A 282,531-nucleotide genomic window follows, 5' to 3' on the forward strand; every position below is an offset into this window, starting at 1 on the left:
CCCTATTTTGTTGCTTCCGGCTGGGAGAGCACATGGAGGGAAGAAGTGTGGGAACCCTGGAGCCTACTGATAAGTGGGTGGGCAACACTATGACAGCCCTTATCTGTCAAATGGAAGCAACACCACTTGCCACCTGAGTTAGAGCTAAATGAGATAGTCTACATCCAGTAAACAGCACATAGGAGCATTCCATAAATGTTTATTGTTACCATCAGTGTTACATTAATAATGTAAATTGTCAATAATTTATTTCTTGAATATCAGGAAATCCCAGTTGTCTCTGTGGTCTGTTGCTTAAAAATGCTTTCTTGTGTCAGGGATTAAACTATAAAGTTTTTTAACTTTGTATTTCAAAATCTTACAAGATGAAGTTAGAAATTTACTGATGTAGCACTAGGATAGCAATTTCATTTAGTCATTCAACATGTATTTATTGAGCAGCTACTTTGAGCCTGATAATTATCTTTTACATGAAGAAACCTCAGAAAACAAGGGGGAAAAAGCCTGCCTCATAGACTTTATATTCGAATGAGAGGAAACAGAAATTTAATAAAAAGTATATCATGTATTCAACTGTGGTTTTTAAAGGGTAATTGTTAAAAATGCAAATCTCAAGTCCTCCCCTCCTCCCCCCAGTCCTACCCTGTCAGAAACTCTAAGGGTGGGGCCTGCCTTTCTAAGTTTTAAGAAACACTTTAGGTAGTCTGGTGATCCCTGAAGTTGAGTGGTTTAGCAGTAGCTAAATCAGAAACGGAGTCTGGGAGAAGACAGATTCCCCTAAAGTAGTGGTTCTCAAGTGTGGTCCCTGGACCCCCAGCATCAGCATCACCTAGGAACTTGTTAGAAAGTTCTGGGGACCACACTTTAGGAACTTCTGTATTAGTGATAAATGCAGTGGAGGAAACTAGGATATAGGATAGGAAATGCTGAGGTGTGTGTAGGTGTGTATACTTGCATCGGATACGATAGGATAGACCTCACTGAAGGACATTTGAGCAAGAAGGAAAGAGGGAGGTAGACAGAGAAGAGGTCAGAGGGTGGAAGTGAGGGAAGCTTGTGAAGTTGCTAGGAGGGTTATGACCATACAGGGCTTTTTTGTAAGAAACAGCTTTTACTCTAAACAAGATGGGGAGCTACTAAAAGATTTTGAGTAGAAAAGTACCTGATGTGACTTAACTTTTAAAAGGATCATATTGGCTACTGTGGGAGGCCGATCAAGAGTATTGCAATAATTACTGTGAGATATCCTGATGGCTTAGGTCACGGGTAGCAGTGGAGATAATAAGATGTAATTGGTTTCTGGTTATTTTTTTAAAGTAGAGCCTCAGTATCTCTGCCACGCTGGATCTGAGGTCTGGGCATAGGAGGAGTGAAAGTTGACTCCCAAGTTTTAACCTGAACTCCTGGAAGGAATGAGTAGTCATTAGTTGCACTGGGAAAAGTTGCTGAATTCTGCTGACAGGGAGGCTGAAGTACAATGTTCCCAAGTTCTTGTGACCATCTCAAGTAAAACTACTTGATAACATTGTTTTTTCAATGCACACAGAGGGGGAAGAAAAAATAAAGTTCTATCTACAACGATTGTCACAGACATCTCCCCAAATCACTGCTGAACTGGAGCTAGAAGCCAACGACAGTTCCCATGGTTAGCATGGCCAAGGAAGTTTGCAGGCTTCAAGATTACACCAAGAAAAAGACCCCAGTTATAGGTCTTGAAATTGATCTATATAAAACAAATAATATAAATAATACATTAATAAATAATAACAGAATAGACTGTTTCACGTACTCACAACTCTAAACCTACTTTTGCCAATCCCATCTGTGTACCAGATAGTAATCTTGAAAATAATTTTAGAATTATGTGGAACAAAAAGCAAAGAAAATCAAAATAATTTTCAATTCTAGTAACCGGAGGGCACAAAGTTTCGTTAGAATTCTCTGCTGCTCAGTAGCTTAAAATCTAGTTAGTGGTGCAGATATGCACAAATTAGCATAATTGGAGGCCTAGTTTTAAGAGCCAAAAAGAAAAAATTCATGAATTGCTACTGAAACTTAGTAATTTATTTTCTCTAAAATGGGGAAGCTGGAGCAGGACATTTGGAGATGGTGGCATTTGAGTTGTCCTTTATCCCAACAGAATAATTTTCTCTTAAAAAGAAAATACATAATGCCTGCCACTACAAAGGAGTCTGTCGACAAAAAGGAGTGAATCTTACGAGTAGTGTGTTGGATTTGGTCACTATTTACCTTCTCAGGAAAGTCAGTGTTTGAACGTTTAAATTTTAAACAACGTGACAAAGCTGAATAATCCTGGAAACTTGAATTCAGTCCTAATGAAGTGTTAAAAATTTTATTAATGCTGATGAATACAACATAAACTCTTTGGTTCACAAACTCTTAAAGATGGAAGGACCCCTAGAAATGATCTAATTCAATCTTTCCTTTCTATGAAGCGCAAAATTGAGGCCCAGGAGAGAAGTAGTTACTTACTCAGGATCTCAAAAGCTGGTTATTGGAAGAGAAAAAGAGAAAAAATTCCAACTCTCAGACCAAGAATCTTTTCTTAGAATACACCTTGTTGTGAGACCTAGTTCAGAAAGACTCTCAGCTAAACACACACATTCCTGAAATGAACCATTTTACCAAAATACATATATGCAAGTCCAATGAGGGTCATTAATTGGTTAACTGGTCAATCACATCATAAACAATCACTCATTATTACCCTGAAAAGCCCTTAAAGCTCCACTAAAAAAGATGTGTATCATTTCTACTTATAGAGATTCCAATCTTCAAGGTTGTAAGAAAAATTCACATGAGAGATGTCTCCTGCTAAAATACAGCATGTCCTCTCATCGCGAAAGTGAACAACAAAGCACAGTAGTATTAGCAATTCCTGTGACTCTATCACCAATAAAAATTACAGATACTATCATACCTCATTACAGCTGTTGCAGCAGTTACTAATATATTGAAAAGTCATTTATCTCAGCAGTATTTTGAATGTATGGACATTATTAGATGCTTTAGATATTATGAATGTGTTAATAAAGACATTATATCACAAATTTGGATTTTAATGTATTTTTTTGATTTCCACATAATTATTTTTTATCCATTATCCTAATTAGGCAGTATAACAGTCCCCAAAGATGCCCATGGCCTAATCCCAGGACCTGTTGATATGGTACCTTACATGGCAAAATGGGCGTGGCACCTGTGATTGAGGTTAAGGACCGTGAGGTGGGGAAGGCTCCTGGGTTATCCAGGTGGGCTCAATCTCATCACATGCATCCTTAAAAGCAAAGAACCCTTCCAGTGTGGTCAGAGAGAGGATGTGAGTAGGACTCCATCAGCCTTTGCAGACTGAAGTTGGAAAAAGGGAGCCGTGAGCCAAGGAATATATGGGTGGCCTCTATTGGAAAGGACCGGGAAACAGACCCCCTTCCATCTTCCAGAAGGGCACGCAGCCCGTCAACACCTCCATCGAGCCCAGGGAGACCTCTGTCAGACCTCTGACCTTCAAAACGGTAAGATGATCATTTGTGCTGTTTAAGCCAATAAGTTTGTGGTAATTTGTGATGCAGCAATAAATAGAAAACGAGTATACTATGTTATGCATTTAAAAATATTATTTTGAGAAACTCACCAAAGGGGGTTCATGCACAAAAACAGGTTGAAAACTCCAGCCTAGTAGGTCTGTTGCTATAGTTAAGAGGAGAAACCTTAGGTAGTTTGACATTGACATTGGCCGTTGTCTTTTGGTTCCCTAAAGGTTCATCTGACATGTTTTTTTGACAATTGTCCAAATGTTCCAGTAAAACTTTTTGCAGCAAAATCACAAATAATAGTTCTCATTCAAGCTTGGCGTTTTCTCCGCACTTTCTTTCTCAATGGTTCTTATTTTTTCTGGCTTCCACCTTTTCCAAATCTGGATTGCACTCACATAGGCGGCTCGTTCACGCAGGAATGGGTGCCAAGGGAAGAGTGACTTTAATCCTTTTAATCGGCATTATTACTTTATTAGCTTCCAAATGAAACCGGCTGCTACTAAAAGATCATGCTGGGGAGTTGTAGGAAAGGGAAAACCCAGGAAAGGGGACCCATGCCAAAAGAGATGTTTCCCATTACCAAAGGCAAGAGTCTCCGGTGATTCCTTTAATGAAATTCTTGGGAGCAGTTCCTAATTTGTTAAAACATGTTAATACAGAGAAGATTTTGAAAAAAGTTTCCATATTCCTACCTGTTACATGTACATAGCACATTTTGAAGTAGCTGGTTAGTTAAAATTGGTACTGTCTGTAGAGTTCTAGGAAGATGCCTTGTAGAACTTCGGCAGTGCACTATCTGTTAGTTTGAAACCTAGCAGGAAAAAAACGTTGTAATCCAAAGCAGATGTTTCTTCACTTGTGTAAACTACACTCCTGAAGGAACCAACGTGAGCCTGGCTTTTCAATAGCAGTGTTACCTGCCTGCTACTAGGCACAGCTTGCGGCACTTATCAACAGGCCCACATCCTCTTGTGACAAGCTGTCTTGTTATATATGTGCAAATAACAAAATTAAAAGTAGCAAAGAAAACATTATAAAATTATTATCGATCAAGGTGCTTTTAAAAATGTGGATAAAACGATCTAATAATTCTTCCCCAGGGCTAGCTCCTTTAAGTAATGCAAGGCGGACATGCTAGTTTCACAGAGGTCAAAACATCCGGTACATAGCAAAGTGTGATATCTGGATCTTGGACAAGGGAATGGCCAAACTAGAAAGTTGCCAGATTTCCACTCTACAAGGTCTAGTTTTGTCGATACATCTGCTTTCCATACTTCATAAAACTCATTGCATTTTCAGAAATTTAAAGCTAATATTTCTTGTTACTAAAGATGCATAGGTATGAGATGTTTTTTAGGTAAGAGAGTAGGCAATTGCTTTAATAAAAAAAATAATTGAGAAGTCTGTGGAGCACATCTTAATTTTTATGGATTTTTCAGCTGAATTTTTGCATCACTACTTTTTTTACATTTTAGAAAACACTCTGCAAGACATTCTGAAAATGTTCCGTGTTCAAATAGATGTCATTTAACTCAACTTTATGTATCCAACACCATGTTTTTAAATATATTGTCTATCTCCCACTATATATATCCACTATATATACCAAAGGCATATGATGGAGCCCATTTCCCAGTATTATTTATATTTTACCTTTACAAAATGACAAATAAAGCATATTTTATTTTAATTGACTTTTCTTTTTATTATTAGTGAAGCTAACTATTTGCAGTTCTTGAGAGCTGTTTGTCTTTCATATCTTATGAATTCCATGTTATTGTTCATTGCCAATCGTTCTATGGAAATTTAGTTTTATTACATTATATTACATTAATTTGCACATGCTCTTTGCATAGGGATATCAATATGTTTCCTGTTTGTATTTTATCCTTATGTATGTTTTTATATGTACATAGTAGAAAAAAATAAATTTTAGATGAGTCAAACATAAAGGACTTTTTCAATCCCAGTTGTATTTAAATAAATTCAGTGCCCACCTTTCTCAGACCTAGATGAAGACAGGCAGATTGACATGCTCAGCTCATTCATGCATCAGAATTTTATATCGTAGAACACAGGTCAGCCAACTGTATCCCACAAGCCAAATCTTATCAATAAAGTTTTATTGGAACACAGCCATCCTTATTCATTTATGTACTAGCTGTGGCTGCTTTCATGATGAAATGTGAGTAGTTAAGTAGTTGTGACAGAAATCATATGGTCAGAAAGCCTAAAATGTTTTCTTTCTGGCCTTTTACAAACAAAGTTTCCTTACCCCTGTCATAAAATATAATGACAAGGATTTTACCTTAGAGAGTTCAGTGCCAGGTAGTACCAGTAATCCAGTATGAATTCTTCAGAACATCGGGTCTAAATTGCATTCAATTCTGATGGACCTTCCAGGAAGACTTATCTGCAGATTTTACCAAAGTAACAGAATCAATTGATTTGTCTGAAGAGTTACTTGAGATTTTACATTAATTGAACATTAGAAGATACCTGCCAAATTTCTGTGTGTGTGTGTGTGTGTGTGTGTGTGTGTGTGTGTGTGTGTGTGTGTATAAATTAATGTTATGATGTTGAGCTGTCCTATCAGGGAGTAATTTACCATCAGGGCCTATTCTTAAAAATTTATCTTGGATTATGACAGGAAAAAAGCATCATCACTGAAGAAGAGAAAGTTTTTTGATGGTATTGACAAGTTGTCAGTGTCCAACTTATCTAAAAACAATCATTTAGATATTAACAAGGGGCAGGCTTGTGCCTCTCTCTTTTCCAGCACTTAGCATTGAATTCTGATCTGCCAGGAGGCTATTTCTTTACTCGCCAACTATAGCTGTAGCATTTCGATACTTCCTGTGAAACAGTTGTTAAAAAATTGCCTTCTCCCAGTCTTTTAAGCTGAGTATACTTAGTAAGCGCATACTTATGTGCATAAACTACCTCTAATTCTGTGTCTTTAGATGTGTAATAAATATTGATAATAATATCCCCTTGTTGAGAAAAACAAACAAATAGTAAAAATATAGGCCCTGGGGTCCAATCACCAGAATAAAATCAGGATCAACAACTTACCAGCCATGTAGCCATAAACAAGTTACTTAAAACAACAAAACTTCCATTTCCTCATTTCTAAAATGAGGAAAATAATAGTGCAAAGTACAGAAGTTTGCTTAAATAAAAATAGAATGTTGTGAAGCACCTTCGTGATGCCTGGTGTGGCCTAAAATGTAAGTTCGAGCATTTCCATCCATGCTGATGATGAATCGTGCAGGTGGGCCTGTCAACCTTCCCGTCTCCGGACATTGAAGCAGGTGATAGATCAGCAAATGGCACGAAACGTCCTAATCAATGAGTGATGAAAAGAGTATCGCAGCTTCCGAATCCGCTTCTCAGTGAGAAGAAAAACACAGCAGCGATCAGTAGGGGAAAAGCTACCCCTGCAACCTGCTTCCTCTTTTTGCACGGCCTTGGGCTGACATCCCAAACTGCAGCATCTTAAGAAAAAGGCGTCAAAATGTGAAGGAATGTCTGAATAAAGTGTAAAAGACAGAGAATTACTTTTCTGAAAACAGAGTGGACTGATGCTGCTGGAATGTTCCTCTCCAGAAGGCAAGGGATCGTGGTTCCTGCCACCCCCCGTGTTCCGGAGTGGAGCGGGAACACGGACTATCTCTGAAACCATGAAGCGTACCTTATGATTCACTGCAACGTTATATTCTGCATCTTAATTTTTACATTTGTTACTTACAAATGTCCTTAGAATCTCAATAAACAGATTCATGTACATTTGAGGGCTTCCTGCCACCCTGGTACTTACCAGGGAAGCACAAATTGCACAGGGACTTGTCTATGGTCTGTATACTTGTTGAGAAAATTATTTCTAAGGAATAAATTAATTTGCGAGGGAAAATAACGTATCATCTTGAACAGCATCCAAACAGTTCGTTATAATGATACTTTTTCCCTCAAGCCCTATGAAGTTAAAATGATGTTGGGGAAACACTATTTCAATAATCCTCGGAGTGGTAACCAACCTGCAGTACAGATGTGCGTAGCCCATCAATACCGTGTACATCGTGAACTTACACCATGTTATATGTCAGTTACATCTCAGTAAAGCTGGGGAAAAGTACAAAATAGTCCCTTGGGATTATTGTTAGATTTCTATTCAAGTAAACCAGAAGCAACCTTGAGCTTAGGAAACTATTTGTACAATGGAAAATCTGAGGATCTTGCCGTTGGTGTGTTCAAAACCTGACTCTGCCATTCGCTGTCTGAAGTCTGAGTCTTGATTTCATCATCTGAAAAGAATAACAATGAATGATCAGAAATTATGTGCTTAAAATGCCCAGCCCGGTTATGACGTGAGTTAGACGCTCAGTGTAATAGAAACGGTAGTACTCTATAAGGCTTTATTTTATACTTTATACTTCATAAGATTTTATTCATTCATTGGTATGTTCACTGATTCCTACTGATGGGCCAACGGGTGTGTCCCTGAGACAGGGGGCAGAGTAATAAGCTGAATACTACTCTCAACACACATCTTCTTGATGTCCACTGCAGAGGTGTCTCCAGACACAAGCATAGAACACAGTGTGCATTGCCCACGAAATAGTCCAGAACAGTTTGAACAACTTATTTATCTACGTAGCAATGAGGTTACAATTCCTGTAGGGTTGGTGTACATGTAGGTCCATCTAAAAATAGTTACTGAGCTTTTGCTTTGCAAAAAATCATTGTACTAGCCATAAAATGCAAAGGGCTGCCATAAAATGGAAGTACAGATTATAAAGAGAGCCGGCATTGCTGTTCCTAACTTCTAAGGAGCTCAGCTCTAAAGGAGACTAAAATGAGCATGCATTAAACCCAGCGCATTTGTTCTTTAACAAAATACAATGAATCTAGGCTCTGGGAGTGTATTTTCTCAAAGCTATGAATAAAATTTTTACATAAATGGAAGCACCCAAATAAAACTAGGCATGTCAGCTCCACAATCGCTATGTAGTTGAGGCTTAGAGACCATCTGTCTGGAAGGAGGGCCAGAAAGATTTGCCTTGAAGCTTGGTCTACCTGTGCTCTGATTTTATTTGGCAAACCTTTGGTGATGGTGAAGGAGATTATGGAGCAGATTTAACCACAACCTTTCCCCTCCCCACTGATCCCACCCAGTGACCCCCTTAGCACCACCTCTGACATCTGAGTTTTAGAACTGGTTTTATCCCTACGTCTGGACTCTAGATATAACTTCTGTTCTTTAATATATAGTGAGTGGCTTATAAGTACTATACCAGGCGCCAGGCAAAGCCACAGTATTTTTTCCCAAGGGGCTTAGGGACTGGTTGAGGGGCAGAGACCTGAACACAAATAAGCACAGCTGCAGGATAAGCATCCAGCTGGACCTCATTCTTTCCCAGGTGCTGTCAGTGGGGTGGAAAGCAGGCCTCCATCCAGAAGACGCAGGGCAGTCTTCACAGAGCTGGGCTTGCTGGGCGTAAATCCTGAAGAAAATCTTTCTACACAGCACTATTTCTATAAAATAAAATGTTTACTTTCAAAATACGTTTCCTATAAATATTATCTTCGTGAGAAAATATTTTCAGTGGCGCAAAATACAAAGATTTGCATAAAACTCTCCAGAAGAACTCAAGATTTGGAAAAAACAAATTTACTAGTGCTTTACCACGGCACTGGGAGAAAAAAAAAAAGTACTCTGACTATTGCTGATTCAGTTATTTGGTGCCCAATGAAAGCGGAACCTTGATTAATAAAAAAGTCGTAAATATTGAGGGACTGCCATGAGCCACAGACGTTGCTGAGTGATTTACATATATTATCACTAGCAGAATTCCAAGAATAGTTCCTCTTATACAAATTTCTATCTCAAAGCCCTGAATTATTCTTCCCAGCAATGGTTATGACTTCGAGGAATAGCCTTACCTACCAAATATCACTTCAAGGGGAGAGTTTGAAAAGGAAAGCCCCGAAAATCTTAATTTCCTTTGATTTTGGTCTATGTGGCATCACAAATATTTGGTTTAGAATTGATAGCTTCCATGGCACCTTAAAAGAGCCAAATGCTGATGTGGGTCTGACTGAAACATTTGCCAAAAGCTTGAGGCTGTCAGTATAATATTGACTTTATAAAAATAAAAAATAAAAAGAATTTCACCCAAGTATAAATGTGCTCTTCTCCTTTGCCTAAAGAGTAGTTAGTTCAGGAGGAAAATGTTTAATAATATATCGAATAAAGCATGTCTTTGTATCTCAAGTTTATCCAACATCAAATCATGATCATCAAGATCAACATCCACAAAGAAAAGTCATGTTGATTGTATATACCCTTAATATGATGTAATGAAAAGAGATACTTTTCCTCTCTGGTCTTTCTCTCAAAACTTATCATCTTTGTCTAATCATGAGGAAAACATCAGAAAAATCTCAGTGGAGGGAAATTCTACCAAATACCTGACCAGTACTGTACTCTTCAAAACCACCAAGGTCATCAAAAACAAGAAAATCTGAGGAACTATCATAGCCATGAGGAGCCCAAGAAAATAGGCCAACTAAACAGAATGTGGTATCCTGGAAGGATCCTAGAACAGAAAAAAGACATTAGGTAAAAACTAAGAATATATGAATAAAGTATGAACTTTAGTTAATAGTAATGCATAAATATTTGTTTATTAATTGTGATAAATGTACCATACAAACATAAGAAGCTAATAATGGTGAAACTGGGTGTGGGTATATGGAAACTCTCTGTACTATCTTTACAATTTTTCTGTAAATTTTAAACTATTGTAAAATAAAAATTTTATTTAGAAAATGAATTTAACATTTTCTTTCCCCAAACTTTTTTTTTCTATGTTTCCTATTTTTGTCAGTATAATTACAGCGGGCAACCAGGACTCTGCCCTGGGGTATCCACATTTATTAGGCACATAGATTTTAGTGAATGATGTTTTATTCATTTTAAAATGTAATATCTGCATTTAGCATCTGCATATTGAGAAAAAAGTTAAAATAAGAAGCTTCCAGATAGCCCCTATTTGTTTTTGACACAAATCTGGACACCACACCATGAAACACCGAGTTGATTTGAGGCCATCTATAGTGAAGTCAAAATGGACCCACTATGACGCAGTTTCAGAAAACTATAAACTTACTTTTCTATAGCTTAACTAAACTGCTTTACATAAAGACCACTCCACAGGACTTTCTGCCTTTTCTGTTTGCCAATTTAAATTTGTTAAAGTCATTCCATTTTAAATCCTAGACCCCTCTTCCTGGTTAAATCAGTACCTTTGGCATAAATACTCAGCCCCCAAGTTCCTCTTCTGCTTTCTACTTGTCTGACCAGAGATGATTTAATGTTTGAAGCAGCCAAAGTGCCCGTTGCATGAGGATAGAAGGAACTCCTGGCCTGCCTCCAGCCCCTGGCCTAGTGGCCTCTTCTGGGGTCACTGCCCCCCTGAGCGGCTGTCCACACCAGGAGCACAGCTGGGCCACCTCGTCTCTCAGGATCCACCCTTCTCCCAGGCTGACTTCTCCGCAGCGGCCTCTAGTGCTGCTGCTCTCCCTTCAGCCTCTGCTTCCTGACCTCTGACCTCTGACCTCTTCCAACTCTTACTATTTCCACACCCCTTTCCAGGCCACAGAGAGAGTTCTCTTTCCTTTGCACTCCTCATCCAGGACCTGACACCCAGGAATGGTCTCTTTGGCCACCTACCCAGCCGCTTCGTGTTTACTGGTAATCGCCGCTCATTCATTGCGCGTTCTGGGGACGCCTCGCTGCTCTGGCATCATGCTAAACGCAGGCCTCCTCCAAGGGTCCTGCCGTAGGAAAGGAGAAAATCCTCTGGCGTAGGGATTACCCCACACCTACTGGGTTTTTTCTATCTGTGCCCAACACCAGATCCTGTCCCCTCTTCACCTTAGTGAGGTGACAGTGGAGCATGGCCCAGATACCCCCCTGGCTTCTCTCTTGCCCTTTTCCTCATGCATCATGGCGTGAATTGTGCTCATGTGCTCTCTTTCTCCCCCTCTCTCCCCACCTACCTTCCCCCCAGCACCCCTCCTTACACATAGAAAGAATTTTATTTTCCTGCCTAATCGGAAGGGCCTTCATGCCATGACCTATTCTACAGTTTACGTGAAAACTTCATGCCACAGTCCTCTGTGGATGGCTCTTCAGACCCAAAGCCGAGATTTAGAAATTGTAAAAAAAAAACCCTATCTCTCTCATAAAGCAAGGCTGTTTCTAAGCAAAAGTCTTTTTTTTCTTCTTCAAACTCTCGTCTCATCAGGGACTTCAAGAATCTCTTTTTGAGACTGAAAGAAGCGCTTTCATTTCTTTTGAGTTGTCTGTGTAGTCTAGGCGGTGTCTGCCCTCTGCTGCCCTGTGCGATAAGATTAAGCTCAGCTCTTAGCCTTCACGGCAGAAGAGCTGCCAGGGACAAATTTCAGTTACTCAGAGAGAAAATTCCACCATGTTAGATTTAAGGTATTATCCCAAAATAAATGTGGTGTGTGTTTTTTTTCTTTGTTTGGCTTTGATTCCAACAATGCAGGCCAGGGCTCTGGACAGAACACCCACCTACGTCTCCTAATCACCAAGACTTACAACAGCGGCTTTCTCCCGACTTCTTTCTTTGCCCTCAGACTCAATAAAACGTCAAGCGTGGTCCATTCTGTCACTGCAATATTCCTATCATTTTCCTCTCTCCCCAGTTCCCATGATTCACCTTGTACTTCTCACCTAGATTATTTTTGTAAACTTCAAACTTGTTTCCCTGCCTGAAGTTTCTCCTCCTTCAGTTTCTTTCAGACACTTGTTCCTTAGGTTGGGAACACAAACTCTGGAGAAACCAGAGGTCCAAGTCTACTTCTGCGTTTGCTTGTTTGTGAATTTGAGCCAGTTTTTAAACCTGTTTGCTCCAGCTTAGGAAGCTGTCATGAGGATGAGATAAGATAATATATGCAGAGTGGTTAGCATGGTGTCTGACTGAGGCAGAGCGGCTGCAAACGTTTGTCATTATAATTCCGCTCAAAGGTATCACATATTCCGTGAGATTCGCGGGTGAGGTGGACACTGACGGCAGGTAGGCTTCGGGAAACTGCCGCAGTGGGGAAGACCGTGAGCACAGGTACGAAGGCGGGAACCACAGGGCAGTGAGCAGCAAGGTGCGAGCAGACTGTCGGGGAGGGAGGAAGAGAAGTGCTGGGGAGGTTATTACAGAAAGCGCAGAGGTGATGTTAGTTTCTAAGGGTAAGAGTTTGTATTTTATTTCATAGGCATTTTAAGGGGTTTTCCTTTCTACTAGCAGCAAAGTTGTGTGGGTACTGTGAGCACAGAGGTATGCGAATTCTGAAAATAAACGTAAAAACAGAAGGTTCAAAAGATAGCAAAAGCTAATAGAAGGGAGAGAGAGAGAAACATTATAGGATCAGAGAAAGAGAGAAAAATTGCCAAAGTAATAAGATTGGAAAAAACCCAAGGATAAAATTTTATGCATGAATTTCATGGGAAGTGGAGTTGCTTAAGCGAAAAGACAGTAAATGAACTCACATGCCTGGGAACAAACATTCAGTAACCCTACCGACAGATAACTCAGATGGAGGAAGGAGACATATAATTAGGCAGATAAGGGCCCGCATCCATTCATCTTCAGACGCAAAAGGCTCCAGTGGACCCGGCTCATCGATAGTCATGCTGGCAGGAGGAATTCATGATTCAGCGCAGCAGGTGACCTATGGCCAAGCTCTTAGCAGGAAGAAACCAGGCCTTATTTTTTGCATCAGGTCCTGTCACTAACACATCACTGGCCTTCAGTAAATTTATTGAACTGAGCTAAACTGAATACCTGAGGGTTGGAGAATGTGAACTCTGGCCATGGAACGGGCTGACTTTTTCCATCCCTCACAAGGAGTTCTGTATTATTCCCCCCTTGGCTACAATAGCCTGGCCTGTCCAGCGAATTGAGTCAAGTCTTGTTTAATTTTACATTCTGCCCGAGGAAAGTTTTATGGGTTTCTTTTTTCCATATTGCCCATCAGTGTGGAGAGCATTTATTTATCATGACCTTAAACTCAAGGATACAATTGTTTCCTTCTACCTAGGTTCTCAGGAGCTGCACAGAATGGGCCAGTGCTTGGACCACTGTGTTGTCTGGAAAGACAGTATTCAAAGTTACAATCCTTATTAACTCCATTGTCCTTCCTAAAAGGCCATGAGATGTTCTCCAAGGAGTTCAGAATTACTAATGATAACGGTGGAAAGGAGAAAGGTTAAGAATACTAAGTGAGTGGGTTAATAAAAAAGTAAAAACTTGAAATAACATTTTGTATTCTTTACCCCATGTCCTTCAGGCTCCTAATTACCCTCTTCAGTGTAAAAGAAAAATAAGACCTTAGCTCCCGGTGGATAGGCGTTCTTTGAACCTTTATGGTGCTCTTGAATTACAGCTATTAATAATGAGATCATGGAAGAATGAATAATTCATTCCTACTCATTAAAGTTCTCCCAAATGATACATTCCAAGTTTTAAGTCCCTTAAGTGACTGTAACTTTCCATTAAAAATGAAGAAAATTTCCTTGTTTTAAAATTTCTAGGATATGGGGCCTTGAAATACACCTACCCTAAAAACAGTCAGTTCATTTGTTATGAATTACCTACTATATTTTTTCTTTCCTTTCTTCTCTCCTTCCTATTATTGGGGGGAAGGGAGGGTGACTAGAGACCCAGTCTTTATTGCTGGGCCTCTCTAAGAGGTTATGTGAAGATCAGTTAAGGACTCAAAAAGTCTGAACATATAAAATAGACAGATACTATTATTATTGACATTTTTTTGTTATTCCTATTGCTCTGCTAACTTCTGTTTTACCTGTTATGTTTCCATTCCCAGTCTGTAGTTTTATCCTGTTCTTGAAAAAAGTCATCATTTTTATCAATGTTTGCTTTTTAAATATCAGATAAGTAACAAAATTTCCCCCTAAATTTTGATGAAAACAGAAATAAAACAGTAGAAAAAAAGGGGAAAGGGTTGGGGAAAATATGCTCCTTGAAGAGTTATCAAACAGATTTGTGGACATCTGTGGCCCAGGACAACTCTGATTATCTAGATCTTTCCATTTGTTTCTTTTTTCCTTGTGATGAGAGCTTTCAAACATACAATAGTCATGATGCTGTACATTACATTGCCATGGCTTTTGTTATTGTATCCCTGGAAGTGTGTGCTTGTGAACAGCTTTACTTATTTGCCTGCTCACTACTCTCCACCTCTGGCAACCGCCGATCTGTCCTCTTTGTCTCTGAGTTTAGGTATTTGGTTTTTGGTGTTTTTTTTAGGGTGTCTGTTTTTCTTTTTCTTTTATTTGGTTTAGCTTCCACATATAAGTGAGATCATATGTTGTCTACCTCTGTCTGATTTATTTCACTCAGTATAATACCCTCAAGGTCCATCCATGTTGTCACAGGTTCTCTCAGTTGGAAAAGCAGCCGCATAATTTTATTATTCAGTTTGAAAATCTGTAAGCATTTTCTCAAAAGCCATGAAAGTGTGTGTGTGTTTTTTTAAAGACACAGAAAATCCACACTTAAAAAAATTCTAATCTACTTGGGCCTTAAAAGAGCCCCTGTTCAATGTGCTTTTTCCCAGGCAGCTGAGGCGCTTCAGAGCTGCAGGGGGAATAGACTGAAATGAGCTGAGACTGGTGTTGATTGTGAAGGAGAATTTTCCAGTTTTACTTTTACCCAAATTCCTGATGGATGAAGCTGCAGCACCACCTGGAAAGGGGGAGGCGAGGTTGGTCAGGGCGCAGGCTGAGAGCCTGCTGCGGGGGAGAGGGAAAGTCGGAGGCCGAGCCAAATTCATGTGTCTTCTGTCCACCATTCCCCCAGGGGGCTTACAAATAAAATACACGTGAAAAAATAATTGAGTAGCTATGAGTCCCATCATAAAAGCTTCCCAGTGGGAATAGGCAATAAGTTTATTAAAAATAAACCACAACAGGCATCCTTGATGGTGGAAAACATTACAAAGAACTCAAAAGCTGGCAAGAAATTGCAACCAATAGGCGTGTTCTAAGAATAGCAGGCCGGGAGAGGGAAGCTACCTAGAATAAATGATTTCCAGAGGAAACTCCAATTATTAGAAAAAGGCCAGCAAAAGAGGTGGAGATGGCCTGAGTTCTAGCATACAGGCCTTGTTTCTCTCCACTGGCTTCAATTATTAAGAATAATTTTTTTTTGCCCAGCCAGTGTGACTCAGCAGTTGAGCATCAATCTGTGATCTAGGAGATCCCAGTTCGATTCCTGGTTGGGGGCTCGATCCCCAGCAGGGGGCATGCAGGAGGCAGCCCATCAATGACTCATCTTTGATGTTTCTATCTCTCTCTCCCTTTCCCTTCCTCTCTCTGAAATCAATAATGACATATTTTAAAAAAAGAAAAAGAATTTTTTTTAATTTCCCCATTATGAGTAGTTTCAATGCTTTAGTATAGCCAGAAGACTCACATGTGCTTCTGTATGTTGACGAACCAGCGATAGAGTTTACAGATGAAGCCAGATGGCGGCTGTAAGTACTAGTCCTTTACAAAATGTAGGCATATAAAGAACACATGTCAACGGTCCACTAAGAGTCAGAAACTGGGGACTAGGAGTCAAACAAGACCTTGGCCTTTCCATCAATGGTTATGCTTGAGTGGAGGAGACAGACAAAATCAGCAAGATCACACACAGACCCGACCTTGCCAAGCAACCACTTAAGCCTGCGGCTCTCAATATCAGCTGAATGTTAGAATCACTGTTAAAACTAACAGTGCCCCGTTCCACCACCCACCACCCCTCATATTATTATTTAAGTTTCCCGGGTGATTCTAATGTGCAAGTAGGTCTGAGAACCACTGGCCTCAGTGCTGTGCTTTCTGGGGCAGCCCAGAGACTAGATGCTTTGATCCCTTTTAAGCAAAGTCTAATACTAGAGCTGGATTCATTCAGTCAAAGAATTTGGCTAAATATAGATCTCCCTGAAGGAAAAATATTTTGAGCAGTCATTAGTCACTTACACTTTAGTGCAGCCCTGTCCAATAAATCAAACTTTCTATAATGATGGAAATGTTCTGCATATAGTGTGATACCTGATTTGATAGCCCACTAGCCACATGTGGATTTTGAGCACTTGAAATGGGGCTAGAAAAACTGAGCCACTGAATTTTTAATTTTATCTTATTTTAACTAATTTGAATTTAAATAGCTACATGAGACTAGTAGCTCCCATATTATAGGTCAGTACAGTTCTGATGAGTAAAAGGATAGCAGACAGGGTACTGGATGCATGTGAAAAGGAGTGAGAGGGAACCCTGAGGATAGAAAGACAGGAGAGAATGTGTTAGGGCTCACTCTGAAAACTCATTCCCTAGGAAGAGTAGGAGGAGATTCTATGGCAAAATGTGGTTTTAGGAATTTCTGTCACTGTCTGTGCCACATTCAAATAATGGTGAAGAGGAATTTCTCAGGAGGTGACTGGCTATCAGATGTCCTACCTTTGTTCTACAGATCAGCAGCCATGCAAATAGAAAAGCTCACAGAAGTCCTTGCATTGTGTCTGTTACTAGGAAGGCAGCAAAGGGTACTGGAGAGATTAAAGCCCCTGGAATCAGGCAACCTGGCTCTGCATCTCAGCTCTGCACTTACAAGCTAAAAAAGTCACCTGGTGTCTCTGAGCCACTGTGGGTTTTTTTGTTTGTTTTGTTTCTATTTATAAAGCACAAGTGATAATACACAAGGATCTACTTGACATCATTTAACATATCTGATATTGTTGGATTAAATAAGCAACTGTAAATGGAGGCCTTTTGGACCCTAAAAGAAACATTGAAATATTATTTCAGTATGATGATCTGATCCCACTTAAATACCACCCCTTCCAAAAGTATTTCATAAAGAACTTGCAAAGACACAAAGGGTGTGATGCCTAATGACATCAAGAATGAAAGGAATATTCAAAGCATAAAGTTAGGGCCTACAACAGGCAAGTCAGCCACACCCTATAGATAGTTACCTACTCTATTAACTCTTTTTTTCTGTTTTACTCCAGTGGGTTTATTGAGACAAGTTTCATATATAAGTCCAGGGCAGAAGGGATGGGGCTTATAAATGAGAATCTGGAAGAGGGCCTGAGGGCACAGGGTAGAACCCAAAAAAGACAGTGAAATAAATAGAGGAAGAGAGTGGAAGTTCCAGGGAGGAAACAGTTGATAACGTGATTGGGAACAGGGCTTCATTAAAGTCCCATTTATTTAAACAGATATGCAGGGAGTTATAGGGGCCCAGAGGGCTCCACTCTGCTCTCCATACCCCAGAGAGGGGCAAGAGAAAGCCATCTCTCCCCAGGGGTGAATCCACTGGGGGCTGGGGAAAGGAGCTGCCCTTTGCAGGGTGTTGGAAGAAGGTAGGGGTGGGTGCCTCCCTTCTATTAATTCTTGAGAACTGTTCTTTGCCTTCAGTCCAGAACTGGGGAGTTGACCACATCTGTCTTTGAACAATAATGGTTTTTAAGTTCACAATGTGCATTGAAAATGGGTTCATCTAGTTAAGTAATTCTGAGTTCAATAACTAGGTAGGGATATTTAGGTCTTATATCTATCCTCAAATCAATTTTGTATTTTTAACCTTGCCATTAAAGCATAGGCAAATAGAATATCTGTATGTTTTATTTGGATAATGGTCCCAGAGAATCTTGGCATGCATTTGGACAGGAGAGTAAAAGAGGTTCAGGAAAAAATAAAAATAAAAACAGAGAGGAAGATGAAGGTAACAATAAGATTTGAATAGAAGTGACAGTGTGACCATCTGCAACACCAGGATATATCTGACGGCCCTTGACAATGCATCATAAAGCATTGTTAACATATCTTGCACTGTGGCTTGACCTCTAGTATATTCCCTCTGATTGTGACTGCATAGCTGTCCTTCTCTGCTTAGTCTCATCAGCCTCACCTTGCATGTGTAAGGCCCAGACCCAGACCAAGGATCTATGGGATTCCCCATACAGATTTCTAGAGTTTTCCTTGCGAGCAGCACCTTCCCTAACTGGTCCTTCTGACTCCAGTCTCTTCAGCAGCTCAGAATTCGCATCTCTCCTTCCTCTCAGCTCAGTAGGGCCAGAGTATTCCTCCTGTTTATATTCCACCTTTCATGCCCTGGTCAGAAAGCTTTCTCAGGCACAGAGCCAACATGAAGTAGGGCTTATTTTGTGATTCCCTTTTCTTAGTGATCATACGCTTGGACTATCCCTTGTCCAATATCTGAAACAGTTGCCTCATATATGTTGTCTAATTTTTTAGTTTTATGTTTTTTAAGAGTGGAAGTAGAAACCACTTCTGTTTTATTGGATTTTTAACAAACCATTGAAATATCGTTTATAATAGAAACACCAAAATATAATGAATATATATAAATAGAGAGATAGAAAAAGATAGACCTGGAAAATACTACCAAGGAAAGCTAATGTAGCCCTATTGATAGAAGGGACATACAAACAGCATAATATTGAGCAAAAATAATTATTTATATGTTACTAACAGGAAAATTCATGGGAAAATATAACAAAATTGAATTTGTGTGTACTTAACAACATAGCACCCAAATACAAAAGCAAAATATTTAATTAAATACATAGGAAAAGTTATAAATATTTTGTCATGGTAAGACATTTTAGCTCAGCTCGCTCAATGATTGATAAAGCAATCAATTGATAAGAATATCTATTTTAGAAGCACACAATTAACATGCTTTATCTGATGGACAAATGTAGAACTCTGTATCCAGCAATTGAGAATATACTTTCTGTATAAACGCACATGGAATGTAAATAGTGAACATATAATAGTTCACAAAACAAGTTTTAGCAAATAATGAAGTTACGTGTATGTTAATTATATACATATCAGTAATTTTAAAAGTTTAAAAACCTCTTCTAGGTGATTTTATTTTTAAGAAAATAAATACCATAATGTAAGTTAGAAACTATTTAGAACAGAATAACGATGATAGTATATATGAAACATTAAAAATGCAGCTACAGAAGTAGTCATAGGTAAAGGTATAGTCTTCAATACTAATATGAGAAGAAAGGTTGAAAACAATGAGGAATCAACAACTGATAGTTTAGGAAAAAATCAAACTCAAAGGTAGAAGAAAGAAAATATTGATGAGCAAAAAATTATGTAATTATGTAATAGGAAACAAAATATTTAGTATTAGTAAAACCAAAAGTGGTCTACCAAAACTAACAAACCTCTGATAAGAATGGTCAGGAATAAATATGAAAAAGGAGGCACTATATTTATAATAGAGATTTATTAACCACAGAAAACTACATGAATATTTTTATACTTGATAAATTTGAACATAGATAAAATAAAAATTTGAGGAGAAAGATATAAATTTTAATTTAAAAACCGAATTTGTATTAAAAAATGTTCCTGACAAATACCAGATCACACTGTGTTACATGGCAAATTATATACATCTTTAAGCAACATATAATATGTATCTGAAAAAAATTATTCCAGAGAGTAAAAGTATGGCCAGATTTACTAATATATCTCAGGACGTTAGGGGTGGAATGAGGAACGGGTAGGCGAAGTAAAACTTTCCAGAGTTCTCACGGGGGTAGGAAGGAAAGTTACACGGAAGAGGACAGTGAAAGTTTTCTAAAATTCCTATGATATTGGGATGGTAAAAAAGTAGGGGGGGAATAGAGTCTCTTGAAGAGTAAACTGAAATTAAATGGCACATGTTTGGGCTATTTGGGATTGATTGCCTGAGCAAAGAAAGGAAAGTTAACTATTAATGAAATTTAAAAACAGTTGAATTTCCACAACACGGTAGTGGGAAAAAATGAATAAAAATGTCATCAAACTGCAAAAATAATAAGCAAGAAAGAGAGGAAAAAAGAATCTAAAGTAAAATACATTTGAAGTAAGATGGGAAGAGTAAATCAAGAGCACCTGTGGTCACGCGAAGTCAGTGGTCTACATTCTATATTCCCATAGGAGAGAGTTTCAGGTTACATCTTTCAAGGTGTCCAAAAAGTTGGAAAACAGGAGAAAGTTATTTTTAAGCAGCAATTTAGTTATAATTTCAAAATAGTATTCAACATCCTTAACAAAAGCCCTCCAGACACATTTTCAAGTGAGGTACCTCTGGATTTAAAGCAATGACTTCAATTTAGAATTCACTACAAACTTTTCCAAAAAGTCTGAAAACACAAGAAAAATCATGCTCTTATTGTACTTTTTCCAGATTAACAATTCAGACTTAGAGGTAAAATGTTAAATGAGAATAATTTTGTAAGAGTATCTAGAAAAGTCCATATCAAACATAGAGGTAGAGAAAAATTGTCTTAATACTGGAAATTTCAGCATTGTCTAACAATTTTAAAATTAAAATTTTATAAAAACTTTAAACTGTAACAAAAATGTTACAAATGAAGTCAGGAGATAATAACAAAAATGGGAAAATATTTGTAATGTAGATGTTAAAGAATTAATATGTGTGCTATACAAAGGGTTATTAAAAATTTACAAGAAAATAACAGACAACCTAATAGAATATCCAATAGCATAGCCTAGGAGTAAATAAATCACTGAGTTAATCCAAGTGGGCAAGATATACTTGAAAGAAATGCTTATTTGGAAAAAAAAAAAAAGTGTTTAAAAAACCAGAAAGATAACACTTTGTATCCATCAGACGCTTAAAATTTAACAAGAGCTATAAAACCTATTGTTGGCAGAATGAGGGGAAAGACTACTTTCATATATTTTCAGTGGAAATATGGTGTGTTAAAAACTTTTGGAAGGCAATCTGGCAAGATACACTAAAATTAAAAATAAATATATCCTTTGACCTAGCCATCCCTCTTCTGGGACTCTCTCCCAATGAAATAGAAGAGCCAACATGTAGAAACAGATGTGTAAAGCTATTTGTTGCAATCATGTTTTAGTGGCAAGAAAAAATTAATAGAGGAGTAGATGAATAAATTATGAAATACTTTTTCTTGTTCATGAATACTTGTTCATAAAATATTATTCAGCCACTAAAATATTATTGCTAAACTAGTTAACTTGCAGATATTCCCATGAGATACTGTTGAGCAGGAAGAAACCAAGATATAAATATATATATTTTGTAAAACAATGATTTTTTTTAAACCCTCTGCATATGTGTGTTTATATTATACAGAGAGAGGAAAGGAGAGTTCAGTTTCTCGGTTCATTCTTCTAGTCCAGTAGTCTAGTGTAAATGGGAACTTGATTATATTACAGATCACAAGGGCATTTCAGATCTATAGAGAAACAACACATATTTAATAAATGGTTCTGGAACAGTTAACTATGGGGGAAAATATAAAATTAGATCTGCAAATCAAATACTAATATAAATCCTGGGAAAAATCAGCGCCAAATTTCTAAAATAAAATTTTTCTTGCATGAACATGGAAAATATTGTTACGATATTGGGTGAAAGATTTCTTCTTTAAAAGCATAAAAATGCACAGTTTATACAGGAAAAATAACAAAAGATTATTTTTAATTAGAAATTTCTCTACACCAAAAGGTAATTTAGAGTGGGCAAAACAGGTCATAGGTTGGGAGAAGATATTTAAAACTTAATATATTCATCGTATAGAAGAAAGCCACTAAATATTAATGCAAAAAGACAATCCAACAGAAAAATAGGTAGAAGACTTGTATTAGTTAAGGCAATGCTGCTACCTTCTCTAACAATAAACCTCCAAATTTCACTGGATTAACCCAAAAGTTGAATTCTCAGTCATATAACAGCCCAAAGGTGAGCGCTCCTGGCTGAACCGCGGCAGTGCGCAGCCACCGGCGGGGGGGACCGTGGGGTGCACGCTGGGGGTGCGGGGAAGGCCGCGGCTGGAGCATTTGTCGAATATGCTCCCTGCAGAGGATCTGAGTGCTGTGTCTTTTATGGTTACCACAGGGAAAGAATTTAGAAGTATCCTTTTAAATGTTTCCGTCCCTCCCTGGTAACAGATGGGCATTTTCTCGTGCTCTCTGGAAACAAGGCTCTGATCTCGTCTACCCTCGTGCTTCCCAAGCTTTTCCTTGCCTTGGCAAACTTTGAAAATGCTGATATATTAATAGCACATTGTGATAAACAGAGAGGGGCAGAGAGGCTCCAGAAATCCAGAGGACTGGCGGAATCGGTATCTCAAACTCTCTTAACACATTTGAAGCGCACTGTAGGGCAGCTGTGATCTCACCCACTAGGTGTTTTACAGAAGGCGTTTCTCTACACAGCGATTCTCAACCCTGGCCGTGCTTTAGGATCACCCAAAGAGCTTTTCAAAAATAGTGAATGACCCGATCCCACCCTAGACCTATCAAAATCTCTGGGGTGGATCACAGGCCCTGGCACAGTGATTTTTATTGAGAACCACTGTTCTAGGGCCTTCTATAGTGACAGGACAATGGAAAAGAGATTTTTGGACAGGCAGGCCCTCAAAGCACATATTCTCGACTCTAAATAGAGGTGGCTCTGATGAGAATAATAATAATTAAGATTAGAATAGTATTGCTTTCACTGCACTCTTTTCCTGTTCCTTGTGGCTTTGTAGGAGCTGGAAGGCATGGGCTGTTTCATAGCTGTGCCATCGTAGCCCGTCTCTCAGCTAGTGTTTTGGTGCTGATTTTATATGGAAAGGCAAAGACCCAGTAAAGCCAACATGATACTGAAGAAGTTTTTAAAATTTTACACCAAGGAAATTGGCAAACACAGCAAATCATGATTCTTCTTTTTTCCAAAGAGTCGATGGAACAGCACACCGCTATTTTTAAGCTTCTTTTAATTTTTAGATTTCTCCTTCCAATTCTAGTTCTATATTGTTGTCATTTAATTTGTTTGTTGCAGATAACTCTTTTTTTTTTTTTAATATTTTTCTGTTGATTTCAGAGAGAGGAAGGGAGAGAGAGAGAAAGAGAAACATCGATGATGAGAGTCATTGATAGGCTGCCTCCTGCGCCCCCTGCTGGGGATGGAGCCTGCAACCCGGGCATGCACCCTGACCGGGAATCGAACCCTGATCTCCTGGATCCTAGGTCGATGCTCAATAGCTGAGCCACACCCGGCCGAGCACAGATAACTCTTTATTTTTGCTGATTATAACACACTGATGCGGTTTTACATGTATCCCCTATAAATAAGCAGTATGAGCAGCTTCTGGTTTTGCTCTGAAGACTATTCCTCGGTCTTATGTTCTATAAGGAGGCTTTAATTACTGCCTCTCCTTCTTCCATGATGCCAACAGCCATTGATGCTCAAGAGCTCAACCCATTGGATCACGATACCGTTCTCACTCTCACTGCTTAACTGGACCACATCTGTAAAGACAATCCCATTGCCCCCAATGTGGTGGCACAGTGGCATCGGTGTTACAGGAAAGGCAGGACACATGTTTGACTCTTTTCCTACATTTTCCAGTTCTCACAGCAATCAGTCAGTTCCCAGCATCCTCTAAGGGTAATCATTAGGCTGGAGTTGGTTTGTTTTCTTCAGTATTAGTAAGACTTGTGGATATGAGCATATCTACTGTGTTTTAATTCATTGTAGTTATTATCCTTACAGACGTCCCATGTTTGATTGGTGGGACCACTTCAGATTGGACCCTGAGTACTTTTGACCCAACTCTAGTCTTTGATAGAAGGTTCATTGCCATCTGATGTGATAACATCTTCCAAGCTCATCTTACACATTTCCTGTTCCAGTCCTAGGAATCATACATATCTCTAAGATATGTTCCTCTTTGTGGGAAATTGCATTCGGGGACCACAACCCAGGCTCTAGAAGTACTATTGCTATTACTAATTGTTTCTAGGCATTTTCAATGGACAGATACAGAAATATAAATTAATTCTGTTACCCACAATATAAATTCAGAACATCATGGTTTTTACATATATCTCTTCAACTATCTTAAATTTCTCTTTTCTCCAGTGCCAAGAATTCTGGTTTTTAAGAATACTGAGAATGCTAAAATTTAAATATCACATAATTTATTATTTGATTTAATACACATGACTCACAGAACACCCAGAATAATAGCATTATTACCACTAACAATATAATTACTGAAAGAACTAAACATTTTAGCAGTTCTTCTATCCCTTGATACCCCACTAAAACTATATGAATTCCTCTATTTTAAAGTAATTTGAAATAATTGTACTTGGTGTAGTTGTGGCAAAATAGGTACAAAGTAGATTCTTTTTTTTTTTTTTGGCTATTTAGAAATTCTTTTTTAAATTTAAATTTTGTTTTTAATTATGTTAAATATATATATGTTTCAAAATGCAAATCTATAAAGAGAAGATATTTTCTAAAAAATCTAGTTCCTATCCCTGTCCCTTCTAGCCTATCATCTCTCTCATTATTTAATGGGAACCATTTAAAATAATTAAGGCTAGCCTTCCATTTTTCTTATTTTATATAAGGCATGAATATATATCCACAGCCTCTCTCCTGTTTTTGCTAGATAAACAGTAACATCCTATACAAACTTACCTTTGCTTTTTCGACTTAAACCTTAGGGATTATTCCATAGAAGTATATGTAGATATTCTTCATTCTTTTTTACATATGGGTAATAGTCCATTGTGTTCAGTGCTTTTACCAACCATTCTCTTTTGATGGAAATTTGAAGTGTTTCCAGGCTTTTGCTATAACAGCAGCCCGGGAAAAATTGCCTTGAGCATAGAGTCTTTTTACATTTTTGACAGTGCAGCTGTTGTATAAGTGCCTAAAAGTGGAGTTACTGATTTAAATGACATGTACATATGTAAGCTTGTTAGGCATTGCCAAATTCTCCTGCATTGTAATTATACCATTTTGCACTCCCACCAGAAGTGTATGAGAGTTCCTGTTTCCCACAGCCCCTTCCATCTAGACTGCCAAACATTTGGAATTTCTTTCTAGTGTAATAGCTGAGAATTTACATCCCGGTCTAGTTTTAATTCACTTGTATCTTATTGTGAAAAAGATCATGTGTCTTTGTATACAGTTAAGAACCATTTCAATTTCTTTTTGTGTAAACTGTTCACTTTATGAACCCATTCTTCTATAGCATCATTCTTTTTCTTCTCTATTTTAGAAACACTTTATATATTGGTCAGAGATATGAAAAAATATAAACCAAATTATAATTTGGCTGTGAATGATGAATAAAGCCCAGAATAACTGTTTCAGTGTGACTGTGACCGACCATCAGGCCACCTTCCAACCTAGCAACAAACAAATATTGAATTTTTACCATGTGCCTTTTCTGAGTCCTAGTGAGGTCATTGATGCTTTACTCACATGACCCAAGATATAAAGTACTTAAGATTTTATTCTTGTATTCTTCTTATTTTTAGTATTATTTTATACCTGCTGAATGAACTATATTTTATGGCATTGCTTCCCAGCCTTTTCTAACCATGGCTCAAATAGACAGTTATAACACTCACATAGTACATTGAGGTAAGCTACAAGTATTTTTGGAATATTTTATATAGGGCTTGCTGAAGTTGTCTTTATATCACTTACTTATCATAAAAGCCAAATTACTAGAGATGATATTAACTGTTGAGTTGAAGTGATAAAAGTATTATGACCTCTTGTTTTACTCAGAAAAAAATTTACAGAAGTAGAATTCTATTAGAGAAAGTAAAGCCTCTTTTTCTTCTTTCACTGATAAATGTAATGTAAACATTTGTTATGCTTAGTGAACACAGAGGCTTGGAGCTGACAACCGGCACTGCTCTTGCCTGTAGACAGAGTCAAGCTTCCTTGGACAAGCTAACCTTGGTCTTTTCCTGGGCACCTGGAGCATGAGCTCCTCCCGTGGCTTCCCAGTGGAGGGACACAATTCTGAGTCCATGTGCTAAAGGAGTTGTCCAGGTGGTAGATCACTTCCCTGATGATCTTGGTTCACCAGTCACATCCCTGAACAAAGGTGGATGCTACATGTGGCTCATCATGCTTGTCACCTGCAGGGTTAGCAAGATGCGTCTTTGAACCCTGTGCCACTAGGTATGAGCAACAGACAAACCTGCTGTTGGTCAGAAATGCCATCCTCAGGGCTCCAGCCACCCTGACAGCTGAAAGGATCAATAGCCCCTGAGACACAGGTAACACACATCAGTTCAGAGGAGCTGCTATCATGCACTATGAGTAAAAGACATCTGCAAAGAAATGCCCTTTCTAAAACCTTTCCTTATCTCTCCATGGCGGTGGCATAAAAGAAACATAGTTCAAATGCCTGTTTTTAAAAGGAATGCTGGTGAACATTTTTAAAAATTGAGAGGCAACCCTGCTGTAGATTTTATCTTACTCCTTTGGCTGGGAAAAAGAGTTTTCAGCTAGGAAAAAAATGTGTGTAAGAATTGTATTTCCTGGTTTACTTCTCACAGTGCCAACCAGCTGTACCTCAGTGGTGATGACCATTTCAGTTGGCACCCTCAGCTTGTGAAACTCATCATGGCCTGACTAACAGGCCATTCACTGTAACCAAATCAGTGAGGTATAAAAATGTTATAGGAAGAACATTACCTACAATGTTATAGTCTTTGAGGAAGGCATCCAATAAAGTCATCGATTGCATGTATAACCAATTCTGTCAATTGGTTAAATGCATGGCATTTTTTTCTTCTCTAGGCAGACCTAAAGAATAATGTAGAATGACGTAATGATGATTGTGGGGTGTGTGTGTGTGTGTGTGTGTGTGTGTGTGTGTGTGTGCATCCTAGATGGAAGGTAGGTAATAAAAAGGCATGAAGGGAGGAGTAGGGAAGTAAAGACAGAGAAGGAAGGCTGGAGAGGGAAAGAAGTAGATTGCAAGGATACAGGAATCTGGAGCTATGTGGTTAGAAACAGAGATTGTTGTTATAGGCACAGAAGTAGCCGTATTATGTCATTATTAGTTAATTCCACAAACATTTATTAAATGCCTACTGTACTGGAAGCTGGGATGTAACACTGGGCAAAACCTGATAAAACCCCTGCCATTCATAGCTTTCATTCTAGCAGATTCTGTGCCACTGCCAAGCCTTAGTGAATAACCATTTTATAGTACATTCAGGAAAAGTTCCCATTAATAGTGTTTTCTGAGGGAAAGACGCACATTCAATGTGATTTCTAATCTTGAGAAACATAACCGAGGATAAAGCATTATGCAACTGTCTTAATTTCAGGAAACATGGTGATTTATTAAGTGTTTTAAAGAAACAAATGGTTTGGTGGAAAGTTATACAAGCAACGTTGTACATTTCATTATTACTATGCATTCCCTTTCTATATTTTAGCAAGAGTTTTGTGAAGCCTGTGTTTTCATGGAATTCCTTTTTAGATTGCTCATTGATCCCAATACGTGAAACCCTCCACAGATTGTAACGTATGCAAAGAGAGCAGGACACATTGTCATATTTCAGGGAGCTTGCTCCTCTCCTCCTGGGGCCGACCCACACCGAGTGAAGTAAAGAGAGGGCCGTCCCATCACCGGACAGTCAGGGGAGCAGCAGGGCCAGAGGGCATGTCGCGTGGTGAGGTGGGAGAGGAGCTGCGGGGACGAGCGGGAAGTTTGTATGAAGCTGTTTTAGGGTGTCCAGGGAGGATCAGTTTCTGTCACCCTTGCCAGATACACACAAGACCTGGCATCATCTATGGCGCACTCTTACAGCTCCATCAAAGGGAGAGCCAGGTGGAACTGCCCAACGGTTAGCTCCAACTTAGAGAAAAAAGAAATGCACCACTGGGGAAGGGAAAGAAAGGAGAGTGCAGTGATCCCTGGCCGGGAAGCTCAGTTGGTTGGAGCATCATCTTGACAAGCCACGGTTGTGGGTTTGCTACCCGGTCAGAGCACATACAAGAAACAACCAGTGAATGCATAGATAAGTAGAACAAATCCTCTCTCTCTTTTCCTCTCTCTCAAAAAAATCAAGCAATCAATAAATAATTTTTTTTAAAAAAAAAGAGAGAGTGCAGCCAGAGAAAGATGAGGGTACTCTGATGGCCACACAAATTTGCACTAGCTCTGGATTCCAAAACTAAGCTTTTCTTCCTATCTTTCACCCAATAAGGACACAGTTAAGGAGTGTCGCAAATACTTAATAATAATTATAATTATTGTTGTTGTAGTTGCTATGGAGACAGACTCTAAACATGCCTCTCTCACATCTCTCATACTATCAGTGCCCACCCCCAAGATTCAGACGATAGGGGCCAGAGTGGATGTCACACAGCAGCAGTCCACGTCCATACGCCGTGCCCGGCCAAGGAAGGAGAGGGGACAGCAAAGGTTCACGTGTCCAAGGCCCCAACCCTTGGCATTCCCATGCCCCTGGATTCTCAGCACGTCCCTTTACTTTAGTCCCATTTGCAGCTTACAATGAAACTAATAAAATAAAAACTACTTCCAAGAGAAGAACAGAGTTCTTTGAAAAAGTGCTCCATGCCAGAAGTTTTATTTTTCTCATTTAATCCGAACAATAATCTGCATATTTTTTTTAGTGCCATTATTTTACAGATGAGCAAAGGAAGGCTCAGAAAAATTGATAAGTGGTGAAAACAGAATATGGTCCTAAATCTACCCAATTCCACAGACTGTATATTTTGCACTGTCTTTAATCTCCGGTTCCTGTGAAAACCCTCTGCGCCCAGCGCCGCACCGCACGCTCTGAGGGCCTCACAGGAGCCGCTGCCTTTCGCGCCCGCAAGCGGCCTTGACCTGCGGGCTCCGCCCTGACCCTGCTCAGGCGGGGTACTCGGGACTCACCTCCTGTGTGCTCTAAAGACTGCTGCTCAGAAAAATATTTTTTGGTCCCTTCTTTTCCCAAATCTGCTGCTATTTCTTTGGGTATAGTAGTGCAGCGTATAGTTCAAACGATGCCCTTTGGAGTCAGATAAAGATCTGAGTTCAAAAGCTGGTTCCACCACTTTCCAGCCGCGTGATTTTAGCCTTAGTTTTCTCATCTGTACTGTGGGGATAATGACACATCTACTCGGGGAGTGACTGAGCGTTAATGAAATGATGTGCTAAAATCGTGGCACAGCGTGACACAGACTAATCAAGGTAGCTGAGTAAGTTTACGTGGAACTGCCTACGCCTCGGTGAAAGAATCGTTATTTACATTTCATTGCTGAGAGTGATCATTCTGATTTTTTTTAAAGAAGAGAAACAGTTTTCTACTCCTCTCTCTGTTTAAGGGTCATAATTTCCCCTTTAGCCACACACACACACACACACACACACACACGTGCACACACACACAGCCTATTTGTAGACATGGTATTAATTCTCCACCCCAATTTTCCACTGTAAAGTTTTTGTTCCGTTTCTTCTTGAGCCAGCCACCAAAACACAAAAGCCCTCAGCTCTGTGTGTGGATCAAACATGTGTCAGACATTACTGTCAAGTATATTTGTGTAAAAACCATGGCCCCCTCCTGAATGCCCCGGCAGAGGAAGAGCTTCATTTTTTATCAGGAAAGTGTCTGGGGATACATTTTTAACCAGCCACATTCTTCTCTAAACATTTGGGTAAGCACGAGTGGATTTGTATGTAATTTCACCTAATTAAGAGGTTTTTCGCTTATAAATTACAAAGTTCAGTTCCAAACATGCCTTCCTGGGGTGGGAACGGAGCCCCAGACATCGGTCCATCCCTGTGATATACGGCGATCTGGGGAAGAAAGAAGGTGGCTGCCAGATGTTTAGAAAGTCAGCCTGATGTGGGAGGAAATTAGGTCACAGGCTGCCTGCACCTCTGAAGAGCCAGAGGAGTCCCTTCAAGTCTGAGTCATGTGTGTTGAATTCTAATGAGCACACCCTTCTTCAACTCTTTAGGTGGCAGAAAGGCGTCCGTAATGTACACAGATACTTTATTGTTTGTCCTTGTGTTCCCAGCAGTCTATTGGGTATTTGGGAGGCCACCTAGAAAGAGAAGAGGAGGCCATGGGCCTTTATTTCTTTCAGCGAGGAGCTTCAAGGCAGGGGAGGTCAGAGCTCTGACTTCACTTTAACCCAGCAGTGAACACTCGATAGTCACAGTGGAACCAAATGTCCCTGGAGGTCATGGGTTTTGTGTCTTTGTATCCAGGTAGAACTGTACTCAGACGATGATCTATCCCAGATCATCGTTTTTATTTTTAAAAGTAATTACATTATTCTTTCATCAGTAATTCATTTAGTTTACTGATTTACAGATTTAGCTCAAGGCCATTTTATGCTTTCTTCTATCACCTTGTGTTGTTGTTTACATTTTAAGCCAAGCCACTGAAAACTCTGCTCCGAGGGGACATTAAATTAACTTTATGTTTGTTACAAGCTCACTGCTCAACAGGGGTCTTTGCACACTTTTATCTCTAAACATACACATTGTGTTTGCCACAGGAGCTTTTCGGTTTGCTCTGGTTTCCACTGTGGCCACCTCATTGCACTGGCCACCCACCACTTCCTTGTTTTTCATGCATAATACATTTTAAAACCACATTTTAGCCAACATTTCTGGTAGAAACTCCTGCCTCAAGGGAGGAAAATTCGGTAGTTTTTTGATTTATTAATTGACCACTAAGCATAGGCATTTAAATGCATGCAGAGGAACAAGTGCTGCCATTTAGTCCAGGTGGCCAAAAAATCATGTTTCCTGTAAACAAAATAAAATGGAACAAAAACATGGCCAGGGGAACCATATTTAGGGTATATCTTCATTAGCCTTGAGTACTGAGAAGGTATACAAATTTCTCATGAACTTCTGGGAGCTTATCAAAATATTCCCCTCACTTGTCATAAGCTAATTATGCACCTGCTGATATTCTGTGCCATTTGTTGGAGAATCTTACATGCGTTGAAATTTTACAGACAATAAGAGTGGTAAAATACCACCTATATGAAAAGCTAGACTATGCGATGGCACAGAGTGTTTATTAGCTTTATCACAATACCCACAATGGAGAGTTATTTTAAATGGTAGCAGAAGTAGGCTTTTTTTTTTAAGCCTCACCTGAGGATATTTTTTCCATTGCTTTCTCAGAGACAGTGGAAAGGAGAGAGAAGCATCAATGAGAGAGACACATTGACTGGTTCCCCTGCTGACCCACCAACCAGGGCCAGGAGTCGAGCCTGCAACCACAGTACATGCCCTTGGCCAGAACTGAACCCGGGACCCTTCAGTCCGAGGCCAGCGCTCTAACCACTGAGCAAACTGGCCAGGGCGAAGTAGGCATTTTTATGTGTTGCTTTTATTTTCCCTCAAATTAAAATACAGATATAGGGTAATAAATAAAATCCATCCATGCCTTTAAAAGTACACATATTCCCCTCACCTAACATGGGATGTTATAAGGAGGAATTTAATATGACTTGGCAATGACAACTGTGCTGAACAGTTGCCCATTTAATATTCATGTTTCTCAACAATTCAAGTATCAAGTGTCCATGATTTCCATGTCTATATACCTGAGGGGCACATAAATGACATTTTTCTATGACCAAGTGTTCCGTCCAGGCACAATCCAAAGGAAACCATCTTGCGTCATTTCTTCACATCCTCTTACAGAGTATTGGGTTCTGTATTGGCATCGGCACATTGCACAGTGACGAGGTGCTGCTCTCTTTTGATCTTTTTAAAGATCAATACCTGCGCATACACCAGACCTCCAAAAGTGACATCCCCGTGATCACGCTGATATTTTTCTGCTTCACACTGCTTGAGCGTAGCTGCAGATATGGGCGCCACTTAAGGTTGACAGGCAGAGCTGATTTCCCGGTTGCTGGCAAAGGCCTTCTCCTAAAAATTACCTTTGCTAATATTGTAAATTCCTAAAATTCTACCATTAGGTAGTTGATTGTTCCCCCCCCTGCGAATTAAACTGCAAATACCCAGGGGGAAAGGTAGCTGTTGAAGAATAAAATTGAGTCAATTTAAATGAGCTGCTAAGATTAACATTACGAAGGTTGACGCATAAGGAAATAATTCTGTTCTTGTTCCGAGTAGCCTAGGAACTTAACCTTTTTAACTTTCCAGTCTGCGTCAGTGCCTAGATACATATCAGTTCATTGTGTCTCAACACCTGCGCATACACCAGACCTCTAGATAACCCTCTGATTACTCCCTGGAGGGCTCACATATGCAGACCACCTGACATCCATTCTCCAGACACTGGACGTCATCAGACCTCCAGGTGTCCATCTTTCAAACCACCTGGCATCCATCACACAGACACGTGGCATGTGACTGATAGTCCTGGACCAACTCTAGGGCTAACCACACAGGACTGATGATTCTGGACTGTACTTTTTACTGTAGGAACTCTATAAACTTTTCTTTCTTCTTTGGAACACATGGGTTTTTGCCTAGCTGTTTTCGGGTTGTAAACTCTTTAAGGCCCTTGACTAAATCTTTATCATTTATTACTAGCCAGAGTCTCCAGGATCTTTTTGAGTTCATTAGACACTGCAATGCTTCTGGTTCTACCACTTATTTACATATTTCTCAACTTTTTGTTGGCAGCAGATGTTTATTGGGTAGAGAGCAAACAGAAAAACCATGAGGGAGCCTGTACTTGAGGGAGTGGGAGAGATGCTATAAGAGAAAGAAGAGAAAAAAAAAAAGGAGGGTGCTTTATGGGGAGTTAGACCTGAATGTTTACATTTTAAGAACCAATATAATGTCACCTTCTCCCTGAAGTCTTCCCTATGTGTCCCAGCCAGAAGCAAGATGATGTCTTTCTCCTATTAAATCTAGGAGGATTCAGCAGCAATGTCTTGATAGTCCCACATATTCCCTTGCCCTGTGATCGTTTTTACAAACGATTTACAAAGTTTAATCTCCTGTTCTGTGTACAGGTATATTTTATAAATTTCTAATCTTCTGTTTTTTCTTCCTAATTCGTAAGTGGGTTTGCCTAAGCCTGGGGCAAGTCATTTTATACAGTATTTAATTCTGGAATGAGGCCATGAGGAAGAACAAAGACTGTCTTCTTTCCTGAGAACAAATGATGGTCCCCTGAATTATATGACCTCAAAGCATGGTGTGGACACATAGAGGTTGCCTTTGACTATAGGAAAAGCATGCTCTAAGTCAGATAAACCCTAGCTTAAGCAAATATTCCTTGTGGTTAGATTACATGCTCTTTGAACAACAACAGTAAATTTATTTTTGCATAGGTCTTTACCTTCACTACTGGTTATCAAACCAGGCATTTGTTAATTTCCCTCTTTCTGTTTCAAATAGAGACGAGTCGTCTGAAGCTAAGAGAGGTTAGATGACTTGCCTTAAGAGAAGCAAGTTCCAGTGCTGCAAAGCATACTGTATCCCGAAGGGAGAGTTGGGTCACTCTACTAACATCATTGCCTACTGATCCTTTTCAAGAGAAGGATACCTAAACATTTTTTTAAATCTCATTTTGGAATTACCATCTTTCTATTTATCTAGACACAAGCCTCAGAACCATCCCATCTTCTCCTTTATTCCCAGAATCCAAGAGTCCTCCACTCTCTTTGTCAATGTTCAAAACATTCATTTTCTCCAAAAATACCTTCATGCCAGTTTCACTGCCTAGACTATTGCAACAAAGACATAAATATTTTAAATAAATATTCAACCCATTTTCTGCGCTGCCAGAATACTCTTCTTAAAGTTTTGAATATTTTACTACCTGGTTCAACTATCCATTGATGACATACAAGGAAATCTACCTTCTATTTAGCATGGCCTTCAAAATGTGCATCTGAATAGTTGATTCCCTTATTTCACATCTAATTACTCAGGAAAAGAAAAAATCTTGTTTTTCCCAAAACACGTCTGTGCTTTTCTAATCCTGTGCTTTCACTCAGCATGGTATCTCAGCATGGTATTCTTTTTTCAGCATGGTATCTATGTCTAAATATTTCTTGATCTTGTTTCATGCCCTGGGTACTGTTTTAAGCAATATGAATAACTTATTTCACTTATTCTTCACAATAACCCCATGAGATAAGTTTTATTCTTCCCATTTTAAAATTGGTACTTGGATTTTAAAATCTTTCAGAGTTATAAAGCAAGTGAAAGCAGAATGGAAATCCACGTCTGACTTTAAAGCAGCATGCTTCCCCTTTCCTCTTTGACTTCCATGTTCCATCTCAAATGCAAATATTTTGTTCCTCTTATATTCTTTGGGTCATGTTGTATTTAATTTACTTATGTCATCAAGAATTTTTGCAACTAAGCTCATGAGGAACATTTGTCTATAGTTTTTGGCCTTTTGCCCTGGCTGGGTAGCTCAGGTGGGTAGAGCATTGCTCGATACTCCAAGGTTGCAGGTTTGATGTTTCTCTCTCACTCTCTCAAATCAATGAATTTTTAAAAAATTAATAAAAAAAATAAATATAGTTTTTGGCCTTGTAGTTATTTTTTTTCTTTCTAATTTTTGTATCAGAGAAATAATGGCTTCATAAAATGAATTGGAAAAATGTACCCGCTTTTCTTTTGATAGAATTTGTGTAGAATTGACTTTTTTTCTTTAATGTTTGATAGGATTTACCAATCAAGCCATCTGGGCCTGTAATTTTCTTTGTAGAAAGCATTTAAATTATAAATTCAATATTTTAATTCACATGGGGCATTTCAGATTTTGTTTCTTCTTGAGTCATATTTTTATGGTTTCTTTTAAGGAACTTTTCGATTTAGTATAACTATTAAATTTATTAGCATAAAGGTTTTCATGATATCCTTCCAGTGTCTGTAGAACTTTCTCACTGTGTTGTTTCTGGTATGGATAATTTGTATGCTTACTCCTTTTTTTATTGATCAGGAGTTTTATTGAACTTTTGAAAAAGCCATCTTCTTGTTTTACTTACTTTCTTTGCTGCTTGACTCCTTGATATTTTATTGATTTTTGCTCTTTTTTGTTTGTTTCATTCATTTTACTAAAATAAGGTTTAATGTAAGCTTCTCTTTTTAGCTTAAGTTGAAAGCTTATATCATTGACTTTAGATCTTCTTTTCTATGGAAGCTCCAAATGCTGTAAATTTCACTTTAAACGCTGTTTAAGTTTCATTTAACACATTTTGATATATCATGTGTTCTCATTCATCTCAAAATATTTTCTGATTTTCCTTTTGATTTCTTCTTTGGCCAATGGGTTAATTTAATTTCCAAATATTTGTTTAACCACTTCCAAATTGTTTAGTTTCTAAATAGTTGGGGAAATTTCAAGATATGTATCTGTTTGAATTCTAGTTTAATTTTGTTGTTGGAGAGCACACTTTGGATCATTTTAATCCTTTACATTTATTGAGGATTGCTGTATTGCCTATGGTCTATATTCATAAATATTACATTTATGCTTGAAAAGACTTTGTATCATGTTTTTGTGTGGTATCTCGTATACATATCTACCAGTTTACTGATAGTGTTGTTCAAGTCTACTCTGTTATCCCTAATTTTCTGTCTGCTCTTTCTATCAAATACTGACAGAGGAGTATTGAAATCTACTATCATTTAAATTGATCTCTTTCTCCTCTCAGTTCTGCCAGTTTGGAGAGCTTGTTATTAGGTGCATATACATTTTTTTTGTTGTATCTTTTTGTATAGACTCTTTTAACTTCAAGAAATGTTTCATTTTTCTGCAATAACATTCCTTGGTTAGAAGTTTATTTTGTCTTATATAAATTTAGCAACTCCCGTTGTCTAATGCTTATTATTTGCATGTACATTGTTTTCTATCCTATTATTTTCAACCTATATGTGTCTTTGTATTTAAAGTATGTCTCTTGCCCTGGCCAATGTGGCTCAGTTGGTTGGAGCATCCTGCTGAGCACTGAAAGGTTGCCAGTTCAGTTCTTGGTGGGGCACATATCTAGATTGTGGGTTTGATCCCTGGTGGGATGCACAGGAGGGAACTGATTCATGCTTCTCTCATACATCAATGTCTCCACTGAGGATTAAAAAAAATTTTTTTAATAAATAAATATGTCTCTTTTAGGCAGCACATAGTAGAGTCTCGCTTTTTAATGCAGTTTCAGATTCTCCGCCTTTTATTTTGTGTTAAGTCAGTTCACATTTAATAAAATTATTTATACTGTGGATTTTAAGTCTGCCATTTTGCTGTTATTTTTGTTTTATTTCTGTATTTTTTCCTATACCCCTCCTTCCCTGTTTCCTTTGGTATTAAGCAAATATGTTGCAGTATATTATTGTAAATCCTGTATTGACTTTTTAATATATATATTTAGAATTTATGAAGATTGCTCTAGGGATAATAGCATATAACTTTAATTTATCAAAATCCACCTAATTGGTATTGAATGACTTCCAATTGAATGCAAGTCACTCTCAATAGCATAGTTCATTTATCCGTCCCTTCTTTGTATTGTTTTTATATATTTACATATATATTATATAAACTTTATGTATATTTCCTATCATACAGTAGTATAAATTTGACATTAATATTCATATATTTTTTCAATAAACCAATAAAAATATATGTGTTTATATTAACTTACGTATCATATATTAATATTTTTTGGTGCCCTCTATTTCTCCTGGTACATCTGAGTTACCACCTGGTGCAATATTCCTTCAGTCTGAAGAAACTTTTATAGAATTTTAAATAGTGCCATTCTGATAGCATTAATTTCTCTCAATTATTTTAATCTAAAAATGTCTTGAATTTATACTAATATATTATAGGAACTATATGTATAATTTATATAATATAATATATATGTGTATATATGTGTGTGTGTGTGTATATATATACATACATGTGTGGTGGAGGTGGGCAAAAGTAGGGAAATGGGAACATCTGTAATAGTGTCAACAATAAAAATAGTTAAAAAAATGAAACTAGACCACCTTCTTATACCATACACAAGAATAAGCTCAAAATGGATTAAAGACTTAAATGTTAGACTCAAAACCATAAAAATCCTAGAAGAAAACATAGGCAGTAAGGTCTCGGACATTTCTCATAGCAATATTTTTTCTGATATATCTCCTCGGGCAAGGGAAACCAACTTAAGAAAAAATAAACATATGAGACTACAACAAACTGAAAAGGTTTTCTACAGCAAAGGAAACCATCAGCAAAATAAAAAGAGAACCCACTAATGGGAGAACGTATTCGCCAATGAAGCACCTGGTAAGGGATTAATAATCAGTTTGTAAAGAATTTATAAAACCCAACACCAAAAGAACAAACGATCCAATTAAAAAGTGAGCAAAGTACCTGAATAGAATCTTCTCCAAAGAGGACATACAGATTGTCAATAGACATATGAAGAAGTGCTCAATGTCATTCATCATCAGAGAGACGCAAATCATAACCACGATGAGCCAAGATGCCACCTTGCACCTGCCAGAATGGCTGTCACCGATTATCCACCAACACATTTCGGCGAGGGTGTGGAGAAAAGGGAACCCTCGTGCACGGCTGGTGGGAGTGCAGATTTGGGCAGCCGCTGTGGGAAGCAGTAGGGAGGTTCCTCAAATATAAAAAAGGAACTGCCTTATGACCCGGCCATCCTACTTCTGAGAATATATCTGAAGAAACCCAAACCACTAATTCAAAAGAACATATGCACCACTATGTACATCGCAACGTTATTCACAATAGTCAAGATCTGGAAGCAGCCCCTGTGTCCATTAGTAGATGAGTGGATAAAAAAGCTGCGGTACATTTACACAATGGAATATTACTAGGCAGGAAAAAAAGAACATCCTTTTGTGACAGTACAGATAGACCTGGAGAGTATTATGCTAAGTAAAATAATCCCACCAGAGAAAAACAAGTACCATATAATTTCACTAACATGTCAATGTAAAGAACAAAATAAACTAACAAACAAAATAGAAACAGACTCATAGATACAGAGAACAGACTGACAATTATCAGAGGGGAAGCATTTGGAGGGCTGGGTGAAAAAGGTAAAGGGATTAAGCAAAAAAAAAAAAAAAAAAAAACCAAAAAAAAAGAAAAGAAATTTATGAAAACATCATAGCCAACTCTTTATTTTAAAGAGTGACACCAAAAGCTGTTTTGATGACAAAGGAATACTACAAAAATAAAACAATTCTTTTGTTAACAATAATAATGACTGTAATTTATTGAATATATACTCTGTAACAGGCCACATAATTAGTAGATATTTTATGTTTATTACCCATTTTAGTTAGATTAAAAAAGAAGCTTTATCATGTTGCTCAAAATGTGATTAATTCATTTGAAAATTAGTTATAAATATGAGCACACACATAAAATCTAATCTTCCAGTCAGGAATTATTTTTCCAATTTCTATGAAATATCAAATAATATCTCTCATTGAGTTCTGTATACATTAGGAGATTGGCAAATGTTGCTTTGCTAATAATTAAATGTAAGAAATTCCCAAATCTCTTCACTAGTCTTGCTCTGAGAGTTCAAAAGGAATACTTCCAGCAAATAATTTTATATTATCTTGTTTACTTTTGTAACGATTCACTGAAAGGGTAATGTCGCCTTTAAGAAACAGTGCCATTTCAAGTATGTCTGAAGAGCAGATCTAGCCATTTTAGAACATGACTCTGTAATGTGTTCATCTGTGTGAACGTGATGAAAAAGACTGAAGAACAAACAATGTCCAACAGGAATAGATTAATAGTTCTCTTGAGTTCCATTGGAATCAGTTCCTATCCAAAGCAATGACCTATGCCTTAATTAGAAGAGTAAAAGTTTGTTGAGTCTGGCTGAACTGGGAAAGCAAGATCCATGATTTAGGTTCACTTGGGGAGACCATAAAAATGAGCATGTGCTCACGGACATGACTCATTAATTTTGGCAAAGTTTCCACTTAAATCAATGTCCTTATATAAAAATAGAAACATATAAGCTAACAGTGCAACTCCATAGGTTATAGTGGTATTTGGCATTTAAACAGTAGCTATATTAAATTTAACATACTCATATGGGGATGCTGATAAAGTAAAACAAGAAAAATCATTGTGATATGAATGATAATTTCTTCGATACCAGCCATAATTTTTAAATGAATGAGGAGAAATTGATTATAAACTTATTAATGCAGTACAGAAATCATTAAGAAAAAATCATTATGGGTACTGTTGAATATAGTCATTAAAATATTTTTAATGAAATTCATTTAAAAAAATATTTTATTGGTTGAATCAGTTTGGATTCTAGACATAGTTGCCCATGCCCAAGTGCACTAGCATTTTCCATGTCAAAATATTTTTTTTCCTGAAACTACCTAACTATTAGCAGCTGTCTATGTGAGAATAGAGGGAGGATTGTTTTCACTTCACTCAAAGATTAATGATATTTTACAGCTTCAAAAGAAGTTTTCAATTCTGGCTTTACGACAGCACCTCCTTCTTGTCTCCTTTAATTTTATTGACACTTTTTCAACGTAATTATTCATTCTGTGGCATATCAAAATAGTCTACAAAGCAAAGTTTTTATTGGAAATAAGGTTTTTCTTGCTGTTAAATCTGAAGAAGTACACTGCTCTGTTTCTCTCCTTTACCAGGTAACGTTGTAATCATTCCAATCATTTATTTTTGCTTAAATATTTAATGCTGGTTAATGAAGACATGGAGAAGGGTTGAAAAGGGGGAGTTGAATTTGTTCTATTTTCCTCCTGGTTGTATATTTTTTGGTGAGAGAGAGAGAGAGAGGTAGCATTTCAATGGTATAAATTAAGTTGTGAAATAGTGAAATTATTATCCACATTCACAATTCACTAACCTGTTATCAGAATTGGAACTAGGGTAGCATGCAGGTCATAAACCTATATGGCAAATCAGCATGACCTTCACCAGGCCTGCCCTAATTCTAATCACCCACTTTCACTTCACTTCAAAATCCTTGTGTTTACTGATCACTCTTTAACCTTGTGTCTAATCCTAGCAGGACCCTCCAAACTCTAATTAAATTTTAAATAAATATATATAAGTCCCAATTAAAATCTCAGCAAGTTATTTTGTGAATATTGACAAACCCATTCTAAAATTATATATGGAAAGGCAGAAGACCCAATCCAGCCAACACAATATTGAAGGAGAAGATAAAGTCAGCAGTCTGCAACTATCCAACTTCAAGACTTACTTTAAAGCTCCAGTAATGAAGACAGTGTGATATTAGAAAAATAACAGACAAATAGCTCAATGGAACAACAGAGAAGGCTCAGAAATAGGCCCACATAAATATAGTAATAGAACTTTGACAAAGAAGCAAAGGCAATCCAAAGAAAAGGATACTCTTTTCAATGAATGGTGCTGGAACAACAGGACATCCACAGACAAAAAAGAATCTAGACACAGATGTTACATCCTTCACAAAAATGAACTCAAATTGGATTATATATAAATGTAAAATGCAAGACATTAAACTAGAAGATAACATAGGAGAACCTAGGTGATCTTGTGTATGGTGATGACATTTTAGATACAATACCAAAGGCACAATCCATTAAATTAATAATTAATGAGATGGACTTCATTAAAATTAAAATTTTTACTCTGCAAAAGACAATGTCAAGCAAATGGAAAGACAAGCCACAGACTGGAAGAAAATAATTGCCAGGATACATCTGATAAAGGTCTGTTATCCAAAATATGCAGAGAACTCTTCAAACTCAACAATAAGAAAACAAACAACCAAATTTAAAAACAGGTCGAAGTTACCTCACCAGAGAAGATATACAGATGGTAAATAAGCATATGAAGAGGTGCTTTATATCATATGTCATAAGGAAAACGCAAATCAAAACAATGAGATACTACCACACACCTGTTAGAATGACTAAAACATGGGACACTGAAAACACCAAATGCTGGCAAGGATGTAGAACAACAGGAACTCTCATTCATTGCAGGTGGGAATGCAAAATGGTACAACCACTTTGGAAAACAGTTGGCTGGTTTCTTACAAAGAAACTCTTACTATACGATTCAACAGTTGTACTATTTTGCATCTTCCAAAAGAAATTGAAAACTTATGTCTACCCCAAACCTGCATGTTTATAGCCATTTTATTTATAATTGCCAAAACCTGGAAGCAACCAAGATTCCTGTCAGTAGATGAATGGGTAAATAAACTGTGGTACATCCAGACAATGGAATATTATTCAACGCTAGAAAGAAATGAGCTACCAAGTCATGAAAAAACATGGAGGAATTTTAATGCATATTGCTAAGTGAAGAAGCCAATATGAAAAGGCCATATACTGTATGATTTCAACTATATGACATCCTGGAAAAGATAAAACTATGGAGACTGTAAAAATATCAGTGTTTGCTAGGGATTGTAAGGAGGGAGGGATAAATAGGCAGAGGGCAGAACATTTTTAGGGCAATGAAAATACTCTGCATGATACTATAATGATATAATGTAAGTATACATTTGTCCAAACCCATAGAATGTACAGCACAAAGAGTGAATATAAACTATGGACTTTGGGTGATGATGGTGTGTCAGTGTAGGTGTATCAGTTTCAACAAAAGTACCATTCTGATGGGGAATGTTGGTAATGAGAGAGGCTGTGAGTGAAGGGGAAGAGGGTATATGGGAAACCTTCTTCCCAAATGTTTTATATTTTACATTTTCTGGACTAAAACTTGGCACTAGACTTGGATACTTCAGAACCATTTAGTAGCATTGCAATAAGAGTTAGTAGGAAGTGGTGGCTATTTCATAAAATCTGGTATCAAAAATGGTGGCTACCATCACCACTGACATCTCCTGTATGTATGTATGAACTGAGACAGGATTACAGTACACAGATATTCTAACAAAATTTGGGATTAACTCCACCAATGCTAAGAAATACATGTAATTTAAACCTATAGCGTGGTAAAGATATTTGTTTAAGGGTACAAGTTCAATTTGCTCAAAATTATAAGACTTCACATATTTTGAAGTTCAACTGTAACTTGGTTTTTAAGCATCATCTTTGAAAAACCAGAACAAATGCACTAAGCTCCAACAGCTAGCTCTAACAAATTATTCTCAATGAACGTGCTCAAGGTTATGAGTATTATTCCATTCTTAAGTCATCGTTTCCACTATTTAACCCACCATTTGTTTTTCATGATCTGTCAATCTAGTTTCAAACAAACTGCATCTTCAGTGAGATTTGGAGATATCTATAACTCTGGAGATCAGTACACAAACCTGGAAAGCTAATAGAGGAAAGGGTAATAATTTAGCAGATGGAAGTCAAACCTACATGTTTCCCAAGATGGAAACCAATGGTAAGCAAGTAGAACTGCCCTCATCAATCCAAAAATGTTCAATGTTGGAGGCACAAAATTGCTCTGATGTCAGAGGTGAGATAGGCAACGCTTGAGAATTTATAGGAGTTAATAGGCTTGAAGACCTACCCTCAACCTGCACAAGTTAGGCAACCACTCTTCTCACCTGGCAGGTGGAGGATAGTCTCTGGAGAAACTAAATCAAAGAGGCTCTGGCTACCAGCCTCCAGGCCCAGAGGAGAGCAGGGTGACTGAAAACAATAGAAAACCAGAAAGTCTGCATTATGGTGGAAAATTCTTCAGGCCATTTCCTCCACCTCCCAGTTCCTGAAAGCCCAGTCTCAAATTACTGAAAGCTTTAGGAGAAAAATAATTATTCAGGCAAGTAGTGTATTTGATATTCATAGCAAAGCAAGTGAATACTTGGTGGAGTTCCTGTTTGGTGCTCAACATAAGAACCTAAGAAAATCTAACATGAGTCAAAGTTTTCTTAATGAATCATTAGTGAAGAGTTTTTGTGAAGACATTAATCATCCTGGGTTACTTTTGTAGTGTCTTGAAAAGTTGTCCCCCTTGCTTTGTTTCTCAGGTGCATTTTAATTGCAGAATTGCTACTGTGAAGTGGGAAAGATTCCACCTTCCATACTATTTTCACAGGTCATTTCCAGTATCCTACTTTATAAAGCATTGAGTCATTCCCAATCAGGGCAGGAAACAAATGGCCACTGATTAAGGGTCCATGGATAATATGTGGACCAATGTTCATTATATACCTCCTGTCTTTCCAGCTCACTTGCTTTTTCCTATGAATTCTAATGATTCTTCATTATCAAATATTTTCTTCTTTTAAAAATTTATCTTTATTGTTAAAAGCATTACAGGTGTCCTCTTTTTTTCCCATTGACCTCTTCTACCCCACCCCCATCACCCTGCCCGCCCCTGCCCCAGGCCTTCACCACATTATCATCAGTGTCTATGGGTTATGCATATACACATGTAAATTTTCTTCCACTCCCCCCCCCCCCCCTGCTGAGATTCATCAGTCTGTCCCATGCTTCTATGTCTCTGGATCTAGCTTGTTCATCAGTTTGTTTTGTTCATTAGACTCCACATATGAGTGAGATCATGTGATACTTGTCTTTCTCTGGCTGGCTTATTTTGCTTAGCATAATACCCTCCAGATCCCTCCATGCTGTCTCAAAGGGTAAGAGTTTCAATAGACTAGAACCTATCCTTTCTCTATGTGTTCACTTTCTTGCTTGATGATGCTCCATCAGTATAATCACTGTCTTGCAGACTCCATTCTTGGATGGTGTGGTAGGACCTATTAGACACCAAGTCCTCCACGTGCATTCTGGATCCCTCCACCATTCCCTCCTGCTTCTCAAGGACATTGCTCCTGCAATTACGTCAACTCTATCATCACCTTTCTTAAACCATTTGTGTCAGGCTACAAGCGTGCTTTTGCACCTCCTTTTGGAGCATAAAGCATCTCTGCCACTCTCCTGTTCAAGAACATCAGGCTCCATTGTTCTGCTCCACTTCAGAACTAAGTTTCTTCAGAACTTGAATAGTATCAATGGTTCACCTTCCTCTCTTCTCTCAGGCTCTTTCATTATGGTTTCTGGTCTCAGTGCTCCTCAGATACTGCTCCTGTGAGTTACCGGGGGTCCATATTGCCACACGCAAGCATCTTATCTTCATCAGCAATGTTCACATAGTTGAGCCCTTCTTCCTTCTTGAAACAGAGTCTTCTTTTGGTCTCTATGGCAACACATTTTCCTTCCTTTGTTCTACCTTACCAGCCACTCCTTCTTTGTCTTCTTGGTTGGCTCCTCTTCCTCTTTATACTTTGGTGTGTCAGGGCATGATCTTGGGTCCATTTTTTTTCTGTGTATATCTCCCTAAATAGTGCTCCAACTCATTCTAAGAGCATTAAATATCACTAGTTTGTTGATGAATCTCAAGTCTGCCCCTTAAACTCCAGATATATATGCCAATGTCTATTTGATATATCTACTAGATGTCTACAGGCATCTCAAACTTAACATTCCTCCAAAACCATTCCTTCTATCAACCTTCATCCACTACCATCTCTGCAGCTGTTCAAGCCTAAACCCCTGGTGTCCCCCTTCATCCTCAGCTTCTTGTATCCAACCAATATAAGTCATGTGACCTCAATCTCCAAAACTTGTCCTAAATCTCTCTCCTTTTCTCCCCATCTTTACTACCAACACTGAAATCCAAGCCACCGTTGCCTCTCACTGCAGACTATGACAATACTCACCTAAGTGGTCACCAGCCTCTATTATTGTCCTCTTTAATCTATTATCAACTCAGCATCCAATTGTCTAGTCCCCATTTAAATCCCTTGCTAGCATACCATAGTACTTAAAGAAAATGCCCACTCTCTGCCCTCAGTTATAAGACTATTATCTGGCCCATGGTTATATCTCTGTCCTCATTTCCTTTCTTTCCACCTTACCACCTATATCTGCTTTATTTTCCCCCTTAAACATGTTAAATGTGTTCCTTCTTTAGTCTTCTGTAGTAGCTATACCCCTCTGCTGTGAATAAACCATTCCCTCAATTTTAGCATAGCTGGCTCCATTCTGTCAAATAAGTCTCATCTTAAATGTCCCCTTCTCTGAGGTGCTTTCTACAGGTGCTCAGTCTAAATTAGAAAATCTTATTCCCAGAATTATTTTCGCATTTTAAAAAAAGTCACAGCTGCTCAGATTATAACTCTATGAGTTTCCAATGCGTTTTCTTTTTAAGAAAATAATTGAAACATGTTCTGTAAAAGTAAACAACACAGAGCTGGACAGTACTTAAAGCGATAAAAGCAAATTTTAATTAGGATTGTTACAATAGAGGAAAAGAGACCCCAGTGTAGATCTCGGCTCAATTCCTAATGCAGCAAGTAAAAGTGGGATTTATAAGTAAGAGGCAAGGTTGGTGGAGGAGAGGTAGATGAAAAATTAATAAGAGGTTGGGGGGGTTCTGATTAAACCAACTTGACAGTATTCTTGCTGAAGTTATGCCAGGCTGGTGAGATATCACCTGGGGGATGGTGAGGATGAGAAATCTGTTCATATACCAAGGGTAGGGATTCTGGCTAAACTGACTTAGCAGGATTCTTGCTAAAACTGGGATCTTGAAGGTATGGGGACGGGGCCTAGTCAGGCTCAGAGGAGCCTGTATAAAGTTTGGCCAAGGAGAGAGTCTTCATCAATTGCAATACAGTTGACCCTTAAACAATGTTGGGGTTATGGGCACTGACCATACCCCTCACCTAACACAGTTGAAAATCTGCATATAACCTCAAACTCCCCAAAAAGCTAACTATAATTGTCCCTTGGTAGCAACGGGAGATTGGGTCCAGGACTTCTGCAGATACCAAAATCTATAGATGCTCATGTCCCTTATATACAGTCAGCTTTCTGCATCCACAGATTCCCAACCACAAATGAATAGACTGTCTGATATGAAACCCAGGGATATGGAGGGCTGATGGTATATTTATTGAAAAAAATCTGCATATAAGTGGACACGCACAGTTCCAGTCCGTGTTGTTCAAGGGTCAACCGTATAACCAGAATGTGAAATTGGTTGTTTGTTTACCTCTATAATTATATTGGTTGCAAAGTTGTAAATGAGTGTTAAGGAGTGTGTTCATTCTTTTTAATTAATTAGCTTTCTAAATTAATAAACCTTTCTTCCAATTGTAGAACAGTATCTCAGATATTAAATTCTGACCAATAAAGGGTGTTAGTATTAGATGCACCAAGTGTTCATTTTTAGTCCCCTTTTTTCCTTCTCACATAGGGAATTTATTCTTTTTTCCTTTCATGCACACAACACACACACACACACACACACTTTCCACTTTGCACCAAAATCCTGGAAAACTATGTACTTTGATTTTTTTAAAAGCAGATCACAGAAAACTTGTATAGAGTCAACTCAGGAAAGCAAATATGTAATAAAAACTGACTTCCTGTTTATGCCCATCTCTTTTTTGGCCAGACTTATGAATATCATTATACTTCAAGTGATGCATCTGTTGTTGTTCAATACTTTGGAAATGGAAAGATAAGATTTCCCACATAAAATAAGCCCCTTTTAATTATTTAAGTATCTCTGACATTTGATGGTATATTGCTTTTTCAATTCTTTAGAGAACAGTTTTTGTATCAGTCAGAAACAGCTAGTAACAACCCCAAATCTTGGTGACATGTAAGAGCACAGCTAATTTGTCCCTGCCACTGGATCCTGAAGGGTAGCTAGAGTGGCTGCTCCATCATCCTCACTCTGGAGCCCAGGCTGATGAAATCGCCATCGTTTGATAATATTGTCAGTTGCTGTGTCAGGAGGAAGACACAGTGACAAATTGCACTCTACTCTTTAAAAACTTCTGTCCCAAAGTGGGATACACACCAGGTATACTCATATCCCATTTCCCAAAGCAAGTATCATTACGTTGCCTAGCATTCAAGGGAAAGGAAAGAGCATGCCTACCAGGTGCTGAGAACCACCACCCTGGTAAACAGCCCTAATGACACCCCAGCAATAGCATGAAACATCAGCAAAGGGTCGTGTATAATTGTATAAATTAACAAGAATCCAGCCAATCATATTTTGCCCGCGTGATGCCAAGTATAAAAGGGTTCAGATATGTTATGTGGGTTTGGACTAAATGAGGATCATGTCTCTTAGACTTTGTGAGCCTCTTGAACCCATTATTTCCTTTCCATTGTATTGTTCCCATAGTATTTATTTTCTCACCCAGGGCTACTGTAGTCTTCTGCTTGCATAAATCTCCTCTACTGGTCCATGCTGATTAATTCTCTACAAACGTTGCTTTCATCATGCTAGTCCCTTGCCAACAAGCTAAACAAAAACAGAAGACAGTTAAAAATAAGTCAAACTCCTTAGCCTGACCCTCCAAGACTTCCACAACCTATTATCAATTAGCCTTTCACTTCTTTTCAGCCTCTAGAATCTATAATTGCAGTCATATCATTTGCTCACTTGCCCTCAAACATTTGTCATCTTTTCCTACATTGTTGCTATAAAGTTCCACTGCTTTACATTCTCTTTTTCTCTTTTGCTGAGAATTTATTTAACCTATTCTTCAAGACGTAACTAAACTCCTAATTCTTCTTTGAAAATTTATTCTATGAACAATTGCCAAGGAAACTTGACATTGATCTCAGACACAGCTTTAGAATACAGTGTTTGTTTAATTAATTAATTTTATTGAGCCACTACTATATTTCAAGCAGTATAGTAGTCGCACGCAGTAGATTTTCTAATAGACATCTCAGTCCTCCCATGTCCGAAACTGAACTCTTGATTTTCCCTCCCAAACCTGCTTCTCCCTCACTCTTCCACAGTTCAGATATTAGTAACTCCATTTACCCAGTTCTGTAGGTGAAAATCCCAGCGTACTCCTTGTCTCCGTTTTTTCTCATTCCTCATATCCAGTTATCAGCAAATCACCTTGAAAATAGCCGAAGTTCAATAACTCCTCACACGTTCATTCCTATCACCCTAGTTCAAACCATCATTATCACTTTCTCTGATTCTACAGCCTGCTAAATAGACTTTCTGCTCCCACTTTTTAACTCCTTAGTCTATTCTTCAATCTGTCAGACCATGCTCTTTTCTATTCCAAATCACTCCAATGACTACTTATCTTACAGTAAAATCCAAAGCCTGTTCTGTATCCATAAGGCAAAGAAAGTTAGTCTGGGGCTTTCCCTCAGACTTCATTCCCCCTTGCCCCCTTAGGTCCAGCCTTTCTGCTCCCCGAGCTCTGGTAAGCAGGTCAAGGCCACACTGCCGCAGGGCATGTGCCCTTGCTTTGCCTTCTTGTTGGGACCCTTCATATAACTGCCTGGGTCTGGTCTCCATGTAATTCCAGTCTCTTCTACAGTGACATCTTGTTGGAGGGGCTTTCTCTGACCACTCTGGAAAACAGCAGCTGTCATCCCTATTATCTTTAATCTCATCTTGCTTTACTTCTCAGGGAACTTATCACCATCTGTATTCTACATATCTAATTTTTATTTCTTTACTATCTACCCCTCCTCCCACCCCAAGTGGAATTCAAGCTTGACAAAAGCAGCGACTTTGTTTATTGTTGTTCATTATTATAATGACAGTGCTTAGAACAATACTTGCCATAAATTAAGTGATGAGTAGTTTTATTAAATGAATAGGGAAATTAGTAATTACTTAGATGAATGTAGCTCCCATTATTGCATTTCTTTCTATATTTGATTTTCTTACATAATTCAGGAGTCTTCTCCAGTTTTTGACACTGTGAAATTTATAAAAGCAATATATATATATATGGCTAGCTTCTCAGAAACATTAACATCTGCCCAGCTAGCAAAAGCCAGTTTTGGAATACTTTTAAAAACAGCATAGTGAAATACCAGAAAAACCTGTACGGTGGTATTTTCTAGATCCATGTCTTTTCTCCTTGCATTTCTCTGACCAGACTGTACACTGGAACCTTTACATCAATGTTTCAGGCAATTATAGCTGGACCTACATTGGTTGGTCAAGGATATACATGTTTTAGTCAGAAAATATATCCTCTATGCCTAACTTCTTTTATGCCAAGTTTCTGTATCTGTAGGGTTGGTATGAAGATTAAAAGAGATACTACATGTAACTATCTTTAAAAATGTTATATACATAGAAAGCACCAAAAAATGGTAGTAATTGTCTATACTAATATTTTTATTATCCATGGAAGACTAAAGAGCTTTCAGTACATGAAGTTCGTAACAGTCTACGTTTATCACCAAACTATAAGAATCAAGCTCACAATGTATGTCATGCCAGGTTTAAAACAATATATAATTTGTTCTGATTTTCTTTTACAAAAGGAGGATTTGTGGGGAGCAAAGTCTAATCTTGATGTTTCTCCTAGAAATTGTAGTGGATGGGTTATACAAAAGATGGCTTCTGAGCACTTGAAATGAATGAGGTATTACTAAGAACCAGCAAGAGCTCCTCAAGAACAAGTCATATCCTCAAACTCATGCTCAGGGGTGATAACCAGAATGTCCAGGTTAGTAGATCAGGAGAAAATAAAAGCTATTTCCTGACATACTTTCTTCTGTGATCAACTGGGGGCTCCAGTTAGAGAAAGTGTCCCGGATGAAAGGCAGGCAACATAGACTAACAACTTGTTGAAAATGTGTATTTCCAGCATTGATTATCAGCAGATCACCATGGCTAGGAAGCAGGCCCCACAGGGAGTTCCACAGGGACTTTGCTTGGGTCAATCTATTATCACATATAGATTCTAAATATAGAAACAGAGTTATTAAATTTGCATGTGGCAAACACTTGAAAAAGATGGTCGATAAGATTAATGAAGGCATCAATTTTCAAATTCTACAAGGTGATAGACTGAATTGAATGTACTGGACTCCCTGACTATGGATTCAGGATGGACAGGAGGGCCTTTCTGACTTGGTGACAGCTCGTGTGAAAATACTTGGGGCTGACAGTGAGAACGCCTGCGGGAAAAGCACAATATTAGGAGTCACTCAAACTTTGGTAAGGGCTCAGCTTCCCCTTACTTATTGTGTGATCCTGGGTAAGCTGCTTAACCACTTTGACCTTTAATTTCCTATCTTTAAATGTGAATAATCATCAACTGCAAAAAAAAAAATTTGAATTTTGGAAGCATGATAGTTTCATGAGATTATATTTTCCATTTCCCCTCTTCAGTTCCCCTTCTCCCTACTTACACTTCTAGCTGGTGTATGCTTGTAGCTTCTAGAAATTATGGGACAGAGAAAAAAGCAAAAGGCTTCAGGATTTCTGCACTTGTCTTTCATAATCTTAGCACTAAAAGAACTGAAAGGGGTTGGAGTACAGATAAAATGTTGAGACTTTGCAGAGAAAGAGAAGCTATATCTCCTTTCCCAAGAAAGATGGGGAGGAAGAGACATGGAGGGGTGGGGCCCACTGAGAGCAAGAGCTGAGTGGTTTCCTACACTCTGGCTCTCAGGTAGAAACCCAGAGAGAAATCAAGGCCCCAGAGAGAGAAGGCCTACTTGGGACTAGGCTGATAGACAGTGACGGTCCATTCGGTTTGGCTCAGTGGTTAGAGCGTCGGCCAGTGGACTGAAGGCTCCCGGGTTCAGTTCCAGCCAAGGGCATGCACCTCAGCTGCAGGCTCGGCCCTGGTCTGGGCCTGAGCAGGAGGCAACCACTTGGTGTGTCTCTCTCACACTGGGTTTCTTTCCCTCTCTTTTTCCCTTCCACTCTTTCTGAAAAAGCAATGGAAAAAAAAAATATCCCCGGGTGAGAATTAGAAAAAAAAAAGAGCCATGAACCTGCAGGAGCCTTAAGACAAGACTGACAACTCCTGTGTGGACCAATAACCAGAGACCAGACAGCTTGACAGCTGCTGACACATTTAAGTCAAAGACCACACGCCTTCTACCCCCTTGCTGAAGAAAGCAACAAGCCTGGTGAGAGGCAAGGAATTGAACTGATTAAGGCAGAATGAAATGTTGAAACAGAAATTGGGTTGAATTATTTACAAATTAAGATATATGTCTTGAACAACTTGATTTGTAGAATAAATGTATCCATTCCTTGGCACAGAGTAGATCAATATAACAAAAGCTACTTCTATTCCTACTATAAATATTTTATGTAGCTATTTGAAAGGTCAATATTAAACTTTATTTACACAAGAGTAATGTCCAGTTTAGGAAAGGTAAGGATACCATTGCTATCAGCAGAGAGGTGTGGAATCCACTTCAAGTGCGTAGTCTAGAAGGCTGATAAAGACTCACGTGTGGATAGGGGAGGGTGAATCACAAGTGTGGGGAGGAGCCAGGCACTGAATAGTTAAAAAAATCCCAGGGCTGTGAAAACTGAATAACGAAAGGCTGAGAAGAGAGATGATTACTGTCTTCAGATATTTGAAAGGCTTTTTGTGGAAGATAGAATGTCCTTGTTCTGAATGGAAGTTGATGGCATGAATGTCTGATTGAATCGACAGAAAGGAAGTGTCTCATAGTTGAGTGTTCATCAATGTTAAGGATGCGAACAGATGACGTTCAATATTCGTTTGGTCTGGAATGTTCAGTATTCCTGTACGCAGAAGAATGTGGTCCCGGAGCTTTCCGCTTTGGAATGACATACAGGGCAGGAGGAGGCAAACACTATTACCAAATTCCAGGAGTTATGCGGGGTGCTCTGTACCATTAGCTCACTGAATCTGCCTGATGGCCCCCTGAGTTGAACATTATAAGCATTATTACAAATCAGATTACATAATTTGCGTAGTAAAATGCCAGAGTTTGGAGTGCTGATTAATTACAGGAACAAGTTTTGAACCCAGGGTGTTGCATTAAAGGACCACACATCTTCTAGATAGACGTACATTTCTTTCAGTTACTGTGAAGGCTAGTTCTATGTGTCCACTTGGGTGGGCCAGTGTCCAGATATTTGGTCAAACATTATTCTGGATGTCTCCATAAAAGTGTTTCTGAATGAGATTAACATTTAAATTGGTGGCCTTTGAATGAAGCATGTTGCTTCCCATTACGTGGCTGGGCCTCACTCAGTCAATCGAAGGCCTTAACAGAACAAAGACTGACTTCCTTCAAGCAAGAAGGAATTCTGCCAGCAGACTGTCTTTGGACTTGGGCTACAACTCTTCCCTGAGTCGTCAGCTTGCAGGCCTCCTCTGCAGATTTTTGACTTGCACCTCCTCAGTCATGGGAGCTGATTCCTTAAAGCTTTCTGTCTACATACATATACACATCCGGTTGGTTCCCTTTTTTTGGAGAGCCCGGAGTAATGCAGTATTTCTATTTCTCTGCTTGCCCTTATCTTTCCTGGTTTCTTCTAACTTGAAAATTCTGTGAGTGGAACAGCTACATGAGTGAATGTGGAAGCCGAGGACTCCCCATGCAAGCTTTCAGAGAAGACCATTAGCCAACACCTTCTGTACAGTCTTGTGAGAGCCACTGCACTAAGCTGTGCTCAGATTCCTGAACCTAAGAACTGTGAGATAATAAATGTTTTTGCTTTTAAAAAATTCTATGAGTGGAACTTAAATTTCCTTGAGACAATTTGGTATAATAGACACCGGTGTGAATGGCAAGTTTGTAGGTCCTTGTGCAGATCACACATCTGTCTCATTTCCCTATCTGTAATATGAGAGGACTGGACAGAAGAACTTCAGTTTCCCTTAAGTGCTACAATTCAATGTCTCTATTAATCACACTGTTTATTTATCAAAATAAATACTGATAAAAGTCACAAGAAGAACACACCCTGGATTTTCAAGCCTCTGGATTTCGTGGCAGGGTTCCAGCTTCCTTTCTGCACATAGCCGTCTGTGCTCAAGTGCTGCTCTACCTCTTTTGTTCCACCCAACAGTTCTCTATCCCTAGTCTATCACTGTTATATAATTATTTGCACTTTTGTGTGTGGCCTGTGAGTGTATGCGTGTACTTGTGCGTGTGCTCACAGTTCAAGCTGGGCTGCTCTGGCTCTGAATGTGTGTACAGTTCTGGCTCAGTTATATCTCTAGCATTTTGTGGATTAAGTCTGGCAATACACAAGGGAAGGGAACTTCTTTCCAAGTGTGACAAGTGTGAGTTCTTTCTCTCTCTCTTCTGGTCTTCAGGAAGGTGTGTCCAGCTCCCTTTGTCAAGCAGCTGCTTTAGAGAAGCACTGGTGTCCAGACAGTGGACTTTCCCCAATGAGTCTCGAGATTTGCATCTGCAAATCAATGGTGCTGAACAAAATGATAAAGAAGCATCTTGCCAGGCCCTTGTTAATATCCCTCCTTATTTTTTTAAAATGATGTAGATTTTGAAAGGAAGTATGACTTATCTACCCTCATCCCTGAGTCCCAGTGAGACAGCGGAGTGTCCAGGCAGTAGGGTGCCCAGGCCAAACTGTGGACCCGGCAGGTTGTCACTAGTCCTGCCAAGTTTCCCACTCTCAGACCCTTGAGGCTGTTTCCACATCACAGCAACGCACCCCCCGCCCCCTACCCCCCAAATAGTTCTTTCCAGGAGGGATTTAAATAGTTCCAATCAAGGGCGATGGGAAAGGTTTAAAGCTTTACCAGTCCCTGGGGGTATTTAGATGCATTTAAACAGAAGACAAAATTCTAAGCCAAAGGTATGAACCTCTATCAGTGCAACGATATGTAGGTGTCAACAGACCAGTGGGTGTCGGGCATGGGTTTGCTACGGCTGCCTCGTGCCTGGCCCTGTGGGAGCCGGCCTTCCTCCTTGGTCGGAGAGGGCCTGCTGGGGCGTTCACCCCTCTGTCCCCTGTCCCCCCATCCCCTCAGAGCCCCAGAGATGTGGTGACGGTACAGTGTGGCTGACTGGGCGCTCTGAAGGTGGACTCCCCACTCTGATGGTGGGAGAGGGGAGGCAGAGGGGAGACAGGAGAGGGGAGAGGGGGATGAGGGAAGGGGAGGGGGAGAGGGGGGAGAGAAGAGAAGTGGAGAGAGGGGAGAGGAGAAGAGAAGAGGGCAGAAACAGAAAAGAAAGACGCAGAAAAGTAAAAGCGCAGCAGGCAGTGGCCTGGGGCTTGGCGGAGGGTCCCGCGCTGACGCGGGTGGGCCGCGCGCAGAGCCCCGGCGGGCACGGAGCAGATGCCCCCTCGGCCCCCCCCCCCCCCCCCCCCCCCCCCCCCCCGCGCTCCCAGCTTCTCATTTCCTGCGAAGGGCTCAGGGATCCAGGGCTCCCGGCGTTGGAGGGAGCGCCAGGTCGGCCCGTGCCCGCCGCGCCCGGAGAGCAGCCGGCCTGGAGCCCCCGCTCGCCCCCGCCGCCCCCCTGCCCCCGCTCGCCCCCGCCGCCCCCCTGCCCCCGCTCGCCCCTCCACCCCGAGCAAGACTTCCCGCCCTCTGGAGACCCCGGGTGGGGCAGCTGCGCCCGCGGGACGCCAGGCACCCAGCGCCCAGCCCGGGGCAGCCGCACCTGAGCCCCCCGGGGGCCCAGCCTGGGCGCCGGAAGCGCGGGCGGAGAGGAGCGGCCCGGGGAGCAGCCTGAGCCCGCGGGGCGCGGGGGGCGGGGGGCGGGGGGGCGACTGGGGGGGCCGAGCCACCAGGCGACCACGTGCCGCCCTCCCGGCGGGGCGAGGACCGCGGAGGCGGACCCCTCCGCCCACCAGCCCACCTCCGCCCCTCGGCGGCGGGGCCAGGGCGCGGCACCGGCCGCGGGCACCGCCTCCCTAACTTTCCTCCAACTTCTCTGGAAGAGGAACCTGCGCCCCGCCCGGCCCGCGATCCGCACTTGAACTCGGCCGCGCGACCTTCCACCTGGCGCCGCCCGCGCGCCCACGAACCTCCGGCGGACGGCGCGGAGCGGAGCGGAGCGGGACCGGCTGGGGCGCGGCGTCGCCCGGGCGCCGGGGCTCTCCTTGGGGGACCTGGGAGCGGCGGGCCGGGAAGCACCCGGAGGATGACCGTGCGGCCCTCGGGGACCTCCGTGCCGTAATGCCGCCATGTGAGTGCCCCCCGCGTCTCAGGCCCCCACACCTGTCCCTGCGCGCTCCTCCGCCCGCGCCCTGCGCTGGGGCTCGGGAGGGACGGGGACGGAATGCGCCCGCCCGTCCCCAGCTCGCGCGGCGCCGAGGGCTTTGCGGGCGCTGCAGCTGCCGCCCGCCGGCTGGCGTTTCCTCCCCGAGCGGTGCGCCCCGCGGGTGGGCGGCGTGAGCCCGCGAGGAGGGCAGGGCTTCGCGGGTGGGGAGCGCGCTTCGGCTGGAGCCGAGCGGGCGCCGCCGTCCAGGGGCCTCGCCGCCGGGAAAGCGCTGCCCCGACCGGCACCTGGGGCCGGGAGGTACCGGTGGCCCGGAAAAGGTGGGCTTGACACGCTGCCGCCCTTGGCTGGAGCACTTACTCTTGGATCTTTGGGTCGTTAGAATGGTTTTTTTAAAAAGCGGGAGAAAAGAGGTTTCTCGGTTGCACTTTGTAGATTAAAAAGTAATTAAGGACTAGGCCAGTTATGTGATGGGATCTGTGGGGGGACTTGTATAGAATGAGAAGGGGGGGTAGAGGGCAAATAAAAGGGTAGAGAAACCTAATGACAGGTTTCGCGCCTGCGGAATTATCATCGCAGTGGCCAGGTGCCTCGGAGCGACCCCGCGGAAGGGCCGCCGAGCGCCGCTTGGCCTCCCAGAATGGAAAACAAGGAAGGTTGTTCTCAAACGGGCCAGGCTTATTTTTGTGGCCAACTCAGAAGTTATTTTTTCTTGTAATATGTAATTTTACCTCTGGTGTTTTATTTAACCTTAGGCAGACACCCTGATAGACTTTTTTTTTTCTCCCTTCCACTGACTAAGATACAAGAGTTTCTAGAAATTGATAGTCACCCTCCCTCTCCCAACTCCTGGACCCTTATTTATTTCCATTTAAATTTCCTCCTACGTGTGCTACCTGGGGGAAAACATGTACCCCTCAGGCCCTGTTTTTCCTTTCCTTGCACCGTCACCTCCCAGTGTCCCTAGTACACATTTGTAAAATAGGAAAAAGTAATTATCCGCAAGCCTAGTACTCTGTAGCTCTGTTCCAGTATAATTAGAAGGGAACCACTTATTTTTTATTAAAGCTGCACGTGAAGTAATTCCACACCTGTGAGTTTCAAAGTTTCTTTTATGTCAGTGGAATCGTCAAGGTAGAGCCTGAAATACTTTATTTTGGGATACAGCCAACAGTCCCATAAAAGAGTTGTTCTATAAAGGCGACACATTTTTAATGAATGTGAGTTTGTTTTAAACCTCAGTTTTTCTTGAAAATACAGTAGGGTTTTTAACATCAGGTATTTGTCTAGTTTACTTTCAGCTTTCCTAGGTGATGTACATCGGGGGGGGAGCATGTTATACATAAAAATAAAATATGAATACCAATTTTTAAAATAAAAGATGTGAAAATGACCAACAGATAATGGAAAATTGTCCTGATTATGAAATTAAGTTATATAGTCCATTTGAATCTCCACATGATTAAAAAATCTTATGTCATTATACAGTGAAAGCATGAATATTTAATCACAAAAAATACAGAGTTTAGTACACTGATTTGAGTTCTTTATTGAGCTATTTTGACTGAAAGTTTTTCCATTTCTTGCCAGATAATAACTGGGTTTTTTCCTTCTCATTTTGCTGTTTATAATTCATATGGAATGGTTTAAGATGATCTGATTCTTCTGAGGTATTAGTATGTTAGAACATATGGAAATAACACTAACCTTTCCAAGAAAAATATTTCTACTGTCTTCTTGACAAAGGTTAAAATGAGAAACATAAACTATATTACCTTTTAAGTTTTAATATATTCACGTATACAAGCTAAGTATATTTTCTGCCTATTACGAAAAAGGGTATATGTCATTACACTCACATTCTGAAATTATGGACTTTTATAAATATATTTTGGAGTTTTAGTAACTGCATGTTTTTCATACCCTAAGAAATTTAGTAGGTTTAACGAGACTAGCATTAGTTGGTCTGAAGCTGCATGAAGCTACTTTCCATTTATGGCTTATATAAATTACATGACATTGTGCTTTTCCAGTGTGAATGGTGAATGAGGCTATTGTCTCTTGGCTTATGGGAAATATTAGAAGCTTGTAGTTTTACTGCCTAACCAGACACGTCACTCTGATTTCTGGAAATAATGATTTGAAAGAGAATCAGTTTATATATTAAAAATAAACTTACAACTGCTTCCTTAAACCTGACCATTTTTTAACTGCCCATATCTTCCAGAGTTTACATTTCTGATGGGATGGTTAAAAGTTTCTAAAGACTATTTAGACTAAATAGAAAAAGACTTTGTTCAATGTGTGTGGCATGCTTGGGCAAAAACTGTATCTTTCCATTTTCCTTTCTAATTGGATGGCATTATTGCATTATCTACATTGGATGCATGCTGAGGTGACAGCATTTAAAGGACATTTCAATTGTAAGTAAAAATGCCAAAAAACTTAAGTGTGGCTACCTGAGTATCATCCTACTTTCCTTTATAAGCATCACCCAGGATGTAATTATTCAGTTTTCTTCAAGGAAATCAAAGTTGCTTCAAGATTACTGTATTTAAAACATTTGTAGCAAGTAGGACTGAGGTTTAACATATTTAGGGTAGAATTGGTAAAAAAAAAAAAATCACAAATCAGTAAGAAAACCATTTGTATTGTAATAGAACACTGTACACATAACTTGAACACGCCAATCCAAATAAAGGAAATCCAAATGAGACACTACTTCTATCAAACTGGCAATGATTTACTCAATAGCGATGAATGTGTCATAAGATAAACATTGAAACACTTCAGTGTAAATGCATATGTGTGTGTTTAAGTTTCTTTAGAAATAATTTTAAACCTACAGAAAAGTTGCAAGAATAGTACAGAGAACACCTGTATACTCTTATACAGAGTCACTTATTATAAATATTTACTTCATTTATTTTATCTTTTTGCTTCCTCTCTTCTTCCCTCCACCCTGTACACACACACACACACATACACACACATGTACGTAATTTTCCCCCAAAACATTTGAGAGTAAACTACATACATCAGGGATTTAGGGTTTACTTTCTTAATTGAAAATTTTATTGAGATATTTGTAAATTCACATGCAGTTGTAAGAAATAATACCAAGAGAGATCCTGGGTACCCTTTACCCAGTTTCTCCCAATGTAACATTTTGCAAAACTCTAGCATAATATCCCAACTACATGTACTCGTGTGTGTGTGTGTGTGTGTGTGTGTGTGTGTGTGTGTCTCAAGGGTGCCTTGTAATTCACCTATGGTGCAGGCCAGTTGTGCATGCTACAGCTCAAGTAAGGGTCAAGATTTGTGCCGTTGTGAAGAGTAAACCTTTCCGCCTTTTTGAAGAGAGATGATCCCAACTTAATAACAGATCTTGAATAACAGAGTAGCCCTTTCCCTTTTCATTCATTGCTTAGGCTCAGGAACATTATCTTTAACTAGAAGAAGAAACACAATTATAAGCAGACTTGAATAAACCAAATTACCATTGTTTTCACTCTGGAAGAATTCAGCTATGCTCTTAGCCACTCCTCACTCCCTTTTGTGAAAAGGTGTGGCATAGAAGTACAGTTGCGGCATGGAGAATGAAGTTAATTCTAATGATTTCTGGTATTAATAGAACTAGTAGCATATCAATTTCTCCACTAATTGCAAAATTTGTTCACTAATTTCTCTTTAAACTGTGATGTTTAGTCACAGTAGGAGCAAAAAGATGAAAGATGGTAGTTTTTTTTAGATTATTTCAGTGATGCATTTGGATTAAATCTTGTCCACCAAGGGTTATACCCCCATTTAAAACAATTCCTGTAAAAGTGTTAAGTTTTCAAGCTTCCTGAGACAGGACTCAAGCATATTGTATTTTGTAGTCTATACAGATTGAAAACTAGAATCAAGTTTGCAGTTGAGGTAGTGTGATTCTCAAAAAGACAGGTGAGTTGGGAGCCAGGTGACACGGGGGGAGGGGTCTTTTGGCTCTCTCACCACTGATTATATGCTCTTACGCAAGTGGCTTAGCGTCATAGTTCTTTTACCTGTGAGATGATAGGTTTTATTGTGTAATTTTTAGATTCTTTTCAGATTATTAAGTCTGTGACTCTCTTTTACTGAACAATATTCTTGCTCTCTTTAAAAGAACTTTGAGGCCATGACCCAGGTGACACAGATTGTACTGTTTTTTTGTAGTTCTTACTTAGAACCCTAGTAACCCTGTTCGAATTTTCCATTCTTGTGAGAAAGTTGTTTAAATCTCAGGGATGTGTCTTTGCTAAATGATCCCCTGAGAAGACATGCAGTGCTTTCCTTCCTCTGTTCTATTCTTAATTTATTTGTTTCTGATCTTCAGTAAACAGCAAAGTGGATGAAAGTTGGCGTGTCATATGGTTTATGTTTTGTTACAAGTACTCGCCCTGGCCCGAGCTTGCTTTCTGTGCAGAGTGATGGAGCCTTCGGAACTGGGATGCATCAAGCCCTTGGGTGTCTGACAGTCGCAGGCAGCTTTTGTAAAGCAGCTTCAGGTTTGGATATGGACTCCACAAATGTGAGAACCCTTTGCAGCTAAAGGAAGTTGTGTGAGTGCATGAAATAAACAGTATTGAGTGTTGCCAAGCTAATGAATGCAATTCATTGAATCCTGTTTAGAGAGCATTTGAACCGAAAAGGGGGCCATTAGTCATATATTGATAGAGGAGAATTCTCACATGCCGCAAAGATTAAGAAGCTGGGCATTCTCTTGGGCTGGTTCTGCCTTCTGTTAATATCTGTAGGCCTGGCAAGCCAAGTTAGATTGGTCTGCCCCTTTATTTCTCTGGGCTTCAGTTTCCTCCTCTGTGAAGTGAGGAGGTTAGACTTCATCTTTGGTCCTCCCAGATCTAAACTTTTTTGAATATATATTGTTCTTTTGCTTAGAAGCACACTCATTCATCTTCAGGATGAGTGGGAAACACCTCATTCATCCAGCATCAATGGGAAATGGACACATTCATCCAAATGAGTGAACTTTCCGTGTGACCGAAGTTTATCATTTACCTTTTTGAAGCTCTTACTAAGTACCATGCAGTGCTATCTCTAGTTCCCTTTGGTAGATAATATCCTCAAAATAAGCTGAGAGTTTTGCCTCCCAAACCACACTGTAAGTTGAGGCTCCAGGATGTAACTGTGTTATTCCAGAGTTGACATCCATTATTAGGATGATGACTTACTCTACCAGCTCGCTTCTCATAAGCAGTAACACTGCTATTGATTTCAAATATTTTGGATGTATGTATTTGAAAACATACCTTTTATACAAAAAAAAAAATATCTTCAGACTTTAATCTTTCTCTAGTTTAGAATTTCCATTAGGAGCTGCATGATGCTGGAAATTCTAGTATGGTGAATATAAAAACATGGCATGAATATGAGACACTACTTGAAATTTTTGTGTTCATGACCCAGTGAATAATTTATTTCTGTTGCAAGGTGGTCCCAGAAGTGGCCACGAAGTCAGTTCATTGGAATTGGTCTATGGCATTAGTCCTATTGTCCATTCTTGTTATAGTCTTTTCTTTTGATTTCACTGTTGACAGAATAGCCACACTTGTGTTAGGATGCATGAGATGATGGCAATAGTAATAACCAGTTTTTATTGAGTGCTTACTGAGTGACAGTCGCTATCCTTAAAAGATGTGGTTTGACTTAGTCATCCAACAACTCTATGGACTAGATTCCATTGCTGTTCCTAACTTACAGGTGAAAAAAGGAGGCACAGGATGGTCGAGTAAATTTCCCAAGGGTGACACAGTTTATAAGTAGCAAACCCAGGTTGGTCTGACTTTACAGTATGTTCTCTTTGCTACTTAGATGGTCTCGAAGAGTAAAATGCAGATTAAAAATGCAGGCTTGAGGCAAGTGCAAGAATCACTTGATGTCTTCCCACTTTTCTGGTATTCTGGTTAGTATTATGTATTTTACGCCAGATGAGCCACCTTCAGGTAAAGAAGGTATTACAGTTGACCCTTAAACAACATGGGTTTGAACTGCTCTGGTCCACTTACACGCCGATTATTTATTTATGTATGTATGTGTATATATATATATATATATATATATATATATATATACACACACACACACACAATTGGCCCCCATGGTTACTAAGAGAAAACTGTAGTTAAGGTTTTTTGGAGTCATAAGTTATACATGGATTTTCAACTCTACAGCGAGCAGCACCCCTAACTCCTAGGTTGTTCGAGGGTCAACTGTACTGTGACCCTAAAGTATCTTATTAGTTGCCCCTCTTTTTAGAAGTAAAATGACTCTTAATTACCACTTATAAGCAAAGTAACTAAGTCCCTTTGGGGATTTAAGATCTGGAGATTTCTCACTGCTGGTTGTCTATCCTCCTGCTTCGTGACTCTCTTGTCACCAGTCCTTTTATAAGGTCCCTTTTGGTGACTGACTTTTATACTTGCTGCCCCCTTCACTGGCTTGCCTCTTTTGGTGGGGCTGAGTCAATGAAAGGTATCAAACCACTGTTTTGAGCCAAGATAATATGACTGTTCCTGTCTAAATCATTATTAAGGATGATTTTGAGTTTAAAGACAAGACTATTAGTTATATAGAGAATTATTTGAGAGTTTTCAAAGCACCGCCTCTCTAATGTCATTTACTAGTTTCTATAATACTTGGTGTTTATTAGCCATATAAAAACATTGATAGCTAGACAAAGAAGTTCATCTTTTTGGTTGTTAATGCTTCAATGCTTCATTGTAGGGGCAATTTAATTTTAATCATTTCCATTTGTGAAGCAGCAGATATTACAAAATGAAAATATTTTCTTAAAGTTTGAATTTCTGGGAGATGATAAGGGGTGCTGATATAATCATCTTCTTGCCACCCAGATCTCCATGTGACTGGTGATGCTAAACTCTGAATCTGAAACTGCTTTATTTTTCTTAAGAAATGATTTTTTCCCTTGAACTTTATGACTATTCCCCCATCGCCATGCAAAGATCACCTTTCATATATTCTCTAATAAGGAAGGTGCTACCAGGTGGCAAGTAAAACAAATGGATTTTTTTTTCTTTTGCCTAATCAGCCTAAAGGAGGTGGTTAGTTCATCATCTTTATTTAGAAGCAAGACTGAGAAAGGTTTCTAATTGCTGGTTCCTGCTGGAAACCTGTACCTTTACTGTTAATTTCCTAATTCTTTATTGAACTCTGCGTGTCCTGACTGCCGCTTCCTTCCATTGCAGGATGTTTCATTTGGGTCGAATGTGGAGCTGTCACTGGAAGTGGAAGCCAACTTCCCTGTTGTTCTTATTTGCTTTATCCATTGTCTGTGTTCCTCACTCAGGTAAGGAAGACTTTTTCTCCTTTTGAAGCCCCCAGTTGAATAGTCATTCCATTGTCTTCCGTTTAAGTGTGCTATTTGTTTAAGTAACCTCAACTGTATTAGTTGTCGCTCTTTTCCGTTTCTGTCCTTACATGCTTTTTCTGCCCAGGGCCTCTCATGCCTCTGTGAATGCTATTACTTTGGTCATTGTTTTATTTTGCAATGAATATATTTAATCATCACTGCATTTCTTTTAGCTTTATTTATTTATCTAGCTGGTGATGAGTGATGAGATAGCTACATATCTGACATTAAAAATGTACTAGCTGTTCTTCTACTATTGAATAAATATACAGTACTTAATTTTTCTCTTCTCAAGTTTTTATATACTTATTTATAGAAAGTATAGACTTTGCTATTTTTGTTTATCCTGATTTCATCACTATGTATGAGACAGGGATTTGAAATTAAGTTTTTAGACCATGAAGCTTATTTAGTTGAGTTCAAATGATATTAAAAAGTTATTTTTAATTGCAGTATTCTTGGAATTAAAAGATCTAATTTTTCCAATTACTTTTTTTTTTTTAAATTTCAAACAAGATTCTTTTAGCTGTTGCTGAAAGCTAAATTTTCCATAAACAGCTAATTATATAAATAGGCCAATCAGAACCTGAGGAATGTGAATGATGTTTAAAAGTAAACTGCTTCTTCATTATCTGGTTTTGGTACTGAGCAAACCACATTTCTCTTAAGTTCATTTTATTTCACTCATTTCTTACTGCTTTATTCAGTTTATAATTTTCTTTGTAATAAAATCATTATTCATGAAGTTTTATGTATTTATTACATTTTATATATTCTATATTTATAATATAGCTGTATGTTATTACAAATAATACATTTAATGAATCACAGAGATAGATTATCTGCTAAAATTGCTTATTTATGGGTCAAGAAGTTCAACTTGTGTTGAATATATAAGTATTGTCTTTCCAGGCCATCATGTATTTTAAGAGTTTCAGCTACTTGCTCGGAAATTCCCTGGCATTTGTTTAGTAGCTTCAAAACAAAACTGATCTTTGAGTGAGTTTTTGTGTATTTGTTTCAATTTCATTATAAAGTTATTCTATCTGTTACGGTTATTGCCAGAAAGAGGAAACAAACTTCTAAAGGCATCTGAATATTACACATACATTGGACCTTTATGATGTACAGTGTTGAACAATTTCCTGACTCTCATAAGTGACATTCCAAAACCCAGTTACATGATGTGAGATAAATTATGAGATTAAATTTAGTTGTAGCCTGCTTAGTTTCATTTTTGTTAGGTCGTGGCATTTGTAAATTTTCAAATTGGGATTTTTAAATTTTAGATGTCAATATTTTAATTGATATGTGTACATTCATTATTTTAACCATTTGAATAAATGAAATAAGACACACATTTTAGACTAATTAAAAGGAGTCAACTATGCTGGAACCAGGAGAGAGGAAAGAAAAAGCACCAAGGTTGCAAACTTTAAGGAGGTGCTCATTCTCAAGGTCATAGGAATCAAAGCACTTACATGTTTTCAAGTTACTGTTTCACACAATAAGCCTTTCTTAGAAAATTTCTTTCATTACCCAACACTTTATGTGCACCAGGTAATAAGACTTTGTCGCAGATTGTTAATGTGTTTACTCATGAAGCCAAAAAGTTTTGTGTTTATATATCTGCTAACATGATTCACTTAAATTGCCACCACTTTGCTCATGAATGTCTGACCTCAAAAAATATCTTAGGGGGTCATTATTGCAATTTTAATATAAATTTTTTGCCTTATAAGTAACTCAGTATAGTTAAAATATTGCATATTAAAGCTTTAGATAGATCTAATTTTCAGTCCTATCTTTAAATCATAGTGTAACACCACTATATTTTCAAGAACATTTAGTACTTAACTGTGATCCTGTATCTCTACAGATGCACCCTTTGACTTTTTCATGTCTCCAGATGACCCTTATGTGACCTTATTGTGACTTTAAATGGCATCTTGATGTTAGTGTCTGGTAAATCCATATTATTAGCCCTGGCTCCTTCCTGGACCCTGGAGTCACCTCCTGGGTTGCTTAATCTCATCTACACTTGAATATATAATAGGCTTCAAAATTCGCACGTGCCAAGAAGATTCTTGCTTCCTACCTCTTCTCTGCTTCACTCTCAATCATTACCTCCCACCCTGCTGTCCTGCTATTGTTTCCTGCCCTTACTATTTTCTAGACCCATTGGCCTTTCTATTACTTGACCATGCCTTCTACATACACCTGGCTCTTTTTTGATAACTCAAGTCTTAATCATTATCACCTCAGGTAAGCCTTCCCACCCCTCAACTCATCAGTGCCCCGTTATCACTGTCACAGTATCCTTTAGTGACAGTCTGCAGATTTTGGTTGCTTTCTTGATTGCTAATGTTTTGTTAATTTGACTTTGATAGTAGGTTGGAAGGTTGGCAAAACCTTTTTTGATTGTTAAGATTGACAGTTCAGATGATTAAAAATTAGAATACTGTTGTTATTTCGGATAATATCAATAGTTGAATTCGTATAACAGAATTGTGACTTTAACTCTCCTGGTGGGTAAGTGAAAATTTGTACTTTCACAGGGCATTTTCAGATCAATAGTATGCAAGGTTTGTGTCCTTCAGGGTCGTAAAAAGAAATGTGGAAAAAGAATGTGTTGTCTCTTGACAAGTGATGACTATAACTTTTCATAGGAGCTACAATAAAATAACAGCTGAATATTTCAGCTGGTACCATGGAAGTGGAACTTACAAAACCTGATTGTTTTTCCCCACTAGCCTGACAATATTTAGAAAGGTTGATAACATCTAGTATTATCAGAGTTGCTGGGGAAAGGGTACACGCCAGCACTGTTGGTTCTGTCTTTTTTAAAAACCAAGAACGTGTATTCTCTTTGACATCACTCCCACATGTAGGCATCTATCCTATAGGAGGAAAAAACGTAGTAAATATGTAGAAAAATATGTGCTGGTATTTTAACTGTAACATTGTAATAGTAAACAGTTGATAAATACTCTAATCGTTCGTCAACAAGGATATGGTTATATAATTTTTTTACATTAATAAGGTGACATACTGTGCAGCCATTCAAAACAATGTCGTCAAGTTGTGTACATTGGCTTGGAAAGATGTTTATGATAGTGTTAAATTAAAAAACAAGTTGCAGAACAATAGGAGACTTTCCAGATTTATAATAGGTTGTATTACAAAAGGGAGATATGTTATGCATATATGTTCATGAATAAGATTGTATGAACATATTAATAAAACATGGAATGATACACAACAAGCTTTAAAATAGGTTATCTCAGGGGCATAACTTGGGTTAACTCAGGGTTGGAGTGAGAAAGAGGAAGGCGATGGAACTTTATGTAACTCTGATTTATTTGCCGTGTTACAATAAGCATTGTATTACTTTAGGACTTTGGAAAACTAAAAATACCTTATAAAATTATTTGTGTTTTTTTTTTAAAAAAAGAAGCTACACTTAAAAAATGTCCAGAGAGACTGCTGTAGTGCATGAATGTGACACTTTTCGGTTAGTCACGGAACCTTTACTCTGGCTATTTCTTCACTTGATAAGAATGTCTGAAAGGTGTTTCAAGAAATAACGCTTTTTATGTAGCATGACTCTCCATGACGCTGAAGAAGAATGATGGTATCTCGGGCAGACAGAGGTTGTGGCTTCCAGGAGAGTGGGAAACACACCGCCGAGAGCCAGTGAATTCCTAGGCAACCAGGAGCCTGTTTCCACACAGATAACCTTAGTCATGGGCATGAGGGAGGAGCCTCCCTTCTCTCCAGAAAAGTGATGATATCAGCAGATTATTTCGAAGCTAAGTGTTGTTCTGATATCTGTGACATAAAACTAAAAGGGGAAATGTTTCTGAAAGCACAATCTGGCTTGAACTTTGAGCTTTCTAGCCCAGACCACGGCCCAGTTCTGGAAGGTGAGCGTTTGGGCAAAAGACATCTTCTATTTCTTTTTGTTCGTGTCTTCATGCGTCTGGTGTAGAAAGAGCAGTTATTCTGTGGTACCAATTACATTGCACTCTGTATGTAAGTGTTAGACGCGTCATTTTAGACATACGTTTATATTTGATTGAAAGGCTTTCAAATGCAGAGAAAATTTATCCTTTTATAAATCTGCCAGTGTTTTTTAGCCATTTTAGTTTTAATATGTGTTTAAAATTACTAAATAGATGTGTCTGAAAAGTCAAAAGAAGATATACAAACTATTCTTATCAAGTGAAAAAAGAGCCACAATAACGATTGACTAACAGAAAATTGTAATATATAACAATAACCTTTTTCCAGTCAGGGTTAAAGTGCTCCAAATTATACTGTCTGAGCCTTTCAGCTGAAGGCTGTTGTCCCATTCTGCGCTTCAGATTAGATGAGCAACTGTGATCAAGTAAACAAATCCTAGAAAGTTGGATATGAAAGTGCCTTTGGGGCATCTTCCCCCCTCGTTTTCTTCATATGCCTTTGAGATGACCTGAGTTCGATGTAGGTAAATATGAAATCCTACACTGGAATCATCAGCTCCATCCCATAAAAGTAGATGAGGGATGGCATCACCACAGTGACAATTTCAAGTGACCAAGCAGTATGTTGATGGGGTTCCAGGTGAAGCTGATACCCTCAGAGGGGGGGAGGAAGAGAGGGTGTCAGCAAAGAGTCCTGCTCTTCACTGGTCAGGTCACACTCGCCTCCAGCATGGTTGCCAGGCTGCAGAGAGTTCATAGCAGCAGATCCTGGCAGGCGGATCCTCACGGTGGACGGGCCTCAAGCAATCTGAGGAATGTTTCAGGGCATCTCTGCCTAACTGTCATGTGAAGCCTCTGGGAGTGGGTGGGCTGCAGCTGTGGACTCATGTCCTTTGTGTCAGCCACACCTTGTCGCTTTTGCATAAAAAATTGTTTTTTTCAGAGTAAAAATCCTGCTGAATAAAAAAAAAAAAAATTAGAGAAATGGCATATTTACTTCGGAATAGCAAAGTCAGTAGAAATAAGATAGTGATCTTTAGATATTTGGAGGTAATGGACTTAATCTAAGTACCTAAAGGAGCAGAGAAAGGATGATTGAGTCAATGCTTCAAGTATCAAATGATTCTCTTAGTAATTGGTTGCCAAAAAATAAAACCAGCTGCCTTTCAAATTCCTCTTCATTCCTGGAATCAGGGCATGAAAAAAGAATCTTACTAATGAAGAGGAATTTGTACTAAAAACCTTGAAGGCTTCCTCAGCTTACTGTTAAATTACAGAGAGTGTGTGTGTGTGTTATAGTCTGTTTTTTGTATACACAGAATGCCATATTGTGTATATTTTACCTCAAAGGTTTGTTCTTGTGCATTTCCTTTCCATTTTAGCAGGTAATTTTTCTACTGAATTAGAGATTGGGCAAGTCACTTTCATGTACAAGATAAACCTGGGGAATTCTAAACTTTGGAAGGTGAAAAATATTCTGCCACTTCCAAATCAATGTTTAAGGAATTTTTCTCTTATTTTCCACAAGTAGAACTGTGCTCTTTGGGAACCATCCTTCCCGAGACTGCGGTATCATCATAGTCAGCAAGTAAAGAAGGTAGAAAAAAGAACCAAAACACAAAAGGAAAAAAGAACTTATTTTAGTTTTGATGACTAAATGTATTTTATAGGATGGGGCAGCTGGGGAGGAAAGCGTGGAGGTTAGATGAGAAGATGTTAATCCCACACTGAGCATGAAGTCCCAATATTAAAAATATCCTTTCTCCTGTACTGAACTAAGATGATTATACACCTGAAAAGCAATAAGCTCATTTGTCAACATAAGGTGGTGGCTGTCACCGGTTCAGATGAACCTTTTTAACCATTTTCTCAAAACAAAACAAAATTTTAGAAAAGGAATGAAATAGTCCAGCTGGGACTATGTGCCACCATATTTCTATGGTTGAAACTAATTATCTCGATTAAACAGAACATTAAAAATATTTATAGCCACCCAGCTGGGTGTGGCCCAGTGGTTTAGTCTCAACCAACCCATGAATCAAGAGGTCACAGGTTGGATTCCAGGTCAGGCCACATGCCCGGGTTGCAGGCTCGACCCCCAGGAGGGGGCGTGCAGGAGGCAGGGGATCCATGTTCCACTCTCATAATGTTTTGCTCTTCTTTTCCCTTCCTCCCTCTCTAAACATCAATAAAATACCTTTAAAAAATATCTAAAGGTATGCCTAAACTAGCTTCACTAGCTTCATGCTAAACTTGTGGTTTAGAAATGGTAAAGTTTTTAAAAAATTACAAAATTTTCTTCAGTCAATCAACTGTTATGAGTCAGAAAAGAGGCCTCCCGCTAATATATTCTGCTCCAAGCTTGGTGTTGTGAGTTTAGATAAAGAAAGAAAGTGTTCTCACTAGAGCCCAGGTAATGGATTGTGTCAACACACTTAAAATTCAGATTTTTTTTTTCTCTTTATTTAAAAAATTACACTAATCACTGTTATTGATCTGGGTAAAGCTACAAGAATGAGCTAATGCTCATAATTTTTGCAAATCCCTAAACAGAAGGGTCTTTTTAGAAGATTCTTTACCTGGTGAAAGCTTTAAAGAATATTGTTAAAGTAAAATGCAGATCTGAAAAAAAGAAAATACTCTGAATGAGAATATTACTCACTGCTTTTAAACACATCTACCATTCCTCCCTTTATTTATTTTTCCTTAACTATATGCACGGAAATATGGCATAAGAACAATTAATACTGGCCCTTAATGAGTATATGTAACAGTTTTGCTGGATTATGGGTTTTATTGAACAGAATTTTAAGACCAAGGATGGGAGTTTTCCATTTAGAGTGATTTCCGTGGCTTCAGTAATGGTACTATAGGGGCAAAGGGCTGGACTTTTAGAGATATTTTGCCTCCATGTTGGGTTTTTTAAGGGAATAAGCTCCAAGTGTACCTACCCACTAAGGTTGGTGGAATGTGGCCGCCACCTCTTCCAGAACTCTCTTATGCAGACTGTGCGCACCAGTTGTGTCCTGACTGGCTCATCAGAGGTCAATATTAGCTTTTTACTTAGGCTGCTAATCACATCCCTCTTTAGAATGATAACCTGGAAATCTGTTATTTGTGGGAAGTTCATGACCACAAGTACTGTTTCAATAAACAATAAGGTCTGTGGTTCTTCTCTCAGAGCCTTTGCTTTTAACATAGGACTTTCTCCTTCCAGTTCAGTAAGCCCTGAACTTTCCTAGGTGTTTGGTTAAGGACTCTCATCATTTCTCACCATCCGACTTGTTTACGTGTGACACACACACACACACACACACACACACACACACATTACAGAGGTCTGCCTCTTCTAGTAAGTATTTCTGAATAAAGTTCTCTCTAAATTTGCATCCATTTCTTTTTTAAATTGAGATATAATTGACACATAACACTATACTGTGCAACCATTTGTTGTCCTTGAGGAGGAGTCTATTTTCAAACGCGGTGGTAGCTATGATTGTGCTGGCACAAGAGATGCTCAGGAAATGTTTGGTGAATGAATGTAATGGCTTTCCCGACTTTCCTTCTGTGACTTTGGATTTTCCTTATCAGGACAAGTCCAGCAGATCTGAGGGTTAGATATTCTTAATCAAAGCCTTTTCCTTCCCCTATATTATTAAAGTAAGTTAAACATTTGTGAGAGCATCATAGTACCTAGAGTTACATAGAGAACATAGAGTTAGTATTGCTACTCTTAGACACATTTAAAAAGCTAATAATATCATAATAATATTTGAGCTTTATGAGTGTATCAGACTTTTTTTTTTACATATAGCAGCCTCTTCTCAAAGTCCTGGCTCTGCAGAGCTAAGTCATGGCCCGTAGTGTCCAGGAGACCGGCATGAGCCAAGGAGGAAGCACTGTGAGACGTGGCCTGATAGAAGTGCAGAGGTGGTGTCGAGGGGTGACAAGAGCTCTCACGAAAGTTTTCATGGAGGAGGTAATGTTTAAGCTGCGTCTCCTAGCAAGGGTGATGAAAAATCACTGACAAAATGGCATGGCTTCAGCATTGACCATTTGGAGAGATTTTCCTGCAGTCAGACTGGATGTAAAAACTAATGCAGCTGTCGGGGTGGTTTGTACCCTTAGAGTATCTACCCCGACGGCAACAGCAGAGGGTGGAAACTGGAAAGGCCACGGGAACGGTGGTCTAGCGGGAAAGGGGGCAGGGGCAGATGCACAGAGGCACTGGAAAGGATTCTGTGGAAAGATAGATGTAGCAGCGTGACGTCGTCTCCTCCAGCGTCATTTTGTCGTAATTTTGATGAGAGGCCGTGGGAGCTGAACTCGTTTGTCTCAGTTGGCCTGTGCGGAGGTTGGTTTTGTTATGCGCCCTTTCGCTGGAGGCCGCAGAGCCGATGGTGATGTTAAGCGAGGACTTCCTGTACCTCCTGTCATGGGAACAACGTCTCCGCAGGGGAGAGTGAGGGATGCAGTCGGACGGCTGGTTACAGGCCACCCGTGGGACATGCCGCTCGAGGGACTGCGCTGACGGGCCGAAGGAGGGATCGCAGCCCAGCGGGCGAGACGGCCGTTCCCCGCCAGCCAGGATCCAGCGAGATGCGGGCATTCAGAGATGCGGGCATTCAGAGATGCGTGCAGTCGGAGATGCGGGCATTCAGAGATGCGGGCATTCAGAGATGCATGCAATCAGAAATGCGGCCATTCAGAGATGCGTGCAGTTGGAGATGCGTGCAGTCGGAGATGCGTGCAGTCGGAGATGCGGGCATTCAGAGATGCGTGCAGTCGGAGATAAGGGCATTCAGAGATGCGTGCATTCAGAGATGCGGGCATTCAGAGATGCGGGCATTCAGAGATGCGTGCAGTCGGAGATGCGGGCATTCAGAGATGCGGGCATTCAGAGATGCGTGCCTTTGGAGATGCAGGCCAAAGGGACAGACGTTCAGAGCGTTCCTAGGCCATCATTAGTAACTCAGTGGCAGAACTGTGTTTTGTTGATTAAATCTGCACTTTGTGCTTTTTCTCATACATTTTGCCTCAGAAACGGCAGCCTTACTTGCCTCATTGGTGAACAGCATTGGCATATCTATTGAAAAACTGAAATAGAAATAGAACTTCGCACACCCGTGAGGCCTCCCCTTTCTTGCTTAGACTCACATTTAGTTGTGACCAAAGGTTGCTGAGTCTAAGCTGGAAATGTCTTCTTGATCTTTGTAACTACTACCTCCGAGTCTCATCTCTGCCGGGTGTATTGTACACACTCCAGTCATCTCCCTGCATCCAGTGTTTCTGTTAAACCACAGTTGGAATTGTGCTTGTGCATCTGGCCTGACTGAGCTCCCTTGGACGTTCTCATAGCCCACAGGCAGGCCTGAGTTTATGCAGTTTCATTGCTCCCTGCCTTTGTGATACCCTGTCAAGTACCTGTTAACTAGTAGGATATCAATTAAATATTGAATGAGCACAGAAATGAAAGACTATTTTTACTAAGCAAAATTAGGATTTAGACATAGGTGTTCAGTTATTTAAGAAGAGAAATTTATATTTAGCATAGGTACTCTGTTGTGTTTTTAAAACTAATGGGTCAACTCTTCTATTTTTATGAAAGACCAGCTATTTGAGAGGACATTTTGTAAAATTTTACAATAATCATTTGTGCCAGAAGAAGAACATGGTTATTCTAAATGAGTAAAACAACTAGAATAGTATATTTATTTTTACTTATTTCAAGGGCTGAGCATCTCATGAAACACTTTTTTTTAAGTGCCAAATTAATCTCATCACTATTAAAATATAGTTAAAAAATAACTACTTTTGTTGAAAATATAAAAAAGTGATTCTAAATAGTTTTCAGCTCCTTCCCCCTTTCCCCGTGGGAGATCTTCCCCACAATAATCCCATTATCGCCTGTATCTTAAACTTCTTAGCTTGGTTTATACCTTCCCCAGTTAAGCCTACAAACATTCAAAACAAACACATTTCTTTTCGAAAGTAACAAAAAATTTTCACCTCCCATCAATGCTTTTCCTCTTCTAGGCAAATTTTCCTTTGTCTTTCCCTTCATTTCTCTATGCCTTGAAGAGTAGTCTACATTTGGACTTATTACTTCACCATCCTTAAAAAATAGATTATTCTATTTTGGGGATGCATTGGCAAGTATCAACTTTGTGTCTGTGTGTGTAAACAATTATGTTATGGTTTTCTGAGATCTCCTAAGTAGTGCGAACTTCTCCAAAGGTTTTTATTTTTAAAAATTTTAATAGATGGAACATGTTTGCTGCAATAATATTATTAAGGAGACAGGAAAACACTTTCTTCATAGACAGTTTGTTTTAGGCTAAAACTGGGTCACAAAATAAGATGACTAATGATTTAGAATTTAGTCAATTTCCTATTTTTATTCAACTTTAAGAATATACCTTTTTGCATCAAAGGTTTTCATATTATTCAAAGTGATTTTTTAGCTGCCTCTGCCTTCCTAGCAGCTTATATCACTTCTTTGTTTCTCATTTAAATAAGATTTGCATCCTGATTTGCCCAGTGGGATCTGTTTCCCATTCCTATTTCTTTCCTTTGGAATACTTTTCAATATTCCTATCATATCTTAAAAATTTCTATATCACAGTTATTAGGATATTTATTTCAAATGGTTGGTTGAAGCAAAACTGAGATTTATCTTCACTGTCTGTTCACTACGTGTGCCTCGCTTTACTGTACAAACAACCTTTATCTTTGTTAGAATTACATTTGGAAGCAACCTTGAACTGGGGATTTTTGGCAAATTTACATGTAAAACTCCCATTTGTGGAAGCAGAGATATATAAGACAAAAAATTAGTGCTGTAAGTCACAGCTTATCATTGTTTTGGTCAGAACATACAGTTTAACAGGCTTTGTAAACTAGATGTCTTCTAGCTCTTAGGACAATATGTAAACTAAACCAATTTTGTTACTCATATGGAAGCAAAAAGTTAGATTTGAAATCTGATAATAAAATTGATCACGTGTAATTATGTTTCCCATATTATTAATGAAGAACTTTTTATTTTTTTAAAAGTAAGGCCATAGTCACTTCTAAGTATTTTAAATTTTAGTAACCCTAGTGAGAAATGAAATCAGAAAATATGCTATCGGCTATTTCAGGTTAAAAATACAAGTGAATCCTGTATTGTCTGAGAGGAAAATGTGCTTTTGAAAAATATTTAAAATAATTAAAATCTCCGTTGGATTTTATTGAAACTTGAACTGCACATACCAGGCATCAAAGAATTTTTCGATGCATCTGAGCGAGTGATGACAACGTTGGTTCGATATCAGTCCGCTGCTAACTTGACTGAGTAACATGATCCATCAGGAGCGTGAGTTACATGCTTGACTCTGAAATACAATTTCGCAAAGATGTTCTTTCACAGTCAGAAATACCTCTCCGTGTGTGCCGGGCCTTCCTCCTTGTGGGCTCCGCGGAGGGGACGGTTCACACACCTGGTGAAAACTGCCTGATCTTTTAGATTCTGTTTCTGGCAAAGTCAGGCAGAGGGTGGTCAGATGCGGTTACGCTGGGAGGTGATTTCTGGCTTTCTGACTGCATCGCCCCAATGTCACTTGATCACAAATTAACTTAGCTCTTACTTACTCAGTAGGTGAATGTGGCACAGCTCTATTTGAAATTCTTCAATAAGTTGAAAAGCATTCTTTGAACTTGGTTTGTTATTTTGTATTGTGGTTCTGTAAATGTAATATATATTAGGGTAGTCGGTTTTCAAAAAGCTAATACATTTTATAATATCTGCCAAACTCTTTGACCAGGAGGAGCCTGTGGGTAACAAAGGATTTCCATTACAGAAATGGTGACAATATTTAAATATTAAAGACAACCTAAATATCCAACAGTAGGGGGTTTGATAAATGATGGTGTGTTTACATAGTACACACACATAGAAGTGGTACAAATATTCCTAACTTTATTTTTTTCAAATATTTAGTGAAATGGAATAAAGATTAAAATGTAATTGAAAATAACAGGACATCACTCTGTGAGTAGTATGATTTTTTAAACATCAGTCAGAGTTTTAAAAACAACAACAAAATAAAAAGAAATACAGTGAGATAGCAGTCTCTGTGTTCTTAAGATTCGGGTAGCCCCCTGTTTAGCATATCTTTTTTTCCAACTGTAAGTATGCATTGACTTCATAGTAATAAAAAATCAGTGCATTATTGTTTTTACAGTTTTATATAAGGATATGATTATAATACTCCTTGATTTTATATATATATGTGTGTATATATAATGTAAACGTACAATGCTCATTGGTTATAAATATTTATAAAGTTCCCTAATCTTAATTCTAGTGGTTAAGGTTTCTGCCTAAGAAAACTGGTTTCAGTAGTGGTAATTTCATCCTGAAAACTGGAAATTACCACTTTATCTCTGCTAGGTTTCCTAGAATTAAAAAGGGTGAAAAATACTAGTTTTGGTGAAGGTGGTGAACAACTGAAACTTTTTTATACACTGCTTGAGCAAGTGAAAAGTTATACAACCACCTTGGAAAACAGTCCAGTGGTTTCTTAAAAATAGATGTTTCTTAAAAGTACATGACTTAATAATTATATTATCAGGTATTTATTCAAAGGAAATGAAAACAATTGTCCACAAAAAGACTTCTATAAGAATTCCATAATATTATTATTTATAATAGCCCCAAACTGGAAAAAATCCTTATGTCCATCAACATATAAATGGATAAAAAGATTTTGGTATATTGATGAAATAGAACACGACTCTGCAAAAAAAAAAAAAAAAGGAACAAACTTCTGATATATGCAGCAACATGAATGGTGATCTCTAAAACATGTTGAATAAGGAAAAGAGAGTACATAGTCTATGATTTTATTTATATGGAATTCTAGAATAGGCAAAACCAAGCTACGGTGATAGGGATCAGCATAGTTGTTGCCTCCAGGGAGCAGCTGAATGGAAGGAGACACAGTAAGATATACTGGGTTGATGGAAATGTTCCAAAATATGGTTAGGATATAGTTACATAGGAGTATACATCTATCAAAATGCATTGAACAGCACACTTAAAATATGTGCACTCTATTCTATGCCAATTACACCTCCCCAAAACCCTCAGCTGATTGGAAAAATACCATTAATAGTTTTAGGACACAGTAAATCGAATTATAGTGCCCCCAGAACTACCAGGATTTTACTGGCTATATCAAGAGTTAAATAATAGCTTCTAAAACACTTCTTGCTGGGTTTTGTTTTACGTTTTGGCCAGCAGGAGAGGAATATTCTGTTTTATTGTATTTGGTGTAGTTATGCTTATTGAAATATTTTCAGTACTTAAGAGATTTCTGCAGATGATATATTCTGCCCTTCTTTAGCCCCTACACACATTCAAAAGTTCAAGTTATTAAACCTTTGCCTGGCAGCTTTGTTTCCTTGAGAGCTCATTTCCTCCATTTAATAAAAATACATGCAATGATCATTGTATCATTTTTTCCTATTAGTCATATTTTTCATACATATATTGGATTTTGCTTTTTAATTAAGATCTTACTGGAGACTTATTGATATTTTTGGCTTGTTACCATTTATTGAAATGAAAGATAAAAGAGGGTGGCGTAGGAAAACTTGCTCCATTTGTTTTCGTCGTAAGCGTTCTTTTCTGTTCGTTTTGTTTGAACTTCACAGAGCTGTTCATCATTTACTGTAAAGCAGCTTGTACTCTTTTCACAAACATGTATTTGTGAAAAACTCCACAAATCTTTTTGTAAAATTTGATGCTCCGCAAATACAAAGCACGGACCAAAAAGTAAATTTCAATCAAACACTTGAAAATTCCAACCTAGGGTAGACTCAGCACCTGGCGAGCGGTTTCTGAGGGGTTATTTGTTCTGCCCTGTCGCTGACTTGAGAGGTTTACCCGGGGAAGTAGGGGGATGAAAGCATCCGTCAAGACAGTGTCATTTCTGAAGAAGCACCTGCTCTGAGCGCTCCCCTGGATAAAGGTCACTGTTTGCCTAATGGGGGAGTAATGAGAATGTGGCCATTGATGGGAGCAGAGTAATGGACCCGTAATCATCAACTGTTAATATTAAGGCCCCAGATGATGCACAGGTTATACAAAAACATCTCGTGTAAACAAGAAGGTATTCTTATTGGATAATTTGAAAAAGCACTGTGTATAATTCACTAAATTCAGTAAAAAATGGTATAACTTCACTTCAGTAGATATTACAAAAAGATGTCCAACTTTCATCTTAAAGTCTGACCTCATTTCTGTGTTTTGTACAAGTTTAAAATTAAGCTGATGTAGCAGATGTTTTGGTGCAGGACCTGTGCTACAAGTCATAATACTGTTGGCTGAAGCCATTGAATAGGACAGCATTTTATTTTCTTTAAAATCTTCATATATTATAGAGATACCTTGAAACCGTTATCATATATCCATATGTTTTAAATATAGGGCTCACCTTAAGTGTTTCTTTTCCCTCAAGGAGCAGAAGTTTGTTTAGTGTCTGAAAACAGTTGCTTCATATATTTTGTCCACTTACATTTTTATTTATGCTGGAAGTGGAAGGATACAATAATTGTTACTCCCTCCAGGCTGGAGCCAGGGGCCCCTACCGTTTTCTTTGAACTTTATGTAGGTTTACATATATATATATACCAATCTTTTGACATAGAGTTAAGTTCTTTTCTTTGAGGATAGATCTGCTCATCGGAGCTCAGTGTTGTCTTTCTTGCATCAGTTATGTCCAGAATGTGTCATCAGTGATTTCTAGTTTTGATTTATTTTTTTTTTGCAGTAGAGGGAGATTGCTTATGAAGTGATCTGAACATAGAATCCTTCCTTATTTTTAGGAGTTTTACCATCAGTCATCTATTTTTACTTACTTTTATAAAAACTTTCCTAACCATTCACTCAAGTTTTTCTAAGCCTATATATTCTTTTATGTTCTTAATATTATTGGTTCATGAAAAATATAATAACTTTTGTAATGGAACATGAAGTACAACTAGCAAAATATAGCCTGAGAACAAACAATCTAATAAGCACAACTCGACTTGTGGGAGCAGCTCATCATAGGACTATTAGCTTGGAATATTCTGCTTGCTCTATATATGTATCTAGTATATATATGTATCTAGTATGTATATACTATACCCCCTCCCCCTGACTCCTGTCCCCTCCCCAGGCCTTCCCAGACTTAAGGAGAGAGTCATGAGAGTAGGTCAACCCGGGAATCAGTTAAGTGCAGGTTGATCAGGGGAGCTTCTCATGGACCTCTGTGGGACAGTCTAAGCTCTTCTTCAACCTAAGCTCTTTTTTCTGATTTTACTGTGTCACTGATATCATTATTTTTCTTCCTTTCAGAATCAAAATTCCAGAGATATCTTTGACTCTTCCTTAGCAACACTTCTCTGAGATCTAATCTACTGATAAATCTTGGAGCATCTCTTGCACCTTTCTGTTGTTTGATTTTGTCTTTTAATGCTCTTTATTCTAATGCAGGCCCTTATTTCCTCTTGCCTCAACTTTTGTAATAATAAGGAAACCTGGTACTGTTTTCTACTGTCTTTCTTTGTAATCTAGTAATAAACCACTTTCATATGAACATTTCTTAAAGTGAAATTTGCTTAGGAACCTTGAAGAGCTTTCAGTTGCTGAATTAAGTACTGCCCTTACGGAGTGACGGTCAAGGTCCTTCACCATGTCTCCTTAACCAATATTTTCTAAGCTGTTTCTAAGTTTTCTTACTCATGATCTAAGAAATAAACAAATTGGAAAACATTTTTTTCTGATATTTGAAGTGCTTCCCTGACTCCAAGTCTGTCTTTACACCATTTACTCAACCTAAATCTCTTTTCTCTTTTTTTTGCTACCTAATAAAGTGCTTCCCATCTCAAGATCTATGTTAAATGCCTCTTTGCGTAGGAAGCATTTAAACTGAGGCTGGTAAGATGGGTAGTTTTTTTCCTTAATTTTCATGTGTGTATAGATTTATGTAACCACCTGTTGCATAGCATTATATAGGTAGAAATGGAGCAGGGAAGTATTTTCTAAATCTTCTATCTTTCCCCATCTCTTCTTTAGGATTCTGTAACAATTTGTACTTATTCAGTATTTTGTTACCATAATTGTACTTTATGATTGTTAATGTTTGTATTTTCTCCCTTATTATGAGTGCCTGAAAGGTAGGGGGCACGTCTTCTTCATTTTTGTATTCTGTCCGAAGCAGAGAGTGTAGGCACTGCCATACAAATGGACTAAAGCACGTTCTTTGGAGAGAAACATTTGGGAGCAGGTGACCCAGCCGCGCCGCGGCTTTGCTGTGAAAGGCGCAGCAGCGGTGGCCTGCCGGCGCAGAGAGGGCTCCCCCGGGCTTTGCAGGCACTGCACCCGAGCCGACGGCTCGAACCGGTCCGGGTGCTGCAGACCCTGGCGGTCCGTTCAGCATTTCATTCCTTTCGCCCCTGCTGATGTACACACAGAATTACAAAGTACTTGGAAAGAAGCTGGGGACATGGGAATCCTGGACTCAACAGATCAACATGGTTTAGAGGCCGGTGCGTGGAGCTGGCCTCCCCGGCCCCTGCGTGACTGAGCGGCCCCCCGCGCGGGGTGGGTGCAGGCTCCCAGCACCTCTCCACTGCGGCCTGCTTCCCTCCCGCCCCTTGCCCAGGGGAGGAGCAGAGGGGCCACGCTCCCATGCGGCTCCACCTTCGCAGTCACATCTCCCCCGAGCCTCGGGGCGTAGCAGTATCTTGGACCCAGGCTCTAGGGTATTGAGTGGGTTTGGGACTCTGGGCTGCTGTTAATTTTGTTTTAGTTAGGATATGAGTTGGCCTGGAATTGTAACTGAATTTTATAATTTTTTTTCCATGGGAAAAAGAATCCTAAAATCCAAATTACCAATTAGGAACTTGGTTTTTGCAATATAAGGAATTAGTACATTTTGGACTTGCTATTTTTGACTTTTTAAGGCCAGATATTTCAAAAGTCATTGTATCTTTGCCGTATTCTTATAAATCAAATTGGAAATGTCTTTATTATGAATTATTTAGAAACAGGATGTAATCATTGCTTTAAATGTTTATCAATATATCTAATATGCTTCTCATTTGAATGACTCTTTGTGGATTTTACAAAAGGGTTTTTCTCTCTTATAATTGGTGGATTTATTATGCTGAAATTAAATGTAGATGTTTGATTTTTTTTTTTTAAATCCTCACCTGAGGATGTGTTTTTATTGACTTTAGTGAAATATGAAAAGAGAGGGAGAGAAAGAGAAACATCAACATGAGAGAGACGCACCTCGACCAGGGATGGAACCCAAAACCTTTTGGTGTATGGTACAATGTTCCAACCAATGGAGCACACCAGCCAGGGCAGGATGTTTGATTTTTAAAAATAATCCATACTGGATTAACCCAGAAGATGATGTTAAGATGTAGTACCTTCTGTATAATTACTGGGAGATTTACCAAGGAGAATAATTTAATAGAAATAAAGGCTTCACACATGAAGATGCTCATCTAATATTACCTATGGTAGGGGGGGAAAAAAAGCATCAACTAAAATTATATTAATACAAAGTAACTTTATGAATTACTTCAAAATGACTATAATTGCATTGTAGAAATACACATAAGATTTAGAACAATTAAATACCAGTATTAAATATTACTTATGCCATGGCTGCAAAATATGCATGCATGTAGGAGGCTGAGAGGTAGCATGCAAGTATCAAAATAGGAGAAAGAATCAAGAACATTAGCTTTTTTTCAAAATGTGTCTTCAGACTAATTTTGTTTGATTTTAAACGAGTTGCTTCTGCAACAGTCACAGGGCTGATTTACAGCAGTGTGCATCAAGACAAATGCAGAGCTGTAATTTTTGTTTCTCTGCACACTCCCTCCTAATAAGAAACGTTAATAAGCGACTCCCACTTGTTGTGGCCTCGTTTCCCTACATTGCTACAAAATTTGTGAATTTTCAGAGCTCGCATACAAAAGTAAATGGGAATGAAGCATTAACTGGAAGTTTAGGTAAGTAATTAGCGTATCTTATTAAGCCTAATTACTTTTAATACGCAATATTATGATTTTTCGAACTCTCGGCTTCTTTTGTTTTTCGTTTTTGGCCTTGAATGTGGTCCAGGACGAGTGTCACTGTGAACGCTAGCTCCGTGTCCAGAACACAGTTGTTTTGTTCTTATGTACCCCTTGACTGTTCGCTGTTCTTTTAAATTAATGATGCAGGGACAAACTCATTCTATGAGCCTGAGATCATCTGTTATCAGAACTCCGTTATTAGGTGGAGACGGAGACCTCATGGCTGGAGTGATCGCAGCAGCATCTGTGGAAAGGCCGTACCGTGAAGTCGTGTGTGGGTTAAGGGAGCGTGTATGTGTGCGTTGGGGGGGGTCAGTGGTTACTTGGCTGTGAACCCCCCTTTTGTAGACTTAGGAATTTGTATTTGCGTGCATTTTTGAAGTGAAAAATTGTTTCGCTTCCAGAATCCTTTTTAGATAAGTTGACATAGATCATTCTTTCAGAAACTGATAGCATCCAGAAAACCCTTGGTGCGTTTCTCAGTGATTCAGTACCAAGTCATGGGTATTGTGAAAGTATAATGTCTCATCTTGGTCTGATTATGAAAGACTAGTATCCCATCCTGCTCTGATACTTTATTCTTCATTAATTTAGTGGGGGTTTTTTTTCAGATGAAATGCAGTCATCAATGGCGTATTATTTCTTTGAATGTTTTAATTTATAAAACCTCATAAAATGAAGGATGAGGCAATGAATTACAGCTTCACCTAAAATAATGATAGGCAAGAAGGAAAAAGGGGAATTTAGGGTTTTTTTTTTAAGACTAGGAGGAAGTGGAAGTACCATAATAGCAGTTTTCGGTATAAGCTGGAAAATTCCCTAATTCAGATGTAAAGTTGAAGTTCACCATTTATATTGGGAAGTGTTGTTTCTGAACACAGTACGAAAATCAGTTCTAGTAAGAAACAGATTTTTATCAGTAGAGACTTAGAATAAATTTATGAGGCTGAACACTGTGACTCGACTCAGTTTAAAAATAAGCGATTAGATATTTGTAGGAAACACATAGTATGTTTTCTTGATAATTGCATAACACCAGCACTCTAACCTGGGCCGGTGGTAAATGCAAAGGAGTTCTTCCCCATCGTCTTTCCCTGTTTCTCTTTCTCCTCAAGGGGATTGGGTAAATGATCTCTATTCATTTTATTGTTCAGAAGGCAGTTATTTTTATAAAGGGTAAACTCTTTTTCTATGTTCCCACCGAATTCTCTTCCATTGCCTAATGCTTTTTGAAATTTTTGAGTTAAAATATGCTCTAATCATGACTCATTATAATGAGCAACAGTCATAAACTGGTATAAAATTTAATTATCTCTAAAGAAAACCAAAGTCCTACATTTTGAGATGAAATCAAATTTAATCAGAATTACGGTAATGCTACTTCATTATGTGTATTGTTCCTTGGTGTATAAAGTATTTTTATTCAATTACTTCATCAGAGTCTTACAAGGGAATTATGATTCCTGTGTGCCAGAAGAGGAAACTGATTTGCAGAATAGTTCAGTGCAGCTATGTAGAGTAAGAACCGGAAAGTAGCTCTGGCTCTTAGTCCTAGGTCTTTCCATTTTGTTAGAGGTAAGTCACCTAAGAGCCTACAAGTGAGCAAGCAAAGACCATGAAGGTTTACACATGTTCACGTGCTTACTCTTCTCCAATTAAATTCACTTCATCTCTATAACCAGGAGTCAGGGTATGTATTTTATGCCTGATTTATTGTAGTACTCAGCAAAATTTCTCTGGCTCTGTTTTAGTTAGAAGCATCACCGGAGTGATGGTTTGTTTACACCAGTGGTTCTGAAAGTTTGGTTTGGTCCTGGGACAGATAGTTTCAGTATTGTCTGGGAACTTGGTAGAAATGCAAATTCTTAGGCCCATCTCTACTGAGAAACTCTGGGGATGGGGACCAGTAGCCTATGTTTTCATAAGGCCTCTAGTGACTTCAGTACATGCTAAAATTTGAGAACCACTGTGTTACACTCTTATTCATTGGAATTCAGGTTAATTAACTCTAACTTTTATCCCCTGAGATATTTAAGGATCCTATCCAACATTTATAATACTTTTTAAAATTTCTGTTTGCATCCCCTGCAGTGGCTGTTTGAGGTTAGAAAGTATAATAGTTCAGAACTTGGGTTCTGAAGACAAACTCTGAGTTGGAACGCAGGCACTGCTGCTTACACGTTATGTGGCCGTGGGAGAAGTTGTTTCCCCGTGAAATGAGGTCATGATGGTTCCTACTTCCTAGGGTTGTTGGGACAATTAATTAAGGGGATCCATGTAATGTATTTGGCAGAGCCTGACCCCTGGGAAGCACCAATGAAATGTTAGCTGTTACTGGTATTATTATTGAGCCCAGTGATATGCACAGTGAGAAATTATTCACCAAGTAAATATTTTTTTGAAAAGTCATATTTTGTTTCAAGCAAAGATCTTAAAAATGAGCTTTTGAAGAAAAGAACAATTTAGAAGACTTTCCAGTGGTAGTACAATTATTTGCATGTCACATTAGCTGTATTTTTTTCTGTCTAGATGTTTTTGGGGTTTCATCTTAAACAATTTATTAATAACTAAAAATAGGCATAAAGAGAGTGTTTATGCCAAAAAAATCATGTGAAGGTAATATTACTCACTTTTTTCCTCTAATATTTTTACTTTTGAAAGGGAAGTAAAGAATTACATAAGCATCCGGCTTCTGGGCATCAGCCCTCTGCTGCAACCTTTCGTATTTACTTTCGTTAATCCATGAGATTTTCATGATCCTCACTAAAATAAACTTCTGACAAAGTGAATGTAATCTGCAATGTCTAGCATTTCCTCCTCCTTTCAGTGAATAATCATTTGTAGAAAGCTGCTGTGATCCACACAATGGGTGAATGAAAGAGGACCTGTGAGTGATGGGAAGGTGTTCTCACATGGAAGGTTTTGTGTGTGTGGGTGTGTTTTAAGAGAGAGTGGAAGGGAGGGAGGGAGGGAAGAAAGAGAGAAAGAGAGAAACACCGGAACAGCATGTGAGAGAGACACATCTAATCTATCAGTTGCCTCCCACACTGGCCCTCGAGGCAGGAGATGGGACCTGGAAGCCAGGTATGTGTCCTTGACCAGGCATCGAGCCTGCGACCCTTTGCTGCGCAGGCCAACTCTCTAACCACTTAGACACAGCAGTCAGGGCTGAAGATTTCTTTTCATTAAACATTGGGACTTAGATACTTAGGTGACTAAGGCATTCCCAGTTTACTCCTTAAGATTTCCTGTGCTTCCCCTGAGTTGGCCATAATCATGTATCTGCAGGGATCTGCCTGCCACCTGTAGCAAGAAGAGGGTAGACAAGATGGGCGGAGGAAGGCCGCTGTGTAGCAGTCAGATGTGAGTGCTGCTCTTGAACTTCACTCTTCACTGCTGCCCAAAGCCAGCATCTCTTTGCTGCTTTATTTTAGTCTTTAATAGCCTCTGGCAAGAAAACAAACAAACAAAAAAAACATGTTCTACTGGAAGAAATTTTTTTATTGGCCACTGCAAGTTTTTTCAAAGCAGAAAAACAGGGTAAGGAAGAGGTTAGGAATTAGATGGTGAAGCACTTTTTTTCTTCATGGGCTTCTCAAGCCAGAAGGGGCTGATGCAAGCCAGAAAGCTGTGGGAGTAAATATGGTAATGCCATGCATTAATCATGAAAACCATATTAAGAGGAGGCTTCCCTGTCTCTCCGTGTCACACACTCGGTCACCAGATCCATTTGGGGACCCAGAGTTTTCTGTACTCTGTTCAGAATCAAGAAACAGATGATGTTTAATACCTTGCCTTTCCCCGCAGGAAAAGAAAGAAAATGTAGTTCAGAGCAAGACACATTTGATTTACTCTAACCTCGTAGTGTTGAATGCGTTCAGTGGGCAGAAAGTTGAAAATAGTTTATATGCCTTTTTCCCTAACGGTCATGAATTTGAGGTTTTGAGGAGGAGGCATTTACAACTCTACCTTTCCATTTTCATTACTTGAGTATAAAAACATGCTCTTTCTATCTTGAGAGATCAATTTTCAGTTTATTATACATCAGAGGAACTGCAGCACAGTATTTTTAAAGCATAGAATTCCTGCCCATGCAAAACATTTCAGAATTGTTTTGAAAAGGGACTTTTAAAGCTTCATTTATCTCACTGGGCTTGGTCAACAGTTTTGTCTATGGGAGCTCAGAGGCAAAACTTGCCTTTACTTGGAAGTCACCAGTGGGATCTAGGGAGTTCCAGTTGCCTTTGGAGTTGAGAGCAGAAATATCTCTGAATGACACTATCAAGCAGGAAAATTATTAAATATCTCACGTCTTGTATCATATATTCTCTTTGCTGTAAGATTTGAGGTAGGTGGCAGGATCATTCTATAGAATAGAGCAGAAAAAGAATGAAAAAACTAGCTATCAAGCTCGTGCTTCTCGGTTGTCCAGGATTTTTTGTGTTTCCCTGTGCCTCTAGTTCTGAGACAGTATATGGCCCCTTCTTTCTTCCCTTGTCTGCCCTCCCCCACCTTGAATCCTGTGGTTCCTTGAAAGTGGGTGTAGTTCAAAGCAAAGCCGCACTGAAAAGGGCTGTGTCTTTTCAGACCCACTGAAACATGTCCTGCAGCCCATGGGCTTTGTGTGAGGGTTGCTGTGATCTCATCTCGCAGGGTCAGAAATGAAAAGAGATCCTTCTGTTCTGTTTGCTGGTATAATCGTCACTCTGTATGACGAAAATGCAGTGGGAATCCAACAGCGACATGACCCTCTGAAGGGATGCTAAAAGAAAATGTTTTAGAAATGCCGTGAACTTGACCTCGTTTTAGTTTCATTGATGAAAATAATCCTGAAATGCACTGGTATTCACAGACTACAGATCTAAATTGGTATATTTAAAAAAAATTTTTTTAAAGCAACAATATTTATTGATCACTATTGGCAGGGTTAATGGAACAGGTGAAATAGCTGATGAAAATGATTGCCCTCTGCTCTATTTTCTTTTAAAGTGCTCCCTTTTTTAGTGTACTTATGACTAAGTAGGAAAAAATGTGTCACTGCTTTCCCTATCCCCTCCCCATTAACTAATCAACTTAATTCACAGCTTGTGGAATTTGGCATGTTTTCCCATTAGGTTTTTTGGTCTAGTATGTTAGGTCATCTTTTAATGAGATGTGAAGAAATATTGTTATCTCAAAAAGTTAACTGCTTTTTTACAATTCAGGACGGTATCAACATCTTGTGTTAATAAGAGCTTTACAGTGGAAAAATTAAAGATCTTTAGATTTTTAGAGTAAAATTCTGTCAAGTTTAAAATACATATTGTTGGCATTTCAGAAAAAGAGAAAGCATATAAATATCCAGGTCTGGCACACAATTCTTCTTAAAATAGGTGTAACAGAATTTAATATCAAAATGTGGGTAGGTTACCCCCTGTTGATTGCTTTAAAATGGCTATATCTCCATAATAGCTAGTAAGTTCCCATGCTTCCTTGCAGACGACTTGGATACAGAACTCTTGCCACAGAGAGGCTGTACTTACTAGCATAGTGATGTCCTGGAATATTAATGATAATTTCTTCTAATTCAATTCACAAAGATATTTAAACATATGTATTAGGTGACATTCCATAGAAATGGAAAGTTTTTATTGTTCTTAATAAAAGTAAATTGTGTAAATATTGGCTTGGTGACCTTTCTCTGTTCTTTACTAAACTAGAATGTTTTTAGCCAGGATGTTTTTTGCCTCATTTGTGAAGGAAGTCTGGGTTAAGCAGAGTTGACATTCTGCTGGCTTAGATAATGAGCCGCCTCATTCCAAGGCAGTTTCTCTAGGAAATGATTTCCTTTCCTTATAAATCTTGCAGGGAGGCTGAGATGTTGTGCAGACAGAAAACATTATTATTTACCAAGCCAAGAAATGATAGCTTTTGCAAGAGAGATAAAGATAGACTGTTTTATATGCATCTGTTTTGTTTATCTTTGGGGTTTTATCAAGATCTACCTCCTCTGTAAATTATTCTATGTAAATTAGTGAGAAAACCCTTCTCTTTCACAAGAGAGAAACAAGTAAAGAACCATAATATGAGCTGAAGGATCATGGGGGTGGGGGGATGGGGAGGATGGGGGGATGGGGTGGGGGTAGGGAATAGACCAGTAGGAGTTTTTGAACCTCTCACGGAAGGGCTTCTGTTCAGATGCCTGGAAAGTTAAGCATATGGCAGTGCCCGTGTGCCATCTAGTTATCACCCTAGCCCAGCTGCATTAGGAAGTCTACTGAGCGTAAAAATAGCCTGGCACCTTACTGACTCAGAAGAGTTTGAACTGTTTTAAAAGCTAGATAGGAGATGGTAACAGCTTCCATCATCCAAATGGTGAAAATAGTGGAAAAGAGTGATCCTGTCATTTACCTCAAATTTTATAGCAAAAAGAATATATGATATAAGATGAGACAACATTCAATGGTTTTCCTACTTGATTTTGTCAATTAATCAGTGTCTCAGTGATCACATCCACCCAGGGAACAACTTTGGACAGAATGGGAGGCCTGGATGGTTAGAAAAGGAGCGGTGTATGTTGACTCACTTGTTTTAATTGATCACTAAACACATTTAATGTTGGTTTTTCAGGGTTATATCCTTTCTGAACTATTTTACTCTTTCCTAATTGTTTGCATATGTCATTGGAACCCTACAATACGTTAGACCTTGACTATCAGTGAATTCTTCCTCGTGTTAGTGTGTGGTGTACTCAAGAGTGGCTGCTGGAGCCAAGCCAACTGGAGTGAGTGATTAACCTTCATCATCTCTAAACCTCAGGTTCTGGAACTTAGAAACAGGATGTTCTGATTCCTTGAGGATGGGGTTTAAAATACCTGTGTTAGTCTACAGTAAGGTTGTATGTAGTTTATTATTATTTAGGGATGAGGAAATTCAGTTGCAGATAAGTTAATGGATTTGCCCTTCATAGCATTAGGACTTAGTGGCAGGGGCGGGCTTAAATCAGGTCTTCTCTCTCTAGTCCCGTGTCTTAGCTATGATCATTCCTCTTAATTAAAATGGATTTTGGTGAATAACGCATTTTTCAATGAACAGAATATAGGTAAGCTGGTGGTGTTTGCTGAAGGAGAGCCGGTATCAGTTATCATCAATTAACGATATCAGATTGTTGACTGGGGGAGGAAAGCAGGTTTCTCAACAGCTCCCATGAACTGAGTGTGGCAGTCTGTTCCGTGGCAGTTTTCAGGACGTTTCTAAGGTGAGCCCCAAAGAATGACATGCCAGCTTGAAATTTCAGAAATAAAATATGGTCGTTAGAGGAAATACAAAATTCCTCAGCAAGAAATGGAAGAACTAATCCAGTGAGGAAACTGGAAAGAACGCTTCATTTACAAAGCAGGGGCTCAAAACAGTGAGCTTGGCCGAAGGAAGAAAGTGATAAGAAAGGAAAGGCATAGCTCCCAGCCCTGCCAGGTACAGCAGACACACAGCACACTGGTTCGCCGCTGGGCATCCAGATGCCTGTGCCATGCTGTGCCCGTAAAATGATATGGTACATTTGCAAGCATTAACAGATTGGGGGAGTCCTGTTACCTAACTCTCCAGAAATAACAGAAACCCGAGTGTTTGTAGCACTAGAGCTGGGAGTAATGAGGAAAAGTCACCAGGAAGTGTGTCTTGGCCCAGTGCAAGGAAGGCTTTCTATCAGTAAGAGCTGCCAACAAGGGAATGTCCCCTTCCCCACAGGAATGGGCTTCCTCTATTGTCAGGCAGGGGTGCCACTGGGGTGCCAGCGTTGGGTCACGGTTTGAATTAGATGAACCCGAAAGTCCCTTGCCAAGATTCTGTGACTCTATGACTGTTTTGGTTACACCTTATTTCTCTTTCAATACTCAGAAGTTTTACCGTTTTTCACAAATATCCTCTGATAGACACAGAGAGGGATTTGGGCTTGTGAAATGAGATTAGCTGTGACCATCCTTTAAAAAGAAGTAATCAAAATGAAATGCAAAATAATGTTGGAGGAAAATAACCAGAACACGAGAATCTTTTGAAAGTCACATTGTATAAAGCCCACGGGAGAGATGATAAATTTCAACGTAGTGAATAAAGGTGATTTGCCGTGGACGGGCACATCGAGGAAAGGGTTTATCGGTTGCATTTAATATTCTGGCAGAGGAAAGAGCTTCCAGAGGAGGCAAAAGACGTGAGTAAGGAGCTCCAGGCAAACATGTTTCTAGTGTAGCTGATTGGAGGACAGTACTGAGGGAAAAACAGTCAGAAATAGTGTCAGGCATTTCAGGCTCAGATGTTGGGCCTTTCGTGGACACCAAATCTCTAGTGAAGGCTTTGCTTTGTTTTTAAGCAGAGGTGGACATGATAGGAGTTTTGTTTCACAGATACTAGTTTGGTAGTGGTAGGAAAGAAGGTTTAGAAAGGAGAGCTGGGAGGGAGGGATGGATCATCTAGGTGAGAGAAGTTGAAGGCGAGAACAGAAGCAGGCTAGGAAAGAGCTCCTGGGAGGGCCGAGTGGCCTTCCACTGAGGGGGAGCCCACGGGGAGGAGAGGTTTCGGAGGGTCTTGGTGTGAAGGCAGGCTGTCTCGTCCAACTGATGACCACAGTTGCATAATTGGTGCATGGGACAGAGGTCAGGAATTGAGACACAGATTTGGGAATTATTCACATAGAAGACGGAACGGAACTGATCAAATTTGATGAAACTCCAAAGGGAGAAACTCTCAGGGGAAAAGAAGAGTGACCTCTGACCTGAACTTTGGGGAACAGCAAAATATAGGGAACGAGAAGGAAAATCTTCCAATTTTAAAGAATAAAAAAATAAAAGAATACTTATTGAGTTAGGAGAAAAACCGAGAGTATTTTTTGGAAGCTGTGAACGAAGAGAATTCAAGAAAATGTGGTTAGGGATCCTCCGGGAGACCATAAAGGGGGAAGCAAGGAAAAATCTGAGTTGGAAGAACTCTGACCACCCTTCACGAGCTTGGGAACTGGGTTAACCATATAACTTTGTTAACGAGAAGCAGCCAAATCATGAATTAGTCAAAGTTTTGTTTGCTACTCGAAGCTGCTTTTCATGATGTCTCCCCACCAGCACACACCCCTTTCTGGGTGATAGCAGTGTCTCTGTGCCCAGGTGAGCAGCACTCCCCTTCCTCAGACTGAGCTCGGATTTCTCTCAAGTCAAACTTCACTTGTAATTTCGGGCCAAGCTCCGTGGAAGGATGGCAGTGTTCCTGTTTGTTCCCCTTGTGGGGAAGTGGGCAGTTGGCCATACTAGCACAGAACTTCCAGTTGTCTCTGAAATACTGTCATGCGTGTGATGGCCTCATTGTAAGACTGACTTTGGTCTAAAGAGTAGTTTGGAAAGGGCAAGTCCCTACTCAACACTAATACCAATATAAATACAGATAAGACTGTCACTGGGGAGAACTTAAAGGTTTGCTTGTTTTGTTAGTTGATCTGATAAATAGAAATAAACTGCTTTAGTTGAAACTTCAGTCCTTGATTCAAATAGTTCACCTATTACATTGTTAGCAACTCTAGTATATACTATTGGTAATCAAATATGCTAATTCTACTAATATAAATGTAACAGCCACCACAGCTATATTGAGGCGTGCTCTAAAGTACTGTGCTAGACATTCTGTGTGACCGTATATATGTACACACATACACATATGCATCTATATTATCTGTTATGACAACCACCTTAGAGGGGTGGTATTATTGTCATTATACAGAGGAGCAAACTAAGTTTGTGAGAGATTTTGTAGCTGCCCAAGCTCAGATGGATGTAAGAACTGAGCTGAGAAATGGCCCTAGGGCAGTCCGCTTTCAAGTCTCATATTCTCTATCCCTGTATCTGGCTGCACTTCCTGGGAGTGGAGACCACCCAAGAATTTCACCTTCCAGGTGTGCCAGTGAGGGACCTAAAGTGCAGAGAAGCTCAGGACTGGCTGTCAGGCAGTATCTATCAGTGCAGTGTCCCTGTCACTACAGTGTGCTTCTTAGGGGCATTTTCCCCCATTTTCAATAAATTTCAGAAATTCTATTGAAAATTCTATTTTCAATAGAATTTCAATAAAATTCTATCAGTTTTTGTCTTCAGAATTTCTTGCCACTTAGCATTCTTTAAGATGATAAGCTTTCATTTTATTACAATGGTGTGCGTCTTAGAAAATTTCATGTGATCTGTTGTTTGTGACTTTGGGACTCTGCATTGCCAGAAAGAGCCCAGCACTCTACTTACCAGAAGTATTCAAATGGCATCAGCATTTAAGAAGAATTTTGCATTTTGCCTTTGGGAAATCTAATTAAAATAGATGAAATCTAATTAAAACAGATGACTGTTTTAATCTTATGTGGACTGTTTTAGTGAATGCTGCAATATGACTCAAGCAGTAAACCAAAACAAACCAGCAAGATGGCAACAGTGCACATTAGGGAGAAACATACCCTTTCTTTCGATGGTTCCTCCCTATAAAGGGAGTTCTAGTCTATTCCTAGAGGGGCATAAATGATTGGGAACTTGCGGAAGGGATAGCTGGGCATGCCCAGCCTCACTCCACCCTCCTATGTGGAGGTAGCTGTCTACCTGAGGGAAGAAGAAGCATTCTAGAGCATTCTAGAGCCCCTATAGGGGCCCCTATAGACATATACAAGCCTGACACTGAATTTAAATACATATACTTCTTATGTTGAAAATGAACAAATATTCTGACAATACATTTTTTAATGCCTCTTGTCTTTGACACTAATTGAAATTGAGATAAATCTTTGATTTTAATGATATTTACGTGTTTTTTTTAAAAAAATATATTGATTTCAGAAAAAGGAAAGGAGAGGGAGAGAGAGAGAAACATCAATGATGAGAGAGTCATTGATCGGCTGCCTCCTGCACGCCCCCGACTGGGGATCGAGCCCTCAACCCGGGCATGTGCCCTGACCGGGAATCAAACCCTGATCGCCTGGATCCTAGATCGTTGCTCAACCGCTGAGCCACTCCCGGCCGGGCTTAAAGTTGTTTCTTAAACTATGTTGAGAATGTATGGTTTTCTTTGGCTGTAGTTCAATAATTTAATTCTTTTTTTTTTTTAATATATCTTTATTGATTTCAGAGAGAGAAAAGGAGAGGGAGAGAAAGATAGAAACATCAATGATGAGAGAGTCATTGATCGAGCCCACAACTTGGGCATGTGCCCTGACCAGGAATCGAACCCCAATTGTCTGGATCCTAGTTTGACACTCAACCGCTGAGCCACCCCGGCCGGGCTAATAATTTAATTCTTAATGAAGGTTCTAAATAAATTTATTATATTCCATAAATTTAAAAATTTAAAGCAAATACTTGGTGTTTAAAGAATGGCTAATAACTTTACATTGGTAGATCATCAAAGTCATCTTAAAATACCTAAATTAATATTCTTTGATATTATTTTAATATAGTGTTCTCAGAAAAAATATTACTAAGGTAATTACCATTTTATAAATAGTTATAATATAGTTAACATTATTGGATTTATATATTATAATCCTATAAATAGATAATCTAAAAGAAGTTAAGTATAATTCTTAATTTTATCTGATATCTAATTGAACCATTTAAATTATTTTTTTCTAATTTAAATAGCAATACATATCATCCATCCATCCAGTCACACAACCACACACACACACACACACACACACACACACACAGACTTGGAAACAACCCAAATATAAATGGGCTTTTCTCTCAATGGCTAAATAATTGTTCCAGAAATTTGTCAAATTTCCCCCCTGCAGGCATGAACACAATCCCCAGCCCCAGCCCCATTGGATGTGACTTTGTATTAACTCTCTAAATTAATGTAAGAATTTTCTCTCTATATTCTGAAATCTTCATACCCAAGACAGTTATTAATCTGTAACCTGTTTTAACCAGCTATTGTACGAATCTCGGGTATTAATTTAAGTATTTATATTTGTTAATAGTGTTCTTCACATTTTTTAGGCAGGGACCCTGTTGAGAATCTGACACCAGCTATGCCCAAGCTTTCACTTACTGGAGGTTAACAGACCATTTAGAGCTCGTGCAAGGACCGGCCAGGTAGAGAATTTCTTTGCTATTGTAAACTGCCCATTGGTGTTGGAGGCACAACAATGCAAATGCCTCCAGAAAAGCTGCAGACCAGCAGACAGTAAGAATTGGCATGAGGAACTGAAACGAGGGATTTGATTTCGGCACTATGGAGCACGGTTATATCAGAGCTGATTCTGAGCTTTCTAGAAACCACACTCAAATTAGAACCCCTCCTTTTTCTCACCAGATCCAAGACAGAGGCCTGATACAAACTTTGGCCCTTTGTTTTACTCTACTTCTGCTTTGCTAGTCCAAAGAATTTGTCATTCTTTGTTGTTACTGATGTTGTCTTAGGTTAAAAGCCCAATCCTTTTGTGATATCAAGGGCTAGGGTCACGCTTGGCAATGGTGAGCAGGCCTTCCTTAATTGTCTCTGTGCTCCTTGGATGTTTTGACTTTAAGGATAATTATGTACCTCACTAAAGAATAAAAACCACTATAAAATTACCTGTTTAATCTTTTCATTACAACTCTGTGTATTTAATGTCAGATAATTGTTTCTGGGTTGGCTTACATCGCGAAACTTTAGAAACCAGGTGAGTTTTTGTTTTTGTTTTTTTTAGTGTATTACTCTTCAACATAATAGGGCAAGTATTCCCGTCTGTGCTGCATTGTTATTTATACAAGTGTTCTGCAGGTGTGGCTGACATTGGAAATTCTGGCTTTTGATCTACAGACAAATTTAGATGCAAAATTAGTGGTGCTGAGGTTTAATAAAGTTAATCTTTTATCTTGTTAATGATAAATATTGCATTAAGGTAGCTTATATGCACAGTGGGGCCAGGCTGCCTTTCCTGTGTGTAACCACACAGCTGTGGAAAGAGGAACATTAGAAGTGGGTGTCAGATTAACAAATGCTGTTATGCTGACGTACCAACTGCTGCTGCAAGTTATTTTTCAAGGAAGCAGATGTATTCCCAAGAATAAATGTCCATCTGTGGCAATTGATACATACCAAGTATTTACTGACTATCTACTAGGTGCAAGTCTCCTTGTTCATAAATAACCCTGTATTCAATTTGTAATATGTGTGTTAAGTTCACTATAGGAGGTTTTTATGATAGTAAGAATTTAAGAAGAATTCTTAAGATGAATTCTTAAGAAGAATTCTTGTAAGAATTTAGAAGTACATATATATGTGTATGTATATATATATGTACTTCTATATATATACTTCTATATATATACTTCTAAATATATATGTGATTGCAGAGCATATCATAAGTGCTCTTATGTACATTATGTGAAATGAAACTTGGATGTGCTAAGAAAAATATTTGGAAGAATATACCCTTACTCTTGAGTTAAGAGTAAAATAAAGAGGTAAAGATATTTCCATTTCTTGGGTCCTTGGAATTGTGAACTTTTCCAGAGAGAGAAACGTCCTTGTTGCCCCACCCATTCCAAGGAGAAGCAGAGAAATCTTTACCGCTTAATCAGTGCAGTTTCTGAGTTAAAGTGGCAGCTTGAAAGGCTTAGAGCGTTTATTTGAAGTCTGTACATACAATGTATGCTTCTGTTACCACAGTGTCTCTGAGGATACTCTCATATAAATCGAGGGGCTGCCCGGCCGGGCGTGGCTCAGTGGTTGAGCGTTGACCTAGGATCCAAGCGATTGGGGTTCGATTCCCGGTCAGGGCACATGCCCTGGTTATGGGCTTGATCAATGACTCTCATCATTGATGTTTCTATCTCTCTCTCTCCCTCTCATTTCCTCTCTCTGAAATCAATAAAGATATATTTTAAAAATAAATAAATAAATAAATCGAGGGGCTTAAATGAGTAGAGTCCTGCCCTGCTACATTATTTTCTCTGGTCATCTTGGACTTCGAGGAATTGCAAGGTGTCTTAGGTTGTAACACTTTAATATTTACAGGAAATAATAGTCTCTTAAAATGGAGGGGTAGGAGTTGGTTTAGGAAGTCATTGTGAAGAGGTGTCTTAAATAAAAATAAAAAGCAATGTGGTAAGAGAGTCAGCTGCTTGCTGGATTCTAAGAATGAAAAAGGCCTTGGGAAAGGAAAGCGCCAGCCTCGCCGGCCTCCCGGATCTGAGGTTGGGAAGGGCGCTGAGCGTGCCCGCCAGGCCCGGAGCCAGCCCAGTCCGAATCCTGAGCCTGCCCCCTTCAGGCTTTGTGATTTAGCAATTACCTAATCTCTTTAAGCCTTGGTTTTATTAACTATTCAACAGGATTATCAGTAGTATCTACCTCAGTAGGCTGCCTAACATACTCTAATATAAGAACTTAATATTTTTTAAATGGAAAATCAAGATATCAAGATCTTGGTTTGTTGTTTGCTTGGACATATGAATGGAGAACTCATTGGAGAGCAAGATTCTAATCATAGTTATGCCGCTATGTGACCTTGGACAGGTTGCACTCCCCCTCCTTCCTCTCTCCCTCCTCTCCCTCTCCCCTCTCCCTCCTCTCCCTTTTCCCCTCTCCCCTCTCTCTTCTCCCCTCTCCCCTCCTCTCCCCCTCCCTCTCCCCCTGCCACTCCCCCTCCCTCTCCCTCTCCCTCTCCTTCTCCCTCCTCTCTCCCTTCTTTTTCTCCTTCTTCTAAAATAGAAAAAGCCAGTGGACTACATGCTTCCTAATTCTATTCCAAATAGAATTCTATAACTCTACGAGGATTTTACAAATGAATACCAAATTTTTTAAAAACTTGATCACTGGAACTGACGAATTGAAATGCCTCCAAAACTGTTTGTTTTGTGAATGTCAAAAGTGGAATCTGGTGTCAGACCCCGTGGTTAGAAGGCTTGCCACTTAGGGTCCGTCCAGAAAACACTTTTTGGGTGAAGTTCATCTCTTAAGCGGCCCGTAGCTCCAGTGTTTTGTGACTCAACTGCTCACAGCCGCTGCTCTCAGGAACTGTGTGCAGAGAGTAAAACGCAGGGCGAGCGGGGCAGTGGGCGGGGAGGCGGCGGGGAGGCGGCGGGAGCGAGTGCTAAAGAGGCGAAGGATAACCAACCGAGTGGAAAAAAGATTCTCCAGAGGCCGGAGGAAATTGTTGAAAGGAAAAACATTAGGAAACTAAGTTTATCTCAGGGATTTATTCCAAAGATCAAATTCCAGAGGAGATCCATTTACAGAGTGCTTTCTCAATCCATATTTATGTTGTAGTGTGGTGATCATTACTATTCAAAGTGAGAAATTATAAATATCCTTGGTAATCAAGGGAAAATAGCATGAATTTATTGTTCCATGACGCACATTATATTCTTTTAAAAAGAATTTTAGGAGAAACGATCCCTACCATTAACTTAAAAATATTTATTATGAAACCTCTAATTTCCTGAGCATTCTTATTGAAGCTTTACCATCTAAATAAAGCATATAGATGTTTTCATAATTAACTAGCCATTTTTGGTTTGTGTGTTTTTTTACCTAGATCAAAACTAGCAAGCCACAAAATTGATAAATTTTTTTCATTCTCTTGAGATGTTTTTAAGTTTACTAACCTTGTAAGCAATTTAAAAAAATTATCAAAATTTCTTAACAAAGCCAATAACACAGTTGAAAAATGAATGAAATTAGGTTTATTCTTACTCACCTGGCATAAATTCTCATCTCGCCATAGTAAATATACATTTAGGTATTTAGGAGGAGAAAAATAATAGAAAAGTTCCAATTTTATTGGTGTAAAACTATGATTAGATAAGTAACATTTCTGCTGAGAATACAGATGAAATTGTGACTTCTGACTCACTCATATACTGTTACTTTTATATGTGCCCCAACATGACTCCCATATACACAAGTGGATTTATTATATTAAACTAGGTAAACATTTAAATATTTGTCTATAAAGGCATTCTTTATATTTTTTGTAAAAAGGGAGATTTTTTTCACAATTATGTAAAATTCATTTCCTGATTTTCTTATATTTTTATTTAGCAACTTTAATTATACATAAATAAATGCCAGAGTATTCTCCATATTCACAAGGAACTTAACTAAAACTTACCTGGTTACTTGAAGTGAAGAGTGTACTTGTAAGTAAGAAAATAATACATCGTTTAAAAAATTTAATAGCCAGAGATAGTCATCTTTAAGCAAATAAATAATAAATTCCACTTTTAATAATAACATTCAGGAAAAAATTATATTTATTACTTTTAATAAAAATGAGAGGCATAAGCATTTTTGACTAATGATCTCTACTTACTGTCTATTTTAAATTATGATCTTTCCCCCCTCACAGTCTCACTTACTGAAATTGTTCTATGAAAGATAAAAAGGTGAAGTTTTTTGGAAGTATATATTTTTATTATATACAAATTTAGGGTTTTTTCTGAGACTGTGAAATTATAGATTTTAAATTATGAATTTTTATATCTGAACAATATAGTTTTAATATTTTAATTACCAATGAAGAAGAGAGCAAGAGTGCAACCAATTTGGGAAATACATTTAGTTTTCAAGCCTAATAACTAATCATCTATGACCTTTAGATTAACCAAATCCAAAGACATGAAAGTTTGCAGTTCACTGATTTATTTTAATATTGTACAAAAAGTCAAGATATTTTGTGTGAATTATATGGCAAAGGGAAACTAGATTTTTTAAAAGGGAAGTTCTCAATGTGTGTTCTCCTGGATTGAAACCCTAACCCTGAGCATAGAGTTGTATTTGGTAAACTTCACTAACACTTAAAGCTTCTGGCACCGAATTCCTAACGTTTATCTGAATACTAAATGAAATGTATGAAAGATACATCTGTTGTACAATAGCTACAGTTCCTCCTGGATTTTTCTTTTTATTGGAAGACTGAAGTTCAGAGAGAAGTCAGAAAGATCTAACACATGATTTATTGTTCCTGATTTATTACTCTGTGAAATGTGGGGAGAAAAAAGCCTTCTCTAGATGGTGTCACTGATTGTTTTGTTTCCAAAGCATTAGTGATAAGAAAAATATTACATGAACTCAAAATTCTAAAAGAAAAACATACTTGAAAAGAAACCACCTACCAATGTGATCAGTATAAGTAAGTTTTTCTTTATACTATAACTTTATAGTAAAAGGGTATTTGAAATGCTTTGTTAATACATTTGGAATATTTTACATGAACTTTAGCACATCACACGGAGCTTTCCTAGGTCATATCTACAAGACCTAAAAAATATCTAATCTTAAAAGGAAAGGTATGACATTTATTCTTTGGATGTGTTTAAAATTAGCTTCGTATTTAATATATATTTTAAAGAAATAGTGAGGAAGAATGTTTAAAAGGTTCTCACAGGAAGGAAATTTCTGAGGCTAAGCGGTCTAGTAACTTTCACAATTAACTAGTTAAATGATGTTTTCTTTAAACACTTGATACTATGAGATATATTAGGAGGTATCGCTCCCTCCAAAACCTTCGTAAAAGTAGCTGGGTGCCTTAAAACTGTAAATAAAAAGCTTCTGTTTTCATTCTATTTTAGGCAATAATTGGTAGGTAAGATTTAATGGAAAGGATACATAGAGGAGCTATACACACACACACACGCATGCATGTACTATTTTAACATATCTAATATATTCAATATGAGTCTAGGATTGTAATTATCAAGTTGTCTTTGTAATGTAATTATCAAGTTGTCTTTGTAATAAAATAGATTGATGGCTACAAGGATATTTGAAAATCCCTTTAGGTGATGGTGTTACTAGGAAATGAACTGATCCTACTCTCATTTCAATAATTCCTGGTACATGAGACTAGAACATAGGAGAACTGAGAGTCAAACCAGCTCAAATAAATGTTAGAATTAAGGGGCATTTGATAATTGGATGGTAAAATATTGCCAATTATGAAGTCAGAAGAGACTTGAGAAATATTCATCTTTCATTTTAAAAGCTTTTCATTACAGAAAAATTTTCGACAGAGTGGCAAAGGAGGAAAAAATATGTGCTGCGGTTTTTGATATAAAAATGCAGTTGTCCCTAGTTTTTCTTTAATTTTCAATTAAGACCTAGACTAGAGGGAAGTGTACATAACTTGAAAAAATATCTTAGCATCGTTGGCGGCCACAGTGAAGGCTGTTCTGCTTGTACTTGTTGGCTGATCACTGTAAACATCATATACATAATGAAAATCTGAGCAAAAGTTGTGTTTGTAAATATAAAATTAAACACTCTGTTAAACCCCTTTGCTTTTTGCGTTAGAAGTCTTTTTCACATCATCATCAACTGTGTTTGAATTCAAAATAGTCTTTCTGGTTTACATGTCCATCAAATGCATGGGTTTGTAGTGGGTGTTTTTGACAGGCAAAGGGAAGGAAAGAAAATATCATAAATATTAACCCCTCCCCCCAGCATGTTCTGAATTTACCCTCTAAGATGGTGTATTTTACGTTTCATGTGAATTTATGATCACCTAATTTCATCAGCTAAAAATGCATTTTTCCCAGTGGCAACATGGCTAGTAGCTTGGGGCTAAAGCATAATGAATGGAAAAGGGAAGTTTTGTTATTACAGGAGGAAAGTGACTGTTTTTAACAATCAAACTTGTAACTGCCAGTCAGACTATAAATTGCGGCAAAATTGGCTTATTATCTTAATCCATTAAATTGGTTAGATGTTTGTCTTAGGTTTATGTTGAGATGACAGAGAAGGTAAAGTTGTTTTCCTCTGTTGTCACCAAGGATCCTGTAGGGAAAGTGCCCACGGTGTGTGCAGGTTGGGTCAGGAGCGTGGGCTGCTTGTAGGAAGCCTGTAGAAGTGCTCCCCGTGGGACCTCACTGATGGCTACTTGTGAACTGCTCTATGCTCCATCTTGAAGCCTCACAAGTTTGATTTGAGCCCACTATGAAAATGGATCCATCTTTTAAAGGTAGACTTCTCCATGGTAATATCTGTTTTTCCAGCCATTCATTTGCTCGCTCATTCATTCATTCATTCATTCATTCACTCATTCATTCTCAGGACCAGGCCTAGGGCCAGGAACTCTGCTAGGTTTTGGAGAGATACAGTGGTAAAAAGACAGCCCCTGTACTCCTGGACCTCTCAGTATAAGAGGGAAGAAAAGTGTTAAAGCAGGAATTGAGTTTACTTACAGGTAAAGGGAAGTACAGAAGGCTCATTGTTAGAACTCATTTTCAGCTCTTTTAATGGCCAGCATCTGCTCTGATTGGTCAGGGCCCACGTCCTAATTGTTATGGATCATTAAATATTTTAAATATTACCCCGTTTCCATTGCATTGTGGAGATATCTCTCTACTTGAGAAACCCGATTTTAATGAGCCAGTTTGTTGATATATAATGAGTAATATCTATCCGAGGAGCTAGAAGAGTAGATGGTCCACCTACGTGGGAAACTAAACAGTGGTCTGAGCGTGAATTAGAACATTGGGATGAATCCAGTTTTAACCCTATCAGTCCAAATGAGCCTTGTGTATCAATCTCATGAGAGGCTTGATCTTATTGGTGGCAGGAGGACACCGGGCCATTTTCTGGAATGTTTTTCTGCTGGCCCAGTATAGTCCTTAGCTAGGAATTACCATTGAGTTCTTAGGTTTTTCTTTTACCACATGCACTGTATTTCTCCAGATTCATTCTAGTAACAGTCAAGTCTTACTCAGAAAGAGTCTCTTTTTCTAGGATGACTATGTTTATTGGTATCAACACAAAAGAGTTAAAATTTAACACTTTAAAGAATGATCTGATTTCTAAATTCCCAGGAAACTCTTCATCATAGATCCCAAGTACTGACAAGAATTTGTATTTAAATAAAGTAGCTAAATATTCCCCCGGAATCTTATGTTAGTATTTTTTCTATTCTGGACCAAACTGCCATGTTTTTTCTGGCCAACAGGCTTAAAATCTAAACATAAAGGTTTATTTTTCATAAATATGTTTTGAATTTGACCTTCACAGGGAACATTTTAAGTGTCGTAATCAACAAGGTTTCAGGTACCTCTTTACAGAGAACTACTGTGATTATGTTTTTGTGGTTGGATTTTTCTGAGCCCATTAGCTACATGGTAATGGAGTGGTGGAATTAAGGTTTTGAGAACCATCACACCACCCGCTTACCAGAAATTCAATAAAAAACAAAGATGACTGATAGGTTTATGTTCTAGCACAGTATATTTTTAAATGGTGTTTGTTAAACCCTCTAGAGGATACATCAAAGGGAATATGAAAATTCAACTTTCATCAACCCAGCCTTCTTATAATTAGGCTCTACATAAATGTTACAAGATCAAATGGAAGAGGCAGATTTAGATATAGGCATGAGATAGGTCATTTTTCCAGCGGGAACAATGTGTATCTTTGGATTGGTAAAAATAGGATAGTAGGAAAATGTCATTTTCTAACTCCCTACATTAAAGTACCCCTCCTCTGTTTATTCCTAACATCATTTGAAAGCATCTGCTACTTCAGTGTTAATACAAAATGTACTTTAGTTACTAAACAACTTTATTTCTGTACTTAAGAAAATTCATGAGTAATGAGCAAAAAAAATACTTAATCGTGAAGTTTTCTTGTGAGATATTTAGAGTTCATAGGCACAAAAACAACTAGTCACCTAAAATTTACTTTCAGTCTTAATGGTAATATAGGCCATTTCACTTTTTAAAAATCTACTTTGATTAGTAATCTCCAATGAATTGTTTAATGAATTTCCACTTGGTTAGATTAATCTGGAAAGTTCTGCATTCCAGCTCTATTAAGAAAAACATCACCATCTTTAAGTTAGTCATCTTGGGTCTGTGAATTGATTGGGATTTGATGAAATAAAAATATTGATTGTTTTTTAATATAGGTAATATTTTTCTTTGCCTGGTAGAAACATCAGGGCCTAAAGAGAGAACTTAAATGAGGGGGCCTAGAGCTGAGAATTAAATAAGTAACCCAACATTCCTAGCTTGTGACTTCAGTATTTTTCTACAACATCACTATAGTTTAAGTGGAGATTTCTTTACTGAGCATCCTCAGTGACTATTGTTTCATTCAAGTATAAGACAGTGAAATGACTAGATGTTGCCGGTAGAGTTCCTGTGACTCAAACTCTGAGACAGAGATTAGCATGTAGGAGGTTTATCAGGAGTGTTCTTTAGTCAACATCTTTGGGGAAGTGAAGGAAGAATAGGGCAGAGGGAGAAGCTGGCTTTCGACAGTCGTTATAATCACCTTAGCATATACCTCAGGCAGCTCTGAAGCTGGGATGCCTTTCGGAGTTCTAGACTGTGGAAAGGTGGTTGAGCGTGGCTTTGAGTGAGGTGTCTCCAGTCAGCTCAGCAGTCTTCTGAGAGAGATTCAGCTGTGAGCTGTGAGTGCCTAACTGTCTCAGCTGAGATAGTGAGTACAGTGCTGAAGGGGGGTCTGATCAGTGCTCTTCAGCATCCATTGTGTGTGTTACGTGTAGTTGAATCAATTCTGACTCCTGGTGATCCTGTGAATGAGTGATGTCCACATGCCCTGTCCTCAGCAGCCCTGCTCAGCTCTTGTAGACTCCTGCCTATGGCTTCTTTTATGGAGTCAATCCATCTTATATTTTGCTGCTGCCTTCTATTTTCCCAGAATTATAGTCTTTTCCAATGTCCTCTGCCTTCTTATGATATGCCCCAAGTAGGACAACCTCAGTTTTATTATTGTTGCCTCCAGCCATTTTTCAGGCTTAATTTGCCCTAGGACCCACTTGTTCAGGGTACCTGAAGAGCTCTCCTCCAACACCATATTTCAAATGAATCCTTTTTTCCCCGTCAGCCTTCTTTACTGTCCAGTTTTCATATTTATACACAGTAATTGGGAATATGAGAGTGTGGGTGATCGTAGCCTTGGTCTGTAATAACATTTCTGCTCTTGGTGATCTTTCTTAACTTCCATTACTGTCCTTCTGAGTCTCATCCTTCTCTTGATTTCATGGCTACAGTCTTTGTTTGAATTGATGACTGACCCAAATTAGACCACCAGTAACCAAATGATTATACCATTGTCAACAGTGTATAGGGCACGTCGTATCGCATTTCATTAATCCATGCAGTCACCACCAAAAAAGGAGGTGATGTCTTCTCACTTCTAAGCAGAAACAGAGGTTTAAATAGATCGAATATTTGCCCAAGATCACATACAAATGGCGAAGCTCATGCCTTCAAAAGCCCATGATTTTTTCATGTTGCTTCTTCTTACAGAAAGAAAGATGGTGGAGTGGATTATCTAAACTCTAAGATTCTTTAAAATATTTTGATTCTGGAGAAAATTTGAAGATTAAATTAATTGTAGTTATTAATACTGTGACCATCCATATATACTACCACCATTAGAAATAGATTTAGCATGTAATTATTGACTAAACCAAGTTATATGTGATCCTTGACTGTCAGGAGTATATAAACTAGATTACACAAACAAAGTAATGCATTAAAATGATACATGGAAATCTCAGTTTTCTCATCAGTAAAATAGTGGTAACACTATACTTCATGAGGTTGTTAGAGTTTAATTGTACATGACTTGAGATACCTTAGGCTCTCTAAAACATATTTGCTATGCTTAAATTTAGTATAAGCATTCACATAGAAAATATTTCTATTTACCGTAGTTGGGAAACAGAAATGATTATCATTTGATTTTAATTCACTGTGTTCTCTCAAGCAAGTCAATTGGTATCTCAGGCATATCAGTTGGTATCCTTGGGCCTTAGCTTCCACATCTGTAAAGATGAGGGGCATGAAGTGGATGAACTAGAAGGTTTCTACAAGCAGTAATATCCTACTTAATTTATTAATGACAGAGATCAGGTGGTTCAAGATGAAACAATGCATAGTCAACTACTGACCTTAAGTACAATGACCCTCCTGTAGAGGAAGTTTATGGCACCTCTGCTGTGGCTCCTTGTTTTCTCCAAAATAGACAATTTCTTTCTTAGTACTTATAATGTGTGCCTTATACATAATATGTGCTGAGTGAGTATAGAGTGACTAGAGTGAAGCAAGTGTAGGGTATGAAATCAAATATAATCTCAGCTTAGAATGGAATTCAGTTTAACTTTTTTAAAAAATGTTTTTTATTGACTTTTAGAGAGAAAGGGAGAGGGAGAGATAGAAACATTGATGAGAAAGAAACATTGATTGGCCACCTCCTGTATGTCCCCCACCAGGGGGAGGAGCCCGCACGCCCCCCAACCCCCACTCCCCACATCTACTCTGACTGGGAATAGAACTGGCGACCTCTTGGCGTGTGGGCCAACCCTCAACCACTGAGCACTCAGGCCGGGCCAGTTTAACTTTTATCCCGACCAGGAAGAAACAAACAACTTGATGTTCTTCTACCATCAAGTAAAAATCCTGATTACTTAAAACATTATCTTGAAATGTATATGTTTAAAAATACATGTAGAATTATATATGTTAGTGCTGTATACATTTTGAAGTTCACGTGTGTGTATGTGTTTGTCATTTTTCCTCAATTTCTGGGAATTTGGTAAATCCTTGCCATGTGTAACACTGGGCACTGGAGATTTAGAAGTGAAACAAGTAAGCAGTGCTGCCTGACCTCCTGGAAACTGTCTGCATATGTATCATATATGCCCCCAGAAGGTACACACATTATGTATCTACAGGTAGAACTCTACCCTTTTTTATTCTTCACTTCTTTTTTTTTTAGCCTGGCCCATCTTACGAATTTTTGGTATTTAATTGAGAAAAAATATCTGGCAAGAAAAACAAGGAAATAAAATTAGATGAAGAGTGCCAAGGGAAATAGTCTTAAATTTCAGAGGGTGTACCACAAGATTTTCAGATCTCCACCCCCAGCACCACCAAAATAAAGAGAAAAAGGAACAAAACACCACCCAAAACTTTCTCTGTGTGGGATGAAGGAAGTCTGTAACTTTGTGTACTGGCATTACGCAGTGTCAAGGTATGAATTCAAGATAAGTGGGTCATCTTAGAGATAGCTACATCTTTTTCCCTCTCTACTCCCATTTTTATCAGGCATAACCCAAAGAATCAAAGAGGAAGCAAGCAGCAAAGGACTCCCCACCAAGCTGTGTCCAAAATGTGTTTTATTTTACTCTTCTGAATTTCTTTTCATCAGTTATCGAAGGAGAGGAGAATGAAATAGTTTAATCTGCCATCATGCTATTACAATTATATCTAACATGGTGATTTAATCACAACTCATATCAAACATTCTTAGGGTCAGATGTTTCCTCCCAGCATTCCCCTAAAATCCTGGATCAAATCAACTGAACGTTGGCATTATGTTTTATTTCTTTTTCTTTTTTTAATCCAGTAAAGGCAGAAAATGGGTCAGCACATTAGTATTACTTGGATTTATACCAAGTAGAGTACAATTTGATATATCTTTTTCGTTAGAATTCCATTAACATTAAAATTTGCCTTTATTACTGGTTTTGATAGAAAAGTTACACTAACATCTGAAATTTTCTAACTAAAGCCCTTATTTATTATGTTTCTGAAAAGAGTGTACCTCAGGAGGGAGATGTGCATCTCTTTACATGGCTTCTGCATCACTTAAAGTCATGCTAAAAAAAATCACACTGTACATTGAAAGGCTGTACCTAAAAATGATGTCATGAAGCAGACTGACAGAACTAAACAGGGTATAGTGCTGCCTTTGTCTCCTGCTGCAGCGGCCCAAATCTAATTGTTGAATAATGGGCCTGAGAGGACAGTAGTGTCTTTCACTGAAACGCTGTGCAGAAAGTTCCAGCCAGGCAGTGAGCTATTTCCAGTCAAGTGTATGGGGGTTTACATGCTGAGAACAGCTGTAAAGATGTTGGCATTGGAGCAGCTCTGAAGCAGTTCAAATGGAAACTTAGATTTGTGTCCAAAAGAGCTCCTGGGAACTATAGGTGTTTTAATTTTCAGTTCTCCTGTGAGCAAATGTTTAAATATAGTAAACAGAAATAACAAGATAGGCTCTCCTTTAAGGTTTTGCTTCTCTCATCTTTTGTGAAAGGGGCCCTTTGCTGTGTCCGAGTTGGTAATGACCAGATACGATCCTCACTTTGTCAGATGTACAGTAAGTCTTACAATCACTTAGAACATTCTTTTTTATGTTTTGGCCAAGAGCTTTGGCCTGAATTTTAAATTCAGTGTCATATTTCTTTTGTTTCATACATATATTTGTTACTGACGATGTTATAAGACAAAGAGTGAGCAAGGAACTTCATCTGCATTGCCTACTTTTGAATCATTACTTAGTTTTATGGGAAAGAAATTTGTAAAACATCATAAAATAATATCCATGAAAATGATGTATTAAAGAAAAAAATATTTTTGGTAATTTAAAAAAATGTTCTTTCAGGCAAAATTACACACACACATATATATAAACTATTAACAGCATTTTATAAGCAAATGCTAACTTCCATTAGAATTTTAAGTTTTTTGGGGTTTGGGGGTTTTTTTGGACCATTTTGCATAGTGAAGCTAGCAGCAGCCCTTTCAGTTAAAACAGTACCACATTAGCAGGATCCTTCAGAAAAATGCCTGAAGTCTTTCTCATCCTAAAAAACTAATTATATTGGAAGGAGAAGAAAATCATTTTTATTTCCATGAGTAGAGTTTCAATTCAAATTATCTTCACAAATAACTTTCAGAAAGATCTGTTCTCCAAAAATCTTCTACTTACTTTAATTCATTATTAAAGAATCCAAAAACCTTATCTTTTCTTGTTGAGATTTGATGTCAAAATGGCACATAGTCTTCCCATCATAAACCCTTCCCTGGGAAAATGATGTTTGTGTGTCTAAAGTATTTATATTAGACCCCAAATTGCCACTGTTTGAAATTTCTCTTTCAGTTTTTCTGTAAGATGGGCCTTCCTGTGTAATCTCAGTGATCACTGGGGCTCAGGATGCCGATTCATCCGTGTTATTTTGATGAAGGGGCGGGTGACTGAACTATGTGTTAAATAGCTTGTATTGGACCAGAATAGATAGATACCTATTATTATTTCAAAATAATTTCGTAGATAACACCCTACAAAACTTCCCTACTAGATGTTCTCACTGGGATCATGAAAGTAATCTGTATTTTGAAATAATATTTCTCTTTCTCTCAAACACTGCAAAGCTGAATGGTCATTCAAAGCACAGAAACTGTTTTACAGGAAGCAGATGGGGGAGCCTCTGCGACAGTGAGCTCTGCCCAGCTCAGACCCCCTGGACACTGACAAGCTTCTGTTCTTAGCTCTGTGCCTCCAGGGGGAACATCCTGCACTGTTTGCTCCACAGCCCACCCAGCCCACCCCCTTTCGGTGGCTTGGCCTTCTCTTGGGCTTGCCTGCAGGTGTGACCTTATGCACCCACCTATAACAAGTCACTCTCCCATTTTTATGAAGTTTAAAAATAGAACTGGCTGAAAGAAGACAGTAAACCAGTCGATTTTTATACTACCCTGGAAACTTATAATTATAAAGTTTGGTGAACTTGGTGAACTTTTTTAAGGGTGTTTTTGCTGCAGACTTGTGATTGATGTGGAGGGTCCCTGGGGCAGAGGTGAAGCGGGTTAAATGGGGAGATGCCGATTGAGCTGCCGGGATGTACACAGGCTGCCAGAGGCCCTCCGGACTTAGCTTCTGTGTCACCTCATGCCCAAGCCAGCGCAGTTTGAAATTAGATAAACATGTTGGCAATGGTGTGGCAAGCCAGGATTCAACCTTGCTTCGCAATAGGTGTGTTAACTTTACAAAAGTCAACTATTTTTCCTTTTGTAAGGTAAGCCGGGAGTCAGCAAGAACACTAAAGCAGCTCCATTAAGTAGAAAGGAGGCGATTCTTTTCCCGACGTAACCACACACTAAATCTTCACAATCTGTCACAGCTTGCTCCATAATTCTAAGCCAGCAGTATTCAAAATAGCACAATAAGGACTGTTAGCAAGATGTGGAAATTTTCTTGAGCAGTCGGAATATATCCCAGTAGCCAGGATGTTTGCTCACCATTAGCTCTAATTTCATTCAATCTGTATTGGCTCACTGATGGCCCCAAAGTGGACAAATGAACACAAACAGCCTGAGATTCATGACCACTCAGAAAGGCCGTCTTGTCTCACAGTCTTGCGAACTATACATCAGGACACTCTCTTCCCTAGGGAAGCATCAGTTATCTTTATGACCCTCCTGGAAGCTTCTTCCTTGTAAAGGGAGCAATCGAAGCTCTTGTGTGTAAGGACCTGAATCTATCACCCATACTAGGACTTCAGAACCCAAACAGACATTTCTTTCAGATGTGGAAACGGAGGCCTCAATGCCCAGCGACAAGCTCAGAGTCATATGGTTGGTTAATGGAAGAGCCAAGATCAGAACCCGCTCTGATCCGCTTGTAATATGGCCAGATATTCACATAAACACGGCTATTTTAAGAGGAAAGCAATTTACTCTGCCCTCGTCTGGCACAAAGTAATTACTCACTAAATGCGGCTTGTAACTACTGTTATTATTTTTATTTCACTCCCTTTCTCCATATTGTTAACAATATATTTTATAAGTTTATATGGCTTGTATTCAAATTTTAAAGGAAATACCTTGAAAGGCATGATTTTAGATCTGGAAGAGATTTTTTTTTTTTTTTTTTATCTTTATTGATTTCAGAGAGAGGAAAGGAGAGGGAGAGAGAGATAGAAACATCAATGATGAGAGAGTCATTGATCGGCTGCAGCCTGCAACATGAGCATATGCCCTGACTGGGAATTGAACCCCAATCGCCTGGATCCTAGGTCAACGCTCAACCGCTGAGCCATGCCCGGCCGGACTGGAAGAGATCTTGACAGAGTGTCTGGTTCAGTTTTCTAAGCACATTGCCCTTACCACAATGACTTCTTTTTTTGGAATAATAACAAAAGAGGTTTTACCAGCTAGATTATGGGATTTAGATAGAAAGGAGTTAGAATAGAAGAAACCTTTTTAAATTTCAATTTCAGAGAAAAAAACTGAAGACTATTTCTCTCATATACACTAATATACTTGAGATCTATGTGCAAATACGTGAATATTTAAACATTATATAATTTTTAACAGTATATAAATATTTTGAAAAGTAATTCCGGAGATGAATTAACTTAAGGCAATTAGACAGCGTATTTCAACAAATTGTTTTATATTATGGAAAGTTTTACTGAGAAAATATTTTTATTTTTGAAAACCTATATTATGGAAATTTTTACATCAGTCCTTTCTTATTACTAAGATGTTAACATAAAAAAGCGTTCCTTAAAGGGACTAAATTATGCCAGTTGCATCTATAATTTGCTGTACTCCAACCTTGACTATTTAAACTGCTTCCATTTCTGTGTACAAACCTGAGTGGGTTTTTATTACCCTCAAATTAAAGGCTTATTTGGAAAATTTGAGCTAAGACGCACACTTATCCTGCTACTGCCACCTCTTTCCCAATATATTCTCCCAACCTATTGGGAGGGCACGTTTTTAAAACCAAAACTTGTCCTAGCTATTAATTTCAGGTTCTTCACCTGCACCACAAAACATGGAATAAATTGGAAGCAATAACCTTCACTGACTTTTCAAATTTGTTTTACTCCTACCTCCCCTCCTCACCCTTTGGTAACTATATGTGAAGACATCTAAAAAGAAACTGAAAATGAATGGAATTAGGGGCCCAGAAAATTAAATGACTGACTGAATGGAGTGAATGAGTGAATGAACAAATTAATATGTGGCTAACGTACTTTGCTATCAAATAACAACTATAATCACAACAACTCTAAAAACTAATATTTTTTGAGCATCTTACTATAAGTCTACTATAGTCCCTAGTACTTTTTATGGATAGTTCATGTGCTCAAAAAGTTAATAATGCAGTGTTTAGCCAGTAATTGCGTCACTGTGTTCATGGGTATTAGAACTATAGTCAGTTTTTATTAGGCTAAGACATTCTCCCCTTATGTTGGTAATATTTACCAATATTTTTCTGGTTAATGCCAACAAAAACAAATTTTACCCTGCAATGCTGCCTAGATAATCCCATATGGAGATTTTTTGTGACATTCACAAGTGGCATGAACACTAGGTGAGTGTTTTTTATCATTTCCTCAGTATTCTTTTTAAGGGTAATAAAACATGTAAGATCAAAGTAAGACAGATCTTCAGTGAACTCTAGGTTGGTCACTTTGCTGCTTTTATGTTTTACCCAACAACAGTGAGGCTTTGCTTCAGTGAGTCCTTGTAGATTAATCTTCCTTCCCACTGTGACAGCTTTTTTCTTTCCACAAACAAGCTGTCATGGTAGCTTGCTGCCTTTTGTCTTTCCCCCTGTCATCTTTGAAGTCCTTTGAGTTAGGCTGCAGTGATTCTTACAAGGGTATTTGTTCACTGGTTAATTTTGTGTTGTTTATGTATAAAAGGGCGAGATTTATAAAAATCTTTGTGCTGAACACAAATCTGATTTTTTACGTTCCCATAATTAAAACCTTTTCATTTTCACTACTGCTTTTATTACAATTTTTCATTTTCTTTAGCATGTTTTGCAAAACCCTGCAGAGCCTCATCTCTGCCTGCCTTGCCATCTTTATTTCTTATTTCTCCCCACTTTGCACACTCTGCTGCGGCTAAACTGAACTCTTAAGTTGCTTGAATAATCCATGCTCTCTCACCCGCATCTGCTGACCCTACTGCCCAGAACACATATTTTTCTCCTGTGCCTCCCCTTGTTAGCGGCCCACTTTCATGCTGCATATTTCAGTCTCAGTTTCTTTCCCATCTGTTAGAAATGGTACCATTTCTATGGAATTTAAACCTAGATTATCACACTCATCTGCCTGTTCTGTCCAGCAATTTTCATATTATATTATCACTATCTACTTATTTATCTGTACTTGCAATAATCTATGCTTTCCTAAAATCAGAGATTATATCTTATTTATGACTATATTCCCAGAACCCATTACAGCTCCAGGCACATAGATGCTTAATAAGTACTTATTGAGTGAATGAATGTGGGGGATGGTAAGAGATGGGCTAGAAAGTATGAAGAGGGCAGATATGGACTACTGTATGTGCCATTCAAAGGAGCTTGTCTTGTTCAATCCCAGAGAAGATTTTGAGTTACAGAAAACATACCTTTCGACTCGCATTTTCATTTTCATAGATGTTTCCCGTCATGATATCGAGAATAAGTTGGAGGTGACAAGACTGTTGGCAGGGAGATTATTTACTAAGCTTTTTGTCCAAGACAGCAAAGGTGAAACCTTAAACTAAGTGCATGGGAATGAGATGAGGGAGTAAATTAAATAACCATGAATAAAATAAGTGTCATAACCCTTGACAAACTACTTGAAATGGTGGGTGAGAGGAAAAGAGAAAGGCTATTCAGAGTTCTAGCTTGGATGATTCTCATACAACTAACAATTGTGAAATGTATAAAAACAAGTTATTTGAGGATTGGTATTTGGATTGAAGGATCTATGGGATATCCAAGTAGAGATGTCGAGTTGGCATTCATAAGTGTGGATGTGGTGCTCAGTAGAACATGTATGTCATCAGTATTTGGACATAATGAAGGCCTGTGTTGGGATGAGATCACACAGAGAGAATGCGTATAGGGAGAGGAGAGCCCCCAAAGGCATGAGCTTGAATAACACTTGGTTGAAAGGAACATAAACCCATTAAAGTTGGATCAAGTCAAGAAGAGGGACCCGGTCGGCATGGCTCCGTGGTTGAGCATCGACCTATGATCCAGGAGATCCTAGTTCAATTCCCAGTCAGGTCACATGCCCGGATTGTGTGCTAAATCCCCTGGGATCATGTAGGAGGCAGCCAATCAATGACTCTCTCTCATCATTGATGTTTCTATCTCTCTTTCCCTCTCCTTTCCTCTCTCTGAAATCAATAAAATATATTAAGAAAAAGAAAAAAAAGAAATGGGATGGTAGGTATAATAAGAGTTCTTGTCATAGGATCCAGAGACTAGCTGCAAAGAACAGCGCCTCCCATTGATTTCTACACATGCAATGTCTAGAATTAAAGTCTTTGTGTTTCCTGAAAGTCTGTTTCCTCTCATCTCTTTGTTCTGTACATTTTTCTCTTGCTCTCTCTTTTTTTTGTCTGGCCATCAGTGTCCTTTGCAAGTAGTCAAGGTATCTGCTACCTTTAAATTTATATAATTTCATTATTCTATCATTCACCAATCTCTGAATAAATTATGTGTGTTTCTGACTTCAAATTCTCAAAGAGAGAATGTGACTGAGTAACCAGAGGTCATGGTATAAATATGACTGCAGGAGATGTGGGAGGAGCAGATCTTCTTGGGAGAAGGCGTGTGAATGGAGACTATGAATTGCTTCTGTAGTATGTTGTTATTTAAAGGAGCACTTCTCAGATTTTAATATGCTTATAACTCACCAGAGAATAGTGTTAAAATAGATTTTGCGTGATAGGTCTGAGTGATTTTGTATGCTGGCCAGGCTCCCAACAGGTGATGCTGCTGCTGTTGGTCTAAGGACCATACTTGGAACAGCAAAGATTTAAGGACAAGTATAGCAGGGAGGATTCTCAGAGAGGGCAGAGTGCGGGCAGAAGGAGAAAAAAAAGAAGATAGGAACTGTGGGGTAGAGACTAAAAAATTAGGGAGTGTTCATAGGCATTGAATGTCGCAAGGGGGAGAGTGAGATAGAATTGGAAGCATCTTTAGTACAAATGTCCACAATTTTGTGAATTCTTTTCAGTAGTGCTCAGAAGCCTGGGCATCAGACAGCAAGAAGATCCATGGCTGGATTAATACAGAGTTGGAGGATCACAGCACAGGAATTTGGAAGGGGATAAGAGACTTGAATATCTTAACCGGAAGGTAGAGTGATAGACCAGGCAGTTTAGGTTGTTTCAAACTATGCATTGCCTTTAGATTGTTTTGTTTGTTTTAAATACTGGAGAGAGACTCAATTATTTACTGCTTAAGAGAGAACAGTTTCCCATGAAAATGTGTGTGGGTGTGCACTCACGTGTGTTTGTTTTTAATCCTCTTGTAAGGGATGTACATCAATGTAATAAGCTGACTCTAGATGGATCTACAACAGTTCACTTGTTTGGATCTTCCAAAAGTATTACCTTTGCCCTTACATATGGAATGTTCACCTGCTAAGCTGATTATGGAAGGACACGACTCAAAGTTTAAACATTAACAGTCTTACAGAAGATAGAAATGTGTTTGAGGGTGTGGTGCATGTGAATTTCTTTGGAGATTCAAAAAATTGTCAAGCTTAAAGATGCCTCATCAAGGAAACGAATTCAACTTCTTGTTAGTTTTCTAGCTACGTCAAGCTTTATTGAAAGGATTGAAGTGGTAGCCTCATATTCATGGTGCTTCCAAAGAACATTTTGAGGTGGAAACATTACAGAGGGAAAACAATTTTCTGGTTAACTCTGGGGAAGCCAGAGTTTTTGGAATAAACTGATATCCTTGATTGGCTGTCGAAAGTCCTAACAGGATATTGGAATGACCAAAGTAATCTCAATCTAGGAGCAACCCTCCAACACGGAGATGCTACTTTTGAGTGCAGAGCTTGGAGAGGAGTGGTGAGAGAGGATGGGAGACTTGCCAAGTCTATCACATTAGCAGAATCACAGACTTGTTGTGAATTGCCAATTCACAGCAGATTGCCTTCAGATTCCTTGCCATCCTGAAATAATCTGCATAGAGCCTGAAAACACTTAAATTTCAGTACTTACTTTGATAAAGTTGTCCAGTTCTGTATATTATCAGTCACTTAATACATTCCAGCATCTAAAGAATTATTTATATTTTACATTACAAAAGAGTTCCATCTGGCAACATTTTACTTGATCTGGGGAATTTGTAATGATTTAGGCATTAGAATTGGCCAAGAATTCTCAACTGCTGACCCTTGGGTTTAATCTTCAGAAACCATCAAGGCTACTAAATATTTTAAAACCTTTTTAAGCAACTAACAGACTTTTCATTCATTAGAAATTAACATAGTCACATAAATCATTCAAAAAATACTTCAAATAAATGCAAGTTGAACAGGCAACTTAAGCTAAATGTTCTGAAAATGGCTAGTTTTTCCAATAAATTCATTAGTGGCAGTTTTACAGAAATTCAAATAAAGGACAAGATTTCATTTGAATGCCATTTTTTTTCACCATTTAGCACAGTGCAGGAAAAGCAGTTATTCCATCTACAGATCTGTGTTGAAAGCAGCCAGAATTGATCTCTTGATTGATCCCTTGGGAGCTAAAACTCCTGTTTTTGAAAGATTTTAAAGAACATCATGTTTGATTTACAGAGAAGTACTTGCATCAAAAGTGGATAAGAAATTCAAATATCTGAGATTTTAAAAAATAAGATAATGGTTATTGAATCTATATTTAAATATTGTTTATAAATTAGGATAGGCTTTGGCATGACTGGGAGATTTTCCATTTTAGGTTTGAGTTTCTTTGAAAAATAAAGCTTTGTAGAAGTATGCGTAAGTAAATTATTACCAAACATTCACAAACATCTGCAAGAACTGAGGGTGGAATTTATTTTGTTGTTTAAATTACCTGAAAACTTTGCTTTTCTGAATCATAGGTGTGAATATGTTTCAATACCTGTCTTTGAGAACATCTGGAACCAGATGTTTTGAGTTGGGTAGTTTTTAGAAGCTGTGTTAACTCTGGTTATCCAAGGCGTCATTCAGTGGCTGCTTCAGTAGCCGTCTTTTTAAGTAGCCCTGCCTTTAAGAGGGAACAAATCAATTTCTTAATGGACTAGTGCATCGTATAGCAATCGATTAGTTGTGACATTTGATTTCTCCAAAGGAAAAATCCTAAGCACTATATTTTAGACTTTCTAACAGTCTTTACTAAAATATTTCAAAATTAGCGTCTTAAAACATATTTTTAGGGTGATTGCACTATGTTTACGAGATTGCCCATTGAAAAACATTGTCTCTTAAAACAGTACCCTTGCTATGTCTTTTGATTTTGTTTTTTCTCTTAGAAAGACACTAGACTGGTTTGACTCTCAGTCCTGCTATCAATTAGATGTGTAACTGGGGGAAAATTAGATAATCCATATTCGCCTTATTTGTTTCATTTGAGGATGGAGGCGGAGCTAATTCTCAGGGTTATTAGGGTGTCAAATGAGAAAGTCCTTTACTGTGAACCAATCTATAAATATGAACATGAGGATACCATGCTTACTTTAACTGACATTTAATCCAATTAAGATAATCACTCTTTAGTGGCACTGTCTCTAAATGCTGTCCAGCTACTGTAGGTGAGGATCGAGGATAGGAATGCTTTAAGTGTTGTGTTTTAATGAATATTATGGCCGCCTTATCTTTCTCTTTTCTATCCCAATGAGTGCCTAAGAGAAAAAGAGACGCTACTAAGGTGGGGTGCTAGCTTTCCTCTCTTAAATCATTGATGCGCAGATTTTGTGTTATAGCGATGATTAGTAATAGCCAACACTTACGTAGTGCTAACTGTACCCGTTCAGCTCCCAGGATTTCACAGTTTTGACCCATCTAATCCTCCCAATAACCCTAGGAGACAAGTTCTCCTACCAGTGTAAAGTTGGTGAAACTGAGGCACAGAAAGATGAACTTGTTCAAAAGTACAGTCAGTGTTATCAGTCAAATTGATTTTCTGTACCTTTCATTAGAGTCTTAGGAAAGAATTTGGCAAAAACAATACACCATGACAAAGGATACCATGAGCATTACTTGAGTCTTGGATATAGGGAATGGCATCTCTTTTTGGATAACTCATGCTGCCTGCAGGCACGTTGGGAATGACACAAAGAGAGTATCTTTTATTTTTCATTCTGTTTTTCTTTTTAATTTTCAGAGCATATTACTGCATGGGTTAGTGTTAATTTACTAGGATTATTTCTCTCTCCTGAGCCGAAGGTGCAGTAACAGGAAGCTAACCTTATCAGAGGGGTCTAGCCATCTCAGTCAGCCTCTAGGAGTGAAAAAATTGAGAGAAAGAGCCCCAGACCCCATCTATAGGGATATTCTAGGGCTCACACACCCTTTATCTTTTTTTTTTTTTTTTTAAGACTTAGATTTTGCTTGAATTAGGTTCATATACTATACTTAGTCATTTTCAACTTAGGCATTTTCCCATTCATTTAAACTCATTTTTCATCGACTTGGCCAGTTTTATCAAAGGTCTTTTATGCGGCAGGGGTGCTATGGGGAGGAAGGTGGTGAACTGGCCCGTACATGCCTCCTGCTTGCTGAGCTTCGAGCCTAGCAGGAGGCAGACGGTAAGCACGTAGTCTCCCAGGTGGAGGTGACACATGGCGTTTGGCAAACACTTGATGATCATAAATTGTTTTCTCCTGGGTGTCTCTGGGCCTGCACAAGATGTCGGAGCCTTAGGGAGGCAGAGCAGAGGGAGGGCAAGTCAGAGAGAATGGGTGGGGGGCAGAGTTTGCCAGGCAGTGCATAACACAGCAACAGTGTGTAACACAAAAACAGCGCGTGACACAAGGTGCCACGGGCACAAGAAAAAAGCACAGCTTAATTCGAGCAGCATAACATACACTTCCTTGAATATATCACTGTATATAGAAGAACATTTGCTATGACAACCGTTTTCAAGAAAAGCTATTGCATTTTCATTCTACTCAACTCCATAAAAAAGGGAGGAACACAGTAAATTTATAGTTATTTACCTTATCATGGTGGAAAGTACTTTATTGTTTGAAAATTTATGTGTCAGTTTTATGTCAATTACTTTGTCCAGAATGTTGGATAAATGAGATAACTGCCTACATTTCTATAAATATTTAAAAGCAGTATGAATAGTAATTGCAAAAGCATTACTAATGGGAAGACAGTAGACCTTGGTTTCTGATTCTTCCTGGTAGCCAGAGCCCGGATAAGTCATAACTGAGAAATAATTGATTGCTTTACTTTTCCTCTACCTCCTATTACCATTTGGGTTCAAAACTGAAATGTAAGAATCAATTAGAGACTTTATCTTCACTGTTCATTGGTATATACTAACTATTTACAATAGTACCTGGCGTATAACAGGCACTCAGTATTACTGAATGAATGTATAAATGAGATAATCATATAAGCATATAATTACAAACTGTGATAAGCAAATGCGATAAATGAAAGTACTTTCAAAACTATAAATATTCCACACATGCAAGGTGATGCTATTTATTTGAATTTTAGAAAATTATAATCTTCCAGAAGATAACCTGTTTATTTTTTTTGTTTTGGTTGCTTTCTCTTTTTAAAAAAATTTCAATTACAGCTGGCATTCAGTATTATCTTATATTAGTTTCAGGTGTACAGCATAGTAGGTAGACGTCTATATAATTTATGAAGTGATATCCCTGATAATTCTGGTACCCACCTGGCCCCATACGTAGTTATTACAATATTATTGACTATATTCCCTATACTGCATTTTACATCCCTGTGACTATTCTGTAACTACCAATCTGTACTTCTTACTCTCTTTACCTTTGTCACGGAGCCCCCCAACCCCCTCCCATCTGGCCACCCTCATTTTATTCTCTGTATTGTTTTGTTTGTTTATTTTGCTTTAGGTTCCACATATAAGTGAAATCATATGGCATCTGTCTTTCTCTGTCTGACTTATTTCACTTAGCATAATACCCTCTAGATCCATTCATGTCACAAATAATGATTCCATCCTTTTTTGTGGCTGAGTAATATTCCATTGTGTATATATATACCACATCTTCTTTATGCAATCGTCGACTGATGGGGAAAAGGGCACTCTGGCTACCTTTTGGTGGGAATGCAAATTGGTGTAGTTGCTATGGAAGACAGTATGAATGTTCCTCGAAAAGTTAAAAATGGAACTACCTTATGACCCAGTGATTTCACTTCTGGTTGCTTTCTCTCTAAAGATTTGCTTCCTAAGTGTTTCTCTTCCTTTATATCCATGGTTTGTAATACTGAATTCTACCTTTATGGTTCTATGACCCCCTCGAAGCCAGTTCAGTTGCTCTCTAGAATAGAGATTCTTAACTAAGGTCAGTGAAGCTTTGCGAAATCTGTGTTTGCCTCCTGAGGCCTCATGCACTCCTCAAAATGTAGGCCAAGTGTAGTGTCCCCTGTGCATTTTACTGGAAAGAGTTCCCTTAACTTTCATTAGATTCTCAGAGTACATGACCCACTCTCCCAAGTTTAAGAATAACTGTTCTAAAATATGTATTTTTCTTTCACTTTTTCTTGCTTTATTGGTACTTCTTTTTCCCTGAGACAGTTTCCTTGTCCTCTTCATTTTCACAAATGTATTTTGCTGTTTTGCCGTGTTTGTCCCCAGTATGTGGGATTCTTGGAGTATTGTTCGCCTCTGATCCCAGCCCTTCTCTCTTGTCTCTCTTGCCTGGCCAGCAGTGTGGGGATGTGCCAACTGCAGGATGGTGCTGTCCAGCCCTTCGGGCACCTTCACGTCCCCGTGCTACCCGAATGACTACCCCAACAGCCAGGCCTGCATGTGGACCCTCCGCGCCCCCACGGGCTACATCATCCAGATAACATTCAATGACTTCGACATTGAAGAAGCCCCCAATTGCATTTACGACTCACTGTCCCTGGATAATGGAGAGAGCCAAACGAAGTTTTGTGGAGCAACTGCCAAAGGCCTATCGTTCAACTCAAGTGCGAATGAGATGCTTGTGTCCTTTTCAAGTGACTTTAGCATCCAGAAGAAAGGTTTCAATGCCAGCTACATCAGAGGTATGTAAACCAGAGGCGGTGCCAACCTTCTGCTTTCATTTAACATGGTCTACAATAAACACAGGGCCAGGAGGCAGACTTAGGCTCTTTTATGTGAACGTGAATGATTGGGATTAGAATTGGAGGGCAAGAAGTTGTTAATATTCCCTGAGTATTCTCATTAGCAATGTATAGCTACCAGATCCAAAAAATCTGATTACAGTAGAGCCGAGTTCTTTTATATTGTTTATATGCAGAACATTTAAAGGCTGCTTGGAAGACACTAGATTTTCCACAGCTAATAATTAAAATCTGTAATTTTAACATCTCTCCACTGAATGTCTAAAACATTCCTATTTAGAATCATTTTCTTTCTGGCTTTTAAGATACTGCCCTTTTAAGGAATTATGCTAGGGGACAAATATAGAATATTAGCATATAAATTAAAATTTTAAAAGTTATTTATTACTTAAGCTAATAAGCAACATACCCTGAGGAAAATCTCTTGAAAAAATGGCAATTGAAGGAAAGACAATATATTTTTATCAAATATATTTCCCAGATTATGGCATATCTTAGCATTTAAATAATTCTATTCTTTCTAAAACCTGCCTTTGCTTAAGGAAAACACAACCTTCAGAATTATAAGATGTAGTTATATATTTTCTTCTCTTGAGCTTCTTAAGTAGATGTCATGTATCAAGAAAAGAAACAAGAAAGGCATCACAATGAAAATGACTCTCATTATTATAAATTGTGTTTTTGGTGGCAAGTTTATTTACTGTTTGTAATCGACATTAGATATATGTGTGGTTAATTGAAACACATGCTTTAATTTTTCAAATAATGTTTTAAAAATGATAAAATGTAGAAAATTTGAAAATAGAAAAGAAGGAAATTAGAATGACCTATTTATATACTCCCAGCCATAACCACTAATAAAATGTTGATGGACATGTTTGCTTCTAGACTTTTTATTTTAACAATGTGTGTAGAACACTGGGTTCATACTGCATAAGATCTCTTTGGGTTAATAGACATGTAAACTGTTTTATATTTAAAAAGTAGACTAAAATCCATAATTCTATCAAAGTTCATCATGGATGTTTAACTAGAATATTTATATTGAAATGATGTTTTTACCATAGACTTATTTTTGGTATATATTAAAATATATTCAAAGTGCCATTCATATGAAACAAGTATTAAAATAGTTTTTTGAGGAGAGCTGCTTCTCTCTCAAATCAGTTCATGATGATTCACAATGTCTATTATATTAGCATAAGGCTAAATCCATTGTATTATTTAATCATTTAACATATGTCACAGAAGAACTAGGTTAATGTATGTTTATTTTGAATTTATTATGCATATAATAATAGTAATCTATGTTAGTAATCAGTGCTAGCAATCGATTGACTATGGCACAAGCACTGCCCTAGTGCTTTGCAGGTATTAACTGACTTAATTCCTGTTGACCACTGTGTGACCGGTGCCTTCGCCTGCATTTTGCAGATGAAGAGGCTGGGTAGAGCAGAGTGAGTAGCATGTACAAGGTCACAGAGCACAGAGGAGGAGCTGGGGTGGGCAGCTCCATCATCTGCCCTTTGAACCCCTCTCCTTACTATCCCTCACACACTAGCTCAAATGTGAAGGAAACAGAGCTTCAGATTCCATTTTTGTTTGTTGTTTTACTAGACTCCCTCTCCTCAAAAGAATTGTTTTTGCCTTCATTCCTGAAATACCCTTCTGATGGGGAACATAAGTAGGATATAGGGTGTCAGAAGGGGAGAAAGACAATTGTTAACGGAAAATGGAACTATTAGTTATTATATTTAGAACTCATTTGAAACTAACATATTTTTGGAAGTCTTAAGTATGAATAGAGCTTTCCTAAAACCAGTAGTTTTTTAATTATGTGGTTTTGGGGGTTTTTTTTTCAGTTCAGGGATAACAAGAAATATTTGTTATTAACGTGGCTGTCTGTACCTCAAAGGTTTAGGTGTGAGGTCCAACCATGATTAGGGTTTAAATGGGTAGGATTTCTTCTTGCTATTATGATAATTGGTATAAGGTAATGGGTTGGTGATGGAGGGTAGATGGACAGTGAAAAGGCGAGTGATGGGGCAAAAGTCTCTCTGTGGAGTGGTGGAGGGGTTGGGTGTATCAGACATTTTGCATCTCACTCAGTCCATAGCTGAAGCTAACATGTTTTATCTGTTATGCTTCGTCCTAGTTGCTGTGTCCTTAAGGAATCAGAAGGTCATTTTACCCCAGACACTAGATGCATACCAGGTATCTGTTGCAAAAAGTGTCTCTATTCCGGAGCTCAACGCTTTCACGCTCTGTTTTGAAGCAACCAAAGTTGGCAAGGAAGATGGTGAATGGGTGGCTTTCTCCTACTCAAATGCCTCCTCTGCACAATTACTCAGTTTTGGAAAGGCCAAGAGTGGCTACTTTCTAGCTCTATCTGGCTCAAAATGTTTACTGAACAGCGTGTTACCTGCAAAGGATAAAGAAGACATTTTCACAGAAAGCTTTGAGCAGCTCTGCATCGTTTGGAATAATTCTTTGGGCTCTGTTGGTGTGAATTTCAAAAGAAATTACGAAGCAGTTCCATGCAATTCTACCATTAACAAAGTTATTTCTGGGAATGGGAAATTGTTGTTGGGCTCCAATCAAAATGAAATCGCCTCTCTAAAAGGGGACATTTATAACTTTCGACTTTGGAATTTTACCATGAATTCCAAACTCCTCTCCAACCTCAGCTGTAATGTGAAAGGGAATGTGGTCGACTGGCAAAATGACTTTTGGAATATCCCAGCCCTAGCTCTGAAGGCTGAAAGCAACCTAAGCTGTGGTAAGTCTCTGGCGTATTAACTCTGTTTTTAAAGCATTGCCTATGAGTATGTTTGTCAACAAAAAATGTGCATACATATACATGTACACATATGTAATTACATTACACACATATGTGTGTATAATAAATACACATGCATGTGTGTATGTATATATACATATATACAGTTAGCATTAATGAGCTCTTTTAATTTTTAAAATGTTATCTGCTCAGCTATTCATAGTATACATTTGGTGACAAGCCATGTTTTTTCAATCAAAACTTTTGGTCCTACCATTTTTAAGTTTTTTTATATCATAAAATATTACACAGTTTATCATTAACAAGCAATAGTTATAATTATCATGTCTCAAATAGAAATGTTAACACCAGGCCTGAAACAAAAGAAATTAATGTTACTGTTTTTAATCACATAGATGATACAGACAAAGTTGACTTCTATCATCCTGGTATGAAATTTATATTACATTATTTAAGTAAACAACCACCACCTAGAAGCATGCTATTTACTCAGCCAGTATTAAATAGCACAACTCTCCATTTAAGGAAAATCTTAGATAATCAGAAATTATCATTGTCTTCTTTGAACTTTGTTCTCTTTATTTGAAAATGGGCTTTGTCATTTGTTTCAAATACTCTTCAAATACTTTAATGAGATATAACTCTCATTAAAGGAGAGAAGGGGCCTCATATTAAAAAGTAATTTGCATGTGGCCTTAGAAGGGAGTCTATCAGAAATTTGTTCCCAATACTTTCAACAAAATAGGGCCCATTGTGAAGGCCTGAGGCCACCTCCCCGGTTTCCGTGACCTGTGCTTGCCCTGCCGGCCCGAGGAACTCCTGTCACCTGCCCCTCTGTGTGGGTAACCCATCTCTCCGTGTGGTCATGGCGCTCCTGCAGAGGCCGGGAGGCTATTAAGTGATGTCACTGGGGAGTCATTTCCTTGTGGGTTGTTGGAAAGAGGGTAAACCACGACCCTGTTCCAGAAGGAGACTGTGGAGCTTTGTCCGAGCTAACGGTGCCCCCCAGCTGCTCTCAGAGCGCCTTCAGGGATTCCCGAGGCCCTTCCACTCGGTGAGGAAACTGAGAAGGGCCAGTGTGTGTGCTGTGGGGCGGCGGGCGGGCCGGGAGGGCCGTGGCCCACTCCTAGAGCCGTAGCTAGGGGCCTGCTGCCACCGTCGCCTTGGTCATTGTAAAAGCCATAATATAAACCATTTAACATTTGTCTTTTTGTGGAGTAGTATTTGAGGACTCTGGCAACCAAAACAAAACAAGCAAACAAACAAAAAAGAAAAAGAGAAAGAAAAGAAAATAATTTGGCTAGGTATATTGGTAATTGCTAACACTTAATTTATACTTAAATTAATACATATATTATGTTCTAGGTACTGTTTTAAGTCCTTTACACATGTAAACTAATTTTCTACATTGATCGCACGATGTGGGTTTTATTGTTAACCTCATTTTGCGGAAGAGAAATCTGAGGCCCAAAGAGATTAAGGAATTTAACCAATGTCACTTCATTAATAAGTGGCCAAGCCAGGAATTGAACCCAAAAAGCTTGGTTTTAGACCCACACATTCTTAACCAGTATCAATTATACTGTCCTTCTGTTTTAAGTCCTTTACACATGTAAACTAATTTTCTACATTGATCGCACGATGTGGGTTTTATTGTTAACCTCATTTTGCGGAAGAGAAATCTGAGGCCCAAAGAGATTAAGGAATTTAACCAATGTCACTTCATTAATAAGTGGCCAAGCCAGGAATTGAACCCAAAAAGCTTGGTTTTAGACCCACACATTCTTAACCAGTATCAATTATACTGTCCTTCTGAACAGCAGGTCAAGAAAATGGGACTCAGTACTAGAGTAGGGGAGCTAATTCTTACCCAGGCGAGAACTGCGCAGGTCTCAGAGCCATCTCTTCTGGCCGGAGTGCCTTCTGTGGGAAGACACTAGTTTTCCAGGGTGTTAACAAGGTATTTGTTTTAAACAAAAATAATAAGATTCTTTCCTGCAATGCTTCTTGGATGCTTTAATAAAATAAAATGTGTACAAAAATCCTTACATTTCTCTAAGAAATTCTGTAGACCAGGGATTGACAAAGTAGGAGGGCCTATGGCAGGCCATATGTTTTCGTCAAGCTTTATTGGAACACAGCCATGCCCCTGAGTTTTATTTTTATTGTTTTTTAAACAATGTGTCTTTAAAACTCCTTTCCCAAGCCTTAAGACTACCAGAATACACCAGATACACGCTCATGTAGCATAGTCATCTATACATTTCCGAAATGATTTCATTCAGAGGAGTGGCACAAGCTTACCTAATCAGTGATGAGAATTTACTTTAATTTTTGTAGTGGTCTTCTTGACATTCCAAGATGACACTAAACACCCACATTTCATAGATTCAGATATCCTGGACTGAGTTTCAGGAATCATAACAGGAGAGGGAGAGGGAGTTTCCTGCCGTTTAATCATCAGCTTTGGGAGCTGAAGAACCAAGTCACTTATTAACTGACAGGAAATACCTGTAACACAGATTATATCTAAGTTTATTAGCTCAGTAAAACTTCAAGAATTGAATAAAAGTATGCTCTATTAACATTTTAACCTTCCCTTTTCCCCACAATGTAGTGGCTTGCTGTTTATGGTACTTGTAATTTCCAGAAACTAATAAGTACAGTAACCAATGGGAAAGCAGAATTTCATGCCTAACGAACATTCCATTGGCCTGACGATGTCTGTTAAGTAGGAACTTTTATTTCAGAATCAACTTGTGATGGAAAACAAGTAGATTTTTTCTAAAGGTCTATGGCTAAGTAAAGTTGTCATATGAAAATAAGATAGTAGAACAGAACTAACTACGTTTAAATGTCTTGTCATTTGTTTCAAATATGAAATAGTCTAGCCTTAATAAAATCAATAAATGTTTCAACAGTTTCAGGATTGGACTTTTTAGTTTTCCTAAACTATTTTGAGCATACTTGGGGAATATACCTTACTTAAGAAATTTTCAACAGGTTTTCTTAAAAACGTGGTTAATCTTGTCAGTCTTTTTCAGAAAGAAATGCTTTATTTAGCAGCACTTCTTTTTATGTTATAGCATCATTTTCTTTCTTAGAACAATTTCTGTTAAACATACTCAGTTTTATGACCTCCGTGGATAAAGAATTTTCTTCGCTGACTCTTTAATTATAGGTGCAAGTCTTTGCCTGTGTTATGATTCAACTTTGAATGCTGGCTAGTGTTCATCAATTCTCGCAAAGAACAGACAGTGCCTTCTCTACCAGTTTTATTTATTTTACTGCTGACTGTTCTTTCCTGAGGTGTATAACTCAATGAATAGTCTAAGTTCAAACAAATCACATTTATTTAACTAGCATTAATAAGCACTTCCATTTATTAGCCACTGTGGTTAGAGATAAGATATAATTCATAAGTACCCAACTTTGTTGTCATTCTTTTCTAGAAATGTTTGGATTTGTACCAACTTTTGTTTTCACTGTAAAATTTTGCACTTAATTACTAAGGCGTCATCACCTCTTGGATTCCTACCCTTTCATTTTCAATTTATTTCTGTTTTTCATGGCCCTAAAACTCTGGTTCACTATTGGCTCCTTCCTTTTACCCTAACAGATTTTTGACTAGCATTTTTAGGTTACTAAATTATATATAAATAATAAAGATAAAATCACTTTATCATTACAAAGGACTTTGTTATTTGCAGATGCTTAAACTCTGAGCATAAATGACTCTCAGAGATAATTTTATTTGAAATCTATTTATTTATGGAAAAATTATAAAATTCAGCTTAGTACAGCTGCAAAGAAGGAATTGAAAGGAATTATTTTTCCCCCACTGTAACTCATGCTAAGGGTTCATTGCTGTCTACTGTGATTTGGATGATCATTAACTAGGCTATGAAATGAGTTGTTGGCTACACATCAATCATTTTCACCACAACTCGTGTAAGTAAATAGTGACTTCTTTCAATAGCATAATTTTGGAAGAACAGATAGAAAAGAAAGATTTCCAGCTTCTCATCAACTGCCCATTTTCAGTGATTACATTTTTTCCAAGAAATTTGGCTCTAAATTTTGCAGTTAGTGTTAAGTAAATATCTTTAAACACCTTTGTGGTTTCTATGAAAATCAGTGAGCATAAATAAGTTACATTCTGAGAACAATTCCTTGATGATAAACAAACACATTGCCATTATCCAGGAGGGAGAGCTATCTCGCCTTGCTTAACCATCCCCTGGTTTGTAGATCTGTTGGCCTAGGAAAATTGATAGAATAGTGACTTTTTATGCAGATAGGCTGAGCATGGAACTAGATAGAAAAAAAATTTGCATGTACTTTTTATATTTCTTGTATTTATATAATTTGGTGTTTTTGTAATGCAAGATTTTATTTATCAATATAATTTCCCTCTAATAAGACTCATCACTTGTATTTATACTATTTCCCCCCAAAATTATCAAATTGAATACCTATTGTTATATCAACTCATCATAAAATAGTGTGTACTGGGTATTTATAAAGCAATGTCCATTTGCTAAATTAAGTGCCTAGAAGGAACAACTGACAGCTTAAACACCGAGAAGTCAATGTTACAATTTCCCATGAAGAGGTTGTCACTTACTGAAATTTACACTTGTTCCTATACAATGACACTGATAAAATGTAAAAGAAAATTGTCAAGTGTCTTACTGTAAATCACAACTCTTCTGGTTTTCTTTCCTGATTCCCACCTCTAAGCTCTGTAATACACTGCACTGGAAATGTAGTTAGCCATAAAACCTCTTTCCCACAACAATGTCCCCTTATCTCCCTTTGTCCCCCAGAGATACTGTATCAGGGCCAGAAGTGGCCGAGGGAGCCTTTGACTGCCAACATTGTGTGTAACTTGAGAGGAGCAGGAACTCCATCCAAGGGTCTCCTCTCTTGCCTGTTACAGTGGCTGAGATTTTCTCACTCATTTTGAGTTTTGAAGGCTTTTTAGTTTTTAGAAGTCCCTTACTAACATATAAGTACCTTAAGGAGAAATGAGGTCCTGCAAGAAGAGGACAGAAGTTAAGCCAGATGAGAAAGATTAATGGACAGAAAACTTTCAAGATAAAATTCTACCTCACTTCTGCCTGAGACTGACCTCAGCTTCTGCCTCCTCAAATACTCTTTTTCCATAGCACACTTGTCCAAGCTTTCAGTCTTGAAAACTCCCCCTCCCTATCTCTGCTTCCTTTCGTAGCCAAGCTTCCTCTTTTTGCAGTCACCCCTCAATCAAACGCTGGCAGTCTAGAGTTCATCGTTCCCACGCTCCTGACACAAATGTCTGTAGAGCTGCTACCAAAATCCAGTGCAGAGTTTAAGGTCTCAGTCTTTATCATTCTTGACCTTTCTGGTGCACTTGTTATTGCCACAACCTCCATGAAACTTTCTTCACTTTAATTCTGAAAAAAACACCTCCTACAGGAGCTATTTTTACCTTCTCAAATCTATAATTCTTTTTAAAAAATCTGATCCTTAAATATAGGAATATCTCTGGTGACATCCCTTTCTCCTCTCAGGTCTTCACTGTAGCTGCAGTCATCCCAGACCCAGCATTAGCTTCTTTGCGTTTTGCTGAGACCTCTTACAAGCCATGCGCACCTGCCATGTATGAGATGTCTCACGGGCACCTCAGTTTCCATCACTAGACTGACGAGTTAGCCCACGTCGCCTAAGTTTGCTCCTCTTCCCGCATCTCCTATCTCCTTTTATGAGATTATTTATGTACCAATTTCTCCAGCTGGGAACTGGCAACATGTTGTCTTCTCTTTCCCTGTTCCCAAAAGTCACTGACTCCCATACATTCTGTCTTCAAATGTCTTGTATCTGTCTCTTTCTGTCCATTGCCATTTTACTCATGATACCAAGTTTAAATGATTAGTATTATTAGTGCTTCTTGTATCTCCCTTCATTTAATTGGTTATGGAGCCTCCTAGACGTTTTCAAACATAAATCTAACTTTCTCACCTAGTTCCCTTTCATTTTTTCCCATTTCCTTTAAGAAAGAGTTCAAGATGTGAGCAGTTATTCATAATCCATTCAGTAATTTGTTCAGTAAAGCTTGAGCACCACCTGCTAGGTGGGTGGGATACACCATCCTTAGAAAGACAGAGGCTCTGCACTTGTGGTGCCTACCTTCTCCAGGGTCCTTATCCATTACCTATGTATCTGATCATTCCTACCAATTTTCTACAGATATCCAGTAATGCTATGTCACTTGAGCACCCAGATCTTTTCACTGCCTTCTTGGTATATGCTTCAGTAATTCTGTCTGCTAGAAATGTCCATCTCTAGTCTCTTATCCCATGATCAGTACAGTGATGACTCATCTTCGCCATAGTTCTTCTTTGTAGTGGATTGCACCCTTCTCCCTTCTCACCAAACTGCTGGTCATGCCCTCCTCTGGGCTACTAAACACCCCCATCACTCAGAGGACTATGAAGCCGTTTCCCATGTGTGCCTCTCTGAGAGCAGTGACCTGATCTCAAAGTATTATTCTAGCCTCTGAGCCTCATACACTGTAAACGGTCAGTGAATTTTTATTGAATGAACATGTAAAGGTCTGCAATGAGAGCTTTGTACCAGACTTGCCTATAGGGTTGGGCCTTTCTTAGGCAACATGATTCCTTCCTCAGGCCAGGTGCCTGAGGCAATCAGGAATGAAGGAGCCGGGACTCCTAAGATGCTAGTAAACTGGGGGTGCCTCGTGTTTTGCACACATTTACCTGGACACCTGTTAGCTCATCTTTCTGTACCTGCTCTACCCACAGGTACTATTCCCACAGGAAAGTTTAGAAAATATTTAAACATTTGAATGGGGTTACTGTTGTAGAAATGTCCTTTAAAAATTGAATGTGTGTTTATGTGTGTGTATTTGTTCTTATTCTCTCTTTATTCATAGTGCAATATGCTTACTGAAAAGTTTCACCCATCTTCCCTCACCTCAGCCTGTTCATAAAAGTCTGTTAGTTGTCAAGGGAAGTTTAGTGCAACAGAGAAAACCCACTGCCCCTGCTAGAAAATCAACTCAAATGTGTTTCCTACTGAGGATGAGTCAGTAAAAGCTTGAAATAAAAAGACCAGAGACCAACCTGAAATTACAGAAACACATTTCTGGAATTGCAAGTAGTTCCTAGTGCCTAGGAACTGAAAATGTGCGTTTTATGAGTACTCATAGCCAAGTTTACTTTTGAAACTTATCTTTGATGTTTATATTATTTCATCTGTACAAATTTCCACCAGAGCTGTATAATTTATTATGTGAAAAAGCCCTGAACTTTTTACACAACTTTTCTTTCATGTGTGGATGGCCAATAAACTGAGTTAAAGATTTTGAGGGATATTTCAATAACCTGATTTTACATTTGCAGAAATTAAGACACAAAGAATTTAAAAGACTTTCTTAATGTTGGAGTATTACTGGTGGACACTTCTAGGGCTGCTCCTAGTATACCAAACATATGACTCATGATTTTCTTTCTGGATAATATTAAATCTTAAGTACAACTTATATAATCCTTTGTGTTAATCAAGGTTCCTACCTGATCCCGCTCCCAGCAGCAGAACTAGCCAACTGTGCAGATTTGGGGACCCTCTGCCAAGGTAGGGAGCCAGCGTCGTCCTCTGGAGTCTCTCTGTTTTCTGCTTGCTATTTTGGATAATGTAGTTTTTATTGTTTTGATTTGTATCTTAATTTTCTCTTGGAAAGCCAGAAACCAGCAAAACAGAAGAATTTCTGGATGTGTTTTAGTTGCGTGGGTGCACAGTGCGTACAGTGTGGAGAAAGAATGCATTCACAGACTGGATGACCACATTTCCATAAAGCACTGAGTTTTTTAGATGTGAATAATTATATGTTATTAACCAAGGGTTGATTTCACTTTTTCCCCCTATGTCTTCTCAAGAAGATTGCAAAGGTCCAGTGTAAATACATCCATACAATGTTTTGAAAAAGTGTTCATGTCTAAAATTCAAGGGGAAAAAATTAAGTTGAATATTCAGTTAAGCTTAAGACAAGACCATAGGCAGTTTATGAGGTGCAATATAACTTAAATATTAAGATAAAAATAATTATACTAAACTAATGTTAATGTAATTTTATTAATTATTATAATGCATAATGATTATATTATGGTCAGCATTCTAATGACATATTATGGACTAAACAGTTGCATGCTAAATAATATGTAATTAAATTCCTATAAGTTTTAAAATAATAATATATTTTACTTTAATTTTATTATTGCTGTTCCTAATTTCCCATGACCCTTTTCATCCATTTATTCAATTAAATGCTTCTTTGTGAAGTAGCATGATCTATGTACCACATTAAGAATCATGATCATGTCTTTTGTAAAAGCTGGATCTCTTATTAGGAGGAACATAGTGTGAAAGTAATGGTTAGAAGTGGGACTAAATGAACAGAAGCTGAAGATGTCTTCTGTGGTTTCAGTAGGGCTGTGATTCATTATTATCTTGTTTCCTTTCTGAAACATTATTCTTGATATTATTATCAATGAATACCTTATGAAAATAAAAGAATTAAGTAGTTTCCATGAGCTCAGTGTACTTTAAAAGTAATTATATGACACAGAAAAAGAAACACATTTTGCCTAGTTCAAGATCTAAAGGTCTGTACAATTTATTTATTTTTTGTCTTAATCTGAGATACCTATAGTACTGATTTCTTGGATCACAGGACCAGATGCCCAGCTATTTTTACACCTGTGTCCTAAATGACCCAAAACTCATTTTCCTGTTTATTGATGTATTTTGCATTAAGATAAATATAACTGTTCGTAATTTTTTTAAAAAGACTTCAAAATGAACCCCCATTCTTAAGTATTAAATATCACTTTGGAATAGAAAATTTTTCAGTTCAGAAGGGATACTTTTTTAAAGTAATAATGCATATTTTGAAACAAGGAATTCAGAATTTTCTAAAGACCTCTTAGGAGGTAATTCTTTGTGTAAACACATTTAAATGTTTTAAATTTAGGAAATTTTAAAAAATTGAGACACCTAACAAATGGTTATTGTACATCTTAATGTACATTTAATACAAATATACTCCTAGGATAAACTAAAGAAATATTATATGTATAGTGTTTTAGCTACTTATACAGGATGAAGGAAATGTAGGTTTACACTGGTTTGTATGGAAAAAGACATGCAGATTATTTTTATTACAATAGATTTATTAACTCTGTGTTTCGTGTACTCACAACTCTAAACCTACTTCTGCCCCACCTGGTATATCTCCTTCAGAATGCCTTAGAAAAATATTTTCAAAGCATTACATGAGGATTTAATCTTTGAGAGTTTTAATAATATCAGAAGCATATCTCTGACATAATGCTGTGAAATGTCTCCCCCATAAAATTTGTCCTTATGAAATCCATTTTGCCCATCACTTTAGTAAAGTTATTGGGATCTGTAGGTGATTGATTTAGTCTATACATTTTATTCTTTCGTTTTACTTTAAATTTATCTTCTAAGGAGAAATTCATTTTCCTCTGAGATTTTGTTCCTCCCTTCTCAGTAAATCAGAAAGACCGACTTAGTTTAGATAATTTTCAAGCTGATGGATGTGGTATAGACTGCCTTCTCTAACCTTTTCCTTGTACAAATTCAGGAAACTGAGTTCTGCACGGGTAGTTATTCACAGTGTGGTTGTCAGCCTGTTCATGGCAGACCGAGGCCTGGAATCTAAATGCCCTTGCTCCATTCTCTTCGTGCCAGGTCCAGATCGTGCAATATGGCACCAAAGGACATGCGAACTGATTCTTAATGTGCCATAGAAAGCATTGCTTCATTTTATGCATAATAACCTGTAGTCTGATGCAATTAGTGGCAAGAAATAGTTTCCCTTTCTTCTCCATATATTGTCATGAATTAATTATGGGTTGCTCATCCATATTAACTGCCATATGCTCCTTGCAAAATTACATCTTTCTCATCTTTATTAGCAGCTACTGTAAGTTCTCCTAGTACTACACCACCTACTGTCACCACTAACATGCCTGTTACTAACAGAATCGCTAAACAAAGCAATGGTAAGAAACTATTACCTTTTATATTGTAGTATTCTGATGTGATAAAAAGTTGTTTTCTAAGGGTGGAAATATCTAATGTTCCAAGAAAGTTTCTGTTATTGGAATCAGTTGGTACTTTTGCAAGACTAGTAAAATAAATATCACTTGATTCTCTTGAGTTCCTTTTTCTAATGACCAGTGGAATGAGTTCATTTCCAGCACCACTCCTCTGTACTTCTAGCTAAAATTTCTTTCAAAGGAACTTTTATGAGAAATGCATGTTATTAAAAGGAATGAATTTATATTATGCTAGAGATCCCGGAAAAAATTTATTCATGGTATTTTGTCAGATTATTCTCTTCAGGAACATACTTTCTAAAGGATTTTATAATTTTAAAAAGAAACCTAATTTTAGTAATTTAACTTTTCACTAAGGCCAACTTTATGTTTAAATGTTTGTGTCATTTAAATCACTTTATATGGTAATAACTTGCTCTGTTTTCATTTGTTGAAGAATAATGGTTAGAATGTGCTTTTCTATCAACTAAAGCATAAATCAAGTTTTGACTGAAAAACCTTCAAATAACTACCAAATACATCTTGCCTTTATTGCATATATGATTTTCTATTTATATTATTTGTAATTTGCAAATGTAGCAATTATATAAGGTAAGACAGGAGCAAGGGAGAAGCCTGGTGAATGGAGCTTTAGTTAATGTTTCCTATATGGGCCACATACATAGCCTTTGGGTAATTCAGAGTAAGTGATTTCGGTTTCATCTGAAAAAGAGAAATTCCAATCAGGTGACCACACCATTGCCTCGAATACAGTCATATTCTCAAATATGAGGTATTAGAAACAAAAGAATTTTCCCAACTCCAGTCATTTAAGTTGTGAGGCCAAGACATCTGTAATATATCACCAGGGGCCACAACCCAGAGAAAAGAAACCCACACAGTTCATTTTTTCTTTTGGCTTTGGAGTTACATCAACTTCCTCTGTAGGGACATTTAAATTGGAAGTATGGAATATTTTACATGAAATGTAAAGAGTTATAAAGACATCGATTCAGGGAAGTGTTTATGGTTATTCTGGTAGTTACACCAAGGAGATTTATGATGGAGCAAAAATTCCAGCAACCCCCAAGAAAGCAACAGCAGCTGAAGTTTCCAGTGCATATTTCACGTGGACGCCCGCCAGTAGATGGGAATATTATAATTCTAACGAAGCATTTCACTCTTTGTATGAACATACAAAGAGCCTCTGTGGCATTCTCCCTCCAGGACTGGCACATCCTCTGCTGCCCAAGAACATTTATACGATGCTTCAGAGTCCTTGCCTTGGTGGCGTAGAGCTGTATTCACTCAATCATATCATTTCTGACATTCTTGAAGAGAGCTTTGTTTAGGCCACATCTCTCTGCGTCATAACCTTTACTGGAGTTTCAACAAAGCAAGCAAATGTTAGAATCAGTAGAAATGGTTTGACTTGACCACATTAAAGAAAAAAATTCTAATTCAGATGATTCTTGATAAAAATATAGCCCTAGCATTTAAAAATATTTTAAAATATTCATAGGTTGTCATGTAGTAGAAATATTCTCAAAATTGTGTACTCAGATTTGTGTACCAATATTTTTTACCACATCCTTGAACCACCTCTACCATCCATTTCTTAGTTTTTTCTAAATTCATTCACTTTTTTATTTAAACATTTTCATTTGTATGGGAAAATTGGTATGACTATTGTAAAGTGAAACCATAACCACTTGTTTTAAAACAAAAGTGAAGCCCAGTTGGCCGTGGCTCAGGGTTGAGCATCGACCTAGGATCCAGGAGATCGCAGTTTGATTCCCAATCAGGGCACATGCCCTGGTTGCGGGCTCAACCCCCAGTCGGGGGCCTGCAGGAGGCAGTCGATCAATGACCCTCTCATCATTGGTGTTTCTATCTCTCTCTCCCTCTCCCTTCCTCCCTCTGAAATCAATAAAGACATATTTAAAAAATTAATAAATAAATAGATAAATAAATAAATAATAAATAATAAATAAATGTGAAAATAAATATAACGAAAACAATGCTATTGGATCCTCCCTATATCCTCTTGCTTTCTCACATCTCAACCCCCCAAAGTAGTTATCTTTTTAAAAATGGAGACTAACAAAGTGTTAGAGATAGACTATAATCTAAATACTATTTTTTCTTTGGTGTAGTCAAATTTGAAATAATTGAAAAGAGAATTACTTGTTCACCTTGTGAATAAATGAGATTTAATGTCCTGACCTTGACTATCTGAGATCATTCACATACTGTCAACAATTTCAGATACACTTTTTTTATTCCTTGGGAAACCGATATAGTAAACATTCTCAGGCCTGTGATCTGATATACGGGGTGGAGCAAAAGTAGTTGATAGTTGCTCATATGGAAAATAATACAGTAATTAATAAATAATAATGAAGAATAAACTCTTTGTTTCACATACAACTTTTAACCTACTTTTGCCCCACCCTGTGTTAGAGAATCTGTTTCAATCAGTGTAAGAAAGGCAGGCAAACTATCAAATCCGTTTTACCTGGTTTTGTAAACTCTGGACTACCAAAGAGTTTTACTGAGTTCCTCAGTAATGAGGGGGATTATATACTAAGAAAATCTTATCTCTTAAGATACTTTTCACAAACAGATATATCAGGAACTAATGGAAGATAATCTAGGTATTTCCACAAATAAGTTTTAACCTTTCCTATTAAATTTCCAAGAAAAGGTCCTTTACTAATTATTATTTCCATTCAAAATTATATTTTTTATGCTTAAAGCATCACTCTAGTGCTACTGAATATTAAACTTTTGTGAGGTCAGCAACCCAAGTGAAGAACTAACTTTGTTAGTCTTTATTATTGTTCTAAAAATCTAGCTTACAAGTACAAATTGTAACACTGCTTCTCGTGTCTCACGTATGTTTAACTACTCAAATAAAAGTTCCCTCTCATGATATTTGTATGGATCCAACAATCAATCTAGCTGTTCACACCAGGAATCTTTAAAGAAACTATGTGTGTCAGGTGAGCAGGACTCCAGTCATATTACAAATGCCACTGTCGTAATTCTCATCACTAGTTCAGAGAAATAATCTTGAATCTAAAATAACATTTGCTTTATATATGAATATCTGTCTTTTCAAATATACATTTTAAAATCTACCTTTCAGCCCTGGCCTAGTGGCTCAGATGGTTGGAGTGTCGTCCTGTCCACCAAAAGGTGGCGGGTTCGATTGTGATCAGGGCACATCCCTAGGTTTCATGTTGGATTCCCGCTGCGTGCATGGGAGAAAACTGATCAATGTTTCTCTCTCACGTTGATGTTTCTCTCGCTCTCTCTTTCTCTCCCCTCCCTCTTTCTCTAAAATCAATTTAAAAATATATACTTGAGTGAGCATTTAAAAAAAAAAAAAATCTCCGTTTCAAACCTATATTTCACAACCTTGACTAGAGAGTGAATACAGTAATGTCATTTCTGTATCTTCCAAGAAACTCTGAAAAAAGTGTTAAGAAGACAAAAAGGAAAAAATTAATTGGAGAAAGACCTCCAGACAGGAATGAGGTTTTGTAATACCACATGTGTAATGGCAAGCAGTAATTTCTACTTTGACGTTCTCGTGGCTGGAAGAGTTATCTAACTGGAAGATGAATACACTCTTCAATACTTTTTTCCCCGAAGAAATGTCTACCATAAATTCTTCTGGCCTGGATGCCATAATTAGGACAATACATTCATCTTTTGAAGTCCCTGGAACAAAGGAAGCTTTGGGAATAGCTTTTCTATTGAGTCACCGAGGGGGCCGCAAGGTTTATGGGGCGAGAGCCTGGCTGCAGGATGTCCGGAGAGGCTGCAGGGAGAGGCTGTGCGCTCCCGCACCCGCTCCAGCTCCTGCACCCGCACCCGCACCGGCACCCGCAGCGCTTAGCCGGCGGTCCTGCTGCAGCCAGGGCCCCTCCACCAGCCCTTCAGGGGGCATCGCGTTTCGATTTGGCCTCTCGCTCTTGGACACCCCACAGCATTTCTTGTTGACCCACATTCTTCAAAATTGCTAAATAAGTGTGACTAGTAGCCCCTGCCGAGCAGTTTTCAGCCAAGTGTAAAAACATCACATCCCCAGGCGCCTGAGCGGGGCCTGCGTGATGCCCGCAGCCCAGAGAGCCTGTGGCGCGGGTGCCGGTGCCCGGGTTTCCAGGCCCGCGCGGGTTACTCGCTGCAGGCAGCAGGACTAGGGACAGGCCTGTGTTTGTAAATTGATCTCGGCTGCCTCTGACATTGCTTGTCTTTCTTGTTTACAAAAACAATGAATTGGATAAAGAGTGAGGTAGGAAATATTTAAATTTAAAGAAAAGTGTCTTAAATGTTTAGATGCTTCCATAAAGTTTCAGACATGTCCGTGATGGAAAACACTGATTTTTAGTATTTTGCTCTGTTTTTCTGAGAGGGAAAGGATACTTCTGTTGAACAAACACGTGCTTTAGATCTCCACCTAGTGGCAGCTTTTCACTACTCTCCTGGCATCAGGGAACATTCCTAGGACCCTGAACTAAATATACAACCTGGGACTCCTGCAATTTGAATTTCCTCTCAATCACTCGGAATGTCCACGTTTTGATATGATGCGGTCTAAAGTGTAAAAAGGTTTTGTTTTGTCTTTTTGTCTGAATTATTATTATTTGTCTAAATATCTTTCTCTGAATGTTTTTTATTTAGAATATTTTTAAAGGAATATAAATTCAGGATCATTAAAATACCTGAAGAGTTTTAGAAGCTAAAATAACTTAATGTTTATAAATTAAACTCACTGGAACCTGTACCAATTTCATATATTTATATTACATCCTGGGGTGGCTTTTTTTTTTTTTTTTAAAGCATGAGATTCTGACCCATATACTGGAAAATCATTCTTTTAGTAATTGGACAGCAATTTGCATTTTGGTAAATTTGGGAATTTCCAGAGGCATGCTTTTTGTATTTTTTTTTGTACTGCCTCCTCAAAATCTTTATTAAATCTGTTTTTTGTCATTGTTTTAATTATATATTCCTACATTTTCTGGGCATATTTTACTCAGGACATACCAAAACGTGAGCATGAAGAAAGACGACTGAGTATAAGGGAGATTCAAGAAACTGTTTTCTCTCAGTAACCTACCATATTTTATTTAGTAAGGTGCCCTGTGACATGCATCTGGGGAGATTTAGCAAATTCTGGTGGTGAGTTTGATTTGTGTGCATGTGTGCGTGCGTGTGTATGTGCGCGCGCGCGTGTGTGTGACATACTTTAAAGATTGCCCACAAAACAAAAAGGCAGAACTCCCTCTAACGTCGTTTTCTTTTCAAAGCAAGCTACTACAATTGAGATTCTTTCTGCAAATATTATTTTCCCCTCTACTTTGGTACAAACGGCTACATTTATGGAATTTTGATTTAAAAAAATCTAGTGAAATCCAACCCAATAGCTTAGCAGAAGTCCGAGCTTTATTGGGGAGGGGAAGGAAAGGAAAGGGGGGTTAGGCCGGGGGCAAGAACCCGCATAAGCCTGTTCTCTTCGGGGTTGGCGCCTGCCCGTCTCACCCGCTTTCACACGCCAGACCCTTCAGAATGTACAAGAAAAAGATAATTTCTTGTTACAAGAAATCAAAGTGTACATGAAAAAAATCACTACTTCACAGACCATAGATATTAGAAATATATAGAATTTAAAAATATGAACTTGCAGGTAATAACTTAGGAGGCATGAATGAACTATCTATAGGAATAAACTAATCTCTAACCCTAAGACGTTGCAAAGGTCAGTAGCATAAAGTCAAAATACCTCAGCAGTTTTCTGCACCTGCGTAGATGTTTCTTTTAAGTTGCATGAAATTCCGTGATTGTAAATTTACATTAATGATGTTATGACTCTACAATATACTTAACGGGCTAAATTCTATTTCCAACGGACAGATGGGATTGTCTATAGAATTTCCATAGTGATTCAAAACGTCCTCCGTCACCCCGAGGTGAAGGTGCAGAGCAAGGTGGCCGAATGGGTAAGTGAGCTCGTGCAGTGTCTGCGCTGCTTTCCTGCTGGCCGGTGGGAATGTGGGGACGCCCCTCCCGTCCGGCTCCCTGGGCGCCCAGAGCTGGGGCCCCGCTGCTCCCGGGGGCGCCGGGCTCGCGCAGACGGGCCGGTTGACAAGGGACCAGAGCGGAGCCTTAGGCTAACAAGCCCATGCGCGCTGCTGGGTATCTTTATCTGCTATTACATGCACACATTTTCAGCCCTGTTTTTAAAGTTATATTTCTTATTTTATTCCTTGTTTGAGTGTTTTTGAATCAAAACCCGAAAAGTTTAAAAAGATGTACAGCAGGCCCTCGAATAACGCCATTTCATTCGATGTGATTTCCTTATAACGTTGACAAGATGCCATAGATACTTAATTCTTATTTACGTCAATTAGCCTGTGGTAAAAGGAGTCTTATTATGTATCATGTCGCTGAAAGTCACAGTAGCTATTGGTGACTTTAAGTGAGGACTTACTGTATCATGAAAACTTGCCACCCATCCTTGTAGCTTATCTGCCTGGAGGTGAGCCTGGAAATCACTGTAACTTTTTCTTGGGTTTTTCTAGAATTTGTGCATGTGAAAGAGAGTAAGCTTATTTTATACTTTTTACACATACATTACACACCATTTTACATTGCACTTATTTTTGTTATTGCCAGATTTGCAACATTAGTACACAGAGACTTTCCTGTATCTTTTTTAAAATACTGTATAGGGTTCCATTATGTGGCTGTTGTTTATTTAAGTCACCTGTTGATGGACATTTATATCAAAATTTATTTAACCTGTATTATATTGATGAAATGTTGGTAATTTCCAATTTAAAAAAAACTTTAACATTGTTTTCTTTTTTCTTCTTCTTACAAATACAACACATGGATTTATTTTATTATTTTTCTTCCTCATAACAGTTTCAAAAACTTTATTTTTCACAGATTTCCATTACTTATTTAATTTTTCCTATCGGTACTGGACTATGGGACTTTGTACTCCTTGTTAGATATCATATCGTTGCAGTTCAAGCAGCTGTTGTGAATAAAGTCACTTGGGTATACATTCTGAAGTAAGAAAAGTGGGTTTCTTACAGGTGTCTAATAAATATGTCCCTTGGTGGCAAAAGAGTTAAACCATACCTTGAGATGTACTGGCGACTATACTTTTTATACATATGACATATTTGAACGATAGAAAAACATAGTCTTATTTTTAAAGGCAACACCCTTTAAAACAAGTTGACCACAGGAAACAATAGTATGTAATTAACAATTCTATTCCAAAACTGGGGACAAAAGTGAAATTCTCTAATAGGAGTCAAAGAAAAACCGCTACTGTTGACTTTTTGGAGTGACCCCTTAACTTTAGTAATTAATTTAAATACTAGAAGATATTTAATTCCTAAATGGAGAGCGGTCTTTATAGAAAGAATGTATTATTGCGTCCCGTTTTCTTTCCAGCATGGTTCTTTTTGTTTTTTTAAAGTCAGAATGTTTTCAAAAGATAAAACTCTTTCTTTTCATTCCCAAATAAACCACATCTAATGCTATGAATCTCAAAAATTACCAAGAACCTGCTTTAGAGAGAGATAATTTTACATTTATATTTATTTCATGCTTGCTTTTCAACATAGGATCATTCTCATCTGAAGCTAAACTTTACTGGACACTATCAGTTTAAGATGCAAGATACCAAAGCAGATACTTGATAACAGAAAACATAAGTGGTATCTGTTATTTATATTATTACTATTTACAATTTAAAAAGTTCTGTCAGAATTTCTTAGAATTTACATTTAATTTTAGAATGCTTGCAAGTAAAGCTCAATATTTATATGAATCATGACCTAAAAGCCCTTTGGAAGTGATATATAAATAAGAGAATTTCATGCCAGGAAGGAAATCCTGTTTTGTGGTTGTACTGGACAATGCACATGAACATTTATTGTTTGTGTGGAGAAGAATCCATCGCTTCATTAAAAAGCCTGCTGCTGAGACCTAAAAAGACTGATCAATAACCAAATAATAATTAACATAGTCCCCAATATGTTGAAGTCATTTTTGGTTAGTTTTATTTAAAGGTTTACATGGTTGACTTACAATTTTTCTTACTGCTAATATTTTTGTGAGATGATAATCGCTAGGAAAACATTATTGCACCTTGATGTGTGTTCAGTGAAGACTCTGGAGGTGTTAATGTGCTTATCTTCCCTACGCACCCTCTTTACAGCTAAGTTCGCAGTGTTATGACTAACTTGGTGACCCATTCCAATATGAGCCAGAGAGGAAAGTACAGTGTTTACAGACTGACCGACTTGAGTTCCAGTCTGGGACCTGCTCGTTCTAGTTGGGTAACCTTGGGCAAGCTGTTCCATCTCTGTGAAGCCCAATTCTTCACTTAAAAGACAGCAGGGGCAGATAATACCTATCTCATTAGTTGTTTTGGGATCAAAAGAAATAACATTTGTAAAGTTCTTGGCATGCAATGATCCAGGAACTCTTATCTTTACCTTTCTTTCACTCCTTTGCTCTCTGGGATTTTCCCAGGGTCTTATTCTGATAACAACTTATCTTTTGGGAGGGAAGAAACTTGATTCAGATTTTTTTTTAAAAAAGTATTACCAAAACTCACCCTTTTCCATTGTATTTTTCAGCTCAATTCAACCTTCCAAAATTGGAACTACACTGTTTATGTGGTTAATATCAGGTAAATGACAGGATGAATTATTTGAGAAATAAAAAGTAGTATCTAATTTTATACTACTCTATCTTTCTCTGATTATACCTACACACACAAACACACTCATACACACGTGTGCCATTTTCATAACCTTTCTAAAACAACCCTATATTATGTCGTTTCTTTGCACGAAAGCTTCAGTGTTGCAGCAATAGTTTTAAAAAATATTTTTATCTTGGATCCTAAATCATTTTACTTTTAAATTTAGCCTGTACTCCTAAAATATGTTTGTGATTTTAAATAAATTTTATATATATGTGTGTGCATGTATTACTTAACAAATATATTGTATGTTATGATGTACCACAAATTAAAAGAGGATAATGAAATATAAGTAGAAGTTCTGTTAGTTTTTTCTCTTACCCCAGGGGGCCGTCTAGAGTGCCCCCTGGGTTGCATGCATCCAATTTTTTACAAGAACAGGACATCTACAGTGTGATTGCAACCTAGCTTTTCAAAATTATCTGTCACTATTCTATTTAAAAACTTCACTAAATCCCAAGCACGTAGTAGCATCCATATATGCTCCTCTGCCCCTTGTTTTCACAGTTTTATACTAAAATTGGCTATCTAAAATGTATTTTGTAGACCCTAAGCATATATTCTGTATACCCAAAAGATATAATAGCACAGAGAAAGGGATCAGCTGGTCACATGGGTTCAGGAGGTACATTATTAAACAAACTGAAGCAGCTTTCTATATATCAGAACATCTCAGATGCTTAGCATACTAAAATGCATTGTGAATCGTGAAAAGAGCAAAGAAACGTAGTTGCCAAGCTTACTTGACTTGCAGCTAGTTTGTCTCGTGCATGTGAAAATACTAGAACCTCAGAACACACATTTGGAAATACTGGCTTATTTCCACCTCCACAAATTTTGTTGTTGGTGTTATGGCAGATAGGTTGATAATGAATCTACGTATTTTTATTTACAGTTTTCACCTGAACACGGGAGAGGACAAGATTAAAGTCAAGAGAAGCATTGGAACTGATCAAAGGTAACACTGAGAAAGTCTTAGAGAAATCATAACACCCTTTCTCTTGCCCCTGTTTTGACTCTCTGGTAGAGAAATTAAAACAGTGAGATAGGAGAGAAACATGTTAATCACATAGCGCACTTAGGTCATTTTTTTTTATCACTAATGCACACTAATTTTTTTTTTTCTTATAGCTAAAAAGTAATAGAGCAGACTGGATACAAATGTACCTCTGATGAAAAATAATTCAGAAGTAGGACATATAAAATGAATGAATTATTAGTTTTAGTACTTCCAGCTAATTTACAATAACCAATTCCAATTAGCTCTCATTTCCAAGAGACCTTCAAAGAAAAATAAAATCGTTGTAGTTTTTGAAGTAAGGTATTTATGTATGATAGCATATAATGGTATTGGTAATAGGTGTGACAAATATTTTCTGCATTTAAAGCCATCAGTTAATTTTCTGAAGTTTCCATTTTAAATCTATATCAGGATTGTGACTTAAGCAGGCAGATAACTTAATGGATATGTCCACCATATATAATCAGTTGGCACATGATCAGTTGGCTATTCAGAGTGCCGTGTACCGAAAAACATCCTAAACTCCTACATGTGTTTATGTTGCTATCTTACATCTCCATAGAATTAAATAAAATTACTAGAAGAACAGAAGTTTACATAAGTCTTGCTCAGTTTCAGTGGACTGAATTTAAATCATGGATTTACAACCATAATGATGGAATGGACTTCTTTTCAGTTGATACATTCTCATTATCAGAAGATAAAAATAAAATGTTATGAGAGTTAACCAGAGAGTTTTCTTCTTTGTTCTTTTTCTGTTCAGCATTAGAAAAAAAAATGTCTTTAAAGTTATATTTGAAGCTCATCGTTTCTGTATATAGTCAACAGACTGGAGTGAGCCATCTGATGAAGGAAAGTTGTGGGTTTTCTGGTCATTATTCTTTTTCCTTTATGATCTGAGGAATAATGTATTTCAAAACTATATTCTTTGTTTTTTTAATAGGTTTTTATTGATTTTTAGAGAGAGAGGAAGGAAGAGGGAGAGAGAGATAGAAGCATCAATGATGAGAGTCATTGATCGGCTGCCTCCTGCACGCCCCCTACTGGGGACTGAGCCCGCAACCCGGGCATGTGCCCTGACCGGGAATCGAACCAGTGACCGCTTGGTTCATGGGTCGACACTCCGCCACTGAGTCACACCAGCTGGGCAATACTGTATTCTTGATGGACGTTTCTCCTCTATTTAGCCAAATAATGTCTTCTCCAAGCCTTACTGCTAGATCATATGGAGCCTTGAATAATGATTCCAGTGGTGACCAGCATCCCTTGCTGACCTGGCACCTGGGGCAGCCCTAGCTGGGGGTATCACCAGTGGCAGACTCTCCTAGGAGGTCAGCATTGCCCTTTTTAGTTTACTTACTGTGATTCTTCCACTACCTGACAGTGCTGCAGTCAGCCAACAGCAGTCTGTGTCAGCACCTCAGAAACTCTTGCTTGAAAGACATTTAAATTCATGGAGTCCTGGTTTCCTGTCTCTCAAACCTCTGGGTAACTTCGCAGAAAAGTATAGAGAGAGTAAACTAAGACGATGTAGATAGGAAAATCCGCACAATTAGTTTTTCTTTGTTGTGAATTCTTGACGTCGTTTGAAAATTTATTCTCATAGTTTTTCCTGCCCTCTCTTTTTTTTCCTACTTTCTAATGTTCTCGATAAACCTTTATAGTCTCTCATAGTTTCTCTTAAAACCATAGTCTACTAGTTTTACACATACTCTTTTTTCCCAAACTTTCCTTTCAGTTCGATTGTAACACTTAACACAGACCATAGCTTCAGATAAGGTTATCGCACTCCATCGCCTAGACAGACAGGAAACCAAAGCCACAGAGGCTGGTTCATTCACATAAAGAACGATTGATGGCAGCGACAGATAGAGCTTGACTTTGCAGCACTATAAAGTAGTTTTAGTTTTCAGGATGAGAGAGGAAAACAATCCAGGTGAGACCCGTGACAATACGTGCTCATTCTTGGATTGCTGAATGGGGTGTTCAACATCGTCCACAACACACTGTGCTAATTATGTTCTCAGCGTTCAAGAGAAGTAGAAGGTCACAGCCCCAACTGGAGGTTCTCAGTAACCGGAGTGGCAAAGCTTACTTTTCAATGATAATTTAATCAATGGTCGCTTTTTCATAGGCCATGTTAAAAATTATTATCCCAGTTCACCATTTACACTCGCACCTATGTTTGTCTCATCTTGAAATAAGACTTATATATGAACATTAAACAGCAGATCATTTTGGAGAAAGATAGCCCTTCAAAGTGAATTATGAAAACAGTAGAGCATTTTGTCCTTGAGATTAGTGTAGATATTTAGGGGAAAAATAGAACGATTTTTTATTTTTTAATTTTACCTAACCTTCAATAGCAAATATTTCACGTAACTCTTCCTTTTCTTTTTAGCTCCACAAAAATGTTAATACTCTGACTAGTTCATTTTTATTGATGCCCCAGAATTTCGTAAATAAAACATGCAATGCTACTCCACTGAGTGCTTTATGGTTATTTTAAAAACAATGACTTTGGCACATGGACAATAACTGGTATTGATAATGTAATGACTTACATCATATTACTCATTTCTCCACAGAATATGAAGATGAAAGTTCTGTTGTAGAGTCAGAGCTTTCACATATAGGGAAACTATTTATCCTCTACCTGACAAAATAACGTGATTTAATTTTACCTCAGTGTTGAATTGTTTTGATTTCTGCTATTGATTATGGATGCTATTACAGTTCAACCGAAAATTATATTACTTCAAATTGTAGAGCCAAAAGCTTGGATACGGGTTTTAGGATACATCTCTGCGTCCCAGAGAATATTTTTCAAAAAATATTCAAAGTATATTTTGAGTAGTACTTTAATTTTTCACCATGCAAAGCACTTACAAATGTTTCATTGAGATAGAAAATAATTTATCACAATTCTGGAGAAATTGTAACACATTTGTAAACAATAACACTAAATAATTTCAAAAGTCAAATGATCAGTTTAGTCAGATTAGTTGAAATTTAATTTTTCTAACAAACTTTATTTCTATCTATAAGGAAACTGTAGAATTAGCCATAAGTATGTCCCTTTCTTGCATGTATGCTATAAAAATGTTTCTCAAAAGAAATGGGGTATTGAAAAATAAAATATAAAAAAATCAGTTTAAATGATAAAAAAGAAGTAGGGTGATGTGATATATGATAGAATTATGCATGCAATATCCTATAAAATCTGTTTACATTGATATATTTTCAACATTATCATTTATGCAACAACAGAAGCCTATGTGTGCCTTGGTATATCTTTTTAGTGTCAACATTTTATGGTCATCCCTGTTAATATTATATCCAAATGTTCTATTTTTCTACCAAAAAAACAACCAACCCAACAACAGTTCTATCTACAATATTTCCCCAGGTTGGCGATTTGGGCCCTTCTAGTTTACAATGCTACCAACAATCTCAATTTAGAAGGAAGAGCCATTCAGCAGAAGCTCTTAAAAAATAATGAAACCCTGGATGAGGGCCTGAGGCTAGATACAGTGAGTGTGAGGCAAATAGGTAAGTGTCTTTAATTTTTTTATAGTATGTATTTTACATGGCTATATATTCAGGTTTAATTAAAGCAAAAGAAATATTCTTCCTATTGTGGTGTTTGCCCATTTAAAGCTATTTTTTCTGATGATTAAATTTATCATAGTAGTGATATTATAACAAATGGATGACGTGTTTAGCGTAAAATATATCAACTCGATGCCTATCTATCTAAGGGAATGAAAGAGGCAGGGGAGAGTTTATAGTCTTTTAGGGATGCATTATGAAAATACTAAGAGTATGAGCAAAATGCTAGGATAGCCTTGGCCAGAATTGGCTTCCACTTCAGGGCTAGAGAATATGTATATATACGTATGGAAACACTAATGAAGTAAACCTCATAAAAAGTCATTTCTTTCCTTCTCTTACGTTTTCTGTCTTCATTAGTGACACCACTGTCTTTGCAGGAATAGGCCGAAATCAGGGAGTTATCCAGGACCTAGACTTAGCTCTTACCTAGAGACCGTCCTGAGCTCCCGCCGCACGCGGTTCTGCTTGCCCTGCCCAACCTGCCGCGCTCTCGGATGCCTCCTCTCTTGGGCATTGCTCACGCTGCTCTTCCCTGCCCTCACCGTCCGCCTGTTCATCACCTACATGTGTTAAGGACAGCCCAGAGTCACCTCGTCTACAAAGCCTTTTCTGGCGTCACCCGTGTGTAGATAGATACCAGCGCCTCTGAGCCACCCTTCATGCTGCCCAGCTACCCAGGGCACTGTAGACATTAGGAGACCATAATATGTAACTGGACTTATGTGTGTTCATATATATATTTTCTCTAAACAGGAATTGCCTCTGGCTTGAGAACACACCTTATTTTTCTTTCCTTTTCCACCTCCCTACCCCCAGCACCCAGCACATTCCCCAGCACTTAAATACTTAAATAAATGAATGAGGCTTGATGGGAATATTATAAAAAAGCAAATGATCAAAAATATGGGAAACAGAAAGTAAAGTTGCGGGGGAAGAGAAAGAGAGGGACACCGATTTGTTGTTCCACTTAGTGATGCGTTCATTGGTTGCTGCTTGGATGTGCCCTCACCGGGGCTCAAGCCCGCAGCCTTGGCTCTAACCACCTGCGCTCCCGGCCAGCGCCTGTTGCTCTGTTACCCCACGGTCACAGCTGCGTTACGATTCGGTACCTTGGTAGAGATCAGAAGGAAACTGTGGCACTGGGCCTACACATACGCAGCAGGTTAGAGTGGGGGAACTAGCACTCCCCAGCCTCGAAGACCATGGTTATGCCCGAGGCCAGGATCACGGGGTAAGAAAGAAGCAGGCACCCCCCTGCTGTGGGCCACCCCTCGCTGTGCCACCTTACACGGCCACAGAGAGCTCAGAGACGGGAGATTACAGCTCGTGACCCTCCTCCTCGGCGGTTTCCGAGCCTCTGTGGGAACACGCTCGCTTACTGACCAGCAGGGCTCCTGGGGGGGGCAGATGCTGCCCCTTCACCCGTAGATGCCCCCACAGAGAAGCAGCTGGACAAACGGTGGTTTGTACAAGATGAAGGAGCCCTGCGAGGACAGCCCTCGCTCTGTGCTCAGAGGCCGAGGAACCCCGAACGTAATTTAAACCCTACACCTCATTGTTTTTCTGCAAGTGCGTCTGTGAAGAAAAACTTCTACTAATTGCAAAAAATAATAATAATAATAGGGCTAAACCTTGACAATTTTAAGGCTCGAATAGAGGTGGGAAAGTCATTGAAATGTTCGGTGGGTGACGACAGCGCTGGTTCCCAGCAGCCTCGTGTACTTGCTGCTGCTTTTCAATACTGAAATACGAGATTTTGTTGTTGATGTATTGCTTTTATTTGGATATTTTTAAAATTGTAAAACCTGACTCATTTACGGCATGACACTTACAGAGAGAATTTCGGACGACGGGTGGGATGGTTTGAGGGTGAAGGGGTGTGTCTGGGTGCGTGGCCGTGGCTCACGGTGTCTTCTTGCCGTCGCCCCAGCAAACCAACGGGCAGAAGATGCTTTCAGAGCAGCTGGAGATTTTTCCAGAAAATATCGCGAAACTCAATGACAGCACTATTTTATAGGCTTTCCCCTTTGAAAAAAGATCAGAGGGTAATTCACAGTTTCACGTCTTCAGGACTGTTTTCACTTTTTTGAACAAACTTCTGTATTACTCATTTTACCTGCTAATGATTTCCTTTAGAACGGTACGTTCGCTGGAGTGTGTGTTTTTAGTTGACAGTTGCGTAAGCTGTAACCATTTTTGTACCTGCAATGCAGTAAATGGCTATTTTTCCTACCTTCTAATTTCAGATTTTTACAAATTCGAGTGTGTTAGTAGTACATGAAATCAATACCTAATTACCAGCATTGGTGTTTTGCTGTCATCTTGCACCTCTGGCTCCAAAGAACAGATTCGTATTTCTCACGTTGGTTCTTGTTTCCACACAGGCACATGTCCTTCGGATGAGAATCCCAAAGGCTATCACTGGCCGTCCATCCGGCCTTCCGAATACAAGCACCCTTGTCTCGGGAAGCCGAACGCCTTCGCTTCCCGCACCTGGTAATGCTTTTATTAACTTGCCGGCAAGCTCCACATCACCCACATTCCCAGGGCCCCACAGGCCGCACCACGGCTCCCAGGCATTGTGTATGTTTTAGAAAGAAGGGCAGGAATCTCTATGGGTGCCTAAATCATAACCTGCATGAGAGGTAAAAATGAGGCAGGTGGGTTCCTGATAAAAGGGTTTTCACTCCAGGCGATGTTCTAATTTAGCCTTCTTCAAAGAGTGATGGGGAAACTTGGAAACCAGAGCGTGGCCCTAGAGCAAAGCACCTTATCTATGGATGAACCAAGCTAGCTCACAGCCTTTTGAACATGCATCTGAAATTCCAAGACTTTGAAACTATTCGGAGAGGCTGCTGTTGGAGGGGGAGGAGGTATCCAGAGAGGGAATGAAGACAGGATCTGGGTTATGGGTCTGCTAATGGGGGCGGTCAGGGTAGAGAATTTCCCTGAATGTTTCACAGGAACCATAGGTCAACTGCAAATCAAATCCAGTTCTTCACCCTCCACTTCACCCCCAATTAGGGTTTCCTTGGGGGTGGGATTGAGAAAAGAAACTTTGCTCCTAGTCCTGTGTTTGACTCGTGGTAGGACAGAAGGGGGCTGTAGAGACTGACTGACCTGAGCGTGAAGCATGGCTCTGCCTCTTCCTGGCTGGAGACCTTGGATCCCTTGACCCATCTCAGTCTGTGTACTCATCTATGAAATGCGGACTCTCATCTGCGTTAGAGAGATATGTGAAATCAATGTCAGATTTTATCTGGAAAATTCTTAAAGCATACTTGACCCATGTTACCAAATACACTTTAAGTTTAGTAATCTGATGTATCCTAGATTAGGCTACAAGCTCTTGCTAGTATTTTGTTTCCATGATTCATGCACTTGACTTTTTTTTCCAGGAAGAAATTTTAACATAAGTTTAATTTCAATGTATTGCAGTTTTATTTTCAAATGAAACTTATGTAGATATTAAGGCAAATTCTGAAACTTTTCATTAACTAATTTTGGCAGTTATAATGTCATTTATGTCAAATATTTGAAGTACCTTTCTTTGTTTTGTAGTCATAGTAACAGTTCCAACTCATCCTTGGCCTACTGGGGGCCTCCTGATCTCTCCAACTGTTCAAGTAAGTGGAAGTTTCCTTCAGTTCTCAGGGACAAATTGAAATGACCGCGTGCTTCATGGCTTTCATACTCTTCAGACGTGTTCTGCTCTGAGATACTATTGTAATGTTAAAAGCTGGCAAATGATCGTTTCACTTATTTAAGGCAGAAAATACGGTTTTTCCTCATTCTGATTTCCTGTTGTATTCTGAAAGCGATTAAAAATAGTTTGAAAATTGTAGAGAACACTTACAAATAACATACAAAGTGATATTCATATCAGTGTTTTATAGTTTTGTATTATTTTAAATAGCAACTATACACTTATTCAGTTAGTCTGGGTGCATTTCTGTTAGAACTATGTATGTGAATACTGGTCTCAAGTTATTTGCCTAAGTCGCTTACGGGCTCAATTTGTGTGTTACTAAAGAGAAAGGTTAGTCTCTGTGTGTGAAGAAATTTCATTGTCCTTTGAAGGGTGTGATAAGGGGGTATACACAGAAAACTTGATTTGCTACTTAAACTATGAAGTTAAATATCACACTACGTTTTGATCCTGGAAATGATCCAAAAAAACAGGTAAAACTTTACATGTTGTTTCTTCTGTCTTTTTTTAGAGGAATCAAGTGAAATTGCCAACCAGATTTTAAATTTAACTGGTGATGTGCAGAACTTAAGCTCGGCAAATATCACCAGCATTGTAGAACAGGTCAAAAAGATCGTGAATAAAGAAGAAAACATTGATAAAACTCTTGGCACAACTTTAATGAACATATTTTCTAATATCCTAACCAGTCCAGACAGTGAATTGCTTGAGTCTTCTTCTGAGTAAGTTTGTTGTGGTTTTTTTCCTCTGGAGAGTAAAATTTATTGGATGCATGTGTTGTTACATACTTTCTCACATATCTGAATGCTTTTTGCCCGGATTGCATAATTTAAATCTCTAGAAGATCCATTGATATTCCCAAGATCATTCACAAAGTGAACTTTGAAGTTCCTTATTTTTATTTTTTTTATTTTTTGAGCTATATATAATTTACAAAATGATTAGGATTGTCATCTGGCAGGATATTAAATAATCCCAGAAAAGCATAGTCATTATTTCATTTTCATCCTTTTTTTTTTTTTGGCTTGCAAAGGAGATACTCAGCAAACACTCAGCTCACAGCTTTTAGGCATAACTTGGTCACTGTAAGTCACTGTCCTGTGAACTGTGTCTAGAATGACCACAGTCATGTTGTTGTACTTCTAAAATGAAAAGACCTAAGGCAGGGAGAAAATGTACCTATTTTTATACAATTCAGTCTGTTTCCAATTATTTTACTTAATGTATTGCTGTTAAGATGTTTATTTTTTTCTCTCTGTATTTCCTTCCCTTCAACAAAACTTATTTGATGGAAATTTTATATTTGTTAAGATGAATTATTACGTAGATAACTTACTTATCTATGTAATAATTACGAACGATTTTTTACAGTGTCTTGCAGTTCAACTCAGTCTTGAGTAGGAATTACATTCTTTATATGAGGAAAGCAAGACTAAAATAGGTGAAAAACAGAATTTGTTTAGGATTATTTAATTGTTGATTTTCCTTAAAGCATATATTTTTCTCTTGAGGGTGTATTTATCATTATGAGTCTATGTATTAACTGCTGTTGTTTTGGTTTGGGTAATTTTGTGAGATCAATTTAAACACAGTTTAAACACAATTTAAACACAGTTTTATTTGGTTAGTATTTTGTCTTGCAGCAAATCATGTGTGTGTGCAGGTACCTAAGACATGTTATTTAATGGTCGTATTATTTGTCATTTCTTTAGAGCTTTAAAAACAATTGATGAATTGGCTTTCAAGATAGACCTAAGTAACACATCACCTGTGAACATTGATACTCCGAATTTGGCTCTTGGAGTATCACCCCTATCTCCAGAGACTAATGAAATTTTAAATTTTAGCATCAGTCTTCCAAGCAATAATGAAACATATTTTCAGGTATGAGCTAGTAGTTTATTTAAAAACTTTCTGATCACCTACCCATTGCTCTTCAAGGAAATACGGGTCTGAGGGATGGCAGGCAGGTTGGAACGTGACTGAGGTTAACAGTAGCGTAAGCGTGAGGTCTGCGGCCACGTAGAGGAGATACGCTTTCAGAACCTCGGTGGCAGAGGCGGGCAGCTGACCTTCTACAAGAGGTGGCAGTGGAACTAAGTAGTAAAGCAGGAGGGGGGTCCACCCTTTTCGGAGTGGAGATTGGGGATAAGTTCATTTAGAAGAAAGAACTTTATTAATGCCCTAAAAGTGGGAAGAAGCATGGTGGCTTTCCCAGGTGAGGGTGATAATCACAAACCTGGAGAACTTGTCAAAACATCTTGTGGGATCCCATTCCCAGGGATTCGAATTTAACCGGTCCAAGGTGGATCTCCAAAAGCTGCATTTTTAACGAGCTCCCAGGTGTGGCTGATACTGCTGGTCTGAGGATCGTACTTTGAGAACCAGTGATGTAGGAGGCTGGGAAGGGCAGGCGATGGTGAGGCTGGACAAGAAGGCCGGGGCCAGAGTAATGGAGCCCTCTTTGACCTGTTCAAGTGATACTTCAGCAGATAATTTTCAAGTTTCCACTGTGTGCTAGACAGTGTAGCCATGTGGGCATGTAATATTTCTTAACTGTGGAGAAAAAGCAAGATAAAATATTTACAATTTTGTATGTAAGGAAGAACGTTATCCTGCTTTAGACTCGGGGCTCTTTGGGGTAATTCTATTTGACATTTTAAGAGTGAAAATTCCATCAGCCTCAGTCTCATTCCAAGTCCATTTGCAAGAAAACACTCTTTGGCCTGATCTGTGGGTTCAGGAAAAATGGTATCCAAGTGTTAATAAAATTTCAGCTGCTTCCTCTATGTGGAGATGCTCATTCTCAGCAATCAAACCAGTTAACTCATATATTTTTTTTTTGGTAGTTATTTTTCATTGCATGTTTTGCAAAAAACTCACAGTTCCTTAAGTGTCACGCTGGTTGATGTGGCTCAGTTGGTTGTGCAGTGTCCTGTGCACTGAAAGGCCACTGGTTTGATTCTGTCAGGGCACGTACCCAGGTTGCAGGTCTACCCCGTCAGGGCAGGTGCGTGAGGCAACCAACCAATGTTTCTCTTTCTCTCCCTTCCTCTTGCTCTAAAATCAGTAAAAGATATTTTTTAAAAACATTTGTTAAATGTAAATCTAGTTCTTACATTTGGAAGTGTTAACTGATTTGAAGATTTCTCAGTTGCCTTAGTTAAAATCAGTGCACTCCCTGTTTTGCCACCTATGAAACCCAGTGAAACCCAGTGAGATGCAAGCTGTTGTCCTTAGGGGTTCACCAGGAGGGCAGTTACTGCTGGGGGCAGGAAGGGCCCTGGTCCTAGCCAAGGGGCTGCTGCAGCTCTTTGCCTTACTCAGCATGTGGAGTAAAGGTGTCATTGCGATTTTGTTGTGATTACTCTACCAATTTATCTCTGTGTCTGACAGATGGATTTTGAGAGTGGACATACAGATCCATTGGCTTCTGTAATTTTGCCTCCAAACCTACTTGAGAACTTAAGTCAAGAACATTCTGTAATAGTTAAAAGAGCACAGTTTACTTTCTTCAATAAAACTGGACTTTTTCAGGTAAGTGTTCATTAAATTGTTATTTTTCAAGTGCAATTTGAGTTTCTTTGCTCGAAAGCTTAGCTTCCTTGAAAATATATCCAGACATAGAAAAATTAACCTATATTTTGAAAAATGGAAAATTTTTGACATGTTTCAACATTCTGTTACAGATAAAATCATGCTTACGAACAGATGGGTTCATTTAAATATTTTTAATAAAGCAGATATTACATTAAGACTTGCATGATACAATTATAAATGGCACTTTGTGGAGAAGCTGTTTACCATTCCTTTTGTTAAATATTTCATACTCTCAAGCAGTTGAGACCTTCAGAGTTAAAGAAAGTGTGTGCCAAAGGAAAGATTTTGTTTTGTTTTGTTTTGTTTTGTTTTAATTCAACAGGAAGCACTGTTTACATAATGAGCAGCATTCTTGGCTTTAATCAGCTTTCCCATTAGTATTTCAAATGACCTTTGGCCTTCACACATTCCCAGAGTGGGGTGGCATTGTGCTAAGCACATATTATCATTTTTATTGGCATCATTTCTAGATACTAGGAAGTTCACTGCCAGCAAACACTGGTGACCTCCGATTGCCTTTGAAAGCATAACCCCATCTAGAGCCGTTTTACTCAGCCCTTTTTAAAAAAATAAAAGTTATCTATTAAATTGAAGATACCAGTGTCTATCAAACCATGAGACTTATGTAAGAGAAAGTGGACAGTCCCAAGGAAAGTAGACTGGTTTCTCACAGATCTGCCCTGCAAAGTAGGCCACGGGTGAGTCAAAGAAGTACCGTGGGGTTGTTTATAGTAATTAACCCTCAAACCTTAAAATTTTATCAACAAATGTGTTAGGAACAAGCTATATAAAATTTTTTAGTAGATTAAGAATGTAATCACATGTAATTACTCCGAAGGATTATAGCTACGAACATATAAAACTGTCACCTTTAAAAACAATACCAAAAAACGCAGTAGTTACCACAAAATGTGAGCAGTGGTGCGGAGAGAGGTGTCCATTGAGAGGAAGGTTGAGTCCGTGGGAAGGATTTCGGACAACTTGGAGAGCTGTAAGAATCTGTCATTATTTCATTTCGAGTCTTCTCCTCTAGCATTTCCCAGGCAGTGTTTTTAGTAGGAAATAGATGTTTGGTTTTTAAAGTAAATGTATAGCAAAGTAAGATAAATGTAAGAGTTCCATGTTTCTGTCCTCACACAGTGAACAAAATACGAGTGTTTTTCTAAAGACAAGGCTGAATGTCCCCAAGCCCTAGCCTACTTTATGGAAAGTGATCACACAAAGTTAAAAAGCTCTATTCTAGATGCTGAGACTTGTTTGGCATGGAGAAAATCCTGCAATTCTTCCAAAACAGCTGAGTTTATGAGCTGCAGTGGGGAAACTCAGGAGGCTTGACAAGAGGCCCAGGGAAAAAGTCAAGGTATCTGGCTGCAGAGTCGCAGTTGTCCTGCGCGCAGAGTCACTGACTCGGCTTCCTGACAGCCTTGTCTCTGAAGTAGGAGCCACAGCGGGGGGCCAGGCAGAGCAGGCGGGACTCGAATCCATGACCTGTCGCGGCAGTTGGTGAACCTGTCAGGCTTTCCGCCTGGCTGTGAAAGGGGAACTGGTTTGTATTTTCCAAGCGTATTTTCTCCATACTTCTCTAAAGGAAACCGACCTCATCTGTTCCCTAGGCCAGGGAAGCGATCCAATTGTTTCACAGCTCTTTATGCGTTTATATTATTTACCGCTGTGCATTGTTTCGGATGCTAACTGACTGGCGTCCTGGCAGAAATCAAGACGAAGCTTCATGAACGTGGCCCTCCGCACCGGCTCAGAATGTTCTCCCGATGTATTTATTATAATAAGGGAAGCGGCACAGCTCTTTCAGGAAAGCCAGCAACTCGAGCTTATAAACAGGATGTTCTATAATTCAAGATCTTAAGTGTAAAAAGTGCTGACAGTTTGCTTATTTTGGAGCAGCAAAATAAAATAAAAGTGTGTACTTTTGACTAATACACACTCTGTTTTTCCCTGTAAAGGATGTAGAGACCAAGAAGGGCACCTTGGTGAGTTATGTGATGGCATGCAGCATCGGAAACATCACCATCCAGAACCTGAGGGACCCAGTGCAAATTAAAATCAAACACACGAGAAACCAGGTAAGAAAACACTGCAGATGGCGATGGAGTCAAGGCAGACTAGTTCAGGGAAACACGGGGCCGCCTTTTCTACATGAAAACAAGTAACTGGCCCTTTTTTCGAGGGTCACAGTTTTCTTAAAAGTGGGGGACGGCTCCTCAGGTAGAACTCTAATGTCAAGGTACATGGTGGCGACCGGGGGAAATCCATCTTATCTGGGATTCAATGCTCAAAAGGAGAATTGGAGTGAAGAAAAAAGCTGCTGCTTCTAAGAAATGACGTAGATTACCTGAGAGAAATTAGATGCAGGTGCAGTTGTACAATCCTGCCATTAAAGGTTTGGTTGTTTTATTTTTAATTTAAATGTTTTATTTTTCAATTATAGTCGACATACAATGTTATATTAGTTTCTGGAGTATAAGCCAGTGATTAGACACTTATATAACTTATGAAGTGATAACCCTGATAAATCTACCCACCTGGCACCATAAATAGTTATTATATTATTGACTATATTCCCTATGCTGTAGTTTATATCCCCAGGACTATTCTGTAACTACCAATTTTTACTTCTCAATCCCTTCACCCTTTCCACCCAGCCTCCCAGCCCCCCTCCCACCTGGTGTTTTGGTTGGGTTTTTTTAAGGTCAAGGTCACTGCTACAGGGAAAGCCGAGGAAAAACACAGTTGACTTATTTTCTGAGCGGTTAACAGTTGTCTAAAATCTTGGCAAATGCTTTTTGAATTGCTTTATTACCCTGGCTATCATCTGTTCATCTGATAAAATTACGCAGGGTTTATATTGTCCCAGGTGGCCCAGGCCCAGGTTTTTCCCCTTTTTATGGAGGGTCCCAGTCATGGTTCTACCATTTGTTAAGCAGGCAGGAAGGCGGGCGGGAAGTGAGCTGGCTGATAAGGACCGAGGCTTGGAAGTTAAGTCATCTAAGAACTAGCTCTGCTTTGTCACGAAACCCTCTGACCTCCTTGTTTTACCCTTTGGCCCCCTTTGTTTCAGCTCCCAGCTCCTTCATCCATAACAATTTTTTTTATTGTGGTAAAACATACAAAATAAAATTTACTATTTTCAAGGTCACAGTTCAGTGGCATTGAGTGAATTCACATTGTTCTGCAACTGTCACCACGTCCATCTCCAGAACTGTTTCATGGTCCCCAACTGAAACTGTGGGCTTATTTCACCTAACATAGTATTTTCAAGATTCACCCATATTATAGCATGTGTCAGAATTTCCTCCCTTTTTAAGACTGGATAATATTCCATTGCATAATATATGTAGTATATCCCACATTTTGTTTATGTGTTTTTTCATCGATGGACACTTCGATTGCTCCCACCTTTGGCTATTATGAATGCTGTGAACAGGGGTGTGCAAAGACCTATTCGAGTCCCTGCTTTCAATTCTTTTGGGCAGATACTAGACATAAAGGGGAATTTTAAAGACGAAGTAAAATTACAGTATAAAGAGCTTTGCTAAATGCTAAGTATAGCATTTTATGATGGGACATAAATAGTAACCTTTAGATAAATGAGTAACACAATTCCTCATGCAGTTATAGTTGATTTTCACCTGAAGTCTTTGTGAGAGGAGACTCCCCCCTAGACTGCTTGTCATTGTTAAGCTGTATTGGTATGACTACTGCTGATCCATTTCTTTGTGAAAACCTTAGCATTTTACTCTGTTCCCATACCCAAACCATAAGAGTTTTTCATTCATTTTATTTTCACATGTTTATTCTTATGTTATTATAGGCAGTGCCTAATCCCATCTGTGCCTTCTGGGATCTGAACAAAAATGGTAAGTTTTCAAATATTGGCTATCTTAATAACAACTGAATTTTAAACATTGTTAGACACCTCTGTTTTCTTTAATTCCACCCCAAAACAGTGTGAGTCACAATATAAGTGTGATGGCAACTGAGCTTCAAATTTTAGTGTGGGTAGCTTGGGAAGTAAATTCTAATTTCTGTAACTTTTTATGCATTATAAAAAGACATAGACAGACGTGGCTTTTTAAAAAATCAATGACCTCTTTAATTTCAGTTATTTATAAAATAGAGTACATGTTTTCATTGCCATTTTTGATGAACATCCATGTACACTTGATCTCACTCTTCTAGGACACTTCTGAGCAGGTTTTGTGATGTGCATAAGGCATATAATTAGAAATCCAGCTTGGGGACCTCAGATTATGGGAGAAAGCACACTAAAGGATTGCAAATGTAGGAATAGTTATAATAGATATATATTACTTAGAATAAAGGAACTGCCTCCCGACATTGGACAGCCGGGAGAAAGGCAAAGTTCAGGGTTTGATCACTAGGTGTAAGGTGTGGGGATCTCTTCGGGGGAAGGACAAGGAATGAATCCTCCCACCTCAGCCCCCTAAGGGTCCCCTTCCTTTGGGGTTCCCCATTAGGATTATCTTGCTTCTTGGTAGAAATACAGTCTGAAGATTTCCAGACCACTTTTTTTTATACTCTATCACAGCTGGAAAGGTTTTCTTGTTGTTATTTGGGTTTTAGTGGCACAGATTTGAGAAGAGCCTGATTCACTAGCTACATAGTTTAAAATATTACCTTGCAGTCTTAAAACAGTCTTCAAATACGTGAGTTGCTAATATTCCACAGCATGGCATAAGAGTCAGAGCAGATGTATTAAAGGTATTTATCACAAGTTCCCACCATGCATGGCTGCTGTGTCCCTAACAGCTTGTTCCCAGAAAGGCCTTCCTTGTTCTCACGTCTTCCCAAAAACTTAGACTGATCCAAGGGAAGAAATGTATTGATCTCTAGAGACTTCATTAGTACATATCATATTTGAAAAGGGATATTCTTTTTAGGAAAGCTTATCTTATATTAGAAATTAAACATGAAGCAAACTTTTGCAGAACCCTCAGGGCACTTCAGTGGAACACAGCCGAAAACCACTGGCAAGATCATCTCTAGCCGCCCACCCAGCACTAACATTCTGTGATTCCAGGAATCTGAAGTATTCTAACCATGGGCAGCTTTAAAGATAGTATCATGTTACAGATAAACTGTGAGGCAGAAGATACTGAGGCATAATTCTCTAAAGAAGGTGTCATCCATTATAGAGGAGGAGCTGACCTGCTGTTATTTTCATTGTTTGCTGACTTCCCCTGCAGAAAGTTCTGGATTTTGGAACACGTCTGGATGTATCGCACACACAGATCCAGACGCGAGCGAGACGGTCTGCTGGTGTAACCACCTCACACACTTCGGAGTTCTGATGGTAGGAGCGGATTTCAAAACTCATTTTCAAACAATATAATTTTGGAAGGCATACTTTTTGTTGTGCGTCAGCCTTTTAAGCTTATGTGTTTGGGGAATTATGTCCTGATAGTTTTCATCTGTACCCTGAATCTTGATTCTTAATGAAGAATCTAATTAGCAGAGATCATGTATTAAAAATATACAAGATTAATTACAGAAAAGGACCCTACTTTTTTCCCCTGGCATTAATGGTGATGATAAATAATCCTAGAAATAAGAATATCACCATGAGACTTTTGAATTAAGAGAGAAACAGAGAGTCAGGGAGACAGAGAGAAAGGGAGGCAGAGAGAGAAAAGTTAAAAAGGGAGAAAATGTGGGGTTTTCCTAGCACAGAAGGGAACTGTGAAAAGTTTGATTAAAAATTTTCTCTCATATAATATGTTATTGCTCAATATGTTTGAATGTCACTTTGTGCCAGGTACTGTGCCAGGTGAGCCTCCTGGGGATCTCAGTCTGGGAGGAAAGACTAGTGACTGGGATTGAGTGGAGTCATCAGGCCTGCAAGAGAGATGATGGGTGTGACTTTATTCTCACTGCTAGGCCTTCATATATATCATCTCTGTCCGTCTGCCCTCCTTTCCTTCCTTCCTTCCTTCCTTCCTTCCTTCCTTCCTTCCTTCCTTCCTTCCTTCCTTCCTTCCTTCCTTCCTTCCTCCTCCCTCCCTCCCTTCCTCCTTCCCTCCCTTCCTTCCTCCCCCCCCCATGGCCCTGTTTTTATCTTATTAGCTAGACTATCCAATGGTTTTAAACAGAAATTAGATTGCATTAACATGTTTTCATCCCACTACATTTCAAGAGCTGCCCTACATTCAAGGACTTGTTTGACTTCATGCACAGACTGACACCTTTACCTTCTATCTGAAACGCTCATGTTTTTGCAGACGCTTTTCTGGTGCCTGGTGCACCCTTCAGATCCTAGCAGGGCCATTGTTTCTACGCAGTTTCCATAAAGGGGTCAGTGCACGTTTGTTTTTCACTCGAGGATGGGAGCAGTGTGTGCTGGGGCAGTAAAGCCCGATGCTCCGGAATCCCAGGCCCCGGGCTGTTTTGTTCCCACCCCTTAATCTCCCGCCCACTGCCTGTGGGACTGGGAGGAAGCAGTGAGGACCGTGCGATGTAGTGTTTGGCTCAGGAATCCCCTTGGCCAATGTAAATGGCTGCCGTCCTATGGCAATCCTGCAAGTTGTAATTTTCCTGACAACCCAGTACCTAAAAGCTCTGAAGGACAACAAGTCATTTAAAAGAGCAACAGTCATAGAAAATAACTTTTTAACTTTCTCAAAATATAAGTATATTTTTCTGTACCACCAGAGCTTGAAAATGAACAACTAAACTGTAGCGTGTTTTTACTAAGTGATTAAAAAAATACTGTTTTCTTCCATTTTCTCTTTTCTCAAAAAAAATGAGAGCAGACATTCTTTCAGAAAATTCTATGCATTATTACTTATTACACATAAAATGCATTATTATACATTCAGGTACATAAGCTTTAGCTTAATCGATTTAGCTACTTCAGTTGTATTTCTGTGTGTGTGTGTGTGTGTGGGCATGACTGTATTGTAAGTCTAATATTAGATAAATAGATAAGAGTAACACAATTCACTATTCAAAGATGATTTATATGTAACAAAGTTTGGCTTCTCATTATTTTGAATAATCAGTAGTTTCTTCAAAATGGTTTAAATTTTATTATGAGTTTGTAATTATGTATTACTTTTTCTGTCATAGTCTGATTAAATAATTAGCTTTACATGCACATGGCCATATGCATTTTTTTAGTGCTCTTCTTCCATTTTCCACCTTGGCTGTTTTTGTGGGCTTGGAAACTGCTGGAAGAAAAATTTTCCAGAATGTATCCTTTCTGGCGGGGTGCCCATATCCTTCCAGCTTTCCAGACCACCAAGACTTTCTTCAGAGTCTTTTTTGATTTACAAACTGTTTACTCAGTTATACAAGAAATCCCCAGAGTCTACATTGCTCCATGATACATTTACAGTATAGGAAGTTTAAAAAAATGTACCTCAGACCCATAATTATATCTCCTAATATACAAATGCATGAAGAATTTAATGTCTCTGCTATATTTCTTTGTACTAAGACTGATTTTTATATTTTTAATATCAATACATTTTTATGTTGTTTAGGGAATAAATATTTGTGTATTCTTCATTCTCTAAAAATACAACACAATATGAGAATTGGGTATAAATGTGTATCATCAGTAAACAGCATGATTTTACATAATTTACATTTTAAATTGTGGCTTTAACTGTGGTTTGAAAGTCAGCTGCCTGACCTAGGTAGGAGCCATAGGTTTTTCAAGCGGCAGTGGCAAGTCACATGGAGATTCCTCAAGCCCTTTCTCTGGCTTCCTGAGACCGTGGAATAACTGAAATACTGGTTGAGTTCACCTCTCTGTGAGTCAAGGGGCACTGACTCGCACGCCATTCCGTGTGCCACGGGAGTCCCTTGCCCTCCCAGTGTTTTGAGGGATTCCGGGAGGGGATGGGCAAAGTCCCTCCAACCCTGAGCCCATGCACCTGCTGAATGTGACCACTTTGTGCATTTCTTGGTGTCACAGGGGTACTGTCCCTGCTCCTTCCTGCATCAGCCAAACCTGGAACTAAGACCCATGTCTTCATTTCACGCACACACGCATACAACGAACACCACTTACTGGAGGCCTTCGTGTAACTAGCAGGTTTTATTGACATTTTGGTGAACATTAATAGAAAATAGAATGAAAAACTTGCAACACAATTTTTTCCCCCCCATAATTTAATACCTAAAAGCTTAAATCAGATGTTGCTTTTAGATTATGTCCCTTCGTCAAGAAGGCTCCATGTTTGAACATCTGCACCAAGGAGGTTCCTTTCACCTCCGACCGGGACTGAGTGGTTGGTGTTAACTCAAGATTTGCCCCTGCCCCGATTGCCCGGGTAAGGGAGCAAAGAAAAGCCTGTCTGCCGGCCCAGACTTTGCAAGCCTCTCAGCACAGTGAAGTGAGTGCTGCTTCCTAACAGGCTAGAAAGCGTTCACTTCTTTCCCCTCCACAGCAACCTCCAACATTTTACATGGTGCCTTTTCACTGTTCAAAGATGATTTATATGTAACAAAGTTTGGCTTCTCATTACTTTGAATAACCAGTAGTTTCTTCAATAATGTTTAAGTTTTATTATGAGTTTGTAATTATGTATTACTTTTCTGGTCCATAGAAGTAAAAAAAAAAAAAACACAAAACTATGACCCCAAAACTCGTAATGGCTTCTCATTTATGAAAAAAAGATAAAATCCGCCCCACCCCAGACCTACCATGCTTTGCGATGACCACAGTTAGGAGCCTCAGCACCGCTTTCAGAGTCGGACAGCAACAGTGCAGCGCCAGCCTCTGGCTGTCCGCTGGCTGAGCCCCTCCCTACCCGGCAAAGCACCAAGGACCCCCCCGAGGACTTGGCCATGAGGGCCACCATGGCTTCCACTTGAATGCGTGCCCCCAACCCTGCCAATGTTAAGAATGGGCTTGATAACAGTATGCAAGGCAGCGACCTCCTCTCCAGTTTCTTTTGGGGAACTGAGTGGTTTTGCTCTTCAAGATACTCTACTGTACAAAGAGCTTGGGTAAAAAGGTGATGGATAAAAAACAATATGAAACTCCCTCGGAAATGCTACATTTTGTTTCATGGACTGATCCACAAGAGTATAATAAATGGAAAGAGAGATTCTCACAGCTGCTTCCCATGTTTTGTACAGGACCTTCAAGGAACTGCCTCGCAGATAGATGCAAGAAACACTAAAATTCTCACCTTCATCACCTACATTGGGTGTGGAATATCTGCTATTTTTTCAGCTGCAACTCTCCTGACTTATGTTGCATTTGAGTAAGTGTTTTCTATCTGCCAAACGCAGTGCTAACTGTTCTGAAGTGTGAGCAAGAAAACTGCCTCAGCTTTGAAAACTTTCATGCGCTTTGTGAATCATGGAGGGTAGTTCAGTTTTAATGGTCAGGTTTCTCGTAAGATATATCATACAGCATGAATTGTCCAGCTGTATCATCTTAATTCACTATCAGTGTGTTCTATTGATAAAATGCATTTACGCCTTTTAGAAATGATTGACAAGTAAGTAAATAAAAACTGTACTCAGTGTTTTTTACATGGTAAAAGATGAAAACATTTGCTTCACAAATCTTACAAAATTAGTCCTAAAACAGGAAATTTTGTTTTAAGAACAATCTTCACCTCATGAAAAATCAAGGAACTTCAAAAAATTTTTAAGGAAATCATTTTTTTAACAAAAATATCATTTTTATCTTTAGAACTTTTCTGGATTAAAAAAAAAATCAAGCCGTTGAAACCCATTGGCAGTTTTGCAAACAGTTGGAGACCATTTTGAAATAAAGCTAATATTTACAAAGTCTTTTTAATTTGCCAAATGCTCGCAAATATCATTAGCCCTCCCCCTGGTGGAACTATGTCAGAGAAGGTGCCACCTCGCCTACTGCAGAGCCGTGTAAGATATGAATTCCCTGCCTGCGCTTACAAGACTTATTTACAATATTAGTCCCCCAAATCTTTCTTGTTTTTCTTTTTAGAAAATTGCGAAGGGATTACCCCTCCAAAATCCTGATGAACCTGAGCACAGCGCTGCTGTTCCTGAACCTCAGCTTCCTCCTGGACGGCTGGGTCACCTCCTTCCAGGTGGAGGGCCTCTGCACGGCCATCGCTGCGCTGCTGCATTTCTTCCTTCTGGCGGCCTTCACCTGGATGGGGCTGGAGGCCATTCACATGTACATCGCGCTGGTGAAAGTGTTTAACACTTACATTCGCCGGTACATCCTGAAGTTCTGCATCATCGGCTGGGGTGAGCGTCCTCAGAGCGTTTGGTTTGGTTTTCCCTGTCCTGGGAATCGTCATGTTCTCCTAGGAAAATGCTGTTTCGAAAGAAGAGCATTGCTAAAAAGAAACTTCAGATTTACAAAGGATGTGGCTTTGACAGGCACACCTATCGTGAGGAAGGAGCTTCCTCAGAACAGTAATTTTTAAAAACTGTTCAACAGGCCTCACTAAATGCAGGAGTAAAGGCAAAGCCCCTAGCCCCTGAGTCACCGCAAACTTATTTCCTGTGCCCTGAGCCAGCCCACCCAGGTCTGAAGAGGCGGCTGGCAGACAGTGCTGCATTGCCTTTATGTTTCAAAATATAAAGGCCGGCTCAGACTCCTAGCTGTGCTCACCCCGAGACACATGCCCGTGCCTTAGAAACCAGAGAGAATGTTATTTTTGTGTGTGCAACCAGACTACTGACAGAATTCTTTCCTCAGCCAGACAAGGATGGTCGTATTAGCCTGTTTGGAATCTTCTAAATGGCCTCCTTTCTGTATCTGGTTTTATATCACACCGGACATTTTAGAGCTTGCTCACAAATCTTTTTCAGATGGCAGTGTAGAAATATGAGGCATTTCCAAGGTGTTCAACATTTTAGGAGGCGTCTTTAAGGGAATTGGGACAGGGCAGCTTTCCCCAGTGAGATATACATGGAATTACTTTACTTATTGAGTCTCTTGAGAGAAAAAGGAAGACTATAAAGACTTTATAGTCTCAGTATTTCTCCCCCATTTTTTCTAAAGACTTTTCTTTATATGGGGGGGTGGGGAATAAGCTGTAATTCCCGTACTGCCTGAGCTGTGGCAATCCAACAGGCATTATTAATGGAACCGCATTTGCTGGTCTTAGATTCAATATAAATCAGCTTCTGGTTCTCTAGTGGGTACCAGTAGACAGACAAATATTTACCTGTCTGTCATTAAAGAGTAGGTTTTGATCTCTGACAACTGAATTGGATGTTTACACCAAGGAGAGGACTTATTTATTATTTTAACCAAGCTGCCAGTTCTAAGAAATTTGATTCTGCGATATGGAGTGTTTTCTCTTCTCTTTCCTTGCCGTTATCAGTCCTATAAAGCAGTTCCAGATGCTTCAGTAAAGTTGCTCATGGTGTGATCTTTTTATAACAGGTCTGCCTGCCTTCATCGTGTCAGTTGTTCTAGCAAGCAGGAACCAAAATGAAGTTTATAGGAAAGTAAGTTACGGAAAAGAAGAAGGCGATGACTTGTAAGTAATAAAACTTGTCGGGGATTTATTTGCGATGAGTGCATACCCTTTGTTTCCTAGAGTTTAGTGTAAGTTTCCATGGCAGCAGTGAGCCTCTTGTTTTAGAAGGTTGAGCGCCTGTGCAGGCCTTGAGCAGGATCCCTGCTGCACCACCGATGAGTTCGGTTGAGAGCCCTGAATTGTTGGAGCTCCTTTCCTGCCACCCCTGTGTTCTGTCAGCTGGGGGAATGCAGACGCCTCAGGCACTATCTGCTAGGCTCAGAGGACCCATGCCACTTGAGGAGATTTTGTAATACTGCCAGCTCCTTAAACCCACGTAATCTTTAAGCAAGTTAAATAATAGTGTCAGACAGTAATGCTGATGAGTCAATGCTAATGTGTTACATGTACATGGAGAAAATGGAGACATCAGTGAGTTCTTGAATAGTTTACAATTTTTTCCTCAGACTGTGAGATCATTGAGGCTAAGGTTTTTATATTGTTTACTTTGGGCAGTCACTTCTCTCGTATTTTATGCAGCACCTAGTAGGTACTCCAGGAGTAATTGTTGATTGAATGAATCACTGAATGAATAAAGAGCTTACTCCCGACCGAGATGACACATTACTCTGCATCACAAAACGAAATTAGGCGTTTCATTGTGACCAATGTAAGATTTTTAATTGTGCATGAGAAGTGTCACTATAAGAATATCACAGTTTTACAATAAGGTCTTGCCTCAACTAGACCAATTACATTAATGGGAATTATTTTGCAGTATGGCATCCACAATTATGTGTGTCTTAAATAAATAGGAATTTACTCTTCTCGCATGACAAAAAAACATAGAAATAAGCAATAAACTGGCACAATTTAATGCTGAAATGCCAGGGCTGGAATGTCTGCAGCTCTCTTGGCCTTCCTCTCATAGGCATAAGGTAATTGCTGCAGCTCCAGAGCTTGCTCTCGTGTTTAAAGCAGAAAGTATGAGCAAAGGCCTTGCCAGCTGAGCCTCTCAAGAGTAGCTCTCCCAGACTTTGCTTCCATGTCATTTTGTAGAATAAAGTCCATGTGACCACCCATCTCTTAAATACAGAAGAGACTGAGAGTATGCATAAATTCCCCGTTTTCTGTAGTGCAGGCACATAAGAGAAAAGGGGATTAGACGCGGTGTTGGGTGAACCAACCAAGACTGTCTTCACGCCACGTCAGAATTCAACTAGCCACCTGGTTTTCTTCTTAACTCTTGACTTAAGTAACTAGACATTAAGATGATTGCTATCCAAATCAAACCAAAAAAAACTATGAACACATCAAAAAGGAAACGGAGGCCCAAGGAAATGACGTGACCTTAAGGATGTGAGAAAGGCCTAGCAGAAGCCTGCAGAAGCCCACCCCAGCCGGGGACGTCTCGGGCGAACAGGCTCGGTAATCAGTCCCTTTCCCTTCGCTTTCTTCTTCCCCTTCCAGATGTTGGATTCACGACAAGGTGGTATTTTACGTGACCTGTGCCGGGTACTTTGGAGTCATGTTTTTCCTGAACGTTGCCATGTTCATCGTGGTGATGGTGCAGATCTGCGGGAGGAACGGCAAGAGGAGCAACCGGACCCTGCGCGAAGAGGTGCTGCGGAACCTGCGCAGCGTGGTCAGCCTGACGTTTCTGCTGGGCATGACGTGGGGGTTTGCTTTCCTAGGCTGGGGACCCTTATACGTCCCCTTCATGTACCTCTTCTCCATCTTCAATTCATTACAAGGTAAGATAAGTGGAACCTGGACAGCTTCCACTTTCTAATTTTGTCGTATTTGCGGACAGCCTCACTGTGGTTCAGATGCCACACTAAGTTTCTGCATCACTCTTCCAAGTGCAGAGCGTAGTTTCAGGCACAGGGTGGGCACTCGTGAAGAAGGTCTTGAAGGGAGAATTGAGGTAGGATGCCAGTTTGTTTGTGTGTTTCAGCGATATACCCCAAGGACCTAGGACAGTGCCTGGCAGATAGGTGCTCAACACACATATGTTGTTGCGTGACTGCAGGTGGGCAGAGAGGTGCCCAACGGGACGTTTAAAGGGGTGCACAGACCAACTTTCACCCGTGACAGTGTTGCTGAGTGTTGGTGCTGCTCCTCGCAGAACCCCCTCCCGTGTGGTGTGCTGTTCTTGGCCTGGAGAATGTTTAGACTCTGTGCAGGGACAGAGCAATTCACTTTGATTCTTTGGCTGCTTGGATGTCAAAGTAAATACCCATAGTCTAATTCAGAAATGCTTATTTTTCATGATATATGGCAATTAGTTCAACAATTTAGCAGGCACTTGCCAATGGCCTGCTTTGTGCAAAACAAGGCTTCCTTGAAGGAATGTATCCTTAGTGTACATATGATGAATTTAACTTTAAGCTTAAGTGAACATAAATTCTTGTTTTGAAAATTAAATGACATTCTTCAAGGCTTTGGGTATACCCTCTTTTGATAAACTTCGTAGAGTTCAGAAGAACCATGAGGCCCACACTCCAAAAGGAATGAGGGCAAGGTTTGGAATCTTTTTTGAGCAGGGTAATGTTACTGGTCTATCAGAAATTACTGGCATGTCCTTGTAGGTGTGTGGAAGGAAGGGCTGACTAAAGCAAGCTGGACAGATTTGTGCTGGGGTCGAAAGTGTAGTGGAAATCAAGTTTGTGCTACAAACCAAATGAGACGCCTGGCAGGTGCTCCCCACAGTGTGTTCTAAGAGAAGTCCGGATTTACCAGCAGGAGGGCGTTTGCTGCTTGGTGTTGCATGGACCTGCTTTGCTCTTCCTCCTAGGTTTCCCACTAGCTCATGAACTCCTGCAGAAAAATTTGTCACATAGCTGGCGCTTAACAATTGTTTGTTAAATGAATGAGTGGATTGCTGGATAAAGAAAGGGAGGGTCTTTGGGGATGGCCTAAATCCAACCTGAGACGACTCTGGCGTAAAGCCACGTTAATTAGCTCAGCAGATTCGATTCGGGTTCACTCTCCCATAACGGAAGAAATACGTGGGCCCATTATCTTTAGTAAATAGAATAATAAACCTCAAGTGCACCTCCAAAATGTGGAAACTGAAGAGGTAGCGTGTGCATACATCTTCACTGCAATCTAGCTTTGAAAAGTGACTTTTCCTGTATTTAATCTGTCCTGTAATATACAACACAAATGTCCCTAGGTAAATATTGACAAAAATGTCCATTAACATTAGAGATTCAATGGTTTTATATTTCAGGATTGTACATGAAAGGCACATTAATCTACCAGCCCAACTTAGTTTTTGCTTGTAGAATTTTCTGGCAGTTTCTATAACCTCCAAGAGCCTGCCTGTCCAGTTCTGTTTCCGTTAATGAGAAATGAGTTGTTGTTTTTTTCCCAGCTTAGGTCTCCTGTCAGGAGGAAAAATGTGATCAACCATCATCAAGTTATAGCCTTCATAAATCACTGACTTCTAAGACTAAATTTAAATTATATAAATTCAGAACAGATTTCTGCACATCCAATGATATTAATAATACTTCCTAAAAAGGAAATTTAAATTAAAAGGCAGGGCTGCAGAGCACATGAGCTTACCAACAATTGCATACTGGCCAAGCCTGTATAAAAACTTCTCAAGACACCACAGGAAGGTATTTAATGGTTTTTATTTGAGTCATTTTTTGAACCTTCCAAGAGAGGTTTGTTGTTTAAAGTATATGCTTTATTAAAGAAACATGTGGAATTTGGACAGTTTAAAGAAACAATTCAGTGAATGCAAAAGAACTCAGGTAGTACTTAGACAAACTACAGTATGTCTGTTTCTTTTCTAATATTCTTTATTCCGGAAAAACAAACTAACAAACAAAACTTGATGTGATCCCTTTGCCTCACGGAGCTTATATTCCAGAAGGAGAGACTGATATTAACCGATTATGTCACTATATAAAGGCACCTGGTGGTGTTAAGAGCAAATGTCAGAAGACATGAATTCTAAGCTGAAATCTGAAGGATCAATAGGAACTAACTAGGTGAAAGTTAGGAGCAGAAGTGGGGAAGAGAATATTCCAGGTAGAGGGCACTTCATGTGCAAAAAATATGTTGTATAGTAAGTCCTCACTTAATGTGGTCAATAGGTTCCATGACTTTAAGCAAAACGATGTATAAGGAAACCAATTTTACCTCAGGCTAATTAATATAAACAAGAGTTAAATTCCTATGGCATCTCATGAACGTTATAATGAAATGACATTATTTGAGGATCTGCTGCACTTGATGATTATAACATCTGCTCAGGGAATTAATAGAAAGCACATATAACCTAGGAACCAAGAAAGAGCCAGTAAATGACAGTGGGGTGGCACAAAAGGGAGTCAAAGGCCCCATGTTTTGATCTTTATGAGAGCAGTGTGAAGTCTTTGAAAAGTTTCAGGCCTTTGAAATGACTTCATGCATCTTGTAAAGGTGAAGCTGGACATAATGTAAAGAATGGGTTAAAGCAACCCAATAGCATCTGTATGGAGAGTAGATAGGAGGCTGTTGCAGTGGTTCGGGTAAAATAATGTGGTGTACAGTATTTTAGACTATGGTGAGAATGGGTGGGGCTGGAGAGATGTGAGCAGGAGTCAAGAGAAATTTAGGAAGTATGTTACTACAAAACACTCATCATTGGTTTGGTCCTTAAAGTAAACTCTTATATACCTAATGATTTGGGTAAAATTAGATTCCATTAATATCCTTATTAATGGAATATTATAGTTCATTGAAGCCTATCATAAGACTTAGCAATGGCCAAAGACTGAGAATGTAATACAGTATTCTGAAAACAAACTTTAATCCTCTCAGATTTAGCTTATAGTTGAGCATCTGAAAATCACAGCATCTTCATTATGAATGCCACAAGTTATGAACTGATCATGCATGCCTGTAGTACTATAGACATGGGACCTGTGGGAGGGACAGGTGTTTGAGCTAAGTCCACAGTGATGTCACAGCATGTATATCACAGGAGTGGCCTTTGCTAGCAGATTTCTTTTAACTTTTGTGTATGTCTTCAAATATTTGGTTAAAAAATGTTACAAATTCTTAATAATAAATGCATATATTTATTTGGTTAAAATAAATGATTTTATTTTAAAATAAAAATTTTAGAAATAAATTTTTAGAAATAATACATATATTTTTAAATGCATGTATGTGTTTATATAAAAATACATATATACATGTGTAATTATATGGGTACTCACAAACATTTGCAGAGCCTATAAAAATTTTATAAATGCTTTATTTTTATTTTGAATGTTTTATTTTTATATTTTTTATATTTTCTATTTCTATTATTTTTATATGTATTTTTATGTATATTTATAACTATGCATTTAATGGCAAAATCATGTGAAATGATATCAGGAAATTATTATCTGTGCCACTATAACTAAAACTTTACCTACTTGATTAAGCAAATGAAATCATGAATTGGGTTAAGGCTGAAACCAAATTTATTATTTTCTAATTTTTAACAGTGTATTGCTTTGTTCTTTTTATTTTGCCTACTCCACTTGTTATATATATTTATCATTTCATTGAAATTTTTTCTCTAAGATGAAAAGATAAAGATATCTTCTCTTAACATAGTCAAATTCCAAATCTCTCTGCTTTTGCTATCTTTGCTCCTTTCCCAGGATGAACTGGCCGATCATTGTATCAGAAATTTTACTTTTTTCTAAAGAATATAACTTGAGAAAAAATTGTATGGCATACAAATTGTTATTCAAAAGAGAACAGATGTTTGACAAAAGTCTATCATAATTCACATGCCTGAGAACATTAGCTTTCCTTTCAACAAATACGTAATTCATCCTAAAGAAATAAAGGGCAACTCCCTGGTTACCGAGAAGCTCTTGGCCAGAATCCTGATGGCATCTCTGTCCCTTGGCAATATCGATGCTCTTGTAGGATTGAATTACTGCTCTGCGGTGCGGCATGTGCACATAGTTGCAGGTTATGCAAGTGAGGAGCAGTATCTCAGACTGTTTTTCTTTCCATTAACTGTACAAAAGTATTCGACACTCTCAATTAGATTAGGCTTCTTCAATATATAGGGAAGTTTAATTCATCTAGCAAGAGCTTGGTCTTCAACTTTTCTTTTCCAGGCATGTGAAACAACATTGATTAATAGTCTCAGGTGTCATCAGCCCATCTTCAGTACATATATGTGACAACATCATACAAAACAACATGTGATTCTACAAATAGAAACGGTGATGGCAAACACTGAAGGGCATTATCAGTCTCCCCAGATATAATGTTTGCTATTAATTAATTTGATAACATTAAGATACCAAAGCAACAGAAATGCCTTGTATTTGTTTAGTGTATTGTTATTTACAAAGCCTTTTCACATATTATCTGTCACCTGATGTAATTCTTGCAGCAAGTCTGAAAAGTAGGTATCCAAGAAAGAGGACATTTTTCCATTTTATAAAATGAGAAACAGGCTCAAGAGAGTCAGTGACTTCTTGAGATCAGTTTGAATCTGACAACATAATATTTACCACGTAGCACATATGAAAATAGAAAGGCACGTTATTCAGGGCCAGAGCATAAGCAGAAAAGTAAAACAAAGTGCTGTCCTTTTAATGTTTTATTTTAGAGTCTCTAGAAAGTGAGTTTTTGCCTCCATTTTTTAAAAAAACTGTTAATGTATGTTTAATGAATAAATATGAATTTAATCTCTTACCCTTATTCAGCAAAAACCATTAAGGGAAATATTTATTATTTTAGTCCTACTGGTAAACTAAGAAAATTAAACCAAATTATCTAACCCGTGGCTAGAAGCCTCCTGAGAGTTAAGCTGCACCATGGTCACATGTACAACACACACAGTGAACTGGCGCCCGGGAAATGAACCACCGTTACATCCTAAGGTCTGAAATGACATCGTGTTGGCTGAGACAGTACACACTGCAAGGAAATAAATTACTCATCTTTTGGCATGGGATTTTGTGCCACAGAGAAGTGATTTTCTAAAGGGCACCTTAGTACTATGAGAGGAAGATTCAAGAGGTTCCCACAGAGCTTCCTAAACCTGGAAGATCCCCAGCCCAGCAGCCAGCTGGCCATGCCTGGGTGACAACAGAGCATACGAGCTGTTCGGAGATTTGGACTCAGGCTTGCTGGGAAGCTCAGAGGTCATCTAGGCCTTTTCTTTTTTTTTTTTTTTTTTTTGTCAAAAGTCAGTTATATAGAGCATGTGGCCTCATTTGCCCAAACACCTACCTTGATTAATTCTCCACTGATTTTCCCAACAAATCTCCAGAACTATTTATGCCCGTGGGACTGGGGAAGACACCATTCACTCATCATTATTACCCATTTTGATTCCATCCCACATCCATGACATTATCTATATAATTTCCCCCTTACCTTTTTTTCTGGATCTTTCTTATCCAGGGTAAGAACAAGTCAGCTTAGGCCATTTGTCAGAATTTGTTGATGACAATCTCGCTGGAAGTGTCAGTGGCCGTTAGTTGGTCATTAGGAGATGAAGACCCAGGGTTTTGTCTTGTTTTGTTTCCCTTCGCCACATTTCTCAAAAGTGACCTTTTAGAACACTAAAAGAATGACAATATGTGCTGCCCAGAATTTTGCTGTGTAGCAATCATTTTCATATCCAAGGGAAACAGTTTTTCAAAACTTTTGATAATCAGGCTAAAGATCTGAGAACATCCCTTTGGCCACTCATCTTACATCTGCCCCAGAAAGTCACGCATCTTTGCCAGAATCAACCAAAGGGAATGAGTTCTATGTGGGAACCAGATTCCTAGCCAAAAGATTGAGGCTAAGATTTTTTTCCCCTTCTAAATAAATGGTTAAGTAGTTCTTACAAAGACAGAGATGAAACACAAGCCCGTACAATCTACAGTGAATATAATGCCAATACTTACAAGTAGGCTTTTTTCCTCCCCAAACATGCTACTGGAATGTGTCCTGAGGTAGGTGAAAGGACCTCTAAAAACCCAAATGCTCTACCTGAGATCTTTCAGAACCTGTGTGATTCCAGGTTCGGAGTACTCTCAGGTCATACTTGCTGAACCAGGGTTGGCCTGCGGTCTGCTCCTCTCGGAGGCCTTGGGGAAGCCGGTTCCTTACATTTCTCCCCAGCAGCACCCATAGGCAGGCCCGCCTTCTTACATGCTTTGCACACCCTTCCTCCATCACAGTTGAAAATGTCATTTATTTTAAATGGAGAAATTGCAAAATGTACCAAGAATTAAGCCATCTTGAATTCACATACTGCTCTAATTTTTTAAAAGAGAGCAAATCCTTCTAACGAATGGAAGTTGGAGGTGAAGGAAGAAAAGGCAGGGTTGAGGGTGGGATGAGCAGGGGAGGACTGCTCAGGAATCTGTTCATTTAAAGTAGCTTTAAGGTTTTGGGTTTTTTCCTGTTCTAGCGTGGAGTCTGGGTTCCTATTGAACCCAGACAGTTACCGAGCTTAAGAAAGTATTGCAAAGGAACTCTGGCTCAGAGTTACCAGACTGGTGCCTTTTCAGGCTCCGATTCACCAATAAAGGACCATCATGAACTCTGTTGTGTGAGATATAAAGGTTTCATGAAACAAGTGCCAGCCTGTCAAGATGAAGGCTTCAACTCGGAAGCCACTCTTTTGAGCCATTTTAGCTTCCAACTTTTTTTTCATGGGCCATGTTCCCTCTCCCAGGTCAGTCAGGTCAAGCTGTAAGACGCACGATAAGAGGAAAGGCTCGTCATTCCGGTGCCGGGTGACAGCTCAGAAGGCTAGAGGAGCATGTTTCCAGGTGTAATGAGCGCCTCTGAGGTGCCGTGTGGTTGATACGAAGGTTCTCAAAGGGGAAACGTGACAGAAAGGGAGCGGAGCTGGGGGTGAGAAATCAGGCATAGTCCCTTGATGTCAACATACAGCTCGTATGACTTTGGTTCTGCTCCTGCACCCAAGTCTGTAAGTAGATGGAGGAAAACAACAACAACAAAACAGACTAAAACTGAAGGGGGACTAACCCTCTGCTTCCTCACTTTGGCCTTCGCGGGCCTTGGCCCTCCTGCTGTAGTTCCTCCTCCTTCCTGAAGAGCTAGACTTTCTTTCCATACCGCGTGCGGGCATTCTTCCAGGTGGGTACCCACCACATTTCCCAGGGCGGGACTCTGCCAGGGATGGTTTGTCCTGAAAGAGTGCTGGGATATTTATTTAAGTTTAGTCTTCCAGACTAACTTAAATTCAGGTGAAAGGGGCTAGTTATCACAAATGGTAAAATCACCTATTATGAGAATTCTATTCTGGTTTAAAGTGGAAATGTGTCTCATGACAAAAGAATCTTCATACTACCTTGGAATTTAAAAATATTTTCATTCCTAAAAATTCTAATTTCTCCTGCCTGTTACCTAACTGTGTCCCACTGCAGCACAGTTGAGAGTGAGAGTAGAGAAGAATTTAAATGACTCCCTCCTGTCATATAATGTTAGAGATGATGTATCAGATTCTGAATCTAATTTATATACTAGTGTGTCTAAACTTGTTGGAAGCCTAAATATTTACAGGCAAATGTGGTTGCTTAACAATAGGAATGCTGTGTAATTCCGATTTAGAGCAACAGTGCACAATCTAAAAGATGGTTTCATGAAGTTCGTTATACCTTGCATTTAACCTCCCCTTCTGTGACTGTGTTCACATGAGATCCTCAGAATAATTCACTTTTCAGCACCCCCACAAGGCCAAAAATGCAAACCTAAGAACTGGCTCTCTCCCAGGGTCCTCAAAACACCTCTGAAGTTTTTTCCTCCAGGATGTACGACACTTGTAAAAACTACTGAGTGTTGAGGGAAGCAACATCTAGCAAATTTCACCTGCCCTCAAATGAAAGGAAACCATTTGCTCAATGCGAGGCTTTATACTGAGTAATGCCTGGATTAAAGCCTCGGAATGAAAGTCCTCAACTGGAGTTTACAATCTCTTTCAGGTCTCATATGTGATTTTGTTAAACAGTTGCTTAAGAACACACGGTTTTCAGCGGTGTGACAAAAATTCTTCCAGGAACAAGTTCTGCAAATTCTGGCCTAGGCAGCGAACACTGAGTAAACCTGAGGGGACAGGGCTCCCTCCTCTCGGGCACAGCCACCTTCATCTGTGACCTGTGCCCCCCCAACCTCAGGCCTCCGTGCCGCTGCTCTCTTTACTCTGAAACCGCCGCCACCTCTTAAAAACTTAAAAGGATCCCTTAACCAATTCAAGTGATTTATTTTGGTGATTCACACTTTTGGCGATACAAAGTGTGTTTACTTATTAAAGGGATTTTCTGTGTTAGCACCCCCGGGGAACTGCGGGCTGTAGGTGTGGGAGGCTTTGCAAAGCAGTGGGATTTAGATGTAGGCCGGGTGCGAGGTGAAGCTCCACCCTGCCCGGGAAGGTGGTCAGCCCGCAGGTCCCGGCTCTGGGGGGGGGGGGTGAGTGTGGAAGAAGGTCTTCAGGAGGGAGTGTGTGTGCGTGTGCGTGTGCGTATGCGTGCGTGTGTGTGTGTGTGTGTGCGCTGAATGATTAGAATTTGATTCATATTTGTGAGCACTTTCTTTTTAAAATTAGAACTTCCCTACTCAATCCCGTATTATTCCAGATAAATAACTGGGTCACTAGGAGGCATTTCTTTTACTAATTACTTTATTACTAATAAAGCTTTAGTAACAGACCCAGAAGAAGAGAAGCAACCGCAACCACTCCACAGCCGTCAGGGCTCATCCCGGAGAAATCCACACAGTGCTAATCATTCAAAATGATGTAATCCATTCTGGAATAAAGTTATGGGCCATTTTGAGTTAGGATATTGAAAAACAACGTACAACCATAACCTTAGACCTAGGTTGCAAATTTAATTTATATATCAAAATATACTTTTAACGTAGTATTTTCCCCACTTTTCCAATCGCGCATGCTTTAATGTAATTTACAGTTTCCTTGATGGACACTCCATATTCAGAAAGAACGGATAAGTCCTACTGTCTCTTGAATGTACGGCTTTCCATGCTCTTCCCCCATGAGGGCGCCGATCATCCACCTGGTTCACCTTTGAACCTCCAGCTCCTAAAACACGGTGCCTCCTGGCCAGCAATGCTCAGTAGTCACTGACCGAGTTAGCCGTCTTGGAAACGTCCATTACCTCCCTACCCAAAGCCTTCCTCAGGGTCAGCGCAGGCCCTGCATCCTCTAAGCCCCTCCATCGCGGAGACACTGCTTAGTGTCGCGTATCCCTAAGGCAGTCGTATCCTGGCAACGAATTTGCATGCTCTTCAGAAACATTTGCCTGAAATGTGTTTTCATTGTATCCTTTTGCCCATTATTTTGTGTTCTATTCTTATTTTTAAACCCCCATCTCCAAACGCATTTAACACATTAACATGTGCATTAAGTATTCAAGTAACTTATGTAGAAGAGATGATTCATTCAAAAAGCGTTCTTAAGAGTTTCTGCTCAGTTCTGGAGTGGCCAGTGCAGCATTGGATAGACACACATTCCTGTGCTCTCGGAGCTTGCTTTCTACTAGCAAGAGGCAAACAAATGAACAAATGAGGAATATGAGAATAACAGGCACTGATCGATCATTGCCATGACAAAAATAGGTATGTGCAAGGGTGTGACTAGAAGCCAAAACATAAAAATAAATAGTTGATTTATTATTTATTAAGTATTGCCTCTCTGAGGAGTTAACAGTTGATCCGAGGTCTGAATGGACAGGTAAGAAGGTACCTGTGATGGAAAGATCTGAAGGAAGAGCCTTCGGAGTGATAATGGGCAGGAATGAACTTGATAGTTTGAAGGTAGTGAGGAGGAAGACTTCTATCAGAACAACAAGGGTTTGAGATGCTGCTAAATGAAATACAGCTGAGGGACGATCTCCTATAATCCATATGGGTTGGAATCCTGGTGGTGTGGAGAGAAGGGGGATGGGGAAAAATACAAAAATTAGCATATGGTACTTGTACAGTGTGACTGGATGAGTAGACATAGAAGATAGAAACCCAAGACTGAGTCATGGACATGTCAACGTTTAACAGTAAAGCCAAGGATTCTACTAAAGAGACCAGGAAGAAATCTAGCAGAAAATGGTGTCAAGAATGCATTTCAAGGTTGAGCGAATGGTCAGTTGTCTTGACAGCTGTTGAGAGGCCTAGTACAATGGGAGTGAAAACTAAGTAAGCAATATGGGAGTCACTGTGACCTTCAGAAGAGCAGTTGTAGTGGCTTCATGGATGTGAGTTAACAAGAGGAGAAATGAGAAACCAGGGAGACAGCAAAAGTTAACCATTTCAAGAGGTTTTATTGGGAAAGGGACTGAAGAAGTTGAAGTTGGAAGAAGATTGTTTTTAAAGAGAGTTACTAGAATATGCTTGTAAGAAATGTGAATAGCCAAGTATAGAGGGAGAAATTAGTGAGACTGCAAAGAGGTTGAAATGCAGAAGCAAAGTTAAAAGGTGTTGGCTTCCAAAGCACAAATGATACAGTTAGCTTTTGATAGGTGCAGAGGGTGACTATAAATTATATGAATACTATTTCACAATACAGAAATATTCTGCATTAAAATGTTGAGAAACTAAAGCAGGTCAGGTGAAACCACATGAGTTTGCTGACTTGTGGCCATTTTTGACCTGCAAAATACCATTTTTCTATGGCCCAACGTTATAATAATATGCATACTTAAAATAGCCTAGAATACACAAGTGGAAATAGATGAGAGGATGTTTTCAGTTTTCTCATTTTTTCTAAATTTTGTGAAATATTTTCACATAATTTTAAAACAAATATAAGGGACTTCTTAAATGCCTCTTAAGGTGAATATTGCCTTAATCGTTAGGTTTTAAGAAATGCTGAACAGAACAGGCAAAGACAGAATTAGATCCAAGTAACAATTCTGGTTTTATCTTTGCCTCTGTGTTCTTTTTTAAAGGATTAAAACACCTACCACATACTTCAAGATTCCTCAGTATCTCTTCTTCTTAGAGACTCAGATGTATAAAAATTTTAAATTAAAATGAATCCATGTGTTTCATAAGTTTCATCTTTAAAAATATGTCCATTGGCTTAAATGTCTATATTTTCTTTTGTCCCAGGCTTATTTATATTTATTTTCCACTGTGCTATGAAGGAGAACGTTCAGAAACAGTGGAGGCGGCATCTCTGCTGTGGCAGATTCCGGTTAGCAGACAACTCGGGTAAGGGGCATGTTGGTAATTGGTTTTATCATCTACAAGTAGTAGTGGGAACCGTTTGTCATCTGGTCTATCATTGTCAGAAATACCCAGTCCCAATGGTAGCAAGTTGTAAAGTGGGGTATGTGACGATGCCTAGTTGGAGTCTTAGGATATTAGGAATGCAAGAGATCTGGGGCCTTCTGTTTGGCAGAGGAGAAGCATGAAGTCCACACAGGGTGAGTGAGTTGCTCAGGGTTTTATGTGTAACTTAACAACTCAATTATCGAGAGGTTCCACTATGCCACTGGCACCTTTCCACATTTTTGAGATCCTCAATTCCATGATTAGGCCAAGAGATTTTTCTCAATGCTGTAAAAAGAAATACCTGAAAAAAGTATTGTATTTTCTAATTACCCATCAGTGGAAACTGCTCACCCTTAGGATATTAAAGTAGGATTTAAAACAATATTTTACACAGGGTCAAAGTGAGAAACTTATCTGTTTGTTTAGTTTCCTATTGTTTACATCTAATGCTCTGAGTGTTACTTAAATATTATATAGTGATGATTCTTCAGGCTAGAACATAATCCCCTACAGCAGATTCACGGAGAGATGTCATTTCTTTCAGACTGGAGTAAGACAGCTACCAATACCATCAAGAAAAGTTCTGATAATCTAGGAAAATCATTGTCCTCAAGCTCCATTGGTTCCAACTCAACCTACCTTACATCCAAATCAAAATGCAGCTCTACCACCTACTTCAAAAGGAGCAGTCACCCAGGTGAGTCCTTCTGGCCGTGGTAAAGGTGTTCTCATCATGTTTCATTGAGAAAATTGGCATATCATGAAGACTGATAGATCACAATGCCTAGTAGGGCCGTTATTCTACATTTATGAAAATCAAAATCTACTTGAAGACCTTATCCAGCACCTTTGTGAATGTTTTGTCTCTCTTTTAGATTTTATAACCCAAACTGAATCTATATAGCCATAATATCATTGACTCTGAATGTTATTGTAACTTCCTTTGATTCAAAACTTAGTTTCCTGTAAAAAATTATAGTATCTTATTTTACAATTGTGTTTTTTATTTTAAAATGGTATATAGAAATTGAGTTGCAGATGATTTCAGCATAGTATGAAAGTCACTTGGCAAGTTTGCATGGGAACAGAAAGAAACAGCTAGGATGTATGTTACCTTTAAGGATTAAATCTTTAACCATTGAAAGTGTTATTGGCAATTGCTGTTTAAATCCCTGATTAAACAAAAAAGTATGAAAAAATTGAGAACATCCTATTTGAAAAAGGACACTGGATGGTGAGAAATGCCGTATCTTTGTTGATCTGCTGTATGTTTGTAATATTTGCATTGACCACACATCCTGACGCTGAGTTTGTAATGAACAGTCCTAAAGACAACATGGAAATAGAGATGATTTTGCAGCACTTGATAGCCAGTGATGGGATAAGGGGTCATCTTTCCATAATTTCAAAGGAAAATAGCAGAATTGCTGCTTTTAAATGCTAATAAAGTCTCAAGCAAACAGTGGTCAGCACTTAGCCCCCAGCACTTTCCTAATTAAAGGGACTTCCCAAAGGATCATGGAAATAAGTTTTTAATTTTTAATTTGTTTAGCTGTTGAACATACACAGAGGTGAATGGCACAGAAAGGATGCACCGTTGGCTTGCTGCAAATAGGGAGTGTGTTGTGTGGTGTGTAAATGTTCACACTGCAGACACTTGAATTTCAAATGAATCCTTCCACCTGTCCCTCCTGCACCCCTGTGTGTGCCCCACCAGTGGAGTGGATGCTGCCTGGGATTCTAGATAGCACTGTGGGAAAAGGTTTGAGTGTATAGAGGGGTTTGTTAATTCCAAAATTAATTAAGAAGCATCTGAAACCTTGGAACAGTTTAGGAGGTTCTTGGAGTCAAGGATATTTTGGGAAATGTAATAAAAGCTATAAACTCTCTTCCACAATAAGGTACAGCCTTTGAGTTCTGTGCACAAACAGGTTTGCCTGAACTTGAGAGGTCTGTGCACCCCTGCTTGAAATACCTGTGTAAGAAAATTAATAACAGGTGTTATCTGAGATAGAGTATTGTACCTATTTGATAGTGTGCTGGCACTATCTAAGATAGAGTATTGTACCTATTTGATAGTGTGCTGGCACAAAATATCTTTTATTTATAATGAATGGATTTTTCACTTAATGTAATCAATCTTAAAATTAGATAGTCATTTTACATCCCCTTCTAAAATACGAATAGTTTATACATTATAAGTCAGTTATGTATGAGTAGGAATTAGACCAATTGAATTGTTTTCCTCTTAACACAGCTGAGGATAGCTAGCCTCAAGAAATGCCACTATTAAAATGGGAGAGAAGGTCACAAGGTAGACAATTAGAAACGGGGGGCATTTTAGAAGCATTAATGAAATACTTCAAAATATTAAGGATCATGGGAAGACTCACTAAAAGATAAAAGGAAATGCAGAAACAGAAGTACCAAAGAAAAACTTTACTGTTTCCAAACGTTGTGCATTTTTTTTTAAAGAATGCGTTAATATTTTTCTGTTTGCCATAATAAAACTCTTAGCATTAAATAAGTTCTTGTCAGCTGGCAGAAGGATTTAGTCAGCTATGACATACTCTATAATACAATAAATTCTGGTCTCCCATCATCTGACGTACAAGTGGCCTTCTGCTACCTAGCTGGTTCTCAGTGGACTGCTGGTGTGCGTGGCTCACTTGGCGTATGCAAGGAGTCACTGCATATTGTCATGGCTGTCTAGTTGGTTTATTTCTTGGAATTGATCTAGAAATTCATATGTTTATGGTGTAGATAATGTCTTCTAAGAGCATTCCTTCAACAAAAGTGGAGCATTCAGGTAAATTTCTATTACTTTTTGAATGCATGATATTTTTTTTTGCAAGGTAATAAAAGAATATTTGCATGAATTAAACTAAGACTCTTGCTGCACCAGCAGAATTGCTTGTTCTTTTCAATACTTCTCAGCTAGCACAATGGCACTCCTGCCCTGAGCTGGAATTTCTGAAATTTCGAATGGTTGTTTGCTGTGTTGGCTCTTGTCTGCATGGGGGTGTCTGCAAGCCGCTCCTTCTAGGAAATGTACCATGCTCTGGAGTTAGTAAGACCCACATCAAGTAAAATAACAACAGCCACAACAAAAGCAGTACTTGAGAGGGTTGTGTTAGAAAGGCGTAAAGTGAAATTCTTTACTTTTTCGCTGCTCTTGTGAATTACTTGGTATGTCATGGTACATTCATAGAAGTCATAAAAGAGAAGTTGTTGACTCCAAGCCTGCTTTTTGAGGATTCTTATCTGCTTAAAATTTCAGCACAGGTCAAACAGTAGTTCATTTCCCTAGCCCCTGGTTTTCAAATTTACAGCTATAATCAAAATTTATGTTGCCCATTATTACATTAACAGCCTAAGCAGAGGACTGGGAATAGCATATATATTGATACACAGCCCTTGCTAAGAATTTTACTTTATTAGACTGTCAAGACCCACAAAATTGAGTCACATATTGGAAATGGAGCCGGTCAAAATCTCTAAAAGATTCATGCCCCTGGAAGTTGTCAACAAAGTAGAATGATTATATCCTTGAAGTTACTTTGAAGATGTGTAGTTCTAAAAACATCAAGCAAACATTGTTCATTATTGAAATTTAACTCAATAGAAAAATCCCCAACAGAAAACCAATGGCTAGTGAATATATGAACTGAAGGGAAGCACAGAGCCCATCAGCTTGCCAAGAGCTCAGAGGGAGGGCCACCCCCCATCCCGGGGCAGAATCACCCTGCCGCGCTTCATCTGCCACCTGCCCGCAGCCCCCCACAGCCCCCCACAGCCCCCCACTCTCTCTCTCGCCCTTAGTGTGGATGGACACTCCGTTTCCAATTGCAGCCTTCTTTTAGTGTTTGTTCCAACACAGGGTAACAGCTGAACGATTTGAGTCATCTCCAAAGACAACAGATATAACGATGATGGCTTTTACCAATTATTGAAGGATCTTTAATGATTTCTCACATATTGGCTCCAACTTACTCAAAACAGAAAAATGGCAGGGCATGAGCATTTCCATGTTGAAGCCATGATTCCTAGAAGCAGTTTTTCCTGATGGAGTTTTTGCCTCTGCCACAGTGACTAGAGAAGATACCATGGAGGGAACTAGTGTGTTGCAGAAGGTCATAGCTGCTCCTTTCTCAGTGTGAAATCTCTGTGGTGAGGTTTAGGGTAGAATTTTCCTCCAAAATGTGTTGGGAGAGGGAGCGGGAAGGTACATACAAGATGTTCTTAAGTTATGTGAAGACAGCTATATGTATTTGTGGGTGATAGAGCATAATTGAGTTTCAGAGCATTATCTGAGCCCATTTTAGAAGATTTGGGGTCTAGGGAAATAATACTTAAATATATAGTATTGGGAGATTTTTGAACAAAAAGGTATTTAGCAGTCCTTTATTTCTATCCATTGCTCTGATATCCCTGTCAGCAATAACATAATTATGAGACTATAGTAGTTAGTAAAAACATATACTTAAAAAATTTCTGATAGACAATTTTAATTTCTATAATTTAAAAATAATTTTTTTCTATATTCCAATCACTTTTCAAGGTAAAAGCCATTGGAAAATGTGTTCAAAATATCCTTTTATGTTTATTTTCATTCACTTTTATTCTCAAAGATCCTTTGAATCGTATTTTATAAAAATGTTTGCCCTGGCTGATGTGGCTGTTGGTTCGAGTGTCATCCCGTGTACGGAACGGTTGCCGGTCAGGTCCTGGTCAGGGGCGTCCCCAGGCTGCAGGTTGACCCGGGTGCGCATGGAAGCCAGCCAGCTGATGCTCTCTCACAGCTCTCTCCCCCCCAGCCCCCTCTCTCTAAAATCCAATATGCATATCCTCAAGTGAGGATTAAAAATAAATTTTATTATGAGACTTGTCAGACATATATATAAAGTGGAGAGAATAGTATAATGGATCCCCAGTACCTGTCAACGCATAGTCACCTACCCATTTTCCCTCTCTGTATTATTTTGAAAACATATTTTAGACATCATATCATTTCTTTCATAACTATTTCAGTGTCATTTGTTACATAATCTGTTGTTTCTCCTTTTGAGCCTTGACATGTTTTTTTCTTTGCAGCCTTTTTCTGATTTTTATCAGCTCTTTGAAAAACACCGCCACAGGAACATTTCTTAAACAAACCCCAACACAGATTGCTAGAAGGCAAATTAACATTGATTTATCTATAGGAATGTACTTTGAAGACGAAAAAAACAGAATTTTTATTGCTATCTATTACTTAACCTGAGAGAGAGCCAGAGCTTCAGTTCCTCCGTGTACTTTTTTAATGTGCAAAATACAGTGTCCAGTGTGGTGGCCCTTAGGCATGTCGCCAGCTCTTCTTGCAGCCTAATCTCTTGTATCATTTCTTGCAGACAATGCTTCCATGGACAAGCCCTTATCCAAACTGACCCATGCTGATGGAGAACAAACATCAATCATCCCTGTCCATCAGGTCATTGATAAGGTCAAGGGTTATTGCAATGCTCATTCGGATAACTTCTATAAAAATATTATCATGTCAGAAACCTTTAGCCACAGCACCAAGTTTTAATGTCTTTAATGTAAGAAAGAGGAATCAGTCTGCAGGAACGTGATCTGCAAGCAGTGAAAACTCACTAGCAGATGTAAACGTGCCGTAGCCTAGGTAACTGCATATATATGAGGAATGTATTTTGTTAAAAAGACTTCTGTGAAATTCAGAATTTGTTTTTTCAGTGTATTTCTTCCATGGGGAAGTTTCCATCATCATTAAGTCTTCAGTACTGAGAAGCAACAGTACTCAGTAGCCACCGGAAATATGAATTTGTTAAATTTATAATTTTATTAAACTAATCAGAACTCATGGGGAGACATTGAAATTAGAAGAAAAGGGAGAGGCTGAGCTAGGGACAAACCTTACTTAGAGCTCATTCACACCCCACCCAGTAGTTAGGTTTGGATATGGCCATTTGCTTCATTGAAGTCTTCTCAACAATCAATCCAACTATTCTGATATTTCTAACTATTCTAGATGCCCACAGACCCCATCTCAGTGCTAGTTTCTGTGACTGCAGCAAGCATATTTCCTCATTTTCAATGAAATTTCAACCACAGATACAAAAGAATGTCTGACCTGAAGATTAGATAGGAATTTTTTCTTATCATAACAGATGTTTAACCTTCAGGAACATAACATGCTTAAAAAAAAAATTCCCCAAATTTCACCTAGTTAATATGAGGCCATGCAAATTTATACTATTTCACTTATCCTGTTCAAGACACAAGGCTTAAGCATCATCATTAATGATCATTTAACCGCATACATTTCAATCAAGTTTAGTCCTGGTGGTCCATCAATGTGGACCTCCCAGGAGTTGTTGAAGAATAAACTTTTTACGCCTCTGCTTTTGCTCCCCCACTGTATATTGAGCCCACAGGCTCATGGGAGGAATGAGAATTTCCATTAGGCACACTGTGTGCAGTGGTCTCTCCCTCTTAGGAAATACTACCATTGAGACTCTGGTCCTGCCCTTGCTCTGCAGGCTCTAAGACATTTGCAATTGCACAAATGAAAAGCCTCTTACTTCCCCTTCTAAGAGTTTTGTTCCAAGGAATATAAACTGAGACAAATGGGTGACTTATCATAATCAAAATAATTTATAAACATGTGGGTCTCCAATTGCTAGCCTAAAAACTATTTGTACATAAGTCCTCTGATTATAGGAGCCAGAGGAGGCCTGGCAAGATAGATGGTGTGTTATTTATGGATCAGGTTTCTGCCTACAAGCCATGCATAATATTAAGCAGCTTACCTAACTTTCCAACTATTCTGAGTATAATATGCTTGCTAGTGAATGTTTAGGAGACCACATTTTAATTGTTCTTCAATGATGGCTTTGTGTCCAGCTTCTTACTGATCGGTCTCAGTACATGCTGTACCCTTACATTTGCTCTGGTTTACCTGGGAAGCTTCAGATTCTGGCGGGTGGTCACCTATGCGTTGGGAAGTTGAGACACTCTGGAGCCGATCTGTTTAAAGGCAGCAGCCAGAACTGAGCACCTGGGGGCCTTTCCCTCTGTGCAGAAAGCAGGTAGCTCTCAGTCTGAGACAGGAGAGACCCAGGCTGTGCAGCCACCAAGGGGCCTCTCACCTTTGGCTGATCCTCAGTCATGAAGCTGTTTGCCAGAACGGATGATAAAGATAACGCGGGGGTGGATTTTATTACTGTTCCATTTCGCAGCATGGAGCACTGTCCTGGGTGACGTGCGCACTGCCCAGCTTAGCTTTCCCAGGGGAGGAGTGTATATAGTAGAGAAAGATAGTAAATCTTAAAATCACTACAGTCCACTACAGTAGAGCCAGATCCTTTTCTGTAGGCATACGTTAACACGCTGCTTGTACTGGCAGGGATTACGTATAGATGAAAAGTAATCTTTAATAGTCACTGACTCTTCATATACTGTCCACAAGCCTTAGAGATTTATCATAGAATTTAATTAGCTTCCTACTGTGAGATTTCTACCTGAAGTGCTTATTAACAGTGATTAAGAGATAACTACAAAAATGACTTTAATTTCTACTCATATTTATCCTGATCTGGGAAAACCTTTTATTCCTATTTGACAACAATGTCAGCTCCACTTTAGAAATGTCCAGTAACCAGGTAAGGAAAAAAATGAAGAAACAGCTAAATAGAAACATTTGCAAATATATTTAAAGACACAGCCAAATTCTACCCTCAGTTCTCACCTTCATTTAACCCCCTCAGAACAGAATGACAGGAATGTAGCTGTGGAGCCAAAATGTCATTTTAGCCTAACTTTGAGACTAATATCAATTCAGACTCTCTGGAGTGTTTCTTTTTTTCTTCTTTACCCATTTTTTTTTCCTTTGTAAACTCCATTGTGTTAGAGTCAGTCCAGCATCCTGAGATATTTTCCCTCCTTGTCACCATTACTTGTACTGTAATGCTCTTCTCTGATCATTGTCATAGACTCTTTTGTACATATTTATTTATTTGTGTTTATAAACGTCAGCTGGTTTTATATCTTAGCTTCATATCGGCTGGCGTCATTTTAATTAACGTTCTGTTGGAGAGACTGTATATATTTTTTCCTCAATACATTGTGAAGTTGATTTCTGTAGCAGGGCCTTTGAACATGATGCATAAAAAGTGACTGTGAGTGCAGATCGGAATTAGTAGTGAGAAGCTACTGTAGCTGATTTGCTGTTGTACTTAAATGGAAATGTTTTTCAAATAAATACTTACGTTGTTTGTGTCCCAAATTATTCAATTCCTTTATGAGCGAATGTTTTCATTTCTGACTCTTAAATAGGAAAAGATTATTTGACAACTGGAAAACAACCAGCCTCCAATTAAGCTAGTGGCATGGGCTACTTTGCCAAAAAACTGGGAATGACTGTGTTACAAAGATCCAGTTTACCAGGGACTAATGCATTTTGAAGGTCTTAGATTTTAAGATGACTGATGTGACCCCAAGCTCTGTGGAAGATTACAAGCAGTGTCAGTTTCTTTTGGGGGGAAGTCTTCCGCATCCTAAACAGGGAACTGAATCAGTAATCAGTAATATTGTGTAGAAGTGAGGTCCTAGGATGTTTTCTCACCATTTACAGTTGCTATTTTCATTGTGGGAGGCTTAGAGAATGACAGGACTTAGCCAACTCCAACTTCACTTGTGTGGTTAGACCAGAACCCCGCACTTACTCTTGCCACGGTTATTTAGGATAACTCTTTTCTGTGGAGAGCCAAGGCCCGGTTTGGCCCGCAGCCCCCCTCGGGGCTCAGCTGCGGGGGGCGTTTGCTGGTCACTGCTCAGTTAGGTCTTCTGAGCCAACGCTCACAATGCCTGGCCAAGCCACGCTAGGAAAACAGGCAAACAGTTGCTCAAGAGCCATCTGCGAGCAGGGTACTTCGGACGGCTTGGAGTAGTTGGGAACCACTTGTTTGACTTGCAGGCCGACCCAGCGTGTTTGGAGGACTCTGAAATTGGAAGGAGCTGGGCTCTATAAACACCGTGTTTGGGGAGCACTCTGTTTTCAGCTGAATAACATTCTACTTTTCCCAATGAAAAGCCCTGAAAGACCTCTCCCCGTCTCCCGTCTCCCCCGCCAGCATTCCTCTTTGCTCACTTTTTCCCTCTTTCTCCCTCCCTTCCCCCTCTTCCCTCTTCATTTCAAGGACAAATACTTAAAGTAACAGTTTTCTTTTCCTGCTTCCCTAGAGAAAAATAAGAATAAATGTGAAATATTGAAATGCTCGCATTTATATTCTATAGCCTGTCAACAAATGGGGGGGAATGACATGTTTTATTACCACAGGCAGCTTCAGCCTAAAGTAAGGAACTTGGGCCTGATAGAAAGAAAAAAAATCAAATTAAATCTATAAACATGTTTGGGTGCCCGATACTTCTTTTCTACCTCTTGTCATTTCCACCACAATTTTGGGGGTGGGCGGTTATTCCAATTTTCCATTTGGGGAAAGTGGTGATTGAAGAGCGTACGCGGCCTACCTGTGGCCACAGAGGCAGTAAGAGGATCGTGTGCGCTCTTCGATGGCCGAGGGCTGGTGGCCCCCTTCAGAGGATGGGCGCCTCGCAAAGGAGGGTAATTCAAGGACAGGACCGATGTCACATAACACACTAGCTGCCCGTCGGTGAGGCCTGGCCTCTGAGGTTCCCAGGGCTGCCGTCAGGCCCCCCTGGGAGCAGGGAGAGGCCCGGGGCAGTGCGTGGAGCACAGGCGGGCTGGGCTCACCTGCGGGGGTGCGGGAGAAGGTCGGGGAGCCCCGAGGAAGCCCAAGCCCGGCCGCAGTGTGAGCTGCGGGGCCAGCCGGGTGGGTTTTACCTACCCCAGGATGGGGGCTGCGCAGCTCGAGGCGGGCGCCTTCGGGTGGGTGCCCACTCTCCATGCTTCAGGGTGAGGGCCCGTGGTCTCCGGGTGCCCGGGGTTAGGGACGCCGAGAAACCAAGCGAGCCTTTCGAGAAGGAAGGACAGACGGGAGGAAGGGCGGAAGGAAGGAGCAGGAGGGGGGAGAGGAAGAAGAGGGCAGGAAGAAGGGAGAAGCTGCTGGGTGGCGAAACGTGCTGCGGCCGGAGAGGCAGAGGGCCGGTCGTTAGCCACGCGGGAGCCCGCGGCGCGGCCCGGCGCCTGAGCAGCTCCTGGCGTCCAGGAGACCGTGGTCGATTCCCGGCCGGCACGTGCGGGGAGCAGAGCTTGCTCCTGAGGCTGGGAAGCAGATCCTTAGATGAGCCGAGGAGGGGCAAGGTACAGACAATGAGGAAAACCTGAGCTTCCTGAGCTTTCAGTTAAAATAATCAGAGGCTCACCTCACCTGGCGGTGCTGTAAGGAACCTGGTAAAAGATTTGCAACAGCCTTACAAGGAATGCCAATCCTTAGCTAAACTAAACAAACAAAGAAACGGTATTTGCCCTTAGAGTAGCTTTTACAAGTATATTCCCCAGATCATCTCATTAAAATATTTGTATTTGCTGTGTTTTGAAAAACTAGTTTATTTCAAGGTCGTAATCAAAAGCTTGATATTCTAGAGTCTTGAAGCTTACTGATCAGGGATTTATTTTAAACACTTGTGAATAATTGGATGATTAATTTCAGACGTATTTCAAAATCTTTCGAATTTTTTAAATTACATACTCTGGTTGTCTTGACTTATTTTTATTCTGAATTAGTTAAAATAATTTTTATAAGTTCAAGATGTCAGTGTGAATAAAATATTTGATATTCACATTAAATATATTGTGGTGTTGATTCTTAGAGTGTCTAGTTACACTGTGTGAGAAAAATAACAAAATAAAATAAAGAACTGACATACTCTAGGAGCAAAAGAATGACCTCTAGAGCACTGTAATATTTTCCTGTTTCGTTGTCCTAAAGCTCAATCAATCAAGTGTATTGAGTGATCCAAACCCTGTGCTAGGTTGTGGGGGGTTGCAAAATAAACACGGAAACTTCCTGCGGGGATTTCACTGGCCAGAAGAGCTGACATACCTGATACATTTGAAACTACTATAACTCAAAGAATAAATTGGTTTATCTGTGAAGATCTGAAAAGTAATCATTACTGCAAATTAGAGCTAATGAAGCGTCTCCCACAACACGTAACAGCAACGTATTAAGTACCTACAATGTCTAGAGCACTTAAACTTGGCACTTCATATTGTTACTGTTTATTTTTTATTTCACATGTGTGTGGCTTTTCTACTGAATGATGTTCATGTTAAGATTCGGTGCACTGGATTGTGTTTGTGCTCACCATTGGCATCGGCAATAGCACCCTGCAAACGCTAGAGGTGTTTGGTGATGCTTATGGAATTAAATTGAAATGTGTCCTCAGTTTGCCTGGTTCATTTGCATCTTACATTTTGGAAACGTAGATGCAAATCTGCGTTTGTCTCAAAGTACCTTTGGTTTTGGTAGGTTTGCAAAAACATGGACTAGAAATACAGAGCAGAGGAGTGGGAGGTGTATTAAGATTACGCTATTCAAGCCCCTTTAGCCCAAGTGCTATAATGTCACTTTATGTGATTCAGGCAAATAGGATAAAAACAGAAATACCTCAGGTTGATATTAACTCCAGTTCTTTAATGGTATTGGAAAAGGAGCTCAGTTCAACTCAAGCCTGAGATGAGTAAGTGCGTAAACCTGGTTTTGAGCAATTCTCTTGGGAACTGTTTTTATGGCTCTGCCTGGCTGCAATATTAGGCAATTTAATATAAGAGCTCAGAGGGTCCTCGTGGAGCCCAGCAGCCAGGTGCACAGCCAGACTTGGGGGAATCTGGGGCTGAGGAATGATGGTCTTAGGCATCAAGCGGTTATTTTTTCTGCAGTGCTATAGTTACTCGCTTTTTTTCTAAGACTTTATTTTTTAGAGCAATTTTATGTTCACTGCAAAGCTGAGAGGAAGAGATGCTCTGTATACTCCATTCCCTGCTCCCACACATCCACAGCCTCCCGTTACCAGTATCCCCACCGCAGTGGTACGTTCATTACATCCCCTGAACCTACCCTGAGACACCGTTACCACCAAGGCCCATAGCTTACTTTAGGGGTCACTTTTAAGGTGGTAAGTTCTGCAGGTTTGGACAGAAGTGCAATGATATCTATCCATCATTATAATACAGAGATTTCACTGCCCTAAAATGCCTCCGTGCTCGCCTACGTCTCCCTCTCTCCACCCAACCCCGCAAACACTGACTTCTTACCGTCTCCATAGTCTCCCCTTCTCCAGAATGTCATGTTGTTAGACTCATACGGTGCGTGGCCTTTGCAGATTGGCGTCTTTCACTTTGTAATCTGCACTTGTTTCCTCCGTCTTTTCATGGATTTAGGTAGCTCATTTCTTTTTAGTGCTGAGTCATATCCCACTGTCTGGATGTACCACAGCTTATCCATTCACCTACTGAACGACTTCTTAGTTGTTTTCAAGTTTTGGAAATTATGCATAATGCTACTATATGTGTCCACATGTAGGTTTTTTTGGTGGATGTAAGTTTTCAACTCCTTTGGGTAAATACCAATGAACGTGGTGGCTGGATTGGGTTGTAAGAGTGTTTAGGTTTGTAAGAAACCTCCTGACTGTATTCCAAAGTGGTGATGCTATAGTGTTTCCTCTGTGCTTGTTTCTCCCCCTCTGCAGCCGACTCACTTCCTCTCCAGGGCCTTTATTTTCTGTTTCCTTTCAGCTTTGTTTTACATGAAGTTACCATGTTGCCAGTCCCACATGACCTTACAGCTCCAGCTCTCAGTACCATATAACCATGGTTTCAACATCTTTGTTTAAATTCTTGAGAAAGAGCCCCTAATTGATTCAGCTTTACCCAAGTGTCTATACGTTGTCCAAGAACACTTGCTATGACTGTGGCTGCACAGACTCACCCAGCAACAGAAGCTGTAGAAGGGGCGAACTCGCTAATTCAAACAGGATTCTTTGAGCACGTTCAGTGAGAACAACTGGATTATTCTTACAGCTGTGAAATCCTTGTGTCAGGTTGGGCCACCTAGGAAGCAGAAGGGATTTAGAAAAAATAACTTATTGTGAATGACACCTGTGAAAGATAAAGGAGAGGGGGAGGAGGCGGCGAGGTGAGCCTGCGGGTGTCACCCTCGTGAAAGGAGATCAGGAGGATCTGTAGGAAGGGCCCCGGTACAATGCACTCTGAGGAAGACTCGCCAGCCCCTGGGGCTCCCGCACAGAGGCCTCGCACTGAGCAGTGCTGGGCTGGGCGGACGCAGCCAGGCCCCTCCTCCCGCGCTCAGCTCTTGGCTGGGGCGCCCGGAGAAACTCAGCCCTGGGCCAGCCGCAGAGCTCACAGGCCATCACCTGACCCCACTGGCTGCAGCTAGCTCGCTTGGGAAGATCCGGTGCATGCCCATGGCCATCCTTCCAGATGCACAAAAATCCAAGATGGCTAAGCTGGGAGATACCAAGTCAACCTACCGGGTTGCTCCCGGGCCCCGTCCCAGGCTTCGGAGCACAGGGCGCCAGTAAGCAGTCCCTCAGCCAGGGATTTACAACGAGAAGAGATTTTCATAATAAAAAGTTGTGTTTAGAGATTAACTGTGACTCTTAATTATCGTATTTTCCTCTATCTACTTTTACTGGGTCAAATCAAGACATATTATAGAAAATATGCTGAACTGAGCAGCTGAAAGTTATTTGTCATCCCCATTTGACGAATGCCGCTGTTTCCTTGAGAGCCTGTTAGGTTGCTAGGAGAACTGGTAGGTTGGCTCACAAAAATCCAGTGTTCATTAGATTTGTTTTGTATGAATTCTGGTGAATATGTTTTTGTTCTGGTTAAGTTGTTGTAAGATCCCAACCAGTTTATTAGCCTGGGTTCTGTAACTACCTGTCTCGCAGTTTCTGTAAGAGAGAAAACCATGTTATAGCCTCTGGTGAGGCTGGTAAACCCTGATAATCGTAGCTAGTAAGAGTTAACTGGATACGAGCCAGAGGAAGAAGTTATGTCGAATTACTATTGTCTAAGGTTTTAAATGGTGGATTGATCCCATTTTGCTAAAACCAACAATTTCTTCATTCTGAAGGAATCGTTGAATGTAGAAGAAAGGTCACTGGTTTAATTCTTAGGAAATATTTATTCTGCTACTAGTGGTCTGTGCCGTGGGGCTTTAATATGTCACCTGTCTGCCCTGGGCCTCAGTTCATTTATCTGGTAAACAAAGGAGGCTGATTAAGTGCTAAAATATTTTGAGCACTAGAATTTTATAGTGCCTGTTACTTCTTTAAGTGTAAAAATACTAGAAGTTCCCATTTAAATGCACAATCTAAAGACCTAAAATCTAAATGTCCAGCAAGATATTTAATCTGGTTCAATATGAAATTTTCAAGAGAAGACGTGTATTTTATGTTCAAAATTAATGCCTTTTCTACACACATACTTTAATATTTCCAGGGCAGTAATTAATGCTTTAAGGATAAAATTAGTAGGAAGATTATCTCACAAATAAAAAAGAGATGGCCCAGCAATAAGGCAGCACTCATTGTGAACATCAGAGATAAAACTCCGGTTTTCTGTTAGTAAGTTTGTGAAATGAATGATTCCCCAAGCATGGCTACAAAAATCTCATTTCTCCTCCCCGGCTGTGCACAGTCCACAGGGGGAAAGGACACAGAGTGGCAGGAAAGTCTAAGGCAGCAAGGAGACAGATCTGACGGTCGCCAAGAGTTGTTCTCAGGTGTGCAATACAGAATCTCTTGCTGGGTGAGTGAGAAAGGCAAAACCAATAAGGTCCCTTTAATAGGCACATATGGGAGAGCCCCCAGCATAGAGGAGCATTTCTACCTTCGCCCCTGGTGCCTAGGCCAGGCTTGCACTCCCATTGGAGAAAGCCGTGGGTGTGTAAATTATGGAGGGCAGTTCTTAGCACGGAACTCATTGCCAAAGATCCAAGAAGCACTTTAAAGAAATAACATTTCATGTGATTCACTTTCAAGGGCCCCGAGAGTCTCCTAAGTTTTATTACACATGAGTTTACAGACATGCCAATGGGAAACCATCTATGGCAACGCAAATAACGTGGGCAGAGCAAGAGGGATGCTTGAAGGACTTGCAGATCAATACAGCTACTAGAGTAGTTTCTGCATACTAAAAAAAGTAACAGATGTATTTCTGCAAATTGAAATTATCACTGCTGTGCCCTGGCTAGTAGCTCAGTTGGTTAGAGCATTGTCCTGATGCGCCAAGGTTAGGGGCTTGATCCTTGGTCAGGGCACGTATAAGAATCAACCAATGAATGCAGAAATAAGTGGGGCAACATATCAGTGTTTCTCTCTCAAAATCAATAAAATTTTTTTTTTAATCATCACTACCTTGGTCAGCGCAGTTCCAGTTAACATTTTAACTTGAAGCTAATAAGAAAACGTATTTCTTCAAAAATTTGGAGAACTATATATGCCAGTGTGTATACACATTAACACTTAGGACTGTTTTCTGAATAAAGTACTAGGAATTGTAAAAAGAACATTTCCTTTTCAGAAACAGCTCCAAGAAAATACCCCAATCATAAGCGTTAGAAAATGTTTTACTAGACCTTTGCCGTGGTTGTAGAAAAATCAGTCTGTAGTTGCAAAGTATTGGCTGCCCCCCACCCGCAGAGCTATACGGATTGCTAACGTAGCTGTGGCTTCCTCCTGCCAAATAATCCCCAGTTCGCTTGGAAGGAGAGTTCCCAGTTTTCCTTCAAAGGATCCTGTTTAAACATCCGTTCTGTTTCTTTGCATCGTGAGCCTTTACTCGGTAAAGGCCCTTGAAGTCTAAGCGTCGTCCCGCTGACGCTTCGGTTATTTTCCCCGCGCCTCGCCCAGCGCGTCTGTGGCCCGGCCGCGGCCGTGAGAACCCGCGAGCCACGGTGGGGAAGCCGGCGTTTCGCGGCCTGTCCTCGTTTGGTCGCCCTGCTGTGTGCACCCCTCTGACCAGTGCGAGCGGCCGGGGCCTCGAGCGCTCCCTGATGAGCGGTGACGGGCAGAGCATCGCTTTCCTCACAGTGACAGACAGGGCGGCCCACTGTCCCCACCCCCTCCTCCTAAATCCTTGTTAACAAACCTCTGTTAGGCCCGGCGTGGGTGGGCAGGAATCCAGAACCTAACGTTTCCTGCGTGATAATAGTGTTATTTCCTAAAATTCATGAAAACGAGCTGTTTGGTTTCATGAAACATCCCTTCTTTCCAAAACTGCTCCAGAGTGTCCAGGCCAAGGAGCACGGGCTCCGAGAGGACCGGGGGACAAACAGCCCTCCCGTGTCCTTCCCGGGGGAAAAAAGCGGCTCTGGAGCCCCATGGAGACAATGCCTTCGCTCTTGAACCCTGAACCTCAAACCAGCGACAACCAGGGTGTGGCTGGCATCTACTTAAAAGGGTCATCTGATCACCTAGTTGGCAACCTAGTTTTAATTTGATATGGGGGCAGTAAAGCTCATTCATTTCAATGGCTGCATTGAGTACACGTGTGTGTGTGTGTGTGTACACACATGTAAGTTATATACCCTTTAATGTATCTAACATTGTTGATTGTTCAGGATTCTCCGGAGAAACAAAACCAACAGGATGAGCGTGTATAGAGAGATTTATTTCAAGGAACTGGCCAATGTAAGTGTGAGATTGGCAAGTCCAAAGTCTGATGGGCTCAGCCGCAGGGTGGAGCCCAGGGAAGCACCGCAGTTTGAGTGCAGAAGCCTGGTCTGCAAGCAGAATTCCTTCCTTCTGGGGAGGGGGTTTGAGGGAGGTGGTGGGGCTCAGTCTGCCCTATTAAGGCCTTTTACTGATTGGATGAGGCACATCCATTACGAAGATAATCTGCTTTACTCAAAGTGCATCAATTTAAGTGCTAAACTCATCCAAAAAAACACATTCACATATTTACAGAAACACCCATAAATAACTTTTGGCCAATTATCTGGGCACTGTGGCCCAGCCAAGTTGACAGGTAAACTTAACCATCACTATTCTGTTAGTACATGTGGATTATGTGGGAGATGCTTTTTGCAGGATGGAATGATGTTAACCACTCATATCAATTCCTATTCTTGGCCCCATGCAAGGCAAGGACATTTTCAGAAGGCAAATGCTTCAGCACTTCCTGGAGTTTCCAAGGGGTAATACTAGCTCATGTGTTTAGAAACTGTCTCTAAAAATGCTAAAATAATGGGAATGGAAGGAGGTCATGTGGCCCTGTCACTAACTCCCAACTTCTCTAGACCCTTCTTTATACTATCTTTCCCTTCATCTGAGCTACATGGTACTCACCAAATGTCCAGGAAAATGATATAAAAATGTCACTAATTTCAAATAAGAATGTTAATAATATTGATGGATTTTCTGTCCCCTACATGTGATCTCCTTAAATCAGAAGGGGAGACTATGATGTTGTGGAAACAGCAAAGGATTAGCTATTTAAAAATATATCTTGCAGTCCCAACTGTCACTTAATGGGAAACAGCTTAATCTTCCCAAGCCTCAGTTTTCTTATCTCTAAAATGGGGATGATTCTGATGATGTTACTCGCTTGCTTGTGAGGACCAGTGGAGATAAAATATGTGGAAGTATTTTGTAAATGATAAAGCATTATGGTCTTGATTAGTATACCTGGTTTTTCATTAAGTCAAATTCTATGAGTTAGAGAATCCTGGGCCCCATTCATGGCCCCAGCTGTCTGACGCTGACTGTGGAAACTGTGAGTACTAAAGCAGGCATCTCTCCTGTCTACATGAGGTTGCTAACTTACCACATAGGAATCTGACCTTAAACTCGGTAGGAGAGACATCTACCTAGTGAGTCTGTGGCCCTAGCAAACCCACTGTCTCCTTTTTTGGAGATGCTGAGGCGTTTTGGAATATGATGAATTTCATATTGGTGAATCCTTCAGCTTTAGGAAATGCTTTCTTCCAGTCCAGCCAGTCATCTCTGCACATGTTGCAACACTCTCAGAAAATTATTACATGTATCTCTGTCTTGCCTGGATGAAACTAAGCGAGGAAATGTGAAGTATTGTTAGGGTTTGTCACTCCTAGTGAAAACTAGTGTCCGTGATGCCAGTGACAATCTTGTGCCTTCAAAGCGCAGGCTCTGGAAACCAGTGTAAACATGATCCCTGCGACATTCTGCAGATGTTGTCAGCTTGTCAGTAGAAAAAAACCCTACGTGCACAATATATCCAAAGTTTATGATGTGTTTCTGTCAGAATAGCTGGGTCACAGTTCTCCGACTCTTATGAAGATTTCCTTCTCACCATTGCTAGTCTATAAGACGTGTTCCAATCTTACTATGCTCCATTAGTGGCATTTTCATACTTCAATAAGATTCATTACCTTGTGCTATCCTAACCATGTCTCAAAATAGCAACTAGATTACTGGAAAATATCCTCCATTTATCCTGCACATAAACTTCTATTAATTTGTAAAATCACCCACATTCCCATTCGTTCCTGTTGCAAGCATGTATACTATACGGAATAACAAGTGCTAAAATAAAATTCATTCAGCCAGCTTGCATTGAGCACACCATGTGGTACCATGTGGTACCTGCACCAAACCAGCATATACACCAGAACCTGGTTAATTTTCCTAAATTTAAGCCCTGGCTATATCATATAGCACCTATTTTCCACTCTTGCCTACTAAACTGGGTCAAAAGTCCTTTCCTAGAATTCTGGGCCTTCCATAATATTTGGATCCCATGACCCAACTGAGCTGTTTCCCCAGATATATCCTACCCATTTCCTACCCATTGACTTGGTGCACACTCTTCTCTGCCTTGGCATGTTTTCTCCTATGCTCTGGCCATTTCAAATGGTCCCCATTTTTAATGTCTCCTGTAACATGAAGTCTCCCCTATCATCAAGTGAATGCCATTTTTTCATTCATAAACATCCATAGTCTTTTCTCGTCTTTTTCGTTTCCCTCTGCACAGTAGTCCTTTGAGTTTCCCGGTCTCCTCTGTCAAGGCTGTAAGCCTCTGTAAGGAAGGGACCACATCGTAGCCATTCATTCACTGAATGTGCATTTCAGAAGTATATACTATTTCTTAGAGGATCTGAACAAGAGATATAGAGCCCACTGCCCAGTTTTGGAATCTAGTTATGCCTAAGATAAGTTTAAATTTATTTTCCAAAAGGGATACTTTGTAAAAGGGGGAGCCATTAATAATTGCTCCAGAACAATAGGCATAAATCAGGGCTGTCCCAAGCACATCCCATGTCAAATTGCTTAATCTAGACCTTGGTTTCCTCATCTGTAAAATAAAAATTTTACCATACAGTTATATGAGCATTAATCGAATAAACATGTATAAAGCACTTAGGACAGTTCCTGCTTCCACAATTATTGTTGTTATTATTGATACAACTGTGTACTGGCTGCCATATTACTCATGCCATAAAAATATGGGCCCTGCACTCAACAAGCTTATAGTCCAGTAAAGAGACAGGTGGAAACACAGAAGTACAATAAAGGGTTAGCAGTGTTGAGGTGGTACATGTACAGAGTGTCACAGCCCAAATGTCAGCAGATAAGACCAGGATGTCAATGGCAGGCAAGTCAAACTATTTCCTCCTTAGATTTAAATGAGTAAATAGGTAGAAAAAATTTTTAAGATTTTTTGATGTTCTTGTACTTTCAGGGTTGACACAATTTTATTTTAGTAAAAAGCCTCTCTAATCTTAAAATGTATGAGTCAAATTTTTTTTCTGGTAAAGATAAAAGGAAATGCTGCAGGGTCAACAGTGGGGCTAAGTAATATTGAAATAGTAAAAGTATTCCCTGCATTTGGAAACAAGACAAAAAGGTATGAAAACAACACTTCTACTCAATAGGTCTTAGAAGGACAATAACGAAGAAAAAATAGAAATTGTGAAAAGTAAAAAAATATGTAAAGTGTAGAGAATATAATTCTGTACATAGAAAATAAAAGAGTCATAAATTAGTTATTAGAGTCAGTAAATAACTTTAATAAGGTTACTAAATAAAATGTTCAATAAAATCAAAGATATTTTTATATATTTTATGTACTTCTGTATATGTAAGTACTTTATGTATTTCTATATATAAGCAATAAGTTATATGAAAATAAAATTATAAAAAAGTGCCATTTGCAATAGCATAAAAATCATAACTGTTGGGTAAAAATGTGTAAGATCTTTACAGTGAAAAATAGAAAGTATTATTCAGAAAAATTGAAGATGACCTGAATAAAATGAAGACATATATCATGCTCATAGATTTAAAAAGTCAATAATATAAAAATATCAGTACTCCTTAAGTTGATATCTATATATCTATATATATCTATATCTCAACTATTTAAAATCCCAGAGGACTTTTTTTTATGTATAGAAATTGTCAAGCTAATGCTAAAGTTTTGTGAAAAAATGAAGGACCAATATAACTAAGACAATCTTAAAGACCTATGTAGGAAGACTTATATTGCCGTGTATCAAGCTTTATTATAAAGCTACAGTAATTAGATAATATGATATTGACATGGAGATTTGACAAATACAGCTATAAAATAGAGAGTCCACAAATGGACCCACACATTTATTATGGTGTCTTGATTTAGGACAAAGCTAACAGCTCATGGAGTATAAATAGTTTTCTCAATAAATAACATATAGTCAACTGAACACTCATATGGAAAAAATGGAATTTGACTCCTACTGAACATACAAAAAAATCAAATTTAGGTGACAGGTAAATCTGAATATAAAAGGTAGACCAATAGATCTTCTATATAATAAGACACGAGACAAGCCTTGCAACCTTGAGGTAGATACATCTAACAAAAATATGGTTAATTTTTTGTTATTTTGTTTTAAATTGAAAACTTCTGTTCATCAAAAACACCATTTAAGGGACTGAAAATGCACACTATAAAAAATTGAAATAGATGTAACCTGTAAAAGACTCACATCCAGAATATTTTTTAAATTCCTACATTAAAAAAAAAAGTTACCTAACAGAAAGGTAGCCAAAAGACTTGAACAGGAACTTGACAAAATTAAAATTAAAATCATGCTGAGATATATCACATAATTCACAGTGGCTAAAATGAACAAACTGTCAATATCAAAAGAACCTAGAGCTCAAACATTTTTGGTGAGAATGTAAATGGATCTGCCCGTTCGGAAATCTGTTTGGTAGTAATTCCCAAAGCTGAACAAACACATACCCTATGCTCAGTCAATTCATTGTTTCATACATAAATAACAGAAATACAAATATGGGTGTGCCAAAAATATGCGCAAAAATGTTTATAACAGCACTGTGTATAATAATCCCAAACTAGATAAGTAAACCGTGAAAGAAACACATAATGAAATACTGTTCAATTGGGGAAATGAAGAAACGACAGCCACAAAGCTCAAAAACACAACGTTGAGTGAGAGAAACTAGAAAGCACTGAATACATTCTGTCGATTTCATTTACATGAGCTTTAAAAGCAGGGAAGTCAAGATCCAGGTACCTTTGGGGACAAGGCGATGACTATGGAGAGGACAGTGGGGCTTCCCGGGGTGTGGGGAAGGTTCCTGATGGATGCTGAGAATACGGGAATAGTCACTCTTTCAGAACTCATCAAGCTGCGGCTATGACTTGTGAGCTGCTCTCTGTGTATTTTTAAAAACGAAACAACGTAATAGTCGCTAGAGAAGCAGCTGCAACGGCTCTCCTTGGGCTTCTGTAAAACACCAACCGCAATGTCATAGTGAAAATCCGTGGAAAACCTGATTTGAGATGTTTCTACACTTTAGAGGGTGGGGCAAAAGTAGGTTTACAGTTCGTAAGGAAAATCATACAATAATCAATAAATAATAAAAGAATAAACCCTGCGTAGCCTGTACTCGCAACTGTAAGCTAAAGTGTCCCTGCAGTCCGAGATAACCTCACTGCAGTGTCCTGTGTCCCCGGGCTGCTAACACACGCCCACGGCCTGGGTGGCTTACAGCAGAGCAAGCTTATTCTCTTGGGACTCTGGGGCCAGAGGCCCCCGGTGAGTTGCACTGGGCTGAGGCCCGCCCTTGAGGCCCTCCAGGGGACCTGTTTTGTCGCTGTTTGCAGCACCGACAGCTGTGCCCCTTGCCTTCCTGGCCTGGGAGCCCGCCCTTCGTCTCTAAAGCAACGCCCCTGCTTCAGTCGCGGTGGGCGCTCTGTGTGCATAGCTCCTCGGCTCCCTCTCAGAAGGACACTTGTGCTTACGTTTAGGGCCACGAAATGAACCCAGGATAATCTCCCCATCAGAATATCCTTAATTCAATGCCCTCTGCAAAGCCCGTTTTGCCACGTGAGGCCACATTCCCAGGGTCCAGGGATAGGGGCCTGAGGCCTCTAGAGGCGTCATTTCTCTCCACAGGGAGCAAGTCCGAGGGTGAGACACCCGGTGGTGCCCAGGAACCGCAGCACAGCGTGGCCTTTGACGGGTTTCATTTTTCTTTCCCCGCAGCTGATATCTTCCTATGGGATGAGGTTCTCACTCAATCTCAACTCAGGAACTAAATGACATTTTACATTAAATATTAAGCATCGCGTTCTAATTGCCTGGCTTCTGGGCTCTCTGGGCTAGGCCGTTACTCCCGCCACCTACAGTTCTGCCCGGGAGTTATAACAAGCAGCGTTTGGCAGAGGCCGCCGTGTCTTCTCCCCGGCCTGTTTGTGGCTACACACGCCAGCCCTCCGAGCAGCTGCTGTCCGTGAGCAAAGCGGGTGTTCACAGTAGCTGCCTCCGGGGTTCGAATCTTGTCTCTGCTCGTCGCCTGTTGGATGGTATTTATCAAGTTACCTCCAAATTTCAGTTTGGCCAGCTATGTAAGAATGCTACCTACTTCACAAAGCTTAGTCATAGCAATTACATTTTAAACTATGCTTAAAAACAGCTGTTGCACAGTGACTGTCGTTATAATGTGGTGTCTTTCTGACTTGGTATACATAGTCATGATAGTAAAGTTGTATTTTCAGAAATTTCACATCAAAGCTATTATTGATGTGATTCATTTCAATTTCACCTGATTTTTATCATCAACCTTTCCCCTTAACAAGCTCCTCTAGTGGGGAAAGCAGGTGTGTTAAACAGGTGATGACAATACACAGGTGATTAGAGTTACAAAATTGAATTTTGAATAGGAAATTTGTTATATTAGGGAATTCTTAATTTTGTGAAGTCTTAAAATAATATGACCATTGTGCAAAAAAAATCCTTATTGATTAAAGATATGTACAGTGTTTTTATTGTTGCTGTAACAAATTGCCACAAATTTAGTATCTTGAAATAATACACATTTGTTCTCTTAGACTTCTAGAGGTCAGTAGTCTGAAATGAGTCTTATGGGGCTAAAATCAAGGTGTCGGCATGGCTGGTTCCTTCTGGAGTCTCCAGGGGAAAATCCATTCCTTGTCTCTTCCAGATCCTAAAGGACACATATTCCTTGCTGGTGGCTCCAATCTGTTTCTGTTGTCCCACTGCCTTCTCTGACTTTGACCTTCCTTCTCCCTCTCATGAGGATCCTTGTGATTCCATAGGGTTAACCTGAATAATCCAGGATACACCCCCCATCTGAAGATCCATAATTTAATTACACCCACAAAGTCCCATTTGTCACGTAAGTTCTTATATTTGTGGGCACTGTGTCCTAGAGAGGGAAGGGACGGGGGAACTGTTTTGATCAGGAAAGCTGAAGTGGTCATCAGGTTTAATGGTTTTTAAGACCGTAATGACCTTAGAGTTCCTGGAGAACAATCCATATTTTATAGGACAAAATTGGCGACCAGGGAAATCCCACATGGCAGCAACCTACCCTGGTTATTTGTTTCTAGTAAGAAATTTTACTTGCAAGGGTTTATTTTTAAATGGTGGGAAGGACTTAGACATACTGATAAAGATTTTATTTCAAAAAAAGCTGGGACTGATAGCAAATGACTCTTGGGATTTTTCTAGAGATTGAGAAATCTCACGATTAATTTTAAATTCTCATCTGTGGAGCCCAGCCGTTGCCTTGCATTCCAGTTCGGGCTCTGGAAGCCCACAGGGGGGCGCCCCCCACCACAGTTCGCTTTGGTGTTTTTTTCCCTCCAGGTGTTTCTTTTCCAAGTCTTGCATAGGTTTCTCAGTACAGGTGAGGACACATGTTTTGTAATTTTGTATAGACAATGAAAAGGTTTCTGGTCTACAGAGATTATATTTTTAATTTTATTACAAAACACATGAAATGTTCCTACGGTGTTTTCTCTAAGCACCGTTAAAGCTATATTAAAACAAAAGAGAAAAAGTCCCTCAAGATTTTGTTTTCACGGATGTGATTGTAATTACCCACGTGGGCAGCAGATGGCACTACACCACCAATATTAAACACCATTGGAACAAGGTGTGCTAATCAGTATTGCAGAGAGTGGTAAATCTATACACAAAACAAGTGTTTTGGGATGTCCTACTGTGTACAAGGTTCTTATTCAGACTCTGGATTGTGCTGTTTAGCAAAACAGACACAAACTCTGTTCCAATGGAGAGTGCTCCTTAGTGAAGTAACCTGTGCGCCAAGGCACAATTGTCCCAAGCTTGTCTTTTACAATTTCGTCTCACGGTCCTCACCTCATGGGCATTCTCACTTAGGGGAGAAAATGTTACGGTGGAAAGAAGAAAAGCAGATGACAGTGAAAGATCTTTTATAGGTGAGGAGACTTGAGAAAGATAAATGGTTGGCCTAAATAATAGATACAAGTGATTGACCCAACATTTGATCTAACATTTTCCCACACTAATTCTCAAGGTACCTTCGGGGCTTATGAGTTCTGGCCCTTGTCCTGTCACTGACTCTTCATGGGCTCTCAGCAAATCATTTTGTCTTTCTGGGCCTTAACTTACTTTTCTGTAAAACGTAAGGCAATGGATTTAATTGCCTTACGTACTAAGGTAACATTTTTACCAGTAGAATATATATTTTTAAAACTTCTCCAAAAGTTCAATACATAAAATAAGGAAGTGCTTGAGTTGAAGGAGATCCGCTCCTCTCAAGCCTTTATCTTTCTTTCCTTGAATCTTTAGCCTCCTCAGAGCACAACTTGAAAACTACCAGTGATTTTGCAAATACCTCCCATCTCTAAATATTCATATTCCCTAAGTGCAATGAATTAAGTGTGAGAGAGTAATAATCTTGAGAAGTTCTTGCTGCTTGGTAAAAACAACAACAAAAAAAACACCACCACCAACAGAAACATCACTAAATCTTGAATATTATGCCAAACTGGTGCAATCAGTCATTAAGAACAAAGAGAAACTGACATTCAAAGCATTTTCGATATTTTTAACAGTTTCTTCTGAGCAATGACGTCACCTTCGCGCTTCACCGCACCCAGCGGGTGTCAGCTGTGGACGTGCTCTGGCACCGCTCAGGGGGCGAGGGGGCTCCCTGCTCCCCGGCCTGGCCGGGGGGCTGCCAGAGGCCCAGCGGGTATGGCCTCCTGCTGAGTCCCGGCGGAGGGCCAAGGGTTCTGGGAGCCACTCACCCTCAGCGCGGGAGGCGGTGGGAAGGGCAACCTAAGGTCAAGGCTATGGGCCAGTGGCTAAGACAGACTTGAGCTTTGGTCTTCCTGAGTTTACATCCCAGCTCCATCCCCTTGGTTCCTAAATCTTAATTACAGAGGTTAACAGTTAGACCTTCATGGGAATGAGACCTCAGAAGGCAGGTAATAGTGGTATATAATTACCAGGTAAAAGCTGAAATTAGCTCTCACAGGATTCACACAAGGGCCTGCAGGCTGGGGTCCTCCCTGCTCCTCTTGTCACCTTCCAAGCTGTTCTCCACTCAACAGACTGCATGACCTACAAATGACACGTCAGGTCGCATCGCTTCCGTTTTTAAAACCCTTCCACGATTTTCCCTGGAACTTGAGAGAAAATCTAGGTTCCTCACGCTGACCTACGGGCCCTGCACGGTCCTCCTGTCTGCTCTGCAACCGTAATGTGCCACGTGGCGCCACAGTGCAGCCACATGGGCCCTCAGACGGCTCCGGGAACGGCCCGAGCCTTTGCCGCTCCTTAGAAGTCTTGTGCTCACTACGTCTTTTCCAGAACACACTGGCACTTCCTAAAGCCTTAGCTAAAACACTCTCCTACAGAGGTGTTCCCTGAGCACTTTATCTGAAGTATGCAGAATAAAGTGTGCTTTATTCCCTAGCACACAGGTTGGAAAATTTTGACCCATGAGCCCCCATCTGCTTTTTTATATAAAGTTTTATCGCAACCCAGTCAAGCTCATTCACTCATGTATTGTCTATGTCAGTATTGGTGCTTCAGTGGCCGAGTGGAATAGTCGCAAAGCCTAAAATGTACCCACCCCTGGTCTAGTATATGATCATAATCGCCCCTTCATTACACTAATTGCCCGGGTAGTGTTTTACTTTCCTTGTTCTCTGTCTGTGCCTCTGTTTCTCTCCTAGAGGCTAAAGACCTCTCCTGTCTTATCCTTTGTTGTATCTCCCGGGCACAGCCTAGAACAGTTTACACGTCTGTTGCTACTGTGAATTGCATTGTTTGAGGGAGCAATATTTATAGGAGAAAGAGAACAGAATCTAGATCTCCGTAACTCGCCGCGCCCAGGATGTAACCCAAAAGGACCAAGAAAATGGGATACAATCTCAAGACAAAGGGAAGGGGAGATGTTCCATACCGGCTTTTTTGATTACCTGTGTGGTATGAGGGAAAAAACAAGTTTTATGATACACATGTGCTTGAAGTCACGGCTCCAGTGGCCAATAAATCCACGAGTGAAATGTAACTTGAAGGAAAGTGGAAAATGAGAAAGCAGTGTGATTCCTAGTGCTGCTGGAATGTCCTGCCTCAGTCTACAGAACATCTTCAGAACTGATATCTCACGGAAAAGGTAAAACTCAGGTGGGTTGGGATTGCAAAATCGTTTCTTGGACAGAAGTTCTGGTTTCAGTCCAGTTCTTTTGCTTTTGCACTGTGTGAGCGTGCTCTTCAGGGGTCAGAGATGTGGGTAGACAGGGTTTGGGGATGGCTTCCCTGGCTCTTTGCCTTCTAGAATCTCCTTGCTCTTTTTAGCATCCATGCTTTCTTTCCCGGTTTCTCATTCCATGCTAGGAAGACCTCTGGGTTTTCGACATGATCCCTAGTAACCACTGTGATTGGTTTGAATTTCACTGAGCCCAAGCTGAAAGCTGGAGACAAGAATTCGCTTGTAGAATTCTTCATACCCTTCTTTCACGCCAGTGTGCACTCCCCACCTGTCTCTCTGTTTCTGTTCTTTGTCCAGCATCTTCAGGATGTTGCTTTTTTTTTTGTATTACTTCTAAGTTTTATAGTTGCTTTCTTAGTGTTGGTCATCCTGTGGAGTCTTATTCCATTACCAGAAGCCAATCTTAGTTCTGCCAGGAAAGAAAGAAGGAAAGGAAAGTGGAAGAGAGAGAGTGAGAGCTCCTGAGATCATCCTTGGTTGTTGCGAGTCATTGGATGTACCTGGATGGAAAGTTCCGAAGATTGCATTGTGCCAGCTAATGCTTATAAACTGTCCCCTGAAGCCTTATCATGACCTGGCTGCCTGGAAGGGAATGCAGCTGTTCAACCCTCCAGCCTGAGACCTTGGGGTTCAACGAGGTCTAGTCCAGGGGCTAAATCCCAGTTCCATTCCGCTTGTCCTCATACCACCCTAAAGCAACAACCTCTACTCCAAAGGCATGACGCAGTGAGATGGACACACACAGACAGCGATGCCACTGCCAATTAGAGCATGGTGCCATGAAGGGTGTGTGAAGAATTAATACTGCCACGATTCTGGACACGTGACAAGTGAATTTGTGCAAGCTCTTGGCAAGACTCTCATACTTACTTCGTGGATATCTGTTCAGTGTTAGAACTCTGGAAGAGCACCAAGTACCACAAAGTTCACAAGTTCCTTTTCTAGGGACAGTTGCTTTATTAAATGGCACCAACAACAAGCTGAAACAAAGTCTTTTATCCAGGAGCTAGTTGACTTCTCTCTTCCTGAAAGAGTTACTCAAAGGTGCACAAAGAGGATTTTCCTCCACGCCTGTCTCCTACTCCTGTAAGTTCACACCCACACCTGGCACTCCTAAACACAGGACAATGCCGCGGGTTCCCACCAACAAAGCCACATGTGAGGATGGGAGTAAGTGCAGGAGAAGGGATGTCACACAGTTTAATGACTTGAGCCTAAAGGGATCTTCATAATGTATGATTGAGAAATGCCTGGATTCAGTCAGTGCTGAGCTCTCCCAGTCTCACCTTCCATGAGATACCTGTTCCGAGATGTTTTATAGAATGTGGGGGTGGGGGGACATGATTTGATTTCTGAGAGGCCACGTTGCTTTCTGTTTCCACTTTCCTTCCAGCTACATCTCACTCAGTCATTCATTGGCCATTTGGAGCCATAGCTTCAGGAGCAAACACATCATAATAATTATTTTTTCCCGTCATGGCTCACAGGTTGACAAAGAAGCCAGCGTTTAACAGCTCCTTAGATTCAATTAAGCCAAATGCTTCAGGGAAATAACCACTTGGTCTTGAATTAAATAGTCCTATGTACAAACACTCCATTTTAAACAGTTTTAAGCAGAGTTCCTGAGTATCTTCCTGAGGAAAAGAGTACATTGCCCCTATGGGCTGAATGGTTGGCAGAGGATCCCTAACAGAATATAGGACAAACGACTGAAGTAGTTTTGTTAGAATTGTGGGATAATGAACCTTTCCATTTTCTCTTTTTCCCCAAAAAATTCCCCTTTATAAAATTGTATTACTTTTAGATAAAACCATATGCTTATATTTTAAAGCATCAATAATTGGTAGAATTATATTTATGTTCTCACTTTAGACTAAAGTTGAGTAAACTGCTTTGTTTTTAAGGAAGAAATTCAAAGACTTACACTTCCCTGCCCCCCAAACATGAGAACTCTTGAGTCTGGTCTATGGCTGGAGGTGGTAGGACCTACCTTAAGGGGTGTCCTCTTTTTCCAAATCTAAACCCTAAACTACCTTCTCTCATTTAGGCCTGGGAAGAATTGTTGAAACCATCAAGATCAGGGAAACTGCTTTAATTCCCATACAGGTCAACCCCCAGCTTTTGCCATAAGCATTCCAAGAGCCCACAGAGAGAGCTGAGGGGCTGCCATGGGAATGGGCCATATGCTTTCCGGCTCAAAACGACCGGTAAGGGGCCTCAGGCACTAGGTGACTCAGTCAGTCTAACCACTGACCTACATTCTAAGCATGGATCCTCCTGCAGAATGACTCACACAGGTACCCTTGGTTCTGATAATACACCTGACATGGATCCTGTGCTTTTACAGGAGACAAAGTCTTCAGGCTGTTCAGCATCTCCTACCCTATAGTCATGATGGGTGGAACGAACTCCCTTTTAGAAACTGAAAATGTATGTGTACTCTACTGGGCCCTTTTACTGATCAGACCCACTTATCCAAAACTCTGAATTTGGAGACCATGATGGAAATAAATGGGCAGAGTGAGAATTCATGCCTTCATGGAGCAGCAGCAACACCAGGCACTCTAAATAGTGGGCAAAGACAGAGAGCCCCCAGCTGTGTCTGGTGACATCACCAGGTGGGTTCTGGGTAGTGATATGGGAGCCTTCTGCCTGGGGTCCCCAAGTCCCTGCCTCTGTTTCCATCATCTCCATGAGCTACATGAACCAGAGTCATTTCCTGGCACTTGCTCTTAATAACCCACCTAGTTCACACTTCCAGCTCATAGTTTGAACATTTTATTCCCAAATCCCTGCACCTCCATCCAACCCAGCAACAATTATGGCAGTCAACACATATGATGACCTTTGACAGCTGGACGATTCCTCTGTCCTTGGAGATCTGGCTTAGAGCCCTTATCATTCTTCCAACAGGAGTAATGGTAATAATAGCAGCTAACATTTATGGCCGGTGTACCATCTGCTAGATACTTTCAGGCATTCTATCAGATAATGTGAAGGAAAAGTAAATATGGGCAACTTCCTACCATAATACCAGTTTTAATGATTAGGAAGTGAGCCCAGAGTGATTACATAACTGGCCAGTGTGCACAAGCCAGTGTGTGGCAGACATGGGGTTGCATCCAAGTCTGTCGGACTCCAGCTCCTGCATTCAAACCACTTCACTCCTGCGTCTCTGGGGAATCCAACCAACTCTGTTCTACTTCAGCCCAGGAAACTGGGTCAGGCTACAAATCAATCACTAGAGAAACAGTTCATCCTAATTTCAAAAGGCAAATAAGGCAAACTTACCTGAATCTGAGAGATTTGTAGAACCATAATTCTACAATGATTAAGATATTTTCTCTTTACTTAGAGAGGGAGGAAAAGACTGGAATAATAAGCATTCCTTTGTAGGTTCAAAATTTAAGAAATGAAGACTTTAGAGAGGGGAAAAAAATCTCTTGCTGTAGGTGTCAGGTCCTCTTTCAATATATCTCCTGGGCAATGTGAATTTGTCAGAACACATTAATTTTTATAAATTAAAAATTCAAAGCAATTGTAATCAGTACTTTAATTTTTTGAATGCCTATAGTGGACATTATGAGTCAGGCAGGTTTCCGGTGGGACCCTGATAAAGACATGGAACTTTTGGTGTAAAAATTGTATGCTAGTAAAGAAGATATTGATGGACTCCTAGTACCTCCTTCACAGTCATTTAATTTGTGAATATTCAGAGAACCCTGTAGTTGGCAGGAAAAAATCAATGTCAGAATCAGAAGTGGGACGGCTTGAGTTTCCTTCACAGCTGTTTTTCTCTATAAAGATAATTTTTAAATTTTTGGTATATCAGCATTACTTTTAGGGTCTACCTAGTTTTTGGTAATGGTGATCATTCAAAACACTAATGACATTTTAAGCCAGGGCAGCCAAGCACCAGAAACCACAGTAAAGTGCATGGTCTTTCCTGGCAGGAGGGAAATATACTGAGTCCAACTAGTAACTGACAGCACATGGGGTTGGGAGATCTGCGTTGCTGCCATGAACCCATATAAGGTGTTGGCTAAATGACTTTGTTATGTTGTCTAAAACTTCCCAACCAAAAGCTGGGAATGGTATCCTTGTGTCCTACAACTCAAAAATATATATATTTAAATATGTCTTGATTGATTTCAGAGAGAGGAAGGGAGAGAGAGAGCAATAGAAACATCAATGATGAGAGTCATTGACCGGCTGCCTCCTGCACACCCCCGACTGGGGATCGAGCCCGCAACCCAGGCATGTGCCCTGACCCGGGATCAAACCGTGATCTCCTGGATCCTAGGTCGATGCTCAACTGCTGAGCCAAGCCAGCTGGGCTCAAAAATATTTTTAAAAGTAGGTGAACATCTAATGTGTTGAAGTACGTGTTATAAAGGAGAAGATTTATAAGCTTGTTTACTATCCTCCCTTGTGTTGTTCTATCAATTTTATTCCATAAGCTTCTTCCTTGAAAACATTTACTATATCATTTATGGCTGCTTTGCTAGAAAATGATGATGTATCAGCTACGGCAGGAGGATGAGTTTTATAATGTATCCTGCAAGGGGAGCATTACCACTGGCTTACGCTGTAACCATCCTTCACGGGACAAACTAACCTATGTTCCATTAGGAGAGCAGAGGAGCCAGTGAAACATATCGCTGACATCCAACCCTTACGCTCTCCGCTTGTTGCTTTGTTTTTTTCACTCTCTGTACCCAGTTCTGTTTTTAATGAGTCTCTTCTCCACTTCCTACCTTTTCCACTCTGACCTTCCAGAACAGAACCACAGGGGCTTCAAAGTGGCCACCACGATCTGTGTGACCCCCAGGGAGCTCATGAGAGGCCCTGGGAAGTCCCTGCACACTGGTCTACTCCATCATTTACCAGAACTCCAGGTGGGTAACAAGAAGAGATGAGGTGACTCTGACCTCTAGTTAGGGTCAACATTGCCTCACAGCTAAACTATGATCATTTAAAACTAGCTTTAACCCCCCTTAACTTTGAGGAGAACAAAAGGGTTTAAAATAAGAAGGTATTAATGATGTTGGTAGAAATCAAGCTCTTCCATGAGATCAAAAAAATCATTTCCTTGACCCACATATGGGAGATGATTTATTTGTGATGCGAAATCAAAGGAGTTCCCCTCCTGGGTTACCAGTGTTTCATCCCCGACTGTCCCACCATAGCAAAAGTTCAACCCTGTCTTCAGCAAGGCCAAAACAAAGGCCAGTGTCCAGAGTTTCTGTTTCATATTAAAGCTCAGTCCTTTGGAGTCTGCATGGTCTGCTGCAGCCTGGTAGCCCCTAGACCAGCATGGTTGCATGCTCATGGGCAAGAGAGAATGCACCAATGAAGGGGCAAGTGCATTGCTGGGTGGGTGAGAGAGAAAGAGAGAGAAAGAGAGAGAGAGAGACTGAGAGAGAGAGAGATCTGAGACCTCTCTCTCCAGGATTATAACCAGGAGCTCTTCCAAAACAACCAACTTCCCAATCTTTCACAGGCTTTTTAGATCCTATGGAAGAGCCAAATTTCCACCAACAACATTAAGACCACTAGAAAGCAGCAACTTTCCCATGATAGCAATTCGTTTTTAACCCTAGCAGGTCTAGTGTGGAACATTAAGAGGGACAACTGGGATCCAATAATCCAGACTGTGCCACTTACAATGTAACAATTTCCCTAATTTCTTGGAACCTTGATTGTTGTATCATTTCTCATAGGATTGTTCATACTATGCAAATATCAAAGTTGACAGGAGACACTCATAGCTTGTTGGGTCTTTCCCCAAAAGTAGTTTTGGAAAATTATGTTTTCTAAAAATTAATATACCTGTTTCAATTAATAAATATTATAACAAGCACAAATTGTACATGCATAAATACATATAATTACCACTCACAAAGCTATTGTTATGCAAAATATAAGAAAAATTTTTTCATGGTTTCTCTGGGGTGGGGATTGGATGTGGAATGCAGTGCAAATGAGAATAAACAAGGGTTTTTTAAAAAGACTCTCTTATTTTAGAGCAGTTTTAGGTTTACAACAAAATTGAGAAGAAACAAAGATTTTTACTTCTAATGTTTTCCAAGGGCAGATCTGAGCACAGGCTGACGTTTCATAAAATAAGAACTTTAGGCTAAACTATATCATCAACAACAGCTCTCTGCCCCCAGTAGAATTACTGTTTGGATCATGAAGGAATAAATATTATGAGTCCCAACCGACCAATTAATAGCATGCACAATACAACTACTGAACAAATATAGATCAAAGAAAGAGCATCTGGCTTTTTGGCAGTCCATGGATGCATAGTAAATGCGGTGGGAAATTATTCAGGAACTGCAGAGAAACTAAGCTGCATTGCTCTTTGTTAAGCAAGCCATGTACAAGGTCATGTTATGATGCAAAAAAAGTATTGGAATACAACCATCCCCTCTTCCTAATACAAACTTCAATTCTGTTCAGCTGCACAGTAGAATACCTACTGTGAGAACCTGCTACACTGTGTTAGGCACACTGGTTGGGATTTGTGGCACTAGACTGATTCATAGACTTTGGGGTCCAGCAGAGAGAGCATGCAATCCAGCTCCATCACTAACTAGTTTTGCTTATTTGTTTTCCTTTCTTTTTGTTGTTGTTGTTTTACCTTGGAAATTTTGATAGTTCTCTCGAAGCAGACAGCTAATAGGGTGATGTTTATAGACAGGCAGACGGATGGACATTCATTGGGACGTAATGGCAAAGAGACAATGATAAAAAAAACTATTGGTTGCATGATTGGCAATTTGCTAACTACATTTTATATGACATTTTTCATTTTGATAGGCGATAGAGATTTGACTTCCCTTCTATCTACATGATGAATTATTAAAGATGATCCAACCATCAAAAAGCTATAGTTAAATAGCTTTTAACTAGAAATAGCTTTTAAATAGCTTTTAACCATTAGCAATGAAGTGAGGACTTTTACTGAAATGGTGGCTGACACCTAGCATGACTCTGTGTCACTTGGCTGTACTTGGTTGTGATCATAGTTGTAGGAAGCAATAAAATTTTAGCAAGAATCAAAAATGAAGAAGCAATAAAGCTTTTAGCAATATGTGGGAGTACATGAGAAATTAGCTTCAATACAATTTACTGTGAAGAGACTGGAGGTGTATGACTGCACCCAGCTATCTTAGAAGATAAAATCACCTACCCAGGAATGAGTGGGATGTCCAGCTCTTTTTGGAATTCTCTTTTGAGAAAATAGCTCTTTTCATTTCACCTAGTAATTTTTAAGAAAAATAAAATAAATGCTATTACAAAATAAGCTTTTTGATAGTCATTTTTGCTTTTTAAAATACAGCCTTTAATTTGCCCTTACAGGCACACACATAATTTAAGATATAATTGACATGTAATCAACTGCCCATATTTAAATGTACAATTTTAAAATTTTGTGCAATTTTGTACAAAAGTAAGTACAGTTTAAAGTTTTGACATGTGTGTACAACCGTGAAATCATCTCCACAAAGAAGAGAGTAAACATATTCCTGACCTCCCAAAGCTTCCTGTCATCCCCTATAGCCCATCCCATCCCGAGCTTTACCTCCATCCCCAAGCACCCACTAATTTACTTGGATTAGTTTGCAGTTTTTAGAATTTTATATAAATGACCTTACAGTATGTATATTTTTATGTCTGGCTTCCTTCCCTCAGCATAATAATTTTGTTATTCACATGTCACTGCATGTGTCAACAGTTCATTCCTTTTCGTTACTAATTTTCTTTTGTATGGATAAGACCACAATATGCATATTCATTTATCTGTAGATGGACATTTGTGTTCTTTCCAGGCCTGGGCTATCATCAATGGGCCTGCCCTGAATATTTGTGTATAACTCTGTATCAACAAACGCTTTTCTTTCTTTGTGGGTCAATATAGAAGAATGGCTGGGTCATCTAGAAGGTGCATGTTTCTTTTTTAAGAAACTGAGGAATTTTTCCAATAGTCATACCATTTTATTTTCCCACCAGCAGTGTGTTCTTCCACATCGCTGCCAATGCTTGGTATGGTGTCTTTTTAATTTTAGCTATCCTTATAGGTATATAATTATGTTTGTAATTTGCATTTCCCTAAAGACTAAAAGTGCTGAGTATCTTTCCATATGCTTATTTGCCATCCCTATATCTTCTCTGGTAAAATATCTGGTCAAATATTTTTATCATTTTTTTTAAAATTGGGTCTTTTTTTTTCTTATTGAATTTTGAGAATTTTATATAAACTGAACACAATTTCTTTATCATATATATCTTCCAAATATTTTCAGTAGTCTCTCTTTTCAGTCTCTTAACAGCATTTTTGAAGAGCTAAAGGTTTTAATTTTGATAGAGCCCAGTTATTATTATTATTATTTATGTTTAGTGTTCCTAGTATAGAATGGAAGAAATCTTTGCCGAGTCCAAGGTCACAATAATTTTTACTTGTTTTCTTCAGGAAGTTTTATCATTTGGGTTTTACATCTATTTCTATGATTCATTTAGACCTGATTTTTGTATATTTCTTGGGAGAGCAACATGTGGATGTCCAATTATTTTACCATTTGTTTGAGAAAATTCTTTCTCACTGAATTCCCTCTGCACCTTTGTCAGGTATCAATCATCCATATATGTGTCATCTATTTCTGGATTCTCCATTCTGTCCCCTTCGCCTGTATCTATTTTTATGTTGATACTAAACTGTGTAGATTACTATTGCTTTATGGTAGATCTTGCAAGAGGTAGTTACGAAAGCTATCCAATTTTGTTGTTCTTTTTCAAATTTGTTTTACCTAATCTTGGTTCTTTACATTTCCATATGCATTTTAGATTCAGCTTGTTAATCTTTCCAAACAGCCTGCTGGAATTTTAATTGGGTTTGTTTGGAATCTGTAGATCAATTTTGAGAGAATTAGCATCTTAACAATATTGAGTCTTCTAGCCCATCAACATGGTATATCTCTCTGTTAAAATTTACAAATTTACTAACAATAACCTTTCAGCAACCACACCCACTTCAACCCAGTATCCAATCTCAGGATAGCGGGTTACATTTGATTGTGGGGGGGGGGGGTTGGGGGGGGGCTTTTTTTTGGTCTCTTTTACTCTGGAACTATTCCTCAGCCTTTCATTGTTTTTTCATGACATTGACATATTTAAAGATTGTACACCAATTGTTTTGTTTTCTTTCCTCATGATTAAATTCAGGTTATTGATTATTGGCAGAAGTATGGCATTATATTTGGTGCCATGGCACATATTAGCCATGTCCTCCCTCCTGCACCTGACCCTTGCTCTCGGTCCCACCTTCTCTCGCTCCCTCCGCCCGGAGCTCTGGGGTTGGGACCCTCCCCTGACGGCTCTTAGGGCTGGCTCCTTCCCCTTGCTCACCCTCAGGTCAGTACATACTCACCAACATATCAAAGTAGGACCCACCTTCCCTTATTCCCATGCCCAACAGTCACTTTCTCTCATATTGTCCAGTTTCCTTTAGGGCATTTCTCATGTTTGAAGTGGTTACATTTCCGTGTGTTTGCTTCTTTGCTTCCTGTATCCCCCCACAAGAAGCAGTTCGGGGGCAGTTAAAACCCTTCTGGTTTATGAACTTTTGAATGTGCAGTTTCTGGAATGGAGGGAAAATGTTGTGACTTCCTGTTTTGCCTCCGGCACTTCGTGATCATTTTCATTTCAGGTGTGACATGAGGGTGGGCATTACACTACTGAAGCAAGATTTAGACTTAGATGCCTGGAGGTCAAAGCACCAAGCAAGACATCAAGGCTGCCGAGGAGACCAGAGCTGTATTTCCCTGCACTGTTTGCTCTTCCAAATATTCCTGAGTAAGACAAGTAGCCTAAACACACCCTTCGTTATTCTGTGCCTTGGCAAACCGTCACCTGGTCTTAGAAATGAGACAGTAACTTCTTAGCCAATGCCAATTCTATGACAAACCAATAGTTTTGAATAGCAGGTCCTTTTATAGCCTCATTACTTAGCTCAGTCACTGGATTTGACATAAATTAATCATTAATTTTAAAAAATAAAATATTTTCCAAATGATAAGTGTAAACATTCATTTATTGAAAGAGTAGAACATTTTGTCCCTCTTTCAGGATAAAAATTAGGCCTTCTAAACACTTTGTGGGCCCAAAACGTCCTTGATAATTTCTTTAGGGTTTTTGGTATCAAATGCGGAATAGCAACCAGAGAACACCACAAAACTTCTGTCGGAATCATTCTGGAAATGTACACTTAACGTGATTAGAGTTGTTCTCAGCTGCCAGAAACTATAAGGTTTAAAAATATGTTAGAATAACATAACTATAGAAACTTTCCAGCCATGGCCAGGTATTTCAGTGGTTAGAGCATCATCTTGATCCAAGGTTGTGGGTTTGGTCTCTGGTCAGGGCATATACAAAGAATCAACCAAGTGGAGCAACAAATCAATATTTCTCTTTCTCCCCACCCTCCCTCTTCCTTACGCCTCTCTCTAAAATCAATCAATAAATTAAAAAACGAAAAGAAAATTTCCAAGCACTATTTTCAAATATTCATTTAAATAAAGAAAGAAAGCCTGGAGAGAGATTCATTTAAAATATCCATTCCAAAAAGATGCACTTCGATTAATATTACTTTTTATTTTTGCATTTACTGTTGCCTTCATCCATTTATTTCCTAAAATCACTGTACAAGCTCATCCACTCTGAGGTGCTTGTCTACTCTCTGGGCATTTCTCATTTGTAATTGTTTATAAATTGCTACCTTTGAAGGAAAATGAAACTAAAGCATTGCCTAAAACTTTTTAGCTCTAGCACAGCAATCCTTTATTCACACATTGAAGTGAAAGATACTGTGAAAAATCTTTCACGAGGTGGTTAGATGATGTTGTCTACTCTTAAACTTGTAAACGTATTTCTAAGATATTTTTTTTCTCCCGCAGACAAAAGATAAGGAAGGGTTTTCATTCTTTTTTTCACTATTCAACCAATCACTCAAGAACATGCACTGGGTGTCTCCTATGTTACGGACAGAAGACCTCATCTTTCCCTTTTAAGCTCAGAGTCCGGGGGGCTCGGGCTCGCTCACAGTCTGTGCCTGAGCTACCCTGGGAGGCAGGGAAACAAGTGGAGCCCACTGAGGCTGGAGGAGTCGGGCCTTCAGAGAAGGTGGAGCAAGGAAGATGCGCATGTTTATCAGAGAGGATGGGAGGGAAGGGGAGTTCTGGGTGACGGGACAGTGACAGCAACCGGGTGAGAAAGGCATCGGGGTGCGCAACACGCTGAGGCCAGAGCGCGGAGAGGCTGAAAGGCAGAGACAAGCCCGCTCATCTCCAAAGGGCCACTTACCGCCCGCTAGTGGGGAGCCCCGGGCCAAGTGCTGGGGGGGGGGAATGAACATTCCTGTCCTCCAGTTGACGTTCTAACTCAGAAAAGAAGGCTTGAGCCTCGTAAATCTAAGTGCAATGACCTGAGGCAACGATAGACTCTGAAAGGTTTAGGGAAATGGGAACTTCATTAATTGGGGCCCTTGCTCTCCTTATTGGTTCCTATAGCAGAAAGCATCGCTTGCGCACGCCTCCACCCTGTAGCTGCCCAGAAACAATGCACACATGCTGCTGTCCACCCCATTAAAGTTGGCAACATTTAACTTTTTTAGATAAAAGCAAACAGAAATAGAAATTCTAATATTTCCCCCCCTCATCTCAACGGACTACCTTGGGGCGCACACACCTAGCTGGAAGACCACAGCTTTGAGCATTTAGAAAGAATTTCAGACAGAATGCTTTTCTCTTTCACGGCATGGCCTAGATCTGGCCTACAAATGAATGGCATTTATAAGAAAGAGTGAAAATGGAAACAGGATGTGTTCTAGAAACTGCAGGAAGACAAGACTCAAGTAGACCTATGATCAGAGGAGCCCTACCTCAAGGTTCATAAACCTGCACTAGCGCAGGGTTTCTCAAGAGCAGCCTACGAACCCCTTGCGTCCGAATGTCTTGGGGCTGCTGGCGCTAAATGCTGACCCCTGTAAACCTACTTGTGCCCCAACCTGTATTTATACTTCTGTGTTCCCCCCAGAAATGTGCACACCCTCCTATCCTCTTGTCCTATTTCTAAAGCTCATCTTTCTGCTGAGTTTTCTTTTTTGCGTTTCTTTATTCCATACACATTGGCATTCTCCTTGGCATCAGCACCAATGAAAACATACAGAACGAGACAAACTGACAGCCTGCTTCCCGTCGCCTGGCCTGTGGAGGAGTCCACACAGTTGCTTAATCAATGTCCATTCTAGGGCTGAAGGAGCACCGGCCATAGAAAATATTAACAGCTCCAACCCCTGCCATCTAGAAGAGCTGTTATTTTCCCAAAAGGATTAAAATGATGCTTAACATGCTTCTCACAGGGGGGAATTTTACTGAATTCTCTCTTCTCTGTGACCAAAAAGAAATATGAAGGGAAAAAAGCTTGCTATTTTAGTGCTGTGGAGGCTATATTTAGGGAAGGAGCTTGTGTTCTGCTGGAAGCTAATTTTGGAGACGATTACAGTGGAAATTAGGGATAACTAAGATGAAGGGCATTAAGTACATAAAATTGAAAAAGTTACTTTTACCTATAACCAGCCAAACTGGGCAACACTAACACCCGTTATGTAAGGCTTCTTCCATGCCCCCTTGGAGACGCTGACGTTTCTGTATCGAAGGCGCAATGCTTTCACGGTTCAGGCTTCCCTTCCCCCAACTGAAAAGCCAAAGCCTGCTCTTTAAACACCGGGCCTGCGTTGGAGAAAATGAAATAATCTGACATGATAAATGAATAATAATTTACCACCTGAAGAAATAGCCACACTGTCATCAAGCTTTTGTCAGGATAGGCAGGGCACCCACGGATCACGAATATTTACTCGTGACATACCCAGCCCACCTGTAAATTTCTTGGTCTCGAATGGAAAGTAAAAAAATGTTTGCCACACCATTGTGCTCCTCCAAGCAGGATGCTAACCCTGTATGAGCAGCATTTTACCTCAGAAGAGGTTTAACACTGGAGCGAACTGCTTTTCGCATGTGCGAGGTGAAGGAAAACGTTCTCTATGAAGATGTTCGTGAGGGAGGCTATGGGCCATGTAATATAATGTTAACAGGTACGATGATTACGTAGCGAATCTTTTTTCTCAATTAAAAAAACATTTAAAAATCTAAATTAATATTTTTCATTGCAAAAAACCAAAAATTTAGATAAGCAAAAAATAAAAAATAAAACAAAACAAAGAAACCACGCACACCTATGATTCCAACAGGTAGAAAATTATGTGATAGATATTTTACTTTGGCAAACATCCTTCCAGGAATTTTTTCAATGCATACCTCTATAAATTTTTCAAATACAAAATTAAACAAATGATTTTAAAACTTTATTTTACTTAAATACATATCATAAATGGGATTTTGTGTCATTAAAGATGCCTGTTCTTTTACTCATTAATTCCAATAGATGTATCAAGTTTAATAAATAGTTTAATCTATTTTCCTCTTGTAGATTACTTTATTTCCAGTTTTTAATCATTTTTATCAACAGTACTGGGATGAGCAAGTATATAATTCAATCTTTCTGATTTGAGAAATATTTTCCTTAGTGGAACTGATAGCAAATATTCACAATAACAAAATTTGAGGGCTTCCCTTTATAACGTGAAGCGGACAATTCCATAAACAGCATTTGCGAGCCCCTGACCACAGGGAGGTACAGGGTGAGGACAGTGAAAGGCAGGGGTTGAGGACTCTGGGTTCTAGTAGAAGCCACCGAGCGAGGTGCGAGGCCACTAACGGAGCCGTGCAGCCCCGGGGGAGGAGGGGGTGGTTGGGCAGTGCTGAGGACGGTGGGCCTCGTGTGGAATTTTAAATACTGTGTAATGCTTGAATGGAGATGTCTGGTGGGCAGCTGAAAACACAGATGGGGAGCTCAGAAGAGGGGTCTGATCTGAACACAGCCATTAACATATTGGCAGGCATCAATATAGATGGTAAATGAACACGCGTAGATATAACTTCATAGGCAAAACGTGCAATCAGAGACGACTGCCAAGGACCAACCCTGGAACACAGCAGCATTTTAGGAATGGACAGAGGGTGCTGAACCTGCGAGGGGCACTGGGAAGGAGTAAAACTCAGAAAAGTAAGTCGAAGCCAAGGAGAGCGTCGCAGAGAGAGTGGCTCACTGAGTCAGAATCTGCATGAGTCCTTCCTTAAGTGTATTAGGGAAGGAAACAGAAGGCACTGCAGGTATTTTAAAAAAAGGGGAACTGAATTCACTGAATTAGCTGCTCACAGAATTGTTGGAAGGGCTGAAGCAGTAGGTTCTAGGCTGGGCTTCCTAGTCAATGCAGAACCGGCCATGTCTCTTCTCTCTGGGACCCAGGCAACTGATGGCAACGCCATCATCTGGAGTGTCTCTGGGTTTTCTTGGCAAGAAGAAGGGAACAAAGACATAGCAAGTGCTGTTTCCTAAAGCCCCTGTTCAGAAGTGCTACATGTCCCTTCTACTCACATTTTATTGGACAAAGCAAGTCAAATGATGACATCTACCTTCAGGCAGCAGACACATGCTGTCCTGCCCGGCGTCAGAAAGCGGAAACTAGAGTAACGCTGAGCAGGCCTAATGACTCCATCAGGCAAGTTAACTTTCTGTGCCTCACTTTAGTCATTTGTAATAATTCTACTGTACTTATCTCTCAGGGTTGTGAGCGGATTAAGTGAACTAATGTATACCAGATGCTATAAACAGCGATTGATCTAATAGTAAACACCACATAACTTTCAGGCATTATTTTGTTTCTCTATTCCTTTTCCCTAACTCGTCTCTCCTCTGGGGCCCCCCTTTCCCTCCTGGATTGCTCCATGCCGCCTGCACTTTGTCCTGGTCTGCAACTGCAGGGAAGTGGCACCCTACACACCCACTGCTAGGGGGGAGAATGGACCATTCCTCTTCTTCCTTTCAAAATAAACCAGATTTCTCTCTTAAAAGGTGACAACTCAGGGAGATTATAAAATTATGCCTAGGAAGCTCCCCACTACCCTCTGCCTCCTCTAATGGCCTGTCTGCAACAAGCACTAAAACTGATTGGGAGCAAACTGATCCCTTCGTTCTGAGATCAGCTGCCCGGCGCTCCATGGCTAACCAACCTGGAATGCCTCGGAGCTGCGCCCCCAAGGCAGCGCCCCGGGCAGGGCAGGGCGGTGTGGACGCCCTTCCTCTGCTGTGAGCTCTCCCTGCTGCAGGGAACTGTACGCCTTCAGGAACCTATTTCTGTCTGCTCCCTGAGAGCAACAGGATCCGTCACAGCGCAGCCTGGAAGTGCCGGGAAGGGTCCTGAGCACAAACAGCTGCCGGCTCCTCACCAGGAGAAACGCAGAGGAATGCCGAGAGCCAGCCCCCGAGCCTGAGACCCTCTTTGCTTCCCTCTTCCCCTCCCCACCCCTCTCCCCGCATCTCCAGCTCCATAGCAGTCTAAGGCACACTGGGGGTCCCCTGCTGCCTTAGGGTTTCCCTCCTTCCCCAAGGCTCTGGGATCAAGATATCCTCCTGGGAGTTCTTGACACTGATGATAAGCACCCCGCAAGGGAACATCCCGTCCTGGATCTGATCTTGATTCTTCAAGATGGACGGATGGTGACGTTTTTCTGGGCTGTCATCTCCACCGGGCGTACGTTCCTGGGATGTCAGAACTCTCCCTCTGCTTTTCTGCAGAGCGCTTCGGAATGCACACAGCTGCTGGTCATGAGGCTGTCACCTGCCACCCTGCCCGCCCCCTCCCTGCGAGCCTGAGCACTCTACCGGGTTCTGTCACGCATGAGTTCTGGTTCTAACAGGCATCCTAATGGTACCAAACGTCCTAAAGCCCATTGGTTCACTCTGTACTGGATCCCAAGCCTGGCCTAGATGCTGAGAGTATGGAACCGACGTGATACCTGTGTTACTTTGTTTTGCTATCAAGAAATTAAGTTTCATTATAAATAATTTAAATAATAAGTACAGCAATTAATATAACACTGAGCAGATATAAATATTAACCTTTTGCCAAATTTTCTGAAGACCTTATATTGGTAAAAAAAATATGTTACCAACAGGATTGAAGTGCTCGCAGCCAGCAGTTTAATTTCCCTTTCTCCATATCTCCTTTCCTCCCTCCCTCCATTCCTTGCCAAAGTCACCTGCTGATCATGTATTCAGAAAATGTATGATTTTTGTTTCCAAAAATATATCAAAATGGTATCATACTTGATATGCCGTCTTGGTGATTATACCTTCCCTTCAAAATAGTGTTTTTGACGCCTGTAGAGCTAGTTCAGTGCATTCTGCCAGTTGAATTATATTCTGTTACCTGAGTCTACCATAATTTATCTTTTCCACTTTTGATGAATATTTACACATTTAAATTTTTGGTGTTAAATACAGTTCTGCAATGAACTAATGATAATGTATTATTCATTGTTTTTATACCTATGTTCATTAGATGAGATTGCTAGTAATTTTACTTTATATAATTTCTATTGCTTTGTGTTCCTCCTTTTTTCCAGAGTTTCATTTCACATCCTAAATTATGGCTATTGTATTGCTAGTGACTCATTCCCTTACCTTTTTTGCAGTTTAACTTTTCCTCGCCCTCGCTCTTAAATGATAGATCACCTAGTGTAGAAATCTAGTCAACTGTTATTTTCCCTAGGACTTGAAAGGTATTATTCCATTGTCTTCTGGCCTTTACTTTTACTGATAAAAAATTTTTGTTGCCAGTCTAATTGCTATTCCTTACAGATAACCTGTTCTTTTTGTAAAGCTGGGTTTTTCTTTTTTGCTTGTGTGCTTGCTTGTTGTTTTTAAAGATTTCTTTTTTGTCTTTCTTTTCTTCAGTTTATTGATCATCTGGGATGATCAGGGGTCAATCGGATTATGACTTTTCTTAATTCTTGAAAATTATCAGCCATTATCTTTTAAAATATTGCTTCCTCTACTTTCTCTTCTCTGGAATTATTTTGGATATATATATATATATACACACACACATACACATATTGCTTTTTTTTCTTAGTTCTATGCCCTTTATTCATTTGGAGAGGGAGAGACATGGATGGTTCTCTGGTGGGAAGAGTCGCTGACTTCTTATTGTTAAGTATGTGGTATTATCTAGTCAACAGCTATTTTATGCATGTTTTGTCTTCATTTTTCTAACCAGATCAGAAATTCCTTTAGGTCAGAAATACTATGGAAACATTTTTTTATACTACACAGAACCTATTCCAGGATTTTGCAATAATGCAATAAATAGTTTTTGAATGAGGGAATAAAGGAATAAATTAATAAACATACATTCATTGAAAGCCTATTTTTCACATATTCTAGTATATATGGTCTCAATTATAAGCATCATTGTGGCTTACATTTTATTTTTTGGTTGGGGAGCAGTGGTATTTTGTGTTGTTTTCAGAATGGCTGGTAGAATTCATTTCATAATTCTATAGTTAGGTCTCTTGTTTTAATATTTTATTTTTCTGACCCCTTTCTGTCTTGATGTGAGACCCAGAGGAAGGGCTTAGCATGCCGTCAGCCCTCATTAAATGGTAACATCAATAAGAGCTTCATGAAGAAGATTACATAAGAGGGGAGTAACCAGAAGGGCAAGAGTTGGCAGTTGTCACATGGGTACACACACCTTCCCCAAACTCATGACTCTAGAAGGCATCTATTTTCTCAGCATCTTCAACTCTATCGTTTCTGAATACAAGTGCAAAGGTGTTGCAAAAATCATTTTTTCATTGGAGCAGCTATTCCAAAAATCAGAAAACGACATTTATCCTTTTGAAACCTCCCAGGGCAGCAGCATCCATGGTGGTAAGAATGGAACCTGCAGCCCTAGCTTTCCTCCCCACACCCCAGCAGTGAGAGGGCTCCAGTGTGAGAGAAGCTCCTCCCTGGTGCCAAGTGATGGTGCCTCCCCGCTTCCCCCAATAGCAAAACCAGGGAAATTTCAAAAAAAAGAGCAGGATCCAGCTACCAAACACCTTGCCTCCATCAACAGTTCTGGCTGGATCTGCTGCTTTCTGCTAATTAAGTCTTCCAAAATGTTTTGTGTGTGAGAGAAATAAAGGAAGTATTTTCACTTGGCACCAGTGAAACTTCGCTGGACAGAAAATATGTGAATGAAGTAAGCTTTTAAGAGTTTACGGTTTCCTTGTCAATCTGAACCTAATAAGTTAAAACTGGGAATAATTTCTGCCATGCTCACCAAAGCTCATCCAGTGCCAGTTCGCTTCATCTCCGCGCTCCTGCCTTGACTGCAGTGAGGGAGACGCGGGCAAGCCCAGGGGCTCGGGTCAGGCCACGCGTCATTATAAAGAGATGGGGCTCTTGCTAAAGGGAGTTTGAAGCGCTTCACGTTTACTGTCTAAATGTGCAAAAGGAAGGGGGATGTTTTTGAAGAGAGAGAAGGGAGAACAAAGGAAACCTTTGGAATCTTCGAAGTTGGTGTTTGTTGGCAGCTCAGCTAAGTGTTAGCGCAAAAGCCCAAAGACATGGAAATGAGAGAAATGAATTAAATATTACCCTCACCTCTGCATCCTCCGGTCTGAATGGCATATAACACCACTCAGGCAGAGAAGTGGGTGTTCTCCGAGGGTAATTATCAGAAACCTTTCAAAGCTCGAACATTCTCATGCTAGTTAAATCACAGAACTATTTTCTCTTTCTCCCAGATATCTCCTTGGGCTACAGTATCATTAACCTGTTAGATGTAGTGTAAATAAAATATAGACTAAAACCTTGACTTCTCGTTTTTTAAAAAGGGACAGGAAATGATAGGGATTTTGCATTTGGAACATTTGGGCAGTAAGCACTAGAGCTAACAAATCGTGAAACTCAGATGATCATAACAAATTATTAGACCTAGACCTGGGGTCATAAGCCGAAATGTCTACAGATCATAAGTGAGTGCTGCAGGGTCACTGTAAATATAGGGGTGTGGTGAGGACTATGGCAGAGTGTAGAGCTGTGAGTTCAAATTCTGACTGTTTATATCTGATTAGCATGTGACTTAGTCTACCTCAATTTCTCTCAAGGGCATGAGTTTTAAAAGTTGTCAGATAAGTACAAAATATTTTAGAAAGCACATTGAAAACCAAGATTTATCTGCAAAGTCTCTGGCTTTCAATTTGCAAACTCTCGTCTAGATAAGAGGATAGTAGAATTTCTGACCATTTTCAGATTTCTAACCAGAAAGGCCATTTTCCTAGAAGACTGGGTGAAATATTTTGATGCTAATCTGGCTTTTGCAGCCACATCTGCTTGTCTTTACATCTCATATGTCTCCTGGTGCTGACACATTAACCAAAAGAAGAGATTTTTTACTCTCTGGCTAGAATAAAATCTTATGTTACAAAAGCCAACCTTCCGAAGAAATTCAGAATTGTTTTCTATAATAAAGAGAACCAGTTATATCCTAATAACACCGCAGCTGCTCCACAAGAAACCAGAATTCAGAGCCCAGACTTCCCATTTGAGCTCTAGAGACAACATTGCATGAAGCAATGACTTCCCTGTGGAGTGCATATGTTAACCAACGATACAACATTGAAGAATTAACAATGTGTGGTTGGTAGAAAGAACACTGACTACGAATAGGACAGATGTGAGTTCAAATCCTGACTCTGCTTATATCCGATGAGCATGCTACTTAGCCTATCTAAACTTTCTTGGGTTTGGGAACATTATTTAATCCTCAATCCTACTAAATATGGAGCCTGAGCAGTTTAAATGTCTTATATGTGGATTGGTCCTTGTCTGGAGAAAGTCTGAATCTTCAGAAGAGAAGAGCCCTGGCAGAGCATTTGGAATATGAGCTGGTAAAGGCCTGGAAATGGGGTGGGGTTTGTGCCAGCTCCCCTGCAGGAATGCCACAGAAACACCATTTTCCCAGGCTAGTTAACAGCTTTTGAGATTTATTTTTCTTATAAATGCAGTTGCAAAAAAAATCTTATTTAAAGAACTGACTTTGCTCTCTAAGATCTACAGAATTTGACCACAATGGATGTTGGGGTAAGAGACAAAGTATAAAGGAGAAATCTCTGTTTTCTCACTTCACCTGTGAGTACATGGAGTCCACGACTGAGACTGGGAGCAGGAGGAGGAGCAGTTCCCTCTCTGTTCCCCTCCCACAAACATAAATATGCCCTTTATAAGGCAGGCCTAAGTAAGGACCCTTCAGTTCAGCTTTTCATCCACAGCACCTAATCACAGATCTCAGTTCAAAATTTGTGGATTGATTTCAAGCCTTATTTCTACATGAAGAAAGGGAATGAACATTTTTTATTCAAGAAGTCCACTGAGTTGAAAATTTATTTTTCTGTAGGATACAAGTACAAGATATCTAAAGAAACAAAACACTCACAAGAACTAAATTAACACTGGGGTGGATTTACACTGGGCCTTGAAAACTCAACACAGTTCTTTAATTTTGGAGCGTTTCAGGAATCAGTCCTGGATTTACATCTCTTCATTATTTACTGTCATATACATCCGATCTGATCCCATATACAACTTGACAGCCTCTAAATTTATACTTCTAACTCCTATCTGTCTGCTGAACTCCAGATATATATACTCAGCTCCCTACTCAACATCTCCACGTGACATCTAATAGATATCACAAACTTAGCATGTACAAAACTAAATTATTCACCTTGCACCATGATCCCACTCTACCTGAAGTCTGACCAATCTTTAAGAATTCACTTCCTCAGGACAAAACTTTTGTCTGACATCACATTCAGGTAGAGCAATCAAGGCAAGTATCCACTTACTCTTTTTTGAAGCACAAGGTCAGGTATAAGGCTCTAACTTAAGGACAGGTGGCCAATCACTGGATAAGGGCCCTTCTGATGCCCAGACAAGGAGGGGGGAAACTGGCAGGTGCCAAGAAAGTAAACTGGTGTAGAAGCTGGAAGGCTGCAAAGAAAATTATTACAACCACTTGTTTTGATTTGCCTTTAGATATTATTATCGCTTGTTGCATTTAAGGTTGACTAAAATTATTTTATGAAGACCTTTTTTTCTTGCTATGTCACTTTGCTTGGCATTTCCCAGGGGCTCTTCTTTGCACAACACCAAAACATCTGTCTTCCCTTCTGGGCTCTGTTTTCCTCCTTAGAAGATAACACCCTTTACCCTGGAGGTCAAGGATAGGGAAAGGGCAGTGTGCAGAAGAAAAACCACGGTGCCCTGACAAGACTGGGTTCAGCCTCAATGTTCTGGCAAAGTCTCAGGGGCCCTTGTATTCACAGCTAGTCTGTAGAATATTTTCCTCATACAAACACAGTAGCTGGCGCTGAATTTTTTACACTTTATTTGAACCCATATTTTTGTTTTCACATGTTATTTATTAAAGATACTTTATTAAAATCTTTTCTATGCTTTATGGGGCTCTGTACATATTCCCTCAGAGCATATTTAAAGTGAATCTGTCTCTCCAGTTTCCTTAGGAAATGATCTCTGTGGGGGTGTTGTAAAGGATCTGTGGCAACTGTCACCCATCACACTGGTTCGGTTGAGGGTCATCTGCCAGGCAGGATGCTGTGAACACTCCTACATGTGGGCATATGCACACACACCCATGCACACATACACACCACAGGTGCACACACAATACACTTACACCCACACTCACACACATGCATATGGAACCAGAGCTCACACACACGTACACCACCATGCACACGCACGCGCAATGCACACACACGGGGTGTTTTAAGGATAATGCAGCCTTTTTATATGTAATCCCACTTCTGAATTCAAAGCATATGGTTGTGATTTTTTTTAAAAAAAGCCAATTTGTATCCTTGCTGCTCGCAAAAGTGGTTTGACTTAACCTGACTTTTCCAGCTAAAAACTTTTCTCAGTGGCTGCTATCAATGGAAAATAGATTAAGAGACAAATTTCAAATGAGCCCTTGAAGCCATTTCTCAAGAGTAGGAAAACAGAAGGGGAACGCTTGGCCGGGCTGGTTTTTGCAGGGCCTGCTGTCATCAATACTGGCCCATTCGTCTGCGTTCACGGCTGACAATGTGATGGGCTACGGAAACGAGCCCACTCCACGAACATCTCAGGGTCACAGCGTTTACTGGAACATGATCATAGTTTTTGCACATAAATTACCTGTGTGCCTTTAGATTAAATGCCCCTCCCCTCCCCCCCAGTTCCACATCATTATTGAATTGCCATTTCATACACTTAACCTGAAATTTCCATCCAGTCAGCATCACTCATGTTACCCACAGCTTCAAAAGACTAAAATCATTTTTACTGTAACTTTTTTTCAATACTAGGCCAAGGATAAATGTGGTTACATTGATTTTTCACAAATGAGCCTCAAACCCCTGATTTAAAATGAGGAAAACACTGCTCACAGTCATTTTCAATCTGAGGTACATTTAATTGGTTTTAAAGAGACATTGCCAACTTCATTTGCAAAAATGCTTTTGAGCTCTCTCTTGTTTCCAATACCCTAAAGAAGCTTGTTGACCATGAATTGACCTCCCCGTTTTTGCAGATTTCATCACTTCACCCTCATGGCAGTTTCTCTGTAAAAGGGAAAACTACTGCCCTCCTGTGGCTTCCCCTCTGAGAGCCCCGATTGAAACGGTCACAGCCCAGACTCTAGTTCTGGACAGTGAAGTTCACTCTTCGGATTTGAGGGTGTCATTAACAGAAGCCCTGTTTCAAGAGGCTTTGACTTGGAGAATAATTCTCAAGTATTTGTCCATCAGCTGTAACCAGCATTGGTTCACAGCAAGATGACTTTGCCCTAACTTCGCTCACAGTCATCATCTGCCCTGGGCATTTTCTGTTTGCCAGTCAGATCCAATCATAAGCAATGTATGATCCCCACCCCTGGGGAGCATCGTTAGAAAGGAGGGTTAGATACAAGCAGGCCTCACTTGATTGCATGTCACAGATATGCATTTTCATCGATGTTGAGGCAAGACCCTCCATGAGCAAAAATGTACGACTTGCTGAGTGCTCAGATGATCTCTAGCACTTTTAGCAATGAAGTATTTTTTAAATTAAGGTATGTACATTGTTTTTCAGACATAAAGCTTTGCACATTTAATAGGCTGCAGTACAGTGGAAACATAACTTTTACATGCCCTGGGAAACCAAAAAGTTCATGTGCCGCGCTTTATTGTAGTGGTTGGAAGAGAAGCTGCGGTATCTCCAAGGTGTGCCTTTGATCACCGGTTTGTGGTACAGTGAAGCTAAATGGGGACGGGAGCCCGCCTTAGCCTAACTCCTCCGCCTGCAGCACTGAAAGCAAGGCAGAGGGTCAGGTGAAGCACCATTGATCTGTGCCTACGTAAACTGCCCACTTAGGACCCTCTTTTAAAAAATTTATTCTCATCATATGTATACTCTAAGTTTCATAACAATAAAAAAGAGTTATAGGATGAGAAAATTTCCAAAACCCTTATTAATGAAAAAAATCATTGGACAAGTACCTTGTTACCTTGTATTTCTGTAATAAAATAACCTCCCAGCTCTTCCTAAGCCTGTAGATTCTTCAGACTGAGTTTCTCATGAGCATTTTCAGCACCTAATCCCTGTGCCCTGGTATCTAAAGTTCAAATCCTGGTGTCTGAGTGTTAAGACCCATGACCACTGAGACTCATCCTATTTAACCTTATTTTCCATCATTTTCTGCCACATGTTTGTCAGCCAATCTCCTAAATGTCCTCTCCTCTCTATAAAAAATATATCCCTGTGTGTTTTCAATGCCACTGTTTGGTTGTTCCCCTTGCTTACCTATCTTGCATTCTTGTGTTCTCCCAAGTCCTTCTAGTCCTCAAAGACCACCCCCATTCCTGCCTTCATTTTTCTCAGACTTCCCTGTACTTCTCGGTTTCTTACTGACAGTATCATGTGATTTAACACCTAGCTTCGCACCCTCATGCTGTTCCAGAATTAATGTACATGTGCTAGCCCTGTTTCCTCAAGTTGACTGCAGTCAGGGACTGTGAGGAAAGTTATTTGTTTATATATATCTACGTGTGAGATTAAATGTTTTAACATATGGTGTGCATAAAAATAACTCTGGTCTTTTCAAAGGAGGCTGCTAAGCCCTTAACTCATTCACCCAGCATCAAACCTGAAGACTTGAAGACTGAAGTCATCAAAAGCTGGTCAGCACAGGCATGGAGTACATAACACTCTCTAAGAATTTGGAGGGGGGCGTCAAACACAAGAGCAAAAGAGCAGGAGAGGCTGCTCCAGGAAGAGATGTCATCACTAGAGCAGAGGAGGGTTTTTCAGGTTCTTCCAGGAAGAGGCAACTGACCTCTTCAAAACCCAAGAAGTAAGCAAAACAGGGGGATAGAAGTTATTTCACCTCTAAACAATATGAATTTATAATTTTCACAAGGACTTGAATCCTTCAGAACAGGAGACACTTTAAAACATAGTGTAATAGTGGCAGAAATGAAATTAGGTCCAAATTAAGGAACGGCATATCTTACAAAGAGGCAACATCTGACAGGTCTACTTGGAGTTGTGTGTGAGCGCTGGGGTGAGGGGTCTGGGGGTGAAAACCCAGCAGTGGGAAATCAGAGCGGATGGATACAGTGGGGCAGAGAGGGTGCTAAGACAGAGTAACGATGGGTGAGAGGGGGCAGATAGGTAGGCTGGAGGCAGCTTGAGGAATGTTTGGCAGCAAGGACCAGGGACCTGTTTATGGGAGTGAGGCTAAGGGGCAAGATATAGCCTGAAGCAGCAGGCTGTTTCCAGGGAACTCGGGTAGAGCAATCAAGGCAAGTATCCCACTTACTCTTTTTTTGGAGCACAAGGTCAGGTTTAATGCCTTAAGGGCTGATGGCCAATCACTGGATAAGGCCAATCACTGGATAAAGACAATTATTATAACCACTTGTTTTGATTTGCCTTTAGCTTTTATTATCACTTGTTGCATTTAAGGTTGACTAAATAAATTATTTTATGTTGAAGATCTTTTTTTCTTGCTATATCACCTTAGCTTGGCATTTCCCCAGGGGTTCTTTCTTGTTTGGCACCAAAGCATCTGTCTTCCCTTCTGTGCTCTGTTTTCCTTCTTAGAAAATAACCTTTACCCTGGAGGTCACGAATGGGGAAAGGGCAGTGTGCAGAAGAAAAACCATGGTGCCCTGGCAAGACTGGGTTCAGCCGTCAATGTTCTGGCAAAGTCTCAGGGGCCCTTCTGTATGTGGTTTCTGAAAGGAGTCCCTCCCTCTCCACAACAGGCTGAGCACAGGGCAGGTGCTCAGAATGTACTCGGAGGGGTCGGATTGGATCACGCCACATAAATGTTAAAAGATGATCTCATTTGCAAAGTTTACTTGCACGAGCTCTGTACACTGAATAAAAGATGTTTGCCTTGGTTGCAAGAATTTAAACGCTACCATTTTTCTTTCAGAGATATACGTTTTATTTTAAATCAGCGTGCATTATTCATTTTGCTTTAATTCGGTGGTGCTGACCCCAGACTTTCACAGCCCTGCAATACTGCTGTACCCCAAGGGTCTTCTAGGGTACGAGCCAGTCACATCCTTCCAATAACGTAAACCCTCAGATAGCTCCATCTGCTGCCAGCTGCTGGGGGACACTCCCCAGACCTCCACAATCTCACCCCCACTGGCAGAGGAGATAAATCTGCTGGCGTAGCTGGGAGCAGAGAATATGTTCCATCCCTGAAACTACATGTTTAAATATTTAATACAAGCATAAATTTGAAGAAGCTCTAGCAGCTGTAGAGAGAGCAGCTGAACAGAAGCAAAAACACCCTTCATTTGTGGAGATTAAGAGAGTTAAAGAAATGGCTACAGCGTTATACAACTTTACGGTAAACAAACGCTCCTGGCAAAAATCAAAGACCAAAGTGCATGGCGCGCTGGCCCGGGAAAGAAAATGAGCACAGCACAGAGCGTCCTGAGGTTCAGACCTGACGCGAGGCCCACCCGCGCAGCCTCCTGGAGGAGCAGCCGGCCCGGGACACAGAAGGCTCAGCACATGACACTCACGAGGCCCAGCCCGAGCTGAGCCGGGCCTGCGGGAGCAGAGGGGCCGGTGCCCCGGGAAAGATGAGCGGGGCCCTCTAAAGCCCCCTGGGGCTGCTCTCCCTGCAGCCGGGCGCAGCGGGCCGCCGCAGCCTTCCACCACAGGGCGCCCAGCTGCACAGCCCTGGCAAAGCCGCGGGCACCACAGCCAGGCGCCGTGTCATTAACTCAAGCCTCGCCGCCCCGGGTGGCCCCAGGTCCCGGCTGTTGGCGGGTGGCCGCAGGCCTCCTGAAGGCTTGGAGCAGTGGGCACTCCGGTGCGGGGGGCGGGTACGTGGCCAGCCTTCCTGAGCACCAGGCTTGGAAATTCCCGATTTATAAATAAATGATCCAGGGGCGACGCGGAGGGTCCCTCCTGCCCAGGCCAAAGGCAGCACTGCTGTTTCTGTTTCCAAGAAAGTCAGAATGAAATCCCAGAGCACTGAGAGAAACTGCGGATCCCCCAACCAGGCAGAATCTGGGAAAATCAGGACCGGTTGAGAGGACTGAGCTCACCCCCCACCGCAGGGCGAGCACCTCACGGATAAGGCACTCGCTTTCATGGGGTCCATTGAGATCAGCGCGTTTTGTGCTGAACACAAGTTTCAGAAGTGCACAGTAAGAAAGTCTGGGTTATAATTGGAGTTAAAAGAAGCATTTTTAAAAGTGGGACATTCTAGGAAACAGGATAGACCTAGGATGAGGCCAAATAATGTTCTAAGATAAATGGGAGAGTCTCGAGTATTTCTTTTTCCAAAATAATGCTAAAGGCCATCCCCACAGAGATGGCAAAAGACGGACCCTTTCCCTTCAATTCTGCACTGAGACCCCTACCCCCTAAAGTCCTGATTTCAGGCCTGTTACATAAGTCTTATGTTGTGGTTACATTCTCAGTTATACAAAATTTTATAGCTTGGGTGGGAACCTACCTACCACATATAAAAATCTTCCTAGAAACCCTTCCAAGCTCTCCACTGCTGAATTGATAAAATAAACTTTTGGAGAGCAATGTTTGTAAATTGGGGGCAGCCTATCTACCCTATAATATACCAGCTTATAGTTTGTAGTGGATAAAAAGAACATAAAATAAAGCAGAACTATTCCCTAAATTTCATACTCCACATCATTATTGGGTTCTTGCAAGATGCTGTATATTCAGATGTGCGTAAGACATGGTCCGAGATTTTAAGGAGTTTGTATTTTTAAGAAGCAGCCACCTTATGATACAGGAAGAATGTGATGGGAGAGAGAAGATGCTTCCTTGAGAAGGGATATTCTGTGGAAGTAAAACAGAAAACTTTTCAGAGGAAGCGGCTCCAGACTTGCAGCTTGAAGGGAAGGTACACAGACTTTCTCCTGAGAAGCATCCTCATATCATATTCTATAGGGGGTGTGTTTTGAGTCTATTGTTTCACGACCATTTAAAGCAATTAGTAAGTGCTTCTGTAATCTAAAGACCTCCAGACAACACCACCTAGCCACCTTCCTCCAAGTCCCCCTCCAAGGCCACCCACAGGAGGAATAATGACAGAAAAGGGCAACGTTACCTCTTTGCATGCACAGATTGTGTGTGTGTGTGTGTGTGTGTGTGTGTGCGCGCACGCGCGCGCACATTATAGTATATTCACTCATAGGTGGCTCATTCATCCATAAAACATGAGAAGGAACTTTTCTTCTGGAAGAAGAGAAACTTGTAAACTTATTTTTAAAGAAGCAAAAAAAAAACCCCAAAATTCAATTGCATCACTACTTCAAAGAAATGCTAAAATAAAAATTTGCTGAAACTGGAGAAAAGTCATATTAATGAATTATAAATTTTAGTTGTTATATGACTTCTTAAAGACAAGAATTGATTTTACATTAATTTGTGTAGGCTACTAGATATTAGGTACAAAATTCGCCCAGGTCATTTTTTCATGTGATGGTCTTGAAAACAAGCAGAGAATTAAGTTACATAAACTGAATACCCAAAGTAGAAAAACTCAGCTGCTCTCAACTCTTCTCACCCAATTTACACTACCAGAGGGAGGCAACGTCATGTAGAGGCCAGGGCACAGTCTGGGGAGTCAGGCAGAAAGGGCTGAAACGTGGCTTCATCATTGACCAGCTGGGTGTTTTTTAAGTATCTTGAGCTTCAAGTGCTTGGTGTCACCCACAGACTAGTATCTCACAGAATTATTGTGAAAATTTGATGAGGTAAGATAAATTTCATCTATATACATATATAAAGTACTCAATAAATGTTCATTTTTTTCCTGAAATCCTTCACCCCAAAATGATATAGATACATTGATCTGTATCCAAGTGCCCAAAGCAGTATAGAGAATTCCCAGGAAAACAGTGAACTAGATGCTTTTCCAACTCTAATGACTGTAATACTATTTAATACTTGCTTCAGTCCTGTACATCTCCTTACCCCATTTTACGAAAGAGTGACCTGGAACTCTGAAAGCCGATAGGCAAAAGTTAGGTCATTATAATCACAAGCTTTCCTCCCACATATCAAGGATCCTGACTGTTGAGGGGAAAACATGCCAGCGGTGTTTGCAGCAGCTGCAGGGAGTGTCTGCTGTTTCAGGCTGGAGTATCATCACCCTGGATATGAAAAGCCCACCCCAGGCTCTGCCCAGGCTAAGCATTCCTTTGGCATTCATTCAACAGATATTTATCGAGCATGTTTTAAATGCCAGACACTGTCATAAACACTGAAAAACTGAGGGACTCCCCTGAAGATGCTTAAGTACGCCCATAGCTTGGCACCTAAATCTTCAGTTTTCTCATATTTACTGCTGTCCTCCAAGAGCATAACAATGGCTTTTCTGATAACCATGGGATCTTTCCATGATTCAAACACAGCCACACACCATGGGACTCTAGTGTTCCCTTGAGCCTCTGCCCATGACATGTAATAGCTTATTTCAGGTACCATTTTGAAAACTACAACTCAGATTCCTAAAAAGAGATTACCCTTTTCTACAGTCAAGTAAGTTCCAAGTGACAATGACATGGATAATGGGCTTAATGCAAGTGGTCAGCTTAGCACTCGTTTCTCCTTCCTACAAGTGAAGTATCTGGTATATGGAGAACATAGGAAACAGACATCCATCAGCAATGCAACGTTGCAGAGCATCTTACTGCTGACCATCAAGCTGAAACCTGAAAATGTGGCAGAGAATTCAGTCATCAATCAGCAGATGTTCTCTTCGCAGCAGGAAATGTCGGCAAAAGTACAACTCAAGGTACCTTCCTTCAGAGTAAGACTCAAGGGGCACCTCTGACACTTCCCTGAAATTCCAAGCTGCTCTTAAGGTAATGCAGGGATTAGCTTGTTAGGGTTAGAGTGATTACAACATTTATAGTGACTCTAAGCTACCTTGGGGAGCATTCTCTAGGCTGAAGGTCTTTTGGCCAAATGGAACGGCCCCAAACCCCCTTTTCTCTCTGCATGGAAATTGTACCAGTAGCCTAAAGTTCCTGGATTTTGTATGGTTCCCTCAAACCACACTGCCTCAAAGAAGCCCTCTTCTCTCCTACTGATGGAAATGGGTTCCCCTGGTGGCTACTTATTTTTAGTCTCCTGGGCTTTGTGGGATAAACTTCTGTCTAGTAGCCCAGCATGCCCACTAGCCCAGGAGTGAGTGTGGGAAGCAGGAGGGTCATGGGTGATGGCGAACCACCACAAACATTCGGTGAGCAGGATTCTTTCATCTTCAGCTAAGAAGCGTTCCTCATCAGTTATCTCATCGCCAGTTTTACTCTATGGATCCTGCAAGCATTGGCCCCTTTGTTCCAAATTCTATCCCTGAAAGCTCTCTGACACGGTGCATAATTTCTTCCATTTGTTGGATTAGTGTGTATCACATAAACCCACATATGCAACTGTGGGAAGTGAACAGGAAAGTGATGTCACAAAGCAAAGGAAGTAAGCCTGCAAACCACAAGTCGATACAGAAGCAGCAGCTAACCATTTAGGACCACTCATTCGTTTTTGTCTCCCGGTGGAACAGATAAGATATGGAGAAGACAGAGCCTTCTCTTCCTGTCCGCGAATCAAATTACCTTGATTGGCATTTCTTTGGGGAGAGAAATAACAATTTTTTAAAAAAGGGCAACAGCCTCTTTTTCTCTTCAGTTCTTTCCTGGTAGTCTCTCTGTGATTCTTTATGTAACCAGGAATAATGGTTGCCTTGAGGCCGTGGCGTTGTTGATGCAGGTGACAACCAAGCTCTCTCAAATACCTGAGGACTATTTAGAAAGGTCTCTGATACAGAGAATGTGGGCTGTGGTGATTCTGCACTCAGTTCTCTGGGGCTGATGAAGGAGAGTGAACGTGAAATGAAAGGGTCATAGGGCAGTGGCTCCTCTACACACACATGCACACTCACACACAACACAACACAACACATAAAATCAGTCACCAGAGGTGTAGTCAGGAATCTTCCAAGGCCTTCTGAACAGCTTCACACCCAGAACACCAACTGAAAAAGCATCTTTTGGGAGAAAGAAGGAGTCAATAGAGCAACACTTTCCCATGTACAAACACACATCATTCTCACAAAGGGACTACAGTGGCCCTGAAATTTATTTGAAGTGTTACTTTGCAAACATTATAATAATAATAATAATAATAATAATAATAATAATAAATGTGTTGTATTTGGTGGCAGCAAGCATAACATGCTGACAGAGAAAGGCTGCTTGGGCTCAATTTGAATCACAAGGTAATCACACACAGAGATAATTCTCAAGAGACTTGGCGAACAATCTGAAGGACAAATCCAATGCTGAGGGCTGGAGCGGAGCAGCCCAGGACAGCCACAAACACACTGGAGGACACCCTAGGCTATGGGGGGATAGCAGCTTCCTTGGGGAGGCAGGGGGCGGGGCTCATCACTCCCTTAATAGCAAAAAGCTTGTCTCACCTGCAAGTCCCTCTTGCTATCTTGCCTAATACTTCCCATCAATTCTCTCCACTTACTCCTTTTGGTCGTGTTCCCTGCTCTGATCTGAGGGAATAATCCGAGTGAAAATCTCCCAAAGTTCATAGCTTTATCACCAGTCCCTCCACCCCCAAGACTTTCTAAACCTAGAGACAGCCCTCAAAGCCGGAACATTAGACAATTGTTTTAAAGGCCTAAGACTGTGCCCTATTCAGGCAGCTCAGTATGAAGATGGGTCTGACTGAGAAAGCAGGCCTCAGGGTCAGGCTCCCTGGGTTGGGCTGTGGCTTGTGGCACCTTAGAGGGAGCGCTCATGAGTCTGTAGCCAACGAAGCTGGGTTGGATCCTTCACCTTTCACCCTTCAGCTCTGCGACGTTGGTAATTTACAGCAGCCATGAGCTTTGGTTTCCTTAATCATGAACTGGGACTAAGGAAATCTATCCTCTTGGATTGTTGCGCAGGTTTAATTAAATAATAACTGGGAAGTACTTTCATAGTGCCAGACATGTAATGGGTACTTAACAGATGATAACCACTTGAAAAATAGAATTTTTGGTGTTTCTCAACATGCTGGTTGAAAAACCCTAATGATGATATTTTATTATTTTAACTCCTATAGATGTAGAATTATAATAATAGTTAACATTTACATAGTGTTTTCTACATGCCAGGTACTAGTCAGCACTTTATATATGTTAAGTCATTTAACCTTTACTACATGTAGCTATTCTTACTCTCATCCCCATTTAAATATTGATAAGCAAGGTCAAAGAGAGTTTAAGTTACTTGCCCAAGGTCTCACAGTTAGTATTTAGTGCAGACCAGGTACAAACTCGGTAGTTTGACTCTCAAGTCCATACTTTCAGCAACTTCACTGCCTCTCAGCATCCCCAATGGTTTCAAATAAAAGGCAATTTATTTCTTTTGGATCTGCCTATTATAGCGACCCACAGATGTGTTCTGATCCTTGGGTTTATAAACTTATTCCAGCTCCAGCCTTTTTAGTTCATCTTATACACAAATATACAGGCTGTCTCCAAAAAAATGTATACACACTTTGAATAATTATAAAGGCAATATTTATTAAAATACATTTTATTTCATTTAACAGCAATCAGCTGTTAAAGTGGGTATACATTTTTATGTATACATTATACATTTATTTATTTATACATTATACAAATAGCCTACCTTCTTAGGTATACCTGAGAGTCAACCATACTTGCTGACTTTAAACAGCACTTTTCTTCACCATGTAGAACCAAACTAAAATCAAGTCACTTCTGTCATGAACAAAATGAAGACAATCAACACAGACAGATGAAGAAAACTTAACCTAACCTTCTAGGAATTTACAGTTCTTCTCAGAAATCAACAAAACTGCCAATCCCCAAACATCAAGCTTGTTCACAACTTAGCTTCTCAGATCCAAACAAGAAAGACGACCACTAGGCAACCAATGAGCTGAAAAAGCCAAATAACTTCTGCGTTTACCCCATAAAGATCCCTTAGTCGGTGAAACTTATTGCTCCTATAATCTTCAGTTTCCTGGCTTGCAGGGGGAAAGCCTTGCAGTAAACTGATGTTTCTGCTTTGCTTGATTGCGTGTGCAGAGTTTGGTTTTTGACAAACACCATAGTAAAGCTCACCTTTTTAACGCCCTACCCGACTGTATGGGCCCTTTTCTGATAGTGATAGAAATCCTAACCCTAGGTGTTCTCCCTCTTCCACTTCCTTTCTCTCACCCCCTTTCTCTTTCTCTTGCCTATGTGAATAGATTTAGATGCTATAAAATGAGAAATCTTGGGAATAAAATATTTTCCTAGAACACTCAGAAAACAATCAACTCTTAAACTTGAAAAAGAACGGCCCCAAGGTAAGGTGACTGCTGTTTTGAATATTATCGGGGCCCAGGGCAGCCTGCCCCAAGATATCCCACAATGGCACATTGATTATTTCGAACTGAAATCACCTGCGAAACAGCAAGAGAGGGAAGAGTTCTCTGACTGCCCTCTGTCCCCCTAAAAGCAGACAATAAAAATCTCTGTGATAGGTGCCCCGCTCATGAAGGACTGAGACACCGTTATCACAAGAGTTATACTATACAGAGTGGAAAAATCATGTGCAAACAAACTTTGTTAATGCCCTTAATAATTTACTACCCAAGCCCAAACTTTGCTAATGAGCACCCAAACCTGCTTAGATTCCTTTCTAATGAGCACTAACTTTCTTTGTCCTGTCAATTTCTCACAAATCTGTCATTTATTTGTCTAAAAAGTATAAAAATGTGCCTGGTCTCGTTTTCTTTAAGCCTCATTTTATAATGTGAACATCATATTGTGGCTCTCCCGTGCACATGTATTAAATTGGTTTTTACTGTCCTGTTAATCTAGTCTTGTGTCAATTTAACTCTTTTATAACAAGTCCAGCCATAACAACTAAAGTAGGGTTGAGTGGGGGCATCATACTTAACAAAACTAAAGCATCCAGATGAGCTTTTGCTTGGATCTTCCTGGAAATGGGCCCTGCTACTATCCCTGCCAGGGGCCAGAGTGCCCTCAGACAGGCACTGAAGCTCTGCCGGGTGTCCACAGAGGACGCTTGTGGATTAAAATCCTCAATTGGACCTATGGCTAAGAAACTGCCTGACTGGATGTTACTTTTTTTTACTTGCATTAGTTCCTGTGGTCCCTTTGTATTGTGTCTATTTAGCTAACCCAGCACTACATTTCCCAGAATTCCTATCCCTGGATAGCTCTGGGTTAGCAAGAGCCCATAAGATATTTTGCATGAGATCTGGCAGGCACAAATGAAGCAACTACAATAGCTTTTTATGCTTAGAAGGTTGGTGCAGACCATGAAGCACTGCTGATGCCCAGACGCTTGTCACTTATCCACTGGATCACCTGCTTAGCTTGGAGCACGGCCAGACCCACAGCCACTTAGCTTGTCCATATCTCCCCCTTCAGCTTCTCTAACTCCTGGGACAAGAGCTTTGTTAGCTCCATGACAAAGGGTGCCTGCCAGCTCCTCCTTGATCACTCCATTATCAAAGGTGGTGTCCTGGATGTGGTGAGACCAGCAGAGGAAGAGGGGAGAACCAAGGGCACAGAAAGGGAGCTACAGCTTTAATGACACCTGGACCTCTGCATCCTGGAGCCTGTCTTGGCTTTTATTTTAGACGGTCTGTTCCTTTTATTAAGAAATGAGAAAAAGATTGAATGTTTTGTAATAGGGATCCTTACTGACACATTCATTCCTTGTGAGAGTCATAAATATAAAAGCTCAGTGTCTGATACAATGATGGGTCTCAGTCCTGAACAGGGCCCACCAGTCCCTTTCCATGGGCAGGGGTGGTACTTAAGGGACAGAGATTTGGCCAATAGGAAAAAGATGCTTCTCTTTTTATAGAGTCCAGCTATTTTTGCCATGTAGGCCGGGATATCTTGTGGTGAGAACTACAGGAGATCAAGCCAACAAATTTTAACATAGAACTGAGAGATTAAAAAAGAGAATATTCTTGTTGACATCATCTGAGCAACTGCATTTTTATCCTGTTTCAGATTACACCCTTGCATTTTGAAGATTCATAAGCAAAAGATTCTCATTTTCTGCTTTAATTAGTTTCACTTGGGTTTCTATTCATTGCAACCTAAAGTGTTCTAATGAATGTATATTATTTTCAAGATGGCTCTGCTTAAATGAAGCTACAGCGTTGGGCAAGAGCAGGTTTACAGTTGTGAGTACACAAAACAGAATTTATTCTTGTATTATTATTTATTAATTATTGTATTATTTTCCATACAAACAACTGTAAACCTACTCTTGCCCCACCCTGTATATCCCTTAAGATGACTATAAGAGTCCACTGGTACAGTGAGTTTGTCACTGTAGTTGCCTAACTGTGCTCCAGTTGGAGACCAAATGGACATGGCTGCAGGTCCTAACCCCCTTCAAGCCAAGCAGCTCTCCTCCTACTGTTTTATCTACCAGGCTTCTGCATGAAATGCTACTTGAAGAGAGGATTCCATTATTAGAAGTATTTGAAAATCACTAGCTTGTCAGATTTGATAGAAAACAGTGAGACCTAAAGGCAATGGGATGCAGAACAGTCTGTTTTCCAAGGGAAATTCTGTAGATTTTTTGCCTTGAAGAGACAGAACAGTGCTGGCTTGGACCATCAGAGGGCAGTCTAGAGACACAGGAGACCTGGGCCAGTTACAGAAAGGCAGGCTGGAGGGCACTGAGCAAAGGGTTGGCTCAGACGGCCTGTCTCAGTATTTTTTTCCCCTTAATTTTATTATTATTTATTAGTCTTCCCTCCCTATGGTGATTGTCTGAATTCTACTGTAGTGAAAACAGATACCAGAGTATTTTCCACTGCCTTTGCTGTTAGTCAGGCCTAAGTCCATTTCCTGCCATGACCCATATTGAATAATTAACCACCCTGGGTTCTTCTAATAACGGGGACCACAGAATCGATCTCTCAGCTGTTCTAATGTAAGCTCCAAATACTCATGCTGAAGCCAAGGTTTTAAGACTTCCTATAAATCCAGGCAACTTTCTCCCTGGATGTTCTTCACAGTCTTGGAAATGCGAATTCAGCTGGAACAGTTTCTATATAAGTGAATAAAAGTCTGTGATGAGAACACTAATCTCCCAGTCACCTGGCTCTCCCTGTGTCACAAGGTCTTCCAGCCGAACAAACATTCTTGGTCTAACTACTGACAGGAGTATGATGCTTTCCCTTGGCTCCCCAAATCTCCATTAGTCATTTCCTCATTGAGACCATTTGCTAAAATTCTCCATAGCTTCAAAGTTCAATCTATTCTTGCTGCTTAATCGACCATCTTATGATCTGGTTTTCTTTTCAAAAGCTTTTTATGTTCTCTCTTCTCAAAATCATTTCTACTTTGCCAAATGATACTATTTTGAATAACAGTAAGAGCATTCTAGAAGTAAATTATGATTCTAAAACTGGCTTCATCAAAATAGGAGCAGATGAAAACAAATTTTTATGGGCCTAATTCAAAGGACCTGAGCCAAGAAGGAGAGCAAAAATCAACTGAACTTCTAGAACTGCATCTCTCAGAGACGACCACCTGCTTCAGGACAATTTTACTACTGGTTAGAAATGCAGAGTTCTGGGCCCAATGTCCAACTTTTAAAATCAGAAGTACTTGGAGCAGGGTTTAGACATCTGCATTTTAACATGCTCTCAAGGGACAGTGATAAATGCTGACAATGTTCAAGAACCTCTGCCCTAAGAGCCGGTGTGTTCTTACCTGGATAAGTTTCCTCACCTAGGAGGCCAAACACAAGATTCTGAGTCCTTGTTAGCCTGCATTGTTCCACCACCAGAAACTCTGCCCAAGGTGTTGAGGAAACCTATTTTAAAGACCACAAAGGGGACCGAGCAAGAGGGTATTATGATGCATCAGCTCAAATCCATCTCTACTATTGGAAAGCCCACACCAGAACATCTCCTCCTGATCATGCAACACCGGTGTCATGAGGGAACACCATGTAGATGGCTGCAGTTTAGCACAGCTCTGTGTATATAGGGGATGCTAAAGAGCACCTTTCTCAGTTCTTATATATATAGCTACCAAATCATGCCTTGTAAATTTCTATGTTACCCAACATCATTTTCAATCTCTTACTATGCCGTTATTGTTTCCTTAGATATCTAATTTGAATTCATGTATCTATCACTGTCTGCAGCAGAGGTGTTCCTGAAGAATGTTACCAAAAGGGTTTTTATTGTGTGTGTGTGTTTTTGTTTTTGTTATGTCAATCAAATTATCTTCCATAAACATAACATTTTATAGGATCTTCAAAAAACACATATTTCAACAATCATCCATTCTAACTTCTCATGTCACAAGTGAGAAGACTAGGCTCTTCTTAGCTCTAGAATGATATGATTCTAAGTGTCTTTGATCTTCAAGCACTTTTTTTTTTTAGACTGAGTCTATTTTCAGGAATATGTGAGTTAGGTCCTTATTTAGCTATCCTTTGATCTTAAGCCATCGTTTAAAAACTGCACCCTTGAGGAGGTCTTTCAAAAGGTCAAATTTGATACAAAGGGGACACATGCTTAATTCCTGCCTTTTTCCCCTTCTAGTATTCCAATATCAACATAGAAACCTTTGTTGTTTTAAGATCTTAGGCTTTATATTTTCCAAAGGTAATTTGCCCATAGACAAAATGGACCCCTTATCTCCTAAAAGTTAATGATTTGACTCCTTTTGGTGAAAGGGCTCAATATTTCAATGTACATCTATTTATGATTCTAAAATTGAGAGTGTCATACCTCTGCCTAATCAATTCTTTTTTTGAAATTACCCTTCCCACTTCAGTCTAGAATCACCTTTTATGGTCCCCATAATCAAAACTCAAGAGTTCCACAGTTCTATTGCTCTCGAGCCTGTGCGGTGGGAAAATCGAGGGAGAAAGGCTTAACGGTGAGGCAGGAGGGGAGAAGAAAACTGTGAGTGGATGTCTAATGACTTAAGCAGTCAGCCTCTGGGCAGCTGTCAGTATTAGCGTACAGACTTCTTAAACTCTTCAACTGCAACTCTGTCCACTTAACAGAAGTCATTAAACAATGCTTACTTCCAGTTCACCTCCATGCTACGTGCCCAGCGAGGCAGAAGTAAATAGGTAGGAATGTCCTCGAACGGCTCATCATCTTGTGACAAAGTGGGACATACGAGTAGTAACAAAATGGGTTGAATGATGCTACAGGGTTTTGGAAAATAAACTTTGAAGCAAAGAAAGAATACTTTTTCTTAGCAAGAGGCCAGAATTTTCCTCAAAAAATAAATAATGTAAGAAAGGGATTTCGAGATTTTTAGATGATACCTGTTTCAGAGTAGACTATAACAACTGATTGATAAGGTTAATATCAGGTAGACAGGAAGGCTGTAGAAATTGTCACTGTTTATCCAGGAGTCAATTGAGGAGGGCTGATCTCAGGCAAAACAGGATAATGGAAGCTGAAGTACATAAAAATGTAAGAGAAAATGAACTTTAAAGCCAATGGAGGGATTCTGTTACACATAAAAAGATCTAGATTTTAGAGAATAAATGTGTGTATTATATTTTTCTATTTCTCAGGATATTGCATCAAATACTTGCTTTATAGTAGTCTTTCTCTGCCATTAAGAAGCTAGAATCTTGAAACAATGAAGGATGATTTAAAAAAAAAAAAAAAGATTCTGCTATTTAAGGTCTATTGGTAAGTCAGTAGGGGAAGTCAGTTACCCTAAAATCCAATACAATAATTTGTAAATGAATGACTAAACCAAAGGGTTCCTTGTAATCAAATGACCAAAGAGGCTCTAGAGCAGTTTTCTTTTTGGCAATGTGTGGAGACATTTTCATGGTCTTGACTGAGGAGGGTGAGGAGGAGGTGCCACTGTCATCCAGTAGGTGGAGGCCAGGGATGCCAGTAAACACCCCACAATGGACAAGATAGTCCCCACAAGAAAGACTAATCCAGCCCAAGATGTCCATAGTGCAGAGGGTAAGAAACCCTGGACTAGAATTTAACCTAAGTACTGTGGCATCAGGATATTAAATCTATCAAGTATTCATGTTTATAAAGAAAATAAAAGTTGTCACTAGCAGATAACCTAATTGTAGCATAGAAAACGGGACTGCACCAGAGTTTTGTCAATAGTGTATTCAGAGCTACCTAAGTGAAAATATTCTTGTCCACTGGAGTATAAATGTTTTATCTCATGAGCAAGGTTGTCCCTCTCTCAGCTGAAGCACTCTTTCTGAGATCATCTGAATTCCTTTTTATATTGACCTCTATGTTCACCAAAGAAACATTCTGATTACGATCTTGCTTCTTACATAACTTAGCATCAGTGAGAGAATCCTGAGAGTCTGACTTCTGCATTCTGGAGAAGTCTTTTATCTTCATTTTTAACTGATGACATTTTAATCTCCCTTTGATTCATAACATGCTCCAAGTCTTCTTTAGTAAGAGTACTACATAGCATTAAATTCTAATTTGGGGGCTACCACTTTCTTTTTTATCTAAAAGTCTGCTTCTGAGTCATCAATGGGTGTGAAGTATTATACCTGTGAAGGAAAAGAGATAACAGGCTCTGATCAAAGAGCAAGCATCACATTTTCCTGAAATTCACAGGAAACGCATAATGAAGTATCACCTTCCATGTTCCTCACAGCCTGCATCTACCCAGAAGTACCAAAATGCAAATCAGCCCCCAAAGAACACCTCCCTTATAGGCCGCACAGCCCCCAAGACCACATCTATACATTGTGATTGTTTGAGCTACAACTGAACCTTCTTCCATGCATTTTTATTGATCTAAATTAAGATTTGCCATCCAGTACCTATTTAAAGTTCAGAACCTTATGATTAATATCTAAATTGCTGGTGAGATATTTTTCTGATCCTGATCATTCTTGACATGATCAAATGACATGATGTTAAATGCTGGAACAGCAGGATTTATTTTCCAAAGGCCTGTACTCACAGAACATGAGAAGGAGGCAGGAAGGAAAGAGGTGGGCGAATCTGAGCAGCTGAATGACCAGCAAAGAACTCTTTGTTCTTTCCTTCAGGCCACACTAGGGAATCAAAGGCCTTTCAGGTTACTTCCCACACCTGAGATGTTGTCACTAAGCCACTTCCTTCTCTTCTCCTCTCTGAAGTGGTTTGAGACAGTCGTTTTGCTGTTCTGAAACACATCCCATTCTTTCCCAAACCACGTTCACTCATGCTTTCCTCAGCGCATTCTCCCCACAAACACCTACTCACGCAGGGTTTGCATGTGCAAGTTTAGAGCCTTACACAGCAGATAGGAAACAAGCCAAGCCGGGAGGAAAAGTTCCTTTCCAAGGAAATTATAAGACCTTTGAAATGCAGCCTATTTGGTTAGTCTTCTGATCTTTGCCAGCATGAAGGCCAACCAAAGTAAATGACGTTGTGATAAATGTCAATCCTGTTGAGTTTTCTTTAAACTAAACATGTTGATGGAAGCTGACAACTTAACTTGCTTCACTGGGATACTTACCTGAAACTCACCTCACACATTCCAATTACTGAAGCACATGACAAGTTTTGACTGGTTTATAGTGTTCTCCTGAGTTTTGAAGAGTAAAAAACCTGGTATTTAACTTTGTGGTTTGTTAGGATTTAAGTTTCTGTTGCTGTTGCAGCTGCCTTAGTATTGCTAATCCCAAAGCAAAGAATGAAGCAAAGGAAATAATGCTCATTTTGAAAGTGTTAGAGAATTTTTTTTTTGAATGTTGACTTCTTGAGTTCTATAGGAAATGATGTCATTCAGTTCAAACAAACGCTACTTTCCACAGAACTGCTAGTCAAAAGCACATGCTGTTCTATGTTCTTGGAACTCACCTGGTTGGTGTTATGAGAGGTGGACAAGGCCACTAATAAATAATAGCAAGCAGGAAGTTTAAAAGAATTTTAGACATGAATGAGTTCTCCAGTAATTACCTAATTCATTCCTTTAACTTCAGGCTGTTCTATGGATACATCATCCCTGATCAATGTCTTTCTATTGTGTTTTCAAATATTTTTAAAGAAGATCTGCCTTTCAGGTTAGATAAAATTGGTAAAGAGTCAGCCTGCAGATGGGCACTAAATGGGACTAAATATACCAACTTTCATGTCTGTGAGCAGATTTGACTACATTCTTGACATTCAAGAATATATAAACAAATCTTTAGAAAAACGATACTGAATTATAAAAGAATATAAACATAGTTCCAGAGAATCAGAGAAAAAACTTGTCTTTGAAAATTAAATTTAAGAAAGAAAAATTATTTAAAAGAGAAAGAAAAATTATAGGTATTTTCTTAATGTCATTAAAAGAAGCAAGACTATACGGTAACCATGAAAGAGGAATATGAAATTACAGAGAAAACTCATTAAGATAAAGACAGAGATAAAAAATAAAGCACTCTGAAATTTTTAAAAATGCAAAAGTCTTCTAATGCAGAACCAGATTTAATATCCAAATTGGAAGCATTGATAAACAGAATCGACAATGCACAAAATAAATTGGTCTTGTGGAATAACAACTTAAAAGTTTCCCAGAGTGTCAAGTAAAAACAAAGTTTAAAATACTGAGAGGGAAGATGATTGATGATAAGCATGGAGGCCCAGAGAAAGAAAAATGAAAAGATGGATGCTCCAGAAAAAGATATGTGACTCACAGGGATAAAGAGAAATCAAAGATTTAATAAAACACAGTAAACACCAAGAATGGTCCAAAGGGAGGAGCATAAAAACAAAACAGCAGGAGAAAAAGCAAGTAAATGAGTTAAGGCAATAATAAAAGCAAACAGAAAGAAAACAATCCCTTTCTAAAGGGGAACTTCCCAAGATAAACATAATACTATCTAGGATACTAGGCTCCCAATATAGTATGAATCAAAATGACAAAGAAATATTAAATATAAAAGAATAAAGAGTATTAGGCAAAGAGTAAACATAAAAGAGACCATCGTTATATTTCTATCCAGAGGAAGTAAAATTACAATGACAATGAGAAGGGGAATCTTTTCATAAATTGGTAAAAGTTATAATCAATAGCAAAACTAAAGCTGCCATCTCTTCTTTTCTTTTTGAAGATACCCTGCACATATGAGCAGCATTTCAAATTCTCTTATCCCTTTGCAGGTCTTTGTCTTGCTAAGATGACTTTCCCAACATTTTAACACAAAATAGCTTGTTGAGTAAATACATATGGAGCAAATAGAGGCAGGAGAGAGGACATGTTTGCCAGGACAAAGCTGACCTGCAGTGGGAACTAGAGCTTGGGTCTCCTGCAAGAGCTCACAGGGCAGCAAGTGCAGGACATGAAGGGAACAGACACCAAGTCTGACCATGTTAAGGACGATCCAATTACTTTTACTTTTTATTAATTTTATTTATTTTTCCCCCAATTACTTTTAAAGCCATTGTTTGAATTTTCTTTCCTGACATGGGTCGTCGAGGAGTGTTCAATTGCTCTGTTCAGGACAGAAACTTTTACAAAGCAATCAGTAGGTAGTCTAGTTTCTTAAACTGTCAGCCAAATTGAAATCACTCTGGTGTCTGACGCCTTGTTTTCCTGAAGGTTGGAAATGAGATGTAGTGAGAGGAGACTAGTCTCCAAGTTTGAGAGACTTCACAGCTCCAGAAGAGAGCAAATAGAAACCAATCATCCGCAACCCAAAAAGGAAATGCTTCCCAACACCTACATTTAAAAAAAATTAACTTGCATTTTGCATGTTATTCTATTTTAAACAAAAACAGCTTGAAAAACTCTGCAGTGTCGTGCACTACAGCTCCTTTTCTTACATTTCTGATTTCTCAGGCTCAAATTTCTCCTTCTGGTCTTCAACTCCTTTTATCTTGAGTTACGGTGACTACTCCTCTGAAAAGTATCAGCCCTTAAAGAATTTCAAGGGAGTCCAACAAAATAGGCAGAGGAATAGACTGGGCTTTGCACTGGGCTTTGATTTCAGTAGGGGCCTCTATGATGAACACCCAAGTCCCCACCCCAAGCCTAGGAGTTGAAATATTACCTAGCCTGCTGTTGAAGACCACTTTTTTCAGTTACATGAATTACTGACCAAAAAGAAGGGTATGGGCTGAGGTGAGGTGCCATAGTGGAAATAACATAAAATAAAAATATAAGCTGCTAGACTGGCCTATAAATTTTGTTACTGTCAAAATATTTACAGGAAAATGAAACATCTTAACAAAAGTTATAGTGGTAACTTTGACCTCAGAAAATCAGACATGGAGAAATAATAACCATAAAAACAAAAATTATAAATAAAAGAACTTATAGCACATAAAACTTAACGTGGATTTCAAAGGGGGTCAAATTAAAGCCATAGGAAAATTAATTGATTATACTGAAAATAATTTTAGTAAGATAAAAATGGAAAAAGAAAATTTTAAATGGTTTGACTGCTCTTTAGAGGGAAATGAAAAATAAACTAAGTTAGCTTAATGGATTTTTTATCTGAAAAATAATATTTGGCAAAAGTGTATCATTAAATATGTATATGTACATCATTAAATATATATACACACAAATATCCATCATTAACTATATATATCTGTACATGTATCATTAACTATATGCATATGTATGTATAAGTTGATATTATACATGTACATATATATCATTAAGATAAAATACATATATATATATATATATATCTAATAGCATACACATCTATCTTTGGAGCAAAGGGCAAAATCAGTTGGGTCAAAACAGTTGGATCAAAAGTACCTGTGACCCAGGTATTATCTCTTATGGTTGATCTCATAAACTCACAGAAAATATCACGTGAGAATCAGAGGATTGTTTGGTAAACAGAGAATCAAAACAAAAAGAATTAATTCAGGTTAAAGTATTAGATAGGAATAGCTTAAGATTGCTTGATGTGTCTACCTTCACAGCCATGACTGGACAGCCCAAATTATTTGGCTTTATTATTGGAGTTTTCAAAAGTTGTATGTGTGTGTGTTGGCCAGATTTGGAGTGCAAATTTTCACCCACTTACTCCTCAACAAAAACCCAGAACTCCAAATAGACTGTTTTTCTCATTTATGCACAAATAATGTCATATGCAATCCCAGCTTTGTGATTTTTCTCCCTACCTGGAATTCTCCTCTCCAGTCCTCTTCTCATGTCTAAGCCATGATTTCTGCTGTATAAGGTCTACATCGGTCAATGCAGCCTTGTATTTGTCTTCAACATCTTTGAATTCCTAGAAATTTTACAGTTTATAGAAATATTTCCTAGGCATTTACAATTCTTCTGTTTTGGAGAAATGGCACTTTATGGGAAGGACAGATACTGTTTCTCCTAATTAAATAATTACCTCCTTGAGGAAAGGAAAAGATGTTGCCTTAAACAGCTTATCATCTCCCACACTGTTTTACACATACGAGGCAACTGATGCAAGTTTTATTGCCTTTCAGATTCTAAAAGAAATGGAAAGATCTTTAGAAAACATCCTATCATCGCATCATTCTGATAGATGTATTCTCCATGAACACTTAAGAGAAATGGTAATATCCTACTTGATAATTTAATTTTAAAAAGCCAAAATTGTGGGATGTACAGAGATTGTAAATGGATAGCCTTTTGCCACCAACATATTTTGTTCAACACTTAAATATTGTTGCTGTTTTCAACTTAATTCATTGCCAGTCTTTGAAAATCAGAAAAATTTACATTAATACCTGAACTTAGACTTTGTCTTGAAAAATTGGAAGTTGGCAATAGTGGGTCCATATGGGTTAGCCTGGCAATGATTGTCCAAAGCCAAGCGTGGCTGCCCCTTTCAGGTGCGTGCACCTGCATTCTGCCATCCTCCACTCAACTCTCTTCACTGCTTTTACACTTGCAGCCAGACTCATACAGGCATTTGGGGTTGCTGTCCTGACCCTAGTGTGACAATGTTTGCAGTTAATTTTAGAATAATTTATTTCCCTAAAAGCAAACCCCCTTCTCATCAGAAATGTGCCTCTGCTTTTGTGCCCTCAAACAGGTCAAATAAATTATGACTCAGATCCCATTCTACTGATGTCTGCAGCAATCCAAATAAAAGGTAGCATTCCAAGTATTCAGGGAAAGAAACCAAGCTACTATTTATGTGATGAAATCATAGGATGGCTCAAGAAAAAAGGGAAGAGATCATTAGTCAGCCAGACAGAATGTAGGATCTGCAGGAACCAGCAGAAAGTTCACTAAAATTATAGCAGAGAGGAGCCCATGTGTGCACAGAGCAATGTGCAGAGATTTAGACCCAACAAACACAGAATTCCAGCTCCGCTCTGCAGACAACTGCTTTTCTTTCTGCTCTTGGGCACCTAATTTAGAAGGCAGTAACGAGCCTCGATTGTCACATTATTTCTCAGAAACACTGCACAGCACAATCCACACCAAATGGCACCAAGATTTCAGTGGCTTGTAAAATGTTGATTTATCATAAGAATACAGTATGGGTGGGGTCCAGAAAAGCAGAAAGAAGAATTGAGTTCAATCAAGAGGAAATGGAGGGGGGGGAAAAGTGTTTTTATATAGAAAAGAATAAGAAGATTTTAGGGGGCTTTGGTAAACATCACATCCAAGAGACACAGTGTCTGCTTCTGACTGAGGATATTGTGGAGATTTTATGTAAGGCTGTACCACTAAATGAGCAGAGTCTCTATACTCTAAACTATGCCCCCGAACTGTTAGATCATGGGGTTTTTAACAAATTGTTTAGTGAAAAGGTACAGCCTGGAAAGGTACAGGGGAATCTTAATTTTCTTGTTTTACAAGTGAAGAGACTACAATCCAGACAATTCACTAAGGTCATCTGTTCAGCAATTATTTACTGAATATCTGTGCAAGAATTAACTATCCAAAGTCATTGCCCCCAGGCAATTTACAGTCTCATAGGACAAAAGGGCCAGAACCCCCCAGACAATATATACTCATGAAAGAATTAATGATAATGATAATAATTATCAGTTACTAGGAGCTGCAGTGTGTCATATGCTGTGTTATATGACGTCTTTCTGTCATTTCATTTATTCTCTTAAACTTCTTACTGGTAAATATAATTGTTCAAGCATTGAAGATGCAGTGATTGAGGCTCAGGAATTACACATATTCATTCAACAAATAATTCTAATTGAAGGTAATTGAAATAGAGTAGTGACCACAAAGAAAAAGAAATAGAGACTGTGTATATACCAGCCATATATATGTACATAGATATATGTCTGGCAGGAATAGGTGGGATGAAGAAAAATAAAGTAAGGTAAAAAAGATAAGAAAGAGAAGACAGCTTCTTTGCAAGGTAATCCTTAAAAGACTTAAAGCAAGTAAGGGAAAGAACCATGGAGATACAGGGGCAAGAATATTTTAGGCACATGGAACAAAAAGTGCAAGAGCCCTGAATCAAGAGTAGGTGTGAGAAATATTAGTCCCCCTTTCCTATTTATTAGGGGTTAAAACATAAATCAGACATGGATTTTTCCCTCAAGAAACTTATAATTTGCTAGAAGGCTAACAACATGTGCACTAATTTAAAGAAATGGTAGAGTAATAAAAGAGAAATAAAATTAAAGGTCAAAAGAGGTAGATATTTTGTGTAACTCAGCGAGAGGAAAATACCTGTATATCAGAGAAGACTGAAAACCTTCCGGGAGTGGCTTCTGAACTCCATCTTTAAGAGTAGGATGTTGGATATAGCTAAATTCTTGAGAGTAAGGAACACTTTCTAACCAGCGGGAAGAACTTGGTTTCAGTAGAGCATTGCAGAAAAAGTAGAATGCAGTGGGAATGAGAGCAAAAAGAGAGCAATGAAACCATTTGGAAACACTGAATGAGGGCATATTCAGTCCATGCTCAGGCACTTGCAAGTGGATGTTGGCAGGAGTTGATGACTTAGGGAATGCGGGGCTTGAGAGGAAAGGAAAAGAGGACACTGATGTTTTACACCTTGGTTTTAAGGAGAAAGGTTAATAGAAATAAGAGAGTCAAGAAGAGGAGCAGGTTGGTGACCCTGAAGACAGCCAACGTGTGCAGTATGTTAAATATAAGCTCCTGGAGCTGTGGTTCTCAAACATGGGCGTGCACTTGAATAACAGACGGTGATTGTTAAAAGATGGATTGCTGGGCTCCACCTGCTGAGTGTTTGAATCACTAATGCATAATAATTGCATTTCTACAAATTCCCAGGTAATTCTGACGCTGCTAAAGCAAAGATCACACTTTGAGAACCACTAACCTGGACAAATATTTAAGTTGAAAGAGGGAGAGGAAAATTCAGGACTATAAGAAGGTCATCTACAAGAGTAGCAATAAAGCCAGTCAGAGCCTAGGGAAAGGTGGCAAGGTTTTGCAAAAGTCACTTTGGTCATCTTCCCAGAGAACTAGAATCACACTCAAGCCATCTACTTAGGTTTCTCTCCATTTTCATTGCCACACCATTTCTTATCTTTAAATGCCAATAACATTAGTGACTATTCTAGGATTAAGAACAGATGTTTACAAATTAACTTGAAAGTGCCCTAGAAATCACTGTTCAATAGAAACATAATGCAATCGGCTATGTGATTTTTAATTTTAGTATACTCATTTAAACCCTTTTAAAAGTAAAACGAAACAAATGAAATCATGCATAAAATGTATTTATTTCAAAATGTAAAATACAGGACATTATTAAGGAGGCTTTTTACTTCTTTTGTAATAAATCTTTGAAATCCAGTGTGTATTTTATACTTATAGGATATCTCAGTTTGGACTAGCTACACAGAAAATACTCAATAGCTGCATGTGAGAAGTGGCTGTCATTGGACAGTGCAGTGCTGAACCATATTACTGGAATGTCTAATAGTAATAATGATAGAGTTGACTATGTCTGGGATTTAAGAGTGCCAGTCAAGGAGATGGAACCAAATTTAATTTAAATGTTACTGATCTTAACTTGTTTATGCCAAGGCAAAAGCCAGAAAAAGGTAAATGAAGATAGGGCCAAAAGTGAGATTAAATAAAACTACATTGACTTTTCTTCCAGCTAGTATGGAGTAAGAGAAACTAGATTTACCTTCATGACTGAAATATCTAAAAAAAAAAGTGGACAAAATATATGAAACAATGTTTTTAAATATTAGGTGTCAGTACAGAATGTAATTCCTAGGAGAGGAAATAAATAAGGTGAGCCTTACAAATGCCACACCTCATTGTTGAGACAGAGTTTCTAGGTCATAGTAGGCTTCTGTATGAACTAGGAAAGTATTAACATGGGCCAACATTCACATTATTTTTGCTCTAAGGTGGGGAAGTGGGCTGATTCAGAAGGATGAATTAAATCCTATTCAGTTCAGGAAGACTAATTTTAGAGTTCTAATTTGCTTTTGTCAATTATGAACTGTAGCGTAAAACTCTATAATTCAGTTTAAATGTTAAACTTAGCATAATAGAAAAAACTCTCAAATATTTACTGGTAGTTGCTTAGAGCTGCTAATATGAGCTGGTGGGTTACAAATGCACCCCCTCTTTCTTCTGTGACTCATACTGCATTTGTTTGTAGCTGTGCATAGTCTGCCCACAGTGTTTGTCTTCATTGTAAGTTTAAAATAAGATATTTCCATGGAAAACCTTTAGTGGTGCTAGCTTCTTAGCAACTCTTATTCTTACACACTTATTTTAAAATATGGTCTTTTTTTTCATGTATTTAATTTTCTTAGTTTCACCTTTAATATCTGTTATTTCTTAATATGTTGGTTACCAGAATGTTAGAATTTGTCTAATTGCTTGTGGTGGGTGTTACAGAAGTTCTAGTTAAATTATAACTTAAAGATTTTAAGAGTGGGGCAAAAATGGGAGGGGAACCAAAATGGAGCCTAGAAATCATCCTGAGTTGAGAATATTGAGTTGAAAGTCTGCAGAAACCAAGGCAGGTTCAGTTTGGGGGGCAGATCATAAGAGAAGATAAAGCAGCAGAGAAATAGAATGCTGTACAGAAATTCCTGGAGCATCCTGTGTCACTCTGTAGCTGAGTACTATAAGGAAATGATCTGGAGCTGGAGAAAAGGCACCCTAAATTATTAGCTTGGACAATCTGTGGAATTCACGCAGACATGCAAATAGTTTGTATTCATTCCAGAACAGGAAAATAATCTTTTAATTTACAGAGATTTCCTGTCACTGGACATGTGTGATCCAAGTGTTCCAAGAAAGGTTCATGTATTGGTTCATGTACTGCACTGTCCTGGCACCAGGGAGGAGTAAAATAATGTTCCTGGGTCTTGGTTGGAGATACCTCATCTCCAGAATCTCTGGCCATGGGCACATTATTGTTGGGCATCCTCGGCTGATGCCCACTGAAGTTGGTTTAACCTCTCTAGCCTTTGGGCATTGTACCAACATCCATCACAAAAGACAATGAACTTAGTCATTTCTAGCATGCCCTTGTACAATGGGGAGGTAACCTTTGTGTGGGCTCCCCACCAGAGGACATTGAATTTGTCTAGTTCATGGGCCAGAGAGTTGAGCCTTATCTTTGAAAACTAGTCATCAGTAGATATGTCTGTTTGAAGAAACACTGGTGTGAAGTTTGACCAAATGTTCATAAATCTGAAGCATTTTTTTCCCAGTGCAGAGGGAAAGTTGAAGACCCAAGGACTTTTACTTAGGAATAAAAACAATTTTAAATCAGTACCTAACAACAAGTGAAAAAATAAAAAGGCTTCTATAAAACACAAAATCTTCAATGCAAACACACTATGGCAGAATAAAAAATTAATTCCTGTGAAAGTAAAGGCAACTAATTCAGAATATGCAAAGTAACTTCACAGATTCCCAAACCTCGATGCCCTGAAGTTTTTTGCTTAGAGAACAAAATTCTTCTCACTTCACTAAACCAGCTGTCTCCTAAGACATGGATAAGAGCTGCTAACTCTGGGATCCTGAGTGCCTGCTGGGGGTCTCAGGCTTTGACCCAAAGTCAGTCTCTCTCTCTGACAGCACCGTCCCCTTGCTTCCCATTTTGATAGGCACCAGTATCCTATTAGGTGGGCAGAGCACACATTAAAATGACCACAGGAGATTTCCTATCACTGGACATGTTTTATCCAAGTGTTCCAAGAGAAGACAACAAAATTAAGCAGCAATTTTCAAGGAAGAGAAATCATCCATAATCTTTATTATGAGACAATTTGAGCTACTATATTGAATAAGGAATATTACCTGCCAGATTAATTCTTTGTCTAGGCTAGTCTTGTCTTGCTCCGAAATAACTAACAGAGGGGCATATATGCCTTACATCCTAACCCATAAAGTTCCAGCTATTATGACTTGAGAACACAAGGAAAGATCTTTCTGCCCTAAAAAATTTACCCCCCTTGTTTAGATGGTTTTGTTGTTGCCATTTTAGAAAAATACTTCAGGCTTGTTTGACTTAAGTAATAAATGAGATAAAATACTGTAAGTGTGGACTCATTTCTTAGATCTTTCCAACTAATAGTGAAAAGAGCAGATACTTTTGGAAATGGATCCAAGAGATGTTAAATAAGGTCTTGATAGACAAATAAATGAAATATATTCACAGAAAAGAGGGCCTAATATTTAGTTAAACCAAATTGTTTAACAGACATTAAATCTCTGTAAGGGCAGGGTACCTCAGCTATGAGGTCATCTACCATATGAAAAGAAGCAAAAGTAGCCAAAGTTGAATGGGAAGAGTTAAGGCCAAAGTATGGGTGAGGAAAATAATGGGTGGTTTCTGAATAAAGATTAGGTTCAACATCTAAGAGTTACGAGAAAGACTAGAGATGTCCCAGAGCCCAAGAGCACAGGCCAGTTGGCATCTTCTAAGATCAGCACAGTCCACAGAGAATAGACCAGGATTGACAGGCTGCGCTAGCTGAGAGCAGGCAGTTCAGAGCCCATCCCTGTTGGGCAGATTCCTTTAAGAGGTTCCTTAAGAATATGAGGACCAATTCTGCAACAGCCTCTCCTCCTTATTGTTTTCAGGCATTGCTTAGGATGGCTTGAGATGGACCAGAGTCAGAGGAAGCTTGTCTCCACAGGCTACTGTAGCTCTTCACTATGGTGCAGAAGGTAACTTCAAGGAGAGTTCAAATGAATCTTAGAAGTGACTTTGATAATTCTACTTTATCAAAAAAATGCCTAGCTACATTTGCCCTTTGTTCATTGAATTCTTCAAAATATTCAGCTCTGAGACTAGGACATTCTAACTTCAGTCTTCAATCCACTCATTATTCTTATCAAATCTCTTTGATATTGCCACATTTTAGCCCCCTGATCCTTCCACACTGGCTCTTCCCGTTTGCTTAACTCCCTACCCAGCATGGACCAACCTTTCCTTCTGCACTCTCATCAGAAATCTCATGTGTCTCACCCCACTAAACCTAGCAAATTCCCCCTCTGGGATCAATTAAGCCATCTGTTTCTTGGATATACACCCTGGGTGCTGAGAAAACTAAATTACTTTACTCAGTTGATTGTTTATATTACAGAATAATGGATTCTGGTCTTAGTTGGTCTCTGAGAAGCATATTTTTAAAAATTCATCAACAATCTATCATTGCTCACTACTTTCCTAATACATGCAAAATGTGTCAAGTCTTGAGATAATGTCAAAAGTAATAAATATTTATGCAAGTTTGAAAATTGAAGCACTCTTGAGATACTCAAAATGATGAAGATGCATTAATTCTTTTTACATTTCCTTTTACCATAAGCATGATGGCGTCTTAGAAACAAGAACAGAGGTGACTTGTCAGCATCCATAGAGGGAAACACCATAGATCCCAGCTCCTACCATAGACTGAACTTAAAGGAGGAAACATTGATTTCCAATTCCTGTCTCATTCTTCTTCCCCTGGGGTCTCCAACATTCTTTGCACTGCCTAGAATTTCTGGCTGTCTTACCCAGTCTTTCCTTTTTAGGTATTCTCTGAGCTAGAGATCATCCCTCATCTTATCCCAATTTGTCTCCGGAAGAATTCATTGTATATTCACTGTATGCCAGACCCTGTGCTGAAGATACAAACAGGAATGGTGACACCTTCGACAAAGTCACTGAATCTCACTTTGAACTTCCTTTGAACTGACACTTTACGATCGTTCTTATTGTCTTAATTTTTAAAAGGTAGCATAGGCTTAGATGAAACTATACTGTGGGAAATGGATGAGTACATTTCTTCCTTGGAAAAAAGTAAAAAAGTCAGAAGGATAGGTGAGTCTCTAGATAAGTCCTAAAGTGGATATGAAGAGATGCTGTCATCTTCCATTTGCCATGTAAGAGGATCTGTGGGTGTACAGTAAGGGTGACAGATATGGGTGGAGTAGGAACTTTAATGAGAAAAATGCCTGGGAGAGCTATGAAGAGTAAAGATAATATGAGCACGCTTTTAAAAGTGTAACTTACTAAATTAATAGGTCGTTTAATCAGTTCTTTCTAAAGACCTGAATGTTAGTTTATTTAAAGGTCCACTTTTGTTTTATTAGCCTCTTCTTTATATTCAAAAATTTTTAGTAGGACCCTTTCAAATTCAAATATGAGGCACTACATAATAGTTATTAAATAATGTGCTTATCTTTTAAATCATTTTTTTGGTTTCTGTATTGTCTGAGACAGGAGAGTAGAAAAGCAAATGAGACTAAGCCCCACCCTCCAGAAGAACACACTCATGGGAGGCAGCCTGATGGTCTGATGCGACGATTAAGGGCACAGGTTCTCACGACACATATCCAAGGTGTCCGGCCAAGCCTTATTCTGCCGTTATTTAGCTCAGAGCTGTTAGACAAATTACTTAACCTCACTATCCCTCAGTTTCCTTGTATGTAAAGTGGACATAGCTGTGGTATTCACTTTATAGCATTATTATTGAGGCTGAAATGAGATAATGCAAGTAAATATTTTTCCGGATAACGCCGGGTACAAAGGAAGGGCGACAAATTCTAGCCATTATTTTTAGCCTTGGTACTTGAGACACAATCAGCTAAGGGTATGAGAATGTCAATCATGGACAATAGTAGGAGTTTCTCATGGATTTACAAATTTACAAAAGATGTGGCATATTTCACCTCACTGAATCAAATTTGTTTATATTCAGAAAGGGACGCCAAATTCCCAAACCAGGGATCAGCTGCAAGAAGAATTTTGCTTCTCTTGGCCATACTTGATGATCGATCTCCTGGCCCTGCTCGCTGGATTCTCTTCCTGGTAACCTCATTTAATACCACGGCGATTTCCTATTCATAAAGTCAAACAAAAATTAAAAATAGAATGCTGGCTTCTTTTCTGAAGTTTGGAATAGATGTCCAAAAGTAGGGTTCAGGCAAGAACATACCCTACCAGGCAAAGTCAGCAAAAAGGCTTATGTGGCAAACGCTGGGATGGAAAAGAGGTCATTAATCTCAGGCACAACTGATCACAAACACACATCTGCATAACCATTGGCTCTAAGTCAAAGGAATTTCTAAGGATAGGGAAAAGTTAGACAATCCAAATCTAGTAAACTTGGCTATGCACTGCAGAAATCAACCTTCTTTATTAAAAGCATGTGAGCTGTGGGTAAAAGCGGTTATGGATGACAGTGGACTAAACATACAAAACATACCCTTTCTCCATTCCTATGGTCCAGACTCCAAAGAAGAAAAGATCAGGACGTTGGAGAAAGCATGCAAGATCATAGCCCCCACTCATTAGTTTTACTGATTTATTCAACAAAACATTCCTGAGTGTCTACCATGTTTCAGGCACTGTCAGATGCTTTGTCCAAGAGCCAAACCAAGGCATGTGATGGGGGTGGTGTTTAGCTATTTGTCAATTTACTCTGGAGAATTAATTTGTCAATTTACTCTAACACTTCAAGCCTTTCTGACTCCTTTAAATATACCCTCTCACACACACAGGAGCATGGAGGACTAGGAGATTTACACGATTGATAGAAGCAAGACAATTGTGTTCAATCAAACCTTGGAAAATAAAGTCACCAGGAGCTAAGCCCTTGTTACATGCCGAAGGAACAAAGTGTAGTTGTGACTGCTGATTATGCAAAGGAAAGCCTCATTTCTACCATTCTTCTTGACCAGGAATGATGCCTGGGATACATGTCTGACCTACTGATGTGGGGTAAAGGGGGCATGTCCTTCTTCTCAGATGAATGATGACTGATGTCTTAGAGTGGAGGGGACACATCCTTCTGCTGGTCTCCCAGAGATTGCCAGCAAACCACTGGGATCTCAGGAAGAGGCACAGTACGAATTCTTCCTCACTGCCCTCAGACGAAGCTAACTATAACACCTTGACCTTAGACTTCTAGTCTCCAGAACTGTAAGACCAAATTTCTATTGTTTCAGCCCCCTAGGCTGTCAAAATCTGTTCAAGTTTATATGTGAAGAGCTTTGAAAATGAAAAGAGGAAAGAGCAAATATTAGCTCTTCAGAATGAGGCTCCCAAAATAAGGACAGTGTGCTGTTTGAAAAGCCCCTCTCTTTGGAAAAGTGCCTCCTATATTCTCATCATTTATTTCCTGGTGAGACAAAGAACTGCACCTTTGTTTTAGCGTCAGATAACCATGTTTCAGTGATCACACCAAAAAGCAGTAATTAACATAAATTGTTGTATGTGCTTCCTGTCCTTTTGCACTACCTCATTTCGTCTCATGAGCAGAGCACTAATGAAGTAAAAGCCCAGAACAGACCAAAGATGGGCAAGTGTGAATGTATTAATGTTTACTATGAAATCATGGTTATGGTGACTCTTTTGTAAAGTGAAAACTATTTAAACAAGTCTTCCTTGTTTCTTGTTCTAGGCTTATAATCATCACCATTAAAATCTGGAACATCAGACCAGAGCATAATGAGGTCTTGAGACTTGGAAGTTAGGAGAATGGATTCTAACCTAGGAAATTACACTAGGTTATCACTGGCCTTTGGTTTCAATGTACCAAATGCAGCCAGGCCAGCTGCATAATTTGCAGGACCCCTTAATAAGAAGCAGGAGAAAAGAATTGGAGGTACTAAAATATAAAGCTGCTTCCTTCCTTAGCACAGACTTTACCATTTAGCTTTATATTGTGCAATGACATTTTTAAGAGAAAATATAAGAGCATTTAACTCAAATGCCAAATCACTAAAGCCATACGATTCATATTTCTTAGTTTTGAATACATATGTATTTTGTTCTTAGCAGACAGTGGAAATGTACAGAAAGAACTCAACTGTTTTTATTTCAATATTGGATACATATACATCCTACCAATACCCTCCACCTTCAGGCTACTGAGGGATAAGGGAAGGTTAAAAGTTAAAGGGCCTACGGGTTGCCCTATCTCATCCTTTCCTTCTGTGTTATCATGTTCAGCACAAGTAGTTGGGTAATACAAGGAAGTCACACAACTAAAAAGGATGTGATAAGGTTCCTTGGTCGTTCGGTTTCTTGGAACACCACTTTCTTCTCTCTGTGTTAAAAACAAGTTCTCTTTGGAATGGAAACGATCGTCTCTTGGAGCTGTCAGGACCCCACCAGCATCACCCCTGGTTACTCATAGACCAAATGCCCATACCTTTGACTCACTTTGAGCCTTGAACTCCGCACATCGTGGTTCTTCCAGAATTCCGTGCTGAGAGACACCACATGCTATGTGCAAGTGAAGTAACAAGAAACTACACCCTCCATGGTTCCATTGCACTTCTTTTCCAGGCTACAAGGTCAATGGTAAAATGATTAAGAATTTCTGGTTGATGACAACAGAACATCAAAGGAAGCATGGGCCCTGTGTAATCACTCTGCACAGTTTGCACCCCACAAATTGGCTTCTCACCTGGATTCTGCTAGTAACTTGCTATGTCCTTGAGCAATTCATTAATCTCCATGGGAGTCACTTTCCTCATCTGTGGGACGAGAAGGAACCAACCCTCACACCCCTCAAAAATTCTAAGGATCTGTCCTCTTCACGGCATCTCTTTCCAATCTTTACTTATCAACATTTTTAGCAGCCTCACGACTTCTACTCACTGGAATGCAAACTCAGTGAAGGCAGGAGCTTCACCTCACTCAAAATTGTATATACAATGAGTAGAACTGGGGCTTAGAATACAGGTTCTCTACAGTGACTGAGGGGATAATATGCACACTCCCCTCACCACGCTACTTAACCTTCCCCACTCTCCTTATCTAAACAGTAAGATCTAGGATGAAGCACTCTATAGACATAGCACATTGAAACCAAAGGCCAGCACTAGCCTGATGTAATTTTGATAATTAATGCAGTTAATACAAATATAGAGCCAATATTTTACACTTGGGAGATTTCACATTATAATACTGAACTCCAGCTATTAAAAAAACAAACAAAACACACACACTAAAGAAGCGGCGCTACTCTCCAGTTTGTCATTGCCCTATGAGGCTTGCTCGGCTCGTGACTGTCATCTATAGAGTCCCCTCTAAATACCTGAGTTAGTGATTCCTACTTTAGACCACCTGGAGAGATATAAAATAGATGATCTTGGTGACTTCAAGTCACCCCATGGCTGCACAAATTACTGAGCACTTTTTTGGTTTTCTTCTTAGGGCCAGAGTTCTAATAAGCACCACTAAAACAGCACCTATTCAGTGGCATGAATAAAATGAGTCTTCTCGCACCCAATCCCTTTCTGTACGCCGGTGATAGTTTCTTTCTGCACCCCCAAATCATCTGGAACAATAGAAAATCTCTGATAAATAGATAATTCATAGCAAGGTCAAAATAAATCAATGAACTACTCCCTCTCCAAAGCAACTTTTTTTAAAGAAGCTCTGGGTAGAAATAGTAATGCTCTATCCATACTCAGGTAAGGCTCCATCTGAGTATGTGAGTATGTGTATGTATGAAGAGACAGAGTATATGAGAATGGGGGTCATATTTATGACCAGGTATTATTTTTTCATATATATAAATAATGGAATCATTATTATTATAAATGAAATGTATAGTTTTCATTTGATAATGACAATATATATATCCTTACAGCTTAAGGCCCTATTTTCTAATAATATACTAAAAACCAAACCAAAATGCTTCAAAACATGTTTTCCAGTGGACGAGGGAACCAACATTAGTACTAAAACATGCTTGTGCCAAATCCCTCATCTTAAGCAGTTGACTATTCTCCTTGGAACTCACTTTAAGATTCAATCTTTTTCAAACTGCATGAGTATAACAAGGAAACTGTCTCCCCACGTAAAATTAAATTTACAAGGAAAACTTAATTTGAAATCTAACATAAAGTCTGATCTTTACAAGTATTATTCCAAAACTCATGCCAAAAATTGGGTGCTTGTACAGTTTACTGCCTCACACTTGATTTCTTCTTAAATAAAGTAATTTAAATAATTCATTAATTCTTTGTTGACCTTTAGCATAACAGTTCTCATTTTAAAAGGCCACCAATTGGTGTTATTTATTTATTTCATGGTTGCCACTGAGGTTCAATTACTATTATAAGTTTCAACACTTGCTATTATCCAGGCAAAATTATTATTTACTGATTTATTTGAATAGTTGCAGTACTCTTGTAACCTTGGGACAGTTATTGTTTTAACTTTCCCCCCAAATCTTGTAATCCCTTGCCCCTGAGAATGAGGTTTCTAGAGACAGCTTTAGCCTTTGCTGGCCTCCTTGTTTGGAGGGGATCTTGGGGAAGGATGGGGGTACTTTCACCTTTCCAGATTTTTCACATCCAGTTTGCCCTAAACTAAAACATGCTATTATTAAATGGCTTAAACACTTAAAAATCCCCATTTCTGACTATCAGATACATATAGCCTGGATCTTTAAGATTACAAATCACCTACAGTAAGCCCTTCAGTGCTTTGGGCAAGAAATTGTTTCCATATTACCTATTCATGCAGGTTTTTATTATTGAGATGGCAATATATTCCTTTTTTTTTTTTTTTTTTTTTAGAATACTTAAGGACCTACCTTCTATGATTCAAGAACTACTAATTCCAGGGGTTTGACCCAGGCCTTCTGACTAAAACTCTATTCCATGTTACCACACATCTTGTCTATCTAATTCCTATTTCTCCATTGATTTATGAGCATGTGTCAGGTAACTGTGAAGTGTTTGTAAAAGTAGGTCATTATCAGGAGTAGTAGTATTAGTAGAACCTTTGCATGTGTTTAAGAAAAAAGATATAGATTAAGAAATAGACCGCTGTGGTTGGATCCACATCCATGCTTCAATTATGACATTGTGTAAGAAAAAGGTTGACTAAGAAGTGATCATCGGAGCACAAGTTCCAACCATTTTAATTGATTACGTTTTTGACACCAACAATCTGAAATTCTGAGCAAATCCCATTTCAACAATGTGAAGTCTTTGTTGTCTTCCTTAGGAAGTCCAAAGATTTATAAAAAAAAAATTAAAAAGCTGAAAGATCTTAGAGACTGAGGTCAAGGGGAGTGCAACATGTTCCAAAGGATGCTGTCTGGGCAAGCCATTCAAAACATTAAATGGGTTATTGTCTTTCAGCACAGCACCAACACCACTGGGAGCTATGTAATTATATTTTATACATGGCATGTCTCATTTTATTGATATCACCCAGGACTTCTGAAGCCCTTTGTACTGACTGGTTCTTCACCCCCACTTCTGAGTAATGACAAAAGAGTTAGTGGTTCTGACTTGTGCATCTAAACTGCTTGTATATATGCCTTTGATGTACTCAGAGCAAATTGGAATGAATGTGCTACATGTAGCACAGTACATATTATGGTTGTTCTTCATAGTCAAGGTGATAAAATAAACATACACTTTGACTTTGGAATGTAAAGACCATTGGTCCCATCCATGATATTTTGAAATATTAGCTTATCAACTAAAGCATCAATTTTGCACTTGATTTCCAGGTATGTTCCACAGAAATGACCCTGCCATAAAAGGCCTCTGAGTTTGTTTGGTGAGAGAGAAAACACAACTCAAGAGGAGGGCCAAGCACTGGGCTGGAAGAAGCCTCCAAAATCAATGATTTATTTAACAAGCATGTACTGAGCACCTACTGAATGCTCGAAGGTGATAGCAAAGTATTTTCCATACAAAAAAGAGGCCTATCCAAAGTATGAGTGACATTCACAAGTGGTTTCAGATTTTCATAGCTCATGGCTTGCTCTCAGAGCCTTATCTTATAAATAAGAAGTTCAGTCACGTTGCTAGGGGACTTCCTTCTGATATCCAAGAATGTACCTAGGAACGGTACTCATCCAGAACATTTGTGCTTTGGTATATATGAAGTTTGGGAGGTATCTTCATCTCTTTTGGTCCCTTGACCATTATAACACACTTCCTGTTTTCATCAAAAATGTAATGGATTTTGCCTTAAGAATTGTAAAAATTGTGATATGATTTATTTCATTTTCATTAGTCCCCTGGGAAGGCTAGACTGAGAGGCAGATATAGTCCAGTAAATTGTCATTATATGTATGCACAGCTGACCTGAGAATGAAATGGAACTCACTGATATGGTTGAAATATCTGCAAAAATCCACAGATGTGTTTTGCAAAGCCAAGTATCAAGTCCCTTTGACGATATCTATCCAGGAAAACATAGTAAATGAGAATTATCACAATCCTACTGAGAACCTAGAAAATAAAAACTAAACCATACTCACTAAATGTGCTTTTTTCACTCACATGTGGAATCTAATCAACATACCAAACAAAATAGAAACAGACTCATAGAGAACAGACAGACCACTGTCAGAGAGAAGGGGGGTTGCAGGGCTCAGTGAAAAATGGGAAGGGATCAAGAAAAAAAAGAAACAAAACTCATAGACACAACAACAGTATGGTGATTACCAGAAGGAATGGGATGTGGGGGGAGGTAGAAGAGGGTATAAGGGAGATAAATGGTGATGGAGAGAGACTTGACTTAGGGTGGTGAATACAAAATGCAATATACAAATGGTGTATTATAGAATTGTACATCTGAAATCTATATAATTTTATTAACCAATGTCATCCCCAATAAATTCAATTAAAAAAATTTGAATTCATCAAATTGAAAACCTCTGCTCTTTGAAAGATATCACTAAACAAATGTACAAGCCGATTACAAACTGGAATACATATACAAATACAAATGACCCACTTCCCAAGTAGGTAAGAACTCTTAAAGGGCAATAATCAGAAGAAACACAACCCAATTAAAAAATTTAGCAACATAGTTGAACAGACACTTCACTAAGAAAAGATAAATGAATGGTCATTAAGCAGGTGAAAAATTAATCTACATCGTTAATCATTAGATAACTAAATTAAAGCCACAGTGAGATAGCACTTTATATCCACTAGAATGCTGAAAATTTTAAAAGCACGAACACCAAATGTAGATAAGAATGTAGAACAACTTAAATCCTCATACATTCCTTGTGGGAGTAAAAAATTACAAATCACTTAGGAAAACTGTTTGGTGGTGCCCTACAGTTAAATGTATGTTTAAGAAAAATCTACAGAAAGAGTTGTACAAGAATGCTCATAGAAGCCTTATTTTTAAGAGCCAAAATTAAAAGCATCTCAAAGTACATCAACAAGAGAATGGTTAAAATATTGTGATATATTCACATAATGGAAACTTACTCAACAGTTGAAATAATCTACTAATACACACAAGAGTATGGATAGACCTAAGAAATATCATGATGAATAAAAGAGGCCAGACACTGAAGAATATATCCTATATGATTTCATTCACATGCAGTTCTAAGCCAGGTAAATCACCTCTCATTGCAGGAAGGAGGTAGGAGGTTCCCAGAAGCCAGGGTGGGGTACGCCCTGCAGAGCAGCGGAGTGTTGGCAGTGGTGATCCAAGGGCAGGCAGTGGGTGTGATCTACCCTGGTTACAGGCACAAACAGACAATCTACCTTGTTTAGGCCTGTAACCAGGGTATATTGCCTGTAGATACCATAAAACAAAAATTAAAGGTAACAAAAAAAAATAAGTCAGATGGTTTTTATCACTACATACTGGTGATTCTAAGCTACGTCAATGACAAATTTCTCCTCACCACCCTTGGTAAGCCAGTGGGTGATGGAAGTGTTGGCGGAGGGATGAATATATGCATTTGTCAAAACTTATCATACTCAACACCTAAAATTGATATATTTTACTTTATGTAAATTATACCTGAAGACAACTGATTTTAAAAGTTAAAAAAATAAAATTAGTGAACATTGCTTAAGTGAACGTAGAGTTTCAGGATTCCTGAAACATGTGGAGAATAAAATATATTCCTAGTCTCAGAGGAGCCCCTCTTCATTGGAGGGTGGAGAGTGATCAAGGGACTAACCGGAATGTACAGAGGTATTAATAAAAGAGTTGGCAGGCAACAGTAGGCGGTATCACCTGGGAATATCTCAAGAAGTTTCACAGGGAAGGCAAGAAGGCTGTGCCCCTGCTGTGAAGAAAAACTAAGTGGCCTTCAGAGTGGTCAGTCCATCTATGGGAGTTCAGTGAGGGAAGGTTTCACCTGTAGGGGACTCGAGGCACTTTTAATCCATCTTTCTCAGTGTGAGAGCAGAGGCACGAGCAACCAGAGAGAAAGAACACAATACCAGGCGCCAAGACAGCCGGTCAGCTGCGGCTGCAGTTGCAATGTAGAGCTATGCACAGTCCGCTAACATGAACACAAACAAGCACACGAACCACTGCGCAAAGCTGTGACCCATAAACACAGGGCTGAAAAAATTCTGAGGACAGTGGACTCAGAAAAGGTATCTTGAAGGGAGTGCTATTTGGACAAAACTGTAAGGCATGGGTAGAATTTCTAGAAATTGAAGCAGCACGGAGCAGGTGAGGGTGGGATAGAAAGTGGAATCAGAGAAGCAGAATGGCATTACTAAAGATGCAGAGGAAAGGATTGGGTGAGCTTTAGGGATTTATGGAGTGTATCTTGATTTTAGCATGATTATCTGAATTACTTGTGGTATCTATTTGCTGTCATCAAACAAATAGTAAACTGTAGAAAAAGTAAAGTTTTGCTGGAACATAAGGAATGTAATGTGTGACAAAGAAGAGAAAGACGGAGTTGAAAAAGCAATCTGTAGTCAGATCATTAAGAACTGTGATGGTCAGGTTCACACACCTACACAACCATGTATATTACGTACATGCAAACACGGTAACATAGCAGCATGCGTAGGCACGGAAGCCCTGAGGCTGGACTGCATTGGTTACCGTGCTCTGGCTCTACATATACCTCTGTGTGACCCTGTCAAGTTGCTTAATCCCACTGTTCACTGCTTTCTTCCTTAAAAAATAGCTATAATACTACCTAGTCAGAGGTTATGTTGGTGACTACAACCAAAGTGTTATAGAAGTGTTAGCTATTATTTGTGTATGTGTATGTGTATATACACACACTGACTTATAGCTCACATTATGCTGTTTGTTTTGCTTATACTCTCTGTGGGAAGTCACTGTTCCCTGTCGTACAGAATGAAATCAACAAGTATCTAGCATACAGCATGTATATGACTTCCTTCCATCTGAGTCCAGGAAGTCAGTCTGATAAACATCACAGCTTTCCTCCCTCCATCCACCTCTAACTGGAACCATATGGGTATTATGAAATCTCAACCTTCAACTGCCTTCTAACACAGCCAGGGGCCCAAGTTTATTTAAGCTTTTGAACTTCTGTTTCTCCTGTGTATGAGAGGAGAGTATTTCCTTATCAATATTTAAAAGCTACTACCAAATTACCTTGAGTGGAATTAAATAGTTTTCTGTATCAGATCATCTCTTTTGGTTTGGCTCCAGTGAAGTTTAAGGAAGTAATTTGATTATAAAAGGATCTGGAATTCTACTGACTGCACATTTTTGATCTTAGTGGAGGCATTTACTCATTTCATTAAATCTTCACCTGGTGTCTAACCCTCTCAGAGGAGTTTTATCCTGAGTACCTGCCAGGGTTCAACCAGAGAAGCAGACCATTAGAAGATTTATACATACATGTAAGTATGTTTTAAGGGGTTTCACAATGGTGGGAGTTGGTTGAGCAGTTACTGCAAGGCTATGTCTTCATGTCTGATGCTGTTGCTTGAAGTCCTTAGGAGAGGTAGTCAGGAAAGAAAGATGGTTATATAGTGGGTCAAATATATGGTGACAGAAAGAGATTTGACTTTGGGGGTAAGCACAATGAGATATACAGATGATGTGTCATAGAATTGTACACTTGAAACCTATATAATTTTGTTAACCAATATCACTCCAATAAATTAAAATTTTTTTTAAATGGGAGAGAGCAAGAACAAGCTGGAGGTCACACACACAGAGCTAGACATGAAGCATCCAAGGATGGAGTGAAACTTGTCAGTTCCTATGGCCCTTTGCACTGTGGTGTGGGTCTCCTGCAAAGCCAGGGCCCTTCCTTATGGAGGTAAACACATATCTGGCCCAAGAGTCAGAGAAGGTAAAGAGGGATCCAAGGAAAAGTAAAGCAGATGCCGACTCCAAGGTACAAAAAGGCTGCTGCTTCCCTTCTGCTCTCTAAATCTCCCAAGAATATATCTTGTGGTTCACCAGCTGGAAACAAGAAAAGGAATTCTGGGAAATGTAGTTCCGCCTAGACAGTTGACATATTACCAAGCAATCATGACCTACAAGTAAATTAATTTTAAAACATTTTTTTTTTTATGGATAGCCAAGTCTTAAACATAAACTTCAAAACCTCTATTTTCTTTAAATTTTTCCCTTATATAAAGTCTGTTATTTGCTATGACAAAAAGAGCTGAGAATGGAACATTTAAGACATGGCATTATAAAGCATAACATGTCTCCTCATGTATTTCCTACGAAAACTATTGTTTATTTTTTGTGCTGTAAACCAATGTATACACTATGGAGTCAAGAGGTTGGTAGAAATTGCAGGGTCATTTATCCCAGTCTTCTGTTAGTGGGCAGGCTTTGTCTAAATCCTTGTAGACCAAAGTTCAGTCACCTCTCTCTGTGTGAGTTGTCCTCATAGATTTATTAACCACTCTGCATTCACTATTTAACACTACATTTGACTGAGTTTATGTATCCATCAATTGGAAAGTTGAAATAATGTAGAGAAGTCAAGCCTATATATCTATTATTAACTAACATTTCTTAAAAATTAAAACAAAATTGGAATTTGGGGGGTTGATGAGAAAATAGTTGTAACTCTCTACTTAACATTGATAAGCTATTTCTACATTTGGCCAATGATTATTTTGACTGGCTGCTCTAGACCTTCATGGATGCTCTGGTTCACCAGGGTGAATGGCCTGTGCTGAGGCCATAACAAGCCCTAAGAACAAAAGAAACTCTTTTTGGAAATTCAGGTGACCATCCCTTTATCTTATGAGTAGATATTGCCACTTCTAGTGAGTCACTATTATGTGCAGGCGGTTTATGTTTTCCTATACTCTACACACAATCCTGCCTCTCAGAGAAAGCCTTTATTTCTTTCATTTACCATTTTAGCAGAGGAAAGAATAATTATTTTATCTTTTCCTTTGAAAGAAATGTTTGAAAAAACGTGGTTAGTGGACAACTCTGTGTTCTGCTCAGCACAGTGTTCCAAACTTTTGGACTTACAGATAAGTGATTTCTCCCCTCACAAATATTGAGGCTTGCATTCTTGAGACCCAGACCTGGATGAGAGCCTATAGTGCAAGATATTTTTGTATAAAAAGCTATTTAATCACTTACAACCATAGATAGACATGTGTAGTTGGGAAGGGACTGAAAGCTGAAATCACAATCACTCCAAATCTTCTGAGGGCCCTGCCTCAGCCCTGACCCTGTCTGGAGGAGGGCATGTTTCCAGAAGCTGTTTAATCGGGAGCCACTGACTCTGGGGCAGTCAGCAACACTTCTGTCATTAAAGAAAATGAGTTGATGCTAGCCTTTTTCAAAGGTTCACTGCTTGACCTCTGCCTGTTTCTGTTAGACTGACGTAGAAACCAACAAACCAAGATCTGTATTAGTTAGCTAAGGCAGCCATAACAAAATACCACAGACCAGGTATCTGCTTACACACTCATTTAGGTTGTTGGGCAAATTCAGTTCCTTGCAAAGGTAGGATTGACATCCCCACTTATTTTTTATTTTTTCGCTGGATGTCAGCTAGGGGCCATTCCTCACCTCATGGCCAACAACGGAGAAACTTCCTGACATCTAATTCCTCCCAGGTTTCAAATCTCTTTCACGAGGAAGAGCTCATCCTTCTCAAGGGCTCACCTGCACTGGGACCACTATTTTCTTGCGTAGGACTTACATGGCTGCCTGGAGTTGCTCCTTAGTCGTCTTTGCTTATTTGCTAGAAAGGAGAGAACTGTAGCTCTGTTATTCTCAGGTGGAGAAAGCATGCCCGAGGTTTCACTCACAGCTGCAGTTTCTTGATCGAATCAGAATTCATGTCACGGCCATGGGTTCAATGCTTGTGGTGCAAAAAAATGACTTACTTTTTGCCTAGTGAGAGAGTTTGAATAAAACTCTCTGTATAAAAAGACACATGCAGTCTATCTGCAACAAAGTTAATACTTCCTCTGGCAACTGGTGCTTGGAGCATTAATGTTTAATCACTTTACACCCAATATAGTGTGGGCTGCATTCACTTTTCTTGACAGCTAAAATTATAATAGAAATGAGTGGAAAGTATAGGGGGAAGGCAGAAAAATTTGCCTAGGATCTAGCATCTTTTCTTTTAGGAGTTATGGGGGTCCGTCTCAATGGTTCCGAATCTCTTTCAGCCCATGATTTATTCCCGCTGGCTCCTTTCTCAGGCAAAAACAAACCCCAAGCATCTATGCTTTGAGCCAACGTGCGAAGCAAAGAATTCGTCTGAAGAGGGAGAGCCATTCATAGGAAGGAGAGAGAGGGCAGGCTAGAGGTGGGGTGGGAATGATGGGCACCGGAGGGCACCAGCCTTGAGACACACACACGCACATACAGCGTTGCAACAGCATCCTTCTGAGAGGCCTTTTTTTATTTCTTATTTTTTATTTTCTGCCTGTCCCTCAAACAGCCTGCCTGGGATTTAACAAAATACATGTGTTCCCCCCCCCAACCTAACCTCAATGTCTTTGCCCAGTGGACCAAAGGAAGCAGCTAGAGCCTGAGGTGCCAGAGTTTGGGCCTGGAAGGAGAGCTGAGCTGAGCCACCTGGGAGGAGTGGTGGACGGACGTGAGTTGGTAGAGTGGAAGGCGTGAGGAGAAACATCTGGCTCTTTACCCGGACTGCAAGTCTCCTTCCACTTAGACCCTCAAAGGTTAAAAATGTTACTTCAAAGTGAACTCAATAAATGTTGTGTGATATGAGATTTTTTGCCCATTCTGTGGTAGATGTTTCAGGGATAATGATGTTAGATGGAGATGGCAATGATTATGGTAAGAAGCCAAAGCTGGAGAAATAAAAAGACAAGATCGTTCCGCACATGAGGGTCTGCTGAGCTATGACCCTGAGTTCAGAGAGCATTTTATGTAAAATATTTGGTTTTGTGGCCCAAAGAGGAAAGACGCAGGACTTAGACATAGTCCTCAATAAATGGGTGAGCCGCATTCAATGCAATCAAGGAGGACCTAATGAATGCCTGCTATGTGTCAAAAGATTCCCAAGCACTACCACATGTAATCCACCCAAATACCCAGGGCCTAGGCATTTCATGCCAGCTTTCACTTGAAACTGACCCCCAGGGATGTTGGACCTTCCTGAGGGCTCTCTGTAAAGAGAGAGGCTGGGGTTAGCAGCTTGGTCTTCTCAGAGGAGCTCACCCCACTGTTCCACTGAGGCTGACACTGGTCCTAATGGAACATGATTGACACCTCACTCTGGTGATGGTGAGTCCAAGCAGTGTCTCTTTAAGACAGAAATCCAGATTCCTTCTAAACAGCAATATCATCTTCCGCCAGTTGTTTGCACTGTGCACATATTTTCTTGGTGCTTCCCTGCCCTTAGCTACAGCTGTCCTTCCTTGGCACAGATGGGCAGGGCAGCTTGCAGCAAAGACCAGTTGGACTGTCTCTGGGTTTCTCTGTTCACATGCTGGGAAGAAGTCACTTGACCATGAGCTGGAAGGACTCCCAGCCTGTGGGAAATGCTGCTCTTCAACCAAACCAGAAAGATGGCTGTCTGCCTTTTCTTTGACACTCAGATAAGGAAACGCCACTGATCCCCTTGGAGATTCATCCTGGTCAATCAGAAAGTTTTCCCCCAAGTGGCACTAGCAGTAATAATAGAAAGAATAATTATAATCCTTAACATAGGGATGCCAGCTGGCAATCTGGCCTTTCATCTCAAATAAAGGGAAATGGCAGAGACAAAATTCAAGAGATGGAAAGTGGAAGATGTGCTGCTTGTGGGTGCTTCAGCTTAGCATGTTGATGGCTTTTGAGATGACTAGCGGACAACACTGAGCTCTTTTCTTCCAAGGTGGACTGTGGTTTCACCTACAGGATGTTGAGAACTGCTCCTTGAGCACATGGATGGCAAATGCATCTCATTACCCAAGAATTAAGCAAATGAAAATGCTTCCAATATTTTTTTTATGAGCGCTACAGGAGGCCATTGAGAAACAGAAGCCAGATTTCACACATATTTAATTTTCAAAAGAGTAACATTTAAATAGTATTAAGCTTTCCCACACATCCACATTGGCTTAAAATTCATAGTGTTATGATTCAAAGTACCTTTTTAAAATGTAGTTCTAATTATTAAAGGAAACTCATTTATCAAACTCTCTTGGATTTTGATAGTGGATAAGTAGTTAATGGAGAGAACCTTAGCCAAATAGTCAAGAGACCTGCAATGCCACTGTTGGCAGTGGAATTAAACAAATCGAATATTTCTCTGTATTCTCCTTGGCTTGCCAGTGATAACACCTAGCTAGAGTCATTCTGACTCCTGAGGACTCTTGAATACTAGTTGTACGTTCCCTATTTTGTTAGAAACCTTGAGAGGTAACAGCTGAGGCTGTAGAATCAAACTACTTACTCACTGTACCTACTTGAGCAAGTTATTTTACCTCTCTGATCTTCCATTTTCTCTTCTGTTTAGTAGGGTTAATAATAAAAAGCACTTCTTAAGATCGTCATGAGGAATTTATTAACTGATATATGTAACATAGCAGGTATCCAATTAATGGTAATTTCTTTTTATTGCTATTGTTATTATTCTTTCCCTCTTTTAACTAATTCCTTCTGCCAGAACATCAATTCTTTCTTGTATTTCTTATATTTTCATCCACTGAAATTCCACCTATTAGCCAATGTTCTTTCTCAAGTATGTGTTCTCTGTGGTGACTTCTCCATTTCCCAATTCAGAGCTAGAAGTGAATATCCATAATCTCCAATCCTAGACCACTTTTTTATATGCCTAGTGTAGCACTTGTCATTTATTGCCTCGTAGTATAGTTTTTTTTGCATGTTTTTTTACCCAAATCTGATCATCCTAATTAGAATGATAGCCCCTGGAGGGCAGGAAGCAACATGTTTCTCCCTTAAAATAGGTCTTGAATATGTGTTGAATGAATATGCATATATTCTAGAATAGTGCCATTGGTTTGTACATTAACTTGTTGAATTCAAGCAGAAATGGTTTTTAAAATTTTAGTATTTCTTTTAATTTCAGCATTTGGATATTTCAATTTAGTAATTTTTTTGCCCTAAAGTCACAACATAATAGTTAAAGTCAGAATGAAAAACATATAGCTGAAAAGTCTGATTCTTTTGCTTCTTGGGGCACTGCAGCTGCCATTCTTTGAAGGCCTGTAAGTACACAGAGTTCCTTCTGGAGCTGGGTGGTAATGCTTCCAAAACAACCGGCGATACAGTCATGCAACTTTCAGCAAGCCTTTTCCCTTTTCTTTCTGTATCAGTTTTCTCACCTGTGAAATGGGTGGAAGGATATGATCTGATGTTCTTTTCAGAGACTTTCCTTCTCCAATAAATTCTAGTTTGCCCTTTTTAACATGAGAGCATTGAACTTGGTGACCTTTCTCTGGTGTGATGCTTTGCTTCCTTCCCTTCCTAGACGGCAGAGTCTAGGTAAAATAACCAAAATTAATTTCTCAGGCGATACATTCACTATTCAAAAATTTCCCAGCTATTCCTGAGAGCTGCCCAGGGTTTCTCATATGTATTCACAAACAAGATTTTCTCTGCTCCCTAAGGACTCCATCACTGTTTTTCTTTATTCCATCCACGTCTTCAGTTGCTCCGATTTCTCATAAAACTACCTGTGTTGTTGAAGCTTCGCTGTTTCTGGAACAGGATTTTTGCCTTGGCTTTAACACCTTTTAAATTAACTACATTTCATCATCTTTAAAACAAATGACATCTCCAATGCTCTTAATGCAAAGCTGGGGCTGCCTGTATCTCAGGACAAACATATTTTAGGTCACCAAAAGAGATTCCTATCCCGTGATGACCAGATACTTGTAAGATGTTTGTAAAAATAGTGTTAATATATATGAGTTTATCAAAAACAGTTCTTACTAGGCATCTCCGAATCCAACCAGGATTGAAGTGAATTGGTCAGTCCCCACGGTTTGAATGACCCCGATCATTTTGTGAATTACCAACACTTAGTGTAATTATTGGGAAGATGACATCAATGTGACTAGGCAGCTGTGAATACCATACTAACAGTGCTTGGAGATGCTCTCCCAGTGTCAGTATGAACTCAAGGTCTGCAGAGACGTGCAGAAGCAGGGTTTTCGCTTTCCTTCATTGATTCCTGCAAATCATGTGTGAGATGCATATTCTAACCTCCACAGACAGAATCTGAGGCACTCACACCCTTTGTCCAACTGCTTACTCCATAGTGACAAAAACTCAGACAGAGATCAGAGATAAAAATTAAGCCTGGTTACTAGCGAGTGGAGCATTTGCAGAAAGGAACAAAGAAGTTACTGGAAATGCTTTTGCCTCCTTGGAGTTCCATTTTGGGGAATTCTCCTTTGGGTTGTTTCTTTCTCTTGCAATGAGAAAATGATGGTGTCAGCTGCTTGGGAGAAAGTGCACTGTCGCCTGCTGAGGGATGAGACTTTGTGAATGAAGCTTCAAGGAAGGGTTGAGGGTGAGAAGACTGTCAACAACCCCCCCTCCAGCTTCTAGTCTGGGTAACGGGTTCCTCGGAGATAATGCACAGGGCAAATCATTTTCTCGCTAGGAAGCTATATAAAAGTTTAGGGCCAAATCTCTGCTAGTAACAGGATGTTAATTTTCCTGGAAGGTCCCATCTGCTTGCTTCCCTACGGACCTGCAAAGATACTAGGCAGGATCTTAGAATCCTAGCCATCTGTCTTTTCATTACATACCCCACTAACACCTACTGTGTGCCTGGCACTGGGCTCAGCACTAGAAAGATGGGAAAATATCCAGGCAAAATCATTGCTGGAGCTATCACTTGGCCACAATTCCCAAAGGCTGGTCTGCATTCAGGACCCTCACAGCAAAGCTGCTCAGGGGCTTAGTTGCAGCAGAAGGTGGAAGTTCACCATCTTCTGGAATGTGACTCCTACCCTAGGAGCTGCAGCAGGAACCCTGCTGCTACACAGCCAACACAGCAACCTACTCTCTGCGTGATGTGCTAGCTGCTTTGCTGCGAGAGAGAGACTTCAGTCAGCTGAAGAATATCCTTAGGTTGCAAAACAGGACATTTTTTTAAAGGAAACTGTTTTACTTTGAAGTGTTTTCCTTTAGAAAACAAGATCTCTGCCTTCTCTCCACTCATTATTTGTTGAGGAATTTATAGGATCCTTTTTGGGGGGTGATTCTGGTTACCAGAGCACTGTGTTTTTATATTCTTACATGAAGACAGTCTGTGCAACTAGCAAGACATGTGGTTAAGCTATGAGACACAGAAAGCTTATTATAAGTAAGGTGAAGCACTGAGTGATGGTCAGCATTTTTAAAAAACTTCAACGAGCAAAACATTTGGCACAATGGTGGGAAAAATAGCTCAGTGATAGAAAGTATTTCTCTCCCTCGTCTAAACTCTCACCCCAGCCCTCTTCCTATGAGCCATTCTTGCTGTGCCCATTGTCCCACTGAAGGAAGAAACATTGAATTAGGTAAAACAGCCATTCCTTGAGCATCCACCATTGTAGAAGTGATAATAAATGCTGTCCTTGTTACTCTGAACCATTTCCCGTGGTTATTTGTCATTTGTACATGGAGACATTCTGACAGCCGCTTGGCACTTGAATTTCAACTCGTTGTAATGGAGTGCATTTCCATTGCAGGCAATATTTTTCCACTCCAATTACATGCAGTGAATCAGACCTTTGCTATAGCAGAATTTGTCGGAAGCCTTCCCCAGAGCCAAGATTGGCTGGAGAGCCCTGTCTGTAAGTGCCAGGGGGTCTGCACAGTGCCTTCCTCTCCATTTGAACAAAGGCTAATTTGGTTTGTTCTATTTGAGAGTGAACCAGATCATTTGCATTGTAAATAAAACCATTTCTTGTCTTTTTCCCATCTTTTTTTTTATTACTTCTGGCTGCTTAACTTGGTTGATTTAATCATGGGCCATATGAAAGAGAGCAGAGAAAGATTTTAAATAAGTTCAGGAGTGAGCTCAAAGCAACTCTATGGTAGTGACAGATGAGTAAAGCATCTCTGACCTCAGACTTGGTGAGCGTTCTATGCGATGTGGGTTATCTCAACTGCTAGAGGCCATAGGAAAACTAGACTAGTGGCCTCTCAGTGTATAGTCCTGGGTTAAATCCAGGCTTGGTGCAGCATGTTGGGCAGCATTTCAGGGAGACCTGGGTGCTGTGTCAGTAGTGGAAGAAAATGCAGGTGTCCTGCCACCAGGCCCTGATGTGAGGGCCACCTAAGTAACAGCAGGGCAGCGCTGAGTGGGATTTGTTTCCTGCAATGATTATTATGGAATACAGAGTGGAAAAAACAGCTCTATTAAGTATTTGCCTTTTGGCTACAATTTAACAATTTTGAAAAGTCAGGATATCAAAAGAAAAAGAACTTAAAATAGCCACAAAGGTCATTTTAAGTCCATATTATGTCTGTGGTACTGGGTCATTATTGATCTGATATTCCCAAGAACAGCAATTATTTCTCCAGATGATGATAGTTGAAGATGGGCCTTCTAGAGTCCCAGAAAGGTCTCAGAGGTGTGTCTTTCAAAGTTCCCGGCAAAGATTTTCATTCCTTTCTCGATTCACGTTCGCTCTTGGCCATGGCTGTGAGCAACAGGTGCAGGATGATCAGTCCTGCTCAGAACACTGTGAAGAGCCTTATCCCACCTATGAGATTTTTTGAGGTGAAAAATCTCAAGGAGAGCTGGCTTGTCCTTGGAAGATGCAGTCTAATCCTGCCTTGGCTGACTTTTCCCAAAAAGGTAAGATTGCACCCAACCCCTGGAGACTCTCTTTCTGGGAAGGGCCGTGTCCCCAGGCATAGCAGCCTTGTCAGGCCTGAGGGCCACACCCTGTGAATCCACTAGGGGACTCTTGGGTCAAACCTGGGCAGCTTACGGCCAGCTAAACCCATCCTGCTCTCCTACCTTTCCCCTTTGATTCTGATCATCTCTCCTCTTGCAACATTTTGCCCACAGATGGCTCTGAGCTAGCTCTTTCCTTACCCAGACTTCCACAGTCAGCTTCTCTTTCTAACATTTCTTCAGTGCCCCCTGGAAACTCATATCCATGGTGGGTCAGTTCTCTTAATTCCATGAGTACTCCTTTCACCTCCTAGCCTTTACTGAAATCTGCCACTTCCCTGAGGATTTCCCGCCCCAGAGAGCTTCCCAAGTGGGAGCCTTCAGAAGCCCCTGTGCCATGAGCCACAGTTCAGAGGCTGGATGAGCAAGCTCCTCACTTCCCACTGTTTTCAGATAGTTTTTCATTTTTCTTCATGCAAAGACTCCCACTAGTTTGAGGCACACACCAAGTATTCCTATAGTGCTGAGCCCTATGTCAGCGCCTGCTGGGATCACCGTTACATGTATTATCTCATTGTGAATATACTGAGTTCAGTTTCAATTTTCTGTTTAGAAATAAAATTCTTAACTCTTATCTACAGCCACAACATGTCTCTGATTCCTGCCCACACACGCTACTCCTTGCTTTTGCCAACTTTATGTGTTTACCTACCACTTTTTTCAGCCCCCTACTTCCCACAAGCCATCTAGTCTATTTCTTTCCAATTCATTAAGTGTCTGTTCAACTTATTTCATTTTTATGAAATGTCTTCAGAGAGACCACCCTAAAGTGATTTCTCATTCTGTCTATCCATAGCACGTATTATCGCTGCCAGGTGATCAAAAATAAAACATGAAATAACTGTGACACCCTCTGATTCACGGACCCTGCCACTGAATTCCCTGTCCTTTCGCACATGCTGCTGTTACTGTCCAGGGCCACACGGCCGCTCTCCTGCTGGTGCATCCCGCTCATCGCCACCAAGAGGTACAAGACTGAGCCCTGCAAGGGACAGGCAAACACTAACCCAAGCAACAGATTTATAACCACCTTTGCACATCTGTTGATTAGAAATAAAATTTTTTAAAAACCTGACAGAGGAAACAAGATGGCGGCGTAGGAAACAGCGGCACCTGCTGCCTCCCGAACCACATCAAAGTTACTAAAACACAGGACCACCGTCACTCAGAGCCTCCTGAGATCTGGCTGAACAGAAGCCCCACAACCAGGGACCTGAAGAAGCATCGGGAGCGGTAGGAGGGGCAGAGTCGCCGGTGGGTCGGGGCCGAATCAGAGACGCGGCCCTGGGCCCACACCCGGTGCCGCGGGTAAACCCGGGAGGGAATCTCGGAGGAGGTTTCCCGGACGAGGGAGGGGTCCCAGACCCACAGCAGGCCCCCAGCCCAGGGCTCCAGGGCCGAGAGGAGACTGCCCTACACCTTTGGGCTGTGAAACCAGCGGGGACTATGGCTGAGGGTCGCGGGGGCTGTGGGAGCCCCAGCAGCTCCTCTAAAGGGCCCGGCACGGACTCACTCGGACGCTCCCTCTGAGCCCAGCGCCGGGCAGCAGCCGGAAAGGACCTGGGACACTCGGGGAGGAACTAACCTGCCTGAGATCCGGGCGAGAGGCGGAGGGCGGCTTCCTCCCAGGCAGAAGGGCTGGCGGAGGCCATGGCTCCTGTGGCGAGTCCTCCCCGCACAGCCGGCAGGCAGGCGCCATGTTTGAATCGCCAGCACCTGGCTCACACCTTTGGCCCCGCCCCATGATTCCCCGAGGCCCCGCCCCTCCCCACCTGCAGCTCATCCAGGCCATTTCCAGGGGCTTTTCTCTGCAAGTGGCCTCTCGAGCCTCACGCTTAGGACTTTCCTAAAATCTCTCAAACAAGCAGCAGCTGCCCCATACGGCTTAATAAGCGGCCCCAGGCCTGGCACTAGCGGCAGCTGCATTGGCTCATAGCTTGGCCTCTCCTGGGCACCTCCAAGCCCAGCACAAGTAGCAGCCAACTACGGTTTGCTGTGTAGCTCATGCTGGGTGGCCCTGGGCAAGGCACCGGCATAGGCTGACTTTGCAGCTCCCGGGAGGCCCCAGAGACAGTGCACCTGGTGGTCAGACTCGACCACGCTGGATTACAACCCTACCACATCCATGAGTGACACTCAAGGGGCGCACTTGGTGAACACCAAAGCTCCACTGAAGTAAATCCTGCTCCATAGGGGTGTCTCCATCACAGCAGCTCTTTGGCTGTAGTTGCAGCTGGTCCTCACAGCTAATTGGCCTGGGGGTCAACTCCTCCCAGTGACACCAACAGCAATCAAGGCTCAACTACAACAGGACAGTGCACACAGCCCACACAGGGGAGCACCTAAAAGGCCCAGCTCAGGTGACTGGAGTGGCTGAGCCACTGGGCCCTATAGGACACCTACTATACAAAGCCACTGTACAAATTCCAGGAGACATGGCAGCTCTACCTAATACATAAAAACAAACACCTGGAAGCAGCCAAAATGTGGAGGCAAAGAACCATGTCACAAAGGAAAGAACAAAAGAAATCTCCAGAGAAGGAACTAAATGAAATAGATCCAAGTAAGCTAACAGATACAGAGTTCAGAATTTTGTTTATAAGGATGCTCAAGCATATTATTATGAAAACAAATGAGAAAATAGATGACATAATAAAGTACCAATTTGAAATGAGGGCTACACGAACTGAAATGAAGAATAATTTACTGGGAATCAACAGTAGAGGGTGCTGAGAATCAAATCAGCAATTTGGAACATGAGGAAACAAAAAACACCCAACCAGAAGAGCAAAAAGAAAAAAGAATCCAGAAATATGAAGATAGTATAAGGAGCCTCTGGGACAACTTCAAGAGGCCCAACATTTGTATTATTGTAGTGCCAGAAGGGGAAGAAAGAGAGCAAGAACTTGAAAACCTATTTGAAAAAATAATTCCAGAAAACTTCCCCTACCTGGGGAAAGAAATAGACTTACAAGTAAAGGAAGCACAGAGGGTCCCAAACAAGAGGAACCCAAAGAGGCCCACAGCAAGACACATCATAATTAAAATGCCAAAGGTTAAAGACAAAGAGAGAATCTTAAAAGCAGCAAGAGAAAAGCAATTAGTTACCTACAAGGGAGCACCCATACGACTGTCAGCTGATTTCTCAACAGAAACCTTGAAGGCATGTAACAGATGATCATATTTCAGAGGAAAGAGGGAAGGGGGTGGAAGGTGGGAAGAGATTAACTAAAGAAGTTATATGCATATATGCATAACCCATGGACACAGTCAATAACAGGCTGAAGGCCTAGGGAGGGGGTCGAGCAAAGTGGAGCGGGTCAGTTGGGGGGAAAAAATGGAACACCTGTAATACTTTCAACAATAAAGATAAATTTTTTAAAATATTTAAAAAATAATAAAAATAAATAAAAAACAAAACAAAAAACCCTGACATTAGAATTTATTCCATATAGTAATTAATCGCCTCATTTATACACTTACAATTATTTCGTAAGTGCAGAATAAACTGCTAATTAGTTTTTAAATGCAGTTATAGTGACAACAACTGCCTAGAGTAATAAAATTTTAGAGATGAAGGACCTTCACTTCACCCCTCATTTTACAAAAATAATTTAATGTATGTTATTCTATTAGTCAGTAGAGTTTAAACCAGTACAAGTTTATTTTCACTCACATTACGTATTCAGAGTGGGGAGTTTTATTCATCACCATCTCTCGGGAACCCAGGATGATGGAGTCTACATCTGAAGATGCACTTCCACTTTGGCTGGGGCAGAGAAATCAGTGCTTTGGAGGGTCTTTTCCCAAAGTCTGGTTTAGAAGTGACACCTATTGCTTGTTCTACAGAAGTCAAAACCATTGGCCAGAACCAGTTCATGACCTACCAAACTACAGGGAAAGTTCCATCTTCCCTGTGCAAGGAAGTGCTGAAACTGATAACTACCCTAACTATAATGTTAAGCCACCTGTGCTATATCTATGCCTTATTATTATCATATGATGAGAGTAGCTGCAGGGCAGTAAAATTAGTGTGCATTTTGGAGCCAGAACAGCCTCATTCTGAAATTCTATTCTACCACTTATCTACTGAGAGCATGCAGCCTGGAACAACATACTTGACCTCTCTGAGTCTCCATTTATTAACTGCTAAAGGAATATTTAACAAGGCTGTTGTGAGGATTCAATGAGATAGAATGTATTTTAAAAATCTAGAACATTGTCTAGCAAATAATAGGTACTCAATATATATGTTTCCTTCTTCCCTCTCTATTAATGCTTTGTTTGCCTTCGTTTGTCATTCATTACTTCCCTTATGGCTATGGACTTGTTCTTGTCTTGGGCTTAAAAGATTCAACCCCCATTTTCCTCACTTGTAGATGAGCATGTTGACATCGATGATATAACAATACTGTGAATTCATCTATACTTCCACTAGATTTATCACTTCCAAAGCTGTCCTTAGGTAATTGTATTAAGTAATCCTCTCTTTTCGATCTTACAGCCATTAGATCAATCCTTTTAAGTAATTGTAAATCACTCCTCACCCAATCATCTCTTAAATTCTGTTAGTGTTTCAAGACCATGCTGTATCTCATCATATAGATTATAAGTTTTCAGGGATAAGAGCCACATTTTCAACCTTTATATAACTCACAGAGTCACGCATTTTCCTTTCTGTTACCCACACAATATCAGGTGTAAAGTAATTCATTCCTGACATCCATGGTATTTTAGTTTTCTAGGGCTGCCTGAACAATTACCACCAACTAGGTGGCTGAAACAACTGAAATGTATTGTCTCACAGCTCTGCAAACTAGAAGCCCAAGATGGTGTCAGTAGGGTTGGTTCCTTCTCCTAAATCTCTCCTGACTGCTGGTGGTTTATTGGCAATCTTCTGCATTCTTGGGCTTGTAGAAGCATCTCTCTGGTCTCTGCCTTCATCTTCACATGTTCTCTATCCTATCTCTCTCTCTCTCAGTGTGTGTGTGTGTGTGTGTGTGTGTGTGTGTGTGTGTGTGTATGTATGTGTCCAAATTTCCCCCTTTAATGAGGACACTAGTCATATTGGATTAGAAACCACCCTAATGACCTCATCTTAACTTATTACATCTGCAGTGGTACTATCTCTAAATACATTTACATTCTGAAGAACTGGGGATTAAGACTTCAACACATGCATATTGAGGGGACACAATTCAACTCATAACACATGGGTTACTATGTAATCAGGGTAGATCACATCCACTGCTCGCCCTTGGATCACCACTGCCAACACTCTGCTGCTCTGCAGGGCATACCCCACCCTGGCTTCTGGAAACCACCTACCTCCTTCCTACAATGAGAGGTGATTTATCTGTCCTAGAACTGCATATGAATGAAATCATATAGGATATATTCTTCAGTGTCTAACTTATTTTATTCAGCATAGTATTTTTGAGATTCAACCACACTCTTGTATGTATTAGTAGATTATTTCTATTAATTGTTGAGTAATTTTCCATTGTGTGAATATATGACAATATTTTAACCATTCTCTTGTTGATGTACTCTGAGATGTTTTTAACAGTCATTATGAAGCATAGAAAGTTATTTTGCTGACATAAAATTGTAAGACTGCATAGCTAATATGGAATACCCTTTGATTAATTCTTTGTTAAGAGCCAACTAGATACTCCATGACAAATGTCATTTTAAGATTGAAAAGAATGTGAAACTTTACTTATTTTTAACAAAACCATTTAATGAATGAACACATCAAAATGAGCCAAAATCTTCTTCTAACAATGATGTAACAATAGATACAGTATTTACAACCTCACCATAAACAATTAGAAGACTAAACAAAACTGTATGAAGCAATCATTTTTCAGACATGGGGCAACAGTAAGCATAGAGCCATATAGGTTCTAAGAGAAGAGAAACAAATGAGGTGAGCTCTATGATTGCCCCAGCTTACTGCTTAGGCATTGAATTTGTAGTTAAAATTTTCCAACAAAAATGTTTCCAGACTCAGGAGGTTTCACTGGATTTTTCCAAATGTATAAAAAAGAAATAATATCAATATACTCAAATTATGCTGGGGAATTGAAGAGGGCATGTATACACAGGAAGACCCCAATCACCAAGGGAATAGAGATTTTTCCTGTCTCTTTTCAGCTTTAATTTTCAAAATCAAAGAATTATTTTATAAGTATATATTATACACCTACAACACACAAGTGCTTGGCTAGGTGACATGAGACATTCAAAGGTGAGCAAGACAAAGGGGGGCTGAGCTCTA

At 39.6% G+C, this 282,531-nt stretch overlaps 1 protein-coding gene across 5 annotated transcripts; it reads left to right on the forward strand.

The window, feature by feature from the left end:
- The first annotated feature begins 55,232 nt into the window (after positions 1–55,232).
- Positions 55,233–185,451, forward strand: ADGRG6 (adhesion G protein-coupled receptor G6). Of its 5 annotated transcripts, XM_081140323.1 has the most exons (26): positions 55,302–55,382; positions 62,663–62,763; positions 118,351–118,695; positions 120,911–121,534; positions 129,122–129,190; positions 131,557–131,643; positions 137,605–137,690; positions 140,355–140,407; positions 141,378–141,440; positions 144,913–145,055; positions 147,503–147,614; positions 148,680–148,744; positions 149,339–149,549; positions 150,540–150,711; positions 152,224–152,364; positions 154,389–154,508; positions 156,257–156,302; positions 157,653–157,759; positions 161,554–161,681; positions 162,395–162,663; positions 163,814–163,910; positions 165,360–165,643; positions 177,000–177,101; positions 177,709–177,861; positions 179,928–179,973; positions 182,555–185,451. In XM_081140323.1, coding segments are annotated over exons 1-25 (3,594 nt in total). In that variant the 5' UTR covers positions 55,302–55,380; the 3' UTR covers positions 179,942–179,973; positions 182,555–185,451. The 5 variants fall into 5 exon arrangements, with proteins under 5 accessions (XP_080996448.1, XP_080996449.1, XP_080996445.1 ...); XM_081140319.1 differs by lacking the exon at positions 179,928–179,973; XM_081140320.1 differs by lacking the exon at positions 179,928–179,973 and having other exon boundaries at positions 118,354–118,695.
- Positions 185,452–282,531: the final 97,080 nt, after the last annotated feature.

The sequence above is a fragment of the Miniopterus schreibersii genome (assembly GCF_964146895.1).
Source record: "Miniopterus schreibersii genome assembly, chromosome: 6".
Lineage (NCBI taxonomy): Eukaryota > Metazoa > Chordata > Mammalia > Chiroptera > Miniopteridae > Miniopterus > Miniopterus schreibersii.

Coding starts and splice junctions, on each gene's coding strand:
- ADGRG6 (XM_081140319.1), top strand. Junction 148,745..149,338: donor TGATCTCTCCAACTGTTCAA/GTAAGTGGAAGT, acceptor GTCTTTTTTTAG/AGGAATCAAGTGAAATTGCC. Junction 156,303..157,652: donor CTGGGATCTGAACAAAAATG/GTAAGTTTTCAA, acceptor CTTCCCCTGCAG/AAAGTTCTGGATTTTGGAAC.